This window comes from Dama dama, chromosome 9 (genome assembly GCF_033118175.1).
Source record: "Dama dama isolate Ldn47 chromosome 9, ASM3311817v1, whole genome shotgun sequence".
Lineage (NCBI taxonomy): Eukaryota > Metazoa > Chordata > Mammalia > Artiodactyla > Cervidae > Dama > Dama dama.
The window spans coordinates 41033180-41268325 of record NC_083689.1 but is presented as its reverse complement, the minus strand read 5'-3'; the positions used below and the strand labels follow the sequence as shown (position 1 = coordinate 41268325).

Here is a 235146-nt window from a genome sequence, read left to right as displayed (position 1 = left end):
TCCCCTTTTGTGATGTAGCATTAAGATATTCATATGTGTGATGCCAAGGGTTAGGATATGGGCATCCTTGGGGGCCATCGTTCTTTCTACCATGGTCCCTAAGCTGAGAACAGGGTAAAGCAGACAGAATGGACTGCTGAGGATTTCTATTCAACATCTGCTGGGAGGGCAGAAGCCTGAAACTCAGAGCAGCTACCCTAAGCAGAGGGTCCCCCCGGTCTGAGCTGCACAAATATCAGGGCTTTTCCTACTGTTTGGATTTTTTTTCCACCATAGACTAGTCTTGCCTCCTTTAGAACTTCTTCTCAATGGAGTCATCCAGTATAATTTTTTGTGTTTTCACTCAGAATAATGTTCTTGAGATCCGTCTCAGTTGTGGTGTGTCTTAGCAGCAACATGTCACAGACTGGGAGATGGTATTCACACATACCTGTCAAAGAACTTGATCTAGGATTTCCCTGGTCGTCCAGTGGTTAAGAATCTGCCTGCCAGTGCAGGGGATGTGAGTGATCCGTGGTTCGGGAAGATTCCACATGCTGCAGGGCAACTAGGCCGTGCACCACAACTACTGAAGCTTACATGCTCTAGGGCCTGAGTGCTGCAACTACTGAAGCCTGAGTGCCTACAACCTGTGCTCTGCAACAAGAGAAGCCACCACAACAAGTCCCTTTTCGCCCCCACTAGAGAAAGCCCATGCACAGCAACGAAGACCCAGAGCAGCCAAAAATAATAAATAAAAAAAGAACTTGATCTAGAGCATATAAAGAACTTGTAACATCAGTGATAATAGTGCTTTTTCTTATGTAAATAAATTTATGTGCATTGTTTATTGCTAGCTTTGTATACTTAATGATAGATTATGGGTGTTGTAGGCTGATTAATGGCTTCCCCAAAGATGTCCACATCCTAATACCTAAAACTGTGAATATGTTACTTTAGAGGAATTTGGCAGTTGTGATTAAATGAAGGATCTTTGGATGGGAAGACTGTCCTGGTTATTTAGTTGGGCCCAAGGTAATCACAGTGACCTTAGAAGAGGGAGACAAGAAGGTCAGAGTCGGAGGAAAACAGATTTTTGAGGATGTTACATTCTTGGCTTTGAAGATGGAGGAACAGGTTACAAGTCAAAGAACATGGGTGGGTTTGGAAGGTGGAAATGGCATGGAAATAATGATCCTCTAGTCTTTAGGGGGATCCCAGCCCTGCTGTCCCCTTGATGTTAGCCCAATGAGATTTCTGATCTACCTGACTATAAGATAATAAGTTTATGTTGTTTTAAGCCAATAAAACTCCACACAAAAGGCAGTAATAAGACAATTGATCCAATATTACAAGTGCAAAAGATTTGAAAGTACACTTCACAAAAGAAGACATACACATTGCCAGTAAGCACATGAAAAATACTCAGTATCATTGGCCCTGCCTGCTTCTCTGGACCTTTCTCTCCTAGGAAAAATACTTAATCTTCTGGGTTTCCTTTCACTTTATTTAGGGTGTCCTTCACAAGTTTTACATTTTTAAAAAATAAAACTTTAATTTTAGAAGAGTTTTACAGGAAAATTACAAGGATAGTACAAAGAATTCCCATATACTCTACACCCAGGTTCCCATGTTATTAACATCTTATATTGATATGGCACAGTTGTTACAATTAATGAACCAATACAGATACTTTATTCAGATTTCTTCAGTTTTTACCTAATGTTCTGCTTCTGTGCCAGGACCCCATCCAGGGCAAAACGTCACGTTTAGTCATCGTGTCTCCTTAGGCTCCTCTCGGTGGACAATTTCTCAGACTTTCCTTATTCTTGATGACCTTGACAGTTTTGAGGAGTACAGGTTAGGAGTTTTTTTTTTTTAGGATGTTCTTTAGTTTGAGTTTATCTGGTGTATTTTTCTGTTTTATTTTTAATTGATGTGTCTCTCTTAATTAAACTGGAGTTATGTCCACACCATGTGCAGCCTCCATTTAAGGACTGTGGAGTTATGCTGACTCCTTGAGGGCAGAGAAGCCATATACATTATTTAGAATTCTTTTTCATGGGTGACTTGTCTCTTCTCATTGATTTAGTCAGTCATTTATCTATGTCGGTATAGGCTCGGTGGCATTTTTTTTTTTACGTTTATTTTTATACACTTTTATTTTGTTGCTCAAATTGTTCCAACCCTGCTTTGAGTTGGTCCTGGGTTCCTCTGACATTTTCCCATCACTATGCGCGCGCGCGCGTGTGTGTGTGTGTGTGTGTGTGTGTGTGTGACACTTCTTTACTTTCTGGCACTATAAGATGTTTCAGTCTCAATCTTACATAATTCCTGCCTGGTCCTAGAATCAGCTGTTTCTCCAAGGAGCCCTGGTTCCTTTCATTGGAGAATGGTGTTTGAAATCAAGATCTTTAGTTCATCAAGTACTGATGTACTCAAAGTTTTTAATTTTTATGAAGTTCAATTTATCTGTGTTTTGTGTGTGTGTGTGTGTTTGATGTCAGATCTAAAGAGGCTTCGCCTGACCCAGGGTCACAAAGGTTTACTTTTGCACTTTAAGAGTTTTATAGTGTTAGCTCATTCATCTAGGCCCACAATCCATTTTGAGTTCATTTTTGTGCATGGTATATGAAAGAGGTCCAACTTCATTGTTTTCTACATAGGTATCTAGTCGTCCTGGCACCATTTGTTGAAAAGACTTTTTTCCCATTGAATTGTCTTGGCACCCTTGTAAAAAATCAATGGATATTTCTTTTAAAAAATTTTATTTATTTTTGATTGCACTGGGTCCTCATTGCTATGCACGGGCTTTCTCTAGTTGCAGAGAGCAGGGGCTCTTCTCTAGTTGCAGTGCATGGGCTTCTCATTGCAGTGGCTTCTCTTGTTGCAGAGCACAGGCTCTAGGGCACGCGGCCTTCAGTAGTTGCGGCTCGCAGGCTCTCGAGCGCAGGCTTAATAGTTGTGGCTCATGGGCTTAGTTGCTTCAGGATATGTGGGATCTTCCCGAACCAGGGATTGAATCCGTGCCCCTTGCATTGGCCAGTGGTCTCTTAACTGCTGGATGGGAAGTCCCTCAATTGATATTTCTTCAATTATTGAATGTATAATTGGAAAAGACATACCTGGCAACTGGAGGAATGCTGACGTTTGTTCCCTACCCCTTGGAGTGAAAGCTCCAGAAGCTGCTCCTCTGTACCAAAATAGGAACCTGGAAACAAGACTGCCTCCCAAGGGGAGTTGCAGAGCTTAATGCCACACCCCACTTAACTCAGCTGTTGGCTGCTGGTGACTCAGATTGCAGCAGCTGTCCCAGCCGTCACTGGAGCAATTCAGCACACCTCCTGACAGTTGGTAGCTGTTGATCTAGCTAATGCCTTTTTCTCTATACCAATTTGTAAGGCTCTCCAAAGACGGTGTTTTTTGTTTTTCCCACCTACTGAGGCCAGCAACTTGCCTTCGGTCTTACCTCAGGGATGTGTCAGCTCTCCTGCTTGACTGTAATATAATCCATAGACCACTCAACCACCTTGACATTCCAGAAAACCTGATGCTGATCCTCTGCATTGATGTGATGTTGACTGGCCTGATGAACAAGAAAGAGCAGATACTTTTGATGTCTTAATAAGATGCACACAAGTCATATGGTGAGCAGTATGAACCTCATAAAACCTCATAAAATTTCAGAGGTCCACCATTTCCTCATTTGGCTAGTCTGATGGTCTGGAATGTACCTCTTCTCTGATAAAAGACAAATGCACCTTCCACAACCTACCACCAAAAAAGAGAGGCACAGTTCTTGGTGAGTCCTTTCAGAGCAGAGACAACATGCACCATGTTTGTGTCTGATCCTTTACCCAATGAGAGCTACCTGGAAAGCCACCTGTTTTTATTATTATTATTTATTTATTTGGCTGTATCAGGTCTCAGTTACAGCTCTCTTTAGTTGCAGAATGCAGAATCTTTTAGTTGAGGCATGTGGGGTCTATTTCCCTGACCAGGGATCAAACCTGGACCCCTTGTGTTAGGAGCTTGGAGCCTTAGCTACTGGACCACCAGGGAAGTCCCAGCCACCTGGGTTTGAGAGGAAACCAGAACAAGGGCAGGCTGTGCCGCAGTAAAAGCTTCCCCAACACTTGGGCCTCATGATCCAGCAGGACCAATGACACTCGCTGTGTCTGTGACAAATAGGAGCGCTGTGAGAGCTTCTGGAAAGCGCCAAGAGAATACAGCATAATCCTCAGGATTTTAGAGCAAATTCATCCCTTCCTTTGCGTATAGAACCATTCTCCCTTTCAGAAATATTTTCTGGCTTTGGGTTGGAAAGGCCTAACCATGGGACATCAGGTGAAGATGCAGCCTGAGTTGCCCACAACGAAGTTGGCATTGCTGTCCTTATACTGCCCTTTGGTGCCCGCAGCAGCAGCAGAGCAGCAGTGGCAGACTAGAGACCGAGCCTGGGCGTGTCCAAAGGCGCATATAGGCTACACCAGCGGCTGGCTTGGACTCCTTTGCTGCCAACTCCTGTGTTTGCCTCTTGCCATCAGTCCAGGCCTGTGACCTCATGGGGAGCCTTCTTGGCCAGCTGACGGAGAGAGAAAGAACTTGAGCCTGGTTTCCAGATGGTCTGCATGAGAAGCTTTTGACATTCAGAAGTGGACAGCTCCAGTGGGCAGCCCTACTGTAGGTCAGAAATCTCACTGGCTAAATTGAGGGGACAGCAGGGCTGGGTTCCTTCTAGACACTCTAGGGGGCATCCATTTCCTTGCCTTGTCCAGCTTCTAGAAGCCATCAGCATTATTTGACTTAGAACCTCTCTCTCCATCTTCCAAGCCAATTGTATAACATCTTTAAATCTGTTTTCCCCTAACTCTGACCCTCCTGAATTGGGGTCAGAGGTGAAGAGAAATCCTCTGGGCAGCACATCTGGCTGTGCACTTTGTCTAGAGTGAGAAATGCCTGGAAGAATGAGTGTACCATGATTTATGGGCAGTGGCTGATTATTTGGCTGGATTGTCAAGGTCTTAAGAGGATCAAAATTGGAAAATTAATAATGAGAACGTCTGGAGAAGAATATGTTTGGACCTCTTGGAAGGGAGCAGACTGTGAAGTTTTTTGTGTTCTGTGTGGATGCCCACCAAAGAGCATCTATGCAGAGGAGGCTCTTCATAACTAGGTGGACAAAATAACACCTGTAGGTGTCCATTAGCCTTTTCCCAGGCACAGCAGGCTCAGTGGACCCATGAGCAAAGTGGCCTTGGTGACGGCAGTGGAGCCTGTGCACGGTTCAGTACCATGGACTTCTCCCGACCACATCTGACCAGGGCCGTGCCGCTGCTGAGTGAGCCGTCTGACAGCTCCAGAGACCAGCCCTGAGCCCCTCATGAAGGAAGAGTAGCCACTTTCCTGGTTTCTGGTTGATTATATTCTCTTTTCCATCATGGAGGGGTAAGAAATTCACTCTTACAGAAATAGACACAGACCCTTGTGTTAGATCTGAGTGTAGATTTGTCTTCCTTGGCATATCTTTGGGCTTCCCTGGTGGCTCAGATGCTAAAGAGTCTGCCTGCAATGCAGGAGACCCGGGTTTGATCCCTGGGTCAGGAAGATCGCCTGGAGAAGGGAATGGCTACCCACCCCAGTATTCTTGCCTGGAAAACTCCATGGACAGAGGAGCCTGGTGGGCTACAGTCCATGGGGTCGCAAAGAGTCGGACACAACTGAAGCGACTGCCACTTTCACTTCACTTGATCTAGATCTGAGACTAGATTTGTCTTCCTTGCCTCTGATGCTTCTCTTAGCTCCACCATTCTGGACTCACACAGTGATCTACCCGCTGTCATGGTACTCTGCACAGTGTTCCTTCTGACCAAGAAATTAATTCCACTGCAAAGAAGCAGCATTGGGCACCTGTTAACGACATTAACTGGTCTTGTTACTGAGCCCAAGCTCCTCCTCCTCCCTGCATATTATTGTTTAGTTACAAATTTGTGTCCGACTCTTTTTGGCAACCCCAGGGACTATGGCCTGCCAGGCTCATCTGTCCATGGGATTTCCCAGTAAGAATACTGGAGTGGGTTACCATTTCCTTCTCCAGGGGATCTTCCCCACCCAGGTACTGAACCCGCGTCTCCTGCATTGCAATCTCCTGGATTCTTTACCTCGAGCCACAAGGGAAGCCCCAGGTCCCAGCATGACAGGCCAATAAACCAAGAGACAAGGTGTTGATACAGGGAATAACGACTTTGTTCAGGAAGCCAGCAGACCAAGAAGATGATGGACTAGTGTTCCAAAGAACCATTTTACCTGAGTTAGAATTCAGGCTTTTTTTGTACTAAAAGGGGAGGAGGTGTAACTGGCTGTTGCAGACTTCTTGCTTCTTTAATCCTTTGTTCTCGCAGCTCTCTGCATAGATCTGCTTACATATAATCTTCCAACAAGACAGTTGTTACTTTCTGTTCTACAACTTTTATCTCTATTTGAATGGAAAAGTGTTATACTTTTAAAGTCTGTGAGGCAGAGCTTTGAGAAGGAGCTTGTATGTATATTTCAGGCTGCAAGGAATATTCTTTTACAGATGTTCAGAACCAGCATGACCAGGCACAGGCAACAGAGCGCAGAGGTTACAGCTAAAGGAATAGATCCAATATGCAATCAGGTTTATTCTTCTCTGTCATAGTCTTACCACATAGTCTGTCATCCAGAAGTGGCTGACTCAATGGAAATGTGGAATGGCTCTCTGAAGACTCAGCTATGGTACCTTCTTGGAGACGGCACCTCGAAAGAATGGGATTCTGTCTTGCCAAATTCTGAGCACTGCAATGAAGAGGAGGCCCCCTTGCTGCAACTAGAGAAAAGCCTGAGCAGCAACAAAGACCCAGCATAGCCAAAAATAAAATAAGCATAAATAAATAAATAAAATTAAGAAATAGTATTTTTAAAAAGAAACAGTGTATGAGAGGGTAAACCAATGGCTTTTATATGCAGACAAGTAATCCTTTAAGTATTAAGACCCTAGAAAAAAACAGCTTTAAAAATATAGAAACAGGGAATACCCATTCACAGGTCGTTTGAAGATGAAATTTATCCAAAAAGGAGATGATTTGAGAAACTGGCACAAAGCTCTTGATGCCTGGAATATGTTATCTGTGGGTCAAACTATAAAACAAAGATAGGAAAAAGGGTGGAGAAAATGTATGTAAACCTTGTATGTGCTAAGAGTGGCTGAACAGTGGGGGATGGGGAGAGCGCGGGGAAAACACTGGGAGCTCACTGACTCTCACAGAGAGAACAGGTCAGCATCCAAGGACGGCACTCAGAGCTGGCAAATAAAATAGCAGAAACCTGAATAAGGACAAAGGCCTGAGGACCTCATAGAAGTAATTAACTGAAAAATAACCACCAACCGGAAATACAAACCTCCTCAGTTCCAAAAGAAATACAAAAGCAAAAGCAAACTAATCAGACAGAGAATTTGTTGCTGTTTTAGTCACTTCAGTACTGTCTGACTCTTTGCAACTCCATGGACTGTACTCTGCCAGGTTCTGCTGTCCATGGGATTCTCCAGGCAAGAATACTGGAGTGGGTTGCCATTTCCTTCTCCAGGCGATCTTCCCGACCCAGGAATCAGACTTGGGTCTCCTGCATTGCAGGCTGATTTTTTACCACTGAGCCACCTGGGAAGCCCTGAAAATAAAACAATACAGAGTGAATATGACATGGTACAAGAGAGATGACACCAAAGTATCAGTTATATCAGTAAACGTAGATGAATTGAACTTACGTAACAGAAGATTATATATAATAGGGAAAATGAAGTTAAGCATTTCAGTTTCAGTCATTTGACCTTGAGTGATCTCAGGGCTTGCAGACAGAATAGGTGAGTCACAGGAGTGAGAGCAGAGAGGAAGCTAGGAGTGAATCACACAGTACATCTCATAGAAAACGACTTCTGTGGGGCATCCCAGTGGCGCTAGCAGTAAAGACATCCGCCTGCCAATGTACTTAAGAGACCTGGGTTAGATCCCTGGGTCAGGAGGATCCCCTGAAGGAGGACATGGCAGCTCACTCCAGGATTCTTGCCTGGAGAATCCCATGGACAGAGGAGCCTGGCGGGCTATGGTCCATGGAGTGCAAAGAGTCAGATAGGACTGAAGCGATTTAGCACACACACAGGCACACACACACACACACACACACACGTGGTGGGGGTGCGTGGAGAGGGGGTGAGAAAATGCGAAATGATGGGGCCAAAACGTACCTGAGAGGCCCTCAGCCCTGAGGTGTAGTCTCCCCCACAGTAGGTTCACCATCAGGGCAGATGGGATTATGGGTCCTCCGGGGATCTGAGACTTGCAGGAACTGCAAAGAAGAAATGGAACAACTTGTACTAGTGAAGCCGACTGCATAGACCTGCCAGCAAGGATTTCCTCAGACCCAGGACGCTCCTGAACATGAAGAAAGAACAAGCAGTTAGAAAGAACCCACTGGAGATGTGGGGCCTGAAACGTGTCATTGTTGACATAAGGAACTCAGGAGATGGGTTGAGCAACAACATGGATTCAACAAACTAGTAAATCAAAAGATCCAGTCAAAGAAGTGTGGATGAAAAAAAAAAAAAAGAAGTGTGGATGAAAACAATAAGCAATCTATAATAGGAATAGAAACGAGTTTTATTTGAGCCAAACTGAGGGCTATAGCCCAGAAGACAGCCTCTCAGATTACTCTGAGGGACTGCTCCAGAGAAACATGGTTTACAGCACAGTTTTATGTCTGGTCAGAGCAAAGAATATAAAAAAGTCAGGGATACATTCCTTCAGGATTTTTTTTTTTTTTTAAATCAGATCAGCACATACACACTGAATCAGTATGACCTTGGCATGTGAAACAGTCTTATCATCTAAAGGTACAGCACTGGTGTCCCAGGAAGGGAGAGACACTTCAGTTCAGTCACTCGGTCGTATCCGACTATTTGCCACCCCACGGACTGCAGCACGCCAGGCTTCCCTGTCCATCACCAACTCCCAGAACTTGCTCAATCTCATGTCCATAGAGTCTGTGATGCCATTCAACCATCTCATCCTCTGTTATCCCCTTCTTCTCCCGCCTTTAATCTTTCCCAGCATCAGGGTCTTTTCAAATGAGTCAGTTCTTCACATCATGTGGCCAAAGTATTGGAGTTTCAGCTTCAGCCTCAGTCCTTCCAGTGAATATTCAGGATTGATTTCCTTTAGGGTTGACTGGTTGTATCTCCTTGCAGTCCAAGGGACTCTCAAGAGTGTTCTCCAACACCACAGTTCAAAAGCATCAATTCTTCGGCTCTCAGCTTTCTTTATGGTCCAACTCTCACATCCATACATGACTGGAAAAACCATAGCTTTGACTAGACGGACCTGTGTTGGCAACGTAATGCTTTCTAATATCTGCTTTCTAATATGCTGTTTAGGTTGGTCAAAGCTTTTCTTCCGAGGAGCAAGTGTCTTTTAATTTCATGGCTGCCGTCACCATCTGCAGTGATTTTGGAGCCCAAGAAAAGAAAGTCTGTCACTTTCCATTGTTTCCCCATCTATTTGCCATGAAGTGATGGGACCAGATGCCATGATCTTAGTTTTTTGAATGTTGAGTTTTAAGCCAGTGTTGAGTTTTTCACTCCACTCTTTCACTTTCATCAAGAGTTTCTTTAGTTGCTCTTTCTGCCATAAGGGTGGTCATCTGCATATCTGAGCTTATTGATGTTTCTCCTGGCAATCTTGATTCCAGCTTGTGCTTCATCCAGCCCGGCGTTTTGCATGATGTACTCTGCATATAAGTTAAATAAGCAGGGTGACAATATACAGCCTTGACATACTCCTTTCCCAATTTGGAATCAGTCCATTGTTCCATGTCCAGTTCTAACTGTTGCTTCTTGACATGCATACAGATTTCTGGGGAGGCAGATAAGGTGATCTGGTATTCATGTGCCTCGGGGCAGCTAAGCCCGTGCTCCACAACTGAGCCAGCTGTTTAGAGCCCATGTGCCCTAACTACTGAGCCTGCAAGTCCTGGAGCCTGTACTCCACAACAAGAGAAGCCACTGGGAGGAGAAGTCCACACACTGCAACAAAGTATAGCCCCTGCTCACACAGCAACTAGAGAAAACCCAGGCACGGCAACAAAGACCCAGTGCAGCCAAAAATAAATAGGTAAAAAATTTAAATATATATAAAAAAACCAGTAATAGAATTTAGAAATGATAGAATCCATTCCCACAGAGTTGGTTCACTGGATGCATAAGAAAATCAAAAGTAACAAGAAATAAGCAAAAAAATACACTCTGCCTTGGTTATTATCTGTAATTGCTAAAATGAAAGCAAAAGAGTATTGCAGATTCTGAGACTGGACCAAGCTTGTATTACAGCTGGTCTGAGCTACAGGCACTAGTATCAGGGCCACTATTGAAGAGAGAAATGATACTGGAACCACAGTGAAGATATGTATATATTATATATGTTATATTATGGGCTTCCCAGGTGGCACTAGTAATAAAGAGCCCACCTGCCAATGCAGGAGACATAAGAAATGTGGGTTCAATCCCTGGGTTGGGAAGATCCCCTGGAGGGATGGCATGGCAGCCCACTCCAGTATTCTTGCCTGGAGAATCCTATGGATAGAGGAGCCTGATTGGCTACAGTCCATAGGGTCACAAAGAGTTGGACACAACTGAAGTGACTTCACACATACACACACACACACACACACAGGCACACACACACATGTTATATAAGTTATATATATATATTTAAACTTGGAACACTTTACAAATTTGCATGTCATTCTTGCACAGGGGCCATGCTAATCTTCTCTGTATCATTCCAATTTTAGTGTATGTGCTGCTGAAGTGAACACAAGCTCTGATAGTGAAGGGCCCTAAATAAGTCTGCTTTATTTATTCTTTGTGGAGGAATTTTTAAAGCTGGAAGACAAAGATAGCTAGAGGCCTCCAATTATCTGGGGCAATGGCCCTGCAATATAATCAAGATAAGAACTGACCCCTGCTGGAGACTCAAGGCCATATGAACTTGAGTGAGTAAAATGGTCAGAGGATGGAGAAGAGACTTTTTCTGGGACTCCTTGATATGGGAGCCCCGTGCACTGTGATTCCAAAATCACAGTGAAGTCCTAACAGAGCTATAGCTAAATTGGGAGGGTAGAAGGGATAAAGGTGAAAGTTTGGATGAAAATCGAAGGTATGAACAGACTATATGAAGTGGTTGCATCCACTTTGTTTTTGTTTAGTCACTCAATCGTACTCGGCTCTGTGACCCCATGGACTGTAGCCCACCAGGCTCCTCTGTCCATGGGATTTCCCCAGGCAAGAATACTGGAGTGGGTTGCCATTTCCTACTCTGGGGAATCTTCCTGACCCAGGGATTGAACCCACATCAAGACTGTATGAAGTGGTTGCATCTTCTTTACCTGAATGTATTATGAGGATAGATACTGTGTCTGACTGGGGAAGGCTTCCCCTACCAGCATTGTAAAACAGAAGGCATGGAAATCTACCCTTCCTCCAATATTGATTGGAAACAGTAAATGGGAACCTGTGAGGGTGTCTGAGCCCACACAGGTTGTTGCTTTGCAATTCCAAAGCCCAATGTGCAGTGTAGACTGGAGTTTATAGCAAAAGCCTGTGAGTGCCACCTAGTGGCAATTTCTGGGATTTGGGACCAGAACATTCACATTTGAGAGAAAATTATTACTAAAAGACTTGGACACGACTGAGCCTCTAAGCACACACACACAGCTTGCTATTGGGCTTTGAGATTTCCCCTATGACTGAGAGACATAAAATAACCTTGAACCTGAAACACTCATTATGCCTTGGGTGATGATGGAGAAATACTCTAGTGGGGAGGGCAATGCCCAGGAGTGTTCCATCATACAATGGAAGTGTTTCATACAGGAACATGCCACAGAATGCCAGGTGATACTTACTCTTTTCCTCTAGGGCTGACTTGGAACCACCTAAAGAGCTGCTGAATTATCAAAAAATCCACAAACAACAAATGCTGGTGAGGGTAGGGAGAGAAGGGAACCTTCCTACACAGTTGGCAGGAATGTAAATTGGTACAGCCATTGTGTACCAGGTGGTGCTAATGGTAAAGAGCCTGCCTGCTAATGCAGAAGACACAAGATATGTGGATTTAATCCTCAGGTCGGGAAGATTCCCTAGAGGAGGGCATGACAACCTACTCTAGTATTCTTGTCTGGAGAATCCCATGGATAGGTGAGCCTGGTGGGTTACAGTCCACGGGGTCACAAAGAGTTGGACACGACTGACCAACTTTGTGCACAGCCGCTGTGGAGAACAGTATGGAGGTTCCTTAAAAAACTAAAAATAGAGCTACCATATGACCCAGCAATCCCACTCCTGGATATATATCTGGAGAAAACTATGATCAGAAAGGATACACGCACCCCAGTGTTCATTGAAGCACTTTTTTTTTTTTTTAACAATACCCAAGACATGGAAGCAACCTAAATGTCCATCAACAGACAGATGGATAAAGAAGATGTGGTAAATATATACAATGGACTATTACTCGGCCATTAAAAAGAAGGAAAGCATGCCATTTGCAGCAAAATGGATGGACCTAGAGAGTCATACTGAATGAAGTAAGTCAGACAGAGAAGGAGAAATATTGTAGACATCTCTTATATGTGGAATCTAAAAATAAATGATGCAAATGAACTTAGAAAACAGAAAAAGACTCACAGGCTTAGAAAACAAACATGATTGCCTGGGGGAAGGGGTGGTTAGGAAGTTTGGGAAGGTTGTGTCACACTGCTATATTCAAAATGGATAACCAACAAGGCCCTAGTATATAGCACATGGAACTCTGCTCAGTGTTATGTGCCAGCCTGGATAGGAAGGGGCTTTGGGGGAGAATGGATACATGTATGCATGTGTGCTAAGTTGCAAGTCATTTCAGTCGTGTCTACATCTGTCTATTTATGGACTGTAGCCCGCCAGACTCCTCTGTCCATGGGATTTTTCAGGCAAGAATATTGGAGCAGGTTGCCATTTCCTCCTCCAGGGGATCTTCCCTACCCAGGGATTGAACCTGCGTCTCCAGTGACTTCTGCATTGCAATGGATTCTCTACTGAGCCACCAGGGAAGCCTGGATCCATGTATATGTATGGTGGAGTCCCTTCACTATTGACCTGAAACTACCGCAACATTGTTAATCGGCTATACCCCAATACAAAATAAAAAGTTTGAAATTTGAAAAAAAAGAAGAGGGCTGCTGGATCCTATGGCTACAGGCTACCTGGGCAGTGCCCTGTGGGCTGCCCTCCACTGGCCAACAAAGAGTTGTGTGGTTTGTGGGCAGAAGCTCCACAGTGAGTGGACACCTTATTTGGCAGGCTACCACTCTGATAGAAGAAAACCAAAGCAAATCAACTCAGGGGGCCGGTTTGCATTTTTCCTAGCAGTGGTGGAAGGACTGAACTGTAGTAAAAAGACCCTATATTTGAGTTTTTACTGACTCACAGGCAGGGGCCAATGGCCTGGCCATATGGTCAGGCAGAGGGCGATGGAAAACTGGCCCGTTAACCGGATGACCATATGGGGTGCATAGGACATGTGATGCCCAACAGAAGAACACCTTCCAGATTTGGAAGATGATTTGATTTAACAAATAGGTTTCCTAGGGTGCTCATTTGAAGTGGCCACCTGGGTCCATGAAGTAGATGGACAGAGAGATGTCATCCTCAGAGTAAGTTTGATGGAGAAATGAACAATGGAAACTTCTTGTGAAGTACAATTGATTTACAATGTTGTGTTAGTTTCAGCTGTACAGAAAAGTTTTCCAATTATATGTATAATTGTATATAACTATATAATTATATATCATATATATATTATTTTTTAGATTATTTACCATTAGAGGTTATTACAAAATATTGAATGCAGTTCCCTGTGCCGTACAGTAAGACCTTGTTGCTTGTCTATTTTATTTAACATGCTGTGCTTAGTCGCTCGGTCGTGTCCGACTCTTGTGACCCCACAGACGGTAGCCCGTCAGGCTCCTCTGTCCATGGGATTCTCCAGGCAAGAGTATTGGAGTGGGTTGCCATTTTCTTCTCCAATATAACATGGTGTGTATCTCTTAATCCCAAACTCCTTATTTAACCCCACACCACCCCCTTTTCTCCTTTAATAACTGTAAGTTTATTTTCTATGTCTGTGAGTCTGCTTCTATTTTGTAAATAGGCTCATTTGTAAAATTTTAAAAAGTAACTTTATTGACTTATTATGGGCCTTCATTGCTGCGTGCGCGCTTTCTCTAGCTGCGGCGAGCGGGGTCATTGTGGCGCTTCTCTTGTGGAGCGCAGGCTCTAGGCGAGCGGCCTTCCGTTGTTGCAGCACACAGGCTCAACAGTTGTGGCTCCAGGGCCCTAGAGCGCACAGGTTCAGTAGTTGGGCGCATGGGCTTCGTTGCTCAGTGGCATGTGGAATCCTCCCAGACCAGGGAGCGAATCTGTGTCCCCTGCATTGGCAGGCAGATTCCCATTCACTGTACCACCAGGGAAGTCCCATTTGTATCATTTTTCAAGATTCCACATATAAGTGATACCATATGCTATTTGTCTTTCTCTGACTTACTTCACTTAGTATGATAATCTCCAAGTCTATCCCTGTTGCTGTAAATGATGTTATTTCATTCTTTTTATGACTGAGTAATATCTCATCATATGTCTTCTTTATCCATTCATCTGTCAATGGGCACTTAGGTTGCTCCCATGTCTTGGCTATTGTAAATAGTGCTGTGGGCATATGCGCAGAAAGGGGCTTTCTGGATCATATGGCAACTCTATTTTTAGTTTTTTAAGGAACTTCCATACTGTTTTCCATAGTGGCTGCACCAATTTACATTCCTGTCAAGAGTGTAAGAAGGTTCCCTTTTCTCCAACATTTATAGACTTTTTGGGATGGCCATTCTGACTGGCGTGAAGTGATACCTCATTGTAGTTTTGACTTCCATTTCACTAATCATTAGCAATGTGGAACTATTTTGGAGGTCTAAAGCATGGGGAAATAAAGGCATAAACGGCTGGCTTACACACCATTATGAGTGTGCACTTACACACAAGTGGGTGGGGCAAGGGATAGTCCCCCCTAGTTAGATTCCTCTGCTTTTGGGGGGATGGTATTTCGGAAAGAGGAGGTGGGAAAGATGGTGGTGTAATTATTTTTCTTTTTTCCTCGCGTCACTTCCACCTCTTTTGTCCTACCTGATGAAGTGGTCCAGGACCAGGGCTGCAACCGCAGGTGCCGAACACAGGGGTGACCCCTAAAAAACAGTAACTGTGCCTTTAAATTTTTATGTCAGATTCTTAAGGGTCTGATGGGGTGGGTTGTGCCTTCACCCAACTTGGCAAAATTGGGGCTGAGGGTGAATACCGTTGTATTGCTTAGCGGTTGGGATAGCCCACCAGTTCTGCTCCGTTTTAACCCTACCCACAGGAATGAGAGTGGCTTTGGGGAGGGTAGGTGCTAGACTAGATTTGTATTGCTGCTGGCAGTCTGGACCAGCACAGTGGCCACCGCTAACAACCCTCTCCCAAAGTGGGAACCTTAGGGTTTGAATGGAGAGGAGGAAGAGGAATGGTGTGTGTGTGTGTTTTAGTCTCTCGGTAGTGTCTGATTATTTGTGACCCCATAGACCCACCAGGCTCCTCTGGCCATAGAATTCTCCAGGCAAGAATACTGGAGTGGGGAACCATTCTCTTCTCCAGGGGATCTTCCTGACCCAGGGATTGAACCTGGACCTCCCGCATTGCAGGAAGGTTCTTTACCATCTGAGCCACCAGGAAAGCCCATAAGGAATGGTAGCTGAACATAAAGTTTAATGATTTATGCAGTTTACTTTGGTACCTCGAGAGAGGCTCAGAGAAAGATGTTATTGTCTCTTAGCTCAGTTACACCAGATGCCTGAAAGGATGATGACATGTTGCTGAGACCACTCCTGCTTTTACAGCCTGAAACGACTGAATGGAAGTCACAAACCTGAGTGACATCCATCACTCTGGGAGACATTTCCATCACTGAACTCATTCTTACTGGCTGAGGGGGACTCTGGTCATGTGCCAGAGGTTTTTCGGGGCATGTCTGCTGCCACACTGTGATAGTCTGCAACACTGGCCTTGTTATAATACTTATATTCATAGTCACATGTATTGGGGAAATTCAGTTAAAGCCCCTTGAGGAAGTCAAATAGGTGGAAAATGACCGGTCTCAGGAAGAAATGGATTTACCTAACTATTAGCTAATTTCTAAGGTAAATAGTTCTGTACCACTTTATCATAAGATACAAAGGGGACAATGAATAATTGAATTAGTACAAAAATATGAAAATGCTTGTAGGACAGATGAGTTGTTTGTTTATCCCTCCTCTGACAGGGACAATTGACCCTGTATTCAGGTCAAGAAGCAACATTTTGAGCCAGACATGGAACAACTGACTGGTTCCAAATTGGGAAAGGAGTACAACAAGGCTGTATATTGTCACCCTGCTATGCAGAGTACATCATGCAAAATGCCAGGCTAGACGAATCACAAGCTGGAATCAAAATTGCTGGGAGAAATATCAACAAACTGAGATATACAGATGAATACCACTCTGATGGCAAAAAATGAAGAGGAACTAAGGAACCTCTTGATAAGGGTAAAAGAAGAGGGTGAAAAAACTTTTTTGAAACTCAACATTCAGAAAACTAAGATCATGGCATCAGATCCCATTGCTTCATGGCAAATAGAAAGGGGGAAAATGGAAGCAGTGACAGATTTTATTTTCTTGGGCTCCAAAATCACTGCAGATGGTGACTGCAGCTGTGAAATTAAACTGTGCTTGCTTCCTTGGAAGGAAAGCTATGATAAAACTAGATGGCATATTAAGAAGCAAAGACATCACTTTGCCAACAAGAAGGGTCCGTCTAGTCAAAGCTATGGTTTTTCCAGTAGTCACGTATGGATGTGAAAGTTGAGCCATAAAGAAGGCTGAGCACCGAAGAATTGATGCTAGAGAAGACTCTTAAGAGTCCCTTGGACAGCAAGGAAACCAAACCAGTCAATCAATCCTTAAGGAAATCAACCCTGAATATTCTTTGGAGGTACTGATTCTGTAAGTGAAGCTCAATACTTTGGCCACCTGATGCAAAGAACAGACTTAATGAAAAAGACCCTGATGCTGGGAAAGATTGAGGGCAAAAGGAGAAGAGGGCCACAGAGGATGAGATGGTTAGATAGCATCACCAACTCAGTGAACACAAATTTGAGCAGACTCTGGGAGATAGTGGAGAACAGGGAAGCCTGGCATGCTGCAGTCCATGGGGTCACAAATCACTGGACATGACTTAGTGACTGAACAACAACAATAACCTCAATACTGGTCCCCCAACTGTTAGGCAATATGGTGATTTTGCTGTCAGAGCCTTGGGCAAAGACAAAGGTTGTCCTGTGTCTTAAAGAATTTAACTATCCCAAAAGAGGTCTGGATTTTGCCCTCAGGTCCTGGGAGATACCTTTGTTTTCCTTATATTATGCTTTATTTTCTGGGAGTGTTGGGCCCAGTTCAGTTCAGTTGCTCAGTCATGTCTGACTCTTTGTTACCCCCACGGATTGCAGCATGCCAGGCCTCCCTGTCCATCACCAACTCCCAGATCTTGCTCAAACTCATGTCCATAGCGTTGGTGATGCCATCAAACCATCTCATCCTCTGTCATCCCCTTCTCCTCCCACCTTTAATCTTTCCCAGCATCAGGGTCTTTTCAAATGAGTCAGTTCTTCACATCGGGTGGCCAAAGTTTGGAGTTTCAGCTTCAGCCTCAGTCCTTCCAGTGAATATTCAGGATTGATTTCCTTTAGGGTTGACTGGTTGTATCTCCTTGCAGTCCAAGGGACTCTCAAGAGTCTTCTCCCACACCACAGTGCAAAAGCATCAGTTCTTTGGCGCTCAGCTTTCTTTGTATCCAACTCTCAGTCCATACATGACTGCTGGAAAAACCATAGCTTTGACTAGATGGACCTTGGTTGGCAAAGTAATGTCTCTGATTTTAATTTGCTGTGTAGGTTGGTCATAACTTTTCTTCCAAGGAGTGTTGGGCTAGCCAGAGAAAAAGACATGATTTAGGGTGGGTGCTGACCACACCTCAGGGTGGGGACTGCTCACACCAGAAAGACCACACAGGTGATTTAGGGTCACAAGGTGTCAGTTGATCTGCAGACTGAGATCAACCAATCAATGCCTTACCTAAGTAACTCAGGACAGCCTCCCTATTGCACAGTACACTGTGTATATATGTCTTGGCTACACAGAAGGAGCAGACGTCCCACATTTTTCACTTCTGTAGACTCATGAATTCTTTCCTTTGTCTATCTTAATCTGTATCCCTTCCCTCTAAGAAACTGTATAATACAGTGTATATAGGGAGTATAATAGCATTGAGAAGGTTCTATGATTCCTTGAAAATTGCCATTCCCAACAGTACTTTGGTGAAACCCCTGAATTTGCAATTAGGGTCTGAAGTGATGGTGGTCTCATGTGAGTGTGACCCTTCTCATCTCTAACCCGTACAGTTTGCTAATCTTCTCACAAAGCTTAGTAGGAATCTGAATGATGAGCCTGTCCCTCTAACTGCCAAACAGGTAAGGACTTGCACTCTTAAGAAAATAAACAAAACAAAATAATATAGGACTTCCCTGGTGGTACAGTGGATGGGAATCCATCTGCCAGTGCAGGGGACATGGGGTCAATCCCTGCCCAGCGAGGATTCCACATGCCACGGCGCAACGAAAACCCATGTGGCCCAGTTACTGAGTCCGTGCCCTAGAGCCCGGGAGCTGCAACTACTGAAGCCTGTGCACCCACAGCAAGAGGAGCCGCCGCATGAGAAGCCTGCACGCTGCCATGCTGAGAGTGGCCCCCACTCAACTAGAGAAAGGCCGTGAGCAGCAGTGAAGACCCAGCACAGCCACAAAATAAATAAATTGAAAAAAAAACCCAGTATATACTTTGGTATGGTTATACTCCATTATCTTTTCTCTCACTTTTATATTCTAGAATCAGTAAAAAATTATAAGGCATAGAAGAAGCAAGAAAATATGCTTTATAATAAAGAGAAAATATAGTCAATGGAAGCCCCCCTCCCGAAAATAAAACCCTAAGTTATTGGAATTATCAGGCAAGGACATACAACAACTATTATAAATATATAAACTAATTAATAGCAAAAGAATAATTGGGATAGAGAAGGGGTAATGATAAGTTGAATAGTGTCCCTCAAAAATTCATGTTCACCCAGAACTTCGAATGTGACCTAATTTGGAAATAGGATCCTTACAGATATAGTTATAAAATGAGGTCAGCCTGGGACCCTCAGGAGGGAACCAATCCTGATGACACCTGGAGACTGGACTTCTCCAGAACTGTGAGAGAACAAATTTCTGTTGTTGTAAGCCACTCAGTTATAATACTGTGTTATGGAAGCCCATAACACATGTGTAATGACATATTCTGGGATATGGGTAGAAAACTTTAAAAAAAGGACTAAGTGGAAATTCTAGATCTGAAAAATATAATAGCTGAAGTAAAAACTACAATGGGTGGGCTAAACGCCAAATTGGATGTTATAGAAGAAACAGTAAGCCAACTTGAAGGCAAGTAAATAGAACTTATCCACAATGAAGCAGAGAGATTAAAACACACACACACACACATAAAATATTAACAATGCTGTATTGTAAAGAATTAGCCTTCAATTTAAAAAAAATTTAAAAAATTAACAGCATCAATTCCCCTTGGTATATTATGAAACTGGGAAACATACATGAAATTGAGATCAGATTAAGAGAGGAGAGAGAGAAGAGAGGTGGAGAAAAATATTTGAAAAACTAAAGACTTCAACATTCCAGATGCTCGAAACACACCAAGCTAGGCAAATGCAGAGAAAACCACATCCACGGGTATCATAGCCAATGAAAATGAGAGTGAAAGTTGTTCAGTCATGATGAACTCCTTGTGACGTCATGGACTGTAGCCTGCCAGGCTCCTCTGTCCCTGAGATTCTCCAGGCAAGAATACTGGAGTGAGTAGCCATTCCCTTCTCCAGAGGATCTTCCCAACCCAGGTCTCTGACATTGCAGGTGGATTCTTTACCGTCTGAGCTACCAGAGTCAATAACTGAAAACAAGAAAAAAAAAAAAATTAGAATAGAGGAAATAAACACATTACATACAGCGGGAAGTGATAAGAATTCCAGCTGACATGGAAAAGAAATGCTAGTCAGAAGGCAAACCAGTAACATAATTAAAGTGCTGAAAGGCAGTCAACCTAGAATCTTATATGTAGTGTAAATATGCTACAAAAATGAAGATGAAATAAATACATTTTCAATGAAGAAAAGCTGGTAGAATGTGTTGTTAAAAGACCCACACTGCAAGAAAGGCCAAAGGCAACTCCTTTGGCTGAAGGAAAAATGGTACCAATAAAACCCAGCTCTACAGACAGAATGAAGAACGCTAGAAATGGTAAAAGTGTGGTGAAATATAAAAGATTATTTGTTCTTAATTTTTAAAAAGTCAATTGTTTAAAGCAAGATTGTAGCAATGTATTCTAGGAATTTTAATACATATAGAAATAAAATATATAATGACAGTAGTAAAAAGGATGGTAGAGAGTAAATGAAGCATAATGGTGTATGTTTCTTACCTTATATTTTAAATTGTATGATATTAATTCAGAGTAGACTGTGCTAATTTAAAGACATTTATTATTACAGTTCTTAAAGCGAATACTTAAAAGACCACTTTAAAGAGGAAATGATAACCCAATTGTAGATATTAATATATAATATATAATGGAAGGCTGACAAAGACTCAAATAATCCAAAATAGTCAGAAAAAGAGGGAAAAGAGGAAAAGGACAGATGGGACAAATGTAAAATAAAAATCAAGATGATAGACCTTAAAATCAACTATGTCAGAATAATTGTATTAAACACAATTGAAAGGCAGAGATTATCAGCCCACAAGGGAAAACTCCCCAGTCATATGCTATTTGTAGGATAAACATGTTAAATACTAAGACACTATTAGGTAAAAAGTAAAAAAGACAGGAAAAAACACACAATGAGAGCACTAATCAAAAGGAACTGTTGTGACTATATTAATATCAAAGCAGCGTTAGAGAAAAGGTTGTCAAAGATAACCTTGCATTTCAGAATGCAAAAATAATGAAGTCAACAAGATAAAACAATCATGAATGTATATGCACCTAGAGTTTCACATATATAAAGTAAAATGTGATAGACAATTTCACAATTAAATTTGGAGATTTTAACACTTATCTTCCACTAATAGAACTAGTAAACAAAAAATAGAACTAGTAAACTAATAAGGATATAAATTGTTTTTTTTAATGCAACACAGTCAACCAACTTAATCTGATGCTTTTAGAACACTACAGGTAACAACTGGAGGATGTCTGTTATTTTTATGTGCATATAAAACATTCACCAAGATAGATCATATACTGGAACATACAGGCTTTGATAAATTTGATGAATCAAATGATCAAAATCATAAGAGTATATTTTCTGACCACCATAGAACTAAATTAGAAACCAGTAATAAAAAGACATCTAGAAAATTCCCAAGTATTAGACATGGAAAACACTTCAGGTTACCCACAGGCCTCAGGTCAAAGAAAAATTCTAAAAATATCTCTATGTGAATGAAAAACAAAACAAAAACATTGTGGGATGGAGTGAAAGCAAGGTGTAGAAAAGAATAAAGGAATAAAGTGAATCATGTATATTTCCATGTGAAGAAACTAGATAACAAAGGAGCAAAAGAAATCCAAAGTTGATTGTTTAAAAAAAATGAACAAAATTGATACACTCCCAGCAAAACTTGTCAAAGGTGGTGGTGGGGAATCTACCTATATCAGGAATTAAAATGTGGACATGCTACAGGTCTTATAGAGGCCTTTTCCTGGTGCCCCCACCCAGGATAACCAGGACTGTCAGTCACTTGTGAGACATAGTCTGGCCAGGCCTGGCCTCATGGCCCATTCCCCTGCACTTGCAGAGGGAGCAGTTAGCCTTCCTGACTGACAGCCAGTGTTGTGCAGTCTCTGGTAACATGCCTGGAGTGGCATTCCGGGGGGGCCTCCAAGTTGGGGGCCTGTTGACTGCTATGCCACTGGCCTCCTGTGTACATAGAGAGCCAGGCCCACCAAGGTCTGTTGTCCCCTCCCCCCACGACAGCTTGGCCCGACCCCTTTTAAGAAAGGGGTTCCTCTCTTGCTGTGCTCCTAGGCAGACAGAGAAGGCTGATCCTGAGGGACACAGAGCCACTGCTGTTTTCAGAATGATGCTCTGCGATTTTCAGAAGAATGGAGGCCTGAGGACTTCCTGGAGGAAGTGACATGTAAGCCAAACCAGCAGAGTCAGGGAAGTGGGGCAAGGGCAGGGCATGGGGCCTGCAGGCAGAAGGAAGGCGCAGCCAGCTTGAACTTTGTCCTCAGGGCTGAGGGAGCCTTGGAGGGACTTTCAGCAGGGACACGGCCTGGCTAGCTCAGTGACCATGGAATGCTACTCTCTGGGAAGAGGGGAGGGTGAGTGAACTGGGAGAGACTGGGACAGGGAGCATAGAGAAGAGGCTGTGCCAGGTCCAGGGTCTGAGCCAGGTCTCAGCTCCAGTACTGCCCCACCTCCCCATTACTCTCTCCTGCAGGGAAGGAGGTGAGAGGGTCCTGTCTCCTCAGGCATCCTGTCCATAGGGTGAGAGAGGATGGTGAGCCCGGGGCTGAGGCCCTGAAAGCCGCCCTCTTCCAGATGTCCTGACTGGGGCAAGGCAGCAGGGTGTGGGTCCCCTTCTCCCCTCCCACTCACTCAGGGCACAGATGCAGGCTCTGCCCCTTGGAGCCCAGAGGACACTGGTTTCAAACAGAACCTGCACTGAAGTGTGGGCAGTAAGGGCTGAGGGTTGGGGAGGCCATAGGGCTTCAGTGTGCAGGCTGAACTCGGCAGGACCGAGTTCTTCCCCAGACTCTTCCCTGAGTCTGGGGAAGAGGCTCTAAGACCAGTCACTGCTGAGAGGGCAGGAGCACTGGAGGCCTCTGCTCAGCCCTGCACCCAGATGGTACTAGTACTAGCATTGCCTCAGAGGGGCCCAGAAGGGCATCCAAAGGTTTGGGGCAGGAGCCCCTTCCTCCCTCACTTGCACTGCTCCCTGGGAAGGACTGTTTCCTCTTCCTCTAGTTAGTGGCCCTGGGAGGCCTGAGGGCCATGCTGTTCCCTAGCTCAAAGCCTGCCCTTCTTGGATGAAGTCCAAACTCCTTGACATGGTTACTCAAGTCCCCCTTGCAGCCTCTGCCTCACTTCCACAACCTCCAGTTGGAGCAGCCCTCACTCTGAGCTTCCCTGGTAGCTCAGCTGGTAAAGAATCTGCCTGCAATGCAGGAGACCCTGGTTCTATTCCTGGGTCAGGAAGATCCTCTGGAGATGGGATAGGCTACCCACTCCAATATTCTTGGGTTTCCCTAGTGGTTCAGATGGTAAAGAATCTGCCTGCAATGTGGGAGACCTGGGTTCAATCCCTGAGTGGGAACATCCCCTGGAGGAGGGCATGGCAACCCACTCTAGTATTCTTGCTTGGAGAATCCCCATGGACAGAGCAGCCTGGTGGGCTACAGTCCATGGGGTCCCAGAGTTGGACACTGCTAAGCACACAGTACAACTCTTTAAGAGCTCCCTCCCACTGCTGGGAACTCTTATCCTTCACAGCTCTCCCCACCCAAGGCTGGGCCACCTGGGTCCCAGATATCTTACTAGTTGGTTTGTGCCTACACTGTGTGGGTGCTGACTTTAGTGAAATAAAATGGGAAATTCATTCACAAGTCTTGTGACTCTTTTCTGCAGACATAATTAATTGGGGGTGGGGGTTTGGGGAACCCTTCAGTCTCTTCTGGGCCCTGCAAGCCTCTCCGGTGTCAACCTGCACCATTATCTTTGATCTCTCTACGCTGGCCACATTGACCTTCTTTCCATCTGCATACATCCTTTCAGCCCCAGGGCCTTTGCACCTGCTATTAGTGTGTCTGGAATTCTCATACATTCCTCTTATACATAGATAACACCTACTCATCCCTGTCCCAGAAAAACCTTCTTTGACCTCTCTGATTAGGTCAAATGCTCCTTTAGGAAGTGCCCTTACATTGTGTCTTTTCCTGTGTGGACAAGTCACAGTGTATCTTTACTGTGTGATTACTATGTCAGTCTCCCTCCCCCTCATGCAAGAGCTCGGCAGAGGGAAGGACCCTGTCTGGTTCTGCCCAACTTTGCGATCTCCAGCCCCCAGCACATTGCCTAGGGTCCTGCAAGTTCTCAGCAAACATTTCATGAGCCAACGGGTGGGTGAAAGGGTGGATAGTCCCAGGCAGCAGTTCTTGGCTGAGCATGTCAGTGATTCCCTCTAGAAGTGACTCCTAGAGAAACTCAAAGGATTTGTCCAAGGAAATGAGAGGACTGACTGCCGTGTGCCATGTGTTTACCCAGGGCTGTCTCTATAAAAAATCTAGTTCCTCCTTCTCCCTCCTCTCCATTTCCGGGCCACAGATTCAGCCCCAGCCTAACAGTAATGCTCAACTCTGTAACAGCTGCTTTCGTCTTCCGGGCTCCACCCTTAGACTGTCACTGTCTCCGCAGGGGGGTGCCGCCCCTAGAAGTCACTTCATCATCTCCTTCGGGAGGCTAGACAGTCACGATAAAGAAGGGCTCATTGACTCTGGGTAAGGCAACCATGGGCTCCGTGGGAGGAAGAAGCCCGTGTCAGGTTACAAAATCAGCAGCTCCTACCAACTGCGCATGGCTCTGATCCTTCAATGCCCAGGCCTTCAACGACAACGGTTTCGCAGGGCTTCCCGAACTTACAGGAAAGAGGGCACTTGGCGGTGAGAGAACTCAACCCCGATGGCTCCAGAACGCAGGATTCTAGCCAGCTGGTTCTCATAAATCGGTACGCTTCTGACGTTTTCGTAGCAACAACTTCCCTGCAGATGAGGAGAAGCCGGAAGACTATTCCCATTCGCCACAGTAGGAAGCTGAAGCTCAGCGAGGAGCTACGGGGGCAGATGGCAAACCTGCAAGCATACTAACCCCCTAGCGCGGGAGCCAGATCCGCCCCCTCCCCCGGCGCTTGCGCACTGCAGCCCTATTCCCCGCTTAACCCCGCCCCCATCGTCGGGGTTTTCAAATTTGAAACCTGCTCCTTTTCCCGCCCGAACGTGTTGACCAGCGGCGGGAGAGGGCGGAGCCGCGCGCAGCCAATAGTGCCTCCGAGGCCCTAGTGCTCCGCCCACAATGTGACGTCAGCAAGCCACAAGCTGCAGAGAGCAAATGGGCGAGGGCGTCCGCCGGCCCCGCCTCCGCGGCGCCCACGTGCAGCGGCCGAGCCCCGGGCCTAGGGTGGACCACCCGCCCCCATAGCACCACTCAGCGTGCGGGCCTCTGGTCACCAGTACTGGGCTGGAGACTGAGGCCCAGAAACGCCAAGTGGTCGGCGCGGGGTCGCTGAACGAAGCGGCAAGACGCGGCACCCCCACTCCAGCCCGGGCGTTCGTCCGAGGGCCAGGCCTGCAGCCGGCGTCGGTGGCAGCCCTAAGGGAGTTCTAGGGGGCGGGCAGGTGGGCGGAGGGTGGGCCGCGGTTCCCGGGCGCGTTCCAGAAGGGCGGGGCCAAGAGCTAGGCTGTCCCGGGGCGGGGCGTCTTGGGGGCGGGCCGGGCGCCTGTGTTTGTTGCCCCGTGTCAGTTACATTGTAACAAAAGTGGTGCCGCCGCTACTCGGGTCGGCACCCCAGGCCCGCCCGCCTCCGGCTGTCGCCGACATGGAACCGGTGGCCAGCAACATCCAAGTCTTGCTGCAGGCGGCGGAGTTCCTGGAGCGCCGCGAGAGAGGTGAGGAAGAACCTTTGGTCGGACTCCAGGCGGCGAACTCGCTGACACTGGCCTGGGCTGGGCTTGACTCCCGACTTGAAGAATGCATGGCCTTGGGGTAGTAGTCCTGCGGCACCGCCGCGCTCAACTTAAGAGGGGTCCGCGGGCAGTGGGCTGGAAGGGTTGGGAAAATGGCCCTGTAGCCCAGAATCCCTTTCTGACGGTGCCGTGCCCGGGGCGCCCGCTGGGACTAGCCTGACGCTGGCGGGGACTCTCTCTGGCAGAGGCCGAGCATGGCTATGCGTCCCTGTGCCCGCACCGGAGTCCAGGTCCAGTCCACAGGAGGAGGAAGCGGTCTCCCCAAGCTCCTGGCGCGCTGGACAGTGGGCGGTGAGGAGGGCCGGGGACAGCGGGGAGTAGGGGGATGGGCGCCGTCCTTCATCGGGTCTCTCCACTGCCCACTTCCTCCTTATTGCTTGAATCTTCTGGGCCAAGTACCTTGCTCTGGAGACATACGGGCTCCTGCTGTTTCTCCATCCTCCGAACACACACTCTTCGTTCAAGGACTATTTCTCAAGCACCTCTGATGTGTTTGGAACTGTGAATAACAGTTCTGGGTCCTGCTTCCACTCACACTCCTAAAACAAGCCACTTGCTTTCCTTCACAGGCATTCTCCTTTTCTCTCCTCTCAACCCTTTGCACACGCGTTCCCCCTCAATTTGAATGCCTCTCCCCCAACTACTCATTTTGGGTAACTTGTGTGGCTGGGCTCAGCTCAAATGTCACTTGTGTTCAGGAAGCCCTTCCTGATTGTGGCTAGGGGACACATTTGGACCCCACATCACCTGGGCAGACCTCTCTCAGCATTTGACCTCCTTACTGCCTCTGCCTCTGCCTGGCACTCAGCTGTCTGAGGCCAGCACAAGGTCCCCACCGTGGGTTAGTTTGGGGCACACATCTGTAGTGAGTTTTGAGCCCCTGGGGACTCTGGGACTGAGGGTGTGGACAGTAAGTGACACTCCCTTACCCCATCCTCTCTGGCATTGGCAGGTCTGTGCACAACGAACTGGAGAAGCGCAGGTGAGTCCCAACCCTGCCCTGAGAGCACCAGTCCCCAGGAACAGCCTCCCTCTGGCCTTCCCTCCCCTGTCATCCCTCATCTGGCTAGCGGGCCTGGGCTGGCACTGCCCTCTAGACTCCTCCCTCTGCAGGAGGGCCCAGCTGAAGCGGTGCCTGGAGCAGCTGAAGCAGCAGATGCCCCTGGGGGCTGACTGTGTCCGATACACCACACTGAGCCTTCTGCGCAGGGCCAGAATGCACATCCAGGTAAGACACTCCCCTGGGGCCCGGGGCCAGCTTGCCAGGATGCTGGGAGAAGCGTAATAGGGAGAGACTGGGAGAAACTAGGAGAGAAGTCTCATGTAACAGACCAACTGTGTGACATTGGGCTCTGTGCTTTTAGTTTCCAAGTTTAAGTAGGAAGAAAAGCAGGAAGTAACCCAAGAGGATTGTTCTGAGGCTTTAAGCAAGTTTTCCCAATAAATGTTCACTTGTTATTACAACGATTATTACTTGAATCCCAACTGTGAGACCTGGAGCGAATTAGGTAGCCTCTCTTGACTTCATTTCCTCCTCCGTATGGGGGACATTCTGTGATGGGTCACTATAAGGGTCCCTCAGACTGGAGAGGACTGTTATTCACTCCTCCTCTCCTGCATCCTCAAGGCCCCCTGTTCTGACGGGCCTGTCCTGCTTTGGGAGGCAGGTCCAGAGGCCAGAAGGGGGAAAGGGCCGAGAGGACGCCAGTGACCCTTCCTTACCGGGCTCAGCTCAGCGCCCCCTGGTGGATGGGAGTGGAATGTGCTGACTCAAGACGAGGCATCACCACAGCGTGGGGGCGCTTCGAAGCGACTTGGAAACAATTGGAGGCCTTTTCCTGCCCTCCTGGCCCTTTTTGACAGAGGAAGAAATGGGCGTACAGCCGGCTGATGAGAGGCAGACTCAGAACTGAGGCCTGTGTCTCTTGACTTGCATTCTTTTCCGCAACAAGTGAGCATCTGCTCTGCCTGTTGTGGGCACAGGCAGCTGTGGCAGAGACGGCTGGAGGTGTCACGCAGCAAATAAAATGGTGTGGAAACTGTTAGCATTGTCCTCACGGTGCCTTATGGTTGAATAACACCCTGGTTGGAAAGTGAGCTCCAGTGTCTCACGTGGAGTTTGCCTGACGGTTCTCAGAGGGATGTGTGTCTTGGGTCCTGGCTGTCCCATGGGCGGGACCTAGGGATTGCTCCTTCCTGGACTCCCTGCTTCCTGTTTTGCCTCCACCTGGCTGTCCTCCCCACCTTGCCCTGGAATGTTCTTTGCTGCTCATAGATCTGTCCAGGTCTGTCCCCTGCTGAAAACCTTCCATGGTTTGACAGGACAGCTTCAGTTTCTTACTTCCTGTGAAACTCAAGGCCCTTCACAACACAGGCCTTGCCACTGGTCTCATCTTGCCCTGGGTCCCACTAAAAAGCTGAGCTCTCCATACTCTTCCCGTTTTCACTCTGCCTGGATGTTTCCTCCTCCATCCTTACCTGGGTAGTGCTTATTCATCCATCTACACCCACTTCAAATACCTCCTCACCCAGTTCTCCCCTTCTTGTTGATTGAATGCATGCTTTTGCCCACTGAGGGCCTGATTGGAGAACCCTTGGCCCTCCAGTCCCTGGATCTCAGGGCTGGCAGAGCTTGCGTGGAGGCGGCAGGTGGGGACTACTACTGAAGCCTTGTGGTTCTTGGGAGGGTCTTGAGGAGGAGTTACAAACTGGTAGCCTTTGTTTAATCTCGTGTCGTTTAGTTGCTCAGTCGTGTCAGACTCTTTGCAACCTCAGAGAGCCAGGCTGCTCTGCCCATGGAATTTCCCAGGCAAGAATACTGGGGTGGGTTGCCATTTCCTTCTCCAGGGGATCGTCCCTACTTAAGAAACAAATCCACGTCTTCGATTGACAGGTGGATTCGTAGCTTTCTAAAAACAGTGGATGCAGGTTCGATCTCTGGTCAGGGAATGAAGATCCCACATGCTGTGTGGCATGGCCAAAACAAAAACAACAAGCCCTAGGAGATCTGGCAACACCGGGTTTGTTTCCACGTGGCAGTAATTGGCCTGGGACACCTCCTCCAAGCCTTAGTGTGTGCATGTGCTGGTGTGCCCCAGTCCCTCTCCTGTCTCCCTCGCCTGATACTAGCACACTCCACTCCTTCACGTCACTTGAGAGCCCTGAGGGCCTTGGAGATTGTGCGGCCCTCCCTCCCAACCGTGCAGACAGAACTCCCAGGCCACTTACGTGAGGCAGGAGGGCAGCAGGCCCCGGCTTCCTGCAGCATGTGGGAGCAGCCCTCTGGCACCCACATCTAGTGAGCCTGTCACATGACTGGTCTGCCGTCCAGCGGTGCCTGAGCCCAGCCCCTTGCTCCCCTGGATTTGCAGAGGCTGGAGGAGCAGGAGCAGCGGGCCCGGCAGCTCAAGGAGAAGCTGCGAAGCAAGCAGCAGAGCCTGCGGCGGCAGCTGGAGCAACTCCGGGGGCTGGGCGCGGCAGGCGAGCGGGAGCGGCTGCGGACGGACAGCCTGGACTCCTCAGGCCTCTCCTCCGAGCGCTCGGACTCAGACCAAGGTAAGTGCCCTGGAGTGGAGGGCTTGGCTGGGACGAGCAGGCCAGGTCTCCTGACTGGCCCTCTCCCTGTGCAGAGGAGCTGGAGGTGGATGTGGAGAGTCTGGTGTTTGGAGGCGAGGCCGAGCTGCTGCGGGGCTTCAGCGCAGGCCAGGAGCACAGCTACTCACACAGCGGCGGTGCCTGGCTATGACCCTCACCGCCCAGAGCGGCCTCTGCCCTCAGCCCACTCTGTGCCGTCAGGCCAGAGCCCTCACCGAGCCTCCGGGGCTGCTTGGAGTCACTGTTGGAATGGACTAAAAGGACCCTGTGTGGGAACAGGTGCTCCTCGTACCCTGCTGCTGGTGGCTGGCAGTCCCACCTGGGAGAGGGGTGTTGAGCCCCCCTGAGTCCTGCAGGGCAGGCAGCTTGGGCCCAGGCCACTCTCCCGGGCATTTTTTCTAGCACTTGGCCCAGCTGTCCATGGCAGCAGGAAGCCTCTTGGGCCCTCATGTTCCTTCCTAAACAAGGGCCCCTGGCCTTTGCCCCATGCATACTGTATTTTCATTAAAAGCCTCTTTCTTAACTTCCTGTCCATGGTCTTGCCTGATGAAAATGTGGGAACTTCCAGCCACAAACTGGAAAAGAAGAAATGAGATTTACAGCCACCACAAACCCTCCTGACCGCACTGGGCAGCGCCCCTTTACTCCCCACAGCTTGGAGGCTGTCTGTCCATACTTCAAGTGTGGAACCAAGGCCGAGTGACGTGACCGTACTGAAGGCCAAAGCCAGAAAACCAGTGGGGTCAAGATTCAAGCTTTCTGACTCCACAGTGGGGTCCGACTGAATTCAACAAGTATTTATTGAGTGCCTGTTACACGCAAGATTTTGTTTCAGATACTTGGGACACATCAGAGGATAAAACAACGGTCCCTGCCCTCATGGAGCTCACAGTCTAGCATTTACGACCACTTCACCTGGATGCAGTGACCCTGGGCAAGTCACTGCCTCTGTCCTCGGCCACCCGATGCAGGAGTAGGGAGGCCCAGCTCAGACACAGGGAACTGGCCGGCTGTGCTGGAGATGCCAAACAGGGCCCCTGCCCTCAGCCCACCACCCAGACAGTCGAGAGGGCTAGAAGCTGGCTTTTAATGATAAAGTACAGGAGGCGGGGGCACTGACTGGCGCCGGTAGTCTGCTAGGCTGCTGCCTCGGGGCCTGGGCCGGCTACACAAACTGCTGCTGCTGCTGCTGCTTCTTCGTGGCTGCCTTGCTGGCAAGGTCCTTGGCCTTCTCCGTAGCTGCCAGTGCCGTCTCCTTGGCCTTCTCCTTGGCTTCCTTGGCTGTTTCAACAAGGGTTTTGGGAGGGGCCTCACCTGGAGCAAAGGGTGGGGGGCTGGTTTTAGAGAATGCCAAGAAAACCGACCTAAATGACTTCCCGGGACATTTATCTCCTGGGGGCCAGGCTCTGAAGAAAATACTCAGTGTACAGATGAGTTGAGGGTGGACTCAGAGTAGGCTCTGGCCCAATCATAGCAGGTAGGACTTGAAACCTCTGTCTGTGTCCCGAGCCCTCACCTTGCAGCTTGGCCAAGATGTATTCAAAACCCTTCATAGTCTTGGTCACGTTGCTTTTGAACCGCGCGAGACCAAATTCCTGGCAAAAAATGACAAAGGGAAGGATTCAGAGTTGCCCAGGGAACCCCAGCGCAGACTCGATGATAAATGGCTTGGGCCCCGGCGCTCCAATGCTGCTCACCTGGACAGCTCTGGAGACACCAAATAAGCTAGAGGAGACCCAGGCTTCCCGGCGGATTTCGGTCCAGCCGCTGTTATCAGAGTTCACACGGTAAACACATCGTTCCTCCACCATCTGTGCAGGCAGGCAAGTCAACCACCATCACCTGGGAGTCCTTCACTTGGCCAACTTGCACATCAATTTGATTCCCTGCCTCTTTTCATGAGGAAAAGCATTCTTTCCCTTATCTTACTGGATTCTCAAATGGCACTTCAGGAAGAGAGTACGAAGATGGAAAAAAAGTCATTTTGCTCTCTAAAAACCTCTCCTCTGACCCTTCACACTAAAAGGCACATGAACTCTTCAGAGGTCTTGTGGTGTTTTCAGCCTGCCATTTCGGGCTTCCCTTGTGGCTCAGATGGTAAAGAATCTGCCTGCAATGTGGAAGACCCGGGTTTGATCCCTGGGTCAGGAAGATCCTCTGGAGAAGGAAATGGCAACCCACTCCGGTATTCTTGCCTGGAGAATTTCAGGGCCAGAGGAGCATGGTGGGCTACAGTCTACCAGGTTGCAAAGAGACACACACAGTTCAATTCAGTTCAGTCGTGTCCGACTCTTTGCAACCCCATGGACTGCAGTACACCAGGCTTCCCTGTCCATCACCACTGAACAACTAACACTATGACCACCCACTTTGGCTCTTAAGCCGCTAGCAATCCAAAAACAGAAAAGGAAATCTGGCAATCACCACAGCTGTCCTTATGAGGGAGGAGAAAGTGGACCTGTACTTCCGAGAGAAACACTTAAAAAGACACCTGTCTCAGCTGAATTGAAAGGGAGGTCTCAGAGGTCTTGTCTTAGTAATTTACAAAACACAGAGCTAGGGCCCTCAGATGACTCTGGGGCAAAGCATTAAGGTGACTCATTCTGTGACTCTGCGGCACACTTCCCCTCCCAGAACTTCACTATTCTCTTTGCACAATGGAGTAAGACCCACTTCCCTGTATTATTGTGATGATTAACTGAGAAAGAATAAAAGTGTCCTGAAGGCTTTCAAGGTACTCATAGATGAAATGTTCCTTAAACTATTAATAAACCATGGGTTTTCTTTTTTTTTTTAAAGCAAGAAATCAAAGGTATGTGGAACTTCCCTCTCCTTGCCCCGAATCTCAGGCAGAAATCCATTATATTAGACAGTCAGTCAAAGTGGGGGGTGGGGGGGGCAGTCCTCTCCCGTCTGAGGTACATCCAAGGTACTCTGGAGACTTGATGTTTGAAAACCACTGTCTCCTTCCCTCAGCATCATGCCTGTGGCCCAACCTATACTCATGCCAGGCAGTGTGAGTGCCCTGCATTTAGTACTTACAAGTGGAAAACAGGTACTCCTCCACTGTATGAACGAGTTAGAAGACAGGCCTAGTTTGAAAAGACCATCCGAGTTTGTACTCTAGAGTTATCACTCTTCAGATCTGCTTGAATCATAGAAACCCTCTCATGGTTCCCTAGCCACATGTATCTGGAGCGCTCTAGTTTGGAGGGGGAAGTGGGAGGGGTCTCACCATCAGCCGGGCGTGGTTGATGTTCCAGGTGAAGGTGGTCATGGTCTGGTTTTGTGGGTCCACAATAGAATCCTCCAGGATGTACACTGAATGAGCAACATTGGCAGGAAACAGTCGCTCAGCCCAGCGGGGCATCCTGTTCGTCTTGGTCAGGAGTCGTCGGGACAGGAGCTTCTGGTCAGAGGTCACCTCTCGGTGCACTATGTCTTCCGTCAAGACATGTTTGCTGCAGGTGTCAGGGTGAAGGGGACCCTCAGGAGCCTGACCCTGGGAGACTGCCTGTTGAGGTTCCCATCTGGAGCCTCCACGCTCAGAATGGCCAGGCCTTTTCCCAAACTTTCAGAGTAAGCTGTGGTTGTGGCTCAGACCTGAACTGGAGCCCTTGAGCCTCTCCCAGGGCAAATTCCAACTCCCGCCCCCTCGCTGACCTGGATTCCTGGGCATTCCAGCAGGGATGGACCTCCTGATTTATTGCACCACTGGAGAGCAGTCAAGGGCAGAGAAGCAGGCAAGGGCCCAAACTTCCAACCCCAAGATCCCTCCCTAATTCCTGTGCTGCCTTCTCTTCCTGTCTCACCACAGTGAGATGAGAGAACCTTAAGACTTGGGCTTCAAGTAATCCACTGCCCAGGCCCAGCCTCCTTCCAGTACCTTGCAGGCCTAGTCTGGCCGCTTCCCGGATAGGGTTCTTCTGTCCTAAACATGGCCAGGCTCTGGCGATCCCCCCACTCGAAGTCGAGTCTTTCCCGGCCCCCAGACTCCGATCTCCAAACAGTGAGGTGGGAGCGTTGCTTTTCCCTGGGCCACGTACCTATAGGGATTCGGGTACCGCTGCCAGAAGGCAGCGAACACTTGGTCCCAGGAACTCCGTAGCACGCTCTGGCCCAGGAAATACTTCACCATCGTCCCGGCCGGGGCGGGCTCAGCGCCCGAGCAGCATCAGGGGTGCGGAGCCCGAGGGGCACGCGGAGGCCGGGCTGGAGCTCGACGCTCGGCCGCCAGGCTAGCAGCAGATCAGTCGCTGCAGCGCCGCACCCAACCAGCCGCCGCCACCCCCGCCGCCATGAGGAATTATCGGGCCGCGCGCCACTTCCGGCTCAGCAGTGAAGTACCCACCTCTTCCGGTGCCTGCCCACGTGACCCGACGACCCCGCCCCCACAACCTCCTTCCCCTTACCCCCCCCCACCCCAACCTCTTCCCTTCCCCGCCCCCGCCACCGCTGGAGTCGCGGCGCTGCGGGCCAGAGCTGGGTTGGAGGAACACCCTGGCTCGGTGGGGAATCTGTGCCGGCGCGGCCTCTAAGCTAGGTGGGCGAGCAAGCGAAAGAGCGAGCTAGCAAGTCGGGCGGCGGCGTGCGGCGCCGTTAAGGGCGCTGCCCCGCGCGCTCCCAGGCCGCCCCGGGTCCCGGGCTCTTAGAAGGAGGATAATTCCTGGGCCCGAAGAGCGGGGGCGGACGGAGGCGTTGTCGTCGCTCAAGCTCGTCGCGGCGTGTGGAACCTTAGGTTGGCGCCTGGGGTTGGGGACTGAGGCTAAGGGCGCTGCCTGTCGGAGCGGAGAGCCGGGTTTGCCTCGCGCCCCCGCTCAGGACCCTGACGCGGGTGAGGCGGCCCCGGGAGCATGAGCGGGCAGCGCGTGGACGTCAAGGTGGTGATGTTGGGCAAGGAGTACGTGGGCAAGACGAGCCTGGTGGAGCGATACGTACACGACCGCTTCCTGGTGGGGCCTTATCAGAATGTGAGTTCGCCCGGCGGGGCCCAGCACGGGTGGGAGGGGGCTAGCCGACACGCGAGGCTCTGATCGCTTCCCCTTGGTTGCAGACCATAGGGGCCGCCTTCGTAGCCAAGGTGATGTCCGTCGGAGACCGGACGGTGACTTTGGGTATTTGGGTAAGTTCTCTGGGCACGTAATCTGGGAAAACCCATTCTTGAGGAGGCGTACGTCCTTGCCTTTTACTGACTTGTGGGCTCACGAAGGTTTCTGTTCTCTAGACCCCAATTTAAAAACAGGGGTCTGGAGGACGTGGTATTAGTTTGAAGTCGTGGGGAGTATAGCTTCGTAACCCAGGCCAGGGCTGAGCCTCCCCCTGCCCTTCAGGACACAGCAGGCTCTGAGCGCTATGAGGCCATGAGCCGAATCTACTATCGGGGCGCCAAGGCTGCCATCGTCTGCTATGGTAAGAAGAGTTTTGGCCTGTTCCTCAAACAAGAAGGGGAGGGTGCCAGGCTGGCCTTACAGAACAGCCCCTCACCCTTGCTTGCTTCCTGTGTTCCACACCAAGACCTGACGGACAGCAGCAGCTTTGAACGGGCAAAGTTCTGGGTGAAGGAGCTGCGCAACCTAGAGGAGGTAGGTGGCCTGACCTCACCAGAAGACCAGGCAGGGGCTGGGGGTCTGGTGGCCCAAGGGGGGTGACCCTGGCCTTGTCTTCTGCTCCAGGGCTGTCAGATCTACTTGTGTGGCACCAAGAGTGACCTGCTGGAGGAGGACAGGCGGCGGCGACGGGTGGACTTCCACGACGTTCAGGACTATGCAGACAGTAGCTGCTCCTTAGCTCCTTGGGCTGGGGGTGGGGTGGGGAGGAAAGTGGCTGCTTGGGTGGGTCACAGAAAATGGGAGCTGCCTTGGCAAGATCCCCCACAGGAAGACTTTCTCTGTCTCTGCGCATCTGTGGGGTTCACAAGAGTCCCTGTACTGCTAGTCTGTGGCCCCCTAATTCTCAAGTATGAGGCTTTAGTCATTTCTCTTTACAGATATCAAAGCTCAGCTCTTTGAAACATCCAGCAAGACAGGCCAGAGTGTGGGTGAGTGCTATCCTTGGCCTCACAGCAGAACACATAGGGGCAACAAAGGAGGCAGAGAGAAGCCCAGAGGACTGGATTACTATGTGATCCCTGGGCTCCTAGCGTCTGGTTCTCACTGATCGCCCTTTTTCCTGCCAGATGAGCTCTTCCAGAAAGTGGCAGAGGATTACGTCAGTGTGGCCGCCTTCCAGGTGATGACAGGTGTGTTTTTCCTTAGCTCCTGTGGAGACTCCCTTTAGGCCCACAGCACCTGACTCCCCCCACCCCACAACAGTATGTTGAGCTACCACCTCTCTCTTTGACAGAGGACAAGGGCGTGGACCTGGGCCAGAAGGCAAACCCCTACTTCTACAGCTGTTGTCATCACTGAGTCACCACTCACTTGGCCTGGGGGGGATCCCCCCAGGAAGGCTGGACCTAGCTCTTGTCTGGGCTTGGATGATTGAACATCTGAGCTATCTGGGTTCCCGTGGCAGCAGAGGTGGCACCTGCCTGTGCTGGCCCATGGAACGGAGACAGCATTGGGGCTGACTGATGGGCACAAAGAGGGTAAGGGCTGATCTGGACCCCGGGCTTCTGCCCTGGACAACAGTTGTGTCTACAGATTATTTAAATGGCTTCTGATTTGTAAATAAAATCAATGCACTGTGAATTACACTCAACCCCTTTCCCTGCTGTCTGGATTGGGTGTCAGGACACCTAGGACTTTCTGGGGCCACCTGATTGGCCTCACTTCCTATAATCAGGGTTCTTCTCAGGTCTTATTTTCCTTAGGAAACCAAGTGGCTTCACCGTAGGGTTGCAGTTGAGACAGTAGAGAAGCAAAAGGGCCCTTTGCTGGGTTCTTTCTTTGGTGGGGGCAGAGAGAGGGTGAAAAGCTGGGGTTGGGGCAGTGCAAAGCTCACATGGCTCCTTCTTGGTGTTAAGAACTTGAAAGGCACTCAGGTGGTATCCAGAGATCAAAGGGTCAAGCATTTCTACCTCAGACTGGCTGGCTCTACTGCACCTCTGTTACGTCTAGGTCTGTGAGTCATCCCTGTGGCTCACAGCCTAAGCTTCCCAGCAACATGCTATAATGTGGCTTAATAGTAGACAAATTACAGGTTCTGCAAGACTTAGAAAGGTCTTAGAGATCCAGATTGGGCTGCAACTCAGCTACCCAGAAAAGGGATTCAAACTTGGCTGTGTTCTCCTTTTAAAATGAGGTGACTAGTACCTAGTCAAGACTTATGAAGAGTATGGTTGAAATGTTAACTGTAGGACTAAATGCTTTTTGTCCCCTATTCTTCCCTGGGGCAGGAAGTTCAGGATGAAGTCACAAAGGGAAGTGATTTCCAGGGTTCCCTGAAAGTATTATTTTTGGGCCTTAGATGTCAAGATACTTCAGAAGAACCAGATGTTACTGTACACATCTGACCTTTCCTTTTCACAAGGAAGCATATAGCAGCCCTCCCTTTCTGGTGTGGGATGCTCAGCCTCTTTGCTTCACTATCCCATTTTAGGCCTGGGCTGGGTCTTCTGCAGTGCTCAGCACCTGCCTCTCAAAAAATAAAAACTTGGCCAAGATGGCTAGACTCATAATCAGAAAATTGCTTTGGTTCCAGTTCCTTTTTAAAAACCAATTCCTCAAAACACCCTTCCTTTGCGTGGGTGACGGAGGCCTCCTGGGTAGGGACTGAGACCGACAGCAGCCCCTCCCGACAGCAGCAGACGTTCTGACAGCAGTGTCTGCTGGGAGGAAACCCACCCCACCTCCATGAGGTGCTTGGAGGAAGGGCTCAGCTGGGAACCACCTCAGTCTGCCTTCTGCTCTCACGCCACACCCATCCTCCCTCCTGTTAGGCTCTATCTCCCCACGGACAACAAAACAAAACACAGGGCAAGGGCCATAAGAGTAAAGTTAAACTTTACTTTACAGTAATTTTTTTTTCTATATACAAAGAATTACAGTACATGTTTATGGGGACTCCTAGCACAGGCTCCCCTCTGTTTCACTAAGAGTTTCACTTACCGCTGACAATCTATGGGGGTGAAGGGGGGCAAAAAAAGTGATGGACCTCAGCTGACACCCCCTTTTGCCCCTTAAAAATATAAAGATAGATCTCTTTGTCAGCTTGTTTTTTGCCAAGACTTAGAAAGCTGCTCTTCCATTAGCTCCCGTGTGCTGTGCTCGCCCAACACTCGCCTACATGCACACAGGCAGCACGCGTCTCAGACCTGGAGACTGCCTTTCTCTGCCCCGACCCTGCAAGTCTAAAGCACCAGAACCGATCATTTCTGCTCCTGCTCCCTGGGCTCACCTCTTATCTGCAAAAGTTTGCTGGATTTCCAAGGTGTTATACCTGAAGCCCCTAAAGAGCCTGATGTTTTGAGTCATGGGAAAGTAGCTCTAGAAAAGGGACCATCTGTGCTATTTTTGCTTATGTTGATAGGAAATGTTTCTGCCCAGGCTGTGGATTTCTAATTAAAATAAACTCTTTCCACTTCCTTAAGAAATAATATCCTTAGTCTTCATAAGCAATAGAGGTGCTCCCATGAGAGTGAAGAGGTAGAGGGGCAGAAGGTATCTGAGGGAGATCCCACACCTGGAGCTGTCTACAAGCCTGTTCAGGCAGTGTGGACGGAGGCTGTGGACAAGGTAACACCAGCCCTGAGAAACTCAAAGAACTCCCTCATCTGCAAACAGCGTGTCTTCCACTTCCGGACTGCACTGGATCACCCCAGGGTCGGGTGCAGGACTCACCAAGGCTCTACCTTCTCCCCTTCTAACAGAACCTCGAGGAACTAAGACATGAGATCTCTTGCTCCCAAACACGAATCTAGGTTTCTCAAGTCACCAGTCCTTCAACCCTTGGCAGTGCTTATTTTTATCAGGAAATTAGCACCATCATTACATTTTTGTGTGTGTACAAAGCAAATTACCTATTCTTTTTTCAATTTACACTATAGCAACCTCTGGCCCTGCTACGCTAGCCCTAGGAAGCTCAGCTGAGAGCTAACGGGCCACAGTCAATGAAAGTCTCATGCAGCAGCTACTGAGCTCTAAATGATCTGGAATGTCGAACACATGATACCGCCCAGTCATTATTCAGGAGGAATAGGGGCTTGTCCCACCTCCTTTCCTGCCATGATCTCAGAGAGGTGAGGACACTGAGCTAACTCTGACCTGGTTGACAGATATCAAGAGGATGAAGATATCCCCTCAAAAAGCCTTGGAGAAAACCCACTTTTTATAGGAGCTGATGCAAAAAATAAAATCCATCCACGTTTAGTGCTCTCCTGATTCTTCTCCACAGGGGAAGCTGCCAGGACCAACTTCCTTCCTGCCACTCTGTTCTCATGAGGCAACGTGCGAGTCCAGCTCCAGTGAGTAGATGCTGCCAAGCCTGGAAAAGGATCGCTGATGCACTTCATGCCCTGACTGTAGTGTGGGGTAGAGAATGTAAAGAAAAAAACAATTATTTATATCAATGCTGAAGATGTAGATTTGGGAGTTGTTCAGAAGAGGATCAACACAGTGATTTAAATCACTTCAAACTCAGTAACTTCAGGGGGAAGCAGACTAAAAAAAACTTAAATGCTGTTGTAGCAACATCTGTTTTGCTATGAGAATGGGTTTGCTCCAGTAGAGAAGCAAATGAGGCTTTGAATAAAAATTTCAACAGTTTTCATAATTTTCTTCTGAATAGGGCTAAGGGAGGTATTAGTTCTCCAGGTACTTGTGGAAGCTATGGCTTCCTCCTCAGAAAGGCTTCCTGGGGAACCAGCTTAGAGACAGACTCTTGAGATCCTGATTTATAAGCATTTGGCCAAATGCCAAAATACCACCTTACACAAAGATCAGGAGTTTCTAAGAGTAAAGCTTTCCTGTTAACTGCCAATTCACACTCCCTGGAGAAAAGGTCTTGGCACAGGCTCCAGGAAAATCCCCAAAGGCTGGGGCCCCAAAGGTCAACACCCTCCTTTCATGCAAGAGTCTCTCTTTCCAAAAGTCTTTCCGACTCTGCTTCTAATTCTACAGTGACTGCTTTCACGATGTTAACAATCTAGTATCAAATACTATTAGTGGGCCTGAGTTGAATGTCTAGGTTCCAATCAATCTAAGAATCTTTCAATGGCCCTCACAAAACTCTGGCTGGCTGTCCATCCATTTAAAGGGCTACCCTGCCTCCCCCAAACCAAGCACAGTTCAGAAGTTGTTTACTAGGCAGGTCTGGAAGGAAGCTTCCAGTGAATGATGGAGAATGGAAAAAACTGAAAACCACAAAGTGGTCTACCTTTCCCTCACTCCTTCCTGTCCTGTGAGACTTATCTAGAGTGGCTGTCAAGTCAATTACCTACCAAAGCCTACATCAGAGAAGCTACTTCATGATCAAACTTCTCCTCTTAAAAATTTTACATAGCCTGCATACCCACCCCCCAAAAAAAATTCACAGTTTATTTCATGAAACAAAGAGCTACGGTAATTGAACACACAACATAGTGGAAAGAGGTTCTGACAGCGCAGTGCAGTTATCTTTTTCTGATCACGACTACAGATGACAGGAGAAAAAAGGGCACAGGACTGGCACCAAGCAAATCCTACTCATACCTAAGAGATTAGGGAAAGGGACCTACTAGCTGCAGTTATATACTTATTATTCTCACACATGATAAATACTTAATATAATGAACTTTAATGTTTTGGGTGGATTTCTTTAAAAATATCTTTTCCATGGTTTAAATTTTTTTAAAAGAAAATAAGATGCTTTGTTTTCTCTTCCTCTTAAACAAAGAGCTTTTCCTCTCTCATGATGTAGGAAGAGAGAGGATGAAAGGGGAGAACTAGGCAGGTGGAATTTACAGAGGAGAGTCTGAGGTCTAAGTGAGATGCAAGAATAGGCCCCTAAACTCAGGGCAGCTCTGCCCAGCCTCTTGTCTCTGCCTGAGTTCAAATGTCTCAACCCCAGAGACAGACTTTGGGAAATAAAAGCAAATTCTTTTTAAAATCTTTATATAAAGCGCAAATGCTTCTAAAACAACTATTGTTCCCTCCTTAGAAGTGACAGGAGTAATCTCAATAAAAACTCAGGAGGAAGAAATTGGGACAATACAGAATCCTGTTGAGGGTATAAAAGCCATAACTGAGAGACAGAAATGGCCAGGAGACATTGGGGCCAGGAGATGGCCTGTTGGCTAAAGCTGCTGGCTACATTGGCGAAGCAGAGGTAAACATGTTTGGTCTAGGGACGAGGGGATGGGCTAATGGGAAGGAACTGGCCAAACAGTACTTCCTGTTGGCAGTCAGTGAGCTGGGTGAATGGTAGGGCGGGGTAGCACCAACAGATTTCCCAGCCCTTGGGCCCCAGCTCAGGGCAGCAGTAACAGATAATCAGCAGTTATGAGGAGTCATCTCTTAGGCTGGACATTGCTCTGTAAGCCCCATCTTGCCAGTCATAGGGGAGGGGTTCTGGCTTGCCCTTAGGCTAAGTCAGCAGGTAGGCGCTCTCAACACTGAGCACACCATTTCTCAGGGAGAGGGTGATAGGATCCACTAGTGAAGATGACGACTCCTCCGTTCAGGTAGGAGGGCAAAAGATCAGAAGATGAGTAATTTCTCACCAGGATCTGGCATTCTCCCTGAGCTGGTGGTGGATCTAGCCCAGAGTTTGCCAGATTCCCTAGATCTACTGCCCGAGACTCTGAAATCTGAAAGCACCTGAGTGTTTGGGGGACAGGCTTGGGGTGAGTTGATGTACAAGGAGGAAAGAAAGTTTGTAGAAAAGGAAGGTAAGCTTGCCAATTGCCTTCTTACACTGAGGGAAAGCTGTGTCCTCACAGAGCCCAGCCCCTCAACCAACTGCTCCACCAAGGACAGATCTCTACAGAGCCCAGCCAGAAGCAGCACTGGCTGCCCAGTCACAGCCCTCGGCTTTGGTGCAGCCCCCTCCTGCCTATAGAGGAGACCTCTGCATGAGCTCGCATACATGCACACGCACATAGGGACAGCTGACCAGGAGACACTCAAGAACCACTTCTGGGGCCACAAAGGACATTCATTACATAATGAGCCCAGAGCCCCAGGGCCCCTCAACTTCCTGTTATTTATTTCCTGGTCAAAGGTTCTTAAAAAACCACCTGAGAACCTAGGCAGGCATGTTAGGCTCACAGGGATCAGGTCTTATTTATCTCTATTTCCTGCCAGTGACGAGTACCACACCTATCATACACAGATGTTCAAGAAATCACCACCGACTTGAACGGGTATTAGTTCCTCCCAAGGATTCATCAGGTACCCTCAGTGGGGCTTGGCAGGACTAGATAAAGAGCTTTGAGAGCCCTACTACCTTCCAACCTGACCAGTGGAATTGAATCCCATGCTTGACTCCAGAGTGGACTTTTTATTTCAAGTTCACCATGAGTAAAGGTTGGGGGGAAAGAGACCCGCGTCTGTCTGTTTCCTTGGCTGGGGCCCACTTGGATTTCCATACATGGCTCACACAACCACAAGCCCCCCCACTGGCTAATGTCACAAGAGTTTTGAATGTTGGGATATAAGGAAAGAATAACAGTGGAAAAGTGTTGGGGTCTGTTTTTTTTTAAGAGGGAAAAAGATTTTTCCCTTCCCCAAGAACCCTGGGGGCGGCTGGTCTGGTCACGTGGCATTTACTGGTGTTACTTCTGTTCTGACTCTGCACACTTGTGACTGGAAGGAGCCTGGTTAAGAGCTGGAAGCGTACTTTGCTCTGGTTTAGGGTCTTGCCCTCTTCCAAGAGACCAGCAAGTCTGTGCCAGTGTCTGTGTGCTCCCGGAGGACCAGCAAGACTGTGCCAGTGTCTGTCCGGCCACCATGGGCCAGAGCCCTGGCCCTGGTGAGGCCTTTCCTAGGGCCCAGGGGCTCTGCTCTGTGGTTGCCAGCTTCTTCTCTTCAGTGGAGAGGGAGGGCTTCCCGAGAGGCCTGAAGGACTGCCCACTCTTGGCAGCAAGTCCAGGTAGTTGCTGGCCTCCAGCCATCTGCTTCACCTGCTTCACCAGGCCTGGCGCTTGACTGGGAGGCCCTGGGGTCTGTTCAGCCCCTGCAGGTGCTCTTCCTGAGGCCTGAGTTGCTGGCTCATATAAAAAAGCCTTGGCAGGGGGCTGAGAAAGAAGTCTGGCCTGGGTAAGTGATTTAACAGCTTGCCAGGAGTGTTCTGAAGGGGCCACTGCTTTGCCCAGTGGCTGAAGGACAGCATCTGACACACTGCCTCTCTCAACAGCTCGTGGTATCTGTCCTAGACCTTTGCTGGCAGGCCATGAGCTCGACTCCAACACTGGCATCTTCTCATCAGCCTGTGGTGTGAGCTCATGGGGTGAACCTGCCCGTTCCTTCTGGCGAGGAGTGAGGTCTATGAGATCCATCACCAAAGCAGCTCTATTCTTTGACTGAGTATTCTGGTCCACGGGCCTCAGCGCTTTTTCTTTAGCTACCAGGGTCTGGACCACCGCTGACAGTACTTTGTCAGGAGGTGGGAGTCTCTGGGACAAAGAGACATGGGATTTGTCAGGGGGCCTGTCTGAAGTCTGGGGTTTGGGACCGCTGGTGACTAGCAGTTTCTCTGGCGGTGGAAGTCTCAGGCCAGTAGGGACTGGGGTTTTCTCCAGTGACTGGGGCCTTGGGCTGGCAGCACCTATGGATTTATCCAGCCTTGGGTCAGCTGTCCCCAGAGGTCTTTCCAGTGGCTGAGACCTGACTGAGGGTGAGGAGCTTGGGCTGGTCACTGGAGAGGGTTTGTCAGATAGCTGGGGTCTTGGTCCTGCCACTGCAGGTGGCCTGTCCAATGGCTTCTGGCTGGATACAAATGACTGGGGTTTGGTCCCTGACCCAGCAAGGTCCCTGACCCTATCTACAGGCTGCGGCCTGGAGTCAGTTCTGTCAGGAGGCCTTTCAGGCAGCGGGGGCCTCTGACAAGTCCCTGCCAGAGCTTTTTTGGACAGCGACAGCGAGTGGTTGGTGTCAGCAGATGGCTTGTCCGACATCTTGGGCCCTTGAGCAGCCACTCCTGATGATTGCTCTGCCAGGTGAGTGCTTGGGCCTGGAGGCAGCGGTACTGGAGGAGGTACATACTCACGGATCTCCCCCGGCTCCAGAGGGTTGGGCCCACAGGGATCATGCTCAGTACAAGACAGACGCCCATCCAGTTTGGAGATGAAGAGCATCCCTTCCCGATGCTGCTTGCAGAAGGAGCTGGGACACATCTCACAGAAGGAGGCTGCTTCCTTTCCGCATATGTCACACTGATGCCAAGGACACTCCCATTTCCCTGAAAACACAGAAGTGAAACACAAACTAAGGAAAACAAAACATGCCTAAGATGGGCCACAGCTCTGGAACCAAGTCAAAGGAGTGAATGCAAACTGCTGCCTCCCTCAGAGAGCTCGTGCCCCTTGCCCACATCCCCTCCCTCGGGATCTGGGCTTTACTTTCTGCAAAATGTGTAAAAACAACAGCCAAATATTGTCACAACTATGTATCAATTAAAAACCAAGCAGGAGTAAACAACAATGTCGACGACCAAGGAGTAACCTTGATTTCTATGACTACTTCCAACAAGGAGAGAATGACAATAACAAAACAAAACAAAACCGACTTGGTTTTTAATTACTCGGGGTCATTGCTGGCACAACCCGTGTAATGCTTCCTGAGCATGTAATGACCCCAAGTAATTGCTTCTGAAACAATCCTCCATTTCCTGGCACTGAAATCAGTGTTATGGCCTTGCCCCCAAACTACCTCAGTTTCTATTATTTCATTATCCTGGCAACCACATACTGAAGAAAAGCTAATTTTCAGACAAACTCCTCTCACTCCCAACCCAAAGTTCGCTTTCTGCAGTTCCCAGAAGCAGGCCGCTAATGATGCGTGTCACCCAGAATAGTTTCTCACCTTTGTTGTTTAAAATAGATAGCACACCCAAATCCCTGAACTCTTCTAATGTCAAATTATCATCCAAAGATCAGTGACAATTTTCCCAGCCACATATTTCTGAGTACCACACCTGCCTGCCTAGGTTCTCCTGTGTTTACTAACACAACTGCATCTCTTTCAGAGGGAAGTGGGCCAGAGGGGGGCTATAATCACCCAGAAGCTCCACTCTTTCTCAGCGTCTCTTTCTCTAGAGAGTGAACAGTAGTGAGCTTAAAGTCAGAAAACTTTCAAGCCAGTTCCTCCATTTATATGCTTTAATGTGACAAGTCAAGACTCAAGTTTCCTCATTTGGAACATGGGAAGGTAAAAAGGCCTCATCTTTATAGGCTGGTGGGAGGATAAACTAACATAAAATGCTTCATGGAGCAAGTGAGTTTCTGTTTCCTTCTCTATAGTCTTTGTTGTCATTTATTTTGACAGTGAGAACATGAAATATGCCACTCCTCGATATCATACATGGGAAGAGCAAAGGGCTCTGAGAATTCTGGCAGAGAACAAAGAGAACTCTAAATGGATTTTGGCACCAACCTGCTGGTCGCTTGGTTAGATTGAGACAGTCTGCATGGTAAACTTTGGGGCAGCCTGGCTTCTTACAAGAGACGAGCTGGCCAGCATCCCCACAGCTGAAACATTCATCCTCTCGCTCCTTTGTGACTTCACCCTGGGTTCTGCGCTTCCCCTGTTGCTTCTTCTTGAATTTCTTTGACTTTTCCTCTGTGGCAATGGGTTGATTCTAGAGGTCAAATATTGTTGACACATTAGTTGTATGATCTTGACCAGGTTAACTAATCTCTCTGCGCTTCAGACTCTCCTCTGGAAAGACAGTCCTCATAGACTATTGTGACGATAAAAGAAAATGCAGAAAAAGGCACAGGGCATATCATTGGTACCCAATAAATGGTAGCACTAAGTGTATCTGACATCAACTACTCCTACCACCTGAGTGCAATAAAAGAGAAATATGCTGCTTCTTGTTGACACACAAGGCTGGTATTAAGATCATCCTTTAATAATAAGTTTTATTTTTATTCTTAAGTTTGTCTAATTTCAAAACTAAGGAAGACTTCTCTGGGTCACACACATTTCTTAATTTATCCAACAAAGCTTCACTGAGCTCTTCGTATGAGCCATGTTCCAGCAAGACACAGAACACTAATTCGTGGTCTTTGCATCCTTATCTCCATCCGTTTAGGTTCACATCCACCACTTGCCAAGACAGACCCCAGAGCAGCCAGCAGGTCTACCCTGTGCTCCCTGCAGCCCACACGTGGCCACCAAACTGCGTGGTTTGACCGCATTGTTTCCCTTGGCCTAGAAACATCCAGGACCAATCGGGCTTATTGCCAGCCCTCAGGGATCTCCTCCCACTTCTAAACTTCTGCTCTCTAATCTCTCACTGAGTCACCTGTGAAGTGCTACACGGACCTTAAGGATACAGAGAGAGACAGCCCAAGTGCACCAAATACCATTAAATTCTGTTACTGTTTTAATTTACAGGGACTAAATCCACTGCATACCTTAAGAAACAAGACCATTTAACCAACCAACAAAACAAAAAACAAAATCCAATATACATTTTCTTATTTAATAGATAAAAGAAAAATTACTGGGTGTTCTTCATGTATTATAGGTCAAAATGATCCTTTTATTAAATGGTTTCATACTAATTTTCACTTTTCAGTTCATAATGTTGACTTCACTATCAAAGATGTATAATAAGAAATACCCAATTGGAGTCACCGTGTAGTCTACTTTGTATCAAAGTTAAACTTCAATTTTCAGTGTGCTGTTACTTATGATAGAGTAACTCAGGAAGCATCCAGACATTCACCTATCCTGGTTCATCCATTATATAAAAACTTTAACACTCATTGAAAATGATGGTTAATAAAATAATGTAACAGCAAGAAAATATTTTTAAATAATATCTATGAATTATAAACAAGAATTTTTTACAGTTACAGAATTATAATTCAGTTAAAGTATACATAAAAAAACAGGATATAAGATACAACAAAGTTTATACTCTGTTACATGGCACATGGGTAAGATTAAGGGTTCTTATATGTACACACTGTTATTCAGCTATACCTCAATACAAAATAAAATGTTTTAAAAAAAAAGATTAAGGATCCTATATTTATCTACAATCTTATACTACATTTAGAGTCTTAAATTCAATATCAGATTCTCTAATATCTTTTAGAAAGAAAGACACAAAGAGAGACTGAGCATCTAAGTAGTTTCTTAGGAAATATAAGATTGACTAAGACCAATAGAGATATGGGAAGTAACCTACCTTATAGATTCCTATTTTACATCTTTTTTAGCTTCAAAGGTATCATCAATTAGAAGTCAGATTACTCAAAACACTTCAACAATACCCAAAGGCCTTCTCTAGTGTACCAAACTGGTTTTAGAATGCTTACATTGCCAGTATCCCTACTGACAAATATTCAATGTCATCATTTCAAACAGACATCCTCTTAAATACTCAGTCCTGCCAACAGGTTAGGGAGAAATGACCACACCATTATCCTTGATGCAAACGTTTAACAGGTACCTTTGGCCTTACACCCAAAAAGCCACTGCAGTTTGGGGCTCCACATTTGCAAACGGTCTTTCCATTCCCAAGACATTCTAGATTGTAGTTGAAGGTAAGTTCAGTGCCTGCATAAGAGACCATGAAAATACTAATATCAATGGTTTTAATTACAATAGTTCCATGTTAACCACAAAAGATACAGACTTCCAAGAGAACAAGGTTAGTTTTTAAGAGGAATAAAAGGGCATACTAACTTTAATCCTGCTATATTAATAACATGTTAATGAATTTGAATCTAATAACAATATTAATCAACTAACATAACTGCACAACAGAAAAACATGACCTAACAAGTAATACTTAAAACAATTTTTACCATCGAGGTGTTACCCGAGTTGTTTTTTTTCCCTAACCATTCAGATCCAAAATATATTATTACCAAAAACAACAAAATGTGATTTATGCACTGATGTGCCAGGCACTGTGAAAGCTAAGTGTGAAGGAAGCCTGTCGTCTGTCCCAACGTGTGCATCTTACCTGGCAGCACTCAAGAGACAAGTCAGTACAGAATAGTATCAGGGTACTCTAGACCATAAGACCTAAACCCCGGCTTTACATCCCAGTTACACCAGTCTAGCTGGGTGAGCTGAGCCTGAGTCCATTTGTTAAATGCAGATAACAATCTTACAAGCTTACTGAGAATGACATAATGCACACAGCAGGAATTTGTCAACTTTAATAGGAGATTTACAAATTTATCATACAAAAATTCCCCTTTTTCTCACAAATGCATTTCATCAAAATTGAGAGCAAATAAACCACACAAACATTCAAAATCAAAGTGTGTTAGGGAAAGCCTAACAGAAGAATTTTACAGAAATATACGAGACTGTCCCTGGGTAGGGGTAATGGCTTACCGTTAATGTACAAAAACTGTTCAGCTAAAACTGTCAAAACTGAGGAAGATTTCCCATTGCAGAATGATATATCTTCTATCAGTGAGATTAATTAATATAGGTTTTCATCTAACAGGTTTTCATCTAATATTGGAAAGAGATCATTATTCCTTAAATTTGGTTGAGTAAATTATAAAGCAGCTGGCTTCTATTTAGGAATCTGAATGGTATGGATGCTAGAATTACCTGGGGCCTGGTAAGAGGCTCACACTGTGAAGAGCCTGAAGAAACCAAGACTGAACAGGGTATCACAGCAGGGTCACATCTAACCTCTCACACCCACTGTGAACTTACTGGACTGAATGATGGGTACTTTAATTCACACTAACCTTTTTCAAAATTTTCTGAGTATACAGCTGAATTTTCACAAATTTAATGGGCTTACAATGCAACTCAACCAAATACACAAGTATAAGATAGCAGGATACTTGTTATTACCTGCTGCTCACTCAGCATGCAGACAAAACTAGAGGAGGGGGTTAATCAGAGGGTATCAGTGTGCATACAGGAAAGCCATTCTAGAAAAGAGTCCAAAATACAGACATCTGCAATTTGGGGGGAGAGCAAAGGGCACTGGAGTGAGAACAACACACGGAAGACACCCCTGCAGTTTGGGAGGACAGAAACAAGGTCAGTCAGTTCCCACACAACGCTAGGAGCAGAGAAATTTGTGGCTGCACATGGTAGAACAGGCTATCCTCACAGACACAGACTAAAGTTTGAAGTGGAAGTGTGGTACTAAAAGTAGTCAGGACAGAGATAAGCACTGAAGTCATATGACTAACATTTGAGTAATTAATACCCCTTCTTCCCCTAGGGTGATCAGAGAGAAAAACAGATAAAAGATTGAGAGAGAGATAAGGTCAAAGAATGCAGATAACACAGGTATGATAACACATAATTTATAGTACTTTTGTAAGGATTAAATAGCAAGCTTGGAACAAAGTTTGGCATCTGATAAATGTAGCTCTTAACAGCATTCAGTTGATAATTCCTCTTACAAATCAGAAATCTACCCAATTTACTCTGAAGACATTCATTCTAAAAACCTGATACACGTTATGATTTTAAAAATTAGTTTCATTTAGCCAGCAGAACACAAGTGCACAGTGATGCTCAAGTATTGTTCCTTTCATCATTAAATACCTTATATGAAGCAATGCAAAAACAGGAGAAAGGAACTAGTGGCTCAATTTTAAAAATAGGAAAACTGTCAGAAATTTTAAAATTCTAAAGAGCCTAAAAGACTCCTGGGCAGCAGTATATTTAAATTAAAGAGAAAACATATATGGGGGAGCTGGCAGGAAGAAGAGAGGAGAGGTAGTCTACAGATGAAAAAAAAAGGCAACAGACAAAAAGCTGATCAAACTACTCTTTATTTTGATTAGTGTTTCTTGAGGTAAACATGAATAACACTGACTGGGCTCATATAGGATTTCCACTTTGAGAGTCACTGGACTATGCTACTGTCAATTACGAGCTGCCCAAGCCGCGAGTTGCCCTCCAAGGTGCAAGAGCAGCGAAACCAGAACTCGGGGCAACAGCGCCGCAGCGGCTACCCGCTGAGCACAGGGTGGGCACCCAGGGATGCGGGGCTGCCAGGTGCTCCACCAGTAAAGTCTGCTTTGATGAGAGACAAAAAAAAAAACAACCTACTCAGCAGGCCAGTCTCATTTTGAATTGGGGGGGGGGGGGGCCTAGGGGGCAGAGAGAGAGAGAGTGTATGTGCGCACGTGCTCAGCCTTCAGTGATGTCTGACTCTGTGAGACCCCATGGGCTGTAACCCACCAGGCTCCTCTGTCCATGGAATTTTCCAGCAAGAATACTGGAGTGGGTTACCATGCCCTCCTCCAGGGGGATCGTTCCCACCTAGGGATCGAACCTGCATCTCTTATGTCTCCAGCACTGGCAAGAGGATTCTTTACCAGTAGCACCACCTGGGAGAGGGATCTTTAAACGCTTTGCTAGCATTCCTGCAAAAACTTACTTTGAAAATTTAGGTATATCCTTACACTCAAACTTTATGTAAGTCTAAATATTAAAAAAAAATTTAGAGTGTGTCATATAATATGTTTCAAAATTTTGATAAAAACCTAGACACTAAATATCACGTTACTTTAATTTATGGAAAATATCCATCATATACATTTACTTTCAAACCTCTCAGCCTCACCAGATGTACTTTCAGTTTAACTATAACATCTTACTATTGTGCTGAACACAACCACCTCACTTCTGCACTCTGAACTTTCAGAGGCACGGGCATCTAGGCCAGCCACAACATAAACGTGCACTCTCCAAATGTCCGGTTCTTTAACACCCAAGAGCTGAGGGATTTTGTTTTTCCTTAGTCTTGGGCTCATAAACCATAAAATTCAGATGGGTGAGAGGTGGCTATTTGGTTTACAAAATGGATGAAAGTCAACTGTGAAAGGAGACCTTGACTGCTAACAATTTTTAAGGCAGCCCAATTTTTATGGAGTTCATTTAAGTTATGGAAAGGTCTGGAAATTTATTCCTTTAAAACCATACAGGGAATTCTCTGGCACTTCAGTGGTTAGGACTCAGTGCTTTCAATGTCATAGCCCCAGGTTCAATCCCTGGTTGGAGAGCTAAGATCCCGCAAGCCACATGGTGTGCCTGGAGAGCATGACCAAACCATCAGGCTAAATAAAATGAGTCAGTCCCAACAAAACAAGTATTATACGACTGCACTTACATGAGATTCCTAGAGCAGCTAAAAAACCAGACTCAGAAGGTAAAATGGTGGTCACTAGAGGCTGGGAGAGTGGGGAAAGAGGGAGTTTTTGTTTAATGGGTATCCCCAGTTCAGGAAAACAAAAAGTGCTGGAGATGGATGGTAGTGATGGTTGTACAACAATGTGAATGGACTTAATGCCATTGAACAGCACACTTAAAAATGTCTAAAATGGTATATTTCAGGTTACATGTGTCTTACCATTCCACCACCAATAAGAACAGACCTGGTACTTGCCAGGCACCACCAAGATAGTCTCCTTGTGTCCTCAGGGGTTTGCAGCCTCATTTGGATTACAGGACAAATGGGGTTTTTAGATAATAAAAACTGAAGTCCTAGTCCTGGTTCCAAAATCCTTAAATGAGTCTTACCTGCTTTAATGTCACTCAGGGCAAAAAGGCCAACCCGGGTGTCTCCATTCACAGACCACTTCTGTGTTTCACAATTAGGCTGGCAGCAATGATTCATGAATCGAGCATAGTTTCCTTTGGGGCCAGCATCAATAATCCGGTCCTAGAATTCCAAGAGATGCTATTCAGCAGACCTCCACTATTACTGAGTAAAATTAGAGTATTTTAATAAGTTGGAGTTCCTATTTGTAAACTTTGCCTCTTCCAGAATGTAGTGCCTAGACTAGCACTAGTATCACCACCTTGGAAACTAAAAACTAAACACTAAAAACGCAGTCTTTGGTGGCACTTCAGAGATACTAAAGCAGGTACTCTGAGGCCCAGCAATCTATGTAGTAACAAGCCCTCTAGGTGGTTAGGATTATGCTGAAGTTTGAGGAGCTCCATCCTAGAAGCAGTAGCTTCTTGTATCCTCTTCTGAACCCTGGCTATACATTAAATCACCTAAGATTTTAATAATGACATCCAGACCTCATCCCAAATGATCAGAGAACCTAAAGCTGAGGATCTCACAAATCATCAAAGTACAACTGGGTAAATACAAAGTTTCACACTAAGAAAAGTCTATTATAAAAGCTGGGGACAGGGGGAAACCTAACAGAAACCAATACTCACGAACAAAGAGGAATCTCAGTGTACACGGAAACAAAATGCATTAGGATGCCAGAATTAGAAATAAATCCCATAAACAAGGTCCTACTATATACAGCATAGGAAACTATATTTAATACCCAGTGATAAATAATGGAAAAGATATGATATATATAACTGAATTACTCTGCTGTACAGCAGAAATTAACACACCACTGTAAATCAGCTATATTCAATAAAATATTAAAAAAAAATTTTTTTAAAGAAATAAATAAAACATGTTGGAAACGCACGTAGGGAAAAAAATAAATAAATCCCAAATATAATTCTGGACACCAATGAAACACAACTCATCAGAAATTTCAATAATTGGAGAGCTAACTTGGGTTTGTAAGATGAGTTCTATAGTCAACGACTTTCTCAATGTACTAACTAAATATTAACAAATCAGTGTTTCAATCTGTAAAATAAACAGTAAAATAATTATTATTTTTCTGGCTTCAAGTTTTAATCTTATAGGAAAAACACTAAAAGAACTCATTCCAAACTTATGCTGGACAGTTGAAAAGCAGTTTTAGTGCCTTTTGCCCATGGATGTACAGCTAGAAATGACTAACCTTATCCAACTCCAGGACCCTGATCAAGCAATCCCTATGAACATGGGGGAAAGACACTGTTTTACGCAGTGTATGACATGCCTACACAGAATAGCCGGGACAGCACTAATTACAAACAACCTTATAACAGTGGAAATAGCACTTTCCATTACTTACTTTGTCTAGGGTTAGCATATAAAAATTAGTGATATCATGTTCTTGGGCGTAACGGATTCGAGCTCTGCACTCTTCTTCATCTATTAGCTCACCCACATATTCATTCACAAATTCACCCTGGAACGAGAAATGACTTAAATGGCAAAAAGTGCCAACTGTGTTCATAGGTATACCTTATTTAAAAAAAATTAAAGACAGTTAACAGAGTCACAAAAGCTTCCCTGGTAGCTCAGATGGTAAAGTGTCTGTCTGCAATGCAGGAGACCCGGTTTCAATCCCTGGGTTGGGAAGATCCCCTGGAGAAGGAAATGGCAACCCACTCCAGTACACTTGCCTGGAAAATTCCATGGATGGAGGAGCCTGGTAGGCTACAGTCCATGGAATCGCAGAGTCGGACGTGACTGAGTGACTTCACTCTGTACTTTTGTACTTAACAAAGGTTGTGGCTCAGACGGCAAAGAATCTGCATGCAATGCAGGAGACCCAGGTTTGATCACCAGATCAGGAAGAGCCCCTGGAGAAGGGAATGGCTACTCCAATACTCTTGCCTAGAGAATTCCATGGACAGAGGAGCCTGGGGGGCTATAGACCATGGGGTCCCAAAGAGTCAGACAGGACTGAGCAACTAACACTTTCACTTCACTTATTCAAGATAAAACATAAATACGATGCTTCAACTATTTAACAATAAGAATGATCTCCCCACTCCCACCACAGCCAACAGCAGAAAACTTGGAATTCACCTTAAGATCAATCAAAATTGAAGTAAACTAAGGCTCCACTATAATGGCTTATCCCTTTACCTGTCTAAGAACCTAAAAGTCAACTTTCCTAAACTATATTCTTTTTTCATGGAACATGCCCTGCCTACTGCCCATTCACACTTCACACCGCAGTCCTAATGATTCACTATACTACGGTCATGCTGGTTTTCTCATGTGCTGTCCCCTCTACCCGAAATGCTAAAATATTCAACCAGCTTAAGCCAACAACTATTTATCTTTCAAGTCTCAATTTAAAATATTCTCAGAGATAAGCTAGTTTCAGGCCCTTTGCCACATGCCTACAGAACCCTTTGTGCTTCCACAGTGAGTGATTACTTGTTCAATATCTCTCTCCATCTAGAAAGTAAACTTTAGGAAAGCAAGGAACATGTCTTTCTTACTTAACACTGCATCAAACAGCAACATGCCTGGCACAAAGGAGACATACAATAGTTAATCAGCAAATGACTAAAAGAGACCAACCAACTCATATTCACCTCCTTTCCTAGAAACAAACTTCAATAAAATTCTTCAGAAAATATAACCAGAGTAAAACTTATTACATTCAAATGTCAAATATGATTTATTCCACTCAGAGACTGTATAATACTGTCTATTTATCAGAAATTTGTAGGGCCTTCCAAGTTTCAAGTTGAAGATGTTATTGCATTTTCATTAGAGAAGACCTAATCCTCTTTTCCTTCATGCTCAATGAACCCAAACCTATTTTTCTCTCAGTAAAAATAAACTTTATTTCATTAGTTGATGATTAACACCTGTATCACACTCTTTCTATCTTCTCTCTTACGTATAAGTTCCAAGATTTCCACAAATGAGTGGACAAAACCATAGTATCTCTATGAATTTCCCTCATTTTTTTCATCCTCATTCATAGTGAATATGATCAATAAGTGAATTACATACAGAAAAGAGACCATCTATTCTACAAGTCTCTAAATTTTGGAAGGATATGGCAAGACATTATAATAGGATAATCCTTACACTTCATTATGTTCCTCCATGTCCAATTTTCTCATATTAATCAGAAGAATTACTTGTATTAAGCAATTGCAAAGAAGGAAAAAAACTGAAGATTAAGTTTCCTCACCTTTTTAATATCGGTTTTTGTTCGGAGACCCCAGCCCCTCTGCAATGTGCGGAAAATCTCCACCTCTGGATACTGGCGCTTGGTGAAGCACTGGTTCTGGCAGCGGCCTCCGGCGGGACACACGGTGGGGTGGCACTCGTACAGCAGCATGCGGTTGATGCACTCGGAGTCTATGCCGCAGGGGTTCTCGTCCGTGGCTTTACAGTTGCAACGCGGAATCTCGGACAAGTCTGCAGTGAAGATCTGCACCCGGCCAATCGGCCGGTTCACCTGGAGGAGAAACACACGCTCTAGTACGCAGGCAAGTCAGCGCAGGACAGTTCAGGGCCTGTGAAGGCAGATTCCTCTAAAGCTGCACACCACATTTTACACGATTCTAAATTATCAAGAGTTAGCAGGATTATTCACAACATCTAAAATATGGCAACAACTCAAGTGTCCACCAGCACATGAATGGATGAGCAAAATGTGGTAAAAATAACGGAGTATTATTCAGCCTAAAAGTGAAGGAAATTTGACACACAATACGCAACATGGATAAACCTGGAGGACATTATGTTAAACGAAACAAGCCAGTCAAAACAGACAAATACTTATACCACTTAGATACAAAGAGATAATGGCAATAGTTATAAACATGAATGCATTTAATGCCACTGAAATGTATAGTTCTATATGGTTAAGATAAAAAAACTTAATGTAATCTATATTTTTACCACAATTAAAAAGGCGAAGGAAATAAGAATTTAGGCAGTTTGATATAAAAATTAAAGCCTCACTCAATATATAAAATATAAATACCACAAATAGGAAAAAAAAAAAAAAATCACCTCTGGGCTACCCCAGTGGCCCAGTGCATAAGAATCTGTCTGCCAGTGCAGGAGACATGGGTTCGATCCCCGATCTGGAAAGCTCCCACATGCCACAGAGCAACTAAGTCCATGCACCACAACCATTGAGCCTGTGCTCTAGAGCTGGGAGCCAGAACTACAGAAACCTACACAGCCTAGAGCCCATGCTCCAAAACAAGAAAAGCCACCACAGTGAGAAGCCCTCACATTGAAAGGAAGAATAGCCCCTGCTTGTCCCAACTAGAGAAAGCCCATGCATAATGAAGACAGAGAAAAGCCTGCATAGCAACGAAGACCCAGCACAGTCTAAATAAACATTTAAAAATAAATCATTTCAAAAGAATCCATAATTTCAAGCCTGGATTTCCCTGGTGGCTCAGTGGTAAAGAAACTGATTGCCAATTCTGGAGATAAGAGTTCCATCCTCAGGTCGGGGAATATCCCTTAGAGAAGAAAATGGCAATCCACTCCAGTATTCTTGCCTGGAAGATCCATGGAGAGAGGAGCCTGGCAGGCTACAGTCCATGGCATCACAGAACAGTTGGACACAACTGGGCAACTAAACAAGCGAAGTCAACTGTAAACTTGAGTTTCCGCTATTGCCACATGGTGGCAGCACGTTAGCTGCTATATTAAAAAAAAAAATTCACCCTCTCAAGTGGTAAATCTTTAATACGACAAGGTCTCTGAGTAATTGAGTTCCAATATGTGAAGATATATTTTAAAACTGACTATCACAACTTGAAATCTTTTTAATAGACTATAGCAATGTCACCTAAGCAGTCATTTTTAATGGTGCTAGTACTGAATATCCAGTGTGGTAAAACAAAGGCCAATTGCTTTGATACTGAAGCCATTAGATACTAACAACAGTGTGGGGAAAAAGTAGACATTTCACAATAGAGAGAGATTTGTGCACTATAAGAATGAGTCCTGGGGACTTCCCTGGTGGTCCAGCGGGAGACTCAACACTTCCAAAGCAGGGGTCGGTAGTTCAATCCCTGGTAGGGGAACTAAGACCCTACATGTCCAGCTCCATAGCCAGGGGTGGGGGATTGAGAGTCTGGGATTAGCAGATGCAAACTATTATATATAGAATGGATACACAACAAGGTTCTACTATATAGCACAGGGAACGATACTCAATACCCTGTGATAAACCAAAATGAAAACCCATGTTCTATATATATAAAACTGATTCATTTTGCTATAGACAGAAATTAACACAACACTGTAAATCAACTATATTTCAATAAAATTAAAGGAATGAGTTTCCTCTATTTGATATTATCTCAATGGGAACAGTCAAATCACGAGTCTTCAAAAATCTGTCCTATACGTAAAATTTGATTCTTCAGGAATTGCATTATTTGATGAGTTAATTTTTACTTGCAAGACCTAAACTGCAAGACTGTTGTGGGGAATAATCTACAATCTGTGTGTAAAAATACACTGTCTTCAAATGTTCTCCAGAACAACTTAAAATGACAGTAAGTCTCACTGCCAGATCTCTTCCCAGCTTCTTCAAAATACTGGTAAATGCTTGTCAACGGAGGAACACTCTCACCACATGCCACTGCAGCTCATAGACCTACTAAGGCAAACTCCAAGGCAGCAGACCAGGGCCGAGCTCAATCACCTCGTCCCACCTAGGGCCATCTGAATATTCACCTTGATTCAAGGTTATCTTTACCTGACACTCTCCATCCAAAATAGTTGCATTTTACTCCTTTTTTCTACATAAAGGTATGTTTCAATCATTCTTCCCTGACATCTGATCTAAACTGATATTAATCTCAAATAAGTTTCTTGCCTGACATAACATAAAGCAAGAACAAAACCCCATACATGGTTAAGTAAGAACAACATAGATATGTAATTGTAGCATTTACACTCACTCTGGGCCAGGGATTGACAAACCTTTTCTGTAAAGGGTCAGATAGTAAATATTCTATGTTTTCAAGACATAGATCTCTGGTGCATGTTGCTCAACTGTCACTGTAGCTCCAAAGAAGGAAGAGACCACATGTACAGGAACAAGCATGGCTGTGTGCCAATAAAGCTCTAATTATGGACAACTAATATTTGAATTTCATAAAATCTTCATGTGTTAGAAAAAAAAAGTTTTTCTGGACCATGTACGGTAGACCAGAGTTGGGACTATAGTTTACCAACCCCTGGTTTAATCTTTTCCCTGGAAATACATCTTTGTTTTAAAGGTGGAGGAAAGAAGGTGGTGTCTAAATTTTGTGATTAGATCACACACAGGACATTAGTTGGTCTCTCAATACCCAGGTTCAATATGGTTGACAAGCTACCCTGAAGTGCCTAACTTCTGTTACGTGTGACATCTATGACTGTGGAAACAGGAACTACTTTCCCCTTTTTTGAGGATGAACTACAATTCAGTGTTATGTCTCCATGAACAGTTAACTCCATTTAACTCTCAGTCTCTGCAATTTTAAGTTTTGTTTCTTTTTTCTTTTCCAATAGTTTTAACTATTTGTAAGGATTGATATTTTAACTCTTTCTATATTGCATACTACCAGGCAGATCCATTATACTCTTTTATAAATCTAAGCTTCATTATGGAATTTCAGTGTTCTAAACACTAAATGTTTAGTGTTTCCTTTTCCTGTGTCTCATAATTCTTTACTATTTCATCACCCCATTTTGTTACTCGATGATTCCCAACTATTCTAAAAAAGACAAAAAAAAAAAAGAAAGCGGAAGAATGACGGAATCATAAAGGCCTGACGCAACAGTGAAACAGGCACAGTTTAGTTTCTGCACTGCATTACCCAAAGTACTATAATATCTTTCCAGAAAGCAGAGAAGGTGGGAGATAATATCTTTCAGTATACCTTTAGTGGGATTGCTCGATTTAGCAAGTAAAAATCTAGGACATCCAACTGAATCTGAATTTCACATAAATAACAAATATTTTTTTAGTTTAGGAATGTACCACAGAATATTTGGGACACTTAAACACACTAGATTCTAAAAATGGTGGTGAAACTGATCTCTAAGTGAAAACCTCAGACTTCAGAAACTCAAAAAAAAAAAAAAAAAAAACCACCAAAAAAAATCATCGCATTTTGTTAATAGACCTTATAGCATTCTTTCATGTGGTCTGATATTTGAGCACCAAAACTAACTTGATTAAAAGGTTTTCAAAAAAATGTTTTAGTACTTACTAAATACTTAACTAAAATTTCTAATAAGTTTGTTCCTCACTATTCCTTTATTTTTACCTCTGTAAATTCTTTATAAAAATGACTTAACAATATAAAAATACAAAAGGTATACCAGACCCAGATGATAAATGACAATGACTCTTTTACCAAGCAGACTAGCATACCTAAGTCCACTTAACATGAATTCTTGTGACTTTGGGAATTCTAGTCATACTAGTCACCTAAAATATCTTCAGTATCAGCTACTACCAGAAGAAATTATCATGCGTATTATTCACACTCTTTCAGGGCCATTTCTCATTTTTTATCATGGCTCCTTGGTGCCTGCTGTTCCAACTGCAAGATGTTGACTGTGAACAGAATCTATTCCAATTCACTTTATGAAAAGACTTTCCAAAGCAACAAGAATAAAACTGTATCATCATACAATTGATTTTATAAAGTATCAATACAAACAATGTGCTAGAAACGGTGCTCTGGCACTTTTTTCTTGTATTCCTTTAAGCTCACGCCTCTACCTAAAAGCTATTATGCTTGTGCTTCCAGTTCTCACCATGAACAAAGAGTGGGAAGCGGGCAAGCCATCACATGGTCTCTCCTGAAGTCTGTTCTCACCTTTATATGTTTGTAAGGTGGTGGCTTCTTGTCATTCTTTCGATCTTCCTGCAGCTGTCTTAGCTCTTTTTGGGCCTTCAACTCCTCAAACCTTGCTGCAGCTTCCTGAAGAGCTAAGAAAACATACAGCACAGTCACTTTATCTCTGAGTAGAGTTATTTTGCCTTTTCTCCCTTATAAGTTGGAGAAAATTCATGTTTTAGACAAAAATCTGAGACATACATACAATTTCTATTTTCAAGTAAGTCATAGTCCCCAGGGTATTCATATATGGCATTAAAATAAAACATCATACATTACTCAATGGCCCTATATGGACAACCAGTTTCAGAGGCAAATTTAAAACAAAACAAAAACATAGCTAAATAATCTGAAAAACCTCACATATGATATCTCCTAACAACAACCAGGATGTATCCATTCAGCAATGTCACTGCCTAGAAGCCTAATTCCTTTCCTCAGACCCCAGTTTTCTGCTTCCACAAATAACGTGCCTCAAAGGTATCCAGAAAACATACTGTGTTCCTTTGGAAGAAATGAAACTTGAAGTTTTCTTTTTCTTTCTATCTGTACTCTGGAACACCTAGCCTACTCTTCTAAAACTCGTTCTGTAAATATCAGGGATTATCCTAACACAGCTTCCCAAGTTGCAGCAGTGGTGAAGAACCCGCCTGCCAATGCAGAAGACAGAAGAGACTTGGGTTTGATCCCTGAGTAGTGAAGATCCTTTGGAGGAGGGCACGGCAACCCACTCCAGTATTCTTGCCTGGAGAATGCCATAGAGAGAGGAGCCTGACAGGATGCAGTCCATGGGGGTCACAAAGAGTCAGACACGACTGAGTGACTAAAACACACACACACAACCCTAATACAAAGACAGATCTTCACAGCTCATCTTCATTCCAGGCCTGCACTTTCATATGTTTAAAAGATTGGAGTATTTGAAAAGTCCAACAAAAATCCTAAGAATCTCATTCTTCTCCACTTAAAATTTAAATTCATTACTCTTGATTCAGGTTAAAAACTCTGAAGAATTCCAAAATTTCCCAGTTTCTTCTTTGTCGCTCTCCCCATGATCTGTCAAAACAATAAAGAAAATCTTCCCTCTGATTCACCCCTTCTTTCTCCATTTCCTCATTACCATCCAGGAGTTTATGTTCCCCGCAGTTGTTCCCTCCTTCCTTCATCCTATTATTTGGCATGTGCTACCTAGCTGATCTACTTACTGTCTACCTAGTAACCATCATCCTCTCCACCCCACGGACTAGTCCCTGTGACAGTCACATCATCTCTGCTTGAAACCACTAAAACAGCCATCTCATTGACATTTCTGGCTATAGAGCCTCTCATTTTCTATGGTCCTGAAATTCTACTCAGACTGAGACTTATAAAACTCTGTTCTGACCATGTAACTAACCTACCTTATCAGTAAAACCGTCTGGTACTCACCCAAACCTATGCTTAAACTATACCAAACACTTGGAGGTCACTAACTCATCATGTTAGACTCAAGGTGCACTTTTACATTCGCTGTCTTCTTGTTACATTTTAAGTTAACTTCTTCACAGTCAGTGTAGTGGTTAAGAGTTCGGATTCTGGGGTCCAACTGCTAGAGTATGAAACCTTCCCATATCACTTACTGGCACAGGGACTTTGGGCAACAAATTAAACTTCCTTTTGGCTACACCGTATAGCTCGTAGGAGCTTAGTTCCCTGACCAGATATTGAATTTGGCCCCTCAGCAGTGAAAACACGCTGCCCTAACCACCAGAGAATTTTCCCAATTTAACTTTTATGTGCCTCAGTTTCCTCATTAGAAGATAAAGATAATAGCATCTAATTTATAGGGTTGCCTCAAAGACTTAAAGTGGGAAAACAAACTTTGAACAGGGACTGGCAAGCAAAAAATGGTAATTATCTTGAAAGCACCACTTAAGAAAGGAGTCATCCATGACCTCCATACTGTCATCCTCAGCACTGTTTTGCTTCTTCTTTGCTGGCTCCCACAGCATACCATGCACATTTCTGCCACAACACTCTCAAACAACGACCATTTGACTGTGTCCTCCCACAAAACCATGTGTTCCTTAAAGGCAGAGGCATCCAGCCAGCCCAAGTTCAAGGCACAGACAGGGCAGAATCGCAGAGCTTCAGCAGGCTCAGATTTGTAATATTTCCTACACTCCAACTTCACCCCTAGCCTTGATGGTGGCTAGCTCTACACAGGCAAAGATGTTGGTCACTTGGTCCTTGACCACCTGAGACTCTAAGGCTCAAGACCAAAACTCCTGTAGTATTAGTACTGATAGCCCATATCTGCAGAGAAAGCACATTCCAACAGGTAAGTGGGACCCTTGAAATAACGTAAGGCAAACAAAACTTCTGTCAAACTTGTTCCTTCTTCATTCCCCATCTAAGAAGTTCTATCTGCGTAGAATCTCTTCACCTCACTGTGCAGACAAAATAATCCACATCACTGTTCAAGCATATTCAAATAATAAGAGATACTTGTGTTGCCTTTCCAAGGACAGCTAAAGGAAGAAGCTAATTATCATTGATGGGATACCAACTATATGCATTGCAGGCTGATTTTTACATTATCTCACTGAATTCTCAAAGCAACTCTTACTCATTAAATAGGGAGAGATGTCGTTGTCAGAATCTCCTGGCCCCTTCTCCTTCACTGCTAGGCCAGCTTAAAAAAAACTCTGATTTAGAACATTTATGTGCTTTCACTATCTTATATTATTCTATAATTTTGGTTGAATTTTATTTCTTCTTAACTTAAAAAAAAAAAAAAAAAAACTCTCTTTGGAACAAATGTGGCTCTGCTAGAGATTCTGGTCCTTGCCAAGCAAACTGAAGTGTTTATTCTATAAAACAGTTCCAAAGCTCCAGTACTTACTTGATGGGATGCTGATAAAACAGGATTGATAAGAAACATCCCTTAAGGAAATTCTAGTTAAGTAAAGGTTAGCTTCAAAAATACTGATTTACACGGGTCAACTTGTCTGCAAAATTCTATAGCTGCAGCCACATACTGCTCCAGAGCGTAGAACAGAGAGCAGATACTCAGGCAACAGAGACCTATGCTGGCTCAAGAAACAAGAAGGGTAAAGTTACCTTTTTTATATGTCCCGTCGACTCCTTTGCCCATCTTATCCTTGCTGCTCACATCCCCCTCCATGTAGGGAAAGACTCGGGCCTGGTGAGTCCACAGATAGTCATTAGACCCAAAGAAGAGCACAGGGAACTCGCCTACATCATGTCTCATCTTGTCAATATTGGAAGGTACAGCTCGAGGATGGCAGATCTCAGCTGGCCACCACCTGGGAAATGTGAAAACAAGGAAGAAAACCTCTAGAAGGCTGCAAGACACTAAAAACAATCCTACTTTGGAGAGCGGAATAAAGAATAGCAATGTGTCTAACCCACATTAATGTCTGACCCAGGGCATCCTTACAATATAATTAGAGAAGAAACAAGCAGTATGTGCCAAAAGCCTGGAGATGCCACCCTCATGCACATGCTCACAGACCCAAACACACGCCCTCAGACTGCTGTTCTACTTCAAAGAATGTATAAAAGGAAGTAATTAGAGACATGGACAAAACTTTATGACTACAGTGTTCATTGAAAATCTGAAAGAATGAAAATCTGTAAACAATTTAAATATTCAACATTAAGGGAATGATGGAAGTAGCTGTGGGACACTATGATAACAAAATACAAATTGGCCTTTAAAGAAGTCAACTTTGAAAAATTATTAGACGTATACAAAAATGAAACACCCCAAATAATACCCCACCCCCACCAGCTTGGCAAAGCAAGCACAGAAATTACAACAACAACCTTTAGGAAGACAATGCTATTCTACTGTGAGAATGCGGTAAATAAACTCCCGTGCATATATACCAAGACACACTGACAAAATGTTCATAGTTCAAACATGAGAATGGATAAATAAATATACCACATTGCATGTAAACATAAAGGAACACTCTGGAATAGTGAAATATGAATGAACTTGAGCACTGCACTAACCATAATATCTAAGGAGCAAAAGAGCAAATAAAAAAACATGCTGCAAGAAAATATGGCAACAATTCCTTTATATAAAGGACTAAAACACACAGAATCAAACACACATATGGTAAAGGTATACAGTCAGGCAAAGAAAAAACACAAAATGCAGTACTGCAGTTACTTCAAGGGATGGGGAGAGAAGATCAGATGGGGCAGGGAGAGAGCCTCAAAGGTGCTATTGTTTTAAACTGGGAGGTACACACACAAGTATTTCTCTAAAATCATGCATGCTATAGTATTTTTTCTGCACTCAACATCATGCGAAATTCCGGGCTGGATGACTCACAAGCAGGAATCAAGATTGCTGGGAGAAACATCAACAACCTCAGATATGCAGATGATAGTACTTTAATGGCAGAAAACAAAGAGGAACTAAAGAGCCTCTTAATGTGGGTGAAAGGGGAGACTGAAAAAGCTGGCTTAAAACTCAACATTCAGAAAAAGAAGATCATAGCATCCGGTCCCATCACTTCATGGCAAATAGATGGGGGAAAAGTGCAAACAGTGACAAATTTTCTTTTCTTGGGCTCCAGCAGACTGCAGCCACGAAATTAAAAAACACTTGTTCCTTGGAAGAAAAGCTATGACAAATCTAGACAGCTGTTAAAAAGCAGAGATATCACTTTGCCAGAAAAAGTCCATATAGTCAAAGCTATGTTTTTTTCAGTAGTCATGAACAGATATAAGAGTTGAGCAAAAAAAAAAAAAAGAGTTGAACCATTAGAAGGCTGAGCACTGAAGAATTGATGCTTTCAAACTGTGGTGCTAGAGAAGACTCTTCAGAGTCCTGTGCACTGCAAGATCAAACCAGTCAACCCTAAAGGAAATCAACTCTGAATATTCACTGGAAGGACTGATGCTGAAACTTTGGCCACTTGATGCAAAGAGCCAATTCACTTGAAAAGACCCTGATGCTGGGAAAGATTGAAGGCAGGAGGAGAAGGGGACGACAGAGGATGAGATGGTTGGATGGCATCACCAACTCAATTGACATAAATCTGAGCAAACTCTAGGAGATAGGGAAGCACAGGGAAGCCAGGCATACTGCAATTCACGGGGTCACAAAGAGCTGGACATGACTTAGTGACCAAACATCAACAATAATGCGATAAAAGTAATTTTAAAAGAAAAAGCAACACACACGACTGGGTACAAATAACAATAGGTCAGTTATTTTGAAGGTGCATATATTGGTGTGTCTGAAAGTAAATATACCAAAATGTTAGTGATGCACCTTCACTGTTTGTGGTATTATGGGTTTGTTTTCATTAATAAAGCTCTACGGATGATATATAGTTTAGTATATAGTTTTTTCTTTTGTAATGGAAGGTTAGTGGGGGAGCAGGTAAACCTTCTTTAATTAGGCCATTTATTTAAAAAGTTAAACACAAGAAACACAGGCTGGTGAAAGAACTGTCAGTCTCCTTCATGCTTACTCACCTGTATCTTCCAACTTTTACCCAGACAATTTCTCTGTAATGTGGCTTTTTGCCTGCCTTACAGTCATTGCAATACCAGTTTCCTTCAGGGATATCAATGTTCAGGCATTCACGATGAAAAGCAGCAGGGCAAGAATCACAACACAGAAGGCTGCCTCCTGTGGGAATCAAAAAAATCTGGCACTCAGAATCACAAGGCTGCATACAAGGACCCAGCTGAAATAGGTTTTGCTCAGTTCCTAACCAATTATCTTGCAGTCAAGGGCTTAGTAATTTAATTAGTCAGTTACAAAGACTTTTATATAAGAGTATTCCCTCTCCAATGTACTTGAATGATACCCCTGGGGATCTGTTAAGAGTCATAGCAAATCATGATATTTTACTGGCAAAGTTAGGTTACGGCAATGAGGGCAGAAGTAAATCCCTAAAAGTCATGTATATAAACAACCCGCCCCCCCAACTTCTTCCTCTTCATTAAAAGACAACACATTATAAATAAATATCAATGATACACAATGACCAGAGTATAAAGAGCACAAGCTTTAAGTGATGTCAGATTTGAACTCTAGGATATATCAGTCTAGGGAATTCACTTTCCTTGTTGAGCTTTAACTTCTTCAATGGTAAGATATTTTCTGCAATGAACACTAAATAATCACACCTATCTGAGAACTAAATAAGAAAATAAATCGCCTCACAGTGTCTGGCACATTAGTAGTCTCTATAAGGTCAGTTCTTTCTCTTTTTTTAAATTACTTTTTAATCATTTTTGGTTGGGTTCTCTCACAACCCTTTAAGGGCCCTTTGCAGGATAACCTTTATAAATGCATAAAATTAATACGTAAAAGAACATAAGAGTAAAATGATCAGAATGTTAGAACAAGACATTAGAATTATATACAGTCCTCTGAAACACACAAATATGACCCAGCAGTAGTAATGACTGGACACAAGGTTTCTACAATAACAATAGTATTTGATTTTTACTGGTGACAGAAATCACACATACTACTGTGATTTTTTTGCCTGAACTTCAGTTAGATATAAGATCGCCCCTCTCCTGCCAAGTTTTCAGATATCAGATTAATTATATACATTGCAGTGAGAATGAATTTTCACTTCTTAAAAGATTTTTACTCAAAGTGACTCAGTTTACATATCTGAATCTGAAACATCACAGTTACAGATAATAAAGAATTTCAGGTAAAGAGGTTTCACGTGTAAGTAATACAATAAATGCCTTATTTATCTCATGCCAGGAACTAGCATGTTCAAACACGCTAGACTCAAGCATGTAACTCCAAGTTTCATCCTGAAGAGATAATGAAGGACAAAGCCGTAAGCAAGATGTATATGTGCGTCTTCCTGTGTAACTGTGCTTCTTCTCCCAGAAAAACCTATGAAAAACTTGATTTTGTGACACCATCCTCAAATGATTCTACCGTGCCTTTCCTTTTCTCCATAAAACAAGCTTTGGGGCATTTGTTTTGTAGTGGCCAGAAATGTGCTCTTAAGACCCAACTCTGGCTTCAACTAGAGAAAATTTCCTGTTTTGTACATTGGAGTTCAGATTCAGAATAAGGTTTCATTTCATAAGAGGTTCTGTTGCTACAAAACAAGTTTCAAGAACATGTTACTTAACACATATAGCCTGTACTCTATGCTCTCAAGAGTCATGTTTGGCTATCCTTGTGCATTTTGTAGATGGGATAAACAGTCTTAGTACAGGACATAGTAGTCACATGAATTTAACCACCCCAATAATGGAATACCCTCTATAACATTCCTCTCTCTGCTTATTTACCTGCTGAGTCAAAATTTAATAACAATGTGCCAATTACATGGCCTTTGTAAGAAAAAGACAAAAAAAAAAATCCTCCTTTTACTTACCTGACATTCATGATAACTAGAAAATATATACAATAAGGCATTTGAATTAGGGCTTCAAAGAAGGCATGGGAAAAAAAATCTGGACTGGAGAGTAACCAGTGAAGAAAGGCCAAGGGTGGCAAGCACAACAGTTTTGCTGGGAAGGACATAACGGGATGAGCTAAGGGAGAGTACAAAGAAAGAAACTGACAGGATTACTCTGGGTGATGAACGGGAGACAAGCAGGAGGGTCTGTCTGGTGGGAGTAAAGGAAACACACAGGAGAAAGAGAGGAAGAAAAGAAGGAAAATCACATGAACCATCTTAAGAAACCAAAAGATGAAAAGGTGATATTCGGTGGAAGAAGGTAAGAGAAAATAAAGTGTAAACAGATTCTTGAATTCTAGGAATAGATTACTTTCTAATTTATGATTTACCATATTATTACCCTAACACTGATAACCACCTTCAGTTTTCTCCGACACATGGACAAAAAAAAATGACTTAAGACTACTCTTTCCTTGTCTTGTAACAGCAGGATAATCTTAGATACTGGAATCAAAAGTTCTCAGGCTTTTTAATAAAAGTTTGCCAATTACATGGCCTTGGTAGAAAAATCTTTTGTCCAGGAACATGTTATAATGTTGAAAAATAAGGAGATTCCCAGTGAACTTTTGTTGATATGGGCTAAAAATAGTATTAATTCATTAAAAAGTAACAATGAACCTATTATGTTAATGTAAGTAACACTTTAATGGATAAGTTAGTGATTGTGAATAGTGCTGCTATGAATATTGGGGTGCACGTGTCTTTTAAAATTAGAGTTTTCATCTTTTTTTTTTGGACATATGCCCAGGAGTGGGACTGCTGGATCATATGATTAACTCTATTTTTCATTTCATAAGGAACGTGCCTCAGAAGGTAAAGACTCTGCCTGCAATGCTAGGAGACCCGGGTTTGATCACTGGGTCAGGAAGATCCCGTGGAAAAAGAAATGGCAATCCATTCTTCTTGCCTGGAAAACTCCATGGACAGAGGAGCCTGGTGGGTTACAATCCATGGGGCAACAAACAGTCAGACACGACAGAGTAAACGCTCTATACTGTTCTCCATACACCAGTTTACATTTCCACCAATAGTGTAGAAGAGTTCCCTTTTCTCCACATCCTCTTCAGCACTTATTATTTGCAGACCTTTTGATGATTTTGACCAATGGCCATCATACTTCTTTGCAAATATTTTTTTTATTTAAATTTGTTGCAAAATGTGGTCTGGCTGATGTACGTGAAGAAAATCTGGTCTCTCACAGATGAACAGTTAGAAAAAGGAGTACTCTAATTCTCCTTCTTTGATACTATACACTAAAACCTCACAGGGTAAACCTTAGTTGGTGTCAACTCTGAAACTATATTAATAAACTTTCAGTACTATTACATTAAAATTCATTGATCTGTCTTGTACTTTGAATGGATCCTTTACATATGCCTGGTTTTTAACATCATGCATTGTTCCTGTGGAAAATATTAGTTTGCTGAGTCTGGGAGATCTTCCAAATATTTTTAATACTTATTTCTATTTATTTGGCTTCACAAGGTCTTAGTTGTGGCACACTGGATCTCCAATCTTCACTGTGGCATGTGAACTCTCAAGTTATGGCATGTGGGACCTAGCTCCCTGAACAGGGATTGAATTTGGGGCCCATGCACTGAGAGCATGGGGCCAACAGACCACCAGGGAAGTCCCAGACTTCCCATATACTGACCTGTTTCATTACATACTACTAAAATGTCACATTTATTAGTGTCACCATGATCTCATCAGTAAATACTAGGAAGTCGTTAAGCTCAGAGTCAGTAGGTATAGGTTTTTCAAAATTCTAATTTCCACTAAAGAACTCAAATTTTATCAGCAACACTTAGTCATGTTGTTTTCCCTTGAATTGACATGCTCATTTTTATTTTTTGACATGTTCATTTTTATCCATTCCAAGAAAATATCTGACAAATATCCAAGAATGAAAAGCCATAGTTTCTTGGTAATTTTTCAGACTAAAAATGGTGTTCCACACGAACAAGGCAGCTAGTTCAGATTGCAACTCAATTACGTGAATGCTTTAACTTAAGATCATGATCAGTATGCAACAGAACTGCTTTATCTATACCTAAAACCACGTCTACGTGAGAGTTGAGATTTAATAAATTTTACTTACTTTTTAAAATCAAGGACATTTTGGGACTTCCCTGGTGGTCCAGTGGTTAAGCCTCTGTGGTCCCAATGCAAGGGGCCTGTGTTCGATCCCTGTTTAGGGAACTAGATCCTGCATGCAGCAACTAAAGAGCCCGCATGCTGCAACTAAGACCCAGCGCAGCCAAATAAATAAATAAATAATTTTAAAAACTAAATAAATAAAATCAATGATACTGTTATGTGAAACTTCATGTTTTCACTGCTAGTGGGTAAATGACACCGAACACAGTTACTGCTTTTACTTGTACTGTTTAGAACCACCACCTCGATCTGTGCTAAGGTGCTGGGAGTGTTACTCATTACTGGCTATACACCACCAGTGCAAATGTCAGCAAAGTAAAAAAGGCAAGTATCATCTAGGAATTATTATGAAAAGAGCTAAGATGTCATGAAGGCTTCTGAACGTGTCTCTGGGTCCTCTCCACTCCCCAAGAATTCATGGTTCACATGTTCAGAGCCACTGCTACAGCTACCAAGTTTTCTTGGGTATTCATTACTATGCCACAACTTAAGACTGCCATCACACAGAAACCACACTACTTTTGAAACCTCTCATACCACTTATGTAATTAAAAACCGTCTAGTGCTAAGGCTGTTTTATCTCCCCATTTTCATGAAACAGGGAAAGTTTTGGAGCCTGCATTTTAGCCTCTCAGATGTTTATTTTCATTCTAAGAGCAGGATTATACAATGCTGTATTTAAATGTTATTACATACCAAAATTATCTTTAATTTTCTTCTAATCAAAAAGATAAGTGGTATAATGATAAACAGGCAGCAGTGTTCACCAGTTTTATAAGGAACAGATATTAAAAGGCCAAAAATAAAGTATGATACCATAAAATTTTATACAAGACAATCACAAAGCTAACATGTCTAAAACCAAATCCAGCACAATCCTTTGTGCAGTAAAATATCCATAACTACATAAAAATTCCATTTCTACCCAAATGATTGCACTTAATATTGTTTTATTTATTCTATATTAGCACCACAGTTTGAGGATGTCCTGATGCAAACCCTTGTCATGTCACATAAATCTTAAGAGCAACAACAACAAAGTCTTGATAGACCATTTTCAATCACATAAAGCAGTCATAAAACTTTTTTTGGCTTTAACACTCTTTAGCATATCCAAATCTTTCAAAAGGGATGCTAATTCAAATACAAATGCTGACTCTTAAATTAGTCCCTCAGAATGTTCGCAACCAGTCAAATTTTCATGCAATTTTATCACAAGTAGATCTTAAGAAACAGAAAAGTCAAGAAAATTGTTTCCCTCAAATTACTAACCAACAAATTTTAGTCAATTTGAAAAGGAAATAAAAAAACTAGATAAGAGGGTGTTGGTACCACCCTCAACACTAAAGACAGTAAAGTAATATCCATAAAAGTTTTAGAAAAAGAACAAGCGGCCAACAATCTTATAGTAACCCAATGTGTGCTTCTAGAACACAGGCAAAAGCTGAACAGTCTCAAGCAGAGAAATGCAGGCCTCCTGGGTGCTTCTCAGAAGTTCGGCCAACTAAGAGAAAAATTGAAATAAGGAATTCAGAACTATAAGCACCACAGTAAACAGACTGGTGGAGTACTAAATATTCCACTTAACATAACTAGCAAAAATCAGGCTGTGTTTAAGAAGGATAACATTGATTCTGCTCTAAATTAGGAGAAGTAAGTATGTTTTAAGTAGGGGATGTGGGTGAGATACAGATAAAGACATAAAACTTATTTTTCCTTCATAGAAAACTTTATAGAAACTAACATATGTCACAGTGAGGAAATATTTAATAGATTCATAAATTCCTTTTACTTTCCCCTTATTTATTCCCTTTTAAACATAAAATTGATTTTAAAAAACCCACACACAATTATATAACACCATCTTTTAGAGCTATTTCTATCCAAACATCTGCCCCTTCCACCTGCTTATATGCACCTCTGTCTGGAGTATTATGACATAATATTAAGCAATGTTTTTTTCTGATATAGGACTTGGGGCTATTTAGGATTTTTAAAATTTCTTATTTTATTTTTTTACTTCCAGTTTATTTTTTACTTGCCTCTACCTTTACTGAGATATAATTAACATATAATATTGTGTACATTTTAAGTGAACAACATATATGTACTTGACATTTATATATACTGTGAAAAGATTACCACAATAATACCCAATAACACATTCAATACTTCACGGACTTCCCGTTACTTATCTAGTAAATATAAGGTGGTATGGGGTTAAGAATCCACTTGCCAGCACCAGGGACACAGGTTTGATCCCTGGCTCAGGAAGATTCCACATGTCGAGGGCCAGCTAAGCCCCGTGTGCCACAACTACTGAAACCTGTGTGCTCCAGAGTCCGCACGCTGCAACTACTGAACCTGGGCTCCACAACAAGAGAAGCCGCTGCAATGAGAAGCCCGTGCACCACACCGGAGCACAGCATGCAGCAACAAAGAGCCAGCACAGCCAAAAACTAAAAACACTTCAAACAGTTACAATTTTAAGGGGTGTGTATGTGTGAATTTAAGATCTGATCTCCCAGCAACTTTCAAAAATATAGTATTGTTAACTATAGTCACCATATTGTACATTATATCCCCTGAATTTATTCATTTGATCACATTCTCAAATTTTCCAAGAATGACTTTGTTCCTTTTCTCTTAATCTTTTTAATTGTTTCAACTGTTTATCATTTTGTTAAAATTAAATCATTAATCAAAATAACAAAAATAAAACCTCTCCCTAGTGGGGAACAAAACCACTGTACTGTTATCAGTAATTCAGGACATCACTTCCCAACATATTTTCTAGTGGCAATGTGAAGAAAACTATGTATTTGTTGCAATTTAACACTGCTAAATTAATCTCTCTTTACACTATCCATACATCAACAAGTTATGTCTTACCTTCGGAGCATACAAAACACCAGCTAACGTTAACATGCTCATGATTTCGGCAGCCACGCCTGGGGGTAAAGTGATTAGGGCAGATGATGCTATTGGATGCAAGGATCTTTGACCCAGCAGCCAGGCAAAAGTCATTGGCATGGTATGCCACTGGGCAGCGGACACAGCGCATCAGTCGACCTAAAAATACAAGAAGCAGAAAAACCAGGGAGGGACAAAAGAAAAAGAGATTAAGTATAAAAACAATGTGAACATAAGTATAAAAGCAATGTTATTCAAGTCTATTTGCAAGCACCAGGAAAATGACACAAATAAATGGAAGCATTACTAGGTCAAGAGATCATAAACACCCAAATCTCTCTGAAAAAGCTCAGATGGGAACCACACAATAAACAGCCTGACGGAGTCAAAGACACCACAACAGTAAGCAAGCCTGCCTCAGCAAGGATAAGCCCTACTCAAACCACTGTCCTGACTCTTTGGAAACTGGAATCCACTGCAGACTAAATGGTGGTGGTATGTGTGTATATGATCAGACTAAAAAGACCGGATGGAAGAAACATTAATGGCTGCTTTTGTTGACTTTTACTCTGTGATTCTTCTAGATGAATGAACCTCTCTACCTGAAACCCGCTTGAGATATATCTTCTTACAGAAGGTACTGCCACTCTGCTTACAAGAAAAGTCAACACTGCTGCATTTTTCCTGCTCAGTCCCCATTGGGAGAAGGGAGGCTCTTTGGGCAAATAAGGATTTAATAGTAGAGACACAATATTTGGCTTTCAGTGAAATCAGTAAGACACCCACTATTACTAAACAGAAAGAATTTAGAAACTTGAGTTTACCTGTGCCCACATACAGTTTGGAAAGCTCAGCTCTTAGCCTAACTATGACAGACGAAAATATTTTCAGGATAGGAATTTCCATTTTCAAAAATAAAACCAATCAACACAAAACAAATTCTGCCCTATATCATGTCTGAATGATATCACATCTGGTAGCCACAGATACAGGGCCCACAGGAGAAGAATACATTTTGTTCTAATGGAAGAGGATATCCAGCAGAGGGAATTCCCTACCAGTCCAGTGGTTAGGACACTGCATGTTCACTACCCAGGGCACACATTCAATCCCTGGTCGGGAAACTAAGATCCCACAAGCTGCATGGTGCAGTCAAAAAATGTAAGTAAGATATCCAGCAGAACACCTTTGCAAACTAAATGTCACTTGAGTTCCAAATATTTATTGGGCTTCCCTGGTGGCGCAGTGGATAAAAATTCACCTGCCAACACGAGGGAAAGATTTGATCCCTAGTTCTGAGAAGATTCTAAATGCCAGGGAACAACTAAGCCCACATTCCACAGCTACTGAAGCCGCACTCTGGAGGATATGAGCTGCAACCGCTGAGCCTGTGTGCCACAACTACTGACATCCATGCTCCTAGAGCCTGTGCTTGGCAACGAGAAACCACCACAATGAAAGCCTGTGCCCTGAAATGAACAGCAGACCCTGCCTGCCACAACTAGAGACACCTGTGCAAAGCCAACGAAGACTCAGCACAGCCATAAATATATAAATATTTTAAAGCTACTACATAATGCCAGGGCTCCATAAAGCACATGTAAAAATGTGGTGGCTGCTAGACGTGTCTATTACTCTCTGACCTCTCATGGTAAATGCTGGTACGCTGACAAAAGCTAGACGCCATGAAGACAGATAACAGAAATAGATTCCATCTGGAAACATCCACTGCCAATGAAGCTGAGGTTCTGTAATTAGATGGGCCCACACAAGAAACACATACCTTTAGACGCAGAAACACTGGCTGGATTGGCGGCGTGGCAGGTAGTACATATGTGGAGGGAACACCGGAAGCCCTTATTCTGCATCACGGTGGGTGGGTACTTCTGCACGCACTCTTCATGGTAAAACTTTCCACATAAGGGCAGAAGGCACCTTTTCACATCTTCCCCACTCTGCTTGCATACAAAACAGGTATGTATTCCTGGGAAACAGAAAAAAACAAATTAATATAAAACACGAGGATTCACTCAGTGGTAACCCATTAGGTGGAGAGTTAGTGAGTACACAATTATGCGTGAAATTCCAGCATGGGGTGGGGATGGAAGGTTTCCACACCACAAATTCCAGCATGGGGTGGGGGTGGGAGGTTGCTCACACCACAAAGCAACACCAGCTGGTATCCTACAGTTCAACTCCATTTTGACACTATCAACTTGGAGGTAATATCAGATTCCACAGGTTAAGTAAGGGTTCAGTCCTATAAGGCTGTCCTCCACATCTACTCTTTCAGACACCAGTTTTAAGACAAGGTTGTCATCTGTACTTCTGACCAATTGGCTATATACATCAAAGGCTGGGTTCGATTACCTTGCTCTAGTGGCTCATAGAACTCAGAGAGTCATTTTACTTACTAGATCATCAGTTTACTAAAAAAGGATATAATTCAGGAACAGCTAGACAAAAGAAATACACAGAATAAGGTATGGGGAAAGGGCTCAGAGCTTCCAGGTTCTCTCTACATGTCACATTCCCCTAATCTCTATGTGTTCACCAACCCAGAAGCTCTCCAAATCCCATCCTTTTGAGGTTCAATGGAGGCCACATTACTTAGGCACGATTGATTAGATCACAGGCAACTGAGGACTAATCCAACCTCTAGCACTCTCCCCTCCAAAAAGGTCAGGAGGGAGATGAATCCCTTTAATCATATGATTGGTTCTCCTGGCAAACAGCTTCCATCCTTTAGGTAGATCCAAAAGTCATCTCATTAACATAAAAAAAAAAAAGGACCAACACCTTTATAGTTCTCATCACTTAGGAAATTTCAAGTGTTTCAGGAGTTCTGTACCAGAAACTGGACAAAGACCAAATATGTATTTATTTAAAATCATAATATCACAGTAAAGAACATTATGACTGGTCAGGATGACAACATGAACCCACTGAACAATCTTAGTGTTACTATTAAGCAGAAATTTTAACACATGCTTGCTGATGTGATGTGATAGGAAGTATACATTCCCCACAAAGTACTCTTGCCAAAAGAAAGCTGACTTGACCTAACCCAGCCTCCAGATCTAACTACAAGTTTCTGGGGAATATGGAGGATAGATGAACAAGTTAAAAGGATACATTAAGGATATAGCAACCAAATTCAGAATATGGAAAACTTAGCAGACAAATTATCACTGTTCCAAGAAATAAAAAATATTACTAAAAGAGTGGGTGAGGGGCCCCTCAAATATGTGTAGTTATTTGGCTCCAGCTATAAGGTTCGTCATGTAGGGGTGACAGGTAAGGTCTGATTTAGCACAGGTGCAACAGAGGAAGTACAGGTGGATACTGAACACTTAAAATGGGCCTAGTCCAAACTGAGGTGTGTAGTCAGTGTCAATACACACTGGAGCTTGAAGACCTGGCAAGTAAAAAAGAATGGAAAAAATTTCAGTCATTTTTGTATGGAGACATTATTGTATGAGTCATTATTGACTGGAGACAATGTAACACCATGGGCATTAACTTCTGCAAAAATTCCCCAGTCAATAATGTGTTAATTATATGTGGATACATTTTTAATATACTGGACTAAATAAAACATATACTTCTCTTGTGGAAAAAAAAATCGGGTGAGGGGAATGGTACAACAGTACCATTGAAAAGAAGCTATCTATTTGCCTGACGTTGAATAACTGGCAGCCAGTACTGACGTGGAATAACCTGTTATGGTGTGTTCATTCTACTACAGGAAAACAGGGTGAGCCAAATAAGAAATGACTCCTTTATGCTTACTCTATTCACCTCTACTAAAACTAGGGTAAAATTTTCTGCATTCAAAAATAATAACCTTGGATTTCCCTATGGTCCACCGGTTAAGAATCTGCCTGCCAACAATAGAGACATGGATTTGATCCCTGGTCCATAAGATTCCACATAATGCAGACCAACTAAGCCCATGCTCTAGAGCTGGAGAGCTACAACTGCTGAAGCCCACAAGCCCTAGAGTCCGAGCTCTACAGTAAGAGGAATCATGGAATCTTCTTACAATAAGAGGAACCAAGGAGAAGCCCATGCACCACACCCAGACGCCCATTCGCAGCAACCAGAGAAAGCCTACACGCAGCAATGAAGATCCAGTGCAGCCAATAATAAATAAATAAATAAATAACACATCTCTCTTACCTCACATAGTACATGAAAAACTTAATTCAACATAGACTACAGACCTAAATGTGAAATCTAAAATTATAAAAATTTCAGAACAAAATCTTTTCAACACTGTGTTTAGCAAGATTTCTTAACCAAAAAAAGAAAAGAGTTAATCAATAAGTCAATTAAAACAAAAATTTGATAAACGAACCTCAACATTAAAAAAAAAAAAAAAAACCCAATTTAAAAAAAGCTTTGAGCACTCTTTCTTCCTCAAGACAGAAAACTAAGCACATAAAAAGATGTGCAATATCATCCATCATTACTGAAATGCACATTAAAACCACAATGAAATACCACTACTCATCTGTCAAATGGCTAAATTAAAAAGATGACACTACCAAGTGTTGACAAAGATGTGGCAGAATTAAAACTCTCACACATTTCTGATATGAATGCAAAATGGTGCAACTGAATGTTTCTTAAAAAGTAAAGCTGACCATATAAACCGCCATTCTGCTCTTAAATATACAACAAAATGCATTCATACAAAGGATACACAGTACTTTGTTTAAAATAGCCCGACCTGAGAACTATCCAAAGGTGTATCAATAGATGAGTGGATAAACAAACTGCTATATCCAAACAACGGAATACCACTGGTAATAAAAAGGAATGAATTCTCAATACCTACAACAATGTTGTTGACCCTCAAGATAACTACACAGAGGGATAGTTTCAAAGGTGTGTACACACACACACACACACACACACACACACGAAAAACTTATCAAACTGTATACTTTGTGTAGTTTACTATATACCAATTAAATCTCAGTAATATTATTTTAAGAAAATGAATTACCGATACATATATCAATACACATGAGTCTCATTATGCTGAGCTGGACACAGACTCTAACAAAGGTAAATCTAATGTGCTATGAACAGAAAGCAGATCACTGTTTAACCTGAAATTGATGATGGGGGTGAAGAGGTGCAAAAAGACTGACTGGATCTGATCACAAAGAAACTTTCTGGCATCATGGTAATGTTCTAAATCTTCACTGTGGTCATGGTTGCATGGGTGTATACATTTTATCAAACCTATCAGAACATGTATTTAAAAGAAGCACATTTTATAGTAGGCAAACTGAACTTCAATAAAAATGATTTTTAGCTAGCATATGATCCTGCAATACCATTCCTGGGCATTATCCAGAGAAAAACAAGGTTCAAAAGGATACATGAACCCCAGTGTTCACTGCAGCACCGTTTACGATATGGAATCAACCTAAATATCTATCTATAGACAAACAGATAAAGAAGATGTGGTACCTATATAAAATGGAATATTACTCAACTATTAAAAAAGAATGAAACACTGCCATTTTCAGCAACATGGATGGACCTAGAGATCGTCATACTGAGTAAACTAAGTCAGATAGAGACAAACAGATACAGTATGATAGTGTTTATACACAGAATCTTAAAAAAAAAATACAAGTGAATTTATTTACAAAACAGACTCATAGACGTGAGAAAAAAACATGGTTACCAGTGGGGTAGGGATAATTAGAGTCTGAGATAGACATGTATAGAGTGCAATATCTGAAATACATAACCAACGAGGACCTACTGTATAGTACAGGGAACTCTGCTCAGCATTACGTAGCAACCTAAATGGGAAAAGAATTTTAAAAAATAGATAAAAGTGGATCACTCTGCTGTACACCTGAAGCGAACACAACACTGTTAGTCAACCACACTCCAATGTAAAACGGAAAGTTAAAACAAAATAAAATAAAAAAAGAGCTTTCTAAGAAGATAAGGAAGATAAGGATAACAGAGATATGCACACACCTAAAATTTGTTTCTAAATTTCATTTACAGGGCTAGATGGCACCGTATGGCAAACTGATCAAAAGCCCAACTATGCAGAAGGCAAAATTACCCCACAACTATCTTGTCTTCCAACTTTTGTTCCTATACTGCTGAAAGTGGTGGCAGAAAGATGAAACAACTCAATCTGACATAGCCATCTACTTACAGACACCAGTTAATTCTGTCTCTTATTTTCCACAGGGGCTAGTGTAAGTCTACACTCTTTCCTTCAAGTTACAAAGTTACAAAACCTTCCCCACCACTCTCACCAAGTCAAGGAAAATGTTTGTCTTCCTCATAATTACAATGTACGTGGTACATTCCTCTTTAATCTTTTCATCTCTTCAAGACTATCCTCTCCTGTCTCTGTGACTGTACTCCATCAATAATTTCCCCTCCTGTTATGGAAATTTATTTCCCTACACAATTCTCAACCTTCATTCTATTAAAGATGTTCTTCCTCCCAACCATAAAACATCCTGCCTTCAGCTCTTTTTCCCAATGAAGTTAAGTTTCTGTAATACATAGTGTACACTGCTACCCATTCATCTTTCAGTCTGGTTCAGTAAGGCACTCTCTCTTACTTCCGAAAACAGATCTCCTTTTCACTGCAGAACCTCCCTGGTCTATCTGACATGCCTGCCTCTCTACGGATATTCTTTTTTGACTAGTTCCTCCTTACCCTCTAGTAGCCACATTTAAGTGGGTATCCCCAGGTACTATTATTAGCCCTCTTCTCCTACTACAGATGCTTTCTATTTGCACAACATCATGCACACCTACAGTTTTAATGACTTATAAGATCTTTATTGTCAGCCCTATTTTACTACTATTTTCATACTGTAACATCTCATAATGCTGAAAAAAGAGCAATCTTGTTAGCACAGCTGTGAGGCCTCATCTGACCACTCCTAGTTACGACCCAATATCTATATCTTGTACCTCTCACAAAACAGCTTTCTCATTTTTTTGTTAAACAATTTGTGCACTTTGTTAATTATACGTTAATAAAATTGTTTAAGTTCACAAATAATCATGAAGTGAATACTTTTCTTAACAGTCAGATCAAGAAACATAAAATATCATCAGTAACCCAGAAGTCCTCCTCATCACTACCTATGCCTCGCCTCCTCCCTAAAATACCTAGAACTCCAAACATACTGAACTATGTTACCTGTTCCCCAAACAGTTTACACTTTCTTTACTGTAACTTCCATCCTTATCCTCCACAGACCAATTTCTATTTCTCCCTTAAAGCCAAACTCAGATACCTTCTTCTCTGGCACTAGTGCATCTTCATTCACACAGCACTTTAATGTTCACAACACTTTTTGCATTACATTATGCTATACATTCATTATTCACTTTGAGTTCTTTTGAGGGCAAAGACCACAGAGCACCTATCTCTGTGTCTGTAGGAATTAGTTAAGTATTACCACAAAAAAGTGTCTCTAATAAACAATTTTTTTCCAAAAAACTTAAAGCCCAAAACTTCCTTGGAAGAAAACCTATCTACTTTACCTGTGCGACATTCATTGCAGATAAACTTTCCTCTGGGCATTTCAGTTAATCCAAGGCACTCCAAGTGGAAAGCCCCACAGCACTGAGCCTCACATAATAGCAGCTCACCCAGTTTCTCACAGTTCTGTTAGGAAAAAGAAAACAGATCTGTCTATAGAGAAAGGTTTTAAAAATCCCAAGCAGAAAGTCTTCATTAAAGCAAAAAGTAAGGAGCAACTCTGGCAGAAACAAAAAATACCACCATTCATTCAGCCAGTATTTAATTACCTCCTTTATGCCAGGAACAACAAGATCCTGGCTGCTATCATTCTGACATTCTAAGGATACGAAGATACAAGTATATGAATAAACAGAAGTATCAGAAAATAAGTATCTGGGTAGAATTCAAATAGCAAATTTGGATTGGGTGGTTACAAATGGCCTCTTAGACTGGGCTCTGAATGACAAGTCAGCCATGTGATATGAAGGGACCAAGATGGCAGTAAGTACAGAAAGCCCACAGATAGGAAAAACCAGTGCATGCTTATGAATCACAAAGTCAACATCACTGGACAAAAGCAAACAAAAGTTAGAAGCGGTAGAAATCAGAAAAAGACAAACAATAGCCTGGCTGTGTGGCCTTATAGATTACTGCAGAGTTTCAGATTTTATTCTAATTACAAAGGTGTGTCATTATAATGAGAGCTGTGCCAGCAGAAGGTTGAAGTTAGGTAATTACACCTCTCTAAATATTTTCCCCCATAGTGATTTTCCACTTGTTTCCCTATAGTAATATCAGCAGAAAATGCTAAAAATGAAAAAAAGTCTTAAACTTATTTTGTAAGACAAGAAAAGGGGAAAGATAGCTAGGCAAGTCTAATATTTTCAAGAACCTAAAGAAACAGAACAGGTCTTGGCCACCTAACATGAAAGTTTAAATAAGCAACCAAGGAGAAAAGCTTTGGGAATAAAGGGCCAGAGGCAGCCAGGAATTAAGAGGGGGGCCACAATAGATCCTGAGCCGTATCACGTTTGGCCCTCCCAGCACCTATTATTCATACAAATCCACCTTCATCACTCAAACAGGAAAACTTCAAGTATACTATGTACTGAAGAATAAATTTTTCAAATTAATCAGATATTACAGACTAACCCCTCAATTGGGATGACCATGTAATTCATCTTTCCAGTTGGGACACCAGAACATGAAAGAAGGCGCTGTTAATACATAAATTACACAAGCACAACAGACTGAAACAAAGCCTGACCCAAGCAAACCAGGACCACAGGGCTGTGACACCTTACATCATGTGACAGTCTTGGCGGGCTTACGTCTCTGAGGACTAACACCAGGAGCAGGACTGAATATAATCAACACGAGACAAACTGAGTTCAAATTACAGTGGCCATAATAATAATATTTTATACCTGAGTAATTTTATTTTTTAGAAGTTTCAATTAGGAAAAAAGACACGAATGTTTTCAACTTTCTATATGTAAGTTTTAATGCATTTACAAGGGTAAATTAAGACTGTGAAAAGAGAATATAACCAAAGCATCCATTTAATTAACTCTATTCCCAAGTAAGATAAAGGCATTTGACTTTAAAATGGCGTCACATTTCACAGAAAAGCAAGACAACACAGCAGTTAAGGCTCAAAACCCAGTCACTGGCTTCACAAAGTGACTACAAGCAAAGCTATTTAACACCCGGTGCCTCAATTTCCTTATACAGTGTATTAAAAAGCAAAGACTTCACTTTGCCAACAAAGGTCCATATAGTCAAAGCTATGGTCTTTCCAGTAGTCATGTACGGATGTGAAAGCTGGACCATAAAGAAGGCTGAGTGCTGAAGAATTGATGCTTTTGAATTATGGTGCCGGAGAAGACTCTTGAGAGTCCCTTGGACTGCAAGGACTCAATCCTACAAAAAAATCTATCCTGAATATTCACTGGAAGTACTGATGCTGAAGCTCCAAAACTGTGACCATTTGATGTGAAGAGCTGACTCACTGGAAAAGACCCTGATGCTGGGAAAGAATGAAGGTAAAAAGAGAAGAGGGTGGCAGAGGATGAGATGGTGGGATGGCATCACTGACTAAATGGACATGAATTTGAGCAAACTCTGGAAGACAGTGAAGGATACTGCAGCCTGTGTGCTACAGTTCATGGGGTTGGAAATAGTTGGAGATGATGTGGCAACTGAACAACAAAAATGACGATAATAAAATCTTATGAGATTGTTATGATACCTAAATGATGCAGTATTCAAAAAGTGAATGTAAAAACACTGAACATGTAACAAAAAAAGTGTATGTTTATTAAATAGATAGAAAAATACAAATGGTAGGTTCGCTGAAGTATTAATAACCAGTTAAGCAAACAAAACAAAACAGACCAAGAAAATCTCGAAGAGAAAATTCTCCTTGAAAAATTCCTTAGAAACGCAAAGATTCTCACACCATGAGAGGTGCAGCAAAATTACCCCTGGCTGCACAACCACAGATTCACCTCTGCTATCTCACATCTAACTTTAGGTTATCTACCCAGGGACAACACTATTTCACTTCTCTTTCTGTGGGGAAAGAGCAGAGTTAAAGCCTTAAAGAAGATAAGTGATTCCACTGGAATCATCGCAGAAAATTTTTATTCTAACCATGACTAAGTCATCAAGAGATGGGAGACGACGATTTCTCTTAAAAGATAAGCATGCAATCAAATGCAAGTGGGCAAACATTCTCTACCTGACAGACATTCTCCTTGAGTGCAGCTCCACCTCCTCGTTCCCCCTGCAGTTTTTTAGATGTAGGCATTCCATGGTCGTTTTCTACACCCTCCTCAATAGTCTCCTTGGGGCTTGCAGCTGTCCTGTGTGTCATCAGTTCTCCCTTGCAGAGAAAAAAATAACATCCCACATCTGTATTATTGATGTCTCCGCCATCTGACCCCCTCCCTCTGGGCTGCTATTTGTCTATCCATTAAGCACTTACAGATGTTCAGCCAATCACGCGGGCGGACTGCATGCAATGTTAGTTCTAACCCTGCTGTGATTGGGCGGGTAGTGGGCGCCTCATGCCCTGCCACTAACTGCTCTGAGGCTGTTCCACTGGAACTTTTTGAGCTGTTCCATTTTAAGGTTTCACTAAGGGAGAGAAAACATTCTTAAGTTTATTTGATTACTTATTTGTCCTTCCAAGATCAATATTTCCTAAATAATGCCCACCTTGGGCATTCTATTCATATTGTCCTGGAAAGAAATGCTCTGCACCATAATGTGTGATGCTGACCTGACTTATGCTAATTCTCTCTTAACCTGAATTGCAAAGTGAGGGATAGCATCAATGACTCCAGTGATGCTCTGTAAGGAAATGGATTTAAACCTCTGTTTCCTAAAAGTCACTGTTTACAAACATTACTCTAAATTAAGCAGTTGGTGGTTTCAATAAATAAGCAAATGAGTTTTTTCCTTAATTGTAGCAGTCTCAACGTTTAAAGGGCAATATCCAAGTTCATTTGGATAATGTATTTTCTTGGTATTGGTGGTCTCTGGTTTTAGAACAATTTTACTTCATGATGAAACAAGTTATGTATTTCATCTGACATCTAGAGCATGAGGTGTGATCTTTTAAAAAGGTCATGCCCACAGGTACCATATGTGTTTTGACTGACTTCTACTAGAATCGGGTTCTCCTTTTCTCCAGTATTCCTTATCACTACTAGCAGTGTCAATAGAATACTATTTTCAGGTAAACTCAAGGGAAAGAGGGGTATGGACTCTACTGTGAAAAGAAGCTTCACTATGGAAGGTCAAAAGATGAAGAACTGAGTAATACCTCAGAGTTTGGAGTTTCTTTTGATGAGATGTCATTTTTCACTTTTTTACAATGCACCTTGGCTGTAGCATGCCTCTGTCGTTTTCGCTTCCTTGGTTTATCAAACAGCTTGGTGGTGCCTAGGACAGGACAACAGGTGTTACCTGATGGCTGATCATGTACATGTCTAAGAACTTCTAACCTCGACTAAAGGTACCTCCTAGAATTATGGAATGTCAAGAGTGAAAACCAAACTTAATTTTAATTCTCTGACTTTGTAGATGAGGAAAACAGAGGCAGAGAAAAAGAAAAAAACTTACCCATTAGAATATATGTAGTTGGGGAAATGGCTGTACACAGACATATATATGTTTGTATATATGAAGTGAAGTCGCTTAGTCGTGTCTGACTCTTTGCGACCCCATGGACTGTAGCCTACCAGGTTCCCTGATCATTAGATTTTCCACGCAAGAGTACTAGAGTAGGTTGCCATTTCCTTCTCCAGAGGGGATCTTCCCGACCCAGGGATCAAACCCGGGTCTCCAACATTGTAGGCAGACGCTTTACCGTCTGAGCTACCAGGGAAGTATGTACGTATGGGTGTATATGTATGTTCTGTTTCATACAGATTAAACAGTAAATGTATACATTAGAAAAGCAATTTCATTTTATATGATTGATATGAAAGACTTTCTAGTTCCAGAAAGGACTTTCAGATATCTTTCAGATAGGGAGGAAATACATTTAGTAGTCAGGTAAAAGTAACTAAAACCAGGCCTCCAAGATTAAAGACAATAAAGTATATCATTCTCTAACTTAAGGATTAAGATAAAAAGTTGAAATACATAAGATGGGGCTTACAGGAGGAGAGAAGAACACCTCCCTCTCCCAGCCAATACATCTATCAGCCAAAAGGATATATTCATGCAGCAGCATTATAACCTTAAAACATCCAACAGTATAAAATAAAATAAATGCCTAGTCTGACGTATTTAGTAAATGGTCTAGACTCTCCTTCAATTTATATTATACATATCTCAACTTTCTGTTACAAAAACATTAGGAGGACTCTAAAGACATATTTTGTAAAATGTTCCTGGATATTTAGACTAGATATCAACATGAAGGTTGGACTTTGGAAGACCGCTTTAGGGTTCTCTTCTTGAACTGCCCGATTGAGGTGGAGAAGCTCTACCATCAAAGCAGCCGACAGACTAAGACTAAACAGGAAGAGTCAGTATGGTGGCAGAATAAAGGTCCAAATTTCTCACAAATTAAAACACTTAGATGAAACTTACAAAGGATTAAGTACAGGCATTAGGTTTTACAAAAAGCTGAAGTACAAGTGTATATGGAAAGAGCTGATATCATTTTGAAAGTACTTTTTGTTTTAAATCAAACAAATTTACCACCCTATATTATAATTGCATACAGGGTTAAAATAAGTTAATATACTGCTAAATTTACTTGCTGAAAAACTTAATGATCACAGATCACATTTACAGAAGTGTACATTGAAGACCACAAAAAAATACAATCTCCCCTTAATACCTTTTGCTGATAGACTGTATCTGATGCAGTGTGCTCAAATATAGGCTAATATTTCAGGAATGACACATTAATACATGGCACTGGCAGACAACATGATCAAAGGGGTAGAAAAAATTCGAATGGAGAAAAAAGAAAATACAGAGTGGATAACGAGACTAGTGTGGCAATAAATTTGGTCAGATTTGAATAGCCCAACTCTGCCAATCTCTTTCATCTTCATGTTTCTTCTATAAATACGGATAATATAGATAATATCCCAATTCTTGCAATGCTTCAGACTGATTAAAGGTAACAGTCCATAAGCAAAGAACCTAGTAGATACTATAACTATTATTATTTCATCTGTTATTGAATGAAGCACTGTCAATTCTTCCTGTGGGCAGAAACAAGCCGACCAAGCAGAAGTTCCAGGAAATAGATTTAAATTTAATCCAGAAGATTTCCAAGGCCTTAGGATGCAACTATAATAGACTAGGATCAAATGTTTAAACTCTTCTCTGACCAAGATCACAGGTGTGATAAAAGAATATAAGACTATGAAAGACTTAAGATGATTTGCAATTTCCCCTTAACTCAAATTCTCTATTTCTATTCTACAGAAATAAAAACTGAATCAAAGCCAAGAAAGTAATGAATGATGCAGTATAGAGAATTATCTAATAAGAAAAGGAACTGATTTTTCTCTGCTGTTCCTAACATTCCCTTAACACTAATATAATTCTAATAACATTTAACTAAATTCAGCATAAAGATGGAAATGAATCAATACAATTTCCTAGTGTTATTTGAAGTACATATTGAGCAAACAAGTCTTAGAACTTGCAATCTCACTCTTCTCATTAGCCAACTTCACAGTTATTTTTGTAATACATTTTTAAAATCTCAAGATACTCACCTCCACCAAACTCTTTAGAACGAGGTGCAGCACATGATTGACTAATGTCATTCTCCAAGTGACCAGCTTCATAACACTGTAAATAAGTAAAATGCATTATGCTTTACACGGGAGTAGAAATTAAACCTTTACATTATGTGCCAAAAGTTGGACTGCCTATTGACATAGATATAGAATCTTAGCTATTTTTGACAATTAAAGGAACAGTACAATAATAAAGAAAACTTTGTGAGGGAAAGCATCAGATTTTTTTAATGCTCTAAAACTCAAGAACACCACATGGGGCACACAGGCATTGGGCGGGCTGCGGGGGGTGCACACACACAGGACACTGGCTTACTCAGAGATTTCCAGTGTATAGAGCATATAGAAGAACACTGTTCTCACTGAAGTGGGAGTGAAAAAGTATGTACTCATATACCCACCAGCTCAATTCTATTCCATGCCACCCTGTATTTAAAATCTACCTTCCTAATATTATACTTACACCCACTGGATTTTACAGAGACTTACTTACTTAGTGAAATCTAAACATAAAAAGTTTGTATCATGGAAAGTCCTTCTAATTCAAGTTGCTGTACATTAAGAAATATAAATTAAAACAACACAGAAACTAAAAACAAAACACTTAAAATATTGTGAATTCCCTGGCAGCCTAGCGGTTGGGACTCCACGCTTTCACTGCCAAGGGTCCCTGGTCGGGGAACTATTAATAGGATTTCGCAAGCCATGCAGCACAGCCAAAAAAAAAAAAAAAAAAAAAACACCAACCTTAAACATCAAGAATAATTTACTACACATTTTATTCCCCCTACTACTAATGCCTGTATCAATTAGTTCTATTCCAAGAAAATGTCTTCTCCTACAAGAATAATATTCTTCATAATGACTGTAAAAATTTAGTGGCCACAAAAACAAATTTAACAGATACTATTCTTGCCATGAAGTTCCCAGAGTTTGAGGTCAAAACAATATAAAATGCAGCTATGAATTTCTCAATGCTTGTTATATACATTAATAAACTATAAGAATATAACTTTCCTCATGTTCAGTGTGAATCAGTCTTATAAAGTCAAATAAAATCAAAGAGCTAATGTTAGGTATCTAGTTAAAAGGAACAAAATACCAGTAGAGAAACACACAAGATAGATTACATAATTTAAAGAACACTACCATTTATATTACTGTGATAACTAATTCATACTTCGTTGTTTAACACTAACCCAAAAGTTGGACAAAAATAATCAGAATGTTCCCAAAACTATATACAGAGAACAATACAGAAAATATTCTCATGTCTGATATCAACAACTTTGTCTAAGTTAAAATAGAAAATAACAAGGTATATACACACAAGTCACACTATGTGAATAAAAATCCATCTGCTCTGCTTATAATAAAAAAGACCACAGAACTCTGTAAGTGCCTTGGAGGGTACATGAAAGAGTCCATTAATTTATTTTATGTGTAGCCTGGTATAGATATGTATTAAGTCAGTGCACTCTTAAGGTACCAATACCTCAACAGACTACCTCTTTCTCTGAGCCACTGACTGATCCATTTATAGGAAAGATGTGGCCTGCCTGTTAACCTATGATGTAGTCAATATTGAGCTGAATCATGGTTTCAACCTGATGGTTTCAAAATACAGTTTGGAGTCGCCAGGAATTTAACTGTGAAGTTAACTAGGTCAGACAGTAGAACTGACTTAGAGGTCACTTTTCTCCACAGTTTGGGTCTAGCCATCACCACCAATTTTAGTTTTCACTTGTTCTAGGACCAAATGTGATTCCCATCTCCCCACCAAAAAAAACAAAAATTCAACAGTGACAGGGTCATTAATTACATTTAATGCTTAAAGAAACCAAAAATATGAAAGAGAACTGGATAGCAATAGAAGTTTTTAACTAATGGTACTAAAATAATTGGATATGCACTTCAAAACTCCATCTCAAAAAATAAAGATCTACCCTGGAGAAGGAAATGGCAACCCAGTCCAGTATTCCTGCCTGGGAAATCCCAAGGAGACAGGAGCCTGGTGGGCTACAGTGCATGGTGTCGCAAAGAGTTGGACATGACTTTGGGAATAAACAACAACAACTTCAAACAAAATTACCTCATGGGCTTCACTTCCAAAGTGGGATTTTTGGATGCTAAGGGTCAGCTACCTGTTGACCCTGTGTGAGTGGCTTGTACCTCCTCAATCAACAGGTTATCATCTGCATATTCTTTTTTTATTTTTGGGTTTTCAAACTCTTTTTGTAATTAATTTTTTTATTGAAGTATAGTTGATTTACAATGTTGTATTAATTTCAGGTGTATAGCAAAGTGATTTAGTTGTATATAACACACAACTTTTTTCAGAATCTTTTCCCTTATAGGTTATTAGTAATACAAAATATTGAGTTGAGTTCCTTGTGCTATACAGTAGGTCTTTGTTGGTTGTCTATCTTATATATGGTAGTGTGTATATGTTAATAGCAAACTCCTAATTTATCCCTCCCCCTCCTTTCCCCTTTGGTAACTACAAGTTTATTTTCTTTGTCTCTGCGTCTGTTTATTTTTTATATGTTCATTTGTATCATTTTTTTAGATTCCACATATAAGTGATATCATATGATATTTGTCCTTCTCTGGCTTACTTCACTTAGTATCATCATCTCTAGGTCCAAGCATGTAGCTGCAAATCGCATTGTTTCATTCTATAATCTGCATAGTTTTCATTCTATGCACACTAGCTCCAGCTTCTCAATACATTTGGAGGAGCTCAGGCAAAACAATGCAGACACTTACTGGTGTGGGGCTGAAAGAATCAAAGCGGACCCTGGGGTCTGAGTTAAAGTGACCACTGACCCAGATAAGGACTCCTCCTCCAGGCATCATGTTGCTGGTCAATGGAGGTCCCCAGGATCTCCTTCATTCTTATTCAAACTATAAAGATGAGTGAAACAGATCACCAGCCTAGATGGGATGCATGAGACAAGTGCTCGGGCCTGGTGCACTGGGAAGACCCAGAGGAATCGGGTGGAGAGGGAGGTGGGAGGGGGGATTGGGATGGGGAATACGTGTAAATCTATGGCTGATTCATATCAATGTATGACAAAACCCACTGAAATGTTGTGAAGTAATTAGCCTCCAATTAAAAAAAAAAAAAACAAAAAACTATAAAGATGAATCCCCGAACCTTCCCCTGAGACCATGTGTATGAGTGTGAGTGAGTGAAGGAGTGAGTATATGACATCAGAAGGAGATGACTGTCTTAGCCTCTCAGAGCAGGACATGCTGAGCTCAGGTAGAAGAATTTCAAAAAGACCGTGTCCCCATTTTGATCATTGATGGCACCCGCTCTGCCTTCCTTGGAACTGGACAAGCCTGAAAGTCCTACCGCAATGGAACCTCCAACTTTTATCGGTCTTTCACTCTGGACAAGACATTGAACAGCATGGGGGCTACCAGTTTTCCTGGGGCTTCCCCCCAGATCTCCTCAGAGGCCTGTTGACCCAGAGGACAGCACCGAGCATGCCCAGGAGCAGGGGTACCTTCAGGAAGACCAGGAGCAGGAAGTGGATGCTGCCCAGCAGGGACCTGTGGGGGACACGGTGACAGGAAATGAGTTGCCTCCCAGGCCCTCTCCTCCCAGCTCTCTGGGTGCCTGGGTCCTGGTTCCAATAACCTACATGAGGGTCGGCCTGGGACCCTACGGTGACAATGGACTTCACACCCCCAGACTCTCCTTCTTCATTTCTCACTGTTCTTACCCTTGCTGCTCTACTGACCAGGAAAGGACTAGTGTCCTCATAAGAAGAAGAGCTTAGAACATAGACACACACAAATGGGAAACCACGTGACGCCATGGGGAGGAAGACGGACGTCTACAAGCTAAGGAGAGAGACCTTAAAAGAAAGGAATTCTGCTGAAACCTTGATCGCAGACTCTGGCCTCCAGAGTTGTGCAAAAATTAATGTTGTATAAGCCGCCTGGCCTGTGTTGCTTTGTCATGGCAGCCAAACTAATACAAGTATCATCTCTTATTCTTCACTCTTCACAGAAATTTATTGAATAAAGTCATTAATCAATTAATTTTTTTTACAAAATGAAAATCTAGACATAAAATCAAAATCATAAAATCGCTAAAGAAATCACAACAAGTACATCTTTGTGTCAATGTGGTAAGCAAAGATTTCTTGAAATAAACACAAAATATAAATCATAAAAAAAAAAACTATAAAATTCCTTGTCATGAAAGATACAACTTAAAAATAAGCAGGCAACCATCAGACTGGGAAAAAATATTTACAGTATATATACCTGACAACAGACTCATATACCAAATACAAAAAGTACTCCTAAAAAGGCAATCATAAAAAAGCTGAACAGCCCAACCAAAAATATGTGTGCTTGAATAGTTGCTTGATAAGATATAGGAATGATCAACAAGCACATAAAAAGGGGCTCAAAATCATTAGTCATTAGAGAATACAAATTAAAACCATAATTAGGTATCATTTCATATCCACTAGAATGGCTAACCTTAAAATGACCAGTAAACAAAATGCTATTAAAGATGTGGAGCAACTAGAACTTTGATATACCGCTGGTGGGAATGTGAAGTTGTACAAGCACTTTGGAGAAGTGTTTGGCATTTTCTTTAAAAGGAAAACATTGATGAGCCAGCAATCCCAACCCTAAGTATTTACAACACCAAGAAAAATGAAAATATGTGTACACAAAAAGACTCTGAGTATATTCATACCAGCCTTATGATTAATAGCCCCAAAATGAAAACACAAATGTGCCTCCACAGGAAAAAAGACAAGTAAACTGTATTTGAACTACTACTCAGCAATAAAAGGAAATGAACTACTAAAATAGCAACTTTGTGGATGGATCTCAAATAAACATGTTGAATAAAAGTAGCCAGCTAACAAAAACAAAACAAAATATATGACATTTAAGAACAAGCAAAACTGGATTTCTCTGATGGTCTGGTGGTTAAGAATCTGCCTGCCAATGTAGGGGACACAAGTTCGATCCCTGCTCCAGAAAGATTCCACAGGCCACGAGGCAACAAGGCCCGTTTGCGACAACTATTGAGGCTGCAATTTGCAACTACGCAAGTCTATGCATTCGAGAGCCCACATTCTGCAACAAGAGAAGCCATCACAAGATGTCTGCACACCGCAACCAGAGAAAGCCCACCTGCAGCAATGATGACCCAGCACAAGCAAAACTTAAAAAAAAGAAAGAACAAGCAAAACTAATCTATGGTTAACAGAAGTTAGAAAGTTTTGCCTCTGGAAGAGATGAGAATGGATAATTAATGAAAGGGGGCACAAGAGAACTTCTTGGGGTAATGGATTTATATAGCATACTTAGTCTGGCTGGTACTTACATGGTATATACAACTGTCTATCAACTGACATCAAACAATTAAGATCTGTGCATTTTATTGGTGTAAATTAAATCTCAACTTAAGAAGAGTTCTGGGACACATTCGCCTATTAAAATTAAGTGTATCAACTAAATCGGCATCCAAGGTGGAGTGGTGGTAAAAAGAGTCCACCTGGAAATGCAGGAGAACACTGGTTCGATCCCTGGGTCAGGAAGATCCCCTCAAATAGAAAATGGCAACCCACTCCAGTACTCTTGCCTGGGAAATCCGATGGACAGAGGAGCCTGGCGGGCTACAGTCCATGGGGCCACAAAGAGAAGGACGCAACTGAGCAAGTGAGCACACACACGCATTAACTAAACCATGTGTTTTCTGCCCCCTGGAGTGGAAGTGAGGCCTCTCTTAACCACTGGACAGCCAAGGGAAGTTCCAACTAAATCATGCTTTTTATCCTCTTAAATTTCAGATTAGAAACCGGCATTGGACAGAGCAAGCTTACACAGATTAACTTTTTAAAAATATAATTTTAAAGGTTACAGTCCATTTACAGTTATTATAAAACAAATTAACACTATTTTTTAAGTAACACAATCTCAAAACCTCAAAACTAAGGATTCGAATTTCACCTTACTTCTTCAAATCATTAACTTAGGTATGTCAATTATAGCTCCACAGAGCTTCCCAGAAGGCAGTAGTGGTAAAGAACCTGCCTATCAAGGCATGAGATTTAAGAGACACAGGTTCTATCCCTGGAGAAGGAAATGGTAACCCACTCCAGTATTGCTGCTTGGAGAATCCCATGGACAGAGGAACCTGGCGGGCTGCATTGCACAGGGTCACACAGTTGGACACGACTGAAGCAGCTTAGCACAAAACGGGAGGAGGGGATCATTCACTTAACTCGCCTAAATTCTTACTTTCTTTTGATATTTGCAGTGCCTCACTTCTGGCAGTAACACAACAGGCCTCCCATGATTCACCTATTAAATCTATCATCTGATTGCAAAAGTCACTTCCATGCTCAACTGAATCCCAGTTTCCCTGGCCCTTTTCCAACAATCTTGCAAAGTGGCTATGATTTGAATAATACAAGCCAGGAGGGAAAGCACTGCAGGAAATGTTCTCAGCCTTACTAGAGTATAAGGAACAACGAGAGGATAGTGAGTTGGAGACATACTGTCACTGAAGGTTGCACAGAATGCAGAGAAAGTGCACAGGGCAGGAGATGAACCTAAGAAAAACTGAAAAGTCCATGTCATAAGACTGTTTTGAGAAGAAAAACTAAAGTACATAAAATGGCTTTTTAAATAATATATTAATAAAAACACAAATAAAATTTACATTTACTGGTGGGTGACTAACAAAAACAAGGGGACTTAATATAGGATTAAAGATTAGAAGTTTGCCAGGGCTAAGAAAAGAATTCCAGAAACTCAATTTACTTATGACTTGATTACAATCTTGTATTTTTTCTTTAAGGAAAAAGAATTTTTAAAAACAGGAAATCTGGGGGTTTCTCTGGTGGTCCAGTGGTTAAGAATCTGCCTTGCAGTGCATGGGATGCAAGTTTGATTTCTGGTCAGAGAACTAAGATCCTACCTGCCATAGAGCAATGGACGCCACAAGCGCTGAGCCCAAGCGCAAACACTAGAGAGTCTGTCCACCATAATGAAAGGTCCTGTGTGCCACAACTATTTTAAGACCCAATGCAACCAAATAAATATATATAAATTTAAAAACAGGACATCTGTGCACCCTACAACTGAAACTTTAACGTATACTTATTCCTCAAATACAAAGAGAATAGGCTATATCCTAAGGAATCAATATCCAGTTATCATCCATTATAGAATTAGAAAATAATTTTCTAACTACTATAGAATTATGCCTTCTTGGCTAATGGGAACCAAGTTCGCAAAACTGAAGATGAAATGTTTCTGCCTGGATTATAGTTAACAGGGTCTTTTCTGAGGTATTACACAGACAGTGAGTGCAATGGCATTAACTTACAGTGTCTTGCAGAGACAGAAGTGAAGTAGAAATCAGGTAAGAGGTTTTGAGCCCAGAAAAGAAATTACAACAAATGCAAACTTTACTCAATTGTAAAGGCTTTTTTCATTTTCATTTGAAAAGAAAATCTAAAATCAACTGATACATATGTCCATACAAATGCAAAATGGTCTCTTAATGTAGAATCTCTCAGATCAACCATACATATTCTGACATTCTAGAATTTCTATGTACATGTGCATTGATGTTATAGGTATTACTAAAAGATTTGTTTTTAAAATCCCCTATTTCCTGGATGCAACCCTAGTTTAGAATTGACTAAAATTAACATACCTTTTTAGTAAGGCCAAGATCCCCTTTCTTGGGCATAAATCCAGGGTCTAAATCATTGGATTCAAGAAGTTTCTTGGTTGGTTTTCTCTGACGCTTACTTTCATAATTTCCTGAAATGCATGTATCTTTTCATTAGATGATTTAGAAACTGGGCACAAGCTGATTTTTTAAAAAACCTATATATCATGCAAAAATTAGTTATCCTATTTTTTTGTTTTTCTCATGATATTCTGGGAAGAGATGGGGTAAAAATTTATTTATTCTAAAATATTAACGTAAAACAAAATAAGACAATAGTTCCGAATATAGACACAAACTAATGTGAGGCTGTTGTTATGTCAATGTGTGTGTGTATACACTGTGTGTGTGTATGTGTGTGTGTGTGTGTGTATACATACATATATGCTTTTTAAATCACAAATGAACTAAGGGAGAAATTGAAAGGGCAGTACTGCCTTTAGAGCAATCAACTGGTGGTAAGAAAAAAAGGAGAAGTGAATTCAACAGAGCCAGAATTCTGGGCATATGGACCAAGAGTAGAACTTTTGTTTTGTTCCTAAATAAGTAAAGACAACTTACTTACTTTACAGGACTGCTCTTAAGAATTATATAAAACAGCCAAATAACCATCTTTATTATTCTTTTTGATGTCTTATTTGATTCTGCACAACTGGATACCCTTCTAAAGAATAACATCAGAAGCAACTGTTGGGAATTTAAGAAAGTCACATGCAGAATTTTCCTTGGCTGACTACAATCCTCAATAGTCAGTATTATAAAATTAAAAACAACTTCCCAAGTAACACAAAGATTGGTAAAATCAGTATCTGAAGTACAATTTTTATGTGTTTACTCAACTCGTATGCAGTGCTCTTCCCCCAAATCCTAGTCTGAGTGCTGATTGACACTGTGGTTGATCAACAATTATGAAGAGCAGTAAGTGTAAGGAGCCTAGTGTTTTGGGTTTTTTTTTCTTTTTTAAATTTGTCTTCCTGCCAGTACACCACCAATTTATGATAGTAACTGTATCCACTAGCCAGCACTATGAGGATTTCCCAGGATCAAAATGGATAGCTTGTTGTACACAGATACACTACTGGCTTTCCATCAAAACATACTAAAATATCCTGCGTCCTCTAAGTATACCCACTTCCATACTGAGACCCATCCCCATCTTACCTGGTGCTTTAACTAGCAATTCCTCAGACTCAAGGGCAGGCCGTGGAGAGACTTCCGGAGCCACAGGCACAGATAAGGTCAGCTGTGGCAACTCAGCATGTCCACCTCCAAGTTCTGACTGAGCCAAGGGCCCTTCCAAAAATGGAGCCTCCCTTTCAAGAACTGGAGGCTCTTCTTTGGTTGAAATCAAAGAATTCTCATCCACCTGTTTGTTCTGAGCACTAGATCGACATCGGGCTAAAAGGCTTTCCTCTTCACAGCGGGAACTTACCTACGAATAAAAGATAAACAGGCAATCCATAGGCCAAAATTATTGTGATTCAAGTGTTATAAAGAATATTGCACTTATAAAGGAATGAAATTCTGACACATTCTACAAACAGAAGAAACCTGAAGACATAACACTAACTGAAATGAGCAGAGACAAAATGACAAATATTGTATGATTTCACTTATATGAGGTACCTAGAATAGGAAAATTCACAGAGACAAAAGAATAGAATGGTGGTTGCCAGGGGTTAAAGAAAGGGGGAAGTGGAAACACTTTAACAGGTACTGACTTTCAGTTTGGGAACATGAAAAAGTTCCAAAGACAATGATGGCATACTTAATGCCACAGAATTTTACACTTAAAAAATGGTCAGGGACTTCCCTGGTGGCACAGTTGGATAAGAATCTACCAGTGCAGGAGACACGGGTTCAATCCCAGATCTGGGAAGATTCCACATGACACAGAGCAACTAAGCCCACCCGACAACGCTACTGAGCCCGTGTCTTAGAGACTGCACACTGCAACTACCGAAGCTGGCCCGCCCAGAGCCTAAGCTGGACAAGACAAGCTACCACAGTGAGAAGGCTCTGCACCACAACGATGCGCATCCCCTACTGGCCACGGCGAGAGAAAGCCCACGTGCAGCCAAAACCAGATAAAAACTGGGAGGAAAAAGGGTTAAAATGATCCATTTTATGTTATATATATATATATGTGTGTGTGTGTGTGTGTGTGTGTGTATATATATATATATATATATATTTCACTATAATTCTTAAAGGGTAAAAATGTCATTGACAGATACAACAAAAACGACAAAATGATCTCAGGAATGACAGAATGATCTCAGTTCATTTCCAAAGCAAATCATTCAACATCACAGTGACTAAGAAACACTAAAGCTATAAAAATTCATTAAGGCCATAGTGATGATCTAAAAAAAGAAAAAAAAAAAGATTCCCTAAAGTGAAAGTGTTAGTTTCTCAGCCGTGTCCAACTCTTTGAGACCCCATGGACTGTAGCCCACCAGGCTCCTGTCCATGTAATTCTCCTGGCAAAGATACTGGAGTGGGTTGGCCATTTCCTTCTCCAAAAGATTCCCTAATGTGTCATCAATAAAAGCAGCTAATAATAAACTTCCAATGTTGAATTGATACATTAATGGCAAAGAAATATACCCATTTCTATACTATAAAATGAGAGACTGCCAGATAATATAAGCAGAAGAAATAATAAAATCTGAAAGTCTTCATTTGTAATCTCAAATGAAATTATTGATATAGACAAGGAATTATAATTGATTTAAAAAAATCAGGGAAATAGCTGATGGGAAACATTGGAGTCAAACTGGAGTCAAATTAATTATACATGTACTGTTGCTTGATCCAAAGAGGTGACACATAACTCAAACCAGAGAGATCAGTTAATCACCATTTTGAGCTAGTGGAGGTTAAATACTTTCCAATGTCATGCAACAGCTATGATGTAATCTAGCCAAAATGTTTAACTTGAATCTATCAAAATGTCAGTTAAAACTACCACTTTAAAAAAAAAAAACTACCACTTAACAGGGAACCTAGAAGCAACTGCAAATTGAGAAGGCAGATACTCTTAATATGTCTCCCTCATCACTTACATAGGGTCATGAAAGCGGGGGACTGTCCTGGATTTAAGGTGATTTAAGAAATACAACAACAAGATATAGTGTAGTCCTGGACTGGATCTTGTTTCAGATAAATTAAATGTAAAGGTTAGGAAATAACTGGGGAAATCTGAACAAGGATTTGTTATTAGATTTTTAGAGGTGCATGTTACCTAGGGAAGCAGAGTCAAAATATCTCTAATTTATTTTAAAATACTTTGTTTCAAGGAATTCAAGTGAAAAATAAAGCAAATAGGTACTGTAACATTTGTTGATAGAATCAGGATCAAGCTATTATTTTTATATTATTTGTATTATTTTTTACTAAATATTTTATCATAGTAATACTCCTAAATCATTGAAACTGTTTCAAAAGCAAAAGGGGAAAATATACATACACACACTATATACACATAGTATGTAGAATCATTTATACATTTTCTGTATAACTAGTATATGCTAAATACTATGCCAGAAACTGGAAATAAAAACTAAAAAACAAGATTCCAGTTAAGGAAACCATTGTCCCGTGAAGATAAAACATGACATTGAAGGCAAAATTGCAGTATCCTAAAAGGACTGATAAAAGATTGCTGAAATGTTGGAATATACCTTGTGCACCTGTTCCTGTGTCTTCTTTTGTTTTTTCTTAGGAGCAAATATCTGATCATATTCTTCGGTATATTCCAGAAGCCACTTGCTTGGCTTCCTGAGGCGTTTCTTCTCTGATCGCACAGCTAAAAGAGGAGGCACAAGTTCAGTACTAAACAAAAAGTTATAGAGAAACCCAATGTTTTCATATAACCATCTCTGCATTCCCAAAGGAAGAGAAATAGGAAATTCACAAAAAACACCATGGTTTAAGCTCCAAGAGGGTAAAAATGATTTGCTATGGTTTATCCTATGCAAACATTGGGAGGAAGGAAGACCTTCGTTGCTCTATCCACAGATACAAACAGCCCACCTAATCTTAAGGAAATTCAACTGAAACTAGTCCTATAGCGGCTTCCCTGGTGGCCCAGATGGTAAAGAATCCACCTGCAATGCGGGAGACCTGGGTTTGATCCCTGGGTCAGGAAGATTCCCTGGAGGAGGGCATGCCCACCCACTCCAGTACTCTTGCCTGGAGAACCCCAGGGACAGAGGAGCCTGGCAGGCTACAGTCCATGGGGTCACAAAGAGTAGGACACGACTGAGAAGCAAGCACAGCATGGCACACAGTGTCCCACAGTGACAGAGCTAATAATACAGTATAGATTCTAAGTCAGGCAAATTCATAGAGAACACCACGTAGCATCTCTCTTAAGGCGGTTCCCAGGTAGTTCAATGGTAAAGAATCCGCCTGCCAATGCAGGAGACATGGGTTTGATCCCTGGGTTGGGAAGATCCCCTGAAGAAGGAAGTGGCAACCCACTCCAGTGTTCTTGCCTGTGAAATCCCATGGACAGAGGAGCCTGGTGGGCTACAGTCCATAGAGTTACAAAAGAGTCACACAACTTAGTGACTAAACAACAACTTCTCTCTGGATTATGCAGATTAGATGAATATCTAGATAGAATATTTACCCAATCAGTACTACAACATGAATTTCAAAAGCATTTCACACATACTTTCTATCACGGTTGTGATGAGTTTTTCACTTTAGAAACATCAAAAAAATAGTTATCTGTATACCATTAAATGTATGCCAATATAATATTTAAAAAATGTATGGCATGGACCCCGACATAAAAGATAAGATACAGAATTTTGGGTACCTGCTTTAAAAAAAAAAACTCTTGCCATGTTTTATAACCAAAATATCAATGTACCATACCATTTCTCTTTGAATTAACAGTATACATTAATGGCAAAGAAATATCTACAAGTATCTATTATAATTTCCCTATAAAACTTTATCCTAGTCTTTTTTTAAATAATATACTTTTTTTAATATACTTAACATGTTGTAATCACTTTACTCTTCATACTGCAGAGGATGAGACAGTTAGACAGCATCACTGACTCAATGGACATGAATTTGCCCAAATTTGGGGAGATCGTGAAGGACAGCAAAGCCTGGTATGCTGCAGTCCACGGGGTGGCAAAGGGTCAGATGTGACTCAGCACATTTTACTATACTGTAAACTCTTCGGGAGCAGGGGCTAATGCCTACAGAATGCTGGATACAATCTACTCAAGAGGCCAGGAGTATTTCATAATATGGTGACTTCAGAGAACGTTATTCCTGCCTCATTTTAATGTGGCAATATGTGTGTTCTCTCAATAAAACAAACACAAAAGAAAAGGTCACAGGGTTCAGCAAGCATTGGGGCAAACTAGGGTAAAGCACCCAGGGCAGTCAGCATGGGGGCCCGAGACACTGGCAAAACAAAAAGAGGGCAAGCGTTGGAAAGCAGGAACCAGGTAAGCAGAGCCATCCATATCTGAGGCGCGCGTGCCCAGGTGCTAGGTGCACAGAATATAAGGTCCTCAAGACATAGAAAGTCATAAAGTAGGGGTGTTTTAGGCATGGAGCACCCTGGATGTGGGATTTTTCTGGCAGGTGCAGAGAAAGATGAGGTGCCCAGGATGCACAGGACATGGGGGTATGAAGGCACGCTTGTTGTGGGAGTCCCTGAGTGCAAGGTAGGATGTTCAAAGTGAGGAACACACTGGGAATAAGAAATATGACATTAGGGACACGGGTGATGCTGGGCATGCTGCCAAAATGAGTAAAATATTGCTCTATGCCACAATATTAATAATCCACAGAAACATTATATTAAATGAAAAAACCAAGACAAAAAGATCATGCATTGTATAATTCCATTAATATAAAATGTCCAGAAAGGGCAAATCTATAGAGATGAGACAGTAGACTAGTGGTTGCCTGGGACTAGGAATAGGAACAGGGGCTAACTATGATGATCTTACAGAAATGCTATAAATATTCAAAAACTGATTTATAGGGATATTTGTGCAACTCAGTAAATTTACTAAAAAACATTTGCTTGCACACTTAAAAAGTGTGTGACTTGTAGAATGTAAATTTTACCCTGAGTAAGTTTTCTTCTTTTCTTCAAAACACTGGTATTTCCCAAGAAACTAGCATCCTAACAGCAACATCAATCCACCAATACAGCTTATTAAACCCTGTCATACCTCTACTTCTCTAGTTCTGGGATCTCGGAGGAAAAAGAATTTTAAAAGGGTGGGGGGAGGCAAAAATATAAACAACTCTTCATAATAATGGCAAGTTACTCAGCCCAAATCACCTGTCAAAACTAAATACAAATACTGCATAAATATATTTTTAAAACTACCTTAAACGAAGCAAAAACTGACAAAACTGTAAAGAACTACAAACCAAAATCCAATGGAAAGGAATAACCTATGGAAATAAGGAGAGCACTGAAACTGATTTTGCCCTGAGGACTTCTTGGCAATCCTGTTGGGAGGCAGGAGTTTAAAGGAGACTGAACCTGGGCCCCAAAAGATTCTATCCTCAGAGTTACAGTGAAACAGAAGCGAACCGTATCCCAGCCCCCAGGAGACCACGAGGAAAGGTGCTTTGGCACAAAGTGGAAGGGGAGCAGGAGAGAGGACAAGTCCTTGAGAAGCTGTGACTGAGCCTCCTATCGGTTTGCAGTCTGATGGACAGGAAAATTCAAGCCCCCGTAAAAAAGTTAACAGATCATATTAAACAAAATAAACAGGAATAATCATCTCAATAAGCACAGAAAAAAATCTGAAAAACTAAACAAACTAGGTATAGAAGAGAATTTTCTCAGTCTGAAAGGCCATGTATCAAAATCCCAGTAAATAAATATCATAGTTAAATGGTGAAATCCCAGAAGCTTTTCTCCCTAACATCAGGAGTAACACAAGGATGTCTGTTCACTCTACCTGTCCTCAACAATGCACTGACAGATTAAGCTAGGGCAGTTAGGCAAGAAAAAGAAACAAAATGTACCCAGATTAGAAAGGATGAAGCAAAACACTCTCTTTTGGCTGAAGACATTGCAACCCCATGGACTACAGCCTGCCAGGCTCCTCTGTCCAAGAAATTCTCCAGGCAAGAATACTGGAGTGGGTTGCCATTTCCTTCTCCAGGGGATCTTCCTGATCCGGGGATCAAACCCGGGTCTCCGGCATTGCAGACAGATGCTTTACTGGCTGAGTTACTAGGGAAGCCCAGGAAATCCTAAGGAATTCATAATAAAATGATTAGAGCTTAAAAAAAAGTTCAGCAAGGTTGTAACACAGAAGATCAATATATAAAAGTCAACCGTGGGAACTCAAACCCGGGCTCTGTAACAACCTAGAGGGGCAAGATGGGGAGGAAAGTGGGAGGGAGCTTCAAAAGGGAGCATACATATGTATACCTATGACTGATTCATGTTGATATCTGGCAGAAACCAACACAATTCTGTAAAGCAATTATCTTTCAATTAAAAAAATTAGTAAAAAATTTTTTTAAAAAGTCAACTGTATTTCTTACATACTAGCAATGGGAAATCCAAGAATGAAACTAAAAAAAAAAATCTTATTTATAATAGCACCAAATAAAGGATAAAAATACTAAGAGATAAAATGAACAAAAGCAGTGCAAGAGTTGTACACTGGAAACTACAAAATATTGTTGAAAGAAATCAAAGACAACCTAAATTAATGAAATGCCATCTCTTGTTCATAGGCTGGAAAACCTAACATTGTTACAATGCCAACACTGCTCAAACTGACCTATGATTCAGCACAACCTCTATCAGAATCCCAGCTGGCTTTTTGGTAGAAATCATAACAAGCTCCTAAAATAAATACAGAAATGCAAAAATCCAGAAGAGTCAAAACGGTCTTGAAAAGGGATAAAGTTAGAGGACTTGCACTTTCTGATTTCAGAGCTACAATAATTAATTACTACAAAGATTAAGAATTTGTGGTACTGGCATATAGATAGACATATATATTAATAAAAAAGAACTGAGAGTCCAGAAATAAACCATCACATTTATGGTCAAAAGATTTTCAAAGAGGGTGCCAGGACCATTCAATGGGGAAAGAATACCCTTCTCCACAAATGATGCTGAGACAACTGGATTAAGCAATGGTTACTTAGCTATGACACCAAAAGCACAAAGAACCAAAGAAAAAATAGGCAAACCAGACTTGGTCAAAATTAAGAATGTCTGTGCTTCAAAATATATGATTAAGAATATAAATGGTGACCCACAAAATATGAGAAAATATGCGCAAATCATACCTAATAGTGGACCTATATATAGACCATGTAAAGAATTCTTACAATAATAAAGACAAATACCCCAATAAACATTTTAACTGATCAAAAAACATATAAAAAAAGATGTTCAATATCATCAGCCATCAGGGAAATACAAACCAAAATCAGCAATGAGGTACCACTTGGCACCAACCAGGACAGCTTTGTCAAACAGGTGTACATGCAGAGGTAGACACCTTTGCAAAACATTCTGGCAGTTCCTCAAAACTTGTACAGCAGGAAGGCAGAATCAGTTAGGAAGTTACAGTACCCCAGGGCAAGTGCAAACCCATGAAAATCAGCACTGAAATGGATTAGAAAAGCCAATCCACTTTACCTGAGATTGCCACTCTGAAAGCAAGCACAATTGAGCTCCCCCTTAAAGCTGAATGTTGGGGGTGTCCAACATTCCAGTTTTTCCATTTCTGTCTAACCTGACTGGGAACTCAACAGAAGTCACATAATTTGGACTCCTGGAGGCACTAAAAATAAGGGAGAAGGGGAACAACATGTTGTAGAACCAGAGGGGCTATAGTGACACAGACAGCGGCCAGACTGGGAAGACTGGGAGAAGGTACTCAACTCCTAGCTTCTCTCTACAAAGGGAAGTAAAAGAGGGAGCATTTGGAAATCTGGATTGTTAGAAAACTGCTCAAGGGACTACTACCTGTTTGACCTGCTTGTGGGAGCTAACAGAGAGCTGGCTTCTTCAGATACCTGGGAGCTGCTGAGAATTAAAGACAGTGAGAAAGCTTGTTGCAATAGCAACAACTAATGTGCAGTACTGCAGAAAAACACAAGAGGAAGCAAGAGATTGCAAACCCCTGAAAAACAAATAGACAAACCTCTCTGATTAGGAAACTACACACATAAGCCCACAGAAGGGAAGCCCATACTCCAAAAAAGATTCCAGAGGTCCCCAGAATCTCTAGCCAAGATGACTGGTGTGCCTTCCCCTATATGAAGCCAGTCTGTAAAGACTCAGAAAAGTGGCTGTTTAATCAAATTCAAATGTATAAAACTTGGGGCAGGGGGATGGGGGTGGGAGGGATTATGAAATATACAAAGAAACAAGGAAACACATCCCAAAGAATCAAAATAAATCTCCAAAAACTAATCATAAAGTAACAGAGATCTATGAATTATCAAAGAATTCAAAACAGTTGTATTAAGGAAACTCAGTGATCTACACGAGAACACAGATATTTAAAAGAAATCATTGACAGTCAACAAAAAATAATAATAGTCAACAAAAAATAATAGAATTCTTTAAGACTAAACTACCATTTTATAGAAAAACCTGTAATCACTTTTTAGAATTCAGATGCATATCAAAATTATCTTGGAATTTCTTGAAGAATACAAATGCCCAGGTATTACTCTTTTCTCCAAAGCTCCAGATGTGTTTCTAAGGAGCAGTCATGTTTAAAAACAAGTACACTCTATGATGATTTTTACTTTTATCTAGTTTATTTTACTTCTTCTATTTCAAAATCAGTGCTACTATATTTCATTCAGCATGTTTTCCAATTTCTTTGTCCTTTTAAAAATTTTCTTTCTTAAGTCTTTATAAGCATAGTAGAAAAGCTTTTGTGTGGGTATATGCACATATATATATACAGTATGTATAACATATATTTTTGAAAAAATGAGTTATTGTCTAGCAAAAACATTTTATGACATTCATTCCATTTGTTTGACTTAATCTGAATGCGATATTTCTAACTTATATTCACTCAAAACTCTGATATAATTCCATGTATTTTGGCAGCTAAAAGTCTAGAAAGCTTATCATCTTAGTGATTTAAAAACATTTTTTGAATGAGGCTTGAAATTTCTAATCCAATTCCGAGAACTTAAATACTACCTTCTGTAAAAAACAAACAAAAACAGGAAATTAACATATGATACATTATTAACTAAACTACAGATTTTGTTCAAAATTTCACAAATTTTTATCCTAGTGTCCATTATTTGTTTTCTTTTCATACTTTACTCAAAACTCCATGCTGTATTCAACTACACTGAGCAGCTTCAGCTGCATGCAGCAAATTCTGGTAAACTCTCTGCATTTTTATTCTATTACTACAAATATTTTCTATTTCCTTGCTATGGCTTTTTAGATACACCCACTGTCTAAAAGTGGACAATTAATTTCCAAATACATGGGATTTTTAAAGTATCTTTGATATAAACTTCTCATTCTGACATTAACTGCTCATTTAAATGCTTTCTTCTCTGCAATCGCCCTTTGTGTTTTTCAGTCTTCTAACTTTATTGAAACTTTCAATGGCTAGGTCAAAGATCTTTGTTGGTAAATGTCACATTACACTTGAAAATATATGGGTTATTTTCAAATATCTTTTGCTACTGATCTCTAACATAATTCCACAGTGTTATCACTCTGTATAATTTCAACACCTTTCAGCTCGGTTCAGTCACTTTGGACTCTTTGCCACCCCATGGACTGCAGCATGCAAGGCTTCCCTGTCTATCATCAACTCCCAGAGCTTGAGCAAACTCATGTTTGAGTAAACTCATGTCCATCAAGTCAGTGATGTCATCCAGCCATCTCATCTTCTGTCGTCCCCTTCTACTCCCGCCTTCAATCTTTCCCAGCAACAGGGTCTTTTCCAAAGAGTCAGTTCTTTGCATCAGATGGCCAAAGTATTAGAGTTTCAGCTTCAGCATCAGCCCTTCCAATGAATATTCAGGACTGATTTCCTTTAGGATTGACTGGTTAGATCTCCTTGCAGTCCAAGGGACTCTCAAGAGTCTTCTCCAACACCACAGTTCAAAAGCATCAATTCTTCAGCCCTCAGCTTTCTTTATAGTTCAACTCTCACATCTATACATGACTACTGGAAAAATCAGAGCTTTGACTAGAGGGACCTTTGTTGTCAAAGTGATGCCTCTGCTTTTTAATATGCTGTCTAGGTTGGTCATAGCTTTTCTTCCAAGAAGCAAGCATCTTTCAATTTCATGGCTGCAGTCACCATCTGCAGTGATTTTGAAGTCCCCCAAAATAAAGTATCTCACTATTTCCATTGTTTCCCCATCTATCTGCCATGAAGTGATGGGACTGGATGCCATGATCTTAGTTTTCTGAATGTTGAATTTTAAGCCAGCTTTTTCACTCTCCTCTTTCACTTTCATCAAGAGACTCTTTAGTTCCTCTTCACTTCCTGCCATAAAGGTGGTGTCATCTGCATATCTGAGGTTATTAATATTTCTCCTGGTACTCTTGATTCCAGCTTGTGCTTCATCCAGCCTGGCATTTTGCACGATTTACTCTGCACAGAAGTTAAATAAGCAGGCTGACAATATACAGCCTTGACGTTCTCCTTTCCCGATTTGGAATCAGTCTGTTGTTCCATGTCCAGTTTTAATTGTTGCTTCCTGACCTGCATACAGATTTCTCAGGAGGCAGGTAAGGTGGTCTGGTATTCCCATCTCTTTAAGAATTTTCCACAGTTTTTTGTGATCCACACAGTCAAAGGCTTTGGCGTAGTCAATAAAGCAGAAGTAGATGTTTTTCTGGAACTCTCTTGCTTTTTTGATGATCTAACGGATGTTGGCAATTTGATCTCTGGTTCCTCTGCCTTTTCTAAATCCAGCCTGAACATCTGGAAGTTCACGGTTCACATACTGTTGAAGCCTGGCTTGGAGAATTTCAAGCATTACTTTGCTAGCGTGTGAGATGAGTGTGGATCCAGGATAGAACCCACATCTCTTGCTTCTCCTGCCTTGGCAGGAATACTCTTAACCTGTGAGTCAGCTGGGAAGCACCACGATCATCTCAATTGGTGCAGATAAGACTGAATTCAACACTTTCTCCTAATAGAAAACACTCAACAAACTAGGAACACAAAGAAATAATCTAAAAATAAAGGTTATATATGAAAATCCCACAGCTAACATGAGCGTCTATGGTGAAAAACTGAAAGATCAGGAAGAGGGCTAGGATGCCCATTCTTGCCAATTTAATACGACACTGGAAGTCCAAGCCAGAGCAATTTGACAAGAATTATAAACAATTATAAATAAAAGACATTCAAATTGGAAAGGAAAAAGTAAAATGATCTCAGTTCATAGATGCCATGACCTTATGTGTTCATGGATTCAAAGATTTAGCATTAACAAAACATCCATACTATACAATTGATCTTCAGATTTTTTGCAGAAATACAAAGAAGTCATCCTAAAATTCAAGCTAAAGATTCCACAAAAAAAGCTGTAAGAATAATGAATTCAGTAAAGCTGCAAGATAGAAAAATCAACATTTAAATCTCAATTGTGTTTCTGGGCTTCCCTGGTGGCTCAGTGGTAAAAAACCCTCCTGCCAATGCAGGAGACATGGGTTCGATCCGTGATCAAGAAAGATCCCACATGCCAAGGAGCAGCTAAGCCCGTGGTGCTATAACTACTGAGTCCAGGAGCCACAACTACTGAAGCCTGCTCAGCGCAGAGCCTGTGCTCAGCAACAAGGGAAGCCACCGCCATGAGAGCCCTGCACACGGCAACGAGCGAGTACAGCCCCCACCTGCCACAACGAGAGAAGAGCCCTCACGGCAATGAAGACCCAGCACAGTCAAAAATAAACATTTTTTAAAAAACATCAGATTGTGTGTTGACGTTTAGTAGAAATCAACACAATACCATAAAGCGATTATCCTTCAATTAAGAATAAATGAATTAAATAAATTAATTTTAAAAAATCAGTTTGTGTTTCTATACAATAACAATTCAAAAAGAAAATTAAGAAAACAATCTCACAATACGATAAAAAATATAACACTCACGAATAAACTTAAGCAAGGATGTGAAGAAGTTGAGTACTAAACACAAATAACTGAAGAGACAGCCTGTGTTCATGGATTCAAAGATTTAGCATTAACAAAACATCCATACTATACAATTGATCTTCAGATTTTTTGCAGAAACACAAAGAAGTCATCCTAAAATTCAACATGAAATCCCAAAGGACCCCAAATACTCAAAATACTCTTGACAAAGAACAAAGACTGATCATGCTGCTGCTGCTAAGTCGCTTCAGTCCTGTCTGACTCTGTGCAACCCCATAGACAGCAGCCCACCAGGCTCCGCTGTCCCTGGGATTCTCCAGGCAAGAACACTGGAGTGGGTTGCCATTTCCTTCTCCATACGTTGTTTTCAAAACATATTACACAACTACAGTAGTCAAAACAAACTTATATAAAGACAAACATATAGATCAACAGAACAGAGAGTACAGAAATAAACCCTTAAACATATGTCATATTATCTCTGAAAAAGGATTTCCAAAACTTTGGACACCTGATGCAAAGCCAACTCACTGGAAAAGACCCTGATCCTGGGAAAGATTGAAGGCAAAAGGAAGAGGGGGTGACAAAGAATAAGATGATTAGGTAGCATCACAAACTCAATGGACATGAATCTGAGCAAACTCTAGGAGCTGGTAGAGGACAGAAGAGCCTGGCATGCTAGGGTCCATGAGGTTGCAAAGAGTTGGCTACGACTCAGCGACTGAACAAGACTATGCATACAATGGGGAAAAGTACAGTATGCTTAATAAATGGTGCTGCATAATAATGCGCATATAGTCAAGATTGTAGTATACACTTTCAGCTTGTTCAGAAGGTAAATTCATGTGTTTTTTTTAATCATAATAAAGTGCTGATATAAATGCAAAACAAAAAAACTCATAGTACCACATATTATATGATTCTATTTATATGAAATGTATAGAACAAGCAAATCTACAGACATGGCCGAAATGAAGAAAGACTGATAAAGGTTGCAAGATTTCTTTCTAGGGTGATGCAAATGTTCCAAAATTAATCATGTTTATGGATGCGCAAGTCTCTGAGCATACTAAAAACCACTGAAGTACAAACTTTCAAAAGGTGAACTTTATGATATGTGAGTTATTTTTCAAAAAAGCTGTTAGAAAACAGAATCTATTATGGTAAACAATATGGAGAAATCTTTTAAGGAAAGTCAGTTTTATCCTCAATGCATAATACTTATATTTTGAAAAACTTATGCTGCTTTCCTTCTGCAACTAAGGTAGGATACCCTGGTATTTCAGATTTTTTAAAATTTATTCTCAAACTTCTTTCCAGAAGGGATGCAAGACATCTAAGTTCTTCAAATAAGTGCTACAAAACAGTCACATTTTTTCAAAAACATATCCCCTTTGTCTATGTAACATGAGAACCTTCCTTAAGCTGTAAGAGCTTAACATTCAATAAAATTGCTTTCTGTAAACTAACAACTAGATTTTAATATTACACTCAGAACCTGTCAAATACAGAATCCCCAAAAGTTCACAGATTTAAAAAGGTATGAAATGGGGAGTAGAAACAAAATGTTCTTGATACTTATTAAAAGCAAAAGAAAAAAAGAGCTTCTTGGTAAAATGTAATTTTTACCAAGTAAAAAGTATGTGGAAACCTGGTCATCAAAAATCAGACCCTTCTACATAAAGCCCTTTTTTCACTTCAAGTAATTAACCCTTCCCTCTCAATTTACACTTAGGTCTTCCGTGAAAACAGACCAAACTTGGGGGGGTATCATTATCATCACTTCATCTAGTCCCTTTCTTTCACAGTTAGGAATCCTTACCTGGTTCGGGGAGCTCAGGTTGAGGAGTCAAACTGGGAATTCCTGGCTCCTTTCCCATCTCCTCATTGCTGGCATTGGATTTATCACAAACATTCAACCGTGGCCCAGCTGAATCTAAGTGGTCGGCATGATTTGGATCTGTCAGTGCATCCTCTAGTTTGTTTGTCGAAACAGGAGGTCTCTGCTCTGGGAACTCGTCTTCCTTCTTTACAGGGTCAGCAGAAAGCAAGACCCCAAAGGCACCCTCAGAATTTTCTTTTTCCTTAAATCTGTTAGTGCGTTTACGAGGTTTACTGCGCCTTTGGTTTAAACGCTGCCATCGCTTTTTAGGCACTGCTTCATTTATACTATTGGGTTCATCATTCTCACTGTTCATTTCAGAGTCCAGCTCTGGGACTTTTCTGATTTCAAAAGAGGGGCCTTTTTCAGGAATTTTTTCAGGGTCAGACTGGTTGACTTTATTATCAAAACTAACACTGGAAAAATGGGCACCATCTTCACTTGTTAAATGGCCCATTAATTGAAGGGGTGGTTCTTTACCAGGGTCTTCTGCCTCACCTCGGGAGGAGCTGTTCTCTGAACCCCTACTTTCTCTGTCTCCCTGTAGTGCAGCCTCAAGAGTCACAGCTGGAAGCTCGTTCAGTTTTCTCCTGCGTTCTGTTTTTAAGGCTTTACGGTTCACTGTGTTCTTTCCCATCTGGGCTGAAAAACCATCTCGAAATTTGGATGGCTTTGATCGACCACAGTTGCGCCTAGTAACACAGTTCGAACGATTTTTGCCAGAAGCAGGGAGGTCTCTTTTATCAGACCCCAAGCCAGGCAGGGAAGTAGACAGCTCCCCAGACAGTGCAGAGTCGCCCCCACCAGGGCCAGGGTGGACTGGATCCTGAGCACCATCTCCACTTTTTTCTGAACTGTGATTGGAGCCTCCTGAAACCAAGACCTTAGGAGCTGACATAGGACTACTGGTAGAACAGTCCCCAAGACCAGGACTCCGATAAGAGACCAAGTTCTGAGCTGTCATTATTCGTTGCTCCTTGGTCTTACTATCATGCATATCTTTCAACATCATTAGTAATGTACTGAATTTGTAGTCTGGCTCAATAGGTATGTGATTCTGACCAGAGGCAGAAGAAAAAAGTAATGGTTTCGATGGCTTTGATGTTCCGGAGTCACTGACATCTTCACTTAAGGATCTGTAAGAGAGTTCCTTCAACTCTGACAGAACATGTTTCACCACTGCTGTTTCTATGTCACTCGAATCCCTGGTTTTCTCATGCATGTTGCTCAGTAGTTTCAGTCCATCCACTTTCCCGCTTTTGGAAATGCTGGCCAAAGGAGAGCTTTTGTTATCAGAAGAGCAGCATTTTAAACTGTAGTCCTCATTTGCAACTGGAGGTTCTACTATAACTGGGTTTTCTTTATGTTTGCACTTGATACTTCGGATTTTGGGCTGTTTGCTTTTAGAATGTAACAGAGCTTGATTTTTAGCCCCACCTTTGATTATTGAGTTCTCGCTGGAAATGCTTGATGATGTGTTGAATTTTGGAGAAAAACCATCATTTCTAAAATCTGGTTGGGGTTTTCTGACAAGAGTTGACACTTTAAGATCAGAGAGATTAATCTGAGATGTCTCAGTTCCAGGCTCTGTTGTCTTGCTACAATCCATTAGGTGGTCCGTATGTGAGTTAGGAATCAGAGACTTCTGCTTTGCTTTTACCTTAGTGTTTGTGGCAGGATACCTAGAATATTTTATCTTTTCATTTTTCTGCACAGGTAACAGGTTCTCTGGTCTATCAAAAGCATCTGTAATTTCAAGGACACTGTTATCAGACTCTGAACTATGATCTACAGGATCCAGATCACTGCTTCCATCATCAGAAGTGGTACAAATACTAATGGAATCACTTCGTTTTTCTTCATCACCTGCTCCAATATAGCAGAGCTGTACTTTCGAACTACACACCAGACCTCGCTGGAGTTTCTTCTTCTCCCCAGAACGTTTAGAGATCAAGGCACCCTCAGACAAGCCCAGTAAAGAGTCACAATTTGAAGTCTCAAATTCTTTCTTTGCAGTGTTTTTTGCACAAGAAGAAAACAGGAAACTTCCTGGGGCAGTGCTGGGCCCTGTGAGGCTGTTCGCTATCCGGGAAAGTTCATTCGATGCCTGCTTATCAGACACATCCCCAGAAATAAAGTTTAAGCCAAGGTTTTCTGGAATTTTCCCCCTCCGTTCTTCCTTATGTGTTTCAAATTGCATGTGCCCCTTTTTCATACTAGTCCTTTTTGGATTATCAGAGCTCTTTCTGGCTCGAGACTTAGCACAAGGTTTTTCCTTCTCATCTGCAGAATGTTCAGAGTCAAAAGCCAGAGATTTCAAGCAGCCATTAAGCAACAGGTCATGTTCTGATTCAGGATCATTTGTACAGTCCTCAAATGGCATATCCTCCTCACTGTCCAACTTCATTGAACTGGTGACACATTTTCGGTTCTTCGACCCTTTGGGAATATCATACTGCTCAGCAAGACCAACACTGGCTTCCCATTTACTCAAAATCTTCTGAGGAACCTTAAATGTAAAGAAAAAAAATTATTACTCATCCAAGAAATAGAAGAGGAAACAGGGAAATGATCACTGAACACCTCTCAAACCAGAAGCTTTTCAAGCCTTGTTACATTTCTTTGAGGCTCTTTTATGGGACTGTCAGGCTGTTAACTCCCACAGCCCAGTCAGACCTTAGCTAATGGGGATTCCGCAACACTTCTTCTATCACTAAGATCTATCACTGGAGAAAGACTGATCTTGGAAACCCTCCACTCTCCTTGCCAGTAAAAGCACAAAAAAGTAGCCAATAAATTAGACAACGATATTACATTACTAATCAACATTATATTACTAAGTCAAGGAATAACCAGATGATTCCTACTTACTCCGCCAATCATAAAGATTTCCTTCCTGAATTATGAAGGCCAGGCATTTGCTCAGTTGCATAAAACAGAAAACAAAAGGCTAAAGAAGATGAATGTGGAAAAACCAGGACAGGAAATGAGTTAAGTCAGATCTGCCCTAGAAGACCTGAAATTTGGAACTCAGGTTATCACCAGGCCCTTGACTAATCAAGAATTTTCTATATGTTTTACATACAATTTGGATTATAACCAAACAGTGTCCTGGGCTTAATCATGTAGTCCAAAGACACCAATACACTCTGGATAGCTTAACAATTTACATATGCTCTTTTCTTGAATCCTCATAGCATAAGCTGGAGAAGGGAATGGCTACCCACTCCCGTATTCTTGCCTGAAGAATCCCAGGGACAGAGGAGCCTGGTGAGCTGCCGTCTATGGGGTTGCACAGAGTCAGACATGACTGAAACGACTTAGCAGCAGCAGCAGCAGCAGCATAGCATAAGGACATTGAGGTTCTGTGAAATGTATCTAATTTTCGAGACTTTTATTTCCCTCCCTGGCTTCATACCATAGATGTTAGTCAAGGTTCTAACCATCATTTAGTGTCTACAAGTACTTTAATACTTGTGAGAGATGTTCTGCTGACCATGTAACAATTCAGGCCACTATATAGGTAACCTCTTCTTATAACACAATATACAGATCATCTGATTTACTTCAGACACAAACACACAGCCATTAATCATCTAACTATGGTCATACTAAATCAATTTTCCAGAACCTGAAAGCCCAAAAAAACTCTTTTGAAAGGGGGCTTGTTTAATACACATACTTAAAGGTTTGACACAAAAACTTTGATATCTCCCTACCGCCAACTACCCAAAGTATTAGAAAGGATGCAGTTAGCCTCTTGGATCCTAACAGTAGCACACATTAGTTGTTTCAAAGCATGAATATTGTGACATACAAAGTATTTATTTCTAATCCTCACAAGAGTTCAACAAGGTACATATTATTACCTTAGTTTTAGAGACGAAGAAACTCCAGTTGGAAATAGCAGGGACTGCATACTGACTCAAAACTATCCAAATTATTGTTTTTATATAATAGTCTAAAAGTAGGAAATACAAATCTAAAAGAAACTATTTCCCCTCTTAGAATGGACTATAAAGGAGTATCAAAAGAAATAGCTAAAACACAACATCAAGCAAATGAAACAAAAACATCATGTTCCTTATTAAAACATAACGAGGTTTGAAACTATAATCTTAAGCATTGACAATCACACACGAAAACCAAAATGACAAAACAAGAATGTTCAAAGCCTTACATTTGTCACTTTTAAGAGAAATAATTAATCTAGAGAGGGAGAAGAGCATTTCATTTTGATGATCATTTTCTGCCTAAATTAGATAGACCCAAACATGACTGGTCGTGCCATTTTGTACTATCACATGTAAGTGACATGGCAAAGGTAAGCTGAAATCACTTCTCAAAAAATTGAGTAGAAATATTTGGAAGGTTAGCCTTATCTTATCCCTGCAAAAAAAAAAGCTTCCTGACAATTTTCTCACCAACTTATATTCCAGACAGTATAATATTTCTTCCTTTGATCCCATAACCCAGGGGTCCCCAACCCCCAGACTGACACTGGTCCATGACCTGTTAGGACCTGGGCCACACAGCAGAAAGGGAGCGACGTGAGTCAGTCCCCATGGCTAACATAAACCACCTGAGCTCTGCCTCCCATCAATCAGCAGCGGCATTAGATTCTCATAGGAGTGAGAACTCTACTGTGAACTGCGTGTTCCTTATGAGAGTCATCCCCAAACCATACCCTCTTCCTTGGTTCGTGGAAAAATTATGTTCCATAAAACTGGTCCCAGAAAGGTTGGGGATTCCTCCCTCCCTAGCCCTAAGAAGACAGTATGAGACGCTTAAAAAAAAAAAATACCTTATGCCTATATCCCTTCTCTTTCTGCTTCCCTCTTCTCCTAAGGACAGGTAGCTCTTCAAATTGATGTCTGCCTTCGAACATAACGATTGCTTTTCCAGCCACCCAGGCTCTCTCAGAAGGATCTCCAAAAGCCTCCACGTAGTACTGTCGATAGGGCCTGCGGTTAGAAACTAGATAAAAACAAAAACCACAATGTCATTACTTTAAAAAGAAAAAAAAAAAAAAAAAGACTATACCTTCAGGGATCATTTCTATAGTTCGTTACTAGAGAAGTTTCTCTGATCGTGTAGAGCACCCAACTGCCATATGACCCAGCAATCCCACTCCTGGGCACACACACCGAGGAAACCAGATCTGAAAGAGACACGTGCACCCCAATGTTCATCGCAGCACTGTTTATAATAGCCAGGACATGGAAGCAACCTAGATGCCCATCAGCAGACGAATGGATAAGGAAGCTGTGGTACATATACACCATGGAATATTACTCAGACATTAAAAAGAATTCATTTGAATCAGTTCTAATGAGATGGATGAAACTGGAGCCCATCATACAGAGTGAAGTAAGCCAAAAAGATCAAGACCAATACAGTATACTAACACACATATATATGGAATTTAAAAAGATGGTAACGATAACCCCATATGCAAAACAGAAAAAGAGACACAGATGTACAGAACAGACTTTTAGACTCTGTGGGAGAAGGCGAGGGTAGGATGTTCTGAGAGAATAGCATTGAAACAAGTATACTATCAAGGGTGAAACAGATCACCAGCCCAGGTTGGATGCATGAGATAAGTGCTCAGGGCTGGTGCACTGGGAAGACCCAGAGGGATGGGATGGAGAGGGAGGTGGGAGGGGGTATCGGGATGGGGAGCACATGTAAATCCATGGCTGATTCATGTGAATGTTTGGCAAAAACCACTACAATATTGTAAAGTAATTAGCTTCCAACTAATAAAAATAAATGGAAAAAAAATTTTTTTTTAATCCCACAAAAAAAGAAAAAAAAGACTACTCATCATCAAGAGAACAGCAACATGTCACTTAAAAGTAACACAAAAAACAACAAGCTAAAAACCTACAGAAAAAGAAACTTTATGGTAGGTCAGATAGAAAGTAAAATTTCAATTTATGTGACAAGAAAATGGCTAAGATGTTAATGAAACAATATAATGTTTTGCTCTGGTGATACCCTATCTATTCCAAACCAGAAGTTTCATACCCTCATTACCAGAAATCACAAAAGGCATATAATAAGTTGCAGTACTGTAAAAATGACAATTACCAAGAACCAATCACTAAACAAACTTATAAAATATTATGCTAAAATTTAAGAAGGAAGAAATGTTTCAACATTATTCCACATATGATGTGCTAACACTTATGGCACAGCTACTCTGGACAAGCTGCTTTTCATGTATTCTTCACAATGAACTCTAAAAAATAAGTGGTATAACCTCCATTTTACAGACAATAATAAATTCACCAACTTCAGAGAGAACAAATTCAGAATGAAACACTGGATTTGCAGAGAAAGTGGGACTTGATAATTCAAACTACGGAAATTTTTTATAAGAAAGAAAAAAAAAAATCAACCAAAAAAATAAAAAATTAAAAAAATTTTTAAAATAAAAAAGGGAATAAAAAACTAAATAAATAATAACTATTATTAAATAAATAACTAACTTAATAAATAAGTAATAAATTAAAAACTGCCAGAAAAAAAAAAATCCAGTTATTCTACAGTTTCTTGGCTGTCCAAAGTTATATGCATGCAATTATCAAAAATCAATACAAATCTCATCCAGAAAAGATTATAATCTAATTTACATAATGTATGTACTTCTATACACTTATTTTCTTAGCATTTTTCACACCAGTTAAAAAAAAAAGGGGGGGGGGGTGGTCACAAAAGAAATACAGCCAGGGCTACATAGGTAAAATGATTTGTCTCTATTTAAAAAAAGAAAATCATTTTATATAAAAATTCACTTTAACTCACACTGAATTACAACCTGGTTAAATTTTGTTTTATTGTACATTTTAAAAACAAGTTCTGTTAAAAAAAAAAAAAACAAACACAAAAAAAATGCTGAACTCCTTAGTCTCTACCTAGTAAACACTTCAATAGAAACCACCTATAAAGGAAGATTAAATGTTCACATACACACACACACAAATTCTTAAAGTCAATTTGAAAAGTAAGTCATTCTCCCAAAAACAAGTAAATTCAGTTACTACAAACTGAACACTTATGATGTGCCCCACACAGGGAACTGAAAGCACTCACTACGCAGAGAACAGCATACAGAGGCAACGACACTCACCATTACAGACAACGGCAAGAACTCACTGCCTGACAGGCACGAAACACACAGTACAAAGAGATGATGGTAAAACAGCATGCTAACTGATGTAACAGGAACTTTTTTTTTAAATCTTTGAGTGCACTGCATACACTCAAATTCATCATTTGATGGCATGTATTAGCAATGGCGTTTTTTAACATTAAGGTATAATTAGTTTCAGGTATAAAACATGATTTGATATTTATATCAACCCATCACATTTTTTCTTGTGATAAGAACTTTTAAGACCTACTCTCTTAGCAAATTTCAAATATACAATGCAGTATCAACTACAGTTGCCATGCTGTATATTACATCCACGTGACTTATTTCCTTTATAACTATTTCTTTGATGCCCTTTTCACCCATTTTGCCATTCCTGCCCACCCCACCCCCGGCCTCTGACAGCAAGCAATCTAGTCTCAGGATCTATGAACTTAGTTTCATTTTCTGGATTTTGGTTTTTTAGATTCCACATATAAGGGAGTTCATACAGTATTTATGTTTCTCTGACGTACTTCACTTAATATAATGCCTGCCAGAACTTCTATGCTGTCACAAATGGAAAAGGTGCTTTCTTTGGAATGGTTGAATGATATTCAACTGTGTATACCACATTTTCTTTATCTGTTCATCTACTGATGGACACTTAGGTTGTTAATATTCTTTTGTAAAGTGAAAAGCATTCATTGGAGGACAATTGGGACACCTGAGTAGAAACTTTTAAAGGGAGAGAATTGAGGGAAGAATTCCTATAAGAGGGCCCAGAACCCTCAAAGACATAAATGAATAGAACAAATGAAACAGCTAGAAACAATAAGTAGTTCAGAACACTAAATCATAAAGTTGAAGGAAAGGGAAACTACCTGAAGAGCCTGGATGCCATGTTAAGAGCCTGACCGTTATCCTATTGGCACTGAACTGCATTTAAACGGTGGAACTACAGGTTCAGTTTTGTATCATAGAAAGATAAATCTCTTTGACCAATGAACATTACATTTAAGAGGAAACAAAAAAAGGAGACACAGGAGACCAGAAATTACCACTAGTGTATACTCAAAATGACTATAACATAAACTAAGGTGGCTGCAGTGGGTGAAAACAAAATTTGAAAGATTTGCTTAAGACAAATGAAAAGGACTAGATATTAATAAAAAGTCAGATAGAGAAGATAGCTGAACACCAATGTTCACAGAAGCATTATTCACAATAACCAAAATAAGAAAACAACCCAAATATCCACTGAAGGATGTAAAGATGAACAAAATGAGGTGTGTGTGTATATATATATATACACATATATATAAATGAAAATTACTGAGCCTTACAAATGAATAACACAATAACAACATGGATGAACCTTAAAGACATTATGTTAAATAAAATAAGCCAGGCACAAATGGACAAACACTGCATGATTCCACTTATATGAAGTACCTAGAATAGTCAAATTCATAAGAAAAAGCAGAATAGTATTTACCAGGGGCTGAAAGTTTTGTTAAATTAGTACAGAGTTTTAGTTCAGGAATATGAAAAAGTGCTAGAGGTGGACAGTGCAAATAATTTCACAAAAATGTGAATGTACTTAATGCCACTAAACTATAAACTTAAAAATGGATGAAATGATAAAATTCTATTATATATGTACATTGTTTACTTAAAAAAAAAAACCACTCAGGTAAATGGGTGGTAAGGATGCAGAGAGATGAGAATCAAAGAATTGCTGCTTTCAAACTGTGGTACTGGAAAAGACTCTTGAGAGTCCCCTGAACTGCAGGGAGATGAAACTAGTCAATCCTAAAGGAAATCAACCCTGAATATTCACTGAAAGGACTGATGCTCAAGTTCCAATACTTGATGCCACCTGATGCAAAGAGCTGACTCACTAGAAAAGACCCTGATGCTGGGAAAGACTGAAGGCAGGAGGAGAAGGGGGGACAGAGGATGAGATGGTTGGATGGCATCACGGACTCAATGTACATGAGTTTGAGCAAACTCCGGGAGACAGTGAAGGACAGGGCATGCTGCTGTTCATGGGGTCGGAAAGAGTCAGACATGACCTAGCAACTGAACAACAAAGAGCAATTTTTACAAAACCAAATGGGGGTGGTGGTGGGGGGAGGCTCAAGAGGGAGGGGATGTATGTATGGTTATAGGTGATTCACATTAGTGTATAGCACGAACTAACACGACACTGTAAAGCAATTATCCTCCAAATAACTTTTTTTTTTAAAGATACAAATGATAAAATACAGAAAAAGAAACAACAATAAAAATTTGGGAAAGCTGAAAGTCAGATGGTTTAAGAGCTAAACCAAATGAATGAGAGGCCAGCCTTGAGAACTAAGACGCAATCTGATTTACCCCTATATTGCTTTGCAATGGGAACTCCAGAAGTGGAAGCACAGAAAAGCATAAAATAGAGAAAAACATAAAAACAAGACTGGCTGAAAGTCTATTCAAGATGAAGTGAGAGTATTTCCAGGTCAAGATGAAGAACTGAGTAAGCACTTCTAAATTCATTCCATCTCCTAATTTCCACTAACACTACAATAAAGAATTGTTCAAGGATAGGCTCATTAAGGACAGGAGAATAAGTAAGAGGGGACAGGTGAATAAATTATTAGCTGTGTAGGTATGTTACACAGTTTTGGAAGTTGGGAAATACCTGGATAAGGATTATGTTAACTTACGTAATAGACACTAAAATCTATCAATCAACAGTGAGCATGGACTTCCCTGGTAGTCCAATGGTTAAGAATCTGCCTGCTAATGAAGGGGACACAGGTTCAACCTCTGGTCTGGGAAGATTCCACATGCCACGGAGCAACTAAACCTGTCTCTAAAGCCCGTGTGCCCTAGGACCCATGCTCTGCAACAAGAGAAGCCACAGAAATGAGACGCACCCACTCAAAACTAAAGAAAGCCTATGCACAGCAACAAAGACGCAGCACATCAATTAATTAATTTTAAAAAAGGAAGTTTCTTTTAAAAAAAAAAAAAAAAAAAAGTGAGCAAATCCAAGAACCAGCTACATTAACACACTCATGTGTGCACTACCCCATGAAGTAGAGCAAAACAACAAGAATTCAACCAAAAAAAAAAAAAAAAAAAATTAGTTCAAAAGAAAAGTCAACATGTGAATAAGACTTTCAGGAAAATAAAGGGAAGGAAACAATCAATGAAAAAATACAAGAAAATGTTCCAGAACTAAAGAAAACTAACTTGTAGATCAAAAGGGGCCTACTAAGTACCCATTACAAAGAATGAAAACAGACTCGCAGCAGTGTATAGTCTGTGAGCTATCGGCACAGAAGAGACTACAAGTTATCAGAGTAAAGACAAAAACCACATACAAAAGATCATAAATCAAAACGATCTCAGATTTAATAGAAAACTCGGGAAGCTAAAAGACAATGGAGCAATGCCTTCAAAGAATTGTGCGCAAAAATTATTTCCAGCCTAGCATTTTATACAGCTCAACTACCAAACAAGTACCGGAAAAGAACAGAAATATGTCCAGATCTCAAAGGTCTCAAAGAATTTTACCTCCGTGCTTCCTTTACAGGAAACTACTTAAGGGCTTACAATGTATTTTATTTAATAGTAAGCAAATCAAAAACAAGGAAGAGATGAAATTTGACCCAAGAGTGTTGATGGCAATCTCCAAGATGATAGCTCTTCACCAGGCACAGAAGGTAACTCATGTCAACTGAACGAACAGAAAAAGTTCCAGGTGCTATTTCCTCAGGATGATGAAAAATAACAAATTACTGATGCATCAGTTCATATGGAGAGAGAACAGAAACTAGGAGAGATTGACTACCAATAATAAATACATAGAATACTAAGAATCCTTTCCCTTACCAACACACACATACACACACACTCTTCAGCCACAATTGTACCATCAAAAAAGATTACCAATGATCTCCAGCTCCTTATACCTAATCGACTTTTTATCTGATCTCTAGGCACCATTCAACCAAACTGACCACACTTGCTTTATAAAACAAATCTAGTCACCAATACCATATGCTCCTGGTGTTTCCCTTTCATCTCTGATTTTTTTTTCCATCTCTTTTGCACACTTGGTCTCCTCCACACAGACCTCAAATGTTGGTTTCCTCAGAGTCATCTTTTTTTCTCACCATATTATCTTCTCCCAAGGCCAACTCATCCATGCTTTCCTCATGGTTTCAAATAATATCAACAAAAAGATGTCACCTCCAAGTTATAGATGTTCCAGTGCTCTCAGTAAATGGCAACATTATTTACATGCTGGTGTAGCTAAAAACCTGGGAACCATCCTGAGATATAGAAACCTTAGTCTTCATTCTCCCTCACTTCCCATTTTCCATCCATTAACAAATCATACACATTTTACTTCCTTACGTAGTCTTCATTTCCTCTTCACCACTATAATAATCACTGTAAAAACCCATTTAATCATCTCCTCCAATTTATCTGTGCCCCCTCCAAATCATTTTCCACATTGCACTCAGTGAACTTGAAAATATACAGATCAGATCATATCTCCCTCTGCTCACAGCATGTTAATGATACTGTTCTTAGGAAAAAATACAAAATTTTAATGAAGTCCACAAAACGCTGCATGATCTGAATCACATCTACTTCTCCAGCCTCCTCTGTACCACGTTCCATAACTCTACGGGCTGCAGCCCTCACAGGGGCAGAACATACACTACCTTACTGTGCTTGGAACCTTCTTTTCCCCTAGTTAATTCCTACTTGCCCTATCACATCTCAGATCAAACATAACTTTACAGCAACACTGGCCCCGACCCCACACCACTGGCCCTGACTACCCTTGCTCCAAAAGTTCAGGTTAGGTACCTTTACATCATCACCAACATCACTTCACATCATCAGTATTTTTCCTTGAACACACCTCTCTGTTAAGTAATTAGTTATTTTGTCTATTTGCTGGTGCCTTCTCTTTTTAACTGGACTCTAATAATACATAAGGGCAAGCAAAATGTGTTGCCAATGACTAGATCCCAATACCTAGCACAGTACTTCTAGAACATACTGATTACTTGTTGAACAAATGGCATCGACCCAACTAGTGCACATAAAAGACACCACAATGAGTAAGAAACCAGCAACGTCACAGGCATAGGAAGGGCAGAGGGACTAAAAGAATTTTCTACAGAAGAACTTAAATGTCCAAGCAGGTGACAAAGTTTGGTATAATTTTCTTTAAACAGTGAGCTATAAAGGTCTTTGGATACTTCAATACTAGTATTCAAAATATAAAATCCAGCATACCACTTGTGGTAAATCATCCTACAGATAGACAGACGTTAAGTACAGTTATTGTTTATAACACTGTTTTGTATGCACATAAACACATGTGTATGTATATGTATAATATTTTCAACCCAAGATTAGAAACAACCTAAACATCCATCAACAGGGGAATGGTTATAATCTCCAAGAAGTCAAACAGGTGAAAAAACTATACCTGCAATATGCTACTTTTATGTTAAATAAAAGGAGGGTAGGGAGATGAGGATATACAGTTGCATTTACATAAAGCAAGTCTAGAAAGAAACATTAATAACAATTGGCTACTCTCTGAAAAGAGGTAAAGAATGGGACAGATCAGAGATTTTTTTTTAACCTTGTGCATATGTTAGTGAAAAAAGTGTAAGTGAAAGTCTCTCATTCGTGTCTGACTCTTTGCAACCCCATGGACTATACAGCCCATGGAATTCTCCAGCCAGAATACTGGAGTGGGTAGCCGTTCCCTTCTCCAAGGACTCTTCCCAGCCCAGGGATCAAACCCAAGTCTCCCGCATTGCAGGCTGATTCTTTCTTTACCAGCTGAGCAACCAGGGAAGCCCCATATGTGTTAGTAACTTAGTCAAAAACTAAAATACATATATTTAAACTACAATAAAATCACAGAATATCTTAATAGGAAACAGGGAGGTCAAAATAAAGATTCACCCTTATGCTACACCATTTTAAGTTAAGACATTAAGATTCAAACAGAATAATCAAGTAACAAACAACAGTAACTGAAGAAAATATTGTAAATCAAGATTTTAAAATTCAAGATAATTTATAAGCATTCTTTGTAATTATTTCAGCTTTAAAACTAACAAATGACACAAATCTGAAGACTGAAGTAGAAAAACATAAATATACTGAAAAATGATTCTGAATAATATAAACTTTACACAATAAGCCTAATATTTTTCTGGCATCTACAGATAGAATAAATGAGAATTTTAAAAATCATAGAGTAAAATAAAACAAATCTTTTTAAAAGAAATCCAAAAGAAGTTAAAATACATAACAATGCACTAATGAAATGATCAAAAGTAAATATGAATTATTACTAAAGGCAACTGCAAGTTTATAATTCTATACTATATTTTATCATATATAATCAGCTGCAAGTTTTACCTTTCATTTTTGAGTGTGTATTAATCAACGGATCAGAACAAATCCTGCAGGGCCACCATGGGCGTCTCTTGAATTTTGCCCAGATGAGATCTCCAACTTCATACTTCAGTGGCGTAGCCTTTTTCTTGGGTTGACACTTTAGACAGACAAAACATGGAGCATCAATAAAAATCAACACTTTTTAAAACAAGACATCACCTTCCCACACTCCTTCTGAGACAACATGACCTAATGAATACTAGATGAAAACACTCCACCTTAACAACAATTACAAAACAAGTAGAACTAAATTATTTTGTCTTAACTGTTTATAACATATTCCAGTTGGTAGTAGCTCTCAATTTATATTTGCTTGACATAAGCAATCTACACCTACATTCTAGGAAAGTAAGTATTTCAAATTCTAAAAAACTAAAAACTGAGTAACAGAGAAAGAGAATCATCCCAAGGAAAAGATATCTTTGCCTTAGTCCTTGGATCACAATACAACATAGGGTGGAAGCAGGGAGCCCAAGAAAAATTTTAATAATATCAAGGGACTCTGATCCCATTACAATGTTACATGCCAGCTACATCTCAATAAAACAGGAGGGTGGGGAGGATACTGTGGTTCCTTGGGCCGGTGATACTCTCCATCCTTCTCAAACATAGACATTTCTATTAATTAATTAACAATAAGAGCCAGTGGTTAAGAATTCTCCAGTCAGTGCAGGGCATATGGGTTCAACCCCCAGTCCAGGAAAATCCCACAAGCCAAGGAGCAACTAAGCCCATGGAACAGAACTACGGAGCCCGAGTACCACAGCTACTGAGACGCACATGCCTACAGCCTGTGCTTCGCAGCAGGAGGTGCCACTGCAACGAGAAGCCTGTGCAACGCGAAGGAAGGGTTGCTCCCACTCACTGAAGTTAGAGAAAGCCCAAACTGTGGAAAATTCTGAAAGAGATGGGAATACCAGACCACCTTACCTGCCTTCTGTGAAATATGTATGCAGGTCAAGAAACAACAGTTAGAACCAGACATGGAACAACAGGAGTATGTCAAGACTGTATAATGTCACCCTGCTTATTTAACTTACATGCAGAGTACACCATGTAAAATGCTGGCTGGCTGAAGCTCAAGTTGGAATCAAGATTGCCAGGAAAAATATCAATAACGTCAGATAGGCAGATGACATCATTTTAATGGCAGAAAGCAAAGAGGAACTTAAAAAGCCTCTTGATGAAGGAGAAAGGGTGAAAAAGTTGACTTAAAACTCAACATTCAAAGAAGATCATAGTATCAGGTCCCATCACTTCATGGCAAATAAATGGAAAAAAAAAATGGAAACAGTGACAGATTTTAGTTTCTTGGGCTCCAAAATCACTGTGGATGGTGACTGCAGCCATGAAATTAAAAGATGTTTGTGGCTTGGAAGAAAAGTTATGACAAATCTAGACAACGTATTAAAAAGCAGAGACATCATTTTGCCAACAAAGGTCTGTATAGTCAAAGCTATGGTGTTTCCAGTAGTCATGTACAGACATGAGAGTTGGACCATAAAGAAGGCTGAGCACCAAAAAAAAAAAATCAATGCTTTCAAACTGTGGTGCTTGAGAAGACTCTTAAATCCCCTGGACTGCAAGGAGATCAAACCAATCAACTCTAAAGGAAATCAACCTTGAATATTCACTGGAAGGACTGATGCTGAAGCTCCAATACTTCGGCCACCTGATGGAAAGAGAGAGCCGACTCACTGGAAAAGTCCTTAATCTTTCCCAGTTTCAAGGTCTTTTCCAATGAGTCAGGAGAAGAGAGTGAAAAGGGATAAGATGATTGGACAGCATCACTGACTCAATGCACATGAGTTTGAGCAAACTCCAGGAGATAGTGAAAGACAGGGATGCCTGGAGTGCTGCAGTTCATGGGGTCACAAAGCAGTCAGACATGACTTAGTGAATGAACAACAACAACAACATCTTTAACATCCCATCAACAGTACAGGTCTCCTGCCCTGAGAGAAAGATGGTTTTGTGTTTACTAGGACTGAGCTTCCCACCTGATAAAACATACAAAGGAGTGTCACATATGCCAAACTGTTTCTAGGTAGCTAAAAATAGCACCTAAGGTACTTGGACAAAGGATTTGTACATTTACTCCAAGGAGGCATACAAACATGACTTTCCATAAATTCCAAGTCTCAAAAGAGACTTGATGAGTTCCTGTTTCAGACCTGATTGTCCCTGCTTACTGCCTACAGATGTACCCACCTGGAACATATTAAGTGTTCAATAAAGAATGTGCTGAATAGGGACTTCCCTGATATCCAATAACTAAGATTCTCACTCTCAATGCAAGGGGCCTGGGTCTGACCTCTGGTCAGAGAACCAGATCTCACGTGCTACAACTAAGGGTTCAGATGCTGCAACTAAGACCCAAAACAACCAAATAAATAAATAGGATTTTTTTTAAATGAAATATTTGTGAATGAAATGAGTGAAATCATTAAATAAAAAATGATCAGTAATATCTGGGGCTCGAGGATACCAAAGTACTGGGCTCAATTCCATGATTTGTAAGTTACCATTCAACTTTAAGATTGCATTCAGAGAGAGGTAATTCTCACAGGATACCCTTACTAAAAATAGTCTCAGGCACCCCTGGTGGCTCAGCAGCAAAGAATCCACCTGCCAAGGCAGGAGACATGCGTTCAATGCTTGGTCCAGGAAGATCCCACATGAGGAGGAACAGCTGAAGCCTGTGAACCACAACTACTGAGCCTGTGCTCAGAGCTCAGGATCCTCGAATGTTGAGCCCACTTGTCACAACTACTGAAGCCCACTCCTCAAGCCTGTGTTCTGCAACAAGAGAAGCCACCACAATGAGAAGCCCACACACTTCAACTACAGAGTAGCTTCTGCTCACCACAACTAGAGAAAAGTCTGCACAGCAATCAAAACCCAGCATAGCCAAAAGTAAAATAGTTAAAAATAACACTAATGCCTAGTGAGTCTGGCAGATAGTAGGTGCTTAATAAATTTTTTAAAAAACAGTGTCATTAGTTATTCACGTATATACAGTTACTAGGAACAGAGACAGAAACTACAATGTTTTCTAAAAAAACTTTTTGAAAAGCACGATGCAAAGGCACCATTTTTACCTATTATCATTCTGTAAGTTATCGGGAAAAAAAAAATTACTTCAAAGCTAATAATGGCTTCAAAACTTTAAAACCATGATACCAAGATGGGACAGAAAAACAAATCTGGTCTTTCTTGATGGTCCACGTTTAAGAACCCACCTGTGAACGCAGGGGACATAGGTTCAATCCCTCTAGGCCAGGAAGATTCCACATGCCATGAAGCAACTAAGCCTGCGAGCCAGAGTCCAGGGTACCACAACTCATAAAGCCCACACGCCACAACTACTGAAGTTTGTACACCAAGAGCCTGTGCTCCACAACAAGAGAAGCCACCACGAGAAACCCATGCATCATAATGAAGAGCAGCCCCTGCTCACAAATCCCACATGCTGCAACTAAAGATCCCACATACTGCAGCTAAGATCCCACACAGCCAAATTAATGTTTAAAAGGAAGACAGAAGATCTAAACAGATATTTCTCCAAAGAAGATATACAGAAGGCGAACAGGCACATGAAAAAATGCTCAACATTGCTAATTATTAGAGGAATGCAAATCAAAGCTATAACAAGGTACCACCTAATACTGATCAGAATGGCCATCATTGAAAAAAAAAAAAAAATCTACAAATAATAAATGCTGGAGAGGTGTGGAGAAAAGCGAAAACTGGCAAACACTACAGAGGTTTCTCAAATAGGAAAAGTAGAGTTGCCATATGATCCAACAATCCACCTCCTGGGCATTATCCAAAGAAAATTCCAACTGGAAAGATATATGCACTTCAATGTTCATAGCAGTGCTATTTACAATAGCCAAGACATGAAAGCAACCTAAATGTCCATCAACAGATGAATGGATAAAGATGCAGTATGCATATACAATGGAATTCTGAAAGTGAAAGTGTTAGTCACTCAGTCGTGTCCGACTCCTTGTGACCCCTTGGACGGTAGCTCATCAGGCTCCTCTGTCCATGGGATTTCCCAGGCAAGAATATTTGAGTGGGTAAGCTACTCCCTTTTCCAGGGGATCTTCCCAACGCAGGGACTGAAGCCAAGTCTCCCAAATTGCAGGCAGATTGGCAGATTCCTTACTATCTGAGACATCACGGAAGCACAATAGAATTTCTACTCAGCCATAAAAAGGATGAAGTAATGCTCTTTGTTGCAACATGGATAGAACTAGAGATTATAACACTAAGTGAAGTAAACTGGACCAAGAAAGACAAACAACATATGATATCACTTATATACGGAATCAAAATGTTACAAATGAACTTATTTACAAAACAGAATCAGACTTAACAGAGTATGAATTTATGGTTACTAAAGGGGAAGATGGTGGTTGATAAATTAGGGAGTTTGGGATTACCAAATACAAACTACTATATATAATGTAGATAAACAAGGTCCCAGTGTAAAGCAAAGGGAACTATATCCAATACATTGTAACAAACTAAAATGGAAAAGAATCTGAAAGCTCAATGTGTGTAACTGAATCACTTTCCTTTACGCCAGAAACTAACGCAATACTGTAAATCAAATGTACTTCAATTTAAAAAGTTAACAACCAACAAGAGGCCTGTTACACAAATTATGCAGAAAACAACGAAATATGCAAAGTGCAGATGAAGTTAAGGGATACTGAAAGTGTAATACACAGCCTTACATAAGTTGTACCAAGTATTTAGAAACTATGCCTGAACTATAATGATGAAAAAATAAGTCACTGAGAAACACAAAAAATAGTTTCATTAAACTAAAGGTATCATGGGTGAAGATTTTCATAAACTTGAAATATTAATTTTCTCCTTACTATTTAATTCATTTACCAGGACAACCAAGAAAAAACAACAATCTGAAAACCTACTAGGAAAAAATGCCTATACAAACACATATTAGTAATGAACAACAATATCCAAATACTAGTGATCTTTTTTTTTTTTTTAATTGTTTTTGGTTTTCGGTTCGCTGCAATATCTTCATCGCAGCACATGATCTTAGCTCCCCCACAAGAAGTATGGGATCTTAGTTCCCAGATTGGGATGGAACATGATTCCCCTGAGTTGGAAGGCAGATTCTTAACCACTGGACTGCCAGGGAAGTCCCTGTAAGTGACCTCAGTATATAAAAAATTAGAAATGGGCAAGAATTTCAGACCAAAAACAGGCTTCCAAGCATGAAAATAGAGAAAATAAGAACAAAGGAAAATTAAAGGTGGGGTGGGAGGGTGGGGAAGGAATATGACTCCTTAGAAGAGCTTAAAAATACCACCTTAGATAGAAAGACTCTGGAACAACTCCTTGTAAAAGCCCATAATTCAACTAAAAACCTACATACAAAGCACAACAAGAAACACAAACATGAATTCCTGACTCCAAAATTCCTGGAGAATAGCAGCAAAGACTGGAGTGAAGAAGTGTCATCTAAGCTTAGACTAGAGGACAGGCATATTTCAGAACAGCTATATCCAATCAGATGAAATATACTGGTGCTTTCCCAAGTGGCTCAACAGTAAAGAATTCATCTACTGAGCAGGAGTCATGGGTTTGATCCCTGGGTCGGAAAGATCCCCTGGAGAAGGAAATGACAACCCACTCCAGTATTCTTCCCTGGGAAATCCCATGGACAAGGAGCCTAGCAGGCTATAGTCCATGGGTTCTCAAAGAGTCAGACACAACTTTAGTGACTAAACAACAACCTAAAATACAACTATATCCTTATATAAAAGGAGAATTTGGACACAGAGACAGACACATATAAGGAAGTCATATGAAGGCACAGGGAGAATGCTTTCTACAAACCAAGATTCGACAGAGGCCACCAGACATTAAGAAAGGCATGGGACAGATTCTCACAACCCTCAGAAGGAACCACCCCTTACCAACAACAACTGGATTTCTAAAGCCTAAAACTTTCACTTTCCCTTGAATTTCCATCAAGAGGTCCAAACCAGACCTATAATGGTTTTCTAAGATGAAACAAGCTCAGGTGGTACAGGCAAAGTTGTGCTCTACCTGAATGCTACCACAGAGTGGATAACCCTTAGATACCAGATTCTTCCCAGACATACTTAAGTAAACTATACATCAACCAAATCATACTACAACAGTAATCTTTCTTCCCTTTAATTTGAAAAAAAATTTGTGGTAAGGATAACTGGGCTTCTCTGTTGACTCAGTGGTAAAGAATCTGCCTGTCAATGCAGGGGACAAGGATTTGATCCCCGATCCAGGAAGATCCCACATGGTGAGGAGCAACTAAGCCTATGCACCACAACCATTGAGCCTGTGCTCTAGAGCCCAGGAGCCACAACTCTGGAAGCCCTTGGGCTGCAACTCTGGAAGCCTGTTTTCCCTAGAACCTGTGCTCTGCAACATGAGGGGCTACTGCAGTGAGAAGCCAGCAACCTACAACTAGAAAGTAGCCCCCACTTGCCACAACTAGAGAAAAGTTCACACAGCACAGCCAAAAGTAAATTAATCAAAAAAAAAAGAAAAGAAAAACTTAACTGCGATTATCCTCTAAACAAATTTAAAATATAAAACCCATTAGTATTGTATTTTGGTATATCAAACAATATCTTCTAAAATAACTTTTTAAGAATGTACAGTGAGGACTTCCTTGCTAGTCCAGTGTGCTTAAGAGTCTACCTGCCAAAATAAGGGACACCGGTCTGAACGCTGGTCCAGGAACTAAGACTGCACCTGCCTCAGGGCAACCAAGCCTGCGCGCCACAACTACTGAGCCTGCGCACTCTAGGGCCCGAGCTCCGCAGCAAGAGAAGCCACTGCAGTGAGAAGTCCATGCACCGGAGACTAGAGAATAGCCCCCGCTTGCCACAATTAGAGAAATAAACAAGAATGTACAGGGATATAGGTCTTAATGTGGGGGAAAACTAATACTGTAATGACAATTATCAGAGGACTTACTGTAACTCTAGGACTCAGCTGTCATTTTAGGCAACAATAACTGCAAAAATTAAACTCACATAAGAAGACAATAGCAATGTATAAGACAAAATGCATCTCTTTAGATGCTTGATTATTTGATATCTAAAAACTGATTTCCATAGTTCATCCATTTTGAGAACAACTTCAACTCAAACAGAGTATAAATACAAAATCCTCTGGCTTATAAACAAGTAAAATTCATATTCCAAAGTTCTGTTAATAGTCTGCTACTGCTTCTATCAGGTTTCCCTGGTGGTTAAGTGGTAACGAATCCACCTGCAAATGCAGGAGATGTGGGTTTCAATCCCTGTCAGGAAGATCCCCTAGAGAAAGAAATGGTAACACACTCCAGTATTCTTGACTAGAAAATCCCAAAAAAAAGAAAATCCCATGGACAGAGGAGCCTGATGGGCTAGAGTCCAAGGGGCTGCAAAAAGTCGGACAAGATTTAGCAACTAAACAACAATAACAACAACTGCTTTTATCAATTCCAAAAGGAGAAAAAAATATGTTTAGTAACTTATTTAAAATACCAAGTTTTGGGACTTCCCTGGAGGGAGTAAATAAAATAATTATCTTACATTTCTATAAGTTGGGTGGTTTATAAAGAACTTTCCAATATGATTTCATTATAACATGATAATAGCAAAGCTTACCTTTATTTAAGTCTACAGGTAGTAGACCTCAGAGACTATAGTGATCTTAAGGAAAAGGAGACTTCTCACACTACCTGTGTCCAACACTTAGCTCTAGCAGTACTTGGCAAACAGTGGGTGTTCAATCGTTACTGTCTGGCTAATCCCCCAAAATAACTAACATGATATTCTTTATTATTGAAGGAACACTTAAGCATATTACTGTTGTTGCTCGGTCACTCAATCAAGTCCAATTCTTTGTGACCCCACGAACTGTAGCCCAAGAGGCTCCTCTGTCTACTGAATTTTGCCAGCAAGAATACCAGAATGAGTTGCCACTTTCTCCTCCAGGGGGTCTTCCGGACTCAGAGACAGAACCCCCGTCAGCTGCCTCTCCTGCATTGCAGGCAGATTCTTTAAGACTGAGCCACTGGGGGAGCCCCAAATTTCAAGGAACTTCCCTAGCAAATCTGCCCTGTAACAAATACCATTGGGGGACTTCGCTGTGGTCCAGTGGTTAAGAATCCACCTGCTCATTTAAAGGACATGGGTTTGATCCCTGGCCTGGGAAGATTCCATATGCCAACTGGCAACTACACCCATGCACAACTTCTGAGCCAGCTCTCTCTAGAGCTCATGATCGACAAGAGACGTTGTTAATAGAGCAGTTTGAGCACAGTCCTTATCAGGCAGCCAGTGCTGTGCCTTTTTACTCTGCACCCTATTACTAGGCAACAGGTCTTGCTCAGCCATTGGTCGGTGGGTCAGTGGGCCTCGCCCACAAGCAACCATCAACAAGGGACTCTTGGTTGTTCTGCTCAGCTATTGGTCAGCAGGGCCCTGCCCACAAGTAACTATCAATGAGGAACCGTCAGGGAAGTGATTCAGCCAAGCGTCAGTGGTGTGTGGTGGTCATCAGGTAGAGTGTGAGGTAAGAGGCAGATTCAGGCCTTGTCCTAAAGGGCCTCCAGCTCACTTAGCCTTTGGCCAGCAGGTGAGCTGGAGGGCCCAGGGAACAGACTGGGGACTATGTCTTGCAGGGCTTCAGAGTCCTCACTAAGGCCCGCCACTAGCCTTGGCCCAGGCTTTGAGGAAGCAGTGAACCTCTCCCCCACCCCTGTCTCTGCAACCTATTAGCAGTGGTCATTTGTCTGGGCTGCAGTCAGTGAGACCTGGTCTCCCCCATTTGGGTGGCCTGAGGATACTGAGGGCCATTTGGGTTGGGTGCCTGGCTCCCTCAGTGATGACAGCTGGGCAAGATGTGGGAACCTGACCCTGAAGGAGCTGCCAACTGAGTTCTGCCTCTTCTTAGTCAGGACTATTTCCATATTCATTGGAAGGACTGACGTTGAAGCTGAAACTCCAAGCCTTTGGACACCTGATGCGAAAAACTGACTCACTGGAAAAGACCCTGATGCTGGGAAAGATTGAAGGCAGGAGGAGAGGGGGACGACAGAGGACGAGATGGTTGGGTGGCATCACCAACTCAATGGACATGAGTTTGAGTAGGCTCTGGGAGCTGGTGATGGGACAGGGAGGCCTGGTGTGCTGTAGTCCACGGGATTGCAAAGAGTCGGACACGACTGAGCAACTGAACTGAGCTGAGACCTTGGAGAGTAAAAGTTGTGCCTTGGCACCTTGCCCTTTCTTGTAAAGACAGAGAATAATATTCTTTTGGTAGAGATTTATAGAAACATTGTTACCTGACCATCACCTGACCTCAAGAACAAAAGATCTAACACCAAGAAGTTTGCAACAACTAATCACACCCCTCCCCCGTCTTTTGCTTTTAAAGGGGCTTATGATGTAACAGTTATGTGAACCTAGCTGGGATGGCAGGGGGCTTGCTGACAGACTGGATGTGTATGCTAAAACAGAGAACTCAAGGATCACTCCTTTATGCCTTAAATACTGCAAAGATGGAATTCCCATTTATTAAAACGGAGAAGACTACAGGAAAAGCAGGTTTGGGGAAATAAAATCTGGAATTTGGTCTTGAACAAGTATAAAACTCCATGGGACTCCCCTGAAGGTCCAGTGGTTAAGACTCCCTACTTCCCACTTCCACTGCAGAGGGCACAGGTTTGATCCCTGGTTAGGGAACTAAAATCCCACATGCCTCAGGACAACTAAACCTGCATGCCACAACTGAGCCTGCAAGCTCTAGAGCCCATGCTCCCCAACAAGAGAAGCCTGCACACTGTAACTAAAAGTGTACTTTAACAGGGTTAAAGTGCATCCCAACCACACCACACATGGAGTAACTGCTAAGGAAAATAACTGTTCTAAGTGTAACAATCTAGTCAGCTACATTTAGGCACAATAAAAAATCAGGCACTTTGCTGAACACTTAATTATTTCTGATGTCACAGTAGCTTCCAAGAATAGGGTAGGAGGGTGTTTTTCTCCATACCATGCTTGCAAAAACTGAGGCAGAAATTAATTCTGCCAGGTTCACAAAACTATTACTAAAATATCAATGCAGGGATTCAAATCTGACTCCAATAAAATGCTTTTAACACTGCACCAATCTATTCACTGAAGACAAACCAAAATTTTCTTTACATAAGATTTTACACTTTACAAATAAATTTTCCACACAATTTAAATATAAATCATATCCCCCTAACCATTTTAGAAATTCAAATATTCCCCCATCAAGAACAGCTATTGGGTTGGCCAAAAGGTTCATTCAGTTTTTCCCATAAAATGGCTCTAGTAGTGCTTAGTTGTCTTTAACTTCATTAAAAACAATTCTGTTACGCTGCATTGTGATAGTTGTCATACCACTGTGCATTAAAAAAAGAAACTTATCAAGGCTGGAGAATTTTTGTGTAGCCATTTTAATACTGAAGATGGAAGGAAAAAAGCAACACTTTTGGCACATTATGTTTTATTATTTAAAGAAAGGTAAAAATGCAACTGAGATGCAAACAAAGATTTATGCAGTATGTGGAGAAGGTGATGTAACTGATCAAATGTGTAAAAAATGGTTTTCAAGGTTTTGCACTGGAGATTTCTCACTGGGCAATGCTCCACAGTCGAGGAGACCAGTTGAAGGGGATAGCAATCAAATCGAGATACAGAAAACAATCAACATTAGACCATGCAGGAGACAGCTGACATGATGAAAAGTGGATACTATATAATACTGTGGAACAAAAAAGATCACAGAACAAGGGAAATGAACGCCCACCAACCACACCAAAGACCAGTCTTCATCTAAAGGTGATGCTGTGTATACAGTGCTATTGGAAGGGGATCCTCTATTATGAGCCGCTTCTGGAAAACCAAACAATTAATTCCAACAGGTACTACTCCCAGTTGGACCAACTGAAAGCAGCGCTCGACAAAACATGAATAGAACTAGTTGACAGAAACCACGTCATCTTCCATCAGGATAAAAGCAAGACCACACTGCATGTTTCTTTGATAACCAGACAAGAACTGTTACAGCTTAGCTGGGAAGTTCTGATTCATCCACTGTATTCACCCAACAAGGCAACTTTGGATTTCTATTTATTTCAGTCTTTACAAAATTCTCCCAATGGAAAAAATTTCAATTCCCTGAAAGACTGTAAAAGGTACCTGGTACAGTTCTTTGCTCAAAAAGATAAAAAGTTTGGGAAGGTGGAATTATAAAGTTGCCTGAGAAATGGCAGAACAAAGTGGAACAAAACGGTAAATGTGTTGTTCAATAATTCTTGGTGAAAATGTATCTTTTATTTTTACTTTAAAACCATAGGAACTCTTTGGCCAACTCAATAACTTCAGGGAATTCCTCGGAGGTATAGTGGTTAGGACTCAGCGCTGTCACTGCCAGGGCCCAGGTTCAATCACTGGCTGGGGAACTTATAAGATCCCACTAGCTGCACAGCATAGCCCCCTCAAAAAAATGAACTAACTCTACTATGAATAAACAAAAGTTTATTCATACAAGCAAAGCCACTGAAGCTGTTCTGTAGCTGTCAACACAGTTTCTGATTTTCGAAGAGCATTTTCTTCAGCTACAAAGGGCAGTGGCTAAAATCTCAGAAATGGCAACTACACTTCAGTTTAAAAAAGAAATCTCAGAAACAATGTGAGAGAACGTGGCATAGTTTAGAAAAGCAGTACTTTAAATGTAACTTAGTCTCATCACTTTTTAAATGATGGAAGAAACGAAAATAATACAGATAGATGTTGGACAGGTACCTGGCTAATTACACAGTACCTATATGTTTGACCCTAAAGGAAATAAACCCTGAATATTCACTGGAAGGACTGATGCTGAAGCTCTAATACTTCCATGTGATGCAAAGAGCCAACTCACTGGAAAAGACCCTGATGCTGTGAAAGATTGAGGGCAAGAGGAGATGGGGACGACACAGGATGAGATGGCTGGATGGCATCACCAACTCAATGGACATGAATCTGAGCAAACTCTGGGAGATGGTGAAGGACAAGGAAGCCTGGCGTGCTGCAATCCACGGGGTTGCAAAGAGTCAGACATGAATGAGCAACTGAAGAAGAACAAACACATTTGAATGCTATACAGAAATCTTCTGGTGCTTCTCTGGTGGCTCAGTGGTAAAGAATACTTCTGCCAATGCAGGAGACGGGTTCAATCCCTGATGTGAGAAGATTCCACATGCCATGGGGCAACTAAGCCCATGTACCACAACTACTGAGCCTGTGCTCTAAAGCCCACATGCTGCAACCACTGAAGCCTGTGCAGTCTGTGTTTCACAACAAGAAAAGCCATCACAATGAGGAGCCCGTGCAGCACAACTAAAGAGTGACCCCAACTCTCTGTATCCAGAGAAAAGCCTATGTACCAAGGAAGACCCAGGACAGCCAAAATTAAATAATCAATTTAAAAAACACTGAATCTCTGAAGTCAAACTTACAAAGTTATAAAGGGCCTAACACATAATTACAACTCAAAAGCAGCTGCTACAGTATTATTCACTGTGTTTCTTTGCAAAGGTATTACTTCAATTACTTTAAGAATTAATATGGCAGGAAGGCAATGCAACCCACTCCAGTACTCTTGCCTGGAAAATCCCATGGGAGGAGCCTGGTAGGCTGCAGTCCATGGGGTCGCTAAGAGTTGGACACGACTGAGCAGCTTCACTTCCATGCATTGGAGAAAGAAATGGCAACCCACTCCAGTGCTCTTGCCTGGAGAATCCCAGAGACGGGGGAGCCAGTGGGCTGCCGTCTATGGGGTCGAACAGAGTCGGACCCGACTGAAGTGACTTAGCACAGGCGCTTAACCTCCATTTAACACTATGTTTAGAGAAATATTTCAAATTCAAAATAACTGACCTAAGAATATTTAAATAGTAACACAATTCCAATGCTATTATATAATTTACATAGTATTATAACTTATTAAGATTCCCTGGTAGCTCAGCTGGTAAAGAATCTGCCTGCAATGTGGGAGACCTGGGTTTGATCCCTGGGTTGGGAAGATCCCCTGGAGAAGGGAAAGGATACCCACTCCAATATTCTGGCCTGGACAATTCCATGGACTGTGTAGTCGAACATGACTGAGCGACTTTCAGTTTCTAGAACTTATTAAAACCTCTCTGAGGGATAAACTATTGCCAAAGAGACTGTGAAAGACAGAGGGACCAAAGGACTTGTCCATGACTGTGAGATAAGTAGGGTAACAAGGTAAATAGCTATACTATTCTGTGCATTTGTGATTCACCAATACTTTGGCCACCTGATGCGAAGAGCTGACTCATTTGAAAAGACCCTGATGCTGGGATTGAGGGCAGAAGGAGATGACAGAGGATGAGATAGTTGGATGGCATCACCGACTCAATGGACGTGGGTTTGGTGAACTCCGGGAGTTGGTGATGGACAGGGAGGCCTGGCGTGCTGTGTTTCATGGGGTCGCAAAGAGTCAGACATGACTGAGCAACTGAAATGAACTGAACTGAACTTACACTGACTAAAAAATTTAAAGTCTTAATCCTTCATATACATTTGCTTATAATTAATGAGGAATTACATACACTGCCAGTCAGCGTAACAGAAATGTATGGGCTTAATTCCTGCTATGCTCTTAAACCACCTGTGAGACTCTGAAGTTATTTTACCTCTTTGAGTTGGCAGTTTGTTTCTTTGCCTGTGAAAGTAGGATAATAATGCCTCCAATTTTGTAGGAGGCTGAACAACTCTAATACTATTTTTAATCCAGTACAAGAAATCAAAAATAAATGATAGCTATTTTTAGTCAGTGATTACAATTCTTCTACCTAATGAGAATTGTGATTTCCTTTCCCAGTATCAACCCAGAACTGCAAAGGAAATGTTCAACTCTAGAACAGAAAGTAAAATACTACTACTTTAAGCATCTGCTTTCCTCCCACCTTGCTCACAGCTACACAGTCAAATAAATGTTCGTGTGTATTCTAGTTGTCAAAGCTCTTCTAACATCCATTATATCATATGAATCTCAAAAACAACCAGGTGATGTAGGCAGCACAGTTTTTATTATCCCATATTTACAGCAGACAAGGAAAGAGAAACAAAGAGTGACCCTGTCAGAAGTGTAGAGAGCTTTAACAAAAGGTGGGGATAAGAAGTCAGCATCTTCTGATCCCTACTTCACCATACCAATCACAGAACAAAGGAGTGAACTGGAGCCTTAAGTCTCCTCCCACCAGTCCTCTCTGCACTGCAGATGGGAGTCAGAGCGAGGTCCATTAACTTTCACTGAGAAGAAAAGGGGATCTGAGACCCAGGTAGCAAAAAAAAATCTAGCGAAGAGTAGTCAGATAAACGACTTCTGGCAGCATTACAATTTTAACCTACAGCAAGCTGAGGCAAAAGACTAAATATTATTGTGTACAACTTAATTGTTACTGAGTAAGAAGTGACCTCTTACTTATTGGCTAAATATCAGGAACAACATATCAAAGAGAAAGTCATTGACAATAGATCAAAGAGAAGCACTGAAGTCTTGGAAAAGGACAGCAGAAAAGCAGGGAATTGGTCCACTGAAAGCTGGAAAGCAGAGCAGCTGCTAGTTAGTCATGGAAACAGGTGTATTGAGGACCACAGGGTAATTAGGGCTGAGGCTAGGAGACGCCCCGCCTGGATGTAGCATGAAGCTGCTCACAAAGGGCAGCCTGCTCAAGAGGTAGAACAGAAACATGCAGGCCAAGGCATTCCTGCTTAGCCCAGACCTTTGGCTTTATGCCATAAAAATTCTCAAACCCACAATAAAACAGGTTTGATAACAGCGCAGAAGACAGGCCTGAAAGCGTGCAGCCCTCTACAACCCCAAAAGGCTAGAACAAGAGAGGAGAGCTATGCTCTCTGGCCTGATGCAAGAAAAGAAATTGCTGTGTGCCATTATGCCTGTATGTTATATTGGAACTGAATGATTTAAACATTAGTTTGGAGATATCCTTGAACTCTTAATTTGGAGAATTTCATAACACTGACCAGAAGCATTTTTGCTACAATAGAAAACTTAATGCCAAAACATTACAACATAAATCAACTTCATTTTGCACAGTCTTTCTGTCCACAAATTTTTCTTTCGCTGTTTGAGAAGCTATTATGTCCCCACAATTCCCATTCATCATTATACCATGTAACTGTTGGGTATCACCTGGGGCTTATTTTCCCTCTGACTTCTGCTTTAGTCTATGCCTTTTAGAGATTTGTTTCTGAGTGCCAGAAGAAGCAGATCAATGGTTCTCAACCCTAGCCAGACCCTCACACCCACCCACAGGCCTGGAGACTCTGATTCAATATATACAAAGTGAGGTTTTTGGCATCTAGTTGTTTTTAGATCCATAGGTGATTCTGATGAACAGCCAAGGTTGAAAACAAATCATATAGCTAGCTAGTATTTTATTGTAATTATAGGCCTGAGTGAGTTTGTTCTGGTGGGCGAGAAGAGGTAAGAAAAATTTTAAAAAGAGGTATTCTGACACAAGCAAGAGGTAACTGACTATATACATTTCCAATGTAAAGTCACACAGGAAAAAGGAAGCATTTTTCTGATACCCCAAGTAGTAGAAAACGAAAATGTATATTCTATTTTAAACCTCATAGTGACAATGAGGCAGATATCAATTACTATCTCTCTGTTTTAGGTGTAGAATCTGAGGCTCAGAAACAGGAAGTGAGCTGGTCAAATGCCAAACAGAGCCACGTCCTCTTTTCACTACATCACAACACAGAAAAACAAATAAAAACATCAGCCTTTAGTATCCATAACTATACTCAACCTCAACACAATTAGTGACCTTACCCTCTCATTCAGTAAGGGGATTCTGCTCATAAACTCTCACCAGGCAACGTTGCTCACAACACCTTTACATTATAATTCAACTAACAGAAGATGCCTCAATCTCTTCAAAAAAGACATCTGTTCTCCTCACTGTACTTCTTTATCTGAGTCAAAATTAATCAATACTGTTAAGAGACAAGTCATTAACGGTTAGTACTAAACTTGTGTCAGCTCAAGTTTAAAACAAAGATGCCCTCAGAAAACTCAGTAAAACAACGTGTATAGCCTTCTGCAATTTAAAAAAAAAGAGCAAGTTTTACTCAATCTAACTTTATATGTCCTCGTGTACCTTAAAAAAAAAAAAAAGCAATGCTTTTTGCCATACCTAAGTGATTTCCTCAAGATAACAAGAAGACTAGAATATGTGGCCATCTATTCTAGTGTCTTTTTCCCAAGGCTATGTCTTTCCAGTCTTAATACTCTACACCACCAGCCCTTTCATACAATGGAGAGGCCCAGGATGCAAGAATTTTGGTACAAGCTGTAATGATCTACAAACCTCATATCTTGATTATTTTGAAGCAAATCCCCAGATATATTTTCCTTCATGATACTTCAGTATATACCTCTAAAGGAACATTTAATTAACATTTAGTATCTATTAATAGACTATTCTAAACAACAGAAATAGTTTCAAGACAGCCCAAACACAGGTGGACTGGCTTCCTTCCCCCTTGCCCTCCTCCACTTGTGACACCGAATTTTTTCCCCCTGGAACAACATATTTTACATTTACTGGTTTAGGTGATCTCTCCCTCTGGACTTCTCAAAATCCTTCTGCTGAAACTCCATCCAAAAAGTAGTTTCAATTGTGTTCCTCAGAGAGTGTATCTTGAAGAGTCCCTCAGGGTCTGCCCAAGAGAGGAAGAAGAAAATATGCCTTTTCTCCATCCCAAATTAAAGCAGCTCCATCTTTTTTCTGTTCTATACTGATGTTCTAGATGAGATTCCATTTCAAACATATGATATTGATTATATGAGGAAATTTTTTTAAATGACATAAATTAACTTATTTACAAAACAGATTCAGACAGAGCCTTACATTACAAATTTATGGTTATGGGGGTTGGGGGACAGATCAACAGGAACTCTGGAATTCACATGTAAACACTACTATATTTAAAAAAAACAGGCAACTCTCTGGCGGTCCAGTGGTTAGGACTCTGTGCTCTCATTGTGGGGGACCCAGGGTTCAAACCCTGGTGTGGGAACTAAGATATCCCACAAGCTGTGTGATGCAGCCAAAAGAAAAAAGAAAACAGATAACCAACAAGGAGTTACTGTATAGCAGAAGGAACTCTGCTCAGTACTCTGTAATAGTCTAGATGAGCTGAATCTTAGCATTGTTAATCTACTGTACCCCAACACAAAATAAAAATTCTAAAAAAAACCTAGCTATTAAAATATTTCTACACTAAAAAAAGTAAGTGTGCGCCACCATTATTAAAAAAAAAATGGGGTGAATAGTATATGCATTTGCTTACATATGTATAAAATATCTCAAAGGATAACATATAAGAACTGATAAACTGATTTAACAGGGACAGAAACTGGCTGATTTAAATACTTTTCACTATAAATCTTTTACAGCATATAAGGTTGTAAAATGCCACTTTCAAGCAGGAAACAAAAAAGAATGGCTCTAAAATCTTAACTGAAACAAATAATTTATTTAGAAGGCATCATGAGATAGAGTATCTGGGCATTGATATAAAGAGTTTCCTCTCACCATAGTCAATGTGAGTACACAATCTATCTCTGAATTAAAAAAAGAAAGGAAATCTGAAAGGCAGATCTTCAGGATGCCCAGGATTCAGTCATAAGCTCACAGACTTTGCACACTTACTAAATAACTGCAGTTCCTTTTAGCCTTTGCGCAAGCTGGTTCCTCTGCCTAAAATGGTCTTTCAGTTCCTTTCTCCCCTATAAAAAGAATGAAATAATGCTATCTGCAGTAACATGAAAGGACCCAGAGATTATCTTACTAGTGAAGCCAAAAAAACAATCATATCATGTACATGTGGGATCTAAAAAGCTGATACAAATGAACTTATTTACAAAACAGAAACAGAGTCAGACACAGAAAACAAATTTATGGTTACCAAAGGGGAAAGAGAAGTGGAGATAAATTAGGAGTTTGGAATTAAAATATACACACTACTATGTCTAAAATAAATAACCAACAAGGACCTGTTGTACAGCACATGGAACCATGTTGTAATAACCTATAATGGAAAAGTATCTAAAAAAAGAATACATATATAACTAAGTCACTCTGCTGTACACATTAAACTAACACAACAGTGTAACCATATTTCAATAAAAAACTTTTAAAAAAAAGATACTAACACATTCAAAGAAAAAAGAAAATTCATTTCTCCCACTCTCACCACTACCCTCCCAAATCCCTTTTATGTCCCAGTTAATTCTTTCTTAATCTTTGGATTCCCAGTCTCCACATTCTTAGGGAAAACTCCCTAAGCAAGCACCAAAGTATATCAAGTCTTCCTGGGATGCAAGCTCCAAGTTTCCTGTACTTTTCCTCTCCCCCTCCCCGTTTTTTTCTTTGGGGGGGGGGGGGGGTTGCCGCCAGGACGGGGGTTGCACAGTGTGGCTTGTAGGATCTTAGTTCCTGGACTAAGGATCAAACCCAGGCCCCTGGGAGTGACAGCACAGAGTCTGAACCACTGGACTGCCAGGGAATTCCCTACTTCTCTTCCTAATCCTCAGTTTAACAGTAGTTACGTTAAGTATCGTGGAGTATCCAGTTTAATGTTAGCCTTCCCCACAGTACTCAAAGGAGGGTCACTATATTCCCAGTACTTAAAACAGTGTCTGGCATATTGTTAATGCTCAATATTTGTTGAATAATGAATGAATAAATGAAAGATAAAAAAAAACTTAATGAGATAGTGTAAAGTTTGTATCTTCCATTTCACTCCCTGCAACATAAAGCAGCTTTAAGTCCTACTTACATGTAAATGGGAAAACAACAGCTGCATGCACAGAGGTGCAAAGTACCTGCTAAAGTGTCACACTCATTTAAAAACCACAGCCAATGGGCATTTTCTCCTCTGGCTGCCAGTAGTCTACTTGGAATATTCCAGAAATTTAACTAGTCCCCTTCAGTGGTATATGGTTTGATTCCCACCAGAAGAAGAAATAAAAATACAAAGAGCTGTTGAGAAAAGAAAGCTACAGCATGTGCTGAAAGGACCCTGATACAAACAGGAATGAACCAGAAAACAAGTTTCACAGTTTATCCATGTAGATTCTCAATGCTAAACCTGTTGGATTTATGAAAATGATGTATCTGAAGTTTCTAGTGAAGAAATAGGCTCAAACACCAACTCAAATGATGAAAAGCCCACAGGTCTTAAATCTACCGAAGTTAAGTAAATACGCTGAGCTAATCGGTGACCCACATAACTTGAAAATCCAATGTTTGTGGATCAGTATTTGAATCTTTAAAGAAAAACTTTGATCCTTTAGAAACTGGGACCAACTTGATTCCTACGTTTAGAGGAAAAAACATTTCTGAAAACCTTCAACCATGTACCAAGATCTTTTACATGTAATATAATGGAATCATAAAAAATGCTAATAGGTGGGGTATGAACCTCCATTTACTGAGAAACCCAAAACAGAAAATTTCCAATGGGACATCATTAATTGCTGAGCTCAATTCTGACTGATTCCCAAAGTCTGGGTATCTACCATCTTGCTCTCTGCAAAGTCTGGGCCTGGACTCTGAACTAAGATCTAGAGTTAAAAGAAAAACCTGAGCATATCACCAGAGGGGGAAACCAACTTTTTTTTTTTTAACTTTTCTAAGTTATTATAAACTCTTCCAACACAATCCTTTCATATTCATACAGTACTAATCAGGAAAAGTAATGACAAAACCTATTTTAAACATTTCAGGTAAAATGTAGACAGTATTCAGAATTTGCAATCATAAAATCTAAAAGAACAATTTAGTTTTTAACACTTCAATTTCGAAATACTGTTTGAAGACACTAAAATGAAGAAAAGGTAGAATTTTCTAATTTGAATGTTTCACATCACAAATAAGCTTTACTGTAAAATGCAGACAGGATGTATCACTTGCCATTCTAGAGATATTTTTAGAGTTTTACCTTGTGTATTATTAAGTGACATATATCCTTTTCCATGTGGTTTAAATAATATACTATACATATCATAGACAAAGCTTTAACATTATTTGCCCTTCCAAGAATAACCTCTGAATAAGACTTTTTAAATACTATTACTTCCAATAACGTAAATGCAATTCAAGTTATCTTTCTACTGACCATGGAAAATTAACCCTCGTCTTTTGTGATCACATAGTTGATAACACAGCCCCAAAACAAAATCAATGAAGTAATATATATGTACAATCTACACTTTGGTGAGTTAAAAGATGGTAACAGTTTTGGCCAGTAGTACTTTCTTTGAATGTATGATAATTTCCTAAAACTGATTCAGTCTCTGGCAAGTCCCTACTTATCTTAATTTACATCTCTAAAATACACATCTAGGTTTAATCTCTTTCCTCTCTGAGGATCAAGAATGAGAAATGACTTAGATATTTCTCTAACAGAATATTCATTCTTTCCTCCTAAAAATATTTGTTGCTTACCTACTTATAAGAAACTGTAGCATGACTCAAAGATACAAAATAAAGACAACACAATCCCAAGCTTGAAGTTGTAAGTTTACTGGGGGGATACAGGACAGAACAATAATCAAAACGTATATGAAAAATGCTGTAACAGTATTACAGGAACACAGAACTTTTTATCCACCTTTCTGAAAACCAAGGAAGAGTAATAAGAGAGTAAGAAGTGCTAACCAAGTAACAATATGAGTATCAGACTACCTATAAACATCTTTCCCATTAACCAGAAAAGTTATATTTGTAGTTAATTTAACTAATGAATTAGTTTTAATTCATTAAAACTTAAAATATGAGATGTGTTTATGAACAATATTTTGACATCACACACCAGAATTTGTAAACAAGTATGGTCCTTACAAGACCATTTAGAATAGTTCTCAGGATTACTTACAGAGGAGAGTGATAACTTTTTCTGTTAACATCCAAACAGTAAATATTTCATACAATCTTTTTCCCAATCACTCATCTCTTCCATTATAGCACAAAGGTAGCCACAGACAACACATAAAAGACCCATGTTTCAACAGAACTTTTTGGTCACTGAAATTTTAATTTTGTATCATTTTAACATGTTACATAATATTTTCTTTTTGATTTGATCCCATTCAAAAACAAAAAAACTATTTTTGGCTGGTGGGCTGTTACAAACACAGGTGGTAGACAGATTTATCTGTAGTTTATAAAAAACTACTACTAACAAGTCAACTCTACATGCCACATGATAAAACTCTTTCATGTTAATTACAAATTACAGGCAGAACCTAAACTACTATCCATCAGTTTAACTTCTTCACCAGATTCCATCCTTACTTGATTTTCCCTAATAAAAGCAAGGTCTGGGGGACTTCTCCAGTGGTTAAGACTCCCCACTTCCACTGCAGGGGGTACAGATTCGATCCCTGGTCAGGGAACTAGGATCCCACATGCTGTGAGGTGTTGCCAAAAAGAGAAAAACAAGGCCCAACAATGATTACAAAAAATAAGCTCCCAAAATACTTTGCACAAAGGCTGTAACAGTCAAATGTGTCTCAAAGACATCAGAAGAAATGAATGAACAGGCAACTTTAAAGGCCAGTCCCTCCACAAAAATTACAACTCAACAGGGGAAAGAAAAACTACCACAACTACAGAACCATTATGAACAATGAAAAAGGTCTGCAACAGTCAAGCAAAAGATTAATCAAGAAAAGGGGCGAGCATGCCAGCTTTTTATACTCAGCACCTGTAGGACATCCAAGTAGACAACGGGTGCCCCGAAGTCTGGGACAGGTCTGGCCTTAGCAGTTGTGGGCTGTGTGGGAGTACGCAAACGGAGGCTGGGCCAGGGTCTAAGCTGCTTCCTTAGTTCCCACACTGCAGTTACTCCGGTCCTGGTACCAGACTTCACTGGACCTAAGCTGGTGGATACCCACCGGTAGTTTTGTAAACGCAGTGCCTAAGGGACACCAGGGCCGACAACCAGCATTCCCACAGCTGAACCAGGGATGAGGACAGTGACAGCAGCCCTGTACTTCATGAGCTTACACAGTAGGTTTCAGGTGACCACAGAGCACACGCCCCAGTGACAGCTCCAGCAGAGGAAGAGTCAATGGCTCCTCCACCAACGGGAATGCTCCACCCCATCTACCTCATACCCAGCTCAGAAACCGAGGGCTTCCACTCCTCCAACCATGGGCTTCCCTGATAGCTCAGCTGGTAAAGAATCCACCTGCAATGCAGGAGACCTCGGTCAATTCCTGGGTTGGGAAGATCTGCTGGAGAAGGGATAGGCTATCCACTCCAGTATTCCTGGGCTTCCTGTGGCTCAGATGGTAAAGAATCCGACTGCAATGCAGGAGACCAGGGTTTGATCCCTGGGTTGGGAAGATCCCCTGGAGAAGGGAAAGGCTACCCACTCCAGTATTCTGCCCTGGAGAATTCCATGGACTGTACAGTCCAGGTGGTCACAAAGAGTAGGACACGACTGAGTGATTTTCACTCCTACAATTAAGGAGCAGACTCTGCCCATAACAAGGCTATGACAACCACAGAGCAAAGAGGTGGCCATGCTCAACTTCCAGTGCAGGCTCTGGTCACAACACCAGGTACACCCCTTTATCAAGGGGATAAAAGTCAGCACACACTGAGGAAAGGGGTAGCAGGCGTCCATACTAAAAACAGCCCTCACACCAAAACTGTTAAAACTTGGAGGCTACAAGGGATGCTCCCACATAAAAAGACCCCTCTAAGACCACAGCAGAAACTGTTTTTCCTAAACTCATAGAGTAAGAAATATAAGTAAAATAGAAAAGCAAAGTAACCACTACCAATTAAAAGATCAAGAGAATTCCCCTGAAAGAACAAACCATGAAACAAATCTCGTCAGTTTAAGACACCAAGTTCAAAAAGGAGGCAATGAATATAATCAAGGAATTAAGAAAGGCTATCAATAGAAATGTGGACTACTGTAAAAAGAAACTAGACACTAGAAAGGGAAGCCAAGAAAAATTAGGAAACTCATTTGCTGAGACAAAACCCAAGCTACAGGCAATAAATAGCAGACTGAATAATGCAGAAGAATGAATATGTGATCTGGAAGACAGAATAATGGAAATTATCCAATCAGAACAGGAGGCAGAAAGTCAAATGGAAAAAAGAAAACTGAAAGCAATACAAGAAACCTATGGGATATATATATATATAGTATTTATGGGGGAGATAAATATATATATATATATACACACACACACACACATATATATATAATATAGTGTGCCAATCCACACATAATTAGGATTCCAGAAAGAGAAGAAACAAATTAAAAATGTATTTGAAGAAATCATAGCTAAACATTTCGCAAACCTCACAAACAAAAAAGATAATCCAGGTAAGGAAGCATAGCGGGTCCCAAACAAGTTGAATCCAAAACAGACCTATACCAAGACATATTATAATTAAAACAACAAAAGTTAAAGAGAGTATGGATTCTCCAATGCAGCAACAGGAAAACAAAAGTTAACTGTAAGAGAAACCCTGTAAGGCTATCAGCTGATTCTCTACAGAAATGCTGCAGGCCAGAAGTGGCAAGACACAACCAAGGTACTGACAGGGAGAAATCTGCACCCTACAATACTCTACCCAGCAAGATTATCATTTAGAATTTAGGGAGCGAGAAAGAATTTCTCACACAAGCAAAAACTGAAAGAATACAAGACTAAACCTATTCTAAAAGAAATACTGAAGTTTTCTCTAAATAAAAAAAGGAAAAAAAATCAAGCAGCTATAATAAAGAGAAAATCACAATTCTCAAGTAAATCACTTAAATAAGCCAGTATACAAATTAAAAGAAAAAATAAATTTTTCTGAAAGTTACAACCATATGAACAACAACAAAAGAACAGCAAAAGAATAAACACAAAGATGTAAAAGAGGACATCAAAATCATAAAATGCGGAGAGTAAAAAAAAACAGATTTTTTTTTTAGGAGTGTGTTTGAGCCTATATGACTATTAGTCTAAAGCAAAGAAACATCATGGTAATGGGTTAACATACTTGAAACCACAAATCAAAAACATACAACAGACTCACAAAAAAACCAAAATGAGAACACAAGCATAACACAAAGAAAATCATCAAACCACAAAAGGAAAAAGGAAAGAACAAAAAAGAAATACGAACTCAAAAGTAAAGCAAGGATTAAAATGGCAATAAAAACATCTCTATCAATAATCACTTTAAATGTCAATGAACTAAATGCTCCAATCAAAAGACATGGAGTAGGGAAAAGTGGTCCAGTGGCTGGGACTCTGCCAAGGGCGCAAGTTTGATCCCTGGTCAGGGAACTAAGGTCCCACAAGCCACTTAGAGCAGCCAGAAAAAGAAGAGAGGGAGAGAGACCCAATTTAGGGCAAAGGAAACACACAGACGCAAAGAGAGGGGCTGGAAAAAAATGGAATGCATGAAAACAAAGCAGGGGTGGTGATATTCATATCAGATAAAACAAAGGCCATAAAGAAAATGATAGAAGGATAACACAAGGAGAGGGAATTACACCCATCAGCATGCATCCCATACAGGAACACCAAACACTCTAAACAGTGACAGAGAGAGACTGGTGGGAATACAATACTAGCATACTTTAATGCCCCACTTATATCAATGGATGGAGCTTCTAGACAGAAAATCAGTAAGGCAACAGAGATCCTAAATGGTACAACAGAACAGTTAGACTTACTTGAAATTTTCAGGAAATTACATCCAAAGGAAAAAAAAAAACCCACCAGAACACACATTCTTATCAAGTACATATTGAACATTCTCTACAGCACAAAACAAGCCTCAACAAATTTAAGAATACAGATATTATTTCAAGCATCTTTCTGACCACAAAGGCATAAAGAGTATAAATCAATCACAGAAAAAGAGAAAAAAAAAAAGATTACATGGAGACTAACCAACATGTTCCTATAAAACTAATGGGTCAACAATGAAATCAAACAGAAAATTTTAAAAATACTTTGAGATAAATGAAAATGAAAACACAGCAACACAATATCTATGGGATGTAGCAAAAGCAGTTCTTAGAGATAAGTTCACAGAAATATAGGCCTTCCTCAAAAAACAAGAAAAATATCAAATAACGTAAGCTACCATCTAAAAGAATCAGAAAAAAGAACGAACAAACGAAACCTAAAAGTCAATAGAAAGAGATAATAAAGATCAGGTAGGAAATAAAAGAGATTTTTAAAACAATTGGGGGGGGGGGGTGGATAAAAATCAATGAAGCCAATAGCTAGTTCTTTGAAAGAGTAAACAAAATTGACAAACCTCTAGCCAGGCTCACCGAGAAAGGACCCAAATGAACAAAATAAGAAATGAAAAAAGAAAAATAACAATTGATACTGAAGAAATGCAAAAGGTCGTAAGAGAACACTATGAACAATTATATGTGAAAAAAATTCAACAACCTGTAAGTTTCTAGAAACATACAACCCACCAAAACTGAATCAAGAAGATGCACATAATTTAAACAGACCAATCACTATAAGTGAAATAGAATCAGTAATTCTAAAAAAATTTGAAAACCTCTCTACAAACACCAGCACAGAATCAGATGGCTTTCACAGTTCAATTCTACCAAACATACAAAGAACTGATACCAATTCTTCTCAAACCTCTTACAAAAGACTCAAGAGGGAAAACTCCCAGACAGTCTATGAGGCCACCATAACCCTGATACAAAAACTAGACAAAGACACTATCAAAAAAGAAATGCACAGGCCAATATCTTTGATGAATATTAATGCACAATTCTCAGTAATTTTAAATACTAGCAAACTGAATCTAACAACACCTTAAAAAGATCATACACCATGGACTTCCAATTCAAGATGGCAGAGTAGAAGGACATGTGCTCATCTCCTCCTGTGAAAACACCAAAATTGCAAAACTGCAACTAGCTCCTCCTCAACAGGAGGATGCTGGAACCCACCAAAAAAAGATACCCCTCAGCCAAAGACAAAGATGATGCCACAGTGAGATTGTAGGAGGGGCACAATCACAATAAAATCAAATCCCATACCCGCTGGATGGGTGACGCACAAATGGGAGAACAGTAATGGCAAAGTTCTCCAACTGCTGTGAAGGTTCTGAACCCCACATCAGACTTCCCAACCTGGGGATCCGACAAAGGGACTGGGAACTTCAAAGCCAGATCCATGGCTTTGAAGGACAGCGGGATTTGATTATAGGTCTTCCACAGGACTGGGGGAAACAGAGACTCCAGTCTTGGAGTGCACCAACAAGGTCTTTTGCACACCAAGACCCAGAGGAAAAGAGCAGTGACCCCACAAGAGACTGAACCAAAACACCTGCTAGTGCTGGAGGTCTCCTGTGGAGTGTGGTCGGCAGGGGCTCACCACAGGGCCAGGGACACTGGCAGCACCAGGCCAGGAAGGTCCCCCTTGGCATAAACCCTCTTGGAGTTCACCAGTTAATCCTACCATAGAGCCTAGGGCTGAGCTGCCTCAGGCCAAACAACTATCAGGGAGGGAGTACAATCCCAGCATCAGCAGATAATGGGATTAAAGCTTTACTGAGCAAGGTTCTGCCCACCAGAGTTTTTCCCATCACCCATCCCTCCATCAGGAAGCTTACACAAGTCTCTTAGCCTTATCCATCAGAAGGCAAACAGAAGCAGCAAGAAGCAGTCCCACAGAAAAAAATATATTTTTGTTTCTGTTACAGAAAATTAGACTACAGAAAACTAACCATGATGAAAAACAGAAAGTTACATCCCAGATGAAGGGACAAGATGTAACTCCAGAAAAACAACTAAATGGAGATAGGCAACCTTCCAGAAAAAGAATTCAGAATAAAGATAGTGAAGATGATCCAGGATGTTGGGAAAACAATGGAGAAGAAATGCTTACCAAAGACCTAGAAGAACTAAAGAACAAACAAACAGAGATGAATAATACACTAGAAGGAATCCATAGCAGAATAACTGAGGCAAAAGGATGGATAAATGACCTGGAGGACAGAATGGTGGAAATCACTGCCACAGAACAGAATGTAGAAAAAAGAATGAAGAGAAATGAAGACAACCTAAGAAACCTCTGGGGCAACATTAAATGCATGAACATTCACATTATAGGGGTCCCAGGAGGAGAAGAGAGACAGAAAGAACCTGAGAAAATATTTGAAGAGATAAGAGCTGAAAACTTTCCTAACATGGGAAAGGAAACAGTCAACCAAGTCCAGGAAGCAGAGTCCCGGGAAGGATAAACCCAAGGAGGAACACACCGAGACACATAGCAATCAAACTGACAAAAATTAAAGACAAAGATAAAACCAAGAATACTCTACCCAGCAAGACTCTTCTTCAGATTTGATGGAGAAATCAAAAGCTTTCCAGACAATCAAAAATTAAGAGAATTCAGCACCACCAAACCAGCTTTACAATAAATACTAAAAGAGCTTCTCTAGGCAGGAAACACAAGAGAAGGAAAAGACCTACAGAAAATAAACCCAAAACAATTAAGAAAACAGTAACAGATCATACATATCAATAATTAACTTAAATGTAAATGGATTAAACGCACCAATCGAAGACACAGACTGGCTGGGCAGATAAAGACACATACATGTGTGTACTTCCACTTACCACATCGTTCTGCTTGACTCTCCCTGGCCCCCCGCCATCAAGTTGTATGTAATTATTTTATATTGTTATTATTTTATATTGTTAAGTTAATCATGTTCCCATTATGGCTTGCAATTGTAATTATCTTTTATTTTTGTCTGGCTATTGATTGTGAAAACTGATGAACATCTTTTACTATTGTGATTGTGTAACTATTACTCACTTACTACTACTATATCATGATTGGTTTGGTGTGTGTAGTGTCTGACTCTTGCGACGCCATGGACTGGAGCCCTCCAGGCTCCTCTGTCCAGAGGATTTTCCAGGTAAGAATACTGGAGTGGGTTGCCATTTCTTTCTCTAGGGGATCTTCCTGACCCAAGGGTTGAACACAGGTCTCCTGCATTGCAGAGATTCTTTACTAATTGATCTACAGACCCCACACAGTGTATCATGATTGGTCAACAGAAAAATTATAGAATTCTCTATCACCAAAACTACCATTTAATAGAAAAACCTGTAATCACTTTATAAAATTCAGATGCATATCAGAATTATCTTCCAGTTTTTGAAAACTACAAATGCCCAGGTATTGCTTTTTTCCCTCCAGAGCTCCAGATATGTTTCTAATGGGCAGTCATATTTAAAAACAACTGGACTATATGATGATCTTTTATTACTTTTATCTAGTTTGTTTCACTCTATTTCATACTCAGTGTTTCCATTTCATTTAGTTTGTATTTTTCAATTTCTCCATCTCTTTCTTTTTTGATATTCTTTCTCAAGCCTTTATCAGTGTAGTAGAAAAGCTTCTGCATAATATACATAAATAAAATGTATAATATATAAATTTTAGAAAACAACTTTTGCCTAAAAAAGTTATGACATTTTGATTCCACCTATTTGACTTATTATGAATATAATATTAGATTTCTAATTTAAAAAAACAGATATGTAACAAGCAACAAAGGTTTACTGTGTAGCACAGGGAATTGTAGTGTCTTGTAATAACCTATAATAGAAAATTTCAAAAATAATATATGTGTATAACTGAATCACCCTGCTGTGCACCTGAAACACTGTAAGTCAACTATACTTCAATAAAATAATATGTATTTTAAAAAAAACTAAAAGAAAAAAATAAAAGGCTGCAAAATTAAAAAAAAGATCATACACCATGATGAAGCTGGATTCATCTCAAGGTCACAAGGATGGTTCAACATATACCAATCAGTAAATGTTACACATCACATCAACAAAAGAAAAAACAAAAACCATTTCAACATTATTTCAACAGATGCAGCGTGACAAAATTCAACTTTCATTCATGATAAAAACTCTTTACAAAAGTGGGACTAGAGGGCATATTAGGTTGGTGCAAAAGTAACTGAGGTTTTGTATTGCTGAACTTTGCTGTTTTATATTGGAATACACTCAAATAAATGTGGTTATGTTATATATCACTTTAGTGCACATTTCTCATCTTATATTTTTTGCTAATGACATATTATTTGCTATTTATTTTAGACTAGGGAAACGATGTTAGACAAAAGGCAAATTCAAGCAATTTTCTTATTCGAGTTTAAAATGGGCCAGAAAGCAGCTGAGACAACTCGCAACATCAACAATGCATCTGGCCCAGGAACTACTAACAACATACAATGCACTGGTGGTTCAAGAAGGTTTTGCAAAGGAGACAACTGGAAGTTGACAATGACCAGTTGAAAGAATCATCGAAGCTTATCCTCTTATAACAACACAAGAAGTTGACAAAGAACTCAATGTTGACCATCCTATGGTCATTCAGTATTTGAAGCAAACTGGAAAGGTGAAAAACCGCAATAAATAAGTGCCTCGTGAGCTGACTGGAAATTTTTAAAAAAATCGTCGTTTTGAAATGTCATCTTCTCTTATTGTATGCAACAACAACAAATCATTCATTTCTCAATCAGCTTGTGACATACAACAAAAAGTGGATTTTATATGCAACTTGGAGATGACCAGCTTTGTGGCTGGAGTGAGAAGAGGCTCCAAAGCCTTCCCAAAGCCAAAAACTTCCACCAAAAAAAGGTCATGGTCATTGCTTGATGGTCTGCTGCCTGTCTGATCCACTACAGCTTTCTAAATCCCAGTGAAACATTGCATCTGAGAAGTGCACTCAGCAAATTGAGATGCACCAAAAACTGACACTCAAGCAGTGGGCACTGGTCAACAATATGGGCCCAACTCTTCTCCACAAGAACACCTGACCGCACAGCACATAACCAATGCTTTGAAAGTTGAATGAATTGGGTTACAAAGTTTTGTCTCATCCACCGTAATCACCTGACCTCTTGCCAACTGACTACCACTTCCTGAAGTATCTCGACAATTTTTTGCAGGGAAAATGCTTCCACCAACTATCAGGCGGCAGAAAATGCTTTCCAAGAGTTCACTGAATCCCAAAGCACAAATTGTTAGGCTACAGGTATAAACAAACATATTCCTCTTAACATCTTACCTTAATGTAGCACATCGTCTATGTGCTCAGTTGCTCAGTCTTCTCCAACCCTTTGTTCCATGGACTCTACCCACCAGGCTCCTCTGCCCATGGAATTTTCCAGGCAAGGGTACTGGAGTGGATTGCCATTTCCTATGCCAATTGATGAGCCAATACTGCATTATTATTAAGTAGTTACATTAGAGGTTATACTAGAATTTACTCTTTGTATTATACATTATGTGGGATTTTACAGTTTATGATAAGGTACATGTGGATTCTTTGTCTTTTCCACTCAATTTTTCTGTAAACCTAAAACTGCTCAAAAAAATAAAACCTAATAATTGTTTAAAAGGGCTAAGAAAGTGGGGAGCAGTAAGTTTACTCTGAAAATTGCAACAAAAAATATAAACAAAAAATGAAAAGTTATAAACTGTAAAGTAAAATTTCTCCCTTAGAAATTTTCACGTATGAATAAAAATCACTTCCAAACACCAAAAAAATAAACAAAGAACTTTCTTCTTGTTGGCAAAAATGCACTGATTGTAATGGTTCCTATTTTGATTAATAAAGATGTGTTTGAGCCTAGTTATGATTGGAGAAGGAAATGGCAACCCACTCCAGTACTCTTGCCTGGAAAACTCCATGGACGGAGGAGCCTGGTAGGACTATAGTCCATGGGGTCACAAAGAGTTGGACACGACTGAGCGACTTCACTTTCACTTCTTTTCATGATTTAAAATTCATGGTTCAAAACTGCAATTACTTTTTCACCAACCTAATATCTCAACATAGTAAAATAAAATAATAAGTCATTTTATTTATCAACAAAATAAAAGTCATTTATGCCAAACCCACAGACAAGACAATACTCAGAGAAAAACTGAAAGCCTTCCTGTGAAAATCTGGAACAAGACAAGGATGCCCACTCTCAACACTTGTATTTAACATAGTGTTGAAAGTCCCAGCCACAACAATCAGACAAGAAAAAGAAGTAAAAAGTTTGCAAATTGGAAGGGAAGAGGTAAAATTGTCATTATATATAGATGACATAATACTACACATACTATTACAGAAAACATGAAAGACTCAACACAAAAACTACTAGAACTAATAAATGAATTCAGCAAGGTAGCAGGCTATAAGATTAACACACAAAGGTCAGCTGCATTTCTTTACACTAACAATGAAATATCAGAAAGGGAATGTAAAAAAAAAAAAAAATCCCTTTTTAAACTGCATCCAAAAATATTCTTAATAAACCTAACCAAGGAGGTAACTGAAAACTACAAAATATTAATAAAACTGATGATAATCCAAAGAAATGGTAAGATATCCCATTCTACTAGATTGGAAGAACACTGTTAAAATGGCCATACCACCAAAGGTATATACAGATTTGATGTGGTCCCTATCAAATTACCCGTGACATTTTTCAAAGAAATAGAATAATCTTAAAATTTATATGGAACCATTAAAGACCCAGAAATGCCAAAGCAATCCTGAGGAAAAAGAACAAAGCAAGAGGCGTCACCCTCCCAGACTTCGGATGATAATACCATAAAGTGAAAAAGCTCAGTCGGGTCCGACTCCTGTCACCCCATGGACTGTAGCCCACCAGGCTCCTCTGTCCATGGAATTTCCCAGGCAAGAATACTGGAGTGGGTTGCTATTTCCTTCTCCATAAAGCTAATCAACGGCATGGTATTAGAACAAAGACAGACATACTGATTAATGGAACAGAATAAAGAGCCCAGAAGTTATACCCACATACCTACAATCAATCTTCAACAAAGAGACAAGAATACACAATGGGAAAAGACAGGAGTCTCTTCCAGCAAGTGGTGTTGGAAAAGTTGGGCAGCCCCATGCAAATGAAGTCAGAAAACACCCTCACACCATCCACAAAAATAAATTCTAAATGGCTTAAAGACTTAAATATAAGACATGACACCATAAAACTCTTAGAAGAAAACAAAAGCAAAACATTTTCTCTGACATAAATCAATCAATGTTTTCTTAGGTCAGTCTCCCAAAGCAATAAAAATAAAAGCAAAAATAAACAAAAGGGGCCTAACCAAACTTACAAGCTTTTGTATAGCAAAGAAAACCATAAACAAAACAAAAAGATAACCCACAAACTGGGAGAAAAGATTTGCAAATGATGTGACTGACAAGGACTTAATTTCCAAAATATACAAACAGTTCATACAACTCAATAACAACAAAAAAACAACCTAATCAAAAAATGGGCTGAACACCTAAACAGTTATTTCTCCAAACACATACAAATGGTCAACAGGCACATGAAAAGATGCTCAACATTGCTAGTTATCAGAGAAATGCAAATCAAAACTACAATGAGGTACCACTTCACACTAGTCAGAATGGCCAACATTAAAAAGTCTACAAATAGGAGAAGGAAATGGCAACCCACTCCAGTGTTCTTGCCTGGAGAATCCCATGGATGGAGGAGCCTGGTAGGCTACAGTCCATGGGGTCGCAAAGAGTCGGACACGACTGAGCAACTTCACTGTGTCCTTTGGGCACTACAGTTTTATTCATAGAAGTCTTATATGATCTTGTTGAATAAATTCCAGGATACTTCATTAAAAAAAAAAAGTCTACAAATAACAAATGCTGGAAAGGGTGTGGAGAAAAGCGAACCCTTGTATACTGCTGGTGTGAATATAAACTGGTACAGCTACTATGTTAAACAGTATGGAGATTTCTCAAAAAACTAAAAATAGAGCTGCCGTATGATCCAGCATTCCCACTCCTGGGCATATATCCAGAGAAAAGTTCAATTAGAAAACATATATGCACCCCTATGTTCATAGCAGCATTATTTACAACAGCAAACACACGGAAATGACCTAAATGTCCATCAATAGAAGAATGGACAAAGGTGCAGGATACATATACAATGGAATTCTTCTTAGCTGTAAAAAAGAAAGAAACAATGCCATTTACAGCAATATGGATGGACCTAGATATTATCATACTAAGTAAAACAGATAGGAAAGAGAACAACAAATACCGTATGGTATCACCTACATGTGGAATCTAAAATATGACACAAATGAACTTATCTATGCAAGAGAAACAGACTCCTAGACAGCAGCAGACTTGCGGTCGCAGAGGGGAGAGGAGGCATGGCTTGGGAATTTGGGACGAGCAGACACAAACTATCATAGAGAGAATGGATAAACAACAAGGTCCTATCGTATAGCACAAGGAACCATATTTAATATACTGTAATAAACCATAACGGAAAAGAATACATACATGTATATTCAAGAGTATACACATGTACATGTAATTGAATCAATTGATTGTACAGTAGAAATTAACACAATAATGCTAACTGCCCAAGCAATATGTCTGCCTTCAATATGAGTTCAGGTGGATGGGCACTCCCCAATATTTCTGCCACCAGTTTTTATGACCCTCCCCCCGCACCCCTGCCTCCCCAAGAGACCCTCCAAGACTAGCAGGATCAATTACAGAAGTGAAGTTACCAGGGCCCAGAGACAAAGCAATTAGTTATTATTTAAAGGGTAGAGATGTTGGGAATGATGAAAGTTTTCACTCCAGTTAACAGTGATGGTTACATAGCAATATGGATGTAATTAACACCACCAAATTGCATACTCACATATGGAAAAATAATAAATACTTCTACAACAACAAAAAAGGGTAACCATCCAAAAAAATTCAATGTAACACACCATATTACAACAAAGGAGAGAATTCCCTGGCAGTCCCATGGTCAGGACTCAGTGCTCTCACTGCTGAGGTCCCAAGTTCAATCCCTGGGCAGGGAGCTAAGACCCCATAAGCTGCCAAGAATGGCCAAAAGAGAAAAACTGAGCAAAGAAAAGAACACACAGTTACCATTACATATACACAGAAAAACCATCTAACAAAATCTAACACCCTTTCATGATTAAAAAAAAAAACAACAACTGAACAAACTAAGAATAGAAGGGAATTTCCTTAACTTAATTCAGGATATTTATAAGAAACCCACGTTTCACATTATATTCCATGGCAAATGAAAAACTAAACGCTTTTCCCTTAAGATCAGGAAGAAGACCAAAATATTTTCGCAACTGCTTTTAACATTGTGTACTGTAAGTTCTGGCCAGGGTAATAAAGCAAGAAAAGAAAAAAAGGACATCTAAACGAGAACGGCAAAAGTAAAACTACCTCTATTTGCAGATGACATAACCCTATACACAGAAAATCCCTTATAATTCACACACACAACAGAAACACACATACGGGCACACAGAATACTAGTGCTAATAAATTCAGCAAAGTTGCAGGATATAACATTACCTCAACTATTACCTTTCTTTCTATACAGGAGCAATGAACATTTCAAATAAGAAACCGGAAAAAAATTTCACTTTACAACAGCATCCAAAGAATAACAGTGAAAGACTTGTACACTGAAAACTACAAGAGACTGCTGAAAAGAAATTAAAGACCTTTATGAAAAGACATCAATGTTCATTGATCAGAATTTTTAATTTTGTTACTATGGCAATACTCTCCAAAGTAATCCACATATTCCATTCACTCCCTATGAAAATTCCAAAGGACATTTTTGGAGAAATGGGCAAGCCAATTCTCTAATTCACACGGAACTGCAAGTAAACAAAATAGCCGAAATAATATTGGAAAAGATAAAGAAACAGAAGGACTCAGCCATCCTGAATTCAAAACTTACTACAAAGCTAAAGCAATCAAAGCAGTATGATTCTAGTGTAAGAGCAGAAATACAGATCAAAGGAATAAAATTTAGAGTCCAGAAATAAACTCTCACAAACATCTTCAGTAGACTTGACAGTGGCTCCAACACCATTAAATGGAGAAGGAACAGTCTCTTCTATATGCAACAATGGTCCTGCAACAATCTGATCACCACATTCAAAAGAATAAAGTTGGACTCCTTTCTCATTCCATATACAAAAATAACTCCAAGTGGATCACAGACTATCTGTTGCTATTTAGACGCTAAATCATGTCTCGTCTTTGCAACCCCATGGACTGTAGCCTGCAAGGCTCCCCTGTTCATGGGATTTTCCAGGCAAGAACACTGGAATGGGTTGCCAATTCCTTCTCCAGGGGATCTTGCAATCCAGAGATCAAACCCACATTACCTGCACTGGCAGGCAGATTCTCTACCACTGAGCCACCAAGGAAGCCTATTTAAGAACTGATATAAAACAAAGGGTTGTCTTCAAGACCTCCAACTGGGCAAAGGATTCTTAGATTTGATATCAAAACGATAAGCAACAACAAAAAAAGATAAATTACACTTCATCAAAATTAAAACTTGAGTCAATCAAATAACATTATCAAGAATATAACTGAAAAGACACATGTACCTCAGTATCCACTGCAGCACTATGTACAACAGCTAGGCCACAGAAGCAACCTAGATGTCCATTTGAAAGATGAAATGCATTTGAGTCAGTTCTCATGAGGTGGATGAACCTAGAGCCTACTATACAGAATGAAGTAAGTCAGAAAAATATGTATCATATATTAATGCATATACATGGAATCTATAATGATGGTACTGATGAACCTATTTGCAGGGCAGGAATGGAGACACAGACAGGGAGAACAGACTTACAGACACAGAGGTGGAGGGAGAAAGGAGTGGGATGAATGGAGAGGCTATCATGGAAACATATACACTACCCTATGTAAAACAGACAGCTAATGGGAATTTGCTCTATGACTCAGGGAACTCAAAATGGGGTTCTATAACAACCTAGAGGGGTGGGATGGGGTGGGAGGGAGGTTCAAGAAGAAGGGGACATATGTATACCTGTGTCTGATTCAGGTTGATGTATGGCAGAAAGCAATATAATATTGTAAAGCAAGTATCCTTCAATTAAAAATAAAAAAAAAATTTAAATAACATGAGAAGACAGCCTACCAACTGGGATAAAGTATTTGCAATTCATAACTGGTAAGAGCTTAATATCCTCTATATATAAAGAACTCTTAAAACTCATGAGGCAACAGTGGAAACAGTGTCAACTTTTATTTTTTTGGGCTCCAAAATCACTGCAGATGGTGACTGCAGCCATGAAATTAAAAGACGCTTACTCCATGGAAGGAAAGTTATGACCAACCTAGATAGCATATTAAAAAGCAGAGACATTACTTTGCCAACAAAGGTCTGTCTAGTCAAGGCTGTGGTTTTTCCAGTGGTCATGTATGGATGTGAGAGTTGGACTGTGAGGAAAGCTGAGCACCGAAAAATTGATGCTTTTGAACTGTGGTGTTGGAGAAGACTCTTGAGAATCCCTTGGACTGCAAGGAGATCCAACCAGTCCATCCTAAAGGAGAGCAGTCCTGGGTGTTCATTAGAAGGACTGATGCTGAAGCTGAACCTCCAATATTTTGGCCACCTCATGCAAAGAGCTGACTCATTGGAAAAGACCCTGATGCTGGGAGGGATCGGGGGCAGGAGGAGAAGGGGACGAAAGAGGATGAGATGGCTGGATGGCATCACCGACTCGACGGACATGAGTTTGAGTAAACTCTGGGAGTTGGTGATGGACAGGGAGGCCTGGCGTGCTGCAATTCATGGGGTCACGCATGAGTGGGACAAGACTGAGTGACTGAATTGAATATTAAAATGGGCAAAGAATGTGAACAGATATTTCTACAATGAAGGTATACAAATGGCCAACAAGCACATGAAAAGATGGTTAACATTACTAGTGAGTGAGGAAAAGAAAATCAATACTACATAAGATACCACTTCACACCCATTAGGATGGCCCTAATTTTAATAAGAAGAGGAAAATAAAGCACTGAATAGGCAAGAATATGAACAAATAAGAACTCTAGTACAGTGCTGGTGGAAATGTAAAAATGGTGCAACCACTGAAAAAGTTTAGCAGTGCCTCAAGAAGTTAAAATGTAAAATTACCACACAGCCCAGAAATTCTACTCCTAGGTATACAGTGAATATAAATGAAAAGTTATGTCCACAAAGAGACTAGTACACATATGTTTATAGCAGCGTTAATCAAAATAGCCAAAATGTGGGAAGAAACCAATGTCCATCAATGGAGAATGAAAAAAATGTGGTGTATAAAAGCAGCAGAGGATTCTTCAGTCATAAACAGGAATGAAGTTCTGGTGTACAGGCAGTATGGATAAACTATGAAAACTTTATGCTAAGCAGAAGCAGCCAGAAACAAAAAAAGTCACACATATGTGACTTCATTTATATAAAATATCCAGAATAAGCAAGACATAGAGACAGACTGCTGGGAGCTAAGACGAGAGGTGTATAGGAAATGACTTTAATGGTCATGGGATTTTCATTTCATTTGACTTGATGAAAATGCTATGGGAACTAGACAGAGGTAGTAGTTCTACAATGCTGTGAATATCTGTACTAAATGCCAATGACAGATAAACTTTAAAATAATTAATTTTATGCTATATTAATTTACATCAATTTTTATAAAAAGTAGGGAGAGACTACTGGGAGTATGCAAGGAAGCAGCTGTAATTTTCATAAATAATAATTTTCTTATTTGTGACATTTAATTTAAAAATTTTGGCATTACATGTGGATTCAAGCTCAGTATATATCCGAGAGAAAAAAAAAAACAAAACATAAGTGTCCACACAAAAACTTTCACATGAACCTTCACATTAGCATTTCAACAGCCAAACTGTGGAGATAAACCAAAGATCCATCAGCTGATGAATGGATAGCAAAATGTGGTATGTATCTATGCAATGGAATATTATTCAAACACACACAAAAAATTGAGGTACTGATACATGCTGTGACATGGATAAACTTGAAATTATTAAAGTTAAAGAATTCATCATAAAAGACCATACATTATATGACTTTATTTATATGAAATGTCCAAAATAGGAAAATCCATAAAGAAAGAACATAAAACTGCTGGTTGCCTCAGGCTGAGAATGATGATTGCTAATAGAATAATAAAGAAATTCTTACAGGGACTTCTCTGGTGGTTCAGTGGTTAAGAACACACCCTGCAATGCAGGTTTGATCCCTGATCAAGAAACTGAGATCCCATATGCCTCGGAGCAACTAAGGCTGCATGCCCCAGCTGAGCCTGGGCACAACTAGAGTCTGTGTATCCAGCGAATGATCTCCATGACGCAATGAAGACTCCTAGGCCGTAACTAAGACCCAACACAGCTAAATAAATAAATAGTTTTTTAAAAAAACTTACAGTTAGATTGTGGTGATGGACATGTAACTCAATAGATAAACTAAAAATCACTAATTATATATTTTAAATGGGTATATCTGTGATAATTATATAATAAGGCCATTAAATTTTAATTTAAAACATGAAGTTAGACCCTTACCTCCCACCATACACAAAAATTAATTCAAATATATCAAAGATCTAAATGTAGAAGCTAAAACTATAAAAATTTTAAGAGAAAACACAGCAGTACATCTTTACAACCTGGGATTTGGCAATGGACTCATAGTAAGGACATGAAAAGCACAAGCAACAAAAGGGAAAAAAGATTAAGCTGAACATCATCAAGATTAAAGTTCTCTTTGCAAAAGAGGGCATTATCAACAATTAAGAGTGGTAACACTCATGGAATGGTAGCAAATATTTGCACATCGAATATCTGATAAGCACCTAGCATCCAGAGCACATAAATAACTTACACAAGTGTTGATGAGAATACATGAAGAAAAGGGAACCCTTATATACTGTTCATGGGAATATAAATTGGTACCATGGGAATCTATGTGAAGGTTCCTCAAAAAATTAAAAACATGATCAGAAATCCCACTTCTGCCATATATATTCAAAAGAATTGAAATCAGGATCTCAAATAGATATCTGCACACCCATGCTCACCACAGCATTTTATTTACAACAGCAAAGACACAGAAGCAACTGTGTCCATCAGATAAGCATATAAAGAAAATGTGATATATATGTACAATAGAGTATTATGTGGAGAAAGCAATGGCAACCCATTCCAGTGTTCTTGCCTGGAAAATCCCACGAACGGTGGAGCCTGGTAGGCTGCCGTCTATGGGGTCGCACAGAGTCGGACAACTGAAGCAACTTAGCAGCAGCAGCAGCAGAGTATTATGAATTTTCTTAAGGAAATTTTGCCACTAGCTATTACATGAACATGGAGGACATTATGCTGAGGGAAATAAGCCAGACGCAGAAGAACAAACTCTATGTGATCCCACTTATACAGAACTCAACACAGTCAAATTCATAGGAGCTAAAAGTGAAGGGTGATTTTCACGGGTGTATCAGGGGTTGGGAGGTTATCAGGACTGGGAGGAGGGGGAACCGGGGATATACAAATCAAAGGGTACACAGTTCCCCTTACACAAGACAAACAAGACTGACAGATGTACTGTATAGTGCATATAATAAACAATACTGTATTATATACTTAAAATTTATTGAGTAGATCTTATGGTTAAATTAATTGTATGGTATTACTTATGGTATCATATATGGTGAGTTTCACAGATGCATACTTATCTTCAAATTCATTAAGATAAATACACTAAATATGTATAGCTTTTTTGTATGTCAATCATGCCTCAATAAAAAATAATAAAAGGGGATAAAAGATTAAACAAAATTAGCGTATGACCCAGAAACTCCACTGGAGGGTATACATCTGAGATTTAAAAACAGGTAGTCAATCAAAAGCCTGTACACAACTATTGATAGCAGCATAATTCATCATAATTGAAAAGTGGAAATAATTCAAATGCCCATCAACTGATGAATGATAAACAAAATGTGGTATATTCAAACCATGGAATATTATTCAGCCATAAAAAGGAACAAAGTGTTGACACATGTTACAATACTGATATACCTTGAAAGCATGATGGTTAAGTAAAAGGAACCAGACACAAAATGCCACATACTTTGATTCCATTTACACAAAATGCCTAGAACAGGCATATTCATAAAGAAAAAAAGATCAGTAGTTGCCAAGGACTGAAGAAAAGAGGAGTGATTGTTCTAATGATTAAGTACTTTCCTTCTAGAATGATAAGAATGGTCTGGAATTAGCAGTAATGGTTATATAACATTGTAAATATAAAAAATGCCACTGACAGTTTAAAGTGGTTTAAATGGTAAATTTAAACTAATTTAAATTTTATTTCAATTCTTAAAAAAGTCCTAGCTTCCTAAGGTAACTATTTTTTAAATGGAACATTCACATCTGGTTATGATAAACTGAAAGAACATTTTATTACCACATAGCTACACTTACACTGCAGTTATTTATTCAGTTATTTATTCATAGAGATAACTCATAATTCAGACAGAAATAAATCCTCATACTGGACAGAAGTTACATTTGACTTTGAAGTACAGGACAGGACAGATATGCTAATGACACATACCCTTCTATTCATGTTTTCAGGCCAAGTGAAAGTGAAATTGCTCTTTGCGACCCCATGGACTGTAGCCTACTACCAGGCTCCTCTGTCCATGGGGTTCTCCAGGCAAGAATACTGGAGTGGGTTGCCATTTCCTTCTCCAGGGGATCTTCCCAACCCAGGGATCAAACCCAGGTCTCCCGCACTGCAGGCAGACGCTTTACCCTCTGAACCACCAGGGAAGCCAAATTTCAGGCCAAACTGACATGTAAACTAATTGTCAAATTTATACCTCTCATTTTAATCTCCCACTCCCAACAAGACAAGAGTCCACTAAAAATACATTATGGACTGAACAGCGCCCTTGCAGTAGAGCAGAGAAAATGCTCTGAAGCCAGATGGCTTTAGCTGAAACACCAACACCATAACCTGGGTTCCATTTCTTAATGTGTGAACCTGAAGTAACGTTTGTGCCCAGCAACTTATGTGGGCTTGTTCTGAGGTTTAAATGCGCTAATACTTGTTAAGTGTTTAGTACAGAGCCTAGCTGCCTACCATAGGGCAATATTTGTTAACTATGATAATTAAAAATAGCAGCAAATACTCACCATGTTCTATGAGTTAATTTTCAAAACAGCTTATAGATTAAGAAACTAAGGGTGAAAAGTCACTTGTCCAAGGAAAACAAAGGAATCAAGTCTTGGTCTCAAATGGAGACGTGTACAACTCCAAAGTCCACAATTGTTTTTTTGAGAGTTATGTTTTATTTGGTTGACATAACTGAGCACTTAAGCCCAAGACACAGCCTTCCAAATAACTCTAAGGGACTGCTTCCTCCCCTATTTTTTCTACAATCATAAACTGCCTTTCTAATATAAGGTAAGATTCTTATGACTTCTTTTAATGGGATTTAATCTATGCTTTTTCCTAGCAAGCAGCAATCAAAATGTAAAAAACAGAAACAGGTTAACAATAAACACAAATGTAAAATACAAATAGAAAAAAAAAAAATCACTTCAATCAGGGATTTCCCTGGTAGTCCAGTGGTTAAGAATCTTGCCTTCCAATGCAGGGGACATGAGTTCAAACTCTGGTCAGGGAACTAAGATCCACATGCTGTGAGGCAATTAAACCTGCACAACCCAATTAGAGAGAAGCCCACGTGCTGCACAGGAGAGCCAACACAGCCACAAATACACAAAAATCACTTCAGTCACTTACACAACAGAAAAAAAAAAACAAATGGGAGAATTTAGGCAAAGACCTAGACCCTAACTTCTCCCTTCAATATCATCCCTTCCTACCCCACCTTCCCAAACTAATCACACCATATTCAACTTCTTATCCTCCCAAAGCAGCAGCTATTTCAAACCTTAGAATCCTAAATCACACTCCCCTCAGCCTAGCACAGTTGCCCCACCTCAGCTTCCACCATATTCCCATTTTATGCATTCCTGGCACACAAAAAATTATTGAGTAATGAATGAAGAATGTACTGCCTCAATGTCAGCAATTTTCAAAATGCAAAGTTATAATAAAATGTATCTGGTAAAATTACTCTTAACTGAAAACTTAGAACGTAACTCTTACTATTAAAAATAATCATGTTGAAAAATGAAATTCATTCTATTAGAATAGTATACCAAATACCAAAATAGTATACCTGATACCAAAATCAGAAAGACATTGCAAGAAAACCACAGATTAGCATCCCTTACGCATAAAGATGCAAAAATCCTAGCAACCCAAATACAGCAACAAATAAAAAATATTATATATTATGAACAGGTGAAATTTATCCTAGGAACACAAGGCTGCTTCAACATACAGAAAAATCAATTAATGTAATATACTGTACTAAAGAAGGAAGGGAAGGACTCCCCTGGTGGTCCAGTGGTTAAGAATCTGCCTTCCAATGTAAGGGGCAAAGGTTTGATCCCTTTTCAGGGAACTAAGACACTAAGATCCCACATGCAGCAGGGCAACTAAGCGAAACTCAAGAAGCCTGTGCCATACAACTACTGCCCCTGCAAGCTCTAGCAGCCGTGCTCCACAATAAGAAGTCCAAGCACCACAACTCTAAGTTACCCATTTGCTGCAATGAAGACTCAATGCAGCCAATACGAAAAACAAAACAAAGGCGGGGGGGCGGGGGGAGGCAGCCGGGAGGGCTTCCCTGGTGGTCCAGCGGTACAGAATCCAACTGCTAAAGCAGGGAGACAGGTTCGATCCCTGGTCAGGAAACGAACTGTCCACAACTACTGAGCCTGTGTGCTCTGGGTCCATACACTCCAACGAAAGATCCTGCGTGATGGAACGAAGATCCACCAGCAACCAAGACTAGGCACAGCCACATAAATAAGCTAATTATATATTTATATACACAGGGGTGTGTGCCTGTGTGGCGTGGACTTCCCTGTTGGTCCAGTGGTCTCCCACTGCAGGGGTCCTGGGTTTGATCCCTAGTCAAGGAACCAGACCCTGCATGCAGCAACTAACAGTCCACATGCCTCAACTAAAGGCCCCACCTGCTACAGCAAAGATTAAAGATCCAAGTGCTACAACTAAGGCCGAGTGCAGCCAAACATAAATTTTTTTTTTAAAAGATTAAAAACCTTTGGGATTTCCCTGGCAGTCCAGAGGTTAGGATTCCAAGCTTTCACTGCCAAGGGCCCTGATTTAATCCCTCGTTGGCTACTCAGCATGGCCAAATAAAGAAAAAAAAGATCTTTGTGCTTCAAGGATACCATCAAGAAAATGAAAAAACCCACAGAATGGGAGAAAATATTTGCAAATCATATCTGATAAGAAACAATCCATAATATATAAGCAATTAAAACTCAACAATTTTAAAAACCCCTGTTTTTAAAAAATACACAAAGAATTTACAACAAAGACTCGCCAAAGTAGCTATACAAATGGCCAAAAAGCACATAAAAGGAGTCTCAACATCAGTCATCAGGGAAATGTAAATCAAAATCACAACAAGATAACACATAATACTCACCAGGGTGGCTAAAATTTTAAAAAAAGGAAGCAAGTGTTGGCAAGGATATGAAGAAATTACAACTCTCATACAATATTAAAAGGATGATAAAATGGTGCAGTCTGTCAGTTCCTCAAAATAATAAACAGTCACCACGTGACCCAGCAACACCACTCATAGGAATATACCCAATAGAACTGAAAACATATATCCATTAAAAAAACCTATACACAAGTGTTTCTAAGAGCATCAGGCCTGCATGCATGCTAAGTTGCTTCAGTTGTGTCTGACTCTGGGACCCTATGGACTGCAGCCTGCCAGGCTCCTCTGCCCATGGGATTCTATAAGCAAGAACACGAGTGGGTTGCTCTGCCTTCCTCCAGGGGATCTTCCTGACCCAGAGATCGAACCTGTGTCTCTTACATATACCTGGCAGGTATATGTAAGGTGGGTTCTTTATCACTAGTGCCACCTGGGAACCCAGCATTACTGCCTAACAGCCAAAAAAAGTTGAAAACAAACAAAATGTCCATAAAAAGATGAATGGGTAAACAAAATATGATTATCAATATAATGCAATATTATTTGGCAATAACATAGAATTAAGTACCTATAGTAATACTACAATATAGATAAATCTGAAAACATGCTAAATGAAAGAAGTCAGACACAAAAGATGAAAGGTTGTATAATTCCACTTACATGAAATTCATATCCAGAACAAATAAAATACTTTGTCATAGAGACAAAGTAAATCAGTGGTTGACAGGGACTAGGAGAGGGGAAAATGAAGAGTGACTGCTGACTATGGGTTTCATTTTGGGTGATAAAATGTTCTGGAATTAGACAGTGGTTTTGGTTGCTCAGCTCTGTAAATACACTAAAGCCACACTGAGTTGTATCCTTTAAAAAGGTGAATTTTACAATATGTGAATTTTATCTTGATCTTTTAAAATGCAGTTACTATGCCTTTTTTTGCTTTTTTAATTTATAAGACATATACTCAGAATTGAAATGTTGAAAAAAATTATACATGATGCAAAGGATGTTTGATTTTTACAGGTCCATGCTTTAAACAACAAAAAATACCTTAGGAAAGGAAGGGGGGGGGGGGAGACTATCCAAATTATAGGTCATTTAGGTATCAAATAAATGTTAATTATTCCTTCTTCTCCCTTGGGTATAAGAAGTAGCCTAAGAATCCCCACAGGAGGACTTTTCTGGTGGTCCAGTGGCTAAGATTCTACTCTGTGCTCCCACTGCAGGGGGCCAGGGCTCAAACCTTGCTCAGGGAACTAGATTCCCAAATGCCACAACTAAGATTCAGTGGAGCCAAATTAAGGGGAAAAAAAAAAGCTTTAAAGAATCCCCGTAAGGTCTACGGCCATACCACCCTGAACGCGCCCGATCTCATCTGATCTCGGAAGCTAAGCAGGGTTGGGCCTGGTTAGTACTTGGATGGGAGAATCCCCATAAGGAATTCCCTGGTAGTCCAGTGGTTAAGACTGCGCTTTCATTGCTGAGTGCGTGGGTTCAATTCCTGGTCAGGGGATTAAGATCCCACAAGCTGCATGGTGTGACCAAAAAAAAAAAAAAGGAACCCCACTGAATCTAGAAGACATATCTGTACACCTATGTTCATATCGGCATTATTCACAACAGCCAAAAGCCAATTCACAATGGCCACCGACTGATAAATGGATAAAAAAATGTGGTATACAGCAGAATATCTTTAAAAAGGAAGAAAATTCTAACAGTCTACAACATGGGTAAACTCTTGAGGACATTACACTAAGTGAAATAAGGTAATCACAAAAAGATAAACACAGTATAATTCCATTTACAAGAGGTTTCGAGAGCAGTCAAATTCAGAAACAGAAAGCAGAATGGTAGCTGACAGGAGCTGGCAGGAAGGTTAAGTGCACAGCTGTTTAACAGGAGAGTTTTCTAAGATGGTAAGAGTGCTGGAGAATGGCTGCACAAAATGTAAATACACGTAATACTATTGAACTGTACACCTCAAACTGGTTAGGATAGGGCGGTCCCTGGTAGTCTAATGGTTAAGATTCCAGGCTTTCACTGCGGTGGCCCCAGGTTCGATTCCTGGTTGGGGAACTGAGATCCTGTAAGCTACACAGTGTGGCAAAAAAAAAAGTTAGGATGCTAAATTTTATACTATGACAAAAGAAATAAAGAATCCCCATTGAAACAGGCAAATTCATATACTGCTGGCTGAGAGTGTAAATACATATACTCTTTTAGTGGGCAATTTGGCAATATTTTCAAAATCATAAACATTTAACTTTGACCCAGAATTTGGTCCTGGAGATTTATCCTACAGATTTATTTGCATACATTCACAATGACTTATGTACACAGTTGTTCCCTTTCAGCAAAAGAATATGTGGAATGAAAATGTTCATACATTCATACAATAAAATACTATCCAAGTATATAAACGAATGAGAAAATATTGTTCAAAAATGTAAAGATTTAGACAACAAATTAAGTGAAAAAGAAAGATTAAGTGGGAAAAAAAAAAAAAGAAAGATTAAGTGTGCACAATCTGCTACCTTTGTCATACAAGAAGGTGGAAGGCCCATAGGAATTGAAAGTGTTAATTAAGCAGGCAAGGTAGAAGAGTACTTCAGTGTACTTCATTAGTTATCTTTCTATATTTTTCAATCATGTACCTAATTCAACAATCCAAGGTCCATTAGCTCAGCTTCAAAGTTCTAATAAAAAGTATTACTATGTATACTTAAGCTCTCTCCTTTAATTAAAACTGTTTATTTCTTACTAGGTGGACTGGTAAGTAGTTGCCCTAGTTAGTGGCCCCCAGTGATCCACATTTCAAGGTATTCCCCTCCCACACTATAGATCTCTTTGGATCTCCTTGTTAGGTTTCTCCTCTCTTGAACCACTCACTCTGGGGAAAGCCTGCTACTCACTGTGAGCAGCCCTATGGAGAGGCCCACAAGGCAAGGAAGTGAGGTCTCCTACAGTCAACAGCCATATGTTGGTTTTTTTTCCCAATAGCCATATGAGTGCGTCATCTTGGACAAGGATCCTACAATAGCCTTCAAATGACTGCAGCAGTGAAAGACATCATGCTTGTAATCTCATGAGAGAAAGGCAGAATCATCCAGCTAAGCCACACCCTTATTCCTAACTTCGTATGACAGAAATGTTTATTGTTTTAGACTACTCAATTTGCGGGTAATTTGAGGATAATTTGCTTCCCTAATACAAAAGGAAACATTTCTCCCACAGCTAAAAGAATTTGTTTCCAAAAAGAATACTAAAGACACAATAAAAATTATCTGTATAGTGCCAGACATTAAAATAAAATCTCTATTAAATCAGTAAGACTGTAGCAGACAGGATTTCTTCAAATTTTTACAAGCATGTAAAGTTTGTTTATCGAATATACAGAAGCACAATAAGCTTCAAATCAGTAAAAGAAATTACTCCAAAACACCGATTTGGCTATATGAAAAATGAAACTTCAGCTCTACAACTATAGAAAATTATTAACTAAAATGAAAAACAGATTGAGAGGAAATATTTATGTCCATAAAATAAAAGGATAATAGCTACAAAACACTACAATCCAGATAAGTCAGCGAAGGATACAGACAGCAAAGGCCACAGGAGAAATACAAACATAAACAAATCATTTTCAATAAAATTGTATTAATTAAATCAATCTTTCAGTAGCAGTATGCATCTATTAATTATGTAAAAAACTTAAAAAAAAAATGCCATCAAAGTTGGTTTGTTATCAAAGGGAGGAAAACGTTGGACTCATACACTATTTAGAACTGTGTAAAATCGTACAATCCTTTTGGAAAACCATACAGAAGTAGGCACACCTGAGACACAATGAAAATTAACCCATTGCCCTGATAATTCCACTATCACCAGTTTATCCTTAGGAACAATTCCACAGGCATTACTATGAAATTATTAAGGTACCTATCAAAACTTTACTTAAACTCCAGTATCTACTCCACCAAGTAACTAATTTCAGTGGTATAATTACCAGCACTGTAACACTTCTGCCCCAAAGCTCTACTACACTAAAAAAGCATTTCAAATGTAGCACTTTATTACCTCTCAACCACTGCTCTGAAATTCTTTACAGATCATGGCATGGTGGAAATGCTTTTTCTTCATATGTTAATTAGAAAAATAAGAGTCAATACACTGTCAATTGAACCATCTAAAACATTAAAGAGATGCCTTTGGACATAAAATTTCATTAACAGTTAGCATGGCATTAATGTCTATTGTTTTTACTGGGTATAGACAGAGCCTGCACAACGCACACTGCGCCATCGTCAGGGATCCCCAACAGCTCCAATTACTGCGTCAAGAGAAATTATAGCGATGACAAGGGGAATATACCCTCATAATTTACAGAGAAAGATTACCTTCATATTCTTCTTGGTATATGAGGGGATATCATATAACCAGTAATTATTTTTAATTTAATGTGTAAATATAATTGTTCATCCTCCAAAATGGATTTTATCCTTCCAGCAATCTTTAACATAGTATTATGGTGTTTCCTGTAAGTTCACTAGACATGTGAAAAGAATTTTAGAGGACTTAATAAAGTAATTTTACCTAATAACAGTAACACTAAAATCTGTTCCAATTTATTAAGGGGAAACCACAAGTTTGTATGATTATATAGTTTAATAAGTCATCTAAAAGATGTAATAGTTAAAAATTAGGATTTGTATACAGGCATAATAAAGAATGTAGATCATCTAGAATACATAAAGAACTCTCAAAACTCAACAATTAAAATCAAGCAAAGTAATTAGAAAATGAACCAAAGACATGAGTATATTTCACCAAAGAGGATATACAAATGGCAAATAAGCACACAAAAAGATGTTCAACACCATTAGCTATCATGGAAATGCAAATTAAAACCATAATGAAATATTATTACATAACTATCAAAATGGTTAAAACAAAAATAGTGACAATACTCAATGATGGTGAGGATGAACGGAAAGTGGATCACTCACACACTACTGGTGAGAATGTAAAATAGTATAGTTACTCTAGAAATCAGCTTGGCAGTTTCTTATAAAAGCAAACATGCCAATAACATATGATTCAGCAATTGTACTCTTGGGCATTATTCCCAGAAAAATGAAAACCTATGTTCACACAAAACCTATATATGAATGGTCACAGCACTTTTACTTCTAATAGCCTAAAGCTAGAATAAACCCAGATGTCCTTCAACAGGTCAATGGTTAAACACACGCTACTTAGTAACAAAAAGAAATAAAATATCGATATACTCAGTAACTTGGATGACTCTCCAGTTAATTATAAGTGAAAACACCCAATACAAGGCTATACACACACATATGTATACTGCATATATATATATGTATATGTATGTATATACATACATACACACACATATATATACTGCATGATTCCATTTACGGGCACTTTTTAAATGACAAAATTTTAGAAATAAAGGACAGATTAGTAGTTGTCCAAAGGTGGAGGAGGAATTGCCAGGAAGAAGATGGATGTGATACAAAAGGGCCACAGCAAAGACCCTTGTGGCACTGAAACTGTTAAACACCTTAACTGTGGTACTGAGTATACAAATCCATACGGGTGACAAAAATGCAAAGAACTTAACACAGCACACACAAACAAATACAAGTAAAACCAGGGATATCTGGAATATGTCCTTATAGAAATAAAGTATTTTCTTTAAAAAAGAATATGAAAAACAAAAACTGGGTCATCTGAGTAGGTTTGGTGGATTATACCAATGTCAATAATCTGATTGTGGTATTAGATGCTTTCACAAAACATACCACTTGCAAAATCAAGCAAAACACACATGAGATCCCTGTACTATTTCTTACAACTAACTGCATGTGAACTTATACTAATTTCAATAAAAGTTTCAATAATAAAAAAAATCTACCTACATGTTCATTTGAATGCATGTCCTTAATATATTAACCAAAGTATTCAATAATATGTATATGAGGCCACTTGTGTGATCAAAAGATTTAAAAAAAAAAAAAGGTCTAGAAACACAAGAAAATTCTAATAAATTCTAATAAAATATTAAGAGTGAAAATGAGGGAGCATTGGGAATTCCCTGGCAGTTCAATGGTTAGGACTCTGTTTTCACGGCAGAGGGTCCAGGTTCAATCCCTGGTTAGGGAAATAAGATCCCACAAGTCGCAGTTTGACCCAAAAAAAGAAAAAAGAGGGAGCATATGAAGGTGACAGAAATAAAGATCTTTTTTTATTAATATTCCATTTTTCACTTTTACATGAATTTATGTTACTTTTCTAACTAAAAAGATTCCTAGCAATTTTCTCATTTGAGATCATTTTTAAAAGTTTCAGAAATGATCATTCAATGAAAATCAAGTCCACCACCAGAAAAGAGGTGGGCTCTCCTGCAAACCAGAGGGTGGAAATGAAACATTTATATCCATGACAAAGAACACCCAGCAAAGAGCAACAATGTAACAAATTATACCACTTCACAGCTGGAGTACACAAAGATACTGTATTTATGGCCCAAATTAAATTCTCCTGATTACCAATCAAAAAATGGATCCAATTCTCCTGATATTAAACAAAAACTGAAACTGTCAAATAGTCCAATGCTCTTATCTTACCAATTAAGCAAGAAGAGTTTGGATAAACATAAAAAAGCAAAACTATAGATATGTTTATAGTTCAAAATTCACAATTCTTCCAAATGTGCATTTGGCTCTTGGCATAGAATAACATGCATCACTTACTGAGCACCTACTTCAAAAATAGCACTGTGCTAGCTGCTTCAGATAAATTATCTTGCTGCATTCTCTCAAATGTGCAAGGCTGCACAGTATTTGTCCCATTTAGAAATGAGGAATGGGCTCAAAGAGATTAGGGACTTCTACTAAACAGGTAGCATCTCAAGGAATCTGTCCTACAAAACTATTATATGACTTAATATCCTTAAGTAAGAGCTTAAATATGAGAATAGAGAGGAAAATGAAAGCTTGAGATTTAAGGAGCACATATTCAAAGCCCTTAGAAACTGAAGGCATGAGGGAATGAAGTCAAAAAGTCTCTGAAGTTTTGAAATTTGGTACATTAAGGATAACAGCTCACCATTTGATCACGTTCCTACCTAAAATTTACTCCCCTTCCCAACTTGTATCTCTGTAATAGTACCATTCATTCTTCTACTCCATAAGTATATTGAGGGTCTGCTACAAAGAAAGCATCACGCTATACACTGTTAAGATACTAAATGCTGAAATTAGACCAGAAAGAGAAAGGCATAAGCCAAGGGACTGTGAAGAAAGGCACCACTAATAGTTCAGGTTGGCTGAACTCAGGCCAGCCAGGATATCTTGGGTTTAGCATACGAGATTTGGGAAAGATGAGGTCTCATCAAAGACACTGAAGTGAGTGAGTGAAGTCGCTCAGTCGTGTCCGACTCTTTGCAACCCCGTGGACCGTAGCCCACCAGGCTCCTCCGTCCATGGGATTCTCCAGGCAAGAATACTGGAGTAGGTTGCCATTTCCTACTCCAGGGGATCTTCCCAACCCAGGGATCGAACCCAGGTCTTCCGTATTGCAGGCAGACGCTTTAACCTCTGAGCCACCAGGGAAGCCCTATTTGGGCGTTATTTGTTAGGCAATGGGGAGAAGAGTTAGGCACTGAAGGTAAAGCTTTCATCAGAGACCTGTGTTTTGTTTGTGTGCTTATAGTCACTCAGTCCTGACACTTTGTGACCCCACAGACTGTAGCTCACTAGGCTCCTCTGTCCATGGGGTTCCAGTCTAGAATACTGGACTGGATTGCCATGCCCTCCTCCAGGAGATCTTTCCAACCCAGGGATCGAACCCAGGTCTCCCATATTGCAGGCAGATTCTTTACCATCTGAGCTACCAGGGAAGCCCCAGCAGAGACCTCACCTCGTATTTCTCATTTTGAAAGTCAAAGGTAATTCTGTCTGTCTCTCCAGACAGACTGGAAAGAAAAACAATATGAAGACCAGTAATAAAGATAACATAATAGAATGGAAACAGCATAAAAATTCAACCCTATAACATGGAATACAAGGCCTATAATTTATACTTATCTCCTGACAATCATGCTCCTCTCAGATTCCTATCAAAGAATTTCTTGCCACTTTCATATGTTATTCCTCCTTACTTACTGGCATGTCTCTGCTTAAATAGATATAACCTTCTATGAAATTCTTCCACATTGCTCCAGGCATGACTTTTTCCAAACTCCCACAGTACTGCTCTATAACTTCTACCAGGCCATTGGTATTCTGTACTGTCATTGTTTACACTAGTCTTCCTTGCATGGTAAAGTTCCTTAAAAGCAGACTGTATCTTTCCTTTTAATACCAGCAGTGCCTGGCATTGAGAAGGCACTCAAGTGCATTTTGATCATATAAACAAGTGATTCCAGGGTTTCCAACCTTGAAAAGAACTGGAGGATGATGCCATCATTAAGACAGGAGGAGATTTCCCTAGCAGTCCAGTGGCTAAGACTCCCCAATTCCAACGCAAGAGGCCTGGGTTTGATCCCTGGTCAGGGAACTAGATCTCACACCCAGCAAGAGTTTGCATGCTACAACTAAAAGACCCCCATAGGCTGCAATTAAAAGATCATGAATGCTGCAACGAAGATCAAATATGCCTCATGTTACAACTAAGATCTGGCATGGGCAAACAAATAAATAAATATTTTTTTAAAAGACAGAAGGAAAAGCATGTTTGGCAAAAAGTAGGCAAAAAGTAGACAGTCAAAAGTAGGTAAGTATGCTACAGGTGGAAGAGAAACTCAGTTGGAAATTTGTTTCTTGGTCTGAAGCTCAGAAGTCAGATCAAGTTTTCAAACAGCAGATAAGTGAATTAATAAAAGCAGATAAGACTGTAGAGAATGACAGAAAAGAGGAAGAAAAGAGAACAAGCAGTCCAAAAAGGACTATTTAAAGGAGTAGTGGTCAAAACACTGCACATCCAGTAGAGTAAGTCTGGAGGTGTCATTTCTAACTTTGAAAAGAACAGTTCCAACAGAGTAGAGAAGCCAATCCACAGGGCTTTAAGGAGGGGTAAACAAAGCAGACAACTCTCAAGATTCCCCAGGAAACTAATCACAGGGGTTAGAGGATAGAGGAAGATTCTTTAGAATAGAAAGACATCATTCTGTTTTTTGGCAGAAAAAGTGATATAGCGAAGGTTGAGAATAAAGATCCCAGCAGAAAGGAGAAAGTAATGAAGAAAACCAGGACCTCCAGCAGAACAGAGTCAGAGAAAGAGCAGAAGCTGAGAAGTGTGGAGACAGGAAAGGAAGAAGCAGAGAATTACTGAGATGATTAGAAGGGAAGAGAGAACCCCATTTCTGTCTCAGGCACCAACACGACAAGCGTTGGACATAGTCTGTACTTATGTCTTTCATTCCTCAAATCCAGGCTCCAACTTTATTTCCAGTCCAGGCAACCCTAAAAGGGCTGCCAATTTTCTCTCCTCTGAAATAATCTCTCAGATTTACCCCCTTTCTACTACTGACTCTGCTCAATTCTAATTTTTAATTACTACTGCAATTCTCCACAACCTAACATTGCCTCTATTCTCTCCCAGCCAGAAATTCCCAAACACAGATTTCATCATGTCACTTCTCAGCTAAAATCCCTCACTGGATCCAGTTTCTATCACATCAACATCAAATGTCAATCTGAATTTCTCGGCCTTACTTCACAAGGACGGGCTTCCCTGGTGGCTCACCGGTCAAGAATCTGCCTACAATCCAGGAGACGTGAGCTCGATCCCTGGGTCAGGAAGATCCCCTGGAAGAGGAAATGGCAACCCACTCCAGGATTATTGCCTGAGAAATCCCATGGACAGAGGAGCCTGGTGGGTTACAGTCCATGGGGTCACTGTCAGACATAACTGAGCAACTAAACCATCCACATTACCTGAGGACATTCATCCTATTCAACTCTGTGAAAATACTATGTTTATTTAATTCTTTTTATCCAAAGTACCTTTCTAAACCTAACCAAACTCAACCCAGTCAATCAATTGAAGTCCCACTCTTCACTGGAGCCTCGATGGCTCTAGGTTTCCTTCACCTCTCCACTGATCCTCTTAACCACCTGAACATCCACAGCACAGAACTTGGTACAGAGGGTGGTTCATATTTTCTGCATCTCCAACACTGTACATGGGGATACTGTCGCAACACTGAGATATCTATTCTGAAATGGCTCCCAAAAAAGTCTCTATTTAAACATCCATCCCACATACAATATAGTGTCTGTCTCTACCTAATGAAGCACAAGCTAGTGCAAATCAATTACAAGGTAAAACTGCAAACAAATCTGGCACAAAGATGCTGTGTTTCTTAAAGTTAATGTAAATAATAAAGAACTACTCTAATTACAGGCAAGAAAAAGGTGATCTAGGTCAACCAATAAACAAGTGACAACTGACAAGGCGAACAGGACAAGAGCTTCAAAGAGAGAGATGATGAACATCAAAGGATTAAGAAAAGTTAGTGAAATGACATAGTGGACGGAGGATAAAACAAAATTGGAAAAATATCAGTAATTCTTAAAGCTTGGTGAGGAGTACATGGAAATTCAACCATTTTCTCTTCTTTGGTATACACCTGAAACTGCATAGTGGATATTTTTTTGAAAGAATACCTTAGTTAAGATTAAGTCCCTAAATATTTTATAAAAATTCATCCTTATGATCATGGTAACAAAATGGAAGTAAAACAAAGTATCCATCTACCTATTGTAAAATTTTGCTAGACAAAATTTTTAAAAACCTACTTGAGGGCTTCTCCGGTAGTCCAGTGGTTAAGAATCTGCCTTGCAATTCAGGGGACACTGGTTCGATCCCTGGTCCAGGAGGATTCCACGCGTCACTGAGCAACTAAGCCCCTGCACCATGACTACCGAGCCAGCACTCTAGAGCCCGAGGTCTGCAACTACTGAAGCCCAGGCGCCCAGAGCCCATGCTCCACAAGAGAAGCCTGAGCACCGCAATAAAGAGCAGCCTGTGCTCGCCGCTAACTACAGAACGCCCATGTGCAGCAATGGAGACCCATCATAGCCAAAAGCAAAAATCTATTTGATTCTTGCCTTATTATAAAAAAAAATAGTTGCCATCATAATCAAAATTTTGATAAAGGTTTAAAACTGACTTTTTTAATTCTCAATTTTACATTTCAATATAAGATCTAAATAAAACTTTTCCTCCCTATTTGCTTGTGAAATTTTAGTCCTCAATTTTAATTGTGTTCATTTTTAGTGGTCTTCTTCAGATAAAGAGAATCACTAACATAACATATACTTTAGACTACTCTGGAGGCTGCCTACATCCTAAGAACTTTGAGAATTCCCAAAATTCATGAATACTGCCACAGTTTAAATTAACTAAATTTTACCTCCATAAAGTACCTAAATGAGGAAGAATATCACACAAACAATTGCTGCAATCAGCCTAGTAAGAAAACCATGAGTTACCTGAGGCCCAGGCAAGAGTTTTAGGGACCTTCAAAAGTCCCTAAAGAAAACCAAGAGTACTCAAATAATTCTATGGTTTCAATAGTTTTCAGTCTTATCCCCAGTAATCTCAAGTACCTTTAAGGTGGACCTAGACCTTCCATGACATTTGTTTTTTACTACAAGGCTATGAAGACCCAATGAGACAATACAGACCAAAGCACTTAAAACTAAGTTATTGCCTGTTATAACTTGGAGCTCTGGGAACCAACCTTCCTTGAAGATTTTTTTTCAAGCACCTACAATATACAAAGAACTGTATACTATATATGTACATTGGCAGAAATTAGACAGTATCAACCCAATTAAATAGAAAAACACCAGGTCAGGATTATTAACTACAATGACAATCATTTCACATCAATGTATGCAGAAAAAGTAACTGAATAGCATGAAGGTAAACTGAAGCAGTTGCTCCTCTATGACAGGAGACAAATAGTCTGCTGATAGCTAGTTGTACAAAAACAACTGGCAATACAATGTTGAATTATGTTGTCATTTTCTAGTTCCAGACAGAGGGTTTAAAATCCTAATAAGTACTCGTTTTAAAATCCTAATAAGTACTCGTTACTCTCGCCAGGAGAATCTTATGCTATCACAATATCACATACAGAAAAAGACAATAGCATGTGCAAAAGATTTTCTAAAATTTCTAGCCCTAAGCACAGGCTCTAATACAGAGTAAGTGCTCTCCATACCTGCTGCATCAACCAGTCACTGTGAATAGTCTGAATACATCAAGTGTGTAGCTATATGGAATTTCTTTTAATTACACCTTTCTCAAGCTTAAACTAAATTTGCATTTTGAGAATGACTTCACTTTAAATTCTCAGAAAATATCAAAGGCGAAAATGAAAGCAACAGATTTTGGATGAAGCAATTCAGATTTATCCATAATCTGTAAGAAAGACTTACAAGAATAAAGATTCGAATTTCCTGGCATTCAGTGGTTAGGACTTTCACTGCCGTGGCCTGGAACTAAGACTGAACTACTGTTCAGTCCCTGGTCAGGGGAACTAAGATCCAACAAGCCACATGCAGGACGGTCATAAAAAAGAATAGATACTGGTTTCTTCAAGTCCACAGTCTGTGAGTAATTTTATTTTCTAGATGAAAAAAATTTTCTACATTTATACAAGTTTGTTAACTCTCATTTTAGATGCATAACATTTTTTTCTAAAGGCTCTAGTATTTTAGAACCAATGATGACATCTCTTTGATAAGAACCACATAGATTTACACTTACACTTCTAGAGAAACATGTATCTCCACCTTCTGATCTAAGTTTTTATGTAAAGACAAAACTATACACATGTAAAATACATTTCAATGTAACAAGAAGGATTTGTCTGAGCTGCTGATAGGCTGCCAACACAGCCTATCCACCCTAAAAAATATCTAGGACAAAACAGACTCAAGATAACTACTAAAACAAGTTTTTAAAATCTGCAACTGCCAAACTAAGAAATCAAGTAGTACTAAAGCATATTTAAAATATGAATCAACAGAAACAAAAGCGACACACCCACATTCTCACTCTTAATTTTAAAGAACAGCAGGGCTATATAGTAAAATGAACGTTTAATGCACTCAAAACCATCACTACACACCATAAAGTTTTTTCTATCTAAATCTTTACAGAGTATTTCAGAGGCATCTTGGAGAGGGAATGGGATCCCCTTTGGTGACATAACAGATGACCATGACAATGTGTTTAGGCAGAAACAAAATCAGAATCAAATATTTAAAGTTGAAAGGAATCTTTTAACAATCAAGCTGGTTCAGATTTTAAAAGTGATGAAACAGGGTAAGTGAAGTCAACTGGTCATTTAGCTAACTAGGGACAGTCAAAAATTCTGGGTGAAGACCAGATTTTTAAAAAGCAAGTATCACTTACCACAATCTAACATAGTAGGTAGCACTACTGAGTAACTCAAAGTACATTTTTTCCCCATTTCTATACACATACACCCATACCACACACATACATACACTTCAAAATTTAAAAGTAGAAAAGGTTCAAGAGCCTACTCTGATGGTGGTCGTTACCATAGGATGCTGTACAACACGTACCTCAGAAAAAATAGCCTAATTTAAATTTTGACTGATGTCCAAAAAGGTCTTTTCATCTTAGCTACCCTGAATGTGAACCCAAAATGTACTTCAACCTGCAAGTCATCCTATCAACTAAAATTTATAAGCCATGCCTTATACAAAAATAGGACTCCAGGTAATTCACTGATTCTTGTACTCAGGACACCAGCAAGCCAAAGCCAAGGCCACTTTAAAAAAAAAAAAAAAAAAAAAGCTAAACAAATGTATACCTCTATCTTGAAAACTTAATTCTGAACTCAATCAAATGCCCTTAAAAGCTTAACTCTTAACCAGTCCTCAATGGAGAGTTAACTTGGAAAATCAGAAAAGAATCAAACTCATATAATACAGAAAAAATCAAACTAAAATTTTCCCAAAGAGCTTATCATTAGCAATAAGCTTTCATTTGTGAACTGATAAACAACCAAAAACCAATTAGTTATAACAGGTTTTTATAGTTTCCCTTTAAGTTGCCTGTATATATACATTAATGTATATATTTAAGTTGTACCAAAAACTGCTTACAAATGGCAATTCCTGTGAAGTAGATGATGATGAAGTTCCAGGTAATTCTAGCATGTTTCCTAATGTACTGGTACTGGAGTCTGGATCATCCTGAAAAGATAAATTTATTGAGTTTAATTGCTCTTCTATAGTACTGTTTGTATCTCCTAGTGAAAGGGGGGCTGGGAGAAGGGCTGCTTTTTCATTGCTGCCGTCCACTTCATTTCTTTGTTTATTTTTCTGTGTTTCAGTTTGAGGAGCTAATGGCAAGAATGGCGATTTGACTGCACCATGTCTACTGTCTGGTGTGCTGTCTTGTTCATTTCCCATGGCCACGTCTACACCATTCTCTGATTTAGGCTCATAATTGCAGGTGGCATTGGTCTGAGTTTCCTCAAAGATCTCCTCTATACTCTCATCCTCTGTGACTGGCTGTTCTGGGTCCATTTCAGAATCTACATCTGCATCGTCCACACAAGTAAAATTCTCAAAGTGCAGAAAGCCATTCTTGACAGTCTTTGTTACTTTTACCTGGAGTTCAGGGGAGTTATTACAAGAGGGTTCCTGTTTCATAGCAAGTGCTGTTGGACCACCAGGATTCAAGGAAGTGCAAACAACTGGCGACTGAGCTCTTGAATCACTTTTTTCAGGGTCTTGAAAGGATTCTGATCCATCAGCAGACCCATTTAAATACTCTACATTGATCATGGAGGCCAAATCCTGTAGTTTCCGCAGTGGAATGTAACAAGATGGAGAATCTTGTCCATAAGCATTTTGGGATGTTCCACTGGCAGTCGATAACTGCATAGTACACCCATTAAGTGGCTCAGAAAAATTGGATTGACCATTACCGAAAGGGCTGTCCTTGTCTTCAGGGGCATCTAAATTCACTGGATTGGAAAAGGGCAGCAGACAATTTCTTCTAGGTAGTTCACAGGTCTGATCCATCCTGGGCCAGCATCAACCTGGAATCCAAAAACACGGCAATTAATCTGAGTTAATGGGCCATTTGACTCTTATCTTCAAAATGGCAGCCACTTCTCAAGGCCTAGTGGCCTCGATGCTTTTCTGCTGCACTTCCATGGGTGGAAAAAGTTCCCCAGCTGACGATGGAAAAACGGCCTCGGTGAGCCTCCGCGAACTCCATCTTCCCGGAGACGGGTAGATCTTGCCACATGGAAACAGCCCGTCCCTTTTTCCTGCAGACTGGTGGACAGTTGGGCTGATCTAAAATTAAAATCCCGTTGGCAGTAGAAATTTCCAAATCTCAAACAGGATTGTCTTTCCCCTCCCCCGCTAGGAGTCCTGAGGCCGGATCTCCCAAAAGCAGGGGGCTGTAGGGTTCGAGGGGGGCTCCAGGACGCTGCACAAAAAGGTTACCCCCCCCCCATCCTTCCTGGCTCGCTCGGGCGCAGCGGTCACAATAGCGCTGCACCCTGCGCCCCAACTGGCGCCCGAGCCTTTGCAGTGGCCGTGCTCAGGCCGCAAGCAAGTCGGCGAAGCGGGTGCACCCCGAAGCTCTCCTTTCTGATTGTAGGCCTGCTTGGTCCACAGCCGCAGGCCCAGAGGCCGGAACGCGGCAGGGGGAGAAACGGAGGCAGTCGGTGAAGCCGAGTCAGGGCAGCAGCAGCAGCTGCTACAGCTTGACAAACATGGCTGCTGCCGACGCCGCCGCCGCCTGCCCGGGCCGCGTTCCTTCCCGCAGCGCCGGTAGCACCTCCTGGCCGAGCCGATCGCACTCATCAATATTCAGCACCAAGCAAAGTTTGCTGCAGGAGGGCAGCCGGCCCCGTGCCCCCAGCCGGCTACCTGAAGGGAGGCGGAGGCCGAGGTGCGCGCGGGAGGCCGGCGGGGCACGGGCCGCGCGGGGAGGAAGTTCGCGGAGGCCCGGCCGGCTAGGCCTGAGCCCGGCTGGTAGTGATGGAGGGGGAGGGGGCCTGCGGCTGCAACGCCGCGGGCCACCAACCCTGCGCCGCGCCCGGCCCTCCCCCGCGCCCCTCACCTCACGGCCACCACCATCTTCCCCGCCCGGCCGCCTCCCCCATCCGCTCGCGCCAGCCCGCCGCCCACCCCAGCGCACTAGTTACCGTGCCCCGCGCCCCCTCCCGGGCCGGCTGGGGGGAGGGGGTGACCCTCATTACACTGGGGCGCGAGCGGGGCGGTGGGGAGAGCGTGGAGCCGCTCGCCGCACCCCCCTCCCCCCGCGTCTCTCTTCAGGAGAGAAGGTAGCAAGCGCGACCTGCCCCGGCCTATTCCGCCGCCGCCTCCTCCTCCTCACACCCCCACCGCGCGCGCCCCCGCGGTGGCGCGTGCGACCGAGCGCCTCGCGCCGGCCCGCGTGCGGCTGGGGCCCCGAGTGCGCGCGCACCCCTTCCCCCAAGGCGCGCGCTCCTTTGCCTCACTCTTCGGGGTTCAGGGCGGGTGAAGTCGGGCTCGCGAGCGCGCCACCCAATCAGCGGAGCCGCCGCTGCCGCCCCCTCCCCTCCCCCTGTGCGCCCGCTCGCGGCCCGGGCCTACGGGCCGGCCCGACTGCCCGGGCGGGGCCTGAGGCGGGCTCCCCAGGGGCCTCGCGCGCCTCCCCGGAGTGTCGGGGCCTGCGGGCGTCGTGGGTGGCACTCCGATCCCCTCACCTACCTCGGGGAGCTGCGCCGGCCCCGGGCTGCACACGTTTCCAGCACCCTACCGGTCTGGAGCCCCAGCCCCGGCGGCACCTGGCTGGGCTGAGGCCTGTCCGACCGCCCCGCCAGCCCCGCTCGGGCCCGCGTCAGTCCCGGCCTCCATCTTAGGTTACAGCCCGGGTTCCCCATCCACTGGGCACCTGCCTTCAGCCCGCTCGGCTCGGGCTGGAGACCAAGGCAACCCCCCTCCTACCGCGGGGCTCACCTGGGGGCTTGGGCTGGGGTCTTCGAGGCCTCAAACCCCGAGCAGGCGCGGCCGCAGGTGAACCCCCTGCCGGGCCGCACCCCAAGCCCACATCACCACCACCACAGACCAAGCAGAGCAGGAAACAAAATGGAGGCAGCAGCTCGGGTCTGCCTCCCCGAGCCAAGCCTGTGCAGCCCCAGGGCTCCCTCCTGCCGCAGGCCCGACGCCCGCGAGGCAGGGGGCTGGCTCGTCCCGGGCACCAAAGGCAGCCGCCCTAGAGCAGCGCAGACAGGCCGGGGACTCAGCCCTGCGGTCCCCACAGCCCCTCACCCACCATCCCTTCCCTTCCCCCTCCCTCCATTCCTCTTCCTCCCCCTGCCCGGCCGTGCGGGGTGAGCGGCTCCCGGGAGCCGGGTCGGGTCGGGTTACTCGCCCGGGCACTGCCCGCCCAGCCTTGGCCTCCGTGGGGGGATGAGGCCAAGCGACCCCCGCGCTGAGCCCACCCCCCGCACCCGAGCCGGGCAGCAGTCTGACAGCGCGCCCGCACCTCGGCCTGCCGCGGTGCAGCCCCCGCCCAGTGAGGCCGAGTCCCCAGCCCGGGCACCGCCGGGACGAAGCTCCCTCGTCACCCCCGGGCCCAGGGGTCTCGCAGCCCCGGGCGGGGCGAGGGGAGCGCTGGGGGAGGGGTCCACTAATCCCTGCACCGCCTCCCGCGCCAAGTCCGGGTCTAGGCCTGGCACTGGGACTCGGGCCGGGGGCGCGGGCGGGCGTCAGTAGGTGTGTGCGCGCGGGGCAGTAGACGCGGGCTGGGGGCCCGGAGGGGCCGAGCCTCGCACCGCGGACGCTGCAGTTCTCTGCACCCAGGCAGATGGCCCTCTCGTGCCACCTCCGCCCCGCGCAGGCCGCCTGCTCCGCAGCCCTGCTCCCCGGGGAGCGCGCGCCTCACCCCTGCGGGCCGGGCATCGGGACCCCGGCGGAACAGCGCTGGGAGGGCGGACCGCCGGGCTGGCCCCGCCAAGACTGCTCGCCTAATTCCTGGTCTGGGACGCTCTGCCCTCGGGAGCCTGGCACCTCGAGGCCTGCACCCAGTACCCGGGGCCCCGCAGCACTGGCCTACCGCGTCCAATCACCAAAGACACCGCGAGGTGGGGAAACCCAAATAACGACCCCGCGACGCCGACCTCCCCCAGGCCCTTCGCCTAACCCGATCCAACTCTGACCCCCTCCCCCTCCCGGCTTGCTCCCGACAGAAAGCTCACCCTGGGTACCTATCTGGTCCCTAGAGTGCTAAGTTCATCCTCGATGTTCAGAGAAAATCACAAATGACCGCCGTAAAAATTCCGCCTCCTCCAGAAAGCCTTCTGTGATTAGAGTTAACTCCATCTCAAAGCTGAGGGCGCCGCCCTCGAGAGCCACGTGACTACCATTCCTCCTAGGGCTTAGTAAATGTGCATAATTATTGCCTCAGTGGAGTGTTTACCCGCCATCCTTCTATCTGTTAATAGCGAGCCCACCTGGGAGAAAGGCACTTTTGGCGTTGTCTTGCGCAGTATTGGCTTTCGCTTGCGGCTCCCTAAATTCCGTCCTTCAGCCTTACCCAGCCTTCACCCCGAAACTGGCCCCAGTAGACTTGGAGCTCAGGATGCCCGTAGCTTCCTTTCCTCCAAGACCCACAGACCAGCCAAGGAGACAGACAACAGGTCCTTACCACACCTGAGTGCTGGGATGCATCCCTGCCAAGAAAGCAAGAGGCTGTCTTGGAAGGAAGGTGTCCCCTGAAACCAGTGTGATGAGGAGAGCACTGTGACCTCAGGCGGCCTCCTTCCGTTGAAGACAATGAGGTATCCTGACTGTTCCCAAGTGCGTAGTCAGGTTGGCAGTGAGTCGAAGAAGAGCTGGGTCTACACTCCAGGGTCCCGCCCTACAAGGACCCGCCCTTTGTTCTGCTAAGGAGTGACTCCTGCTAATCCTTTATAGTCAATTCAATGGGGGAGCTCTGACTGGCTCCTTCTTTTGTGCATCCTAAGTTATTTTAGTCATGTCCAAGTTTATGCCACGGTATGGAATGTAACCTGCCCAGCTCCTGTGTCCATGGGATTCTCCAGGCAAGAATACTGGAGTGGGTTGCCTTCCTCCAGAGGATCTTCCCAACCCAAGGATCGAACCAGCATCTCATGTCTCCTGCCTTTGCAGGCGGGTTCTTTACCACTAGCGCCACCTGGGACTCCTTCACACCTAATCTTTTGAACTAGTCATTTCTGACTGGCAGTTACCTCCTAACAACTGCCCCAATTCAGATTACTTGCAACCCTTTACTCTCCCATGACTGTCCTGAGGGCCTGTGAGGTGCCGCTCAATGGCCTTGAGCCACTCAGTTAAAAAGCCACAAGCCTCAGTTTCCTCACCTGTGGTTTCCAATGCACAGGGTGGCTCTGAGGCTCTTGCAAGGCAAAGGTGTTTGGAGCCCATACGGACTACATACTTGATAAATGCTGAGATGTGTTTCATTGCTTCTTTCAGCAACCATTTTTTGTATTTCATGCAGTTTTGCTAGATGCTGGGGAAACAAAGGATGAGATCCCTACCTTAGGAAACCCCCAGCCTTAGGAAAAAACTCTTAAATAAAGGTGCAAAGGTGTGAAGAGGGACAAGGACAATGGTTCCTCCAGAGCTGACCTCTAGACATCACTGACCTAAACAAACCTCTCTCTTTCCAACTTCACAGACCCCACGGAACAGGTCTCGTTCCTACGTGGTCAGTTATGCCCAACCCTTTGCAACCCTGTGGACTGTAGCCCGCCAGGCTCCTCTGTCCATAGGTTATTTTCCAGGCAAGAATACTGGAGTGGGTTCCCAGTTCCTCCTCCAGGGGATCTTCTCGACTCAGGGTTCGAACCCAAGTCCCCTGTGCTTCTCCTGCATTGATTGGAAGGTGTATTCTTTCCCACTGCCCCACACAGAATGGGCGTAGGGGCTAAAGGAGGAGGACAGGCAGCTGGGGATGAACAGCTTACTGATGATGGTCTTAGGGAAAAGACTGGAATCCCAGAGAAAACCTCCTGGACTTTCCTGGAATAACTCAAGGGTCCCTTCCTGCCTCTCAGAGTAGAATTTGGCTACAGAGGTCTCACCCACAGCAGCTTCCTTTGGTGACTCCCATTCAGAAGGCTAAGCACCTGTTGGGTGCCAGCATTTGGTTGAGGGGACCCACAGGACCCTATATTCTCACAAGGACACTAGCTCCTGAAGTAGGGAAGGAAAGGATAGGGCTGTGGCCTGCCCTCCTTGTCTCAGCACAAGGAACTTTTCTGGGCCTGTGCCTCCCATCCTTAAGACAGAGATTAGAATCAGTAAATATTTGCTGAGTCTATGCGGTATACTGGACACCACGCTGGGCGCTTGACATGCATGAGTTCCTTTAAATCTTTAGTGGCCCTATGCAGAAATGAGGCCTGAAAGATTAAGCCCTTCTGCAAGGTCTTAGAGTCTTGTCATTTCACGTCTTCTGCTCCTGGCAAACACATCTTCTGGCTACAGTAGGTGAGAAGGCCCAGTACAGTGCCTTACACATAAGGACTCTGGAATTTGAGTGGTGGGCAGAGTGAGATTACGTTAGCCTCAGTTTCCTCACCTGTAAATTACTGATACTGGTAACCTGCTGAAAGAGATACCTGTAGAGACATTCTGCCAGTGTACTCCTTTTTTCTTAGAACTGCCCTCCACTTTGATTCATGAATTCAGCAGATATACTTCCCACGTGGTGCGGTGGTAAAGAATCCGCCTGCCAATGCAGGAGACACAGGTTTGATCCCTGGGTCAGGAAGATCCCCTGAAGTAGAAAATGGCAACCCACTCCAGTATTCTTGTCTGGAAAATTCCCCTCAGAGGAGCCTGGCAGGCTATAGTCCATGGGGTTGTAAACTATGTAATTAGGAAGGAAAAAAAAGGGTATGCATTGATTCAGCAGATACTTACTGTGTTCCCCCTCAGAGTCTTGTGGGAAAGGCAGAGAAGTAGTAACAAGGTAGCGAGCTGAACACTGAGAGAGAAGCCAGAGGTGCTGGGGGAGCTGAGGCCGGCTCAGAGACAGTCAGAGAAGGACTTCCATGGAAGTAACATTCACAGGGAACTCAGAAGGATATACAGGAATAGCTTGGAAAGGAGGGGATAAGTTTGAGATTCCAGCAGAAACCGGGCTTTGGAGGGACTGACCACAGTTCAATGTGGTCAGAGGCTAGTGCAAGGCAGGAGCAGTAGAGGTGATGAGGTGATGAGTACAGGCAAGACGCCTCAGACAGAGATGGGAAACGCCACAGGGATCTGACCATTCAGGACTTTCCTTTTTAAGCTAAAGAATTCAGCTTTTAACTGGAAAGGCAGTAGGGAGCCATGGAAGGTTAAGAAGCAGATTAAGAATCTCATCTGTGCAGCTGAAAGCTCACTCTGCCAGCAGTGCCCAGAAGAGATGGATACCTCCTCTAGAAACAAGAGGGTTTTGCCTTGGGGTGTGCTAGGGCTGTTTTGTTACAGTTCTCTTCTTCTGTGCCGGCTACTCTGCAAGACACTTCTCATCTACTTCTGAGATGGGCACTCTTGTTATCTCCATCTTCCAGGGAGGAAGTGAGGAAGTGTGACTTATTCAGAGCTGAGCTCCCACCCCAACTCCCAGTTCAGGCTCTTCATCCATGCTGGACAAGAGCAGCATATGATTTCTGATTAAATAGCCAGGTTTTGTGGGGAGGTTTGGAGGCCTGTAGTGATTAGTCCCAAACACTGCTGGTGAATACTACAACCACTCCTTGTGATGGGTCTAAGACTTTCTGTCCCACTGAGTGGTTTCTCCAGAGCTGGATCAGGCTTCCACTTAAGATTGAGGAAGGTTTGGCACCTGCCCAAAATACCAGGTATCTGTCAGCTAACCTGACCCTGTAGCCCTAGCCCCAAGGATTCAAGTTTTCACCTTCAAGTGTGCTGTTTTTCAAATGTTCTCTTTGGAAAGCCCTGGGTGTAGCGGCCTCTAATCTCTGTCCTCCTGCCCTCCTCAATTTCCTGGCTGCCCAGTGTATCACCGTGCCAGGACAGGCCACATCCCATCCATCCTGTGCTCAGGCCCACCCCTCTGCCTTTTCCCCTGTCATGCAAACTCCTACTCATGATTCAGAGCCCAGTTTAGAAGATTTCTCCTCCTGGAAGTCTTCCCTGTTTCCTCTCTTGCAGGCAGTCATTTTTTTTTTTTTTCCTGAATGAGCCCTTGCAGTAACTATTGGCTTTATATATTTAGTCCAAGCCAGCTGGTGAGCGCCTTATGACCACCAATGACCAATCCCAGGACTATGAAGGTCAGAATAAGTGCTGGGGAAACATTTCCTAATGCTCACCTGTTTTCTAAGTCTGTGTCTTCAAATGACAGAAGAATTATGGCTTGTGGCTCAGACGGTAAAGAATAGGCCTGCAATGTGGAAGACCTGCCTTTGATCCCTGGGTTGGGAAGATCCCTAGAGGAAGGTATGGCAACCCACTCCAGTATTCTTGCCTGGAGAATCCCATAGACAGAGTAGCCTGGCAGGTTACAGTCCAGGGGGACACAACTGAGCAACTTTCACTTTCACATGGACCACCTGGTCATGTCAAACCATCCCTCAAAGGATTCAGGGCTGTTTGGGGAACACTCAGGCCTCTGTGCCAGACAAGACTTTCAAAGAGTATGAGAGCCTATAGTATCTGGAGTCAGATAGATGTGGGTTCAAACTGCAGGGGGGCCACTTATCAGCAAATACTTTCCCTTTCCTGAGCCTCACAAATGAGGTCATTGGGCAGATTGAATATGTCAGTGTAGGCAGGACATGGTAGGAGGGCTTGCACAGAGCAGCTGCCCATGAGACACCTGCTTCAGATGCCACCAGGTTCCCCAACCCAACAGGTCAGTCTTCCCTCCATTCCAAACCTCTCCTCTGAGCACTTGATTTTTCAGATGCACCCTTAGCTTCCAGACAAGCACTTCTGAAGGTACTAATTTCCAGGGGAGAAAGGGGGATGTGGAAGAATCCTGGCCTGGGGGGGGGGGGGGGGTGGGAATGAAGTCACAGGAAGGAGGAGGTCTGCAGCTGGTGGCCAGGAGAGTGCTCTACCTTCTGCCTGCCTAAGGGTCACCATTTTACACTCACCCACCCATCATCTCCCTGCAAAAAGAGGATATTGTCCTATTTTACATATGAAAACAGAGGCTGAGAAAGAAGCAGTGTCTTGTTCTGGCCAGTGGTCGAAGGCTCAGAGTTTACACCCAGTAGTCACATAATGGCTCACCAGTAAAAAATTCTCTGGCAATGCAGGAGCTGCGGGAGACACAATTTTGATCCCTGTTTCAGGAAGATCCCCTGGAGAAGGAAAGGGCAACCCACTCCAGTGGTCTAGTCTGGAAAAAATTCCATGGACAGAGGAGCCCAGTGGGATAAGACAGTCCACGGGGTCACAAAGAGACACTACTGAGCAACAAACACTCACTCATACTATATATGTGCTTTAAATACATCATAAAGCCCTGGGGCTGTAGATTCAGCTCTATCAATTTATAGAAAATGTCTCTCGTGTGTCTAAAATGGCAAAACCGGGCCCCATCATCAAATGCCTCAGCCAACTGAGACAGACTTTTTAATATAAGAATATGGAGTGCTCTGTGAATTTGCGTATCATCCTTCCACGAAGGCCATGCTAACCTTCTCTGTAGCATTCCAATCTTAGTATACGTGCTGCTGAAGCAAGCACTCACACTGATTTTCAATCAGAAAAGATTTGACTCCATTCTCGATTAAAACCAGCATGTTATAATATGCGTCCCCATGACAACCATGCCGTTGCTGGGTTCTAATTCTAGGACTGACAGACAAGGCTAAAGCCCTGACCTGAGTTTACTGGATGAAGTAAGTCTTAGGAGGCTCTGAGGGCTCTCCAAAACCCTCTCTTTGGAGTGCTTGGCCCACAGAGATTCATCTGGGTGGGATATGGCTCGTCTCTCGTGAGTGGGAAGCCATCTGAAGGAACTGAAAAGAGGTGTTTTCTTAGGCAGATCAAGGAGTTCAAATGGAAGTTAAAGGTCTGAGAATTTGTACCCTTAACTCCAACTAAACTCCGAAAAATCTGGAAAGTCTTCACATGCCCCAGGTGACAACCTTAGGCAAAAATCATGATTGGAAAAACAACCATGCTCCAAATAATCTGGAAAATCTTCACAGCCCTCAGGTAAAGACCTTAGGCAAAAACCATGGAAAACAGGTGGCCATGTAGAACAGGAGGATGTTGGAGAGGGGCTAGGAGGGAAGACTTTTCCTAAAGGCAGAAGGGACTCAGTCTTGTGTAAACTATTCCACCTCAGGGTCTGTGTTCCTGTGTCTGGAAGATTCCATTCCCACCTCTGCCAGGACTCTTTCTATCTCTGAGTTCAAGAGTCTCTCTTCAGACAGGCTTCCCTGGCTCCTCCCTCAACTTGAGGACTTTCAGTCGACACCAGGTCACTCTGTTACATCTTCCCGTTGAGGTAACTTACAGCAATTACCATTCCCTGAAATTATCTGATTTTTCCCTACTTATTTCTTTATTTTCTTTTTATTGAGATATAATTCACATACCATAAAATTTGCCCTTCTAAAATGTACAATCTAGGAATTCCCTAGTGGTCCAATGGTTAGGCCTCTGGTCTTCCACTGCAGGGGGCTTAGGTTCAATCCCTGGTCAGGGAACTAAGATCCTGCAAGCCATGTGGTGCAGCCAAAAAATAGAAAAAATATATAAAACAATACATAAGTAAATAAATAAGTAAAATGTGCAATCCAGTGATCTTTTAAATTTTTTCTAATTTTTATTATTTTTTTCAGTGATCTTTTTTAAATTAATTTAAAAAAATTGTTTTTGGCTGCACCTCGAAGTTTGTGGGATCTTAGTTCCCTGACCAGGAATCAAACTGGGTCCCCTGCAGTGGAAGCACAGAGTCCTAACCACTGGACTGCCTGGGAATTCCCCAGTGGTTTCTAATACACTCATAAAGTTGTGCAACCATCATCACTAATCCCAGAGCACTTTCATCACTTAAAGAGAAACTTTGTACTCATTAGCAGTCAGTCACACCCCATTTCCTCCCTTCCCCTAGGCCCTGACAACCACTCATCTACTCTCTATCTCTGTGGATTTGCCTGTTTTGGACATGTTATATACATGGAATCAAACAGCACATGGTCTTTTATGTCTGGTTTCTTTCACTGAGCATGATGTATTCCAGACTCATCCATGTTGCGGTTTGTAGCAGTACTACTTTCCTTTTTATGGCTGAATAATACTCCATTGTATACATATACCACATTTCATTCATCAGTTACTGTTTCGCTTTTCAATGATGCATTCACTTTCGGGCTATTAAGAACAATGTTGCTAAAAAAAAAAAAGAACAATGTTGCTGTGGATATTCATGTAAAAATTTTGCATGGACATGTGAATTCATTTATTTGTCATATATACTTAGTGGAATTGTGGGTCATACAGTAACTCCATGTTTAACTTTTTCAGGAATTATCAGGAACTCTTTGAAGAATGTTACCAAAGTGGCCATACCATTTTACGTTTCCACCAGCAATGTGTGAGGGTTCCAATTTCTCCACATGTTCACCAATATTTTTTATTATCTGCCTTTTTGAGTATAGTTATCTTAGTGGGTACAAAATGCTATCTCTTTGTGGTTTTAGTGTGCATTTCCTGAACAACTAGTGATGTTGAGCTCATTTTCTTGTGTTTGTTGACCATTTGTATATCTTCTTTCAAGACATGTCTATCCAGATTCTTTGCACTTTTTTTAAATTGGGTAATATCTTTTTTTGTTGTTGAGTTATAAGGATCCTTTATGTCTGGATACAAGTCCTTTTTGGATATAAGATTTACCAATATTTTATACCATTCTGTGACTTATATTTTCACTTTCTGGATAGTATCCTTTGAAATACAAAGGCTTTTAATTTTGATGAAGTCCAGTTTATCTGGTTTTTATTTCTTTTGTTGCTGTGTTTTTTGTAATATCTTATAAACCATTGTTTAATCCCATGAAATAGTTTTAGCCCTTACATTTAGGACTTTTGGGTTAATTTACTATAGTGTGAGGTAGGGATCCAACTTTATTCTTTTGCATGTGGATAACTAGTTGTTCCAACAGCATTTTTTAAACAGACTGACTTTTCCTCTTCAATAATGGTCTTGGCACCCTTGCCAAAAAATCAGGGACTTCCCTGGTGGTCCAGTGCTTAAGGCTCCATGTTTCCAATGCAAGGGGTGTGGGTTCAATCCTTGGTTGGGGAACTAAGCTCCCACATGCAGCATAGTGTGGCCAAAAAATTTAATTAATTAAAATTAATTAAATTAATTTTTACAAATTAAAAATCAATTTATTAAAAAATAAAGAAAAAATAAAGAAAGAAAAGGAAAAAATCAATTGACCATAGAAGCATGGGTTTCTTCTTGAATTCTCAATCTACTCCATTGACCAATAGATCTTTTATAAAATTTATTTTTAATTGGAGGAAAATTGCTTTACAATGTTGTATTGGTTTCTGCCATACAATAACTCAAATCATCCATACTTATACATATATTCCCTCCTTCCCCTCACCCTTCTAGGTCATTACAGAGCACCAGGCTGGGCTCCCTGTGTTATATAGCAACTTCCCACCAGCTGTCTATTTTACACAATAGTATATACATATCAATGCTACTTTCTCCGTTTGTTCTACCTTCTCCTTCCCCTCCGTGTCCACAAGTCCCTTCTCTACATGTGCATCTCCATTCCTTCCCCTCAAACAGATCAATCATTTTTCTAGATTCCATATATATGTGTTAATATATGATATTTGTTTTTCTATTTCTGACTGATTTCCCTCTGTATAACAGACTCTAGGTTCATCCACCTCACTATCACTGACTCAATAGATCTATCTTTATGCCAGCAGTACAGTCTTTTCTTTTTCTTTTTTTATGGAGAAGCATGTTATTTTAACTATAGCAGTGTGTACATGTCAATCCCAAATTCCCAATCTATCCCTCCCTCTCCTTCCCACCCTTAAAAAGTCTAAATTGCCTGATTTTTTTTTTTTTTTTTGGGTCCCATACCTCCATCTTTCTTATTGTCTAGAATAGACACACCAAGAAGTTAGGACTCGTTCACAGCTGTGTTCCCAGTGCCTGGTGCAGAGTGGATGCTTGACAGATACTTGTGGATTGAATGAGTAAATCAATTGAAACTTATTCAATGTCTTATTGAATGAGTAACATTGAATAAGTACAGTGTTTTGGGAAGAAGCCAATTGGGAGGGGAAAGTTGAGGGTACAATAATGATGACAGGTCACTGAGGTCAAGGAGGTGCAAGGAGGTACAGGGTGTTTGGATGGGGCCATAACGGGATGGGTGGCCCAGAGAGCAGATGAGAAACCCCTTATTTGAGACATGTAGAGAAAGGCAAGGGACCTCAGCTATGTTTTAAGTGGGAAGGGAAGGAAATAGAGAGAGGTACCACAGAGTACCTCTGTGTTCTCCAGAGATAGGAAGTGAGAGGGAAGGGAGGGGCTTGCAGGCTCAAGGAAGCAGAGGACAGCTGAGTGACCTTGGGGCCGGAGCCCAGGCTTGGACCTAACAAGTGGGCACTCTCCATGCATGACTGGATCCCCTCCAGGGTTCTAGGGGGAAATGGTTACCAGATGAAAGGTCAAGGGTGATGGGCTAGAGAGGATGCATGTGAAGTCAAGGCCCTGGGGCCCAGGCTGGCTGAAGCAGGGGAGAAGACAGAGCACAGAGCCCCTGACCTCAGGCAGCATTTCCTAAACCCTACATACCAGCCACCGCTGGGCACACACTGATTAGTGTGGAGTGTTAACCCCTGTGGGAGACTTCTCAAGGCTAAAGTGACCTGAGGCAGATCACAGGCCAACATGGTCAGGGCAGGAGCAAAGGCAAGCCGTGAGACCAGTTTGAGAGTGGAAGTGAATTAAATGAACCCTGCCTCCCTCAGTGAGTTTGGCTGATCTCTGGACTTGCTGGCTACATATTTTCGTCTGTAGATTTGTAATATTCTTGAATCTTTGGGAGATCTTGGAAGATTTTTTTCTTAATTCCTTATATTCTTAATTTTAAACTTACATAAGGAGCTCCTTTAGATTTACTTATAGTTTTCAAAAATCATATATCATTTTTGTGCATTCATAAACAGATAAATAAAAGTGCAATAAATTAAGGTGTTTAAAACTTCTTTACATTTGAATGTAGACTCCTGAATCACTTTTTTTTTTGGTTCAGAATTGTTGATGTTCATGTTAATTTGCTCAATTATCCTTCTTTGTGTTATCAGATCATTTGTGACATGGCCTTTCTTAAGGGTGCTCCATGGAACTTCCTTGGTGGTCTAGTGGTTAAGAATCTGCCTGACAATGCAGGGGACACAAGTTTGATCCCTGGTTCAGGAGGATCTCACATGCCTCAGGGCAACTAAGCCGGAGTGCCACAACCCTGAGCCCACACCCTAGAGCCAGGCGCCTCAACTACCGAAGCACACATGCCCTAGAGCCTGTGCTCCACAATGAGAGAAGTCACCTCTATGAGAAGCCTGTGCACTGCAATGAGAGAGTAGCCTCCACTCGCAACTAGAGAGAGCCTGCATGCCTCAACAAAGACCCAGTGCAGCCAAAAATAAATAAATGAATAAACAATTATTTAAAAAATTAAAAAGGGCTCCATTGTTGTCCCCAGGATTATACTTCAAACCACTGACACCCATTCTCTTATGTGGACATGTTCCCATTTGATGAAGCTCATAAATTAGGTCTTTCTCAATTAAAGACCTCAGTTGAATAAGATGGATTTTTTTTTTTTTTAACAACAAGGCCTTCAAACATGCTTTTAAGAATTAGACTTTTCTGTTTTTTAACAGTATCTCAGATTGAATTTATAGCTTTCTAGTTACTTTTTTTTCAAGACTCAGTTCTTAGAAGATACTTTTGTATCTTTTCTTTTCTTTTCAGAAGATATTTTTGAAGGGTATAAAGGAAATGTAAAGGGGTGTGGTTGATGTAGCTGAAAGGGAGAGAGAATTTTAAGAAGTCATCAGGAGCAGACTATGAAGGGCTCTGAGGACTGGAATTTAATTCCACTGGAATGGGGAGTGCCACAATCAGATACAACATTGAAAAACATGAACTTGGGACCATGTGGAAGGTGAGTGTGGAGGCAGAGATACCTGGGAAGATGCTGGGACCCTGAGTCAAGAGGTTGCTGTGGTCTTTACCAGAGAAATGGCAGGGAAATGGGGATAAAGGATGGACTAAATCTGGAGGATGTTATATATAGCATGATGACTATAGTTAATAATACTGTTTTGCATATTTGACAGTTGCTGAGAGAGTAGATTTTAAAATTCTCATTCAAGAAAAAATGTTTTTGTAATTGTATATGGTGACGGATATTAACTAGGCTGATGTAGTGATCATTTCATAACATGTACAAATATTGAATTATTATGTTGTATACTTGAAACTAACACATGTTATATATCGGGTATACCTCAATATAAAAAACAAAAACAAAAACGGACTAAGAATGGCTTCAGAAAGTAGAAACGGCAGGACATGGAGACTGGATGGGAGCATGTGGGAGTATGAAGAGTCAAAGCAGGGGTCCAGATTTCCAGGCTAGAGGGATGGCCGCGTCAACCACTAAGATGGCAGACATAAGGAATACAGCTGGGACAAGGGGGGGAAATATATGTTAGTTTTTTTTAATAAAAAAATTTTGTTTAATTATAGAATACATTATCACTGTACAAATGTCAACACAAAAAAATTAAAATTCTTCTATTCCCACCTGTTATGGACCTGTTGAGAATTTCTTATATATACATACACACAAACCTTCTTTGTAGTTTTTCAAAAATATATATATATAGGTTAACACTGTTTTGCAATTTGATTTTTTTCACTTCTCAATGGTACACCATGAACCTCTTCTGATTCAGTATATACAGACCTGACTCATGTTTAATGGTTGGATGTGTCACTCATATTCAGTAACATGAATATACTATATTTTACCAATTCCTTTGCTGATGGACACTTAACTTCATTGTTTTGCCATTATAAGTATGCTGAAATGAATATCCTCTTCACATATAATTAAGTATAACTTTTTCATTATATATTCTCTACATATATATATAAAATATGTAAAATTCAAATTGTATATATAATATACATATACTTACTTGCATTTGTGCAAATGTTTCTATAGGCCTGATTCTTCAGTAAAAGGAAATACCCTTACTTGTCTGCCTTTTTCTGGATGACAAATTTCTGACAATTTTACTTACTGACTAAGAGATGACTTCAGTTTCAAAATATGCCAAATGCATTCGGCTTTAAGTAGCACACACTGTGGGTTAGGACTTGATGAACTTGAGGACTGACAGCATTTCCTGGCCTGCTTACTTGGAAAGTGCAGTGATGCCTTGTAAACCTTTTGTTTTCATTATTTTCTAAATTTTTTATGGATTGTTTTCTTTAATGGTTACCAAATAGAACAATCCTCTTGGTAAAAGCCAGTGGTAAGCATCTGTCCATTACGTCACTGCTGTTTCTGCCACCAGCCCAAGCTGCCTCTATCAATCCCGTGACTCCCTACATCCTCAGGTGGAATAGTAACTACATTGGATTCAACACCAGAAGATCAACTTTCTCCTTCAATTTCGGTAGCAAGCCTGGAACCAAATCTGTAATTATTGGTTGAATATGGACTTTGTTAAAGCGTGCTGTCCCCAGGGTACACACTGCTGCCTTGGGCTTGACATCAGTGCAGATGTACAGAGCTTGAAGACCAATCACAGAGGCTAGGAATGCAGATACCACTGCTGCTTGGAGTGTGTCCAGCAGCAGAAACATGTCCTCTGCAGGCTTCCACACTGAAGGGCCTGCAGCCCGTAGGCCCGTGCAACAGCGTTAGGAAGCTGGGCGCCACCGTCTTTTTCTCCCTATGTTAATTTTTCAAATATACATTTTATTGTGATATTTTTCAAACATACAAAACAAAAAGATACAACTAATACACCTAGAGTCAGTGTCTGTTAACATTTTGTTATATTTGCTTCAGAGATAAAGTTTTTTTTCCCCTCTATGTGCAATGTGTAGGATTAAATTCCCCCCGCAGTGGAAATGCTAAGCCTTAACCACTGGATGGCCAGGAAAGTTCCAGAGATAGAGATATTTCTTTTCTGCACAATTTCAAAGTGAGTTACAGACATTGTGATACTTCTCACATGAAGACTCAGCAAACTTCAACATATGAGGGTGTTCTCCTATATAACCACAGTACCACCTATAATTCCCTAACATCTAACGTTCTTTCCATATTCAAATTTCTCCCAAATGCTTCTGATAGATGATTTTTCTGAATTAATCCAATCAAATTTCATATATTGCATTTGTCCTTGTAGCTCTTAAGTTTCTTACAACCTCGAATGCTCCACCTCCTGTTTTCTGAAATATTGACTTTTGCAGGGACTCGGCCAGTTATCTGGCCCCATGTTCTGCATTTGGCTGACGCTTCTTCATTACCTGTTCATATGCCCCCTGTATTTTCTGTAAACTGGATATAAGGGCAGAGGCTTGATTACACTTGGGTTAATGTTTTTGTAAGAATGCTTTGAAGTAAGGCAGGTGCTGGTGTTCAGGCATGTTAGGTTTGGAGAGCCTGAAAGACATCAGGAACACACGTCATGCTAGTGACTGGAAATACATTTGGTCTGAAGACCTAGAGGAAGAACCAGGTGAGAGAGAATACCTCAGGAGTCATCATAGAGGAGGTGGGACCAGAAGCCTTTGGTAGGGGCAGGACAGGTGGTGAGAAAACCCAGGGAGTATGAGGAGACTGCCAGGGAGTTTCCAGAGAAGTCAGTGATAAGACAGGACCAATGAAATGAACAACTAAGGCTCAGTGGTCAACAGAAGCCCTGCGCTGTTCCCCCGAATTCTGGGCCCCTTGCCTGCAGAGGCAGTTGATGTGTCTAGAGTTCATAATAAGCCCCAGGGAGACTTGCAGAGGCTTTAAATAATGAGGCATCTCAGGGTTTATATAGTGGGAGGATAGGAGGATGCAATTACTTCAGGCCTATCTAATTAGTCATATTAATGAGCCTAAGACAATTATGAGACCAGAAAGGAGGAGTTGGGGCGGGGCAAGGTGGTGACATCTCTATTCCTGCCCAGGGAGGGGACCCTGGGGGACAACCAGAGTACTTAGGGCTATGATAGGCCCTGGATCTCCAATCTGGGCAGGGACTGATGCTAAACCAGGAGAAGAAAGACTGCTGCTGCCTTCTGCATCCCAGGCCTGTGGCAACAAAGGGTCAGAAATGCCTGTGGAGGGACTTCCCTGGTGGTCTAGCGGTTAAGACTCCATGCTTCCAATGCAAGGGGTGAAGGTTCGATCCCTGGTTGGGGAACTAAGATCCCACAAGCCTTGCAGTGTGGCCAAAAAAAAAGCTCTTGAAACACCCAGCCACATGCTTCTGCCATGCTGACACCAGCTCCTCACTGTGGCCTAGACATCTTAAAGATGCAGACCTGCCTGCAAGTCCAGGCTCATCATCTACCTTGGTCCCCTCCCTCTCTGCCCTTCAGCTACACTGGCCTCCTTTGGTTCATAGATGCAGAAGACTGCCCTGTTAGCCCAGCCCTCTCCACAGCTTTGTACTGTGTGCCAACCGCCTGTGCTGGTGCCTGAGAGGTAGCACGCAGTGCAGTTACAGGTATAGACTCAGACCCAAAAGACCTTGTTTGAACCCCCAACTCTACCACTTAATAGCTGGGTGATCTCAGGCAAGTTACAGAACTTCTCTGTGCCTGTGTGTCCTCTCTGTCAAGTGGGGTTGTGGACAGCTAATATGAGCTTCAAATAGTATCTAGCAGCTGGTTAGTCCTGCAGTTGTTACAGTCATGATTATTGTTCTTATGAGGCTCAGAGAGGTCAAGATCTGCCTGAGCTCACAGACCTGGTACCTGGTAGTCTTCTAAGACTTTTTTTCCCCCCCTAGTACATTAATGTTGCATTATAAATAGCACCACCTAACTGCTGAGATTTTCCGTGCTATAAATTCCTTGATTTTGTATACTCTGTCCTGCTACTGTTTATGTAAGTTAAATTTACCCTTGCCAGACCAAGTGAAGGGACCATGGAGTTGAAAGACTAAAAAGGTATACAGGCACATTCCCGTGGACAAGCAGTTTACATTCTAATAAGAGAACAGGAATGAAAAATAGCTTAACACAAGACCCTGTATAATGAGGATTGTGAATTCCTGAGAGGTAGAAATATAGACAATAGTAAAAAACATATATAATCAATGTTTTGGGGAGCTCACCATATACCAGGCGCTGGGCTTTACAATCCTCACAAAAACACCACAGTAGGTATTAGGAGTCCCGTTTTTACAGATGAGGCTCAACAATGTTAAACAGTTGCCATCGGTCACCCGATGACACGAACTTAGGTCTGTCTTCCTCCAAATCACCACTTTGGACCAGTCAAGGCAGCGGGACAGGGATGAACACACCTCGGCTGAGTCACAGAAGCTGCCAAGAGAGGAAATTTAGCAAAAGGGTTTGGGGGTTGTAGTAGCCGGATAGGCAGGAATCGGCGGGGCTGGAGGAAGCCGGGCCTCCTCTTGAGCTCCTCAGGGGCTGAGAGCTGTTCTAACCTCGCTGTCCGTACGGCCGCCGGGCCTCACAGCACCTCAGCCTTGCACCAGGGGCCACACGTGGGGCCCCATTCCTTGGGAGAGCGCCTCTGATTGGCCGGCTCGGTCAGGTGGCTCCCGTGGGCCAATCAGCAGCGGCCAGACCGTGGGCCGCGCGATCCGCTCTGCCCTCGGGAACAGAGGGTGGTTTAGCTGGGCGAAAGGTGATCTTACGCAGTGGGGCGCGCTCGGAAAGGGCCGGCAGTATCTAGTAATGTCCCGCATGCCGCAAATCCAGCCAGAGATTGCGCCCTGCGCCATCGTTGTTTTGAGATAGAAAAGAGGACTGGGCTGGGCTGGCCTTCCTCTTGGGCTCTGGGTCCCGCCCTAATGCTTCCGCCCTCTTTTGTGCATCTCTCTCCTTTGGCTCGCCTGGAGCTCCAAGCCTTCCTGTCTTTCTGGCTCTTTTTCGGCTGCCCACAAACCATGTAGTCTTTCCTCCTGGTAAGAGAAAGATCTCCATGCGTCTACAGCGAGGCTCTCTTCTCCCCTCCGCTGAGTCTGGCCTCCCTTTCTCATCCCACTTTAGTCTGGCTTCAGGTCACCAGCAGTCCTGCTCTGGCCAGAACCGGTGGTATTTCATAATCTTTGCTGCTCCGCTTTGCAGCATTTGACTCTCTTGACCCTTGGGAACTAACAAGGTTTCCAGAAGCTCCCTGTCTAGTCTGGTCCCTTCCTACCTCTTTATCAAGCCCTTCTCTGCGCCAACCTGTCATGGGTATGCCTCCTTTCTTCCTGTTTGGCAAACAGAGGTCCACCTTGCTGATTGTTTACCCAGACTTCCTGAGGAATCCCGTCTGATCACTGGCATATCCTGAATGCCAGTAAATTCTGATCCTCAATCTCTAGCTTAGATTTGTCCCAGAGTTCCTGACTTGATACCTGCATGTCTCACGGGTACCTAAGGCTGAAAGTAGGTGTTTTAGTCAATAAATATTTTTTAAACTGAGGGCTCATTTACAGTATGAATATTTTTAAATGTATCCCTACATATAAAGCTTCTGCTGGCTCAGATGGTAAAGAGTCTGCCTACAATCCAGGAGACCTGGGTTTGATCCCTAGGTCGGGAAGATCCCCTGGAAAAGGAAATGACAACCCGCTCCAGTATTCTTGCCTGGAGAACCCCATGGACGGAGGAGTCTGGCAGGCTACAGTCCACAGGGTCACAAAGAGTCGGGCAGGGCTGAGCGACTTCATTTTCTTTCTTTCTTTACATATAAAATAAATATTTAAGTGTTTATTGCTGTGTGTCAAAAGCTTGGAAGTACTGTGTCACCTGTGACCGGCCAACAGTGGGTGCTTCATTACTGTGTCCTTAATTAATGTAGGAATGAATGTTGGTTGGCATAATGCCTGGCTCAGAGAAGGTGCTCAAAGTTGCCTCATCCCTCATCCCAGCTCCTCTCTACCCCAGGGATGGGAACTGTCCCATCACCTCACTTTCAAAGCAAAATCTGCATAAGGGAGGTAAACAAGAGAGAAAAAGCAGAAGTGAAAGTCCTTCTTGTCCTCTATAATATTCTGCTCCCTGTCTAATCTGTCTGCTCCACAAAGGTAGCACTGCCCAGTGATGGGGCAGAAGAGACAGACAGGAGCTGTCATCCCAGGACAGGAAGCTGCTGCAGGCAGACTGCAAGACAGACAGACCAGGGTTCAAATACTGGTTGGATTATCTTATGGGTCCTCCTGGACTTCTGTGAGCCCACATGTCCACCTGTAAGTTAGAGATATAAAGAGACTCTACGTCATAGAGATTTGTAAGGATTCTCCCTAGAGTCCTTAAAGAACCTGACAAGTATTGGTACTTGGCTATTGTTTTGGCTGAAAGACAAGGAAACAGGATTTTCCTGGTGGCACACTACCGCCACCGTGTGACAAGATGGAAAATTACATAAGGGAGGTTCTTTGGCCTGAAAAGGGCTACCTAGACTTGGGTTTTCTTTTCCTTTAAAACATTTGTTTATTTATTTAGCTGTACTGGCTTTTCACTGCTGCACCTTGGCTTTCTCTAGTTGTAGTGAGCGGGGGCTACTCTCTACTCGCGGTGCATGGGCTTCTCACTGTGGTGATTTCTTCTGTTGTGGGGCATGGACTCCAGGGTGCATGGGCTCAGCAGTTGAGGCACAGGGGCTTAGTTGCCTTGCAGCATGTGGGATCTTCCAAGTCCAGGGTTCGAACTGGTGTCCCCTGCATTACAAGGCGGATTCTTAACCACTGAACCACCAGGGCAGCCCTAGACTTGGGTTTTCTGAAACCTGAGAATTTGGCTCCTTGCTGCCAGTGCTCTGCTATCTAGGCCCCCTCTGGCCTCCAGGGTCAGTGCTGTCACCTGTGGAGGAGAAATCCTTCCACTCCTAGGTGTAGGGCTCTGGTTGTGTCTTCTCTAAATATAGAACTTTCAGTGGTTCCTCACTGTGTCATTCAAACCTTTTCAGAGCTAGTATCCTTGACACCTGCTGTGTGCCTGAATCCTAGGGCCACCTAGCTCCAGACCTGCCTCGAGGTGCTCGCTCTTTTCTCCTTCCTTCCCATCCCTCCCGAGCTCACTTTGTCTTCCTCCTAATTCACGACACCGAAGTACATTTTCCCAATGAACATGTTAAGTTCTTGGAACAGTGTTCATGTGAACAACAACCACTTACTCATCACCTACTATATGTCTGGTGCTGTGTTGGGCTCCTTATGGGCATTTAGTGCGTATACTCTTCACAAATCCTGCAGGGCAGGTTGCTACCATTGCCCCTATTTTGTAGACGAGGACACTGAGGCAGAGAAAGGGAAAGTGACCCGCCCGAAGTCTCATTGCCGTCAGGGGACAGAAGCCTGCTTACAACTTCTGGGACACCTGCTATGGTGGAGGAGGCAGGCAGATCTCCGTTCAAATTCTATATCTGTTGCTCACTGCTGACTTCCCAACTTTGAGCCCAAGCAGCCTGTCTTCCTCTAAAATGGGATGGCAGCTCCCACAAGGCACAGGTGTTGACTCCATGGGGCAGGCAGGGTCTGGGGACGTGACACCAGGGCTGAGAAGTGGGGAGGGTATCACAGTTGGCAGTCAGAGCTGGTATGGAACACACTGAGGTAAGTCAGGTCCTGTCAAGGAAGGACAGTCAATGACTGGGAGCCCTGGCTCAGGACCCAGCCCGCAGAAAGTAGGGGTTCAGGTCCCAGCTCCCATCAGCTCTCAGCTGTGCAACCCCTGGGACCTGTTCTGTCCACACCCATTCTAGCTTCTCCAGTGCTTTTCCCACTTGGCAGCCTTGAGTTGGCCTTTCCAAACACACCTCTGATCATGTCCTTTGCTACTGAAAAGCCTGTCCTTTCACTGCTCGCTGGGGTCTCAGCCCCTCCCTAGAGCCTGTGATTCTATGGGTCAGTTGCTATAGCCCTGTCAACTCTGTCACCTTCTCTGGTCTCTGGCTCTTCCCATCTCCTTGAAGTCACCTTTGACCTTTGCACATGCTGTTCCCATGGACTGACACACTCTTCCCTGCTCTCTTTGCCTAATTGATGTGGAGGTGGTGGGAGGGCTGGGGGGTGGGGAAGGGAGTGGAGAATTTTTGTTTGTTTTTTGAAACTATGAAACTTCTTGAGAATTTTTTTTAAAAATTATTGTTCTATTTATTTTTGGCTATGCTGGGGCTTCATTTCTGTGAGGGCTTTTCTCTAGTTGCCACAAATGAGGGCTTAGTCTCTAGTTTCCGTGTGTGGGCTTCTCATTGCAGTGGCTTCTCTCATTGTGGAGCACAGGCTCTGGGGATGCGTGGGCTTCAGTAGTTGTGGTTCCTGGGCTCTAGAGCACAGGCTCAGTAGTTGTGGCCCACAGGGGGCTTAGTTTGCTCCGAGGCATGTGGGATCCTCCCAGATCAGGGATCGAACTCTCCTGCGTTGGCAGAGGGATTCTTTACCACTGAGCCACCAGGGAAGCCCTGGAATGGAGAATTTGGAACCTGCAAGAGTAGAGTTTGGGAAAACTGGTTTGAGGGGAAGAGAAAACTGGTTCCAGGAAGAGAGAACAACCTGTGCAAAGGGATGGAGGTGCACGTGTGGCAGGATGGGGTGGGGGACAGGTAGGGATGGAGACTAACAGGAATGAGGCATCCCTAAGGCCAGGGCCAAATCCATAGTTGCTGTGCCAAACAGTGTGGCCCCAGTCCCGACGGCTGTGGGAGGGTTTTTATCAGGGGCGGCTACAGCGGTTCCCTTGGGTAGGGTGGAGGGGGCGTGTCAGCACCTCACTGACAAATGGAGTACCCAGGCCTGAACAGTCCTCCAAGAATGACGTGATCATCACCAACAAGAAAGCTCTGTGGATATAGCCCAAGGCTCCATCCCCACCCGACAGGAGGCTGAAGCAGGATGCTACACTACTTGTGGCTTCCAGGAGGTGGCACCATCACCCCAGCGTATCCCCTCTACTTTGCTCCTGGTGCTGGAGGCCCCTCCCAGGGTGTAATTACAGGACAAAAACTGGAGAGGAAAGGAGTGAGGAGAGGAAAGAAGGCCATGGGCCCAAGGGGTGGTTGGGATGCAAGGCACAGGACAAGGGGAGTTGGGCTGTACTGGCTCCCTTTTGATTTTTTTCAGGGTCAAGCACAGTATGTCAGTCTGACTCAAATCTTTAAAAAAAAAAATTTATTTGACTGTGCTGGTTCTTAGTTGCAGCATGCAGGATCTTCGATCTTAGTTGTGGCATGTGGAATATAGTTCCCTGACCAGGGACTGAACCCGGCCCCCCTGCATTGGGAGCATGGAGTCTTAGTCACTGGACCACCAGGGAAGTCCCTAGATTTTCATCCACCATTGTGTTCCCCGCCCTCCTCCATGTAACCCCTCCTCAGGCCCCTGAAACATTCACAAGGACCCTACCTGTTCACCCAGCTCTTAGCCATTGCCAAGAACCACCTTTATTTCCTTCTGGCCTGCATTAACAAGCCCTCTCATTCTAAAGACATCGTTGGATTTCCACTTCTGTCCATCGCCTGGCTACCATAGGAGGCTGCAATGCAGCTATGAAGCATGGTGTTGGTCCCTGGTGAGAAGATGGGAGGGTAACAGGATGGTCCCTCCTTGGATGCATTAACGCTCATTACTTCCATCGCCCTGGGAGACTCCATGTGTCTTTTGGGGGTGCTGTCCCAGTTTCCAGCTCTACTCAGACACTGTAGTGGCCCCTCGCCCATCTCTCCACATCTGTATTAGCAGCCCATCACTCTCTGATCTCTTCATTCCTCTGGGAATGAAATCCGAAGCCTGCAAAGCCCTCTGTGGTGTGGCCTCACCTGGCACCATGTTCTCCCTCATTCTGTATGTGCCCTCTCTACTGGAGTAGCTCGGATTCTCCCCACTCCTGCCTGCCTCCAGACTACTGTGAGACTGTTCCCTCTGCCTGGAATGCTTTTCCTCCCACTCATCACAAGGCCAAGTGCTGTCATTCTCCTCCCAAATATCACTTCCTCATGGCGTTCTTCCCTGGGTCAGATCAGGATCAGTCCCCAGTGTAGACACTCATAGCTCCAGTTGATTCACCATCAGAGTCTGTGTTAATTATAGTCAGTGTTTCTCTGGGTGTTTATTTAATGATTGTCCTCTCCTCTAGATTTCCAGCTCTTTAGGGTAGGGTATAACCACCGACCAGAATGGCACCTGGTATGTAGTAGGTGCTCAGTAAACATTTGTTGATTTACTGTGCCTTCCTGCCCTCGTCTGTCTGATTTCTTCTTCAGCTTGGGCCCCCACGTCCCCTCCTCTGGAAAGCATCACTGACCCCTGCCCGGGGTGCACATAGCTCCTGGGCTTTATTCCTTTGTTTGGTTTTCAGTTCCCTTTGAGCCTCATTCTCCTCTTATCAGCCTGTGCCTCGGGCATCAGTGCTAATGGTTTTGTGTGTGTACTTATAACATGTGTGTTCTCTGTGTCATCATTTCTTTTGTGCAAATGGCTTTATGCTTTAGAGCCCATTTCATTTCTTACCCTTTCTACTCAGCACTATGCTTCTGAGGTCCTTCCACATGGCTGTGCATCCACTGGGTCCCCTGCACATGTAGTCCATCCACCTCCCAGGGTGGACTCCCGACCACCTCCAACCCCTCCTTTAAGCTTCCCCATGTGGGCCCCTATGTGTGAGGGTTTGGGAAGAGGAGGTGGTATATATTCAGGCCAGATTGCTAGATCATAGGGCATGCATTTATATAATTAGCTGATAGCTCCCAGGCAGCTCTCTGGGATAGCTGCACCCACAGTCCAGGTGGGTACCCCCCCACTCCCACTCCCTGTCCCTGCTGACACCTGGCATTCTCCAGCTCACTAACTTCTGGAAGTGTGATAAGTGACATCTTTTGAGAGCATCTCTTGCATTATTCTTGAGTTTCAGGGTCTCTTCATAAGCTTGCTGACCTCTGGTTTCCTTGTTTAATCACGTCATCATACCCTCTCTTTAGTGGTTTTTTGCTGTTGTTGTTATTTTGGCTGCACTTTGCAGCATGCAGAATCTTGATTCTCCAACCCGGGATTGAACCTGTGCCCCCTGCAGTCAAAGTGTGGAGTCTTAACCACTGGACCGGCAGGGTCGTCCCTGTAGTGTTTTGAAGTGTCTTTTCCCTGTGGATTTGCAGGCCCCCCTTGGATGCCCTATGCTGTCCTGACAGAGGCAGACTGGCTTACGGGCAGACACCCTGAGCCTAGGTGTGGTAAGGGTAGTGATGGTCCTGAGCCTTCTCGGGGTTCCCAGCCCCACTCAGAGAGGGGGAGGAGGGTTGACCATCCCTTGGTGGACACAATGGGGCTTATCACTGTGATCCCCATAGGAGGCTATGTGTGTATCCTGGGGAGACTGTCTTAGCTCCCGGCTTGACAATCTGGAATTTGAATTTTGAATCTGCGAAATTCATTCAGCACATATTCATTCCGTGAATATCTAGGGAGCACTTATCCACAAGGCCCCCAGACCTTGTTGACAAGTACAACTGTGAATAGGATGGTCCCTTGGCTTCTCAGAGCTTGCCTTCTAGGGAGGTGGCAGTCAGAAAGAGTGAGCAAATAAGATAATGATAAAAGAAAACAAACAAGGGGCTAAAATATGGAATAACGGAGGGGGGACTTTGGCCAGAGTGGTCAGGAGAGGCCACTCTTAGGAGACGACCTTCGTCCTGACAGCCAACCAGAAGCACCGGGGGACTAGTACTCCCTGCAGAGACCTGCAAGTCAAAAGCCCTGACGTTCCCATGAACTTGGGGTGGCAGAGAAACTGAAAGAAGGTGACTGGGTCTAGAGACTTGATGAGGGAGGGGTCTGCAGGGAGTTCGGGGAGTGGGCAGGGGTCAGTTCGGGCTTTGTCCGATGGGACTGGGTTCAGTCTGGGCTGGTATGTGAAGCAACAGGAGGACAGAGGGGCTATATAGGAGGGCGCTGGCCCCGGGAAGCTCTGCACCTGGCTCCTGGGACAGCCTAAGCTTTGTGCCAGACCACTGTGGAAATTGACATGTACTCAGAAGGGATACTTTTCGTCCCTAGTATTTTTTCTTTTCTTTTAATGAATTATTATTATTATTTGTGGCCATGCTGCATGACTTGCAGGGTGTTAGCTCCCCAATTGGGGATTGAACATGGAAGGACTGATGCTGAAGCTGAAGCTCCAATACTTTGGCCACCTGATGCGAAGAACTGACTCATTTGAAAAGACCCTGATGTTGGGAGAGACTAAAGGCAGGAGGAGAAGGGGAGGACAAAGGACGAGATGGTTGGATGGCATCACCGACTCAATGGACATGAATTTGAGCAAGCTCTGGGAGTTGGTGATGGACAGAGAAGCCTGGCATGCTGCAGTCCATGGGGTCACAAAGAGTTGGACACGACTGAGCGACTGAACTGAACTGAACTGAACCATGGCAGTGAAAGTGCAGAGTCCTGCCCACTGGACAGCTAGGGAATTCCCTCTTTTCTTCTTTTTATAATATGCAGAATTTTTATTACACAATATTAAGTGAACACAATAAATATAAGAATAGTACTGATACATCTGCTGCCCTTATATATATTTTTTTAATTTCAATTTTGTTAAATAACAATGCATGTATCAAGTTTAAAAATCAAAAGAAACAAAGGTCCCCTCCCTCTGTATCCCTATCCACCAAGTTCCTCTCCCTGGAAGCAGCCATAGTGACTGCCTGCCCACCCTTCACAAGTGATTGCATCCCCATAACTGGAGTACATGTTTCATGGGGACAGGGGCGTACCACTTCATTTCGAATTTTCCTCTCAGCATTGTCAGGTGGAGTGAATTCCCCACCAGGACACTGAAGAGCCCCTTTGTGAAGGCTCTGAAGCTATCCCGTCAATACACAGCTCTTTAAACTTGTATTTAAATGAATTAAAATAATCAATCCCTCAGTCGCATGAGCCACGTTTCAAGTGCTCAGTAGCCACGTATGGCCAGCGGCTACTGTATTGGACAAAACGGATAATTTCCATCATTGCAAGCAGTCCTCCTGCCAGTGCTGCTTTAGAGAATTCTATGCCATCCATCATTTATCTCTAGCCTGTCTGTTTCAGAGCTTCCCTGGTAGCTCAGACAGTAAAGAATCTGCCTGTAATGCAGGAGACTCAGGTTCAATCTCAGGAAGATCCCCTGGAGAAGGAAGTGACTACCCACTCCAGTATTCTTGCCTGGAGAGTTCCATGGACAGAAGAGCCTGGCAGGCTATAGTCCATGTGTGTTTTCAGCAGTGACTTGGAAGGGGCCAGTCATCTAGGCAGAAGCTCAGTCGAGTGGGTGAAGCCTTCCTTAGCACATGCAGCAAGTCCCCCAGCAATTATATTAACCTCATTCCCCCAGGATCTGAGGGCTAGCCCGTTGGCAAGGTTGTAGAACTGTGCTGTCCAATATGGGTCTGGCTGTTTCAGTCTTCCGAGCCAACCCTCCTCTCCTGGAACTTGCTTTCCTAGGGTCCTCGTTGTGAAAGGAAAGGGCCTATACCTCCCTGACCAGGAGCCTCATCATCGTCCTTACCAGGTCATTCAGTCATTTCACAAACCTTTGTGGGCCTGCCCTGTACTAGACCTGACTTCAAGGGGGAGCCCATGAGGATCCTGTCCTGATTGAGACAGAGAGGGCCATAAATGGGTCTCATTCCAGTTGTGCATAGAGGTGGAATGCCTAGGCTGTGTTGTGAGATCAGCGTGGGCTTCTTGGAGGGGGTGAAGGCCGAACCACGCCCTGAAGGGAACAAGAGTGGTCTGGAGGTTGAGAGCTGGGGGGCGCCCATAGTCATATGCCACAGGGCCAGTGGGTGCGATCGGTAGGGCCAGGTCAGGCTGGGCCCCAAGCAGCAGCACAAGAACAACAGGCTGGCACCAGGGGCCCGGAAGGGACTGGCGCTGTGGAATGTGAGTGGTGACTGAGTAGGAGAGGATGCGGGAAGAGGCTGGGTGAGTTCAGCTGTTGGCGATTTCACGCCATCTCCTCAGCCACTTCTTGGGGACAGGCCCCAGCCTAGGGGCCCAGGTGCTGAGGAAGGTCAGATTTCGGTAGCAAGAGAATAAAAGGAGATTTCCTCCGGAGGGGGGCCCTCTCCCTGCAGAGAGAACTGCAGCTGCCTCTCACACATACTCTGGGATTAGGCTAAATCCAACAGCAGGTGGAGGGATGGGAGGGGGGCTCCCAGTTAGGGTCCTAGAGTGTGGGAAGGGGCAGACAGTGGTGGTACACACCTGAGTGTATCTGTTCCGGGGGGTGAGTCTCCTCCACCTGTCCCTCTGTTCAACTTTTTACTTCGCCTCTGTTCTGCCTAGTGCTGCCCTGGATGGGAGTTGGGGGGCAAGGACAGTAACTGCTAACCTGGATCAAGGGCTACATGAACATGGGGGGAGCGATGCAAGAAGACTTAGAAGATTGGGGGCAGTTTTTCTTGGGAGCAAAGAGGTTGGGGACAAGGGGGCAGTTTTTCATGGAAAACCTTTTGTGCCATTCAAGTTTTTGTTTCAGTTATTTAAACCATGAATACAGAATGCCTCTTTAAAATGTGCTTCTCAAAGTGTGGCCTCAGACCAGCAGCATCTGCACCCCCTGGGAACTTGTTAGAAATGCAGATTTCCAGGCTTCACCTCAAACCTCTGTGTGTGTGTGCCTAGTTGCTCGGTCACGCCTCACTCTTTGTGACCCTGTGGAATGTAGCCCACCAGGCTCCTCTGTCCATGGGGATTCTCCAGGCAAGATTACTCAAACCTACTAGAAACAAAATTCTGGGGTAGGACCCAGCAATCTAAACTTTTCAAGTAATTCTGATATATGCTAAAATTTTAGAACTACTGGTTAAAAATCTACCAAGGCAGTGCTTGCTTCCTGGGGATCACACTTTGGGGAAAGAAGATTCTTGTGAGCATCCTTTTCTATAGCAACGAGAGCATGAAGTGGGGCCCAACTTGGAAGGAGGCCTTGGGGAGGCTGCCTCCAAAAATGAGGTTTAAGTGAGATCTAAAGGGCAGGAGGGGCTTGGCCAGTTAAGTGGGGGAGAAGAAGGAATAGCCCACATGAGTCCCTGAGGTGGCTGAGATGAAGGTCACAGGGCTGGAGCTCAAAGTGCGGGGCCCAACACCTCTGTGCTTAGGTGTCACGAATGACCATCCATTTGTGTGTGTGGACATTCCATTTCTGCTTCGTGGAAATCCAGAGCCTCTTCTGGTCCTCGGAATGACTGGGCCATCAGGGCTTTGGGAGCGATCCCTGCAGTGGGAAAGGCACCTGGTCCTGAGCACGGATTCTCTCATTGTCCCCATGCGACCTTGGGAGGAGGAGGAAATGGCAACCCACTGCAGTATTCTTGTCTGGAGAATTCCGTGGATAGAGCCAGGTGGGCTGCAGTCCATGGGGTCGCACAAGAGTCAGACATGACTGAGTGACTAACAACCTCGGGCCAGTCACTTCCTCATTCTGAGACTCAGTGTTCTCATCTGGGCAATGGGGACAAGCATGCCTTCCAGGGAAGGGATGCCATAAAGAAGGCATGAGATCATGGCAACCCAGACCTGGGGGCCATTCCTCCTAATCCATGTAACAACAGTCATTTTTGACCGAGCATTTCCAACGACTCTCCACGGCATGTTGTCATTCCCATGTTTCAGGCTCAGAGAGGGTAACTTCAGTCATAGCTCAACACCCTCCCAACCCTCTTACCAGGGCCGGCTTACCCCTCCCTCCCAGGCACTGATTCCCTCACTGCAGCCTCCTGCCTCTTGGCTCTGGCTTCTGAGATCTGAGTGGCCGTCTGTCAGTCACTCCTACCAGAACCTTTGGCTGACCCAAGCAGCCAGCAAGTGGCAGAGTCTGGAGGTGACCCAACGCTTTTCAGACAGGCTCTTGGCGTTGGGGGTGTGTGGGGGGGTGTGGGTGGACACTAGCTCAGAAGCTGCTTGGAACCAAGGCAGACCAAGGGTGTCAGCTCCAGATGCCACCACGCTGCCCAGAGTGGGTTTGGGGGAGGGGAGATGGAGCAGCAAAGCTTGCACGGGGGAATTAGTAGCATCTGTCTCATTCTGACATGGGACGTGAGGAATGTGGAAAGGCCCCAGTAAGCACGTGCCTGCCAGAGAGGCTAGCAGGGAGGGGGCACAGGGAGGGGCAGCTGAACCCCTCTGGGACCCCAGGACCTACCAGGCAGCAGCTGCCCCCATCACTCTGATGAGTCTCCCACATACACAAGACCTGCTGGGAACCTGGTGTGGGGGATCAACTGAGCTCCTTCCTTAGACCCTAATCCTTATGACCCCGGGGCCCGTCATATCCTCAGTTTCTCTACCATTAAATTGGGAAAATCAATCTTTATCTGGGCTTCCCAGGTGGCGCTAGTGGTAAAAAAAAAAAAACCCATGAGAGACTTGGCTTCAGTCCCTGGGTTGGGAAGATCCCCTGGAGGAGGACATGGCAACTCACTCCAGTATTCTTGCCTGGAGAATCCTGTGGACAGAGGAGCCTGGCAGGTTGCAGTCCGTAGGGTCACAATATCTGGCAAGGCTGCGATGAGGGAGGGTGGTGGGCCTCTCCCTCTACTGTACTGGGCCTAGCACAGCACTGGGCTCACAGTGGGAAAGTGGAAAATGGGGGTTCTCATTTGTCACTCCCTTGTCCTTACGCACTGCTCTAGCCTCCCAGCCCTTTCCTTCCCTGGGTGGGCTTTGAGGGATCTGCCTGTCCTGTGTTTGACTAGGTTAATGAAGGACAGTCACTAGCCAACAACTTCAGTGGGAGATAGGGGCTCAGTCAGAAAGTTTGGAGGACTCCTGGGAGCCAGAGGGGGTTCTTGAGTGCAGGAGGAATATAAGCCAAGAGCTGCTTTTGGAAGCTGTCTGTGGAACCACCTGCAAGGGAATAGGAGGGAAGGGGATGGAGGAGACCCTGGACAGGAAGGACACCCTTTGAGGCAGCCCTGAGACTCAGGCATGTGGCAAAGGCCAATTTCACCAATTCTTAGGGAAACAGCATAACCCACGTGAATTCTGCAGGGCGTCCTTCCCCAAGCATGTGCTCACCCGAGACTCATTTCACCCTAAACCCTAACCCCTGGAGGTAAGCAAGCAGGAGTACACCACTCGTATGGGTGAAGAGTGATGATCAAATAAGTAAGAGGGGTGGCCATGGGACAGTGGAAGTGGCAACTCTGAACTTCCTAGCTCCAGGTCCAGGGACTCTCATTCCCCTGGGGAACAGGGCTCCTGAGGGAAAAGAAGTGGTCAGGGAAGACTCCCTGGGTTTTTCTCTGGTGCCTTCTCTGAGATGGGGGCTCCTGGAGGAGGTACAGTTTTGTGGGGGAAGGTGGGACATAGTGAGGCAAAGAGGGCACAGAAATAGGAAGAGGAGACAAACAGGAGACCTGGAATAGGAAGTGTGGCTGCTGCTCCGTCTTCCAGGATGGCCCTAGTTCCAAATCCTTATTCCTAGGCCCTTCCGACCCTGTTTGTACTTTCAGCTACCATCCCCTAGAGGTTCTGGGGGCAATCCAGGAGCTTCCACCAAGGGTCTGTCCTGGATGGGAGCTCCTGTTTCAGCAGGGCCAGAGAGAGTGTCAGGTACTGGGTCAGGTACCCCCTCTGTGGATTCGGGGGCTGAAGAGCGGCAGTGACTGCTGGGATGGAGCTGGAGAAGGTTCCAGGCTTAGAGCCCTGAGAAGCTGATCCCTCCACCCTCCCCCAGAGGGTGTTTGAGAACAGGGCCATGACGGCCTCCCCAGGGGAGGACCAGGCAGGCAGAGACAGCTGCAGCCCAGCCAGGCGGCAACCAGCTGCTGCCTGGGAGACTGGCCAGGGTGGGGCGGGGTGGGCACAGCCCCCACCCTGAATGGCAGAGCGTGGGAGCGGGCAGCAGCCTCGAAGCTGAGTTTCAGGCTTTCACGCTGTGTTAACGGTCAGCTTGGTTAATGCTGAGCAGATGGGGGTGGGGTGCTGCCAGCTCCCATGGGGACAGTCCCAGGGCACATATGCACATAAGGCATGTGCAGAGAGTACAGGAGTCCCGCCAAGTGGATGGTGCCGTGTGGACTCACCTGCCAGTTAGCACTCGTTCACACTATCATATATCCGACGAGGCTGCTGAGACAGACAAACCAAGAGAGAGGGGCAAAAGGCTCCTGGGTCCACCCTGAGGCAGCTGGACGTGGATATCAACCCAAGGCCTGGCGTGGAGCCCTCCGTCTGTGTCATCCCCAGCAAAACTCCCAGCTCGGGGATCTCTCCACCCTGTTCCCCCTCCATCCACTCTGGGGAAGACACCAGACAGGCACACAGAAGTTTATTTCAAAAAAATAATTTATAAAAGGTCATTTGCTTCTGTGTTTTGGCAGGCTCCCAGCCTCTCAGCCAGCACAGGGCAGTGTGGGGATGGGGTGGGCACAAGGGCTCCTTCCATCAAGATGCTGGGACAAGCAGCAGAGGGAGGCAGGGAAGGCCTGGGGAAGTGGGGTTCAGAGGTCTAAGACCTCTCTTGGTATGGGGAAGCGGGGAGGTTTAAGACAGCCCTGCAGCCAGGTCCAACCAAAGCCCTAGAACAAGGACGGAGTGCCAAGGCCCAGAAGTCCAAGCAGAACCTTAACAAGTCATTAGAACCCTGGGGCCACGACTCCAAAGAACAGGGCCTTGAGACTGGGGTTGAACTCTGGCTTGAGACCCAGAGGCCAGAGAAGGAAGTCTCAAAACTAGGGTCCCCATGACCAAGGACCAGACCTCCCCCAAACAGAACCTGAGATCTGGGATAGGACCCTTAGATCAGGGTCTGGGGCTGTCAAGGTCGAGCACCACCTGGTTGCAGTTGAGCCAGGAGGCCCAAGGCTGGCAGCCGACCTTGCCCATACAGCCTTGTGCTCCTGCTCACGTCTGCACCCCGGGGAAGGAGAAGGAGCCGGGCCTCAGTGGCAGGGGGTCGTGGCTGAAGACAGAGTCGCTAGAGGAGCAGGTGCTGCTGGCGTCCCCGCCGGCAGGGGAGTAGGGTCCAAAGGTCAGGCGGAGGTCGAGGTACTGCGGGGAACAGTGCGGTCAGTCCTGGTGGTCAGGTGTGCTGAGGCCCAGAGGGCGGTGGGCATGGGGGGAGCGGTCTTGGGACCACAGGGGCACAGTACCTCCTCAGAGACGGCCAGCAGGACCTTGTCCAGAGCCTCCACCAGTTGCTTGAAAGTGGGCCTCTGAGAAGGTGCTGCGTGCCAGCACTCGCGCATTAGCCCGTACCTGGGGGAGGGGCAAGGGAGGGTCAGAAGGAAACTGGGGCCTGGCTGAGGGGGTGTGGCGAAGGGGTAGGAGGGTTTGATGCGAGGTGAGACCACTCAGCGAAAGAGTACCCTGCCAGGCCTCCCCTGCTGGGCCGAGGAGGTGGTGACCACGAGTGAGAGCTGACCACTCTGTATGAGCGGACCGTGAGGTCAGGGTTAGGACAGAGAATGAGGACTGGAAAGTGAGGGGGAGTGGGGTGAGGCCTCACAGCTCTGGGGGGCAGTGTGGGGGCCGGTCCATCCGATGCCCCTCTCGTAGCAGTGAGAACAGCTCCTCCACGGGGATGCCAGGGTATGGGGAGCCCCCGAGGGTGAAGATCTCCCACAGCAGGATTCCAAACGACCACCTGGATGGAGGCAGAACCCAGGCTCAGCAAGGTACAGCTTCACTTCCTAACCCTGCGGCTAGGATGGGGGACCCCACAACTATGATTCACCATGGGGGTGGGAATAAGGCCTTCTTTTAGAGTCTGGTCCCGCTCAGACCCAGGGCAAGGGCTTTGGAAGGACAAAGGTTGCCTACAGATATATCCCAGGCCCCAGCTTCCAGGACTCACACATCACTCTGGTGTGTGTAGACTCTGTCAAACAAGGCCTCTGGTGCCATCCACTTGACAGGCAGGCGGCCCTGGGGGGAAGAGGGCACACTGCTGCCAAGGGCCAGGGGTCCCAGCGCCTGGCCCCAACCAGCTCCGCCCCGCCTTCCTTACGTTGCTAGTTTTCTTGTAGTAGTCAATGTGGTGGATGCCACGGGCCAGCCCGAAGTCGGCAATCTTCATCACGTTATCCTCGGTCACCAGCACATTGCGGGCAGCCAGGTCCCGGTGGATGCACTGGGGGCAGGGCAGGGGTCTTAGATTGAGGACACACGACTGGGAACCTCACAGCAACCTGATGGGTGGGGATCATTCACCCATTTTACAGATGGGGAAGTTGAGAGAGGGGAAACGTAAGCCAACTAACTTCAGGGCCCACACCTTGTCTCTTGCACCGCCTCTTCCTGCCTATGGGGTAGGAAGGAATGGGAACATGCAGTGTTAACTGCATATGGATGAGGCAGTACAGAAGGACTCAGGGGCACTTAGAGTAAGGAAAAAGAGGAGAGAGGGAGAAGTCGGGGGTGTTTAACACAGGGCATGAAAGTGCGGGGATGGGTCATTACCTTCCGGGATTCCAGGTACTGCATGCCCCGGGCCACCTGGTAGGCGCACGAGACCAGGGCAGGGAAGGAGAGCGGCCCCTCGCTGCTCCGAGGCCCGTCAGGGCTGAGGTCGGGGCCTGGGGGGCGGCGGGCCCGTAGGAACTCCCGCAGGTTGCCCTTGGCAGCACACTCCACAATCACGTACAAGGGCCCTGCAGACGAGAGGGGTGACAGGGAAGCTGACAAGGCTGTGGCTCCATGCCCCCACCGTCCCCGCCCCTCACCCTGCCCCGCTCCCACCTTCCTGGGTGCAGACACCCAGCAGGTTGATAATGTTCTTGTGTCGGCCAATCAGCTTCATCACCTCCATCTCAGAGACCAGGTCTGCCAAGTCCTTGTCGGAGGCATTGTCTGCGAGGATGACAGCCAGGGTGATTACACAAGGGAGGCTTTGAGTTGGGGACAGGACATGGAGCCCTAGATTCCGTGCCAAGAAGGTCTGGGCCTGAATCCCTGCTAGGCTGTGTGGCCTTGAAACAGTCTCTTAACTTCTCTGAACCTCAGGATCATCTTGTATGAAATGGGACGATGGATCATGCCCTACTCTCATAGCAGTTGCAAGGATGCAACAAGATCAGGATATAAAAGTGCTAGGCCTGCCAGTGAGTGCAACCAGGAAAAAGGAGGGAGGGGAAAGAGCTCTGAACAGGAAGGAAGCTCCATCTAGAGGACTTGGCATTAGTCCCTGAATGGGGTGAGAGCTCCTGGGGGCGGGAAGTGGGCTGGCACCCTGGGGTCTGTCTGACCAGGGCCTGGCGTCCATCTGGCCTGGGAGTTCAGGGAGCTGCTGGTAGGCGCAGCCAGGGGAGGCCAGGAAGAAGCTGCTCTAGTTTCTCTTGAGAAGGCTAAGGACCAAGGGCTGAGCCCCTGGGGCTGACCTGTGGCCCTGGGCCAATGACATACCCTCCCCGCCAGACCTCCTCACAATGCACATTTCTCAATCCCTGCCTCCCAGAAAGTGCCAGATGGCCCCAGCTGTGCAGAAAGGAGGGGCTGGCGGGAGTAGAACAGCAGTTTGGGCCGCTTTTGTAGAGGGGGCTGGGGAATAGCAGCGAGAGGAGGCCTCGATGGTGGGTCATGCCTGGGTGTCCTGAGCCCCCTGTGGCTGCTGCATGGGCTGTTCTCTGAGAGAGTGGTGGACACAGGGGGAGATCTGGGAAGGGCCTGGGGGGGACTGAGGGTGCAATCTGGGGGGAATCATGGGGGATGAGGTGGAGGCCTTCAAGGCTAACAAGGTTATTTGAGGTCAAAGCTGACACAGGGTAACAGATCCATCACCCTAAACTCTTGTGGTCACCATCATCCCAGTAGTGAAGGCTTTAGGCGTCATTTTCCACCAACCTCAGGCTGGGAGGCGGGGACTATTATCTATCCCATGTGACCTGTGAGGAAATCGAAGCTCAGAAATGACTTGCCAGGGTCGGTGGCACATTTGGGCACTGAGCCCAAGGCGGCGGCAGGGGGATTGACAGCCTTTCCTGGTCCTCACCCACTAGCTCCCTGAGTCCTGTCTGTTACTCCCACGGTCATAGGGTCTCCCACAAACCTCCACACTCACCCTTAAGCATCTTGACGGCCACCGTGCTGGCTTGGTCCGGCCGGGTGGGGTCCATGCCGAAGGCCTCTGCACACACCACCTGCCCAAAGCAGCCCTCGCCCAGGGGCTTCCCCAGCACCAGCCTGGAGATGAGAGAGACAAGGCCTCAGCCACCGGGCATCACTCCCGCACAGGGTCTGATCCCCACCCTCACTCGGCATGGCATACCTGTCCCGGGGGAACTCCCACAGCGGGTCAAGAGGCAGGTCGAGACTCACGAGGCCAGCGAGCAAGGGGGGGCCGCTGGAGGAGAGACGGACACCCCGCACCAGGGACAAGCTTGACTTGGCTGAGGAGCCTGACTCCAGCGAGAACTGCAAAGTGAGAGACTTGGTTGGTCTGCTGAAGCTGAGCTGGGGCAGGAACACAGGCCCTGAGCCTTTGCCATGGGAACACGGAGGCGGGGGACAGCACGGTGGATACCTGTCGGGCCAGAGGGAAGCGAGACAACTTCTGCACGGTGGCGGGCTGTCGGTGGTGGCGGGTGAGGAGCGTCTGCCTGCGATATAGCCCGACCAGCAGCAGGAACACGATCAAAGCCAGAGAGCCTGACGAGTACAGGATGATGTCCGTGTACCTGCCTTCGGGTGCTGTCGCTGTCCATGTGAGGTCCTCCTCTGCCCGCAGATGGACACATGGACAGAAACTGATTGGTCAGTTAGCGGTCAGATGGCTGGCCCCGCCCCCTCTCACCGAGGCCCTTGTAGCTCCTCACACAGAGACACACACACCAGTTAAACTGCACTGATACCCTGTCCTGCGTACCCACAGACTTCCCTGGTGGCTTAGACAATATAGAATCTACTTGCAATGTGGGAGACCTGGCTTCGATCCCTGGGTTGGGAAGATCACCTGGAGGAGGGCATGGCAACCCACTCCAGTATTCTAGCCTGGAGAATCCCCATGGACAGAGGAGCCTGGTGGGCTACAGTCCATGGGGTCACAAAGAGTAGGACACGACTGTGTGATTAAGCACAGCACAGCACTGCATACCCATGTCCCAGAGGGTCACACAGTCATATGTGGACATGCATAGCAGGATTACTCTATGCAGAATCCCAAATCTACACGCCACATCCCAAATCCATATCTCACAGACCAGGGAAGACTCTCTCTACCCAGCAGGTCACAGCCCACGGCTGGACCACAGCAGGAGCTCACCTGGCAGCACCGTGAGCCAGGCCGACTGGTAGGAAAGGCCGATGGAGTTGCCCGCCAGGCAGGTGTACTCGCCTGCATCCTCAGTAGACACATTCCGAAGGTACAAGACCTCCACCTCTGAGCTATTGATGTCCGCTGTCTGGGGATGGGGGATACACTCAGGGGTCACAGCAGGGCCTGGGGTCCCGCTGTGGCCAGGAAGCGAGGTGGGGACTCCCCACCCCCGTGGGAGGATGGTGGAATCAGGTGCCAGCAGGGACTAGACCTTTAAGACTTGCACATAGGGGAAGCCGTCGGCACCGAAGCTGCTGCCGTTGATGACGATGTGCTTCAGCCACTGGATGTGGGGCTGGGCGTCACTGTATACCTTGCAGAGCAGCTCCACGTCACTGCCCACCACAGCCGTGGTGTTGGCCGGGAGCCCTGCCTGCAGGATGGGCCGGTGCGGGGACCGCTCTGGGGGTGAGGCCGGGCCAGGCTGTCAGCCCTGATCGGTGGCACCTACCTGCCTCCCGCCTACCCCCATCTCAAGGGAGGGACCTTCCTGATACTCAGCTCAGACCTTGTTCATCCCCTCCTTACACCATTCAAACCTTCCGTGGCTCCCCATTGCCTTTGGGGACAAGGAGAACTTCTCAGCCAAGCACTCAAAAACCCTCCAGGCTTGGCTGTCTGCTTAAATCCCACAACCCAGGCATATACCTCCCCACAGAAGCATTGTAATCTTCACGCCTAGGGCCTTGGCTCCGCCTGTGTCCTCTGCCTGGAGGTCTTTCCCATTTCCCCACCTCAACTGGGCCTTGCTTCTCCAAGCACACGTTATTCCCTGCGCTTCCCTCGGACCCACCTGGTCACTTTGAGTAGCTTGAGTGAGTCGCCTAAGACTAAGTCCGTCTGGCTTGTCAGACTGGGTCCCACCCGAAGGCAGGGACAGGGCTCCCACCCCCACGCCACCTCACCCGCCTGCCCGCCCACTCACCCAGCACATCCAGCAGGTAGCTGTAGCGGATGCTGCCCAAAGAATTCTCCACGAGGCAGGTGTACGTGCCACGGTCAGAGGGCACCACGCTTTCCATCACCAGGCTCCAGTGCTGGTGGCGCAGCTGGGGAGCAGGCAAGTGTTCATGAGAGGCCACTGAACCATGCCCACAGGGGTCTTCTCAAGCTCTCTAAGCCCCGGGGAGACCAATGCCAAGGGTAGGGACCCTGGGACAAAGGAGAAGGTGCCCAAAAGTATCCAAACTGTGGGTTTGAGTCTTTTGAGTTTTAGCTCTACTTCTTCCAAGCTGGGTCCCCTTGAGCCAGTTTTTGCCCTTTCTGAGTCTCAGCTTCTTCTGAGACTACAGCTTGGAACTGACCCTGTTGTGGTCTCATCATGAAAATGAGCCACTAACACACTGATACCTGCTGGTCAGTGATCCTTCCCACTTTACTCATGGAGTTGCTAAGATCGGCGGGTTAAGTCACTTGCCAGGGAGTAGCAGAGTGGGAACTTGACCCAGAGTTGTCCATGTCCACGGTCTAGTGGCCCTTCTGGGGCCCTCGGCTGCCTTCCTCATTAGAAAAAGAGCTGTGGGTTTGACTTGAGGGCACCGATGAGGGAACCTGGAGACTCACCCGAATGCCTCCAATGCGATGCTCCCCGTGGAAGTCCTGTCCATCCTTGAGCCAACGGATGGTGGGCATGGGGTTGCCTGCAGCTGGACAGCGGAACTTGACGGTGTTCCCGGCAGGCACCGCATGCAGTTTCTTCTCCATGCGCTGGGGGTGCGTCCAGTAGGGTGCTGAAGAGGAGGAGATAGGAGAATTCAGTGTCCACTAGAAGACCTCTTGTTCACACACTGATCTGTTCTCAGTGGCCAGCAGGGAGGCAGGGTCTTTGAGGACTCACACTGACCTTGCTGGGGGTAAAAGTGCCCATTCAAGGGGCCCCTGTGGATCTTGGGGTCCTCATCGCCATTGCTGGAGGTCATGGAGTCTATGTCCAGGACAGAAGGAGGCGTTTGAGGCCCAGGACAGAGAGTTTCTCTCCCCAGGCATCCCTTAGTCTCTGCTGGACCCCCTTACCATCCACAACCAAGGTGACGTTGTGTAGAAGCAAGGAACCTCGTGCCAGGCAGAGGTACTGGCCAGCATCTTCGGGTAGGAAGCTGGCAATCTCCAAGCGGCCTCTCCAACCTCGTACCCGGCCAGCAGGTGTCAGGCGACTGCCCTCCTTGTACCAGTGGCCACTGCGCTCAGCCCGCCCACAGCATAACCGCAGAGGCTGCCCAAGGGCCACCGTCAGCTCCTGCTCTTGCTGCTCCGGGCTGGGGGCCAGGCAGGGCTCTGTGGGTCAAGGGTAGAGGTCCGTGAGCCCTGCAGCCCCCTGCCTACAGAGAACATGCTACACACATGACACGAGCACACTCAACACATGCTAAACACCTGCTGCCCCTTCACAGACACACAACCACATGCTACAGATGCTATGTGCAGGGCAAATGCCACCCCTTTGGGGCATAGCACACACACACGGTACATAGCATACATGCTGGACTGGACATGCCACTGTCTAAGGAACACACACACACACACACACAAGGCACATGCTATACGTGCCACGCACAGGGCACCCACCACACCTCTGGGGCACATCACACTCACAGTGCATACACCACACATGCTGGTGAGGCCCCCCAAGTCCCACACGCCCAGTGCACAGAACACACACGCACACATACACACACGCACACAGCCAAGGGCTCACCACCAGCTCTGCAGCCCAGCTCGGGGCCCTGCACCCTGCAAGGCCAGTCCTCTCTTGGGGACACACAGATAGGTGGACGCTTGCTGGGAGCCAGACACCAAGTCTCCATGGCCGAGTCCTGCCCGGCTGCCACCTCCTCGGGGCCTGGGCCAGGATCCTCTCCAGCCGCGCTCAGCCAGCAGCCCCCTCCTGAGGCCCGCTCTTCCCTCCCTGGCCACCCTCTCCCTTCTCAGAGGCCATACCCAGCTCCGTTTCCTCAGAGGCCTCAAACGACAAAGCTGGAGCCCCAGGTGCCCCCAGCAGGACCCCCAGTAGGACCAACAGCAGCTGCATCTCCTTCCTGCTGCTCTCGGGGACCCAGGCTGGGCCTCCTATGACTGCCTTCCTGAAACAGAAAGGGTGAAGAAATCCTACTAGACCCGCACCTTTGCTGCCGCTCTGCTCCTATTTTGCAGATGAGGAAACTGAGATAAGAAACGGCTGGCTGACTTGTCCAAGCCCGTCAGGCAGCGTCAGAGCAAAGACTGGAACCAGCTCTGCTGTTAACCAGAGCTCAAGGCTTCTCCATGGTAGGTTGGTTGGGGGGGCTGGGGTGCTGGGAGGGGGCTGGGCTTCCTGCCCTTGTTGGGTCCTGCTGAGACCTTCCTTGGCACAAGTTCACAGAAAGGGCAGTTTTGGAATTCTTTGCTTGGAGGGAAACAGAGAATGGAGACACATCTTCTCCCTCTCAGCACACATAATTTATTTTTTGCTGAATAAATGTATTACTGAAGAGCCAAAAAAAAAAAAAAAAAAAAAAACTGAAATATAATACAAGGCCAAACTTCAGCATTCGGATGTTATCTGATCTGACCCCCACTCCTTAGAGCATTGCTTACATTTCCATGACCAGCTTCGGAGACCTATAGTGGCAGGGCGGGTATATGTTTAGTCGTTCAGTCATGTTTGACTCTTTGCGACCCTATGGACTGTAGCCCGCCAGGCTCCTCAGTTCACAGGGATTCTCCAGGCAAGAATACTGGAGTGGGTTGCCATTCCCTTCTCCAGGGGATCTTCCTGACCCAGGGATCAAACCCAGGTCTCCCACATTGTGGGTGAATTCTTTACCATCTGAACCACCTAAGAAGCCCTACAGTGGCAGGGTGCTGACTGCTAACAAGGCCATACATCCCATGGCCAGGAAAAATTCTGAGCCAGAATTGCATTCTGGGGATACTTCTGTTTTTTGTGCCCCTGCAAGTCCATCAGAGGTGAAAGCTTTTGTAAAGCAGGTAGACTCTAGTGTCTGACAGAGCCAACTTCAAATCCTGACTCTTACCAAATGCAAGTCACTGTCCCTCTCTGGGCCGCTGTCCTTCCAGGACTGCTTTGAGGATAAAAGAGAACACATGTAGGGCCGGGCGCACAGGACGCTGCAGTGTGTTCTTCCCTTTCACCTCTCCATGACTGTCATCCTGTGTCCGCCCTCAGCCAGTCACCTCCAATTCTGGTGCTGTTCCTGGCAGGTGTGATGTACACTCCCACCCCATCTAGGTACTCTCCTCCAAACACCATCAATGATGTCTCCATCCACCAAAGGGAACACTCAAACCCGAGCCTCAGCTGGCAGGGGAAGAGGGTGACAAGTATAGTTCCAGGGGTCTGCTTGCTATCACCTGGGGCTGAGTAACAGGTGTCATTGATGTCTCTGCATCCACCTCACTCAGGTGTCTCACCGCACCCCTTCCCCTCAGCCCCTGCTCCCCCTGTCCTGAGTTCTGAGGCAGGGGGCGCTTAGCTTGTCCCAGCCAAAGCCATCATCTCCCCCTTCACACGGTTTCTTCTCTGGGCCGCCCCCACAGCTGGGGCATCACTTGTCCAGCCCCTCTGCAGTCCATCTCAGCTTCCCTGCCTGAACCCGGAGCATGCAACAGGCATCTCTCGCTTGGGCCTTTGCAAACATCTCCCTTGATTCTCCAGTAGGTTTTAGAAATGTATGAGCCTGTCATGTCCCCCCTGCTCAACACCCACCAGCTTACAAGCCCATAATGGCTGCCTGCGTGCAGCAGCATCCAGTCCGCACTGTTTATCCAGCGCCCAAGGCCTCCCTCCTTGCCCCCGTCATTCTCATTGGCCACACAGTCTGCTTCTTCGGCACTGAGAAGTCGTTGGCTTTCAGAACGGGGCATGTCTTCTCTTTTGCCCATACCTTTGCGACCCCACTTCTCTACCTGGCTCAGGTGCCACAATCTGTGCTCTGTCTGCGCCCGCCTTTGGTTTCCATTGCCCTCCTCTGTGAAATCCCCTCACTCTGCTCTGCTCTTCAAAGACGTAGCTCTCTGGGTTGGGAATGGAGTGGGAGGCCCAGGAATTTTATTCCCACTCCGGGGCTACCCTGACCTCAGAACCTTAGTTGGGTCACCCGCGCGGCTGACGGGACAGACTGCCCTGCACCTGGGGTTGAAGGGTCTGACTCTGACATCAGGTAGCCTACCGCACTCAAGCGCTGGGAGAGCCTGGGCAAGTGACTGCACCTCTCGGAGCCTCAGCTTCCTCATCTCTATTCGGGGCGAGCAGACCGTCCAGCAGCCGAGGGACCAGCGCGCCCTTCCTCCGCCCCTATCGGGCCACCCTGGGGAGCAGGGCCAGTCGGCGGGTCTCGAAAGGAGCTGCAGGGACAGTCCGCCCGCCCCCGCCCGGGTGGGCAATGAGTAACCAGCTCCGCGGCCAGGGTGCTCTTTGGACGGAGCGGGACAAAAGGCCCTGTGTGCGCTACCGGTTACTGATTTACCTTGCCCTTCACCCCCACGCCGAGCGGACGCCCAGGTCCCTAGTGCTGGGAGGGGTCAGCTCCCGGAGCCCCGCTGCCGCTCGCCCCCTGGCGGCTGGGAGCGCAGCACGGGCCTGCACGGGGTCCCGCCTCACCTCGAACCTCCGTGGTCCCGCTACTGGCACAAGGTCCCGACTTACCTGGGTCCTCCGCGGCCCGGCTCTCAGCTCCCACCAGCCCCGACCCCCGCGCCCAGCGGAGACAGAAGACTGCTCGGGAGTTGCTCAGCCCCCAGCCGCAGAGCCAGGAATGCACCCGAGACAGCGGCGTGGCCACGGGTAGCCCAGCGCCCCGCCCACCTCGGGTTTCACCTACTTCGGGCTCCGCCCCTCCTGGACCAACTCTGTATTAACAGCGGCTTGGCGGGGAACGGCCCAGCGCCCCGCCCATCTCGGGCCCCGCCCCGCCGGGACCATCTCCTGACAGCTGGTGGTACAGCGTCTCGCGTACCTGGAGACTATTCCTCGAGCTCAACTGCGCCTGGTAGCCTAAGGGGTCGGCCCAACGCTGGCTGGCACACCCCTTCAGAGTCCGCCCCTTTTGCCCCACCTGGGCCAGGCTTCCAAGTTCTTGACCATACCTCCGTCCCTTGCTCCTCACACCTCGGGGAACAAGACTCAGCAGTTCAGACCTGCCACCTCCCCAGAACTTGGCTTAGCCTGGCTCCTCTGTCTTCTGCACAATCATCATACAATCGACCCTGTCTGCCCTAACCCTCATCCTTCTCTGCACAACCTTCAGACTGATGTTTAAAATATAAATCTGGGGGCTTTTCTGGTGGCTCGGTGGTAAAGAATCTGCCTGACAACGCAAGACACTCAAGTTCGATCCCTTACCCAGGAAGAGCCCACATGCCAGAGAAACTTGGCTGGATTTTTCCACAGCTAAACCAGGCTCACCTGTGACCTCAACACTACACATCTAGCACTTAGGAAACAGCTTTGAAAAAGTGTCCAGACAAAACCTATCACACAATTATACACAGCAGCTCTACTTGTAACAGCTAAAATAAAATAAAATATAAATCTGACTGTGCCAACCACAACCATCTCTTTAAAACTTTCCAGTAGCTTCCTGTAGAGATTTTTGGCCTGACCTGGCCCCGCCCACGTCTTCAGAGGAAGCCTTCCTTATTTCTTCCCTGCTCCCACCCTACCTCTGGGCCTTGAGCAAATGGTACCACTTCCTGAAGCAATCTTTCTGCTCTAGGTCTGATTTGCTGTTGTTTAGTCATTAAGATGCAAACTTGGCTTAAAACTCAACATTCATAAAACGAAGATCACAGTATCTGGTCCCATCACTTCATGGCATATAGATGGGGAAACAATGGAAACAAGGATAGACTTTACTTTCTTGGACTCCAAAATCATTGCGCATGGTGACTGCAGCCATGAAATTAAAAGACGCTTGCTCCTTGGAAGAAAAGCTATGACAAATCTAGACAGAGTATTAAAAAGCAGAGACATTACTTTGTCAACAAAGGTCCAAATAGTCAAAGCTATAGTTTTTCCAGTAGTCATGTATGAATGTGAGTTTGACCGTAAAGAAGGTTGAGTGTCAAAGAACTGATGCTTTCCAACTGTGGTGCTGGAGAAGACTCTTGAGAGTCCCTTGGACTGCAAAGAGATCAAACCAGTCAATCCTAAAGGAAATCAGTCCTGAGTATTCATTGGAAGGACTGATGCTGAAGCTACAGATCCAATACATTGGCCACTTTTTCCAACTCATTGGAAAAGACCCTGATGCTGGGAAAGATAGAAGGCAGGAGGAGATGGGGACGACAGAGGATGAGATGGTTGGATGGCGTCACTGACTCTGGACATGAGTTTGAGCAAGCTCCGGGGGATGGTGAAGGATAGGGAAACCTGGTGCTGCATCCATGGAGTCCCAAAGAGTTGGACACGACTGAGCGACTGAACAAACAAAGCAAAACAGTCACTCAGTCGTGTCCAGCTCTGCGACTGCATAGACTGAAGCCCACCAGGCTCCTCTGTCCATGCAAATTCCTGGGTAAGAATACTGGAATGGGTTGCCATTTCCTTTTCCAGGGTATATTCCCGATCCAGAGATCAAACCATGCCTCCTAGTAGCAGGCATATTCTTTACATCTCAGCTCACATCCACAGAGAAGCCTTCTGAACTTGCCAGTTTCTTCTTCCATGTCTTTTCTCCTGTGAGCATGGGAAAGTAGCAGGTAGTGAAGTGATTTACAGCACAGACCGCAGAACTCAAATTTAGCACCATCACACATGGCCTTGTCAAGTTACTCCATCCCTGTGTCTACATTTTCTCATCAGTAAACCAGGTATGAAATTATCATTCTCAAGAAGTGGTTGCAAAAAGTAGACATGTTCTTCTCACACACAACAGTAGGAATATAAATTCATGGGGACCCTGTGGAAAACAGTATGGTGGCTTCTCAAAAAATTAAAAAAAGAAACACCATGTGACCCAGCAATTCCATTCCTGAGTACATATGAAAAAAATGAAAACATTAATCTGAAAAAATACATGCACCCCAATGCTCATAGCAGCATTATTTACAGTTGCCGAGATGTGGAAGTAACCTAAGTATCCATCAACAGATAAATAAATGAAGAAGATATTATATAATGGAATGTATAATGGAATACTACTATATATATATAATAGAATATATATATAATGGAATACTACTCAGTCATAAAAAGGATAAAACTTTGCCATTTGCAACAACATGAATGGGCTTGGAGGGTATTATGCTAAGTGAAATAAGTCAGAAAGAAAAAGACAAATAATGTATGATATTACTTGTATGTGAAATCTAAAAGATAAAACAACCTAGTGAATATAACAAAATGAAACACTCACAGATAAAGAGGACAAATGAATGGTTACCTGTGGGGAGAGGAAAGTGGGAAGTAGCAAAATGGAGGGGATTAAGAAGTATAAACTAATTATAACAAGGATGTATTGTACAACACAGGGAGTATAGCCAATATTTCACAATAACTATAAATGGAATATAACCTTTAAAAATTGAGAATCATCTTGTTTTATACCTGTAACTTAGAATGATTGTATAGCAACTCTACCTCAATAAGAAGGAAAAATAAGTACACATGTTATGTGTAAGCCTTCAGAATGCTGGTGCTGCTGCTCCTCAGTTGAGTCTGACTCTTTGTGACCACAGCCCACCAGGTTACCCTGTCCAAGGGGATATTGGAGTGGGTTGCCACGCCCTCTTCCAGGGGATCTTCCTGGCTCAGGGATCAAACCTGTGTCTTCTGCATCTCCTGCATTGTGGGCAAATTCTTTACCGCCGAGCCCAAGCCTTCAGAATGCTACCTGACATATAGCACTATCTTTATCATGTAAGCTGTGATTATTTAGGACTTGTTATTCCCTCACCACATGTTCAAAAAATATAACAGCTAATTCTGTAAATAGAAGGCAGGGATGGCCCATAGGCCATACCATTATATCTCAGTTGCCTGTTTCACAACAGGTGGACTCCGAATAGCTCCACCATGTCCCCTCCGGCTCAGGTCTGCCTCAACTTCGAGCACTTCTCTCCAAAATATAATGTCATAGGTCTGCTGACCTTTGATCTCTATCCAATCTTCACCTTAAGTCCAAGCCCTGTGCTCCTCTGAAGACTTCTGCAGGAGAAAGGAAACCCTGAAGTGGAGTCTCAGTCTCGCCTCCCAGTCAGCCCACAGGGCCTCCCAGTCAGCCCGCAGGCTGGTGGAGACCCTGCCCTTGAGAAGTAGCTTCCTTTCCTTTTGTTATGCGGAGGAGTCCAGCTTTCTCCACCCTGACTCCCAAAGAGCTAGAGGCTTTTCCTTTGCATAACTAAAGTGAAAGAAAGTGAAGTTGCTCAGTGTCCAACTCTTTGCAACCTCATGGACTGTAGCCTCCTCTGTCCATGGGATTTTCCAGGCAAGAGTACTGGAGTGGGTTGCCATTTCCTTCTCCAGGGGATCTTCCCCACCCAGGGATTGAACCCAGGTCTCTTGCATTGTAGGCAGACGCTTTACCGTCTGAGCCACCAGGGAAGTCCTAAAAGGCCATCGCAGTGATTTTTCCCTTTTCCCTCTCACACAAAAGAAGGGTCTCTTTCCAAAGATAAATCAGAAAATAGTTGCTTATCTTTTTTTAAAAAAAAATTTATTTTATATTGGAACATAGTTGATTAACAATGTTGTGTTAGTTTCAGGTGTATAGCAAAGTGATTCAGTACATATATCTTTTCTTTTTTTTTTTAAATTCTTTTTCCATTCAGGTTATTACAGAATATTGAGCAGAGTTCCCAGAAAATAGTTGGTTAGCTTTTAAAAACTGTTTGCCCTGATTCCCCCATGAGGGTCCTTCCTTGTGGAGCACCCTGGAAAGATGAGGCTCCAGGCACTGGGGAAGCCAAGCAAATGGGAGCCTCCCGCCCAGAGAGGGCCTCAGACCTCCACGACTCAGCTCCCCACTGCTGGTCGTCTGCTGGCTCCTCCATGAATGTGGTTGGGAGGGGTGTGGGGTGAGCTGCCAGCAGGAGCTGGACCCCACATAGCTTTCATTCAACTTCCAGCCACTTTCCCGGTTTACCTGAGCCAAAAGCAAAATAAGGCTTTCATAGTCCAGGTTGTGCAACCTCCCTGTCCTCTGAGATGCCCAAGTCCTTCAGCCTGACACCCCTGCCCCCCACTCCCTGCATCGGCACACGTGTGTCCAGCCCTCCTCCCACACTCGCAGCTTCTCACACTGAATCTGTGCAGAGTTGGACAAGGTCTCTCATTCATTCACTCATTCACCAGGCGTGTATGGAAGGTTCATTATGTAGCATATACTGTTCTAAGTCCTGGGGTTAAAGCTGCTGACTCAGTAATAGGGAAAGATAGATAAGTAAACAGCGCACAGAAGGAGACATGCGGGGGGAGTCTGGGAGAGGCACCCGAGCCTGTCTTCCCTTCACGGTCTCGCTCTGTTGCTAACAATCTTTCACCAGTCACATTTGCAACCTTTCTCAAAGATGGTCAAACATGCACGGACACACACCCACCCACCCACCCACCCACCCACACACACACACACACACACACACACCCCACACTCCTAACGGGGGCTCAGGTGCCTGCTATCCTGTGATTTTGTCTTTAGTTGTTTCAGCCTCAATTTCTTTAGCCCCAAAATGGGTTCACCCTACTTCCTTTTCCCTAGGGGTGTTGGAGGAACTGACTGAGTTAAGAGAATGGGTTTCACCAGAACAGGAAGTCCGGAAGAAGAATTCCTCATGTTGACCGAGTTCCCACTGTATGCCAGGCACCGTGCTAGGCTAAGGTATTATCCATCCATTATAGCCTCTGATCCTTCCCTCCAGCCAAATGGGGGACAAGTCCTTAGCTCCCTTTTGCTGGTGACAGAGCAGGCATACAGATGACTTGTCCAAAGTCACATAGCAAGTGAACTTGAATGGAAGTGAGCTGTGAAACTTACTCTCTTGGGCCAAAAAGGGGAGGGAGCACTCAGGGAGACTGTCTACAGAGCTGGGATGGTTGGTACTAATACATCAGCCCATTTCTGTCTGCACCGCTCTCTCTTTCTCTCTGTAGCCTGGAAAAGCAGAGATTCACCTAAGGTGAGTATGTATAGGAACTGGGGCTGGGCATTGCTCTCTCTGCCCATTTGGCCAGGATTGATGGAGTACTTATGAAGTGCCAGGCCCAAGGCAAGGGTTGGCAGGCTCTGGGATCCTGGATTGCAAGACTGGGCCAAGAGGGACTCCTGAGGCCAGGCTCCACCCCCCACCTGCCTGGGAGCAGAGTTAGGGGGAGGGGGTAGACATTGCCTGGTGCCGACCGTGTTGTTCTTGGATGGCAGCCGGGCCCGGGGAATACTGGCGCTCTTGTGTAGAAGGGCTGCCGTGAGCCCCCGCCCAGGCCCCACTCCAGCACAGGCCTGGCCCCATCCTCTGACCCAGTCTTGCGCTTTCTGCTCTTCTTTCCTTCGTCTTTTCTTTTAAAACAATTTTTATTTTGAAGAAGTTTTAGAATATGGAAAAAATACCCAGGGTAATAGATTAACAGTTGCTACTCAGAATTGACAATTAGTATCACTTTACCATTTTTTCCCAAACCTTTTCTCTTCTGGTTTCTCCCATAGGCTCTGGGGAGGTCTGGCTTGGCTTGCAAAATGGAGGCGACACTGACAGCTATTGAGTGGTGAAAGGCTGGGTGTTAGAGTCAGACAGATAAGTTATTTGAATGCTGAAAGCTTTATGACCTTGGATAGGTCACTTAATTTAAGTCTCAGTTTCATTTTCCATAAAATGGGAACAACAACTCTTCTGTAAGGGCTCAATGTGATAATGATCTGTCTAAAATATGATGTACACAGCTCATGTTCAGGAAAGAATAGCCAATACAAATACTCACAACTATGGGCTTAGGTAGGACCTGGTCCACGGTGTGGGAAATATACTCCTGAGACCAGAAGGGAGGGACTACAAGGGTCTTCTCTCCTCCAGCCCTCATATCTCCTCATAAGCCACCCATTGGGCACATCTACATCCAGTGTCTACTCTGGGGACAACAAAGCCAGGAATGACAGGCTGCCCAGGACCTTGGTAGCAGGGTCAGGGGGCCTGGTGCTGATGCTGGCAGTCTGGGAGAGTTCTCAGGGAGGCTCCCTGAACCAAGTATGATGGATAAGAATGGACTACGAGGGATATGAGGGTCTCTCTGGTTCAATCCTGCTACCTCCCAGAGTCTCAGCAGCATTCTTGGTCCCCTCATTCCTGGTCTCAGATACTGTTAGCCTGTGTCCTGACATATTAGGACCAGAGGTGTCTGGGGGCTTTTGTGGTTTGCCAGTCTCAGGCCTCCCTTAGCCCCAAGTCTGGAGGCAGGTGAAGATCATATTGAAGTCATCAGGATTGTGGTCCATTCTGGTTGTTAGACTTTTACCTTATGGTTGCAAAATGGTAGCTTCAACTCCTGCCATCACATTTGTGTTCAGGTAGGAAGAAGGAAGAAGCCACAAAGAGTTGAATCTGTACCCAGCAACTTCTGATTTTATTTCTTTGACCAAACTGTGACACATGGACAGGCCTAGCTGCAAAGGAGGCTGGGAAGTACCTATATTAATTACAGTGGACACATTGTCTTCCCTAACAAAACCTGGATCCACTAGAAAGAAGGGGTGGCTGAGCATTGGGCAAATGCCTAATGGTGATACAGTCTCTGTATCACCAGTCTCATCGGCCCTGCAGTGACTTGTTTAAAACACAAACCTAACCCAGTCACTCCCCAGCTTCAACTACTCTCTCCCCACCACCCACTGGTATCCCCAGCTCTTTAGCCTAGCACTCAGGACCCTTCAAGACTGGTGTCTACTGCTCTCTCCTGTCCGATTTCCCCTCTCTGATTTCCAGCTGCACTGACCTCCCTCCTGAACAGACTTGATTTTTCACATCTGATGCCTTTGTACTTGCTGTTCTTCTTGTTGGGATTATTCTGTCCCTCCTACCCTCTCTCCCTCCAGTTATCCCACCAGATGCCTGCCATTCGGGTTTCTGGATTCCTCTCAAGCATTCCGTCTTCTCTGAGACCCTGACCACCCCGATCTGGACATTTAAATCCTTTCCCTCTCTGTGGAAACAGGACCTCTTCTTTGAGGTCCTGGCCCTCTCTTACTCTGAATTCATGAGAGGTTTGGGTAGGGCCAACACTTCTCCCTGGTCCTTTGGTGGGCATGTGTCCCTTCACCTGAACAATGAAGATATTCCATCTTCAGCCTATTATGACCAGGTTAGGGATGAGCATACAGCTCTAGCTGGGCCAGTGAGAGGCTGCCTTTTATTGGAACTAATGGGAAGCTAACACTCTCAGAGGTTTCTGAGGTGTGAATATGGAAGTCTAGAGCTGCTTGAGCAAATCTGCCTGTGAGTGAAGCCAACACAGGAAACAAGAGGGCCAAGAGATGGAGCGTGCTTGGATCCAGCCACGCCTGAAGCCATTACCTCTTCGAACCTTTTATGTGAGCCAAATATTTTTTTTCTTAATTTGACTTTTGTTTCCCCCCAAACTCTGCATACATAAAAGGCTCTTAATAAATATCTTCCTCAGTAGAAATTATTCCTCCTCCTTTGTGTCTCCACCATCCTCTCTTGGCTCTTAGACCATACTGTTCATCTGTTCGCATGTCAGCAATTTCATCATGTCTCTGCTGCCATTTGTTTAAAACCACTCAGTGACTTCCCATTGCTCTTAGAATAAAGACCTGTATTAGTTATCTATGACTGTATAACAAATTACCCCAAAACTCAATGGCTTAAAATAGCAAACATTTGGCTGGCTGTTGACAGGAGCCCTTCACTTCTCTCCGCACAAGCCTTTCCACAGGGCTGCTTGAGTGTCCTCAGGACATGTTAGCTGGTTTCCTTCATAACTGGCGATCCAAGAAAGACTGACTGCATGTCTTTTATGATTTACTCGAGAGTCATACTCGGTCATTTCTACATTATTCTAGTTGTCAGAACTGAATCACTCAGTACAGGCCACTCAAGGTAGGGAGTGGGGTGGGGGAGAGGAAATTAAAACTTGACTTCCTGAAGAGAGGAATAGTTTTAAAAATGCATGGCCATTTAAGACCACTATAAGACTATAATAAAACCACTATAAGACCAGATCCTACTTTGGTGTTTGTTGTCTGAACCCTTTTCTAAGGTTTGGGAAATGCCCCCATTTTCTGCCCAAAATGTTAGCTGTTCTCCAGGTTTCTCTTCCAGCTAAGGCCCAGGCTCTTCCAGTTCACACCATCTACTCCAGACAGCCAGTGATGCCCAGAAGTTGGGCTGGGGAGGCCCAGGAGCAATCTTCTCTGGGGGTGCTGGCTGTGGCGACAAGGCTGAGGTCCTGGGCGCGGGGCAGTGAACTCTCATCCAGCGTCAGGACCGGCTGGGCAACTGGCACAGGCAACAGTGCCCAGAGCCCAGTACAGGCGGGCACAGCGGTGCCTTCCTGTACCTGTTCTGTGATGTGATAGGGTCATACACCTCAAGCCCAGTTCTTTAGCGCTCTTCGTAGTTCCTTGAACTTGAGCTAGCTGGAATTTGTTTCTGCTGCTTTCTGTTGAAAATCTTGATTCACCCCGAAGGACTTGGGGTCTCTAGTCTCTCCCTGTACATGGTGACATATTCTCCCTCCTTCAAGATGACAAGCATCTTCTTGCCTCAAGGATTTGGTACACACTGTTCCCTCTGCCTAGAGTATCACCTCCCCCTCCCCTGCACCTGTTACCCATCACCCACAGCCTAGTTTCCATGCAAACTTCCAGTCTTAGTTTGAAGGTCACTTCCTCAGGGAGACCTTTCCTGCCCCTCCCCCAGCCTAGACTCAGTCCCCCAATTATCCTCTTTGGCTGCACAGTCGTTTTCCTTCCCAGCACTTTATCACAATTGTAATGAGGAACTTGTACCCATGGGGTCCTCTGGGACAGAGATCATGTCTCATTCCCGGATCCTGGCATACAGGAGGCACTGAGGAAAAATAAATTCACTTTCCCACATGCTCCAGGGAGCTCTCTCCTATCCTAACAGCCCTCTGCCAGGAACTGCTCAGCTCCTGATTTCCCAACTCTAATCAGTTTATTGGAGATTGAAGGTGGGAGGGGAAGGGGAGGACAGAGGATGCGATGGTTGGATGGCATCACCAACTCAATGAATATGAGTTTGCGTGAGCTCTGGGAGTTCATGAGGGAAGCCTGGCATGCTGCAGTCCATGGAGTTGCAGAGAGTTGGACACGACTGAGTGACTGAACTGAATCGGCTTATACAAAATAGTGAATTGATTGGCCTTTTGCCTTTTAAAGTTCGGGGGTGGACAGCCTCCAGGAACAGCTGGATCAGGACTCATTCTCTTTCATGTTTTCTTCCCATGGGCTCCCTTCTCCAGCAGATGCTCCCCAAGAAGTAACAAAGGTCACCAACAATTCTGGGCTCAAGACCTTCCCAAAGCTTCTACCAGAAGCCAGGAGGGTAGAGTCAGACCCACCCAGACCACAGGAGCTGAGGGTGGGGCTTTTCCAGGAAAATCCTATTATATGGAGAAGGGTAAATAGATACAAGGAAGCCAAAACAAGGGATAGATACTGTGCTTGGGGGTTCTGTGATCCTTTACTGTGCAGTGAATCAACCCCAAACATAGTGATTTAAAACACTAAAAAAAAAAAAAAAACAACAACAACAACAAAAAAAACATTATTACTCCTTGTGATTCTATTGATTAGCTGGGCTCAGCTTGGCACTTGTGCTTCACCCTCCTGAGATCACCTATGTTGGTAGCTCCCCTTAGATTGGACAGTCCAAGATGTTCTCCTTCATGCATGTGCAACTGGCTACTGACTTCTGTCTCCGTGTGGTCTAGTCCAGACTTCTTCTCAACATGGCAGGAGTGGAAGCATCAAGGCCTATGCCCTAGCCTTGAAAGTTGCACAATGTCACATTCCTACATTCTCTGAGCAAAGCAAGTCTTGAGGTCAGTCTAGATTCAAGGGATTGTGAAGTGGACTCCCTTTCTTGATGCCTGGGTTTTCCAGGTAGTGCTAGTGGTAAAGAACTTGTCTGTGAATGCAGGAGATGTCAGAGACTCAAGTTTGATCCCTGGGTCAGGAATATCCCCTAGAGGAGGACACAGCAACCCACTCCAGTATTTTTGCCTGGAGAATCCCATGGTCAGAGAAGCCTGGTGGGCGACCGTCCATTGGCTCGCAAAGAGTTGGACACAACTGAAGCAGCTTAGCATGCATGCATGCATCTTGATGCCTAGAGTGACAAAGTCACTTTGCAAAAGGGCACAGACCCAGGAGGCCAAAAATCCTGAGAGGCCATTATTGAAACAATCTACTATACCCCATAACTTCTATGACCTTTCACTCGCTTCCCACCAGCAACATGGTTCCTTTGACCTTAATAATCACTAGAGGCGCTGCTCCTTTAAGAAGTCTTCATGTAAAATTCCAGCAATGGTCCCTACCAGCCCATATTCACTTATTCACTTATCCATTAATTTATTCATCACAAAGAAGTTATTAAGATAATCACAGTCCTATGCTAAGCACCGGGGACTCAGGGTAATGAATAAGATCCAGTTCCTGACCTCAAAGAGTTTCTAGTTTAAATGAAAATGTTAGTCACTCAGTCGTGTCCAACTCTTTGCCACCCCATGGATTGTAGCCCGCCAGGCTCCTCTGCCCGTGGGATTCTCCAGGCAAGAATACTAGAATGGGTTGTCATTCTCTTTTCCAAGGGATCTTCCCGAGGGATTGAACCTGGGTCTCCCACATTGCAAGCAGATGCTTTACCGTCTGAGCCGCCAGGGAAGCCCTATGTTGGCTTAATTATCA

At 43.1% G+C, this 235146-nt stretch overlaps 5 protein-coding genes, 1 long non-coding RNA gene, 2 other non-coding genes and 3 pseudogenes across 23 annotated transcripts; 4 read left to right on the top strand and 7 right to left on the bottom strand.

The window, feature by feature from the left end:
• Positions 1 to 10756: 10756 nt before the first annotated feature.
• On the bottom strand, positions 10757 to 10863 carry LOC133062975 (U6 spliceosomal RNA). The gene has a single exon (XR_009694294.1). It is a non-coding gene; the product is annotated as a U6 spliceosomal RNA (small nuclear RNA).
• An 8879-nt stretch (positions 10864 to 19742) lies between these two features.
• Positions 19743 to 25098, bottom strand: LOC133062254 (uncharacterized). Its single transcript, XR_009694133.1, has 2 exons — positions 24959 to 25098; positions 19743 to 20205 (listed from the first exon to the last, which is right to left on the bottom strand). It is a non-coding gene; the product is annotated as an uncharacterized LOC133062254 (long non-coding RNA).
• Positions 25099 to 25763: 665 nt separating this feature from the next.
• On the top strand, positions 25764 to 30179 carry MXD3 (MAX dimerization protein 3). The gene is made up of 6 exons (XM_061151017.1): positions 25764 to 25980; positions 26244 to 26349; positions 27011 to 27040; positions 27172 to 27286; positions 29430 to 29613; positions 29688 to 30179. The coding sequence occupies exons 1-6, from the start codon at positions 25911 to 25913 to the stop codon at positions 29801 to 29803; spliced, it is 621 nt and encodes a 206-aa protein (XP_061007000.1). The 5' UTR covers positions 25764 to 25910; the 3' UTR covers positions 29804 to 30179.
• A 255-nt stretch (positions 30180 to 30434) lies between these two features.
• PRELID1 (PRELI domain containing 1) lies at positions 30435 to 33980 on the bottom strand. Of its 2 annotated transcripts, XM_061151015.1 has the most exons (5): positions 33699 to 33980; positions 32888 to 33113; positions 31350 to 31463; positions 31169 to 31247; positions 30435 to 30966 (listed from the first exon to the last, which is right to left on the bottom strand). In XM_061151015.1, exons 1-5 carry the CDS (start codon positions 33788 to 33790, stop codon positions 30818 to 30820), a joined length of 660 nt encoding a protein of 219 aa, XP_061006998.1. In that variant the 5' UTR covers positions 33791 to 33980; the 3' UTR covers positions 30435 to 30817. The 2 variants fall into 2 exon arrangements, with proteins under 2 accessions (XP_061006998.1, XP_061006999.1); XM_061151016.1 differs by lacking the exon at positions 31350 to 31463.
• A 100-nt stretch (positions 33981 to 34080) lies between these two features.
• Positions 34081 to 39356, top strand: RAB24 (RAB24, member RAS oncogene family). Of its 5 annotated transcripts, XR_009694132.1 has the most exons (9): positions 34081 to 34622; positions 34706 to 34774; positions 34983 to 35061; positions 35167 to 35234; positions 35325 to 35424; positions 35639 to 35689; positions 35828 to 35890; positions 35995 to 36238; positions 38986 to 39356. XR_009694132.1 is itself a non-coding variant. In XM_061151019.1 (8 exons), the coding sequence occupies exons 1-8, from the start codon at positions 34506 to 34508 to the stop codon at positions 39030 to 39032; spliced, it is 594 nt and encodes a 197-aa protein (XP_061007002.1). In that variant the 5' UTR covers positions 34081 to 34505; the 3' UTR covers positions 39033 to 39356. The 5 variants fall into 5 exon arrangements, 4 of the variants coding, with proteins under 4 accessions (XP_061007002.1, XP_061007001.1, XP_061007004.1 ...); XM_061151019.1 differs by lacking the exon at positions 35995 to 36238; XM_061151018.1 differs by lacking the exon at positions 38986 to 39356 and having other exon boundaries at positions 35995 to 36351.
• NSD1 (nuclear receptor binding SET domain protein 1) lies at positions 37579 to 182833 on the bottom strand. Of its 8 annotated transcripts, none has more exons than XM_061151010.1 (24): positions 181930 to 182130; positions 180694 to 180807; positions 179864 to 179953; positions 121939 to 122074; positions 113146 to 113318; positions 108282 to 110850; positions 97007 to 97131; positions 94482 to 94752; positions 93303 to 93412; positions 85568 to 85643; positions 83143 to 83261; positions 82054 to 82197; positions 79331 to 79454; positions 73560 to 73760; positions 71756 to 71935; positions 64728 to 64884; positions 62325 to 62530; positions 59202 to 59314; positions 54539 to 54808; positions 52667 to 52783; positions 51264 to 51405; positions 47197 to 47303; positions 45162 to 45366; positions 37579 to 43968 (listed from the first exon to the last, which is right to left on the bottom strand). In XM_061151010.1, the coding sequence occupies exons 2-24, from the start codon at positions 180721 to 180723 to the stop codon at positions 42344 to 42346; spliced, it is 7290 nt and encodes a 2429-aa protein (XP_061006993.1). In that variant the 5' UTR covers positions 180724 to 180807; positions 181930 to 182130; the 3' UTR covers positions 37579 to 42343. The 8 variants fall into 8 exon arrangements, with proteins under 8 accessions (XP_061006993.1, XP_061006994.1, XP_061006995.1 ...); XM_061151011.1 differs by lacking the exon at positions 181930 to 182130 and adding an exon at positions 181652 to 181670; XM_061151012.1 differs by lacking the exons at positions 180694 to 180807; positions 181930 to 182130 and adding exons at positions 138677 to 138797; positions 139793 to 139869.
• Positions 113375 to 113464, top strand: LOC133063063 (small nucleolar RNA U3; annotated as a pseudogene).
• Positions 167023 to 167144, top strand: LOC133063039 (5S ribosomal RNA; annotated as a pseudogene).
• A 6529-nt stretch (positions 182834 to 189362) lies between the features above and the next one.
• LOC133062991 (U6 spliceosomal RNA) lies at positions 189363 to 189469 on the bottom strand. Its single transcript, XR_009694310.1, has one exon. It is a non-coding gene; the product is annotated as a U6 spliceosomal RNA (small nuclear RNA).
• A 6134-nt stretch (positions 189470 to 195603) lies between these two features.
• On the bottom strand, positions 195604 to 199522 carry LOC133061329 (methyltransferase N6AMT1-like; annotated as a pseudogene).
• A 13763-nt stretch (positions 199523 to 213285) lies between these two features.
• FGFR4 (fibroblast growth factor receptor 4) lies at positions 213286 to 224042 on the bottom strand. 4 transcript variants are annotated; one of them, XM_061151005.1, is made up of 19 exons: positions 223438 to 223664; positions 222283 to 222330; positions 221207 to 221349; positions 220283 to 220543; positions 220113 to 220193; positions 219833 to 219999; positions 219195 to 219318; positions 218481 to 218671; positions 218216 to 218354; positions 217478 to 217671; positions 217223 to 217368; positions 217016 to 217137; positions 215698 to 215808; positions 215419 to 215609; positions 214967 to 215089; positions 214814 to 214884; positions 214466 to 214603; positions 214110 to 214215; positions 213286 to 214008 (listed from the first exon to the last, which is right to left on the bottom strand). In XM_061151005.1, the coding sequence occupies exons 3-19, from the start codon at positions 221295 to 221297 to the stop codon at positions 213862 to 213864; spliced, it is 2403 nt and encodes an 800-aa protein (XP_061006988.1). In that variant the 5' UTR covers positions 221298 to 221349; positions 222283 to 222330; positions 223438 to 223664; the 3' UTR covers positions 213286 to 213861. The 4 variants fall into 4 exon arrangements, with proteins under 4 accessions (XP_061006988.1, XP_061006984.1, XP_061006985.1 ...); XM_061151001.1 differs by having other exon boundaries at positions 222283 to 222327; XM_061151002.1 differs by lacking the exons at positions 222283 to 222330; positions 223438 to 223664 and adding an exon at positions 223914 to 224042.
• Positions 224043 to 235146: the final 11104 nt, after the last annotated feature.

Bases quoted from the DNA above. Each gene is read 5' to 3' on its own strand.
- FGFR4 (XM_061151002.1), bottom strand. From the start codon at position 221,297: ATGCAGCTGCTGTTGGTCCTACTGGGGGTCCTGCTGGGGGCACCTGGG. The intron at 217,369-217,477 runs GTATCCACCGTG...CTCACTTTGCAG, and splicing joins GCTTCCCTCTGGCCCGACAG to TTCTCGCTGGAGTCAGGCTC. The intron at 215,610-215,697 runs GTGGGAGCGGGG...TCTCGTCTGCAG, and splicing joins GGGTGTCTGCACCCAGGAAG to GGCCCTTGTACGTGATTGTG.
- PRELID1 (XM_061151015.1), bottom strand. From the start codon at position 33,790: ATGGTGAAGTATTTCCTGGGCCAGAGCGTGCTACGGAGTTCCTGGGAC. The intron at 33,114-33,698 runs GTACGTGGCCCA...TGACACCTGCAG, and splicing joins CGGTACCCGAATCCCTATAG to CAAACATGTCTTGACGGAAG. The intron at 30,967-31,168 runs GTGAGGGCTCGG...CCTTTGCTCCAG, and splicing joins CATCTTGGCCAAGCTGCAAG to GTGAGGCCCCTCCCAAAACC.
- MXD3 (XM_061151017.1), top strand. From the start codon at position 25,911: ATGGAACCGGTGGCCAGCAACATCCAAGTCTTGCTGCAGGCGGCGGAG. The intron at 26,350-27,010 runs GTGAGGAGGGCC...TGGCATTGGCAG, and splicing joins GGCGCGCTGGACAGTGGGCG to GTCTGTGCACAACGAACTGG. The intron at 29,614-29,687 runs GTAAGTGCCCTG...CTCCCTGTGCAG, and splicing joins GCGCTCGGACTCAGACCAAG to AGGAGCTGGAGGTGGATGTG.
- NSD1 (XM_061151007.1), bottom strand. From the start codon at position 180,790: ATGGATCAGACCTGTGAACTACCTAGAAGAAATTGTCTGCTGCCCTTT. The intron at 79,455-82,053 runs GTAGAGAATGTT...TTTTCCTAACAG, and splicing joins TCAAGGAGAATGTCTGTCAG to AACTGTGAGAAACTGGGTGA. The intron at 51,406-52,666 runs GTAAGTAATGGA...TTGGAATTCTAG, and splicing joins ATATGCTAACCCTAGACAAA to GACCGGATTATTGATGCTGG.
- RAB24 (XM_061151018.1), top strand. From the start codon at position 34,506: ATGAGCGGGCAGCGCGTGGACGTCAAGGTGGTGATGTTGGGCAAGGAG. The intron at 34,775-34,982 runs GTAAGTTCTCTG...CCTGCCCTTCAG, and splicing joins CGGTGACTTTGGGTATTTGG to GACACAGCAGGCTCTGAGCG. The intron at 35,062-35,166 runs GTAAGAAGAGTT...TTCCACACCAAG, and splicing joins GGCTGCCATCGTCTGCTATG to ACCTGACGGACAGCAGCAGC.